Source organism: Megalobrama amblycephala, linkage group LG17 (assembly GCF_018812025.1).
Source record: "Megalobrama amblycephala isolate DHTTF-2021 linkage group LG17, ASM1881202v1, whole genome shotgun sequence".
NCBI classification, from domain to species: domain Eukaryota; kingdom Metazoa; phylum Chordata; class Actinopteri; order Cypriniformes; family Xenocyprididae; genus Megalobrama; species Megalobrama amblycephala.
In genome coordinates, this window is record NC_063060.1 from 12465924 (window position 1) to 12754281 (window position 288358).

At 37.3% G+C, this 288358-nt stretch overlaps 6 protein-coding genes and 2 long non-coding RNA genes across 16 annotated transcripts in view; 5 read left to right on the forward strand and 3 right to left on the reverse strand.

The window, feature by feature from the left end:
* Nucleotides 1-321: 321 nt before the first annotated feature.
* Nucleotides 322-16938, reverse strand: crema (cAMP responsive element modulator a). Of its 4 annotated transcripts, XM_048163398.1 has the most exons (8): nt 16784-16938; nt 15443-15542; nt 10166-10282; nt 9101-9177; nt 7276-7424; nt 6829-7017; nt 2729-2885; nt 322-2628 (listed from the first exon to the last, which is right to left on the reverse strand). In XM_048163398.1, the coding sequence occupies exons 2-8, from the start codon at nt 15530-15532 to the stop codon at nt 2484-2486; spliced, it is 924 nt and encodes a 307-aa protein (XP_048019355.1). In that variant the 5' UTR covers nt 15533-15542; nt 16784-16938; the 3' UTR covers nt 322-2483. The 4 variants fall into 4 exon arrangements, with proteins under 4 accessions (XP_048019355.1, XP_048019356.1, XP_048019358.1 ...); XM_048163399.1 differs by lacking the exons at nt 6829-7017; nt 7276-7424; nt 9101-9177; ... (1 more) ...; nt 15443-15542; nt 16784-16938 and adding an exon at nt 5165-5579; XM_048163401.1 differs by lacking the exons at nt 6829-7017; nt 7276-7424; nt 9101-9177; ... (1 more) ...; nt 15443-15542; nt 16784-16938 and adding an exon at nt 4145-4258.
* A 3160-nt stretch (nt 16939-20098) lies between these two features.
* Nucleotides 20099-143850, forward strand: pard3ab (par-3 family cell polarity regulator alpha, b). Of its 4 annotated transcripts, none has more exons than XM_048163365.1 (25): nt 20099-20489; nt 49075-49176; nt 64727-64910; nt 65028-65209; nt 69445-69588; nt 76006-76085; nt 78838-78921; nt 79432-79557; nt 81847-82241; nt 84474-84613; nt 84733-84861; nt 85458-85493; nt 88011-88199; nt 90069-90239; nt 91022-91172; nt 96876-97059; nt 97294-97436; nt 100109-100153; nt 102542-102796; nt 102925-103144; nt 106884-106991; nt 109028-109258; nt 136443-136560; nt 139383-139492; nt 142135-143850. In XM_048163365.1, the coding sequence occupies exons 1-25, from the start codon at nt 20370-20372 to the stop codon at nt 142559-142561; spliced, it is 4074 nt and encodes a 1357-aa protein (XP_048019322.1). In that variant the 5' UTR covers nt 20099-20369; the 3' UTR covers nt 142562-143850. The 4 variants fall into 4 exon arrangements, with proteins under 4 accessions (XP_048019322.1, XP_048019324.1, XP_048019323.1 ...); XM_048163366.1 differs by having other exon boundaries at nt 20101-20489; nt 102542-102772; nt 142135-143849; XM_048163367.1 differs by lacking the exon at nt 100109-100153.
* Nucleotides 143851-161238: 17388 nt separating this feature from the next.
* Nucleotides 161239-165512, forward strand: LOC125250689. The gene is made up of 3 exons (XR_007180839.1): nt 161239-161538; nt 165246-165295; nt 165388-165512. It is a non-coding gene; the product is annotated as an uncharacterized LOC125250689 (long non-coding RNA).
* A 31141-nt stretch (nt 165513-196653) lies between these two features.
* nrp1b (neuropilin 1b) lies at nt 196654-232380 on the forward strand. Its single transcript, XM_048163373.1, has 17 exons — nt 196654-197366; nt 198372-198549; nt 207765-207946; nt 208142-208369; nt 209200-209367; nt 214697-214860; nt 222274-222429; nt 223999-224143; nt 224490-224821; nt 225418-225562; nt 225706-225870; nt 226664-226708; nt 227895-228041; nt 228159-228487; nt 228565-228661; nt 229967-230011; nt 231220-232380. Exons 1-17 carry the CDS (start codon nt 197306-197308, stop codon nt 231486-231488), a joined length of 2856 nt encoding a protein of 951 aa, XP_048019330.1. The 5' UTR covers nt 196654-197305; the 3' UTR covers nt 231489-232380.
* On the reverse strand, nt 214704-236594 carry LOC125250688. Its single transcript, XR_007180838.1, has 4 exons — nt 236534-236594; nt 235851-236173; nt 224375-224704; nt 214704-214840 (listed from the first exon to the last, which is right to left on the reverse strand). It is a non-coding gene; the product is annotated as an uncharacterized LOC125250688 (long non-coding RNA).
* Nucleotides 236595-240509: 3915 nt separating this feature from the next.
* LOC125250684 lies at nt 240510-244962 on the reverse strand. Its single transcript, XM_048163397.1, has 2 exons — nt 244824-244962; nt 240510-243008 (listed from the first exon to the last, which is right to left on the reverse strand). Exon 2 carries the CDS (start codon nt 241952-241954, stop codon nt 241004-241006), a length of 951 nt encoding a protein of 316 aa, XP_048019354.1. The 5' UTR covers nt 241955-243008; nt 244824-244962; the 3' UTR covers nt 240510-241003.
* Nucleotides 244079-266111, forward strand: LOC125250676 (integrin beta-1-like). Of its 2 annotated transcripts, none has more exons than XM_048163387.1 (15): nt 244079-244252; nt 247974-248031; nt 249164-249249; nt 253192-253411; nt 253585-253755; nt 253875-254083; nt 258094-258246; nt 258326-258421; nt 258554-258643; nt 258855-258995; nt 262591-262793; nt 262886-263124; nt 265161-265383; nt 265475-265707; nt 265798-266111. In XM_048163387.1, the coding sequence occupies exons 2-15, from the start codon at nt 247974-247976 to the stop codon at nt 265818-265820; spliced, it is 2145 nt and encodes a 714-aa protein (XP_048019344.1). In that variant the 5' UTR covers nt 244079-244252; the 3' UTR covers nt 265821-266111. The 2 variants fall into 2 exon arrangements, with proteins under 2 accessions (XP_048019344.1, XP_048019343.1); XM_048163386.1 differs by lacking the exon at nt 244079-244252 and adding an exon at nt 245687-245706.
* A 5361-nt stretch (nt 266112-271472) lies between these two features.
* Nucleotides 271473-288358, forward strand: part of LOC125250673 (integrin beta-1-like) — a 26295-nt gene continuing 9409 nt past the window's right edge. The window contains exons 1-10 of one of the 2 annotated variants that reach the window (XM_048163383.1): nt 271473-271868; nt 281515-281572; nt 282852-282937; nt 285337-285556; nt 285724-285894; nt 285994-286232; nt 287254-287409; nt 287506-287601; nt 287715-287804; nt 288006-288146. In XM_048163383.1, coding sequence (XP_048019340.1) covers nt 281515-281572; nt 282852-282937; nt 285337-285556; nt 285724-285894; nt 285994-286232; nt 287254-287409; nt 287506-287601; nt 287715-287804; nt 288006-288146 — 1257 coding nt within the window. In that variant the 5' untranslated portion in view covers nt 271473-271868. The remainder of the gene's footprint in view (nt 271869-281514; nt 281573-282851; nt 282938-285336; nt 285557-285723; nt 285895-285993; nt 286233-287253; nt 287410-287505; nt 287602-287714; nt 287805-288005; nt 288147-288358) is intronic. The other variant, XM_048163384.1, reaches the window with a different exon arrangement.

A 288358-nucleotide genomic window follows, 5' to 3' on the forward strand; every position in this document is an offset into this window, starting at 1 on the left:
AGAAAAGCATTAAGGCTGGTTCAGAAAATGTGCAATAAAATTGTGAGACAAATTCTTGAAAGCCACACTCGCAGGATCTGTTCAAAAATACTTTTACATTCAAGTGTACTTGTGTGAGTGTTGTGCATGTTTAAACAAAAATGCACGAATGATTTTATTTTAGGATTTCAAAAATCCTAACTTATCTAAATGGGGACATTCCATTTTTGTTTTTATAGCTAGTTATAAATACTACACCCTAACAACAACAACAACAACAACAAAAAAACACACACACAATAGAGCTTCTCAAAATCCAGGTTTGACTATGTGAAAAGATCATACATTTACAAAAATATTTTATTAAAAATAGATGTCAGCGTTCTGTACAGTGTTAAAGAAAGGCAGGGCATACAATCTGTTATATTAACATCAATCTGAAGAGTCTAATTGAGAGGTGAACTGAAAACATAAGCCATTTAAATATTAAACCAAATATTCTGACCAGACTTCATAAAATAGTACAGCATCGAAACACAGAAACGTGATTGGCTGTAAGTGAAGATGAAGTCATGATGACTAGCAGTCTGAGAAACAGAAGATACACACACACACACACACACACACACTGGCATCCTAACAGCTGAAATATGAGGAAATCTGTTCAGAGTTAATGTCACCTGACTTCGAGAATCTGCACTCTTATTACTCATAAATGGCTCTTTACTTTCATACTTCACTTCTAATATTAGAATAAACATTGAAAGAGAAATTCATTACTGAGATTTAAAATATTATACAATATTACATCAAAAGCAATATTTGTGACGTCCACCTACAGGTAAGTAACATGTTCACAATTCATAGTTACACCATTTTCCTTACTTCACCATGCAAACTGTAATGTTCTTCACATTTTATGCACAGATAAACAGCATTAAAGCTGAAGTGTGTAATTTCTCAGCCTCTAGCATCACAAAACAGATTAGCAAAAATGAACACTTCACACAGGTAGCTCCGCCTTAAACTCACTCCATTGGTTGAGCCAATGTTGTGATGCTCAAACAAACAGAGCGATCAACCTACAAATGGCTAATTTATAGTTTGTCTGCATATTAAGATAGTAGAAAGTATTTTAACTAAAAATATTACACTTCATATTACAGCTCCAACATGAGGCAATTGACAGAGGTGTGCTTATACTTGTATTTTTCTTACTTGTACACTTTGAATAAAAGTGTGCTGAATGAATAAAAGCAAATCTGTGTGATATAATAGAAATAAAGGGAGTTAAGAGCAGTCTTAAAGGGATAGTTAACGCCAAAATGAAAATTCTGTCATCATTTACTCATCCTCATGTAATTCCAAACATTCTTCTGTGGAAAACAAAAAATATTTTGAAGAACTGGTTTTGTCTACACAACGAAAGACATGGGGGTTCAAAACATCACTGGACAACACTGACTTTCATTGTGTGGTCAAAAAACAAACAAACAAACATTTTAAAAAATATATCTTTTGTGTTCCACATAAGAAAGAAAAATAGTACACATAATATAATACAATTTTTGGGTGAACTATCCCTTTAAGAACATTATGTCACGTTTCTTGAAGTTATGGGTCAGTGTTACATTCAGCCATGAGCTCTTATGACAGCTAATAAACAAATTAAAACACTTCCATCAATCTAACACACATAATTTCACCTATATAAAAACTACTATGTGGAAACTGGTGTTTTATCTTGTATTAGATGTGTTTCACACTGCACACATAAACAGCACAAACTGAATCTGCAGATCTATACAGAAAATATAGTGATTTCTGGGGTACTACATTAAGTATTTTCTTTATTAACAACCATAAATTATAAAATAAATATTAAATTGTACAAAAGTGATTGAAATCTAATTTTCCTTGTGTAAAGGACCCAGTTTACATCCAAAATGGAAAGTGTCGCAATAAACTGCTTAAATCACCTGGATTCTGAATAGGAACTGTCACTGCAAATGTAACCTGCATCAAACAATGAATGCTTCAAATGGGTTTAGTGTATTTTCACCATATTTACTACTAAACCCTGTGCATTGGAAGAAACTAGCTTTGCGCCAAAACTGTTTAACATGCTGCTTATGTGTGCAGTGTGCAACCGGTTGATATGACTGCTTACGCCATCTACGTAATGAACTTTCTTTTTCTGATTTCGACTTCAAGTATAACGTGTATATTTTTCCACACATATCAATGAAGAGTTCCAGTTTTTTTTGAAACACAGAGAACAGCAATAATATACGGCCATTTTAAAGTGTGTGTGTGTGAGAGAGAGAGGATAAAATGCAGGTAGCAGTAGACCTCAGCATCCTCAAAGCAACGATAGCAACTTCTTATAAAAACATTTGGCCAAACAAAGGAACAAAAACGATCAAATCCAGGCGATGCGACAGGAGAAGAGAAGTGACGGGTAGTATGTGAATCACACAGTCCTTGCGCAGTGTTTGTGAGGGTTATTCTGGTTTGTGGCAGTAGATGTCTTTGAGAGCTTTGAGCTCCTCTATGAGAGTCTTGTTCTGGTTTTCCAACACAGCCACACGATTCTCCAAACATTTGACATATTCTTTCTTCTTTCTGCGACACTCGCGCGCCGCCTCCCTACAACACGCAAATAAAAGGTCAAACACGAACACGTGCATCAGTACAGGAGTTCAAGCACATGCACAAACAAATCACTGAGACTCAGGTGTGTGGGTACCTGTTCTTCATCAGGCGGACTTCCCTCTTGCGTGTGGCCTCCTCTGCGTTTGGCTGTGGGCTGTGCATCGCCCCCGGCGACGCTGCCATAACGACGCCTGGTGGTAGCCCGGACGACGGGGAGCGGATCTGATATGCTGGCATGTCTCCTGTGGCAGCTACATGCACAAATACACCAAAATGCTTTATTTAATTTGACAGATGAAAGGGTAATATTTTAAACTTTGGTTGTATACATTTACAGTAAAAGCAGTTGAAAGCATGAAATAGCAATGAACAATACATTTACATCATATTAATTATAGTTAATGTTCATTTCTACATAAATGTTAACTTTAATACATTAGAAACTAAAATGTAATTAAACTACAAAAAAAAATTGCTGTAAAATATTATTGTTCATAGTTAGTTTATGTTAGCATTTACAACTACATTGTAAAATGTTACCAATAATTGATGGTCAGTGATACAACATATACAGTTTTTATGGTTTAATCTGTGGCTGAAAACTCAAGAATGAAATATGTAGATCAGTGTTGGTATATATGCTTTATATGAGTTAAAACATAAAAATATTAAAAAATAAAGTTTTTATTTATTATTACTGATAATAACAAAATACTAATTTTATTTATTAATTGTATTATCATTACTATTATTTCCAAATGTATGGAAGTAAATTGTGAAAATATGATGTAATAATAATCATTACTTTTGTAATTCTGATTATGGTTTCATCTGGAAAGGTTTAAAACTCATAAAATGTAGATCAGAGGTGATGTACATGAGACCCCCCCCCCCCATAATTAATAATGCATAATTCCATATTAATTTATAAATTAAAATCTGTTTATTTCATAATTAAGTGTATACATCCATGTATGCATTTATTATTATTGACAATAATTATACTCAACAACAATTTATTATTATTTCTTGAGCTAAGACACCAAAACATACATTAAAAATTAGGTGTATAATTTATTATTTTTTCATAATTATTAAAAACAATAATAAGTATTATTAATATTAATTTCCAAACATATGGAAACAAACAGAGCCCATAAAGAATCTTATCTTGAGAAAATAGGATACACTAATAAGCATTATTTTTGCAATTCTGTTTGGTGCTAAACTTGTGAAGAAAGTTTTTGCCGCTTACTGAAAATTAGCATATGGCCGGCCAATAAAGAGGCACACAAAACTGGATCTAACCAATCAGCTGTGATTTCTAGTGTGACCAGGCTTAAAAGAGCAGGTCTAACTGGACTCATTAGTTTATGTAATAAATCCAAAACAATAACAGTGAGCAGTTATATAAAAACCTTCACATCACACAAAGAACATTAAAATTACCTGAAGTAACATTCAAAACCCAAATACAAGCACCACAAAAGGTCACCGGTGCAGTACAGACCGTTTAAATGCAGCTATCAGCATATTCCCAGCAGTAAACGTCCTTCAACAAAATGGATATGCTTTGACTTAACATACACGTATGTGTGTGCGCATTTGTTATCAGACAATGTGACAAAATGCTGATGTCACTGTGTGCGTCATTGCCCAAAACCCCCGCCCCATTCCCTCTCTCTCTCTCCGCCTCTCCCTCTCTCTCAGTCTCGGCTTCGGCTGGCTTCCAGGAAACAGACTGACGTCAAACAGAAAGCCCCTCCCACCCTCCCCCTTCATTCTCTTTGCTTTTGTCTGCCTCTCTCTCAATGATTCATGTGTGTGAATAGACAGGCAAATTTTGCAGCCTGATTTCGTAAAACAGAAGCATGTCAATGAGCGCGTTTACGACCGAGAAGAAAGTTTCAACCATATAAAAGAAGCGTGAAAACAAGTGTCATTCTTCCACTGTCTGAGGACTGACTTTCTCAGAGTGTTTACAAACTTTCACACATGATATAACTTCTTTTTGCTTTTTTATCAGAGTTATAGGGCACATTAATTGTAATATTCAATATATCAAATGTTATTATTAATCTATTATTATATTCACTGCATTAAATACTTTTGAGATTGTTGACATTTTCTGCAGTGACTAAAAAATGTAAACAGCATTTCATAATTATTATTGTTTAATTTTATAATTTATATTAATGATAATTACTATATTTATAATAATACTTATTATTATACATGCATTATTATTATTATATAAACTTATATTTATTGAGACTACATGGAAATATAGAAAAAATTATTTACTATACTACATAATTTAAAATTGACTAGTAAAAAGCAAAAAAGTGATTAAAAAGCAACTACAAATCAACTAAATTAAAAGTCAACTACCCATGTGCACTTAAAAAGCAAAACAATCTCTTTTTCATCTTTAGCTGCAACTATCTTATTTACCAAATGACAAAATACAGAACTTCATAAATGCATACAGCATATCACACTGACACACACACAGACACATCTCTCTCACCTGACTCGGTCTCTTCCCCGGTCACTGCCATCTCTATGCTGTAGTAATCCAGTTGTGATTGTCTTTTGAGCACTATCTTCTGTGTTTCCTTTTTATTTCCTCTTAAAGCTCTCTTCCTTCCAGCTGGTTCACTGAGTGAGTTCCTCTCTCATACACTCTTTCTGACTGCCTTAGTTTGAGTTGTGACACTTAATGTTTTGCCTTTAACTCTCCCTCCCTCTCTCTCTCTCTTTCCCTCTCCGTCCCTCTCTTTCTCAGTCAGATTACTATTAAGGGCATTGACATCACTATGACATCACGGCAGCCTCACAGGGAAATAACACACTGTCTCTGGAGAATGCCCTCCCCACACCCACACATATGTGTGTGTGTGTGAGAGAGAGAGAGATTGAGAGAAAGAAGACACTAGGTTTGTAATTAAACATCTATGCTTAAATTCATGGCCTGAGGAACATTAAAACTGATTTCTAACAAGTCTGTGCAACTGCATGGAATTTAAATATTTAAGTTCATGGTAGAAGAGAAGGGAAGAAGAGAAGAGAAGGAGGGATACGTTATTGAGTATGTATTTTTAGATCATGATGACGCAAAAGCATTACAGCACAAACAAAAGGATACTGTGCCCATTTCACCTCATAACACTACACAGGCATCTGAAATGGTCATCCACACACACACACATAAGTCGTCCTGTGTTTACATAGATAAATATCTATTTCAATAGGTCTGAAAATAATCTGAAACAATGTATCCATTCTTATGATCTATATTCTTCTCAGATCTGCAGTAGGTTAAATGTTCCAGCCCTTTCTCAATATTACAACTTTACTATGAGCAAAGCATAAAACATTTATTTTTAGTTACTTTTATTCAATCTAACGGACACAAAAAACATTAGACTAGTCACTTTAATGAAAAATAAAAATGTTAGATGAACTCTTAAACACTCTTCTCTCTCCATTCACTGCAAAAAATGTCTTTATCAGATTTTTTTTTGGTTTGCAGTAAAATTATTTAAACCCTTATAAGAAAAGCAATAAAACTTGTTTTATATATATATATATATATATATATATATATATACATATATAAAACCTCCTTACATTTTATATTTGTATATTGGATTTATACTTAAACAATAACTATTTGCAAATAGGGTAAGATAAACTTAAAATAAATTTAAATATTTTAAATATTCTCTGAAAAAAAAAATTTATATCTCAAGGATGTTTAGATATTTTACTGGAAATCAAGACCAAAATACTGTTTAAGAAAAAGATTTTTGCAATGTTCAACACAAATACTTCAAATTAAATATCCCAGCATATCAGGGAACTTGTATTATTTTTAACGTTATTTTGTCAGTCATTTCAAGAGAAATTTAACCATTTTTTTTCTCAGTTCCTGCACAACCTTTGATGCAACATGTGGAACTTCAGAACATAATACAACAAGTCTAACTAGTTTCCCACAATACAACATGTGTTCAGTGTCCTTGCATGATCAGGGCCTGCTATCAGCTAACACAGCTCATACAAACACTTTCTAACGTTTTGTAAAGGACATCCTCTTTCTGTCTGACTGACTTCAGAAACAAAAGAAGAGGAGTGATGTGGTTCAGATTAAAGCATTTAAGGTTTTTAATAAAAGTTCCAGTGTCTTACCCTGAACGAGCACCTGTCCTGCGGTTAGCAGTAGCTGTTGGCCAGGGTCTCCAGGCTGGGGGCCGTACTGCAGGATAGTGGCCCCAGGCTGGGGTGTGGCAGGGCTGGGAAGAGTCAGAGCCTGAACCCCTTGCAAGGCTTCTCCTCCAGGGCCGGCCAGCTGTATCGCTCCACCCTGAGTGATTGCAACTGCACAGACACAAAACAATAAGTCAGTTTATCTTCAATTTTCCAAACACTTGCAAGCTTTTCATACATTTGGGAAACATTTGCGCAATATCTAATGTGTTGCGGTTTCATAAGAACAATAAAACCCTTAATATTAAGGGTAATAACTTGAATTCACACGTCATGCAGCACGAGATAATAGTTTATTACGAGTAATAAACTATTATCTCGTGCTGCATGACGTGTGAATAATATTACGAGTAATAAACTCAGACGTACTGTATTGCCCTGAGCTGGTCTGGTAGATTGAAGATGGTGCCGTCACTGTAGCAACACTAGAGGCGGGCGGGGCTTCTTCCTCAACTTTCTCCTCTTCCTCGATCTTTGGCACAGCAGGTACATCTGATGACAACTCATTAAGAATTTTCCTGAAATTACATATTATGTAAATAAAAACATCTTCATCTGACAATGTAGATTTCAGTAACTGTCACGAAATGTCAATAAATTCAGACAAGAACTATCATTCATGTGTGCGGGTTTCTGGGTATTATTGGGTTTGGAGTATTTTGTTGTTGAATGCAGGGATGATATGAATGATGTCAGGTTATGAGATATCTGATTGGCTGCCAGTTTAATTTGAAGTATTTTTACTTAACTAACACTATTAAAAATAATTTTCTGTAAAGCTGAAAAAATCTATAGGATAAAATCTATTATAAATATCAGATGTAACACTTTAAAGTCCCCCTGAAGTCAATAATTTTATCCTGTAAAACTCATCTTTGATCACCAAAATGACATATTTAAACATTTTTTTCATGTGAAAAAAATGTCTTCATGCCTTAAAATAGCTTGAATGTAATCTACATCCTTGCCTCATTTAGTATATGTGGAAACATAAATATGCAAATTAGCCCAGCCTCCACTCACACTACCTCAAAGATCCACTCGGTCAACTTACTGAGGTAAACTCAGCACAATGGTATCGCTCGTTACAACATCGGACACACAACGGTAATTAATATGATTAGCATTTTGCTTGACTAAGTTATCAAACAGTTAATAATGCACTGCTAATGTTACGCACAAACCATGTTCCCGTTCGCCATCTAAGAGTCAGACAGCTGCCTTATAAAAATCAATATCCTTAGAAGTGCTTTGAACAACTTAGAACGTCAGTGGAGAAAGGCATATAGTTCTTCATAACATTGTAATATACATCATATACATAATTCACCCACTATATTGCTTAATGTACCCGAATGTTTTCTTCATATCAACAGAAAAATATACCGAGATGGCCTGTCTTCTTGAGACTCCCCTATTTTGCAGCATAGTTAATGATATGCTAAAACTTGCACGCACGTTAACGTGATTGGACACAAGGTAGTTTGTGACGTAAGAAACATTGTCGATTTCGAACCGTGTTTTTGAGAAAAATACTCAGCAATGGTGTTGACTTAACATGGTTTGTCTTAAAGCATATTAAAACACCACAGATATATAAACAGCATTGAAAAGTATAGACTTGCTACTGCTAATAGATACACAGACATGCTGCTGTGAACATGTAAGATATGCTGCTGCTGCTGCATGAATAGACATACATAAATCCCATAGAAGAACTAGGCAGGTGGAGCTGGGGGAGGTGGAAGGTTCCCAAAGAACTCTGATAGCAGCACCCTGCAGCACTAGCTTACAACAAACAATGAACCAGACTATTTTAATGTGAGTAAGCAATCTCATTGGCTGCAGGATCAGCAGAGGCCAATCAGCATGTGCCATTCGGTAATGATGTGATGGCTTGCAGATTGCTTGTAAAGGACCTGTCAGCCTGCGCCCTCTAGAGTTTCATGACTAAATTAGATATTAAATAATTTTAAGTTGAAGTACTAAAATGACTCAAACTGAAATAAAAATCAATTAAATAGTAATATTTTTTAAAACTACTATAAATTACAAAAACAAATAACAAAATTACTCAAATTAAAATGAAAACTGAAAATATAAAAATAAAAGCTAATTAAAAATATGAATAAATACTGTAATAGTTTATGAATAATGCTAAAATAACATTGTGTCACTGTTGAATTGATCTCACCTATAAGATGGGCGTCTGGACAGAATCTCCCTCCTCTTCTGAGAGTCTGATGGTGTTGTACCTGTATCAGCAGCTACCTAAAAACATTCGAACACACAAATGCACACGCCTTTAAGGGACCGTTCACCCAGAAATGAAAATTGTCATCATTTACCCTCACCCTTAAGAAACCTGTATGAATTTCTTTCTTCTGTTGAACACAAAAGAAGATAGTTTGAAGAATGTCATTAACCAAACAGTTGATGGTCCCCAATGACTTCCATGGTATTTTTTTCCATATACTATGGAAGTCAATGGGGATATTCTTCAAATTTTTTGTAAAATTTCATATAAGAAATTCTTACAGGTTTAGAACAACTTGAGGATGAGTAAAGGATGACAGAATTTTCATTTTATGAATGACAAATCAGCCTTTAAAAGATGGTAACATTTGTGGAGGGGAATTTTCAGTGAATAACTACTTATATTTCTGGATGTTCCCATACACAAATCTTTTGTATTTAGCTCACCAGTCAACACACATAGAATGTTTTTTGTTCATTTTTAGGCTTCATTGAATGAAAAAAGAGGATATTCTTTCAAAATAAAATATGTATTTTACATATGTTTTCCCTATAGCTAACAACTGTGCCAAGTGACCATGAGTGTCCTATCGTCTCCTGAGCAGATTTGCTTTGTCTGACGTGGGCTTTGTGTGTGTGTGACCAAGAAGATCAGATGCATTGACTCAACTCAAATCTCATTAGTGCTCAGTATAGTTACTTTCACTCTTCTTGTTACTATGTCAATCTGCTTCTGCTTCATCCCATTGATCCCAGGAAAGAGTAAATGTTCTCTGCGATTGGCTACAGCTCTAACTGTCTGCAATGTGATTGGTCAGTCTCTCCAGGTAAAGTTACAGGTAAATGAATAACAGGATTGTGTTTGAATGGCTCATAGATCATCACATGTTTTAGTTTCATAAGTGTGGACTGTATACAGTAGATGGTAGCATTTACTAAGACTTGTATTTACACCGTTCCCGTACACATGTATTACATACATAAAAAACCTGTATGTGTGTACCTGCACAGTTTGTATCTGAGGTGACTGTATGACAGAGGGCTGTGTTGTCTGAATGACTCCCTGCACATGTAGTGTCTGTCCATCAGGTAATGACACAACAGCTACACCCTCATTCACCTGAGGGAGACAAACAGAGAGGGTAAGACATGTCTGAGGCTATTTAACCCAGTGCTGTTAACCAAAACTAAAAATCTTTTTCAAAATGAACTGAAATTAAATACAATATATATTAGATGAAACACTTCAACGAAAACTAATTGAAATAATGCAAGCAACAAAGGGTCATTCTGTGTCAAATCAACCAAATTTTGGAAATGTGGCATATAATGCAAAGATGGCTAAAGTGGACAGATTTTACTAATATACCTACCAATCTCTGTGTAAAAATAAAATAATGATGCTGCCATCTTTCTAAAGTCATTTTTACCCCCCTGTAAATTGGCTCCAAATCTCAGGTGAAAATGGTAATTTTAATCTGCTACAAAATAGCGGATTACTCAGTAAATATACATCTGTGACATTTAATATTTTGGCTTTCATCACTATTTATGTTTGTCTTTCTACAGAAAAAATATTAACAAAATCAAAAATTTGAGCCAGGGACCTCTGGTTGAGTTGACACGGAATGACCCCAAACTGAAATATAATAAGTTTAAGTAGAAATACTAAAATTACTCAAATTTAAATAAACAAATAAATAAATAAAAGATGGCAAAAGCACATAAAATTACTAAAAGTCAAACTAAAATTAAAACTAAATATATAAATATAAAAGTTAATTCAAAATATTAATGGTTTAATAGTATATAAATAATGCTAAAAATAACACTTGTTTAACAACATCTTTTAATACAATAAAGTCACATTTTGCATTTTGTTCAGTGTCTTTTTTAACATTTAGTCTGTCTGACAACACATATCAAGTACCATGATATTACCATGTTTTTCAGACACTGTATCATAATAGTACCATGTTTTTTAAATGATAATACCCAAAGGTTGAATTGTAAAAAAAAAAAAAGTATGGGGGATGGTGTGGTCATCAGCTGGGGGCCACTGTACCTTAAACATTTTTATTTAATGGTTTAAATTGAAGAAAACAGGCATTATTTATTAAATTATTTATATCATTGTAGTACTGAAGTGACCACCAGATTCTCTCTCTCACGCAAACACACAATCCATCCCTTTATATACCTAAAATAGTGCCTTTGGGGGGCACTGAAATGTTTAATCATTATCAACATATATTTTTAATAAAAATAACTCTATAAATGATTTCCAAATAACACTTATTTTTGAGCCCCACACTTTTCAGTGATCCAGAGCTCTAATATTGGATAGTTTTGCCAAAAAGTTATTTCTAATTAAAATTCAACTCTTGAGTTCTTATATCGAACAATTAGTGGTAGTCTTTGTTAGCTGTGTCTTGAATGGATGGTTCATGAAGTCTTAAAGGTGCCATCGAACGTTTTTTTGACAAGATGTAATATAAGTCTAAGGTGTCCCATGAATGTGTCTGTGAACTTTTCAGCTCAAAATACCCCATAGTTTTTTTTTTTTATGAATTTTTTTAACCACCTATTTTGGGGCATTATTAGAAATGCGCCGATTCAGGCTGCGGCCCCTGTAATTGCTCGCGCTCTCCGCCCCATTTAACAGTACATTAGCAACATGCTAATGAAACATTTAGAAAGACAGTTTACAAATATCACTAAAAATATCATGTTATCATGGATCATGTCAGTTATTATTGCCCCATCTGCCATTTTTCACTATTGTTCTTGCTTGCTTACCTAGTCTGATGATTTAGCTGTGCACAGATCCAGACGTTAATACTGGCTGCCCTTGTGTAATGCCTCGATCATGGGCTGGCATATGCAAATATTGGGGTCATACATATTACAGTTTTTCTCAGTCGCTTTGGTGCATTTCTCACATCACTATTTACATTTGCACAACAGTTAGTTCAACCTCCACAACATTTAGTCATTTGTGCACATCATAGTAGCAGTTTCTCATTCCTTCGAACAAATTGCAAATGCTTTTGGACATGCATCAATTGCTTTCATACAACTCTCTGCTGTTTTATAACATTATCATTTGCTTATGTCATATCAGTCAAAATTAACTATACTTGTGAATGCTGAATAGTCATTCCATATAAAACTAATAGTCCTCATTTCATTGCTTGAGTCATTACATACAAAAATGTTGAACTAGTTGTCAAAATCTGTCAAGCAAATTTTACACATTTTTTTTTAATCTTTTTTTCCTGAAAATGTCTCCTAAATTGAACAGTTTCTCTCAAGTGAATCTCAACTTTCACTGATGAGAAGGGGAGTGTGAAGCATTAGTTGCAACCAGTGATAAGCCACTTCTCTACAATCACTGTCAGAGGTGAATCCCATAAACCTCCACTTTACAAGCATATACGAACCAAGCAGGACATAGTGTGTACCATTTCTACAATACTGTGACACAGAAATGGAAGGTCAGCCTCATGGAAGAGGGGTAAGGGTGCGGGGAAGAAGGGGAAGGGGACAAAACAGGGGAAGAGGAAGAAGAGGCCAATAGGCAGATCCCTGATGAAATCAGGGCTACAATTGTGGATCATGTTGTCAATCACGGCCTCACAATGGCTGAGGTTGGTCGAAGGGTGCAGACAAATGTTGGGAGAACCACTGTAAATTCAATTATTCAAACATTTCATTGGGAGAACAGGTGTGTATAAATGGACAGTAATTCAGCACTAAACAATCTGCACTGCACTACTGTCATCGTGTCATACATGAAGCTTGCAGTGGGACAAGAACTTGTCACTGTACATTTTACATTTAGACGTACAGCTTTACTGCATCACACATTTAGTGTATTGTAGTGTACAGTAGTGTTACAGTAAAGATTTGCCATATATACTGCAATATTGTTTACAGTTGTGCACAGCTCTACCCAAAGGAAGTTTATGTTTGTTGCAAATAAGGGTGTATTTTTTCTTTTGCACAATGCTGTGAACAAATTAGAATTGCAAAGAGCATATGCAGTAAAAATGTGAAACATACATATTCAGTGTCTTGTACTCAGTTACCTCACTAAATACAGTAATGTGTAACTTTACTGTATTTTTCAAATGGCTGTGCAAATAGTATATAGTGCTGTCTTGAGCATTTTCAGGTAGTGTCACCAAGATCTGACTTTTTTGCATTGGAAAACATTGACAGAGTAAACTTTCATAATGAAAACATGACAAAGCCATTTGACTATCTTGTTCATAAACAATGGTGTCAGGACTTTTCATCTTGAAGACACTGACACTTTCATTGACACGAATACTTGCTTTTGAGGAATGACCTATCCATTTTGAGCAAGTGACACGCTTTTGCAGGTTATCAACTAGGTTTTGCAGTTTGTACTAATTGTTTTGAGAACTGCATTAACTGTTGTGCAAATGTAAATAGTGATGTGAGAAATGCACCAAAGCGACTGAGAAAAACTGTAATAAGCCCGACTGTTACATAACAGTCTGTGTTATGTTGAGATTCGCCTGTTCTTCGGAGGTCTTTTAAACAAATGAGATTTATATAAGAAGGAGGAAACAATGGAGTTTGAGACTCACTGTATGTCATTTCCATGTACTGAACTCTTGTTATTCAACTATGTCAAGGTAAATTCAATTTTTAATTCTAGGGCACCTTTAAACAGTGGAGTATGAACAGAGCCCATAGTTTTTTATTAAATAAAATAAATAAACACACAAATACACACGCCTTTAAGGGACAGTTCACCCAGAAATGAAAATTGTCATCATTTACACTCACACTCAAGTTGTTCCAAACCTGTATGAATTTCATTATTCTGCTGAACACAAAAGAAGATATTCTGAAGAATGTCATTAACCAAACAGTTGATGGACCCCATTGACTTCCAAATCAAGGGGGATATTCTTCAAAATATTTTGTAAGAAAATTCATAAGAAATTCTTACAGGTTTGGAACAACTTGAGGGTGAGTAAATGATGACAGAATTTAAATTTTTGGGTGAACTATCCCTTTAATGCCAAGTGAGCCTTTAAAAGAATAATTTGAGGAGGAGAATTTTCAATATATTTCTAGATGTTCCTTACACAAATCTTTTGTATTTAGCATAGAATGTGTTTTGTTCATTTTAAGACTTCATTGAATGAAAAAGGGGGATATTCTATCAAAATCCATCTTAAGTGCTTGAAGAAATATGTATTTTACATATGTTTTCCCTACAGATAACAACTGTGCCAAGTGACCATGAGTGTCCTATCGTCTCCTGAGCAGATTTGCTTTGTCTGACGTGGGCTTTGTGTGTGTGTGTGACCAAGAAGCTCAGATGCATTGACTCAACTCAAATCTCATTAGTGCTCAATACAGTTACTTTCACTCTTCTTGTTACTATGTCAATCTGCTTCTCCTTCATCCCACTGATCCCAGGAAACAGTAAATGTTCCCTGCGATTGGCTACAGCTCTAACTGTCTGCAATGTGATTGGTCAGTCTCTCCAGGTAAAGTTATAGGTAAATGAATGACAGGAATGTGCTTGAATGGCTCATAGATCATCACATGTTTTGGTATCATAAGTGTGGACTGTATAGATGGTAGCATTTACTAAGACTTGTATTTACACCGTTTCCATACACATGTATTACATACGTAGTTTTTTATTAAATAAAAAAAATATACAAACGTACATGTAGCTAACATAGCCTATATGCATGTGTGCATTATCACCTCAGTGATGAAATTCACTGTCAATAATTCACCTTGACATTGATCCCTTGCAGCATCGATGCACTTTAGCTTTGTTCGTTATTCATTTTAATGTGTCAGGGGAATGTTCTTAAAACACTAATTAAGTAATATATCTTATGTTACTTTTTGTCATTTTTTTTCAACAAGGGGGATGCCATCCCCCCGCATCCCCCCTCAAATTAAGCCCTTGTAATGCCATGTTATTGTTCTTGGAGAACCACATAAATACCATAGTATATGAATATGATAGTCAAACCATCTTTTTTGCTAAGGTTAGAAATGTGTTACAGTGTCTGTTTATTTTTCAAAATGGTGGTAGTGGGTGAGGAGAGACCCCTGATATGATTGTAAAGCATTTTGGGTATACAACAGTACATAATAAAGTGCTATATAGATGATTCATTCATTCATTTTCCTTAGTTTATTCAAACATTAATGTATTTGCGTTCAGTTTGGCATGATCTTTATATACTAAATGAAACGGGCGTCATATCTGTACCTGTGTGAGTGAGTCAGAGTCTGACTGTATATCACTTGTTACTTTCTCAGTTGCACTGGCTTCCTGTTGCGCTATGGTTGCAGTTTCCATGGCGATCGGCCTAGCAACAAAGCAGAGAGGAAATGCACAGTCAGCGCTCTGTATAGTCATACGTCACAAGATTGAACAGCCTACTGCATTTGATGCAATAATCCATCATTTCTGCCAAAGGTTTGCCAATCTAGTGGTCCAAAATGTTATGCAATAAAACTATTCTGTATTCATGAGTGTTTGTGTTGAAATCTTCATGTATTTGAGATAAACTTCTTTTGCAAAGTGGGTTTTCTCTTAGATACAGTACCTGCATACTATTATCAGGGTGATACATATCTTTCCCTAATCTTGTGAGAAATGAAAAATGCATGAAAAAAAAATATATGGTAAAATGGGTTTGATTATGTCAGAGACTTTAAAATCAAAATAACTTGAAGGGAAAACAAATTAATTTCCATACAATACTGCAAGAGACAAATTGCTGCAGGTAAACATAAAAAAATCCTAAATAATGTTTTAAAATCTAATATTATAGTGGTTTATTATGGGGTGATTTAAATTGTACGTAACGTTACACAAAAACAGAGCGAGCTGTAACGGCCGCGTGCACTTCCTCATTTTTCTGCATGTTTTTTGACCAGAGCACAAACTTCTAAACTATTCTAGATAAGCAGACTCATACAATTTATGAGGAAAGATATTTTACTCGATAGCTTTAGTAGGCTGAGAATGTTGATTTAAGGCTGTACTATGTCAGTGCTCTCTTAACTTGTTTCTTCTGACTGACAAGAAACGCGCGCAAACTTTGAACAGCTCGTGCTTATGTAACAGCAAACGGTGGCACGAGGATATGACATATTGCAACATTCATGGACCCACAAATAAATACAAGACAGCAGTAAAGCAATTTGGAAAGATTTTAAGTTCTTTAGGCAAGCTGTCTACTGTACATATTTGAACATTCCTGAATCAAGCTGCGTCATTCTCCATAGCCTCAATTAATTTTTAATATCGCCAAGACGCCAACAGTGAATTTAACTTAATCTTTTAGCTTTGGTATAACATGCTTCCGCATGACTCTGATAAAGAGTTTGAAACATTCAGAATATGAAATCTCCGAGCTTTTCGTTATTCGCAGGTATATTTTTTTAGCGCTGGTTAAACTTGGAACCGCGTCCTGACAGCTTCGGCTTGTCCACATATTACATTTGAGAAACTAATTTAACTGCAGCTAGCTACATGTTCGTCTTGTTGCGCTCATCTCCAGATCCTCTCTGGCGGCAAATCGAAATGCCAGCAATAACTTACCAGAGTTTTACGTAGAGTCTCGTCACTCGTTACGGATGAAGAGGAAGCCCGACTCGATACACACGTAGAGCCCACGTCAGCTCTGATGATGCGCCTGGGAAATGTGGACTATGCAGCCGGAGGCCCCGACAACACACAAACACATGCGGGGCGGAGCCTAGGCGCTGAGAGGCCGCTGTCATTCACCAAATGCCATAAACAGTCCTATTTGCTAAAATTAATTTCCATAATGAAGTAATGCACTTGAGACTTAAATTTCATAATAAGGAAATTAATCGAATTTAATAATGAAAAGTGCTCCAGACTGATCATACTTAGCCTACTAAAAAGATCCAAAGAAACAACTTTATTTTCTAAAAATATATATAAACCAAACAAATATAAAATATATCATATTTCAGTTATTAAAAATAAGCTTAAATATATTTAAATAAAATATAAATAAAGAAGTTTGATGAAGTAGCGCCATCTTGCGATAGAAGAACGACATCATTTCCCAGTTCCTTCAGTTCTCACAGACAGAAAAGCAAAAGATAGACAGACAGATAGATAGAAAGATAGATAGATAGATAGATAGATAGACTGACAGATAGATAGACAGACTGACAGACAGACAGATAGATAGATAGATAGATAGAGAGACAGGCAGATAGATAGACATATAGACAGATAGATAGACAGACTGACAGATAGATAGATAGATAGACAGACAGACAGACAGACAGATAGATAGATAGATAGACATATAGACAGATGGATAGACAGACTGACAGATAGACAGACAGACAGATGGACAGACAGACAGATAGATAGATAGATAGATAGATAGATAGATAGATAGATAGACAGACAGAGAGATAGACTGATACATAGACAGATAGACAGACAGACAGACAGACAGACAGACAGACAGAGAGATAGACTGATACATAGACAGATAGACAGACAGATAGATAGATAGATAGACAGACAGACAGATAGATAGATAGATAGATAGATAGACAGATAGACAGACAGATAGACAGACAGAGATAGACAGACAGACAGACAGACAGACAGATAGATAGATAGATAGATAGATAGACATATAGACAGATAGATAGACAGACAGACAGACAGACAGACAGACAGACAGATAGACAGACAGACAGATAGACAGACAGACAGACAGACAGACAGATAGATTGATACATAGACACATAGACAGACAGACAGACAGATAGTAGATAGATAGATAGATAGATAGATAGACAACAGAGAGATAGATTGATACATACACAGATAGATAGATAGACAGACAGACAGACAGACAGATAGATAGATAGACAGACAGATAGATAGATTGATACATAGACAGACAGACAGATAGACAGACAGACAGATAGTAGATAGATAGATAGATAGATAGATAGTTAGACAACAGAGAGATAGACTGATACATACACAGATAGATAGATAGACAGACAGACAGACAGACAGATAGACAGACAGACAGACAGACAGACAGACAGACAGATAGATAGATAGATAGATTGATACATAGACAGACAGACAGACAGACAGATAGTAGATAGATAGATAGATAGATAGATAGACAGACAGACAGATAGATAGATAGATAGATAGACAACAGAGAGATAGATTGATACATACACAGATAGATAGATAGACAGATAGATAGACAGACAGACAGACAGACAGACAGATAGATAGATAGACAGACAGACAGACAGACAGACAGATAGATAGATAGATAGATAGATAGATAGATAGATAGATAGATAGATAGATAGATAGATAGATAGATAGATAGATAGATAGATAGATAGATAGATAGATAGATAGATAGATAGAAACCTTCACCTTAAAGTTCTGACAGAGTTTTAGCTGTTTGTTGTTGCAAGCGATTGGCACTTTGAGGTCACATTGTTGCATGTCGTGTGAAGAATTCACAAGTCAGTGTTGATTGCATTTGTTGGAAACTATTTGCCAAATTTGCTGGACTGGAAACCACACCGGTAACTGAAAAAACGGAGAACCACTGACTATGTCAGCGAAAAGCAGATGCTCATCCATAAATGATGAGTTACTGTAGACTCCACCACTGCGATTCAACAAAGACAAAACATCATGGCTCTAAACATGCAGACAGCAACGCATAGAACTGACTCTGTATGGCAGAGGGTCGGTAGAAAGTTCTCTATAGAGTTTTTCAGTAATGGATCTAGAGCATCTGGTCACGGTGCCTTACGCAGATCAAAGCATGTGTATGTAATCCTACAGCTGTTCCACTTAAGCTTCACTCAACTGGGTGTGTAGAACTAACCTTCACCAGGCCTTGGGTGGGTGTGTGTGTGCGGGTTCACTTCCCGCCTGCCCAGTGTTTCTATTTTAGTATAGCTTTGCCCTACAAGCAGAAAGTTAAATGTGACACACTAATACACAATTAATTGTCCATATGTCTGGAAGCTAATGTCCACATTATGACATATGGAAGACTAGGGGTGATATTTAAAAAATAAAATGAAGCAATAAGTTATATATATATATTTTTTTTTATAATTCAAACATAAAAATGGGAATAAATAAATAAATTCATCACTTTTTAAATGGAAAAATTTAATGGACATATTTTATTTTAGAGAGTAGGTTGCTCTTAAAATTGAGTAGAAATTTGATTGGTCGCCCCCACAAGTGAACTGTCCAATGGCACTCGACTGACAAATTAAGTGCATTTAAAATTATTTATTAATTTTAATGGTTTATTTAACTACATTTTAAAATATGAATTCAGTTTTAAACATATTTAGTATGTTTAAACCAAACAGTAAAATTGATCATTAAAATCGTAATAAATAAAAATATAAAAATAAATATTAAAAAAATAAAATAAATATATAAAAATTTAAATAAATAATCTTATTGTTATGTTTTAATTATTAAACTGATAACTTAGTCATTCATTTTATTTAATTTTTATTTTATTTCTCCATACTGACTCTGTAGTGTTTTTCATTGTTTTAGTTAATGTATTTTTTATTTTTTGTCATAAGTTGCAGTGAAATCTTAAATCCCTGTTAATAGTTGTATATACGCATCAATTTTAAGTTTGAATAAAGTCAATGTTGCAACTTAAGAGATTGAGATTGCAGTTTTGCATCTCATAAATGTGATGACCTCTGACCCTTAAAACTAACACAACCCTCACAAATTGATATTCACATGTTTCACTACATATGTGACTTATGAACTTTTCAAATAGTGCAAAAAAAAAGTAGCCTACAACCAAACACGTCGTGCCAGTGACATTTACCACCGCCAGAGGGCGCGAGAAGCCCGTTTTCGTTGTTCCCGAATCGACTGAACACGGCGCGGTTCCCGTACACAGATCCCAAACACTAAACAGGTGGTCATACACCGCCACACAGCGCCCGCCGCGATGAAACGGAACGGGTACCGACTGTAACTTACACAAAACCTCCAAGGTGCTGAACCAAAGATTATTAATGATCTGGACAACAGGGCACGGGAGCCTGTGATCCCGAGTTTCCCTTGGATTCGGGAAGGTCTAAGGAGAGTTGGAAGTATGAAAGTGACGGTGTGTTTTGGAAGAACTCGGGTCGTCGTTCCTTGCGGAGATGGCAACATTAAAGTGCACTGGCTCGTTCAGCAGGCCGCGATGCGGTACAGGAGAGCGATCGCTAAGGTGAGATGCTGTTTCATTGTTTCATCTGATTGTGCTTTGAAAACATAGTTGCGCCGGTGAGGGCTGCAAATATGGCGGTGTAGAGACGGAGTAAGTGAGCGGGGGAAGGGATTGGGACCGTCCGGACACTTTAACTCCATTAAACACAGGGGAAAGAACGGCTTTATTCACAAGTAAATAAAGCTTTGTGTGTTTTTACCCTCTTTTATTGTATTTGGCCGTCTTCTTTGTTCTTTATGTTTACAGCAGATTGCAAACCAGTGAGAAATGGGGCAAATATGAAGTAACATAAGAGAGAGCAAAGTTTACTCCACGTTTCAGACGTTTTTACCCTACTTTGGGACCAGTTAGAAATGACAGCATGTACTAGGGCGCAATATTATGTACACTGACTTTTTGTTTACATGGTGGGTTGCTGCAGCTGACGCATCCTTAAGCTATTTCTGATGAAAAAATCGTCTTGAACTTTTCTCATGTGTGTGTGAGTCCTGCGCTTTGTTTCAATGACTTGATGAGAGCTGCTGCTGCTAGGCTAACAGTGATAACTGATGTATTCTACACGTTTGGCACATCTAATCAGTGTTCTTCGAGTTACAACGCATTTACACTTCAAGAGAGCGACGCGACAAAACCGGAACGCTCTCGTTCAGGAATCATCAAAGCTGTCTGTTTAGCGCGAGACAGCTCACTGTCCGCGCGCGTATTGCTAGATGTTCAGCTTCTTTGATTTAATGGCGAGCGTTTTATTTTCGTCGCGTCAGTGTGTGTCTGTATGGGGCGCTAGAAGTACGCTCAATATATATCGCTAACTTAAAGTTGTTGTTTTTTTTTAACACAAAAAATGAACAGGACTCGAAAAATATCAAAACAAGACTCTAGACGTGTCAGACTAATAGAAAATGTTGTTTTATTCTATATATAGCGGGTCGACCCCTCATGGGCGCCGCCATGATTTTCTTGCAAACTCCGCCCCGCAGCCGATTCTAAAGATTTCATTGGTCTTTATTGATTTCAGCGTTGTTGATTGCCTACACAACACTGAAACAAAACGCCACGTTGTAATTACCGCAATTACATGATTTCAACTTGTAAAAAGCGTTCACGTCCTCGTAGAGCTCATAATTACAGCTTGTAAGATGGGAATTGACCCTTCGCAAAGAGCCGCCCCCCTTAGTTACTTGTGCTTTGTCCGAACAAGCCATGGCGCTGTCACACCACACAGAGTGAAAAATACATCGCGGAGCAAAGAGGACACTGACAACACGTCGACAGACAAAACAGAACAAGATATGATATTAAACAAAGCTTTCAAATTGTGTAATTTTTTAAGAAATTCGAACAATAAAAAACGTTTTGTGGCTCTTTAATGTGTCGTGGTAGATTGCTGTAGTGCCTCAGCTTAAGCGGCTCATGAACCGATCATCACTTCCTACTAGTTCATTTATAGCATCAAATGAACATGAAAAGAATGTTGTTTCAAACGTGGAAAGACGTCAGTACGCACCATTTTTCAAGTTCAAGTCCACCAAGTTTAATCTTCTAACTCCTGACTGCTTTGTCAGACAAAATGGCGGATTCGGCATTGTGATTGGTTAGATCGCTTGTCAATCAAACTCCCAGCGAAGGGTCAATTGTTTAAGAGCTCCTGGTTGTATCACGTGAGCTCTGTACACCTGACTGCTGCAGATTCATTTAGGCGTTGATAGTGGTGCCATAGAAATGCATAATTCCAAGTCTGAGGATGTGAACAGCTTTGAATAGAGCATCACGTGTTGTACTGAGACTACAGTAATTACGACATGTCGTGAGTGGCGTAAAATACTAAGGTCTACCCATACCCTTAGGAAGGTGTCCTGTGGTATCAAGATGTTAGCAGCAGATCCTTTAAGTCCTGTAGGTTGCAAGGTGGAGCCAGCGCACACTTACATGATGTAAAAGAAAACGGGACTCATTGAACCATGCAACATTCTTCCGCTTTAAGTTCCAGTTCTGACACTTGTGTGGCCATTGTATGCGTGGACAGGTGTCATCATTGGCACTCTGATTGGTCTGCGGCTACACAGCCCCACACACAACAGAGTACAATGCACTGTGTGTTGTGACACATTCCTCACATAAAATTTTGTGTGACTCATGCAACAGTAGACCTTCTATTGGCTTGAACCAGACGGGATAGCCTTCTTTGCCCTTGTGCATCGATGAGCCTTGGGCGCCCAACACCCTGTTACCGGTTTTGTTCCTCCTCGGACCACAGTAGGTAAATTCTCACCACTTCTGACTGGGAACAACACACAAGCCTTATCATTTCAGAGATACTCTGACCCAGTCACCTTGACATAACAATTTGGCCCTTGTCACTCAGATCTTTATTTCTCCTGCATCCAACATGTTGATTACGAGAACTGATTGTTTGCTTACCATCTAATCTACCCAGACCTTAATAAGTGGCCTTGTTAGGAGATAATCAATGATATTCGCTTCACCCGTGACTGATCATAATGTTTTGGCTCATCTTTGTAGATGTGTGTGCAGTATGAGATGTAGACGTTAAAAGCTTGGACTTGTGTTTCGACCACCATTTGCACCAACTGATCTCCCAGAATACCTCAAAGTCTGATTTGCGCCGGTGAGAAATCTGCATTCAGGATCAGAAGCACTTAGAGTAATAGCATTCAATATGCAGCTTTTACAGTTAAATGATCTGAGGCCAAGAGGTTTCAGCTCGATATACAAAGAACGAACAGGAGTGAGAGAGACAAAAGCATGTTTGTTAACATGAATAAATCATTTTCTCCTTTAGTAGCGTATATGAGCAGAATAGTTTACATGTGTTTTCAGTGCTAGCCACCTGTGAGTGTGTGTTGTGAAAGATTCAGTGGTAAATGAAAGTTATAGCCACTTTGTTTGCTCTTAAACAGAACATCTGCTGTTGTATATGGCTGTGATGACAGTTGTTACTTTGATGTTGTAGAGTTTTATCATGATGATATAGAGTTTAGTTGTGATGGGGCAGTTATTATAGTCGCATGAAATGCTATTGTTATGGCAAATCAGATTTTATGATGAAGTTAAGGATGGTCTAGTCTAAGAGGTTTGGACCCAACTGTCAATTGTCATGACCTGCAAAGTAACATTGTCATTGGTAAAAATGTCACCAAAGCTAAAGTTAACTATTGCTGACTATAGAAGAGGTTTTGTCAAAATAGCAAAAAATGTCTGAAAATCACAGAAGCATCAGTTAGAATTGTTCAAAAATGATAAATCACTGTATAATATATTTTTAATTTTAAGTTTAAATTACAGCTGTCATGATTACATTATAGCTGTACTATAGGCTATAATTCCAGCTATTATAGTTGAAATGGATAAAATTGCATTTTTTTTTTATCAATTTGGTAACACTTTACAATAAGGTCTAATTTGTTAATGTTCGTAAACTACATAAGTTAACATGAACTAACAACGAACAGCACTTCTACAACATTTATTAATCATATTTAATGTTTATCTCAGCATTTACTAATATATTTTTAAAGTCAAAAGTCGAGTCTGTAATCATTAATGCACTGTTAACTTAAGTAAACATTTAATTAACTTTAACAAATGCTAATAAATGCTGTAAAAATATATTGTTCATTGTTATTTAAAGGTGCCCTAGATTATGTTTTTAAAAGATGTAATATAAGTCTAAGGTGTCCCCTGAATGTGTCTGTGAAGTTTCAGCTTAAAATACCCCATAGATTTTTTTTAATTCATTTTTTTTAACTGCCTATTTTGGGGCATCATTGTAAACGTGCTGATTTATGCTGCGGCTCCTTTAAATCCCGTGCTCTCCGCCCACAGAGCTCGTGCTTGCCTTAAACAGTGCCTTAACAAAGTTTACACAGCTAATATAACCCTCAAAATGGATCTTTACAAAGTGTTCGTCATGCATGCGGCATGCATGCATCAGATTATGTGAGTGTTGTATACTGTTATATTGTTTACATTTGATTTTGAATGAATTTGAGGCTGTGATCCGTGGCTAACAGCTAATGGTACACTGTTGGAGAGATTTATAAAGAATGAAGTTGTGTTTATGCATTATACAGACTGCAAGTGTTTAAAAATGAAAATAGCGACGGCTCTTGTCTCCGTGAATACAGTAAGAAACGATGGTAACTTTAACCGATTTTAGAATATCATATTAATGTTGGATGGCTTGTGTTGATAAACGGCATGCAATTCATTTTAAAACGTATTGTATGATGGAGAAAAGTCTGTATTACTGTTACTAAAAATAAAGCTGCATCTGGTTATGCTATGTTAGCTTCTTCACAAAATAGTGTTTTTATCTGAGGCATGGTAAAGCATGGTACTCGCGAAAAATCAAGAAAATTAGATTTAAACAATAAGACTAAATGTGTTGAGCTATGAACAATTAGTTTTCTGTCTATAAACGTAACCAAACAGTTGTTCCCTTGTCTATTAAAACATGTAATATATTAAAGCATCTTTGGTGTTTCCATGGTTTCTACAATATAAAACCGGAAACCGAGGCAGACCGAGGGTTAATGCGGGTATTACGCAATTGACAGGCGACTCCTCGCACGTCCCGGAGCCTTGGTTAAAATTTCAATTTTCTCACGATTTACAAATAGTTGGAAACATTTGGGATATTGTAAGTACTCAAGTGAACAAAATATATAACACTGGCCTAGTGGTTTTTGGATATTTTACTGCAAAAATCGTACATATTGCACCTTTAAATAACTTTTTTAATAAGTTTAAAAAATAATTTAAAACATCTGGCACATAAAATATTTAGTTTGAATGGGGTCAGGTAAAATGTTGATGGGACAAGTGCAAGTAAAATACACTTTAAGTGTGGAGCGTTATGATATTTAACTGATATTATGCTGAATTGGAGTGATGTTATGAGGGAAAACTAAAGTCATTATAATGATCTTGCATGTTTAGGGTGTTGTTCAGAGCATTTAGCTGAAATTGTGATGGTGTGGAGTGTCGTTGAGACAATGTTGCCGTTTTGACGTTGCTTTATTACAAGGAAGTAGAGTACTGTTGTGATGTAGCTGATATGCTGATCTCCAGTTGTAGTTTATCACAGGAAATGGAGTCATGTGAATAATTAAATACGGCATCTGTCTGTGCTCTGAGAGAGAAAGACAGGCAGAAACAGAGATGGTGTTTCTGAATGTGTGATTTGCGGTGTCCTTCGTTCTGTTATATTGTCACTCATTCCATTTGCTTTCCCCAAATACCTCTGCTACTCTTTAACTACATGCAGCTCGCTTTTTTTCTCTCTGCTCACATTGCTCTTGTTCTCTTTCTAGGTTCTAGGCTTTCAGCTGCTCAGACTGAAGCTGCCCTTTAAACCAAACAGAGGTGTTCTGTGTGAGACTGTGGGGTTCGGTTTTAGGGCTGATATATGCTGTCTGGGATTATTATCCATTAGGGCACCAGCACACATTATTCCTGTCTCTATATAATCTCTGTAAGTTTTGAATTTTAAGGGTCATGAGTCTGTGTGTGCTGTATTGTATGGGCCCTGTAATCCCTGTTTGGATCACAGTGAACTAAATTATGACAACAGATTTACAACAGAAATATGGAAAGGCATCAAACTGAAAACAAGGACATCTAATGTAATCTTGCATATGAAATTGAGCTATCCCAGCTGATCACTCCTCTGGTCTGTTGCAGTGTGTTGGCAGGTTTTCAGACGCATGTGTTCATGTAGCAGCTGTGCCTATAGAACTGGATTCTGACTGTCTTTTTTGTTATATGGTGCCTGTTTTTTTTGTCATTTTGATGTTAGCAGCTTGATATCTTTTTGTTTACATGCTGTTTGAGAAATGCACACATAATAAGACAGAAGTTGATAAAACATTTTGCTGAATATGGGATTTCTATGCAGAGGGAAGTACTGCATATTTCCCTCATTCTGTGAGTCATGCATAAATTAGTTCAGGTCAACGTGGGAAAAAGTCTGAGTCAAAATCTGCTAAGGGGTAATAATGGAACAAGTTTTAAAAGTGTTGTAATTATTTATTTTTACTATTTACAATATGATCTGCATTTTCATGTGTTTAAAAAAAAGATTTTCGTTGTAAGAGACGGTAAAAAACAACTTCGTGCATCAAAACCAACTCCTTTCTGGGTAAAAAAAAAATTAACTTGATTTTCAAAATCAACAAATTTGCGATGGCTGAACGTAACATTTTTGACAAGCCAAACATGTCAGTCTTTGAGTAACATGTAATTTGAAGGATTAGTTCACTTCTGAATGAAAATTTCCTGATAATTTACTCACCCCCATGTCATCCAAGATGTTCATGTCTTTCTTTCTTCGGTTAAAAATAAATTAAGGTTTTTGAGGAAAAATTCCAGGATTCTTCTCCATATAGTGGACCTCAGTGGGATTCAATGGGTGGAAGGTCCAAATTGCCCAATCCCTGACGATCCCAGACGAGGAATAAGGGTCTTGTCTAGCAAAACGATCGGTCATTTAAAAAAAAAAAAAAGTACTGTGAAAAACTTCATCTAATTTTCTCCACCAACTTCAAAATCTTCCGATCTCGTTGTTTTACCTTTTTTGTGTAACCATTTGGCTTAATCTTTGCACGTTCACTTTGTAGACTTTATCCGCCTACTTCGGAGGTCGGCAACCCGCGGCTCTTTAGCGCCCCCCTAGTGGCTCCCTGGAGCTTTTTCAAAAATGTATGAAAATGGGGGGGATATATTTTTTGTTTTCATATGGTTTCTGTAGGAGGACAAACATGACACAAACATTCTTAACGTTTTCCAATGCTGTAAAAATGTGTATAATAAATATTAAATATCAACATTTCTGTCAACGAAGATTTGCGTCATAGCCTGCGACACACGTATGCATCGACGTCACTTTCCCGCCGAAAGCGCGCTCCCTCAGCTGCACTGAGTGGCAAAAGAACATGCTGTGTGACTAGATTTAATAGGGGAAACTGCGAAAACAGGAGTAAAACAAACGATTACACTAAAGGTTGGACTCGAAAGTGTTTCTTACAACTTGTCAAATAAACCTAATCCATGGATATTGACATGCAGCCTGGAGTCGTGTTTCCTGACATTTATATGTGCCTGATTTGACGCCGGGGAAATACATAAAGCAAATCTGCCTGTGAATATTTTATATAACTACAATATTAGGTAGGTTTAAATTCGAGTAATCACTTATATCAGTGTTATATATATCGTCATATTGTCCAGCCCTAAAACATATATAGTTTTATAGTATAGTTTTTGTCAGTGTTTATTTTAAAACACACATTTATGCAGAATATAAGATGGAAAATATTTAATTGATGATTTGTCAACATAATATATAACAATACAATATATATGGAATGATTTTACCTCAAAATCCAACAATTTGACACAAAATGATAACTGCAAATCCATGTTTCTCTGCCTGGAGTCCAGCTGTTTCTGTGAATTGCACCGATCCATTTGCTTCTTTTTTCTGTAGCTTTCAGCAGTTTTTAAATATATACCTCGGGAATACCTCATCATGTATTTGTAGCCTACTTAGTCATTTTGATAGCAGGCTAATATAGCTAATATACACTTACAGCCTGTGTTGCCTTCATGTAAGGCTTATATAAGGCTTTTAATTTTTTGCGGCTCCAGACAGATTTGTTTTTTGGTCCAATATGGCTCTTTGAACATTTTGGGTTGCCGACCCCTGGCCTACGTCATACATGTGGATTGCAGAGCTAGTGCAAGACAAACATTTGTGGTTAAAAAGTATATAATTTTTTATTTTTTTAGAAAATGATCGTTTTGCTAGATAAGACCCTTATTCCTTGCCTGTAGAGCCCTTTGAAGCTGCACTGAAACTGCAATTTGGACCTTCCACCCACTGAAATCCACTATATGGAGAAGAATCCTTGAATGTTTTCCTCAAAAACCTTCATTTCTTTTTGACTGAAGAAAGAAAGACATGAACATCCTGGATGGCATGGGGGAGTAAATTATCAGGAAATTTTCATTCAGAAGTGAACTAATCCTTTAAGTCACTAAATAAACTTACATTCCGTAAAATAAGTATAAGGAACTAGGCAAAAACCATTTTTAACGTCTCCAGCACATTATTCATAATTTGTAATTCAGTAAAAGAAAATATCTCCCTTTGCATTGAACTTTGAGCATCATAACTTTGCAGATGTTGTTTATGCTCAAACAGCAACATAAAAAGCAACATAAAAATAGTTAAACAAGCCACTGAATTGTTTCAAAAGTAGAAGCCTAAACAAATGAGGGATTGTTCGATATGGATCTAATAAAGAATTTTCAAAAATTGAAAGCTTTTTATGGTTAAATTACTGGGAGCTCTGATTTTGGTTGATTGTGATTTATTTATTACTCAATATCATATCATAATTTCTGTTGTGCAACAGTTTTAATTTATTTTAATTACATATTAAAAGATTGATTAAATTAAGGTTTTATGAATGCATTGATTAGACATGGTCTTTGATGGTTAAAATTTAATCAACTCATTAAAACATAATCCAGAAACCACATAATTTGAAAAAAATAAAATAAAGCAGAATTTGGAAAGATAATACTAATAGAAAAATTCAGTCCTTAGCATGTTCTTCTCTCATTTGAGAAAAGTGATATAAAAATCTTGATGAAGAAAGTTGCTGAAGCACTGCTGTATTCAACATGCTCATATAAAACTATGACATGAATTTGATGTGAAACAATCAATTTAGTGGTGTACAGTTTTAATAATGGCATACAATAAAAAAAAAAAAACACAGCATATATTTATAATTAGTGTAGCTTTAACAGGTAACCGAGGCCCAGGTGTCATTATCATTGGATTCTAGGTGATTCCCAGTCCTCCTGACAACTAGGCACTGTGCTTCATGTTTTGTCTTACAAGAAAAAAAATAAACTTGTAGCTGAAGTATAACCTATAATTGTAGATTATAATTGATAACATCTGTCAGTTTACATTCTGAATGTTGTGTTTTTGTAATGTTTTGTGGCATAGGAAAATCATGACCTTGAGTTTTGATTGGATTCCTCTTTTTTTTATGGGGGGTGGGATTAGATCCTCCTATTTCTACTGAATCCTAGATTTCTCCACAGGGAATGAAGCTGTTGGTTTACTAGACCGTATTTTGGAAAACACAGTGTTAGTAAGTTCCCTATGGAAACCCCTTAACCTCTTGCTGAACTTTCTTTGGAGAAACCCTCAGCTAACCCTTCAGAAAACTCCACTCAGGCTCATTGGGAAAATGTGCCTGTGGTGACATTTCTGCAAAATAATATTATGTTGCGCTAACAAGCATGTTCATTTTTACACAAAACAGATGAACATTGATCTGGCAGCATTTTATTAAGTTGGTTATTCTACATATTGCGGCAGTTTGGAAAGGAAATGTCCAGGAAATGCTTTTTTTGCATCTGAAAATAAGTATGCACACCTAACATAAACCTAACCAGTAATGTTAACAAAATTAAAACCTTTTAATTTTCTAAGCAACCATGTCCTTTAACTTCCTTCTACAAGTCTTTTGAGCTCTTTGATCGTGACTCATGTTCGTGACTCATGTTTCGTAAACGCAAGCGCAGTGCTGTATCAGGTGGGTTATCGAGCAAGTTTACTACATCAAAAAAGCCATAAATATAGAGCGTGGACTGTGTGAAAAGTCTTTTTTTTTATGTGATGGAAACTGCAATGAATTGTAGGAATTAGGGGTGGGATGATACGATCTCCCGATTCGATACGATCATGATACTTAGGTGCCGATTTGATATGTATTGCGATTTTTATAAGAATTACGATTCTACAAGTATTGCGATTAGATATTGCTATTGTATTACCTTTTTTTTTTTTTTTTATACAATAAACCATGGGAAACAATTGAATCATACACTTATACTGACTGTACATGATATATAAGATGAGTCATATTTCCAAAAACAATTCATCACATCTTTCTGAGTTTTATTTCAGAAGCATTATCCAGTTATTATCTTGAAGATTCAAGATTCAATGACACATTTTCATTTTCAAACAGATTTTCAGTCTATAGTCGCCACCTAGTGGCGAAACAATGTAACATAGTCATTGTTTGAAACATCATTAAATCTATTTTGATCGCTACCATACACATCAGTGTTTATATTTGAACTATAAACTTTTATCTAGGGCTGGGCGATATATCGCATGCGATTGTCACGCGCATTTCGTCAGTAAAGCCGGTTCCCTGATTACCGCTAAATCGCCATCACCTGCTTTCAAATGGAGCGGCATTTAATAGACAGAGCCATAGTTCACTGACAAGATACGCAATATCGCGTTCATTATCGAAGGCGAGGGCTATTTTGAAAGCCCTACTTTTATCCCAGTACTTATAATTTCAACTATTGTATCACAGAATTAATGAAACTATGAGGTTGAAAAGACTATCAAGCTGCCCCACACCTATAACAACTGCTCTCTCTGGTTCAGCAGCAGCGAGATTTGAATGTTGCGATATGATTTTGTCAAAGGTTTATTAGACAGATGAATAATTATTGTCATTTAAGAATAAGATCACGTGGGTTTTGAATTGAGATTAATCGTGCAGCTCTGCAGACTTATACTCTCTCTTTTTCTCTCAGCATTGATATCTGACGCAAAGTGTAAGTACGCGAGGGCTTTTCAGTGCATTAATTTTCATTAATTGAAGCTCGGGTAATCTCATCGCTTTCTTGCATATATTGAAAGGGATATTAGGTCTGCCTATAAAATTGGTTTGTGCAATAAATAAATGTACTACAGTAGCACGATTGCGATACAGGTTTGCATGTGTGAGACAGAGCCGCTTGTTTGTGTGAAGTGAGCATTTGTTGTGTGCTTGTTTGTTTGTGAGGTTAATCTAGGGCAGCACACTTAATTGAAATTAAACCGAAATTGCAGAATTTACTGAGATCAGAGCGGATCAATTGGTTTTCAGTAAATGCTGCTCCATCTCTGCAGGTGCTGTGAATTTAAGCCACTTAAAACATGCATTTGACAAGCAATGTGCGTCAAACATCTTTCCAAACTTGTAATGACAAGCATTTGCAAACCTGTAGTACAACAAAAGAGAACAATTAATGACATGTTTTTACTCAGCTCACTTCATATCATCAGTCGAGTGTTTGAAATAACTTTTGTGATCTGACGTGGCTTCATATCATAGAATGAGACGGAAATTATATTATTTTATAGTATTTTATACAGCATTGCATTATAAATATACTTTAGCATAGCATTGCATTATAAATATATCCAAGATGTCTAGAACACAGATAAACCATATATTGTCATAATCATATGTTTATTGTCTTCATGTTAAAATCAAAATGTCTCTATCTGTGTTTTATTCTGCTGCAGCGATCTTTGGATGTCTTTTTCCATATAAATGATTTCCTGGAACTTCATAAGTTTTATGACTTCTGAGTCTCACTTGTGGACTTTATGTGTGAGGAGGACGCCCTCCGGCTACGAGTATGAATGAAACATGCATGTGTACTCACTAATGCTTAAAAAAATAGGAAAAATATCGCTACGCAATATCGCGTTCATAATCGAAGGCGATTCATCTGCGATTATGAACGCGATATTGCGTAGCTTGTCCGCAAACTACGGCTCTGTATATTAAGTGCCGCTCCATTTGAAAGCAGGTGATGGACATTTACCGCTAATCACAGAACCGGCTTTACTGACGAGACACGCATGACAATCTCATGCGATTAATCGTGCAGCCCTAGTTTATCCTTTTGATCTTTAATATAACCTTTCATTGAAGAAAAAGAATTGAAAATGGGGGTCACATTATGAAATAAATGTTTATCTACAAAACACGTTGGCCACAATTATTGGCACCCTTTTATTCAATAAGTTTTGCAACCTCCTTTTGCCAAGAAAACAGCTCTCACTCTTCTTCTATAATGCCTGATGAGTTTGGAGAACACCTGACAAGAGATCAGAGACCATTCCTTCATGCAGAATCTCTCCAGATCCTTCAGATTCCCAGCTCCATGTTGGTGGTGCTTCTCTTCAGTTCACTCCACTCATTTTCTTTAGGGTTCAGGTCAGGGGACTGGGATGGTCATGGCAGAAGCTTCATTTTGGGCTCATTGACACATATTCGTGTTGGTTTTGATGTTTGTTTTGGGTCATTGTCCTAATGGAAGATCCAACCATGGCCCATTATTGGATTTCTAGCAGAAACGGTCAGGTTTTGATTTTTTATCTGTTGGTATTTGATAGAATCCATGATACCATATATCTGAACAAGATGTCCAGGACCTCCAGCAGAAAAATAGGCCCACAACATTAAAGATCCAGCAGTATATTTAACCGTGGGCATGGGGTACTTTTTATCCATGTGTGCACCAAACCCATCTGGTGGGTTTGCTGCCAAAAAGCTCTTTTTTTTAAGTTTCATCTGACCATAGAAGCTGGTCCCGTTTGAAGTTCCAGTCTTGACTGACAACTGAATATGCTGGAGATTGTTTCTGGATAAGAGCAGAGGATTTTTCTTGAAACCCTCCCGAACAACTTGTGGGGATGTAGGTGCTGTTTGATAAATTTTTTTTCTAGGCTTTCTGAGACTCAAGACTCAACTAATCTCTGCAATTCTCCAACTGTGATCCTTGGAGAGTCTTTGTCCACTCAAACCTTCCTCCTCACCATGCATTACTACGATTTAGACACATGTCCTCTTCCAGGCAGATTTGTAACATCTTTAGTTGATTGGAACTTCTCAATTATTGCCCTGATGGTGGAAATGGGGATTTTCTATGCTTTAGCTATTATTTTACAGCCACTTTCTATTTTTTGAAGCTCAACAATCTTTTGCTGCACATCAGAACTATATTGTTTGTTTTTTCTCATTGTGATGAATGTTTAAGGGAATTTGGCCTTTGTGTTTCCTCATGTTTATACTCCCGCGGAACAGGAAGTCTCGGCTGGACAATTTCATTGGTTTCAATGGAGCTACGATCAACTTAAGCTTACGATGCTTTTGGGAAACGCAGCCCTGGTGTACTAAAAAAATGTAAATATGAATGGGAATATACTTCAGAGATATTTTACTCATAAAATATTCTAGGAGTGCCAATAATTGTGGCCAAAGTGTTTTGGAGAAAAACATTTATTTCATAATCTGATGATAACCACTTTCAATTCTTTTCCTTCAATGAAATGTTAGATTTTTGCTAATTTTATGAATAAAGATCAAAAGGATAAACAATTCAGATTTATTTTTACAGTCATTTTTGATCATATTTACCAAGGGTGCCAATAATTCTGACCACCACTGTAATTATGTTGCTTAATATGGGGGATAATAAAAAATTAATTTGTGTTCCGAAGATGAACGAAGGTCTTACGGGTTTGGAACGACATGAGGGTGAGTAATTAATGACAGAAATTTCATTTTTGGGTGAATTAACCCTTCAGGAGAACACTCTTAAGTAGCTGTTAGACTATTAAAATTTACTTTGATTATTTCAGATCTAATGTGAAGAATTGGGTGCATTTATGGACAGTTGTGACATTTATGGATCATCTGTACTTGAGCGCATTCTTGATCACTGCAAGTCATGGCCAATTGTTACAATGTAAAATTGTGTTTCAAACCCTACAGAACACAACTGAAACAATAAATGCATAGTAATGCCTATAAGATAGCAGTGTGGACACAACTGTGGTGTAAAGTTCTCAGCACTGCTGTGGGTCACATTCATGGGCGAGTTCATTAGTTCAATGCTTCTTAAAGTGACAGTCACACATTATAGATGGGCAGAGCAGACCCACGTGATTAAATTGGTTAGTTGTCAAACATTCAGTAAGTGTCTGTTTAAGTATAAGTGTCTGTTTAAGTGTAAATGTCAGAACGACACTGCACCTTCTGTTTAGGACATACACATTTAACTTTGTATATGTTATTATTACAAGTTTCCATTTCCATTTATTTTCTTACAATAAGATAACTACTACACTAACAAAGTATCATGGTGTTATTTTATGTATCAGTGTGAACTAAAGCGAAAACACCTATTGGAATTTGCAGATATGAAACCTTATTTTGTCCATTTATGAAAATGTTTTACTTGTTTTGACTGGTTTTCCTATTGGTACATATTCAGAAATTTGTCCCCAAAAGGGTGGCAAAACCTGCCTGCCCATACAAGTAAACACAGAGTGTGTGTTTGTGCAAGTTGTTTATCTGGGTGCCAAGCTATTCTGAATAGCATGAGATCCACAGAGGAGTATTTCAGGCTGCATGAAGCTCATGAAGGACTTATTCCTCAGGAGACTGCTTTTAGCAGCACAGTTTTTGCATTTGTGTGAATCTCCTGCTGTGTTTGTGTGTGCGAGAGAGAGGGAGAGATGGAGGGATTGTGTCTTTATATGGTCGTGTCTGTAAGATCTTTGTCACGATATTTAAAACATCAGTGCTAATGTCACTGGAATAGTCAAAGACGGCAGTTTTCTGCTATAAGCAGCTGTGAGTGTGTGTATAAACATACAGGATTCAGTGTATATACAGGTGTTTCTTCAGCTTTGGGCACTTTTATGTCCCGGAGGGGTCTTTTTTTTTATTTTATTAAAACGAACAGATTTTAATGTTTTTCTTTTTGTTATATGAAGGTCACATTAAAACGTGAATGCTTTTAGTGTGTTAGTCGGCATTCACAATATATTGATACCATGTTAGTTGGTTTAATTGTGCATGCTCATTTTTCCTGCATGTTTTTACATTTATATGACCTTTTTTGCCATCCAATGCTTACTTGAAATTATTCTTTAAAAACACCAATAATTTAATAACACTGTTAAATGTAAATTTAGCAGATCTCAAAATGAATATCCATTTTTTCATACTGTACGTTATAATGTTGTGAATGTGATGCCTAAATTCACTTGTAGCATTTAAAACAATTGCTTTTAGTTTTTAGTGCTTATTTGTTATTTTTTATTTATGTGGACAAAATTATGTAACATTTTTATAAGTTTGCTGTCATCGGCCATAACATGAAAATAATTATCAGTTTGAGTATTAGCCAGTTTTAGTACATCCGATATGTCTCAAAAAAAAAAATCATCATAAAAATATTGCATTTTAAAACTTGATGATAATGATAAACTAAAATGATAAACTAAAAAAAGTGTAGTACACCGTAAACTATTTTAAATGTCATTATTTTTTTTTTTTATTTAAAAAAAAAAAAAAAATATATATATATATATATTTACACAAATTGCAAATGTCCTAATTTTGGTTGGTCAAGATTTTCAGTGAACAAGTTTGAGTTTTTATGCTTGAGTTTTCTTCACCTTGCACAAAATGTAACTATAATGCATAATTTGTGTAGGGGTACTTTTATGTCAGGGTATGTTAGGGTACTTTTCAGAGTCATTTTTGAAGCTTGACAGCCCCAGTCCTTATTTACTGTCATCAAGTGACAGATATATATATATATATATATATATATATATATATATATATATATATATATATATATATATATATATATATATATATATATATATATATATATATATATATATATATATATATATATATATAATTTTTTTTTTTTTAAATTACATTTTGTGTTCCACTGGGAAAAAGTCATAAATGTCAACCCTCTATTGGACACACTGAAGCTTGTCACCATTGACTAGTAATTTTTTTTATTTTACTTGACAGACTTTTTACATGGAATGCAAGAACAATGCAAATGAAAAAAAATCTACTTAAATATAATGTAATATATAAATTTCAAACACTATTTAAGTCAATTGAAACATAAAATAATGTAAGTCAAATAATCAAACTACAAGCAATAGCACAAATAAACACAATAGAAAAGTTGCCAATTAAATAGTGCTTTTCATGTTTTTGAGGTAGATCTGACAGTACTTAGATGTAGTACAAAAAAATGGATAAAGTAGGCCTAATCAAATGTAAAATAGCACTGCATAGTCTTTACTGTAAAAATATAGATTAATCCTTATTAAAGTTACAAAAGTTATTCAGTCGAGCACTGAGTGCATTGAGTCACTTGTTTGATTAAAGGGGTCATATAATGCCACTTTTACAAGATGTAAAATAAGTCTCTGGTGTCCTCAGAGTGTGTATGTGATGTGTCAGCTCAAAATACCCCACAGGTCATTTATTAAAGCATGTTAAATTTGTCACGTTTCTTTTAAAGGGTGAGCAAAAACGCTCAGTTTTTTTTGTGTCCCTTTAAATGCAAATGAGCTGCTGCTCCCAAGAAGAGGGTGGAGTTTCAAGAGCTCATGTTAGCAGCTCATATTACCTCATGCAGACTCACTAAAAATGTCAAACTGTTCAGCCTTTTATATTCAAACCGGAGTCGGACAATGGTGGAGAGACTCAAGAAGAAGTGACATGTAGAATGCAACAGGATGTTTCTTAATGGTTAGTTGATTAATTTATGTAGCTGGAGTTAACTATCTTAAAGTCATTGATTAGAATATTCTGTCAATCTATAAATCGCTCATGTGGGAACTTTTAGGGAAGATCCTACAGAGCCAGAGAATATATTCTGCATGAAGATATAACAAGTACAGTTTAATTACTTATAACTTATATTGTCATCTTGCTTTTATGACACGCTATTGCATTTGTGTTACTGTATTGTAGTAACATGGCCTCACCCCCCCTTTTGTTGCGTGTTCTTGGAGGCAGGGTTTATGTAAATTTTAGGGTTAGTGAAGAAGCTAGTTGTAGTCCTTACCAGCCATTTGTTGTAGTCCTTAAACAGAATTCTTTAAAAGAAAATATCTCCCTTTGCAGTGAACTTTGAGCATCATAACTTTGCAGATGTTGTTTATGCTCTAACAGCAACATTACACACTAAATAAAGTTTAAAAAAAGTGAAATCATAATCAACCACCCCTTTAACATTAAAAACAGACAGCAGCAGGAATATTAGGCTGCTGTCACTTTAAGACTAATGCACTGATCCAATATACACACCCTGACAAAAGTCTTGTCGCCTATCCAAGTTGTAGGAACAACAAATAATAACTTGACTTCTAGTTGATCATTTGGAATCAGAAGTGGCTTATATGAAAGGCAAAGGCCTCTAGAGTATGCTTATTTTACCTAAATAAAATCTTATCATGCCTTGATTTTTAATTATTTAATTAGGACAAAAAGGTCAGACTTTGCTTAGCCAAAAGTCTTGTCACTTAACAGAAATAATGTACAGTACAGAACATAAACTCATGGTGCAGTGGAAAAAGAATTAATGTTGTGTTTGACTCCCATGAGCATGGAGGACTGCATCCATACGTCTCGGCAATGACTCATATAACTTATTAATAAAGTCATCTGGAATGGCAAAGAAAGCATTCTTGCAGGACTCCCAGAGCTCATCAAGATTCTTTGGTTTCATCTTCAATGCCTCCTCCTTCATCTTACCCCAGACATGCTCAGTGTTCATGTCTGGTGACTGGGCTGGCCAATCCTGGAGCACCTTGACCTTCTTTGCTTTCAGGAACATTGATGTGGAGGCTGAAGTATGAGAAGGAGCACCATCCTGCTGAAGAATTTGCCCTCTCCTATGGTTTGGAATGTAATGGGCAGCAAGAATGTCTTGATACCTTAGGCTGTTGATGTTGCCATCCACTCTGCAGATCTCTCGCACGCCCCCATACTGAATGTAACCCCAAACCATGATTTTTCCTCCACCGACTTGACTGTTTTCTGTGTGAATCTTGGGTCCATGCGAGTTCCAATAGGTCTTCTGCAGTATTTGCGAAGATTGGGATGCAGTTCAATAGACGATTCATTGGAAAAATCAACCTTCTGCCACTTTTCCCCAGTCCATCCTTCCTGCAAGCTGTGGGCCTTGGCAAATGCAAGACGATTTTTTAGTTGTCTTCTGTTTAATGCTGGTTTCTGAGCACTAATTCGGCCATTGAGACCACTGCGTGACAGAATTCGACAAACTGTTCTTGTAGATACAGGGGTTTCTGGTGACCAGTGGTTATGTAGCTCTGCTGCAGTTGAAAAAGGGCTGGCCCTGGACTGTCGAACCAGCAAACAGTTGTCTTACGGGGTCTGCCTGACCTGGGCCTGTCATGAACTTCACCAGTTTCTTCAAATCTTTTTCTTATCCTCTCCACTTGACGTTTAGATACATTAAAGATGTCTGCCACCTCAGCAGGAGACTTGGTCTTCAGGCTCTTGATGATCAGGACTTTGGTCTGTGGTTGAATCTTTGGCATGCTGTCAGAGGTCAGGATGCATTTCAAATGAAGGTTGGGTATGCTGGGGTTCTTCTTCTATACACCTGGGAATGTGTTAATTACAGTATTTGTTACAGATGATGCTCTAATCTGTGATTGGTTGAATCCTTTAAAGATGTGACAAGACTTTTGTCTAAGCAAAGTCTGACCTTTCTGTCCTAATTAAATAATTAAAAATCAAGGCATGATAAGATTTTATTTAGGTAAAATAAGCATAATCTAGATTGCCTAGAAAAATCCAGCCTCACCACTGTACCAGCGGATGAGTCTGGTCGGCCATTGAATCAATTCGATTTCTAGGGCGGAGCAAATCCGAGCAAACAGGAAGCGCAGTAAACCAATCAGAGAAGGGCGGATATGACGTTAGCAAAGCGACAAGAGAGTCAACAGCGAAAAGTAAATAATTAATGTGTTTTTGGTCATTTAAAACTGAATTCACAGCTGAATAGAACAAACTCTCGGGTCTCCCGTGCGCAATCTTTGTTGATATTGAAGGGACTTTCGCCGCACTAGAGTGACGCTGTTTGCGTCGCTGAAATAAACGAATCTGATTGCACGGTACGGTTTGGAGTTGACTCGAATCGCGACGGAGGGCGGACTGACCAGACTGATATATCTTGTAGAAGATATATCAGTCTGGCCTTGCCAGGCAATAATCTAGAGGCCTTTACCTTTCATATAAGCCACTTCTGATTCCAAATGATCAACTAGAAGTCAAGTTATTATTTGTTGTTCCTACAACTTGGATAGGCGACAAGACTTTTGTCAGGGTGTGTATTGTTACACACGCATTTACTTTCTCAACTGTTTACGTTCAGACCTAACCGAGGATACTCTCAGAGACAATGGATACTTGTGTGCGAGAGAAAGCGACAGAGGGTGCCCTCAGCCAAGCATCGATGCGTAAAGCTCAGCAGGCAATGAAATTAAATCTGTGCTAAACGTATTCAGGCAACTGAAATTGTACTATTTACTAGCCATTGGCTAATAAAAGACTTTTTTTTTTTTTTTTTAGTTGCCTCTCATTAAATTTGGTGGCATATGTGACTGATTTACCCGCATTGTGTAGAGCAGGGATGGGCAACTCCGGTCCTGGAGGGCCAGTGTCCTGCAGAGTTTATCTCCATCCCTGATAAAAACTCACTTGCCTATAACTTTCTACTAATCCTAAAGACCTTGATTAGCTGGTTCAGGTGTGTTTGATTAGGGTTGGAGCTAAACTCTGCTGGGCAGTGGCCCTCCAGGACTGAAGTTGCCCATCCCTGGTGTAGAGGGTTGCGTGTTTTGATCAACCTGAAGATGAGTAAATAATGACGTATCATTAATAATGATTTATCGTTTTTGAGTGAGCTATCCCTTTAATATTGCGTTTATGCTGGACTGGTGTTTCTGTGCTGAACCTGTGACTGGTTTTACAAGGTTAACAGCCATTTTGGGAGTCTGTCCTTCAGCCTGCAGATCCAGCTGAAGACAGACGATTGTTCACTGACATTCTATTTTTAACTCTTAGACGAGGCATTAATGGATGTGACTTAATTGAGTCTAGCTGAAATGAGTTTGACTGTGCGTGTGTGCGTTCTGGGGAAGAGCAGCTCAGATGGAGAGTGAGTTTATAGGTTCAGTCAGTGTCATCTGTTCTAAAACGTTGGACAAAGAAAGACCGAATGAAAGAATAAAATGCAGAAATCTCAAAACATCAGACAGCATTGTGTGTGGGTTATGTAAGAGTGCAGCTGTGCTACAGGGATTTGCTATTCTGTGCTGGTGTACAGATATGCTTATGAAAGGGAGAGTGGGGCAAAGGTTTAGAGATTTTGGTGCGATTTTCAGGGTGTTTTAAGCCTTGGTGTGAAGTTGGAATTATTTTGCAGATTAATAAATTAATAACTGTTTAATAATTTGCTGAGAAAAAGCCCGCAAATTAAGATAATTATGAAACGTTTTATGTTATTATTGAACTAAACTCACAAACACAAGGTGTTTTGTTTGTTATAATGAAGATGGGAAATACTTTATTACAGATTTTTCCACTATAAAGAACCATTTATGTAATGGGAAGATTCCATGTATATTAAGGGTGCCCTAGATTCAAAAATTGAATTTACCTTGGCATAGTTAAATAACAAGAGTTCAGTACATGGAAAAGACATACAGTGAGTCTCAAACCCCATTGTTTCCTCCTTCTTATATAAATCTCATTTGTTTAAACGACCTCCGAAGAACAGGCGAATCTCAACATAACACCGACTGTTACGTAACAGTCGGGGTGTACGCCCCAATATTTGCATAATGCCAGCCCATGTTCCCAACATTATGAAAGGGATTACACAAGGGCATCCAGTTAACATCTGGAGCTGCACACAGCCGAATCATCAGACTAGGTAAGCAAGAACAACAGCGAAAAATGGCAGATGGAGCGATAATAACTGACATAATCCATGATAGCATGATATTTTTACTGATATTTGTAAATTGTCTTTCTAAATGTTTCGTTAGCATGTTTCTAATGTACTGTTAAATGAGGTTAAAGTTACCATCGTTTCTTACTGTATTCACGGAGACAAGAGCCGTCGCTATTTTCATTTTTTAAACACTTGCAGTCTGTATAATGCATAAACACAACTTCATTCTTTATAAATCTCTCCAACAGTGTAGCATTAGCCGTTAGCCACGGAGGACAGCCTCAAATTCACTCAGAATAAAACTTTAACATTCAAATAAATACTTTACTCACATAATTCGAAGCATGCATACAGCATGCATGACGAACATCTTGTAAAGATCCATGTGAGGTTATATTAGCTGTGTAAACTTTGTAAATGCGCTGTAATACAGTCGACAGCTCATGTGGCAGGGAGCACGCGATTTAAGGGGCGGCGCCGAGTGTAAATCAGTGCATTGTTAATGATGCCCCAAAATAGGCAGTTAAAAAAATTCATTAAAAAAAATCTATGGGGTATTTTGAGCTGAGACTTATATTACATCTTGTGAAAAAGCATTCTTGGGCACCTTTAAAGTTTTTTTCATCCAAAGATGCCAAAAAAGAATCTTTATTTTTAAGAGTGCAGGTTCAGGACATGATTAAAGGTGCCATCAAACGTTTTTTTAGAAGATGTAATATAAGTCTAAGGTGTCCCCTGAATGTGTCTGTGAAGTTGCAGCTCAAAATACCCCATAGATTTTTTTTAAATAAATTTTTTTAACTGCCTATTTTGGGGCATAATTAGAAATGTGCCGATTCAGGCTGCGGCCCCTTTAATTGCTCGCGCTCTCCGCCCACTCCCGAGCTCTCAACTCTATCATTGCATAAACAAAGTTCACACAGCTAATATAACCCTCAAAATGGATCTTTACAAAGTGTTCGTCATGCAGCATGTCTAATCGCGTAAGTATGGTATTTATTTGGATGTTTACATTTGATTCTGAATGAGTTTGATAGTATGCTCCGTGGCTAAAGCTAACATTACACACTGTTGGAGAGATTTATAAAGAATGAAGTTGTGTTTATGAATTATACAGACTGCAAGTGTTTAAAAATGAAAATAGCGATGGCTCTCTTGTCTCCGTGAATACAGTAAGAAACAATGGTAACTTTAACCACATTTAACAGACTGCCCTTGTGTAATGCCTTGAACATGAGCTGGCATATGCAAATGTTGGGGTCGTACACCCCGACTGTTACGTAACAGTCGGTGTTATGTTGAGATTCACCTGTTCTTCGGAGGTCTTTTAAACAAATGAGATTTACATAAGAAGGAGGAAACAATGGAGTTTGAGACTCACTGTATGTCATTTCCATGTACTGAACTCTTGTTATTCAACTATGCCGAGGTAAATTCAATTTTCAATTCGATGGCACTTTTAATTGCTTTTTGACAATATTCAGTGTGTAATCTTGATATTTATGCTTGACTATAATTTCAGCCTAATATCCATTGAGATAGACCGAAGTTGAAAGTATATAAGATGGGGAGAGATTTGGCCTGTCCTGGACCTTTAATGACCATTGGAGTGTACTTTTTTATTTATTTATTTTTTCTCAGGGAGTAGGCTAAATTGCATTGACTGCACACACAGCTGAGAGTTTCAGGCATTTTTTTTCTGTGATTATAATATGATTATAAGGGACTGTTTACATGACACTGGTTTCAACTCAAAAATGAAATCTTTTATGCGTTTTAACTTGAGCTGCACGATTAATCGTGAGAAGATTGTGATCTTGATTCAAACACCCACACAATCCCATTCCTAAATGACAACAATTCTCCTATGTCTATTAAGTCTTCGGCAGAATCAAACTGTAACATTCAAATCTGTGTTCGTGCTGCCGCTGAAACAGAGAGCAGTTGTCATGTATAGGTATGAAACGGCTTCACCAGCAGACTATTCAAACACAGCATATAGTTATTTCTGTGCTGCAAATATTATCATCACCGAAGTACTGGGATAAAAGTTTATAGTTCGGATAAAAACTGATGTGTGAGAGAACAAAATAGAGCACATCACCCTTTGAAAGTAACTTGGTGTTTCAAATAATGATTGTATCATATTTATGCCACCAGGTGGCAACAAAGTGACTGTTAAAAATGTATTTGTCATTGAATCATTCTCAAAAATGCTGATTCATCCAGTAATAAAATAAATGAAGTATTCATAAGTGAGTCATTGATTCATTCATTCAATCTCGAGTTTTTTTTATTTTTATTTATTTATTTATTTTTTATTCTGATTAAAGGTGCAATTTGTAAGAATTTTGCAGTAAAATAATCAAAAACCACTATACCAGTGTTATAAAATTGCTATTTTAACCAAGGCTCCGGGACGTGTAAGGAGTCGCCTGTCAGTTGTCACACCCGCGTTACCCTCGGTTTCTGGTTTTATTTTGTAGAAACAATGGAAACACCAAAGATGCTTTAATATTTACATGTTTAAATAGACAAGGGAACAACTGTTTTGATATATTTGTAGACAGAAAACAAATTTTTGTTATATAGCTCAACATGTTTAGTCTTATTGTTTAAATCAAATTTTCTTGATTTTTTTTTTTTTTTTTTTTTTTTTTTTGAGTACCATGCTTTACCATGCCTCAGAGGAAAAACACAATTTTGTCACGTAGCTAACATGGCATAATCAGATGCAGCTTTATTTTTAGTAACAGTAATACAGAATTTTCTCCATCATACAATACGATTTAAAATGAATTGCATGCCATTTATCAACACAAGACATCCAGCATTTAATATGATATTCTAAAATCGACCTATCTTACTGCAGTGTGTCTCAAACAAGTGTATCACAGCAGCCGCCGAGCGAACGCACAGAGTAACATTATAACATCATTTTCAACACACTCAGATGTATCTAATATGATAAACAGAGCTGCGTTACCTCATACTCATGACTGAAAAAGCAGAAGCAGCACCGACGACTGTGGCATAATAAAAGTTCCACTGCTCGCGGCGTGTTGCGCAATCGCTCCAGCGGCCTCGTTCAGCTCCCACAACACTTGGTCCTGCTCTGCTTCATACTACAGCAACATTAATAATCGCATCCATGAACATGATTTCTTGCCGAGTCCTATCCCGATTGTTTTGTTTACCGCCTGTGAGGTGAAGACCACATGTCCCAAGATTCCGCGCTCAAACTTTGCATCATGAACCTACGCCTTGTTTTGAATAGGCCTCTAGCGACCTCTAGCGGACAGAAAATATTACATATTGCATCTTTAATTAAACATTTTAAATAGACTGTAGCATTTTTTCAGAACTTCTAGTAAATTATTTAGTTTAGATGTCTGATCAGAATCGAAGGAGAATCGTAAACTCTGTTTAAAACAAAAAAAATAGTGATTCATTTACCTGACAACATTTTGGGAGTCTGAAAATGCAAACTTTTGAAAATCGGTTTCAAAGTGCAAGTGATGATTTCAGTCTAGTGTCTCTTTACAAAGTGATGTCGCCAACTACTGGCCTGGCATGCACAGTACAGTGTTTTTAGTCATTTTCGCAGATGGTTTCGACAACAATGTCCTCTGTATGCGAAACTTTTAAAAACCCAAAGGAGAAACTTTTCTGTTAGTAGATCATTGTCATCTAAACGTACCCTGTCTCTGGGCATTTGACCTTGAATCACTTGTTGAATCTAATCTATTCTCAAATTTCATCTTATCAAATCTTATCTTTTTAAGTCGAACATTTTCTTCTTGAATCAAATCGAATCAAATCTGCAAATAAAATGAATTTTGTTTATTGAATCTCTTTTCCAGTTGAATCTTATTGAATTCTCAAATGGAATGGCATGTCTTGTTGAATGGAATTGCATCTCAAACGTATTCATAACTCTTCTTAAACTGAATCAGTTTTTTCGAAAGGATTCAAATCTCCAATTTAAATGAATCTCCAGTCAAATTGAATTGCTTCTTGAATTGAATTTTATATTCTAATTGAACGTTATAGGATCAGTGAATCGAATTAAAGCTTTTACTCCTAATAGAGCAACAGGTAGTAGAGGATTACTGTTAGGGCTGTGCAATAAGGGAAAAAAAAATAATACTATGATTTTTTTTTTTTTTTTTTATCAATATTGCAATTTTTAATGCAATTATTAATTATATTTGCAGGCACCATATCTTTGCTTAAATGTTACTTGATGGCATTGGTTATTCCTTTATGCCTTTTTGAACTCTCTTCGTATGTTTTACAGTTTATTTTTTGTATTTTTTTACCTGGTTCCAAATGTGCCATTGTTTTTCAATATAAACGCACTATACTTCAGTGTTTAACTGTTACATTCGTGCTTCGTGTCTTCTGCAGCATCTCGAGCATGACACAGTACGCGGCGGTAAAATAAGTTACATTTTTAAAAACAATGCGTTCCATTTAAATGGGTCCTACTCCGTTTTGCTGCAACGGTAATTTGACAGATCTTGCAAATTACCTGGCTTTGTGATACATCATCTCTCCTGTATCCAAAATATTCCCAAACCACGGATGTTGATTTTTTTTGGCCAAGTCCTTATCCTGTCCTGAATTCACCTTCCCTGTTTTTGTGCTTTCTTCCATGTAACAGTAAACCCACTCTGTTCTGTTCTGTTCTTGCGCTAGATTTAGGCACGCTGAATTCAGAATACACACTGAGGGGGGCTGGCGGAAAAATCATGCTTTCTTCTCACATTGCGATTTTATTTCGATTTCGATAAATGACACAGCCCTAATTACTGTCTATTTCACTATATATATATATATTGTCTGTTTTCATAACACTGCAAAACAGACTGAACAACCAGCCTGTGAAATACATGGCAATTTTCATGTTTCAAAATGTGACAAACAACAGTAAGGACACATTCCTTACTGTTTTTTGTCACATTTTGAAATATTTTGTATGCCTGCATGCCTCTTTAGAGTAAACACTCATTAAGCCGAACATGAGTGTGTGTTAGTTTGCGCTGTGAAATGACTCTTATTTCCTGTATCCTGCAGAAAGAGAGCCAGTTTGTTGAAAAAAGAGGCTTTATAAAGACTCTTTCTCATGAAAACACTTTGCTCTCTGTTGGTGGAGACTGACGTTCCCTTGTTGAACTGCATGTTTGAGTTAACGGACATGCGCTTTCTCTGTAAAGAGATTTTTACGAAGCTTTATTAGCTTCATAAGTGAGGGATTACATTACCAAAGCATTAATAAACATCACACACACATACACCCACGCAAACACTGTAAGGATAGCGGTGTAAAGTAAGTTTGAATATCCGGTTGCTGTGTACATGTCTCTCCTCCTCGGATGCTCAATAAGACATGGACTCTCTAGTATCAGATACACTTGCTTGTCTTTAACAGCACAATCTTCTCAGCTTACACACACGGGTCTTTCTGAGAATGAACTTCTCACGTTACTGAACGCGTCCTTGTTTAGGACTGTTTGCTTCTGAGCTGAGAGGAAGAAAGGAATGAAGAGAAGGAGACAAAGGGTTTTTAGCCTGGTCTGGTCTGGTCTCTCTTGTGTGTGGAGAGAGACAGATTGTAATGTTTAGAGATGTGGAAACATCACTTCTCTCTGCAGAAGAGACTCAGGGAGGAAAAGGGCTGGGCTAAGCAGGTAGAGTCAGCGCTGATTGGTTCATAACCTTGCTACGTTGTGACATCATGGCTTTTGATTGGCTAGCAAAATTAATCGATTGTAAATGTGGATTGTTTTGACTTTGTGATGAAACTAAAGATTTTTAAATGCATTTATTAGAGATGCTTGTTGTTGTTTTTAAACTCCTAAACTTTGGCACATAACACCTGTACTGTTTGTGCTCCAGAGGTACGCTTTTTTCCTGAGCCTCTTAAAGGTTTAGTTCACTTTCAAATAAAATTTTCCTGATAATTTACTCACCCCCATGTCATCCAAGATGTTCATGTCTTTCTTTCGTCAGTCGAAAAGAAATTAAGGTTTTTGATGAAAACATTGCAGGATTATTCTCCTTATAGTGGACTTCAATGGACTCCAGACGGATGAAAGGGGCAGTTTCAAAGGGCTTTAAACGATACCAGACGAGGAATAAGGGTCTTATCGGTCATTTTTGAAAAAAATAGGACTGTATATGCTTTATAAACACATGATCGGCGTGCATGTGCTTCCGCTTTCCGTATTCTTCCAAAAGCGTACGCTGTATGTCCTACGCCTTCCCTATTCTTATGGAAAAAAACGGAACCAGCGCTACTTTTTTTTTTCTTTTTTTTCCCGAAAATGACCAATTGTTTCGCTCGATAAGACCCTTATTCCTCGTCTGGTATCGTTTAAAGCCCTTTGAAGCTGCACTGAAACTGTAATTTTGACCTTCAACCTTTTGGAGGCCATTGAAGTCCACTATAAGGACAATAATCCTGGAATGTTTTCATCAAAAACCTTAATTTCTATTTGACTGACAAAAGAAAGACATGAACATCTTGGATGACATGGGGGTGAGTAAATTATCAGGAATTTTTATCATTTTATTTAAAAGTGGACTAATCCTTTAAGATCCCCATAAATCAAATTTTGGAGTTTTGTGGCTTTTAGGTTTTCTCCATAAGCTTTGAGGTCAAGCAGATATGAATTGAAAGTTTCGTACTCTTCCAGGAAAATGAAGAAAAAAAAGGGGGAAAAAATCATCCAGCACTACACAGATTTTTGCCCAATAAATATTATAATTTTTAATTGTATTAATTTGTATATTTTTTTTATTTTAATTAAATTTGTTAAAACATTTATTATTATTATTATTATTATTATTATTATTATTGGGGATTATAATTGTATTAATAATAGTCTCTAATATGATGTTCTGGTCATTCCTACAGTTATATGCCTCATTTATAATATCAATAATATTCAAAATAGTAATAGTAATAATACTTATTATTATTTATATAAAATTATTTTAATTATTCAATGAATAAGTAATAATCACATTTTATATAAATAATACATATTTATAATTTTAGTATTTATATAACATATGATTATAATAATATCGCTTATACATTGAGTATTATTATTACCTTTTTTATTACAGGCCCCTGACTGGAACGTGCATTTCAGTTTTGATTGACAGATGTTGCTGTTCAATAGTTCAGATCATGTTCTCTGTGACTTTGAACTTCAGTTGTTCTCTGTCTGTCTCTATGCTCTGATTGTGTGTGGGTGTGTGTGTGGGTAGTGTTTGTGTGGGTGTCATGCAGAGTGGTAATGATGACCCGTGTGTGTGTGTGTGTGTGTGTGTGTGTTGTCCTGTCTGGGTGATGGTCTGGATTCAGGTGCATTATCCTGATTAGTTAAACCCTCATTATGTGTGTGTGTGTGTGCTCTTCCTCATTGATTAGAGTGTCCTGTGTGTGTGTTCATGTATATGTGTGTTTGTTTTCATGATTTAAGAGGACACAAATGTTTATAATTACATGGGTATGGTATTACACTGGTATTATGACGTAAACATGTTTTATGAGGACATTTCACGAGTCCTCATATTTAAAATAGCTTTAAAAACATACTAAAAAATGTTTTATTAAAATATAAAAATGCAGAATGTTTTCTGTGGTGGGTAGTGTAGGGGGATAGAATGTACAGTTTGTACAGTATAAAAATCATTACACCCATGGAATGTCAATGTCCTCACTTTGATAGCAAAACAAACCTGTGTGTGTGTTTAAGGTCCTGCTTAGGAATGAATACTTTCTCTTAAGTTCAAGTCAAACAAAAGTTGAACATGTTCGTTGTCTCTCTCTCTCTCTCTCTCTCAGGGTGAAGAGTACTGGGTTCAGGTGTACCGACTGGAACACGGCGATGGAGGAATTCTGGACCTGGATGATGTTCTGTGTGATGTGGCTGATGACAAAGACAGAGTGAGACATGCATTCTCTCATTCAAACACACACTCACACACTGCTCGCATTCTTTTCTAAAACAGGCAGCGCTCCTGTGTGTTTGTGTGTGTTGCTTTAGTAGTATGTATTTTAGTTACAGGTATCAGATGACTCTTGTCTTCCAATAACCGTGACCTAATTTGAGGACAGACTCGCAAACACATCCACACACTGCTCTAAACTCCAGTGATTTTTTCCATTTAGGCATAACCAGGCCTGTATGGAATCAAACCACAAATTTCCAATCTCCGTCAGTGAGAAAATTCTACACATTTCCCTGCTTTTGTGTTTGTTTAGTAAAAAACTTGAGTTAACTTCCTAATACTGATAGGAGTAAAGTAATCGGTTTCATTTAACATATTTTGCCGTATATAGACGGATTCCTTAGAATTCCACAGAATCCCGCAGATGAATTGATGCAAAAAAAAAAAGAAAAGGAAAATGTGCACGGATTCTATGTGGATTCATATTAGTTATTAGCCTGATATTAGATATATATCACATCACTGTTGATATTTGATATTTAATTTTGCTTGCTCATTTCCAATATTTTTACATTTAGATTACATTAAAGGTAGTCTTGAAAAATGTTAATAAGTTAATAACACTTATGTAATATTTAGCAAAAATCTAAATATATATATTTTTTAATATTGTACATTATAATGATATGATGCCTAAATTCACTTATATCATTTAAATAAATTAATTTTAGTTTTTAGTGTTTTATTTTTAGTTTATTTTGACAAAATAATGTAGAATATTAATTTAGGTTATTATTCAATTATTATTATTATTATTATTGGGAGATTATAACTCTATTAATAATAGTCTCTATGATGTTCTTGACGCTTCCTACAACTTATATGGCTCTCAATAATATTTAAAAAAAAAAAAACTATTAATAAAATTAATAATAAATAATATAGCAGTAATTATAATTATTTATAAAATATTATTTAAAGCATAAAACAATTGATTTTAGATTCAAATGTTTTATTTTAGTTTATTTTGACAAAATAATAAAAAATACTATAGAAGTATTTGAATCAGTTATTGGCTATAACATGAAAATAATTGGCTTATTATATCGAGCAGAACTTTAATATTAGTGCATCTCTAATTAGTAGTTCTGTATATTCAATGTCTTTAAAATGAACAGTTGTGAAAATTTAATTAGCGAAATGATTAATGATTAAAATGGCAAGGAGGGATTTTGGTTGCCGTCTTTGTGTTTAGGTGAATGTCTCTTCAGATCTCTCAGTCTAGACTGCGGTAACTCTGCCCCCCTCTGGCCAAACACAGGCAGTGCGGTGTCTTTTCCACATTTCAACATGTTGCTGACCCAGAACAGATGATATCGGCTTACCGAGACCACAGACACTTTGCTAGAATGTAGTTGTGTGTTTGATGTGGTGGGTGTGTCTGGGCGTGTGTGTGTTATTTTAGTTCTATGTGAAATAAAAGACACTTCACATCTGTGCCTGAATGAGCGTGTGAGATCATACCACCAGAGTTATGCTTACACATTTATAGCTGAGCGTTTAGTTTTACCATCACTTCTGTCAGCCAGTGTTTTCGTCACACATCCTTGTGTCTCACACAGATTGACTGAATGACTCAGACTGCACCTGCGGTCGCAGGAAACACTGTCCACAAACAGGAAGTGCTACAATACCACTTTAATGTGGCTTAGTGTGACTCATTCAACCTGCAGTCACACAGAAACTCACACGTTTGTAATGCTGTGTGTGTGGACTGGCTAATATTAATGGTACATAACCATTTTTTTTTAATGATCTATGATAAACCAACATATATTTTCAGGCTAAGTGCACAAACATAGGCGCTTATAATTTTGTATTCTGAATTTACTTTTTTTATTGTTTTATTTGTACATTAACTTTTGTTTTCTTTAGCTTTTGCGCTGTGACTACTAGTTTCAGTTGTTTTGTTTTCAGACTATTTATTCAATATTTTAGTTTTAGGATTTAGGAATACTTTAGTAAGTTAATGCTTTTACATTTATTTATAAGTTATCCCTTAAAGTGAAGTTGGTTTGTGGTCATTTTTATTTTATTTTTTATTTTTTTTATTTTTGAGTCATTTAAACCCCCTGGTGCTCTTTGCGTGTCAGTCAAAAATGACCGACATATATTTATTTTTTTATTTCCGTGAAATGAATGTACTATATTTTAGTTCGATAATGTTTTTTATTTAATATTTTGTATTTTTAGGGTATTTTATGGTACTAAATTATATTTATGCTGTAGTTAACTTCCGTTTATTCACTTTTTGAGCATGGACCTGAAAATGAAATTTCAAACTTAAACTGTCATAAATTTTGAATGCTTAATTTTGGTCTCTTTTTGAAGAGGACACTTGGCAAATTATTGCTGAAGTGAAAAATGTTTAAAAAGTTAACTTAAAAAAAGTTACAGAATTTACGTTTATGAAAAATGCACAAAAATACTATTTTCAATTTTTATATGAAATATATTTTCAAAAACACGTTTTACTGTAAAACTGCAAGGATTTCTACGGAGCCCCGCACATGACATGCAGGAAAAAAAGTAATTTGTGCGCACGATTTACTAATTAATTTCCTCGATTTACTAAATCGTGCACATGATTTATAAATTTACGAATGACTTCGTAAAGCGTGCACACGATTTAGCCTACTATTTTATTTTATTTTTTTTTTTCCTGCATGTCATGTCCGGGGCTCTGTAGAAATCAAAGCCATAAATCTAAACAAGTTGTGTTCCAAATTTGAGCTTGATATCTCAGAAAATGGGCTTTCAGTAAGATTTTGTTTGGACACAGTACCAAAAGTTTTCACTAGATGAAATTCATCTCCCATTTATTTCCAGTGTGGTCATTGTTTGACCGCGAAGAGCACAAATGTGACTTTTTTTCAGGACCATTAATCCTTTTCGGATCATGTCCATAATTTTTATGTTCACATAGCAAGTGCCAAAACCTTTTACCAAGTTTTGTACCATTCCGATCAAGTAAAAAATTATATATATATATATATAATATATAATATATATATATATATATATATATTTAAAAAAAAAAAAAAATGTACATTTTTACTTTTATTCAGCAAGGAGGCAAAAATTTATCAAAAGTGACAGTAGACATACAATGCTACAAAAATGTATATTTCAAATAAACATTCTATTCATGAAAATAAAAAAATCCATGAAAAAAATGCTAACAAAACACAAAAATATTAAGCAGCACAACATTTTTCAACATTGATGATTATCATAAATTATTAATAAATAATAAATCATAAATTATTAAAGAAATTATTAATAAATAATACATATATATTATAAAATATATTATAAATGGATAATCATAAATTATTAATAAATAATGTATGAATTATTAAAGAAATTATAAACTTAATAAATAATGCATTATTTTAAAATGTATTAAAATATAAAAATGAAATTGTAATATTTCACGATATTACTGTTTTTGATTTTTGATCATCAATTTATGCTTGGTGAGCATAAGACTTTGCTTTCAAAAGCATGCAAAACTTTTGAACATCATACCGACCCCAAACTTTTGAACAGTAGTTTTTTTTAATGTTTTTTTTTTTTAATATTAATATAGTAATTAATTTTACCACAGAAAACACACTCATTCCTTAGTTTTTTGCAATAATGTAATTCCTGTGGGCGAATATTTCTTTGTGATCTGTTTCTTTTTCTTTGTATGTACCATGTGAAATTTTAGTATTTGAAAAAAAGGAATATACGTTTATACATTTTATTTGACTAGATTGATAAGTGATTTTATCAAATTAGCCTCATATTGACATGATTTTTCAGTTTTGTGCCTATATTTTTCGAAATGTATTTTTTTTTATTCTGGTGTAATGCCTTGCCTCATATATTTCATTTGTAAGTGCATTACTGTAAACACATTTTGCTTTTTCAAACTGAATAACAATTTTATATTCAGTTTATATTCAAAAAGAAAAACTCTGACTTATGCAGTTCTGCTAGAGGACACTAGAGGGCGCCAAAGATTCAGCTGTGATTGCCTAGACGTGCATCACACCTCGCTCTCTCTCTCCCCCCATCCCTCTACTTTTTTCAATCAACATTGCTTGTCTTAAAACAATGAAACTGCTTTTGTTTGGCCCTGTGTCAGGTATTGAGCAACACAAAAGCTCTTTTATGTCGGTGTTACTCTGCCCCCGTCTGTGATAACGTCCTCTATCCTCTCCTGGACAGGAAGCGGTCGCCGGTTATAAACAGGACGTTAAAGCATCTAAACGTGCTGCTTCTGATCAGACGTGTACGTGTGAACTTCTTGTTTGTGTGGACGTTTTCCTCAATGCTTAAGGAAGTGTGTGAGTGGTGGCGTCTTAACAGGAAGTGTCTGTGAATTGGTGCTGCATTCACTTTTGACCACATGATCTGTGTATGTTAATGAAGAGTCTGACTGAGATTTACCCTTCCTCCAATGACCAGTGAATCGTTACACAGAGGTGTAATAATTTAAAGGGTTAGTTCACCCAAAAATGAAAATAATTCACTCATATGTCGTTCCAAACTTGTAAGACTTTTGTTCATCTTCGAAACACAAATGAAGATATTTGAATGAAATCTGAGTGATTTCTGTCCCTCAATTGACAGTCCACGCAACTACCACTTTGATGCTTCAAAACGGTCATAAAGAAATCATAAAACTAATCCATATGAATTGAGCAGTTCAGTCCAAATTTTCTGAAGAGACACGATTTGCTTGACGTGTGAAAATGAGGGTCGTTTTCATGTTGCGCAGCAAGTTTGACCTTTCATATTGATTAGTTTTGTGATCTCTCTATGAATTTTTAAAGCAACATTTTAAAGTGGTAGTTGCGTGGACTGTCAATGGAAGGATTTCATTAAAACATCTTAAATTGTGTTTTGAAGATGAATGAAAGTCTTACAGGTTTGAAACATGAGGCTGTGTAATTGATTACCTTTTTTTTTTTTTTTTTTCTTCTTCATTTTTGGGTGAACTAACACTTTAAGTTTAGTGAGCTGGTGTGGCCGTCTCAAACACAAACATGTTTCCGTTAGCAACAGGCCTCATGAGGGACTGAAGCAATGAGCCACAAGAGACTGTGTGTTTACAGGGACAGTGGGTTCACATGGGTTAAGGGATGTGACTGCACAATGCGCAAAAAAAAAAAAAAATTCTTAAGGACCCCATCACATAAAAAATGTGGCTTTTAGTCTATATTCACATTTGGGGCCATCTGTATGCCAACACTCTAAAATGCTGACAAAATGGCATGCATTCAGTAGATATACACTCATTTAAAATGTCTCTTCTGGGAAAATGGACAAAGAATATTAGTGCCTAATCTTGCACACTAGAGCGAAACAAGTTTTATCAAATAAAATGCTTTTTAGAATGAGAATATCCCCATTAAAATACCACTTTCCACTGACTAACATGTTGCAAATCATGGTTTGTGGGTTTTTTCTCAGTGATGCTAGCTAAAATATGTTAAGGCAGGAACACAGCAAGCTGACGCCAACGAACTAGTGGCGACGAAAGCAGACTGCGGGGTTGGCTCACGTCCGCAGCGTCTGGGTCCAAAGTTGGCCTGACACACCAAACCGACAGCTGACGGCCAAGTAGCACGTCTGTTCTGCGCCTGCGTAAGATGAAATGTCTTTCCGTACCAGCAGGTGGCAGTATGTTATCAGCCAATCAGAATGATCAGACGGCCCGACAGACTGACGAGCTCCGATGCCAATTCAATATGTCGTATCTGCCGAACAAAAGCTGACGAGGACCAACTTCAGGCGACAGTGCGAAACACACTGAAGGCAGGAACACACCAAGCCGACATCGACGAACTAGTGGCGACGAAAGCAGACTGCGGGGTTGGCTCACATCGGTTGCGTCTGGGTCCAAAGTTGGCCTGACACACCAAACCGACGCTCGACAGCCGATGGCCAAGTAGCATGTCCGTTCTATGCCTGCGTAAGATGAAATGCCTTTCCGTACCAGCAGGTGGCAGTATCTTATCAGCCAATCAGAATGATCAGATGGCCCGACGAGCTCCAACGTCAATTCAACATGTCAAATCTGCCGAACAAAAGCTGACGAGGACCAACTTCAGCCGACAGTGCGGAACACACTGAAGGCAGGAACACACCAAGCCGACGCCGACGAACTAGTGGTGACGAAAGCAGACTGCGGGGTTGGCTCACGTCCGCAGTGTCTGGGTCCAAAGTTGGCCTGACACACCAAACAAACAGCTGACGGCCAAGTAGCATGTCTGTTCTGCACCTTCGTAAGATGAAATGTCTTTCCGTACCAGCAGGTGGCAGTATCTTATCAGCCAATCAGAATGATCAGATGGCCCGACGAGCTCCAACGCCAATTCAATATGTCGTATCTGCTGAACTAAAGCCGACAAGGACCAACTTCAGGCGACAGTGCGGAACACACTGAAGGCAGGAACACACCAAGCCGACGCCGACGAACTAGTGGCGACGAAAGCAGACTGCGGGGTTGGCTCACGTCCGCAGCGTCTGGGTCCAAAGTTGCCCTGACACACCAAACCGATGCTCGACAGCCGACGGCCAAGTAGCATGTCCGTTCTGCACCTGCGTAAGATGAAATGCCTTTCCGTACCAAGAGGTGGCAGTAGCTGAATAGCCAATCAAAATGATCAGACGGCCTGACGGACCGATGAGTTCCGACGCCGATTCTACATGTGGAATCGGCCGAAAAAAGCAGACGAGGACCAACTTTAGCCAACAGTGTGGAACACATCGAGAAAACTTAGTCCGCCAACGAACAAAAACTGCCTGACGGCCGACCATCGTTTTGGTGTGTTCCTGCCTTTATGCTAATATACATACTGTATATACGTACTTGCACTCACACGTTTAATATAAAATATTTATTTAAGATAATTGTCATGTATGTATGTGTATATATATGAATATTCACCATAACCCATGTAAAATACATGGTGATAACAAAACAACAGATAAATGTTCAGTAAATAATTAACTTTATTGTTAATCATTAATGAACAGTTCTGGTAACACTTTGCAATATGTCTTGGTTTGTTAACAGTATTTAATGCATCAGGGATCATGAACTAACACTAACAGTTAACTAACTATTAAACTTTTACAGCATTTATTAAAGTAGACTAATGTTAGTTTATATGGGTAATGTTCAAAGTTAATCCATGTTTGTCCATAAAACATTGTTTAATTTATACAATGTAAATTTATACAATGTTAAAAATGTTTTAGTATATACAGATTATTATAAACCTACATTAATAAATGCTGTAAAAAATATTGTTTATTGCAAGATACCTAATGCATTACTACAGTAACCTGAATCTGAAGGGGCACGTGTGTGTGTGTGTGTGTGTGTGTGTGTGTGTGTGTGTGTGTGGTCCTAGTAAACCCTACATTTTGTGGACCAAATTTCCCCAAAACGATAGCTACGGAAGAGGATTAGGGCCAAGCAATAATAAAAAAATAAAACCATCTCGAGATTAAACTCGTTAAATTTCGAAAAAAAAGTTGAGATAAAATGTTGAGAATAAACTCGTTAAATTTCGAGAAAAAAGTCGAGATAAAATGTTGAGAATAAAGTCTGTAAATCAGGGGTTCTTAACCTTTTTGATGTCGGGGCCCAAATTTTAGAGTACAAAGTGGCCCAGGGCCCATTCAAATATTAGCACTGTATTGGTTTATTGATCTCACCCTTGATTTGATTTGTATTCAATAACTAAATGAAATCCACTTGCAGTTTAACAGTTTATTATCCATGTGTATGTAAACCTGCACATATAACAAGATGCCAAACACACAACAATTCATGGAACAAATCAATCTGCATCAAGAACAAATGTAAAGGCTCAAGTCAGGCATATTAACACAAAAATCAGTTAGATTTGACAAATTTTACTTACAAAAATAGAAAATGTATATAAATAAAAATAAATAAAATAAAAACAATAAAATGTTTTGCTTAAGTAAACAGATTCAAAATAATATTTTTAAAATTAAATAAAGTTGTAAATGAAAATTGAAATAAAGTGCAAATGAAAAAATATAGCTTTATAATCTGCAAAATAATTTGATAATTGTTTCAGCAATCTACATTTTTGCATGGCAGAACCTGAAGTTGCTCTTCATATCTGTTATAAATGAACAATAACAGTCACAACAGTCTAATTTGAACAAGCTACAACTCCCTATTTATGTTCCCCTCTTAATGAGACACTTGGGCCTGCTTCACAGACATTATCAGATCCAGCCTGGGTGGAATGGGGGAAAGGCTCACTCTCAGAGTAGCCTCCAGTGTTGCTTTGAGTCTGTTTCGGGCCTTGGTCTTAGTTGTGGCCACAATGGAGAATCCTGATTCACACAGGTATGTAGTTGTGAATGCGAGGAGTAGTTTCACAGCCCTCAGTGCTAGACATGGGTACTCTTTTGAGACAGCAATCCAGAAGGAGCCCAGATCCAGTTTGCCCCACTGCAACTTTAAAGTACTGTCATTGGCTACTTCCAGAAGCTGGGATTCCAGATGTGAGGGCAAAGCAACATCATTTTTAGTGGGATCCACAGAAAATGGGTCCGCAATCCACATGTGTCCCTCTCTGGGATCCTCAGGAAAGTAGTCATCAAATTTCACTGCCAGTTGTGAGAGGTGCTGTGAGACTAAGTCACTAATCTTCACCTGGGGGAGTTTTCCAAAATGTCAGACAAAAGGGGAAACATGTCCATCCTTTTTTCCTGAGCCCTCTTAATCCACAAAGCAAGTTTCCTTTTAAAAGCTTGAACTTTATCTGCAACAACAAATATGTTGCTATTTCTCCCTTGAAGTGAGATATTCAGCTGGTTCAGCAGTGAAAAAATGTCACAGAGGTAGGCAAGTTTAGCTGTGAACTGTGCATTGGCGTAATAATGTGCAAAAGGAGAATTTCTCTCAGTGAGAAAAGATAGGACCTCATTCCTCAGTTCAAATAAACGCTTGAGGACCAGTCCTCTTGAGAGCCATCTCACCTCACTGTGATAGAGCAGCTGGACATGATCTGCTTCCAAGCCTTCACAAAGTTTGGCAAAACATCTGGAGTTCACAGCATTATTTTAATGAAGTTTATGGTTTTCACACTTACATCCATCACCTCATGTAACTCTGGTGACATTTTTTTTGCCGCAAGGCTTTCACGGTGAAGAAAACAGTGGGTCCATTTAGCTTCTGGGGCACGATCAAGTATCTGCCTGACGACACCGTGATGCCTGCCTGTCATTGACGCTGCACCATCGCTGCACACCCCAACACAGTTCTGCCAGTCTAGGCCGTTCTCTTTGAAGTAGTTATCCATGCAGCGGAAACATTCCTGAGCCGTAGTCCGTGTCGGTAGCTCTCCACAAAACAGTATGTCTTCGTGCAAACTACTGTCCCAGCGATAGCGAACAAAAACCAGTAGCAGTGCATCATTTGTGACGTCGGTAGACTCGTCTAGTTGTAAAGAGAAAAATGGGCTGCTTTTTATTCTTTCTAGCAACTGATGCTGTATGTCTGTGGCCATGTCCGCGATACGGTGACTAACAGTGTCGTTTGAGAGTGGGATGGTTAGCAGCTTTTTTGCAGCAGCCTCTCCGATCATCTCACGGCACATATCTACAGCGGCAGGTAAAACCAACTCCTCCGCTATCGTGAATGCTTTTTTAGTCTGCGCCACTCGTCTGGCTACGAGGTAGCTGGCTTTCAAAGCGCATTTAGAATTTCCAGTCAGTGCCACAACAGACCTTTTCTGCATCTGAAGCCCATTTTCTTTTCTCTTGAAAAATTCTACCGACTTTCCCACAAGCGATGGATGTTTGGTTTCTAGATGCCGCTTTAGTTTTGAAGGCTTCAGTGCTTCGTTGGACAGCATTAGCCCACACTCCACACACTGGGCTCTCGGCTCTGCCTCGTCACCTCCATTCACAAATCCGTACTTAATGAAGTCAGGATTGTATTTGCGGCAAAATCTTGACTTTTGGGGCGGGTTGGCGCAACTTTTGTCTCCACTTTTCCGCTTTAAAAATTTCTCCATAACTTTTACTACAGGCTACGGTTGATTGAGTGTCTTCTGCTTATTAGCGCTTGTTTAACAACTAACTGAGGCATTACTGCCACTAGTGGTGGGATGGGGTATTGTAACTGTCTCATGGATAACAGTGGTCATTCTGGTGTCTTCAATTGATAATTTGTTTGGTCCCGCGGCCCTCACGGCCCACAGGTGAAAAACGTAAAGTTTTTTGCGGCCCTCCAGGTGGCCCTATGGTTAAGAATAGGTGCTGTAAATTATGAGAAAAATGTCGTTAAATTACGAGAACAAATTCATTAAATTACTAATTTGTTCTCATAATTTAACGACTTTTTTCTCGTAATTTAATGAGTTTATTCTCAACATTTTATCTTGACTTTTTTCTCGAAATTTAACGACATTTTTCTCATAATTTAACGAATTTGTTCTTGTAATTTAACGACTTTTTTCTCGTAATTGAATTACTTTATTCTCAACATTTTATCTCAACTTTTTTCTCGAAATTTAACGAGTTTTTTCTTGTAATTTAATGAGTTTATTCTCAACATTTTATTTAGACTTTTTTCTCGAAATTTAACGAGTTTTTTCTCGAAATTTAACAACTTTAATCTCAAGGTTTTTTTTTTATTTTTATTATTGCTTGGCCCTAATCCTCTTCTGTAGATAGCAGTAATAGTAATTTTTGACCTTTTTTTTTTTTTTTTTTTTTTTTTTTTTTTTTAAGTTTTCTGTGAGGATTGTGTTTAGGGATAGATTTAGGGTTAGGGGATAAAATATACAGTTTGTACAGTATAAAAATCATTATGGAAAGTTCCCATAAAACATGGAAACCTAACTTGGGTTTGCGTGCGTGTGTTTGTGTTTGTATTGGCTGTTTTAAAGTGGCTTTGAAAATTGTTCATCGGACCAGTTTTTACAGCCGTAAGTGTCCAGCTGAAGATGAACTGTGCTCTCCTCTCCTTTGGTCGGGTTCAGACTCATATGGTCAGTTATGTGTAAACTAAGCTATAGGGCAAAGAGTGAGATGGGTTCAACTGATTGTGAAGCTCAAAGATCACAACCTTTTAAAGAGAGGAAATGAACATCCACACAGGAAGTATACAAATGTTCTCCTGGGAACTTCCTGTCAGCACACTTGGCGCACACAAACCTCTGTTGACCTCCAGTGTGTGTGGAAGATGTTTGTAAGATGTGATTTGGGTCAGTGAGTTCTTGTTTTTAGAGCCATTGTGAAACACATGGAGGGATTTCTCAACACGGCTGTTGTTCATCCAGCTGTAATGCTACTGTTTGTGTGTGTGTGTGTGTGTGTGTGTATCAGTAATACATGAGGTGTCATGTTTGTTTAGGTAACCAGTAAAGAATTACTCAACCCTATGAAGAACAACACTGCAGTGTTATTTGTAATGTTAAAGTTCGTTGAGGTCTAGAATATCTGAAGCCGCAAGAAAAAACACACACACTACAGCTAAAGACATTCTTCACGTCTTCATATATCTTTCTCCTTCATCTACATTGTTTTCCATCTATCTTTTTCTTCTCTGCACTACCCTTTTGTTTCTATAGTGGGAAAAATATCATATACTCATAAGTGTATGTGTAGATCTGGCAAAACCTTTGGGGACATCCAGGGTGTCCTCATTTGTATTTAAATATAGTAAATTAATGTTTAATTTTTAAAATCCACGTTTCACGTAATATTTATTATTTGCTGTATATAAGTCTATGATATGTCCCCATTTATATATGTAAATATACGTGTGTGTGTGTGTGTGCGTAAGAGAGAAAGAGAAAGCTGCTTTAGTGTTTAAGCCTCAAACATGCTGAGAGCAGAACTGTCTCATGGGAGTGTGTGTCACAGGTAAATGGGTTTCTATGGGCCGTTTCAGTGTATGTGTGCGTGTGTGTGTGTGTGTGTCTTTAAACAATCACAGCTGAACCTCTGGCTACACTTAGAAGAACTGCTGTGAAACACTGGAAGCCTCACTGCTGGTCATATAAAGCTAACAATGCAAAGCTATAAATACTGGTATATGTATAATGTACACACACTCAGATAGTTGCGTATATGCCCGTTCTCATGAGTGCGTTTCCAGAAGAGTCATGTTTGAAATAATCCAGACCGTTCTTCTCAAAAAATGATATACTAAACAGACATTAACTCTCATTTTCTGACAGACATTAGCAATCATTTTAAAGAAATGCAGAAAGGTCACACACACACACACACACACACACACACACACACACACACACACACACACACACACACACACTTTAGTGCTTGATTTCCCACATCCAAGATTGGATTGCAAAACATACTCTCAAAAAGCCTCAAAGGGGGACCATCCCTGTGGATTCTGGGTAATGTGCCCTTCAGCAGCACTCCTGTGATTGGTCCAGACCTCCATCAGTCAGTCAAAGCCTCAAATGCACTGGGTGTGTCCAACCATTTCAACCCACCCACTGAACCAGTGCTGCAAGCATTATCATTCATGTTGACACACACACACACACACACACACACACACACACACACACACACACACACACACACACACACACACACACACACACATAATTGAGACCAGATGTTCACTTTGTAGCTGAGATGTTTCCTTCTGTCCCAAATACTCTAGTGTCTTGAGGGACACCGTGATGAGTGTCCTGCTCTAAATGAGGACACCACACACATGCTGAAGCTCTCTTCAGACTTCAAGCTACGTGACTCCTTGTGTTCAGGAATAATCAAGTTTTTATAAGCACTTCATTATCAGAAGCCGGTGACCATGATTTTTGGTGTATTTTATAATTGCTGGCACTGATATGATGCCATTGAGATTTCAGGTAAAGCCCACAGATGCATAATGTCCAGTTTCATTTCGAACTGCACATTATGCATCTTAGCTAAGGTGCTCATTGGTTCTTAATGACAACATCATAGGAACAGTCACATTGATAAACATCAAACATTTTTTTTTTTGTTGTTGTTGTTTTCAAAAGTCTAAGCTTACCAAGACTGCATTTATTTTAAATATTATTACAATTTGAAATAGCTGTTTTCTATTTTAATAGATTTTAAAATGTAATTTATTCCTGTGATGATAAAGCTGAATTTTCAGCAGCCGTTACTCCAGTCTTTAATGTCACATGATAATTTTTTTTTTAACATTCCAAGTTACTAACATAACTAACATTACAAATTAACATTAGTTGTAGGCGCCGATAGCCTCGTGGGCAGCGCGTCGACATATAGCGCTGTTGTGCTTAGGGCGACCCGAGTTTGAGTCCCGGCTCGCGGACCTTTCCCAATCCCGTGCACCTCTCTCTCTCCCACTTCGCTTCCTGTCTACATATACTGTCCTATCATAATAAAAGGCAAAAACGCCAGAAATAAATCTTTTATATATATATATATATATAAAGAACATTAGTTAATATATTATGATCAAACATGAATAAGATTAACAAATGATTAAAAGATTATTTAATCTTGATTTTTTTTTTCATTAGTTCATGATAACAGATGCTAACTAATGTTAACTAATGTTATTGTAAATTGTTACCAACATTTTTTTTGTTCAGTAAACTCTTTTCTTTACAAATAGAAACTTTGTAACAATCTAGAAATTATATAGCTATAACACACTTTTGTTGGAATATAATAGTATTTCACATGTCATTTTTGCATTTTAGCCAAACCTCATCCATGTTAACCAGCTAGACAACATTATTTTAGTGACAAATAAGCAGAATACACCACAGAAAACCAAATGGCAACATAACACCAGGCAACATAACACCGACTGTTACGTAACAGTCGGGATCATTAATATGTATGACCCCAATATTTGCATATGCCAGCCCATGTTCAAGGCATTACACAAGGGCAGCCAGTATTAACGTCTGGATCTGTGCACAGCTGAATCATCAGACTAGGTAAGCAAGCAAGAACAATAGTGAAAAATGGCAGATGGAGCGATAATAACTGACATGATCCATGATTACATGATATTTTTAGTGATATTTGTAAATTGTCTTTTTATAAATGTTTCGTTAGCATAAATGTTAAATGTGGTTAAAGTTACCATCGTTTATTACTGTTAAAAAAATTGTTAAAAGTTTAAAAAATTAATTTAAAAAAAATATATGGGGTATTTTGAGCTGAAACTTCAGACACATTCAGGGGACACCTTAGACTTATATTACATCTTGTAAAAACTGGTTCTAGGGCACTTTTAAACATTGCTAGCTGCTTTTCTATTACCCTTCAAATTGCACAAATTGAAAATGCGTCAATTTCGCAAAAAACTCCCATACAGTCAAACCAAAATTTATTCAGACACCTTGAACATTTCATTCATTAATACAGTTTTTTCACTATAGTTTAAAAAATTGGTATTAAAATATAACAAGATCTCAGAGTTCAACTGTGTCAGAAAAAAATTATCTTAATTATGTAAAATTAAGCAAAACATGGTCAAGTCAAAGTGTCTGAATAATTTTTGGTTCCAAATTTGATCAATTTTACTGGTAGTCCACTGTATGAAGAATTTTTGGGTATAATATGTCAGTTTACTTTATTTTGCTATCCTCGCTTACATAAATGAACTATAGTGTCCTGCACCCACTAGTAAAAATATATCAAAAATGTCTGAATAATTTTTGGTTTGACCGTATATCGCGACAAAGTTTTTACGCTCGCATGAGGTGGTTTTTCAGGCAATTCAATAAAAAGGAATATTTCTCAAGACTGCAATGGAAACAATTTTTTCACATTTACAGGTCACCTGGCACACGTAAAAGTCGATCTTTCTTTAAAGATGGCACGGTATGTTTGGACAAAAGACGAGACAAGGTTCTTTATTAAAGTGATAAAAGACAAAAGAAATACTGGATTCTAAACAAACAGGAAATGCCACAATTTATCAAGACCTTGAAGCAGAGGGAGGGAGAAACTCACAGAAACACCTCATACATGGCCGCTCCCAAGTATAATGGGCTTTCTTTGCCATTATTGCTTGAATAGCATGCCTACGTCTCCTTCGATTAAAAATAATGGCTAGTGCAGTGGCTGCGATTTACTTAAACCTACTAACATAATTTGCCATGATTTTTCAGAATGACTTCTCACAAGAAGAAAAAAAAATTACGTTTTAGTCGCATAACATCGGTTAATGGAAACGCAATAGTATTTTATCAACATTTAGAAAATATCACAAAAGTTTTGCGCAAATCTGTAATGGGAACCCGGCTAATGATATATGCTTTTCAGTAGTAATGCAGCACTGATCTAAAACAAGTGACTTGCCTAAAAATTTTTTCACACTGACATTAAGGCAGAGGACAATCCTTATTGTTGAGCCTTATTACTTTTCACGCTCTTAAATGTTTCTCTTTCTGTCTCTGTGATTCTCTTTGCAGTTGGTTGCGGTGTTTGACGAACAAGAGCCTCATGTCGGAGGTGACGGCACCAGTGCGAGTTCCACGGGCACACAGTCACCTGAGCTCTTCTCTGGAGAGCCGTCCACCTCCACCCCACTATCTGCCTTCCAGCCGTACCTGCCCCACAGTGAGATAGAGGTCACCACATCCACGCTTCGAACCAGTAAGAGACAGAAAAAGAATCTTATAATATAATCTAGGTCTTTGAAACTTTGATATGTTCCGCTGCTGTGGAAGTGTTGGCTTTTTATGTCACTCATTGATCTCTCCTTTCTCGCAGACATGCCTTTGCATGTTCGTCGCAGTAGCGACCCGGCATTGTTGAACCTGACAGCGATGTCTTTCTCTGAGCCGAACACGCAACCCGAAGAACCTTCCAGGAAAAACCCCACACGTTGGTCCACCACCGCTGGCTTCCTGAAACCACGTTTATCCACCGGCACCAACAGCCTGGAAAGGAAGGTATGAAGCAGCTGTGAAGCTCCAAACCTTTGTAGTGGAAGAACATGAATGAGTTAAAGGGATAGTTCACCCAAAAATGAAAATTTGATGTTTATCTGCTTACCCCCAGCGCATCCAAGATGTAGGTGACTTTGTTTCTTCAGTAGAACACAAATGATGATTTTTAACTCCAACCATTGCCGTCTGTCAGTCAAATAATGGGAGTGAATGGGAACTTGGATCAATAAGAGTTGATCCTGACAACGGCAGTGATGTCTGGCACTCATTGAAGCATATGCGCGAGACATCACTGCCATTGTCAGAGTGCGATCAGACCTCACTATGCGAGTGCTGAACGCAGTTGGACATAGTGGTGTATTAGAGGTAAAAAATGCTATAAATACTGTTCGGTTTCTCACACAAACCGATCGTTTCGTGTCTTAGGACATCAATGTGTCGTCACGAGCCACAGGGTTTAATTTGGATTTGTCTATGCAAGGTTTTTCGACTCTTATTGATCCAAGTTCCCATTCACTCCCATTATTTGACTGACAGACGGCAACGGTTGGAGTTAAAAATCATCATTTGTGTTCTACTGAAGAACAAAGTCACCTACATCTTGGATGCTCTGGGGGTAATTTTCATTTTTGGGTGAACTATCCCTTTAAGGCCTGTTCAAACCAAGAATGATTTTAAAGATGACTATATTAGAGTCCACACCAAAGCACAATCTTCCAGTATCAATATCAAAGCACAATATCTTCCATTTTATTGTAGTGTTGTCAAAAATATTGATATTTCGATATGTATCAATACTGAATTATCTGAAACTGTTCTAATTTTTCTTTTCTGCAATATCGATATGCCGATACCAGCTGCGCGTTCCTCGCTCTCTCTTCTTTCTGACAGCGAATTGACACGCACCCGCCTCCTCTCACTCACTCGTCTCTTTCGATCCATTTGAATAGTGTTGGTGTTAGTTAGGTCCTGAATTTCTGCACAGGGTCGTGGGTATTGCGCATAATTTTACTCATTCCTGCAGGTTTCGCGCTCACACCAAAACCGTGCGCACCACTAATCAATATAAGTGGCGCGCACATAAAGCCACCTCTCAAACAGCTCACGAGTACCAAATTGAGCTCTTTTTTGTGGCATATTATGCTTAAACAGTCAAATACACACAAAATGATTTCAAAATGCCCATCTTGGAGAGTATTCAGGTGAACACAGTCGAGCAACGTTAATAGTTGAGAAAGAAAACGCATGTTGTATAACAGTATTCTGGATCCGTGCATTAGCTCTTAAAGTGACAGAAGTCCAATAACCCTCTAAATCACTCACTGCTCTTGACTGAATATCTTTGATTGTAAGCATTAAGCTGTTTAATTTTTACAATGAAGACTATCCAGGTTTATTTTACATTTGATTACTTTATTAAATTTCTGTAGTATTTGTTACCTGAATACTACTATTAGACCCACTTGAAAAACTTAAAAGCCATGTTTGTTTAATTTGGCTCTTTGTTCTATTGTATTTATTTGTGCTATCATTTGTAATTTGTTAATTTGTTCTTATTTTATTACTGACAGTTTACTTTAGTTCAAAGTTTCAAAGCCTCCCTGTGCTTTGTGTATGCTATTGCAACAAAATTACTAAAATTATCAAAGAATTATGAGATAATCATAAAAATATCTATATGACAGTTTTCCCCGTGGTATCAAAAATAGTATCAGGTTTTTCAATTAGAAATTAGAAATTCCAGTATCGTGGAATTTCTAGTTTATTGTAAACACTAGTTTATTGTAAGCACACGCTACAGTAATGTCGTCTGCCGCTTTAAGGCAGGAACACACCAAGCCGATGGTTGGCCGTCGGGCAGTTTTTCTTTGTCGGCCGACTAAGTTTTCTCAGTGTGTTCCGCACCGTCGGCTGAAGTTGGTCCTCGTCGGCATTTTTTCAGCCGATTCGAAATGTTGAATCGGCGTTGGAGCTCGTCGGTCCGTCGCGCCATCTGATCATTCTGATTGGCTGTTCAGCTACTGCCGCCTACTGGTTCGGAAAGGAATTTCATCTTACGCAGGCGCAGAACTGACGTGCTACTTGGCCGTCGGCTGTCGAGCGTCGGTTTGGTGTGTCAGGGCAACTTTGGACACAGACGCTGCCGACGTGAGCCAACCCCGCAGTCTGCTTTCATCGCCACTAGTTCGTCGGTGTCGGCTTTGTGTGTTCTGGCCTTTAAATGCTTGAGCTCTTTGAAGCAGGATGGATTCTGATTGGCTGTCAATGTTTTTATCATTCATCAGCTGGAAAAAAAAAATCATTATGAAAGTGATTTCAAATGATCTCTGTGCATTATCTCTACATTTGTGGTGTAGACTCTGCTATTCTTTTTTGTCCTTGATGTGAACAGGTGATATTTCGTCAAAATATCTTCTAAATTCCATAAAAAAATGGAAATGAAGTTTGGTAAATGAAGGTATAATATTTTGGGTAAACTATCTCTTTATTGCCCATCACTGATGCTCATTAATGTTCACACAAATGTTATCGAGATATTTAGAGGTAGTAAGTGCTAATTGGCCAGATGAATTTGCTCTCGGAGCTGTTATGCGGTATTGCTGCTTTGGAGGCCATTGGGTTCCTGCTGGTGTCGTTTCTCAGATCATATCAGATAAATCTGTCATCTTTAGTGGCAGAGGTCACATCACCCTTTATGACACCTCTATGAATATTTACTGTCATTTCTGTAGGGTTCACAACCTTACGTCTCACAAACAGAAAGAGCTCTATAAAACAAGCCACGTGACTTCAGAGAATGTTGTGCTGCTGTTTGTGTTAAATTTATTGTGTGCGTGTGTGAGTTCATTTAATGCGCTTGCTGATGTGACCATCATTTCTCTGTCTTCTCTCCTTCTAGTAGAGTAATGCTTATGTCAATGCTAGTCATAAAACTCTCCAGACAATGAGTTATGGATTTCACTCGCTCACACGCTCTCCCTCTCATCTCAGTTATTCCTTTGCGGTGTTAGGCTTTGATTTACAGCCTTTTCTTCTTATCTGTCAGTGCAGTACAAAAAAAAATTTGGGCTTACATGGCGGTTTACTGGTTGATTCAATTGTAATCTGACCTTCTAAGTATATGTGCATTATTATTATTATTATTATTATTATTATTATTATTATTAGGGCTGGGTGATAAATATTGATTTTTTTTTTTTTTTTTTTTTTAATCGATTCTCATTTTTACAAACTGATATTGATTCTTAAATCCCAAGAATCGATTAGTCTATCCTGTTTTCAGTTGATGAATGAACGGAACATTGTAGCGCTCCTCCGGCCTCCCATCCAATAAATCTAAAAATAAGCTTTGTGCATTGTTACTTTTGATATGAAACACAGTCTCAGATTTCAAATTCTGTCCATTTTATTACAATATATATATATATATATATATTTTTTTTTTTACCTTTTTGGCTCTGTTTAATGTGGCGTGACAGATCACTGAACGCTGAAATAAATATGAATGAACATCTGAAGGTGTTAAAAGATAAGAGTACAACTTAACAAAATCCTTATCATGTCTCATGTAATCACTCACTCAGTGTTTTAACTGCTGAAAGACGTCAATAAAACAGCTTGCAATATGTCACGTAACACATTTACCTCAGGAAAATCATATTCAGTGACCATAAACTTGTTAGTCATAATCTGCTAGAGAGGAGCATTTTGCTAAATATATGCAACATATTCTTTATAATTGTAACATTCTCAATATTTAATGCATGAATAAATCTGTCAAGTTTTTATGACAGCCATCATTTAAATGTTTATATTTCAAAAAACCATTTGGAGTAGAAATATAATTATGTAATATTTGGTAATGTAGTACTAACTGACTCCCATGTATATACATATTATTGCCTTGTTGTTTATTTTTTATTTTTTTTCCTTGAGAAAATTTGCCATGTACTGTACGTGATATATATTGTTTATTTTTATTTTTTTCTTTGAGAAAATTTGCCATGTACTGTACGTGATATATATTCAGAACAATCAATATTGAATCAACCTTGTGAATCAAAAACAAATCTAATCGTGAAATTTGTCAGTACCCAGCCCTAATTATTATTATTATTATTACTATTACTTTACAGCAGTTTACTGAGTAGGGCATCAACAGGGAGCTATGAATATGAGATCATACTTGCTAATTAATTTTTCCATCTATCTTTCCCTCTCTGTCACTCTGTCTTCAGGGCCGAGGTGTCGACACATATCGTAGTCTTCCTCGTGATGCAGGGCAGTGGTCCAATCAGAAAGAGTTTCAGCGTGAAAAGGCCCGTTCCTCACTCAGTGCCAATCATCCCATGGTGGACTGCTGGCTGGAGCGACAAGAACAGGTTGGGACAGTAATGATCCACATTCCTATATATCATAAAATGATTTATTTTTTTATTTTGCTATTTAAGTAAGGCTGCAAGATTTGGGAAGAAAATCTAATTGTGATTTTCCTGATGATAAATATTCAAAATGATGATAATCATTTAAAATTATAATCAGATAAAATCAGATAAAATTTGATAATCATACTAAGTCATATCGCGATTTCGGTTTTATTTTGATTAATTGTGCAGCCTTAGTTTTAATGGTCATGTTGTTTCTACATTCTAGCCTACATTTTAAAACTTTGTTAAAGACACAAAGAGCATTAATTGAAACCAGGCTTTAAAAATTAACAAACTTTCCCAAATATTTGACTTCAGACCAAAGTCAAATGTCAGTGGTGCCTATTGGGCGATCAGGGTAGGGTTGCACCAGCAATTCGTGAGTTCTTTTTTTAAATTGGAACGTAAGTCCACACTAGAGGATTAGTAATAACTAGTTACTAACTAACTATTTATTCAGTTGCACCATTTGTTCATAAGGCAGAACATAGCTAGTAGGTCGCAAGCTCTCCGTAAAGTAGTGCATAGTCGCATAATGTTAACATTCAGAAACGGTATTTGAAACGATATAAAATGTAAGCGAGTGTTAATGTCAGCATTATCATACATGTCTAAACAATTGAAGTTTGTCAGGTAAAACAAGAAATATTTAGTTTATACATAAAGTTATGCTTCAACTAAGTTTAATGTTGCAACGCAAAAATATTTAGTAGTGAGCAAGATGTAACTTAGTTCCCATTAATGTCAAAACTAGGCTCTATTGTAACTTACGCACAGCTGGTGCAACAGGCCCCAGATACTTGTGTAGGCCAGCCATGGTTAGGTAATCAGTGGAAAGCATGATAGATCCAATTATTGCAAAACACCAGAGAAAATAACAGTAAAATGTGTGAAAGTTCAGCAGTTTCTTGCTGTGTGTGGTGTCTGCTGCTTTCCATATTCTTCAGAAAGTCCCAGTGTTGGGAAAGAACGGCTTAATCATGTCCAAATTTTTAAGTTTTTCTGCCACATTTCAGCATGGTTTGTTTCATGAATCTGTCACAATGCAATCCAGACTTTGTAAAGAGGCTCTTATTAAAGGATAAGGGGTTAAAAACTATATTGGACTTGACCGCAAAACCACAGTCCTTATCTTTGCAGATTAAAGTGCTGTTGTTCACTTCATATGGGAAGGGACTGTTTCTTAAAGGCAAAGCACACAGATTCTTGAGATGGGACAAAAAAAATGTTTTCATTGAGATGATCACTAGAATGTTCTTAACAAAAGTGCACATTACATTGCTTTTCTGTTTATCAAACTTCTGATCTGATGGCACTTATAACTCAAAATTTCATATACGCTATTGTTGAAAAGTTTGGGGTCAGTAATTATTATTATTTAAAAAATATATATATATTCTGCCCTATTTTATTCTATACAAAAGAATTGTGTTCTTTTGCTTTGATAATCTTTCTGTTTATCAAAGAATCCTGAAAAAAAATTTATTAAGGTTTCCACAAAAATATTAAGCAGCACAACTGTTTACAAATTTGTAATTTTCTTGAGCAGCATGTTAGAATGATTTCTAATAGAATGATCATTTGACAAATAACAGTTTATAATATATTGAAATAGAAAACTAATATATTTTAAGTTGTAATAATATTTCACATTACTGTTTTTACTGTATTTTTTTTATTAAATAAATGCTGCCTTGGTGAGCATAAGAGGCTCATTTAAAAACATTTTTAAAAAATGTACTGAGCCCCAAATTTTCATCAGTGGTGCAGATTAAAATGTATATTAAACTTATTACAAAAAAAAGCATGCTACTGTTTAAAAGAAACATTTTTGTGAATGAGGTCTGAATGATGCTGATAATTAGGGGTATAAAAAATGTGATATTTCTCGCCAAGGTGAAAAGCTGTCTCGTGATATCTGCATGGCTTAGTTGAGTTTGTGGCAAAACCTTTTTACAGTGCTTGCATTATATACTGTTTTGTCTTTTACTGCATATTATAATTCATACTCAGAAAGTAGAACTGAAGTACATTCATTACAAGATGATTAATGTAGGGCTGTCATAATTCCTCGATTAAATTTGAGTGCAGGAGAATACATCAATATATTTCTAAATATGCAAACTGTTGTTCATCGCGATTTTTAGTTTAAGTTTTAACCCTAGCTCTTAGTTTGCATGTTTTGTCCACACAAACCTGTTAAAGAAATTACAGTGGCTGTAGCATTTCTATCGTAAAGAAGTGGCCAAATATTAAAGATTAAGTGGACCTTTGAATTAAATGTTGTTTTGCCAAAATTAAGCAAAGATTTAATCATGCTGTAAAGTGTAACAACAATCACCAGGCTCCGTTGGCAACCTCTACATGCATTTGTTTTAATACATAATGTACATAAGTTGATTGTTTATAATATCATGTACATTATGTTATGTATTATAAGAGTGTTGATATTTTATTTAAACCAATTATTATTGCCTCGTTGTTAGGGCTGGGCGATATATCGCATGCGATTGTCACGCGCATTTTGTCAGTAACGCTGGTTCCCTGATTGCCACTAAATCGCCATCACCTGCTTTCAAATGGAGCGGCATTTAATAAACAGAGCCGTAGTTCACTCATAAGCTACGCAATATCGCGTTCATTATCGAAGGCGATTCATCTGCGATAATGAACGCGATATTGCGTAGCTTATCAGTGATCTACGGCTCTGTCTATTAAATGCCGCTCCATTTAAAAGCAGGTGATGGCGATTTAGCGGTAATCAGGGAACCGGCTTTACTGACGAAATGCGCGTGACAATTGCATGCGATATATCGCCCAGCCCTACTCGTTGTTATATATGTAAAGTCATTTTAAAGGCTATTCACTTATGTCTATATTTGCTTACTATTTTACTATCTAATTACTTAATCAAAAGAATCGACCAATTACTCGATTACCAAAAAAAATTTAGTGACAGCCTTAGATATATAGTGAAAATTTGTGTCTGTTTGTGTTATATTGTGTTTATTAGGCACAGAATATTGTGCAAGCACTGAAATCAATTGCATTGAGTATGTAGAGAGAGAAGAGATACAAGGCCTGTGTATCAGAGAGAAGATCCAGGAAGAGAGGGTTTGTGTGGAGGAGGGGTGTGTGTGTATGTGTGTGTGTGTGTCTGTAATTAATCATAAAGGTAAAACAGCGATTATAAATCACTCTCAGCTTTAGACTGCTAATGAGATAAGACTATATATAGATCTCTCTTTCTCTTATCTCTGAGTTTCTCTCCAGTAGGTGCTGCTGTAGGTCAGTTGTATCACAGCAATTTGATAGATATCTTCTGTTACTTCTCTCCTTTTTTCTTGTAATGCATAGCAACACCTCAGCAAATTGAAGTAAGGCTCACCAAAATAAGAGCTGGAGTAACGCTCAAACATAAACTAATAATTGACTGAATTAGGACAAGGACTTTATCCTGTGAATGTGTATTTGTCCCATCGGGGTTTGACGTTGAATGTATATATTAATGTGCGGCTTCAGCAAGGAAAAAGATGTGCAGTTAATAGAAACCGACTGTTTAGGCTTTGCTTTCTTATGAAATTAGTCATTTCGGTTGAAAAGAAATGCAGAAAAAATACTTGGTTACACAGTCACTGTGGAAAACAATCTCTGTTTGCAATTAGCTTTTGCCGAGGGAAAGGTTTGGATCAGATCCGAGCAGGACAATGACTTGGCACCCGTCTCTGATCATTTTAAGCATGTTGGATGTTGTCATAGGGCCAGCGGTGCCGGTCTGATACAGTTATGCTGTCAAACACACACTCTTTTGTCATATCAGACAGCTGTTATATAAGACGGTATGATTATGTCTGGCGTAGAGGGTGTATTGTGTATCACAGCTATTTTCTCCACTTCCTTCCATTGTGTTTTTTCACTGTATTACACTTTTGAAAACCCTCGGTCACGGAGGAAAAGAGTGATTGACCAACTGCCCTAGATAAACCACCAGGGTAATAGTGAAACAACATGGGGCTAACCAATCAGGGGTGCATTTCCCGTACAACGACATAACTTGTTGTTGGTTAATGATGTCACGCAGGTGGTGGAGTAATAACTTAATTAATCCATTTGAGATTGAATTAATGCCAGATTTTCTAATGACTAATTGGTAACACTTTACAATAAGGTTCATTAGTTAAACATTAGTTAATATATTAAAGGTGCCATCGAACGTTTTTTTTACAAGATGTAATCTAAGTCTAAGGTGTCCCCTGAATCTGTCTGTGAAGTTTCAGCTCAAAATACCCCATAGATTTTTTTTAATAAATTTTTTTAACTGCCTATTTTGGGGCATAATTAGAAATATGCCGATTCAGGCTGCGTCCCCTTTAATTGCTTGCCCTCTCCGCCCCCTCCCGAGCTCTCGACTCTATAATAAACAAAGTTCACACAGCTAATATAACCCTCAAAATGGATCTTTACAAAGTGTTCGTCATGCATGCTGCATGCATGCGTCGGATTATGTGAGTATTGTATTTATTTGGATGTTTACATTTGATTCTGAATGAATTTGAGGCTGTGATCCGTGGCTAACGGCTAATGCTACACTGTTGGAGAGATTTATAAAGAATGAAGTTGTGTTTATGAATTATACAGACTGCAAGTGGTTAATAATGAAAATAGCGACGGCTCTCTTGTCTCCGTGAATACAGTAAAAAACGATGGTAACTTTAACCACATTTAACAGTACATTAGCAACATGCTAACGAAACATTTAGAAAGACAGTTTACAAATATCACTAAAAATATCATGTTATCATGGATCATGTCAGTTATTATTGCTCCATTTGCCATTTTTCGCTATTGTCCTTGCTTGCTTACCTAGTCTGATGATTCAGCTGTGCACAGATCCAGACGTTAATACTGGCTGCCCTTGTCTAATTCTTGAACATGAGCTGGCATATGCAAATATTGGGGGCGTACATATTAATGATCCCAACTGTTACGTAAAAGTCGGTGTTATGTTGAGATTCGCCTGTTCTTCGGAGGTCTTTTAAACAAATGAGATTTATATAAGGAGGAGGAAACAACGGTGTTTGAGACTCACTGTATGTCATTTCCATGTACTGAACTCTTGTTATTTAACTATGCCAAGATAAATTCAATTTTTAATTCTAGGGCACCTTTAATTAACATGAACTAAACATGAGCAATACATTTGTTAATGTATTTACTAATCTTCGTTAACGTTAATGAAAATACAGCTGTTCATTGTTTGTTCATGTTAGTTCACTGCATTAACTAATGTTAACAAGATTTTAATAATGTATTATTTCTGTTCCTTTTTTAATTCCTTTTATTTTTGCTTTCATTTTTATTATTATTATTTTTTCCTTTTTGGTGTTTCATTTTTTTCTTCTGTTTCTTTTTCTTTATTTTTTTCCTTATTTTAATTTTCTTAATTTTCTTTAATTTTCTTAATTTTATTTCTCTTATTTTTTTTCTAGTTTTTTTCTTTTTTTTCAGTTCGTTCTTTCTTAACTTTTTGTTTTTTCTTTTTCTTATTTTTTCTTTTCATTTATTTTATCTTTTAACATTTATCTTGTTTTCTTTTCTTTTTCCTCATATTTTTTCAGTTTACTTTTCTTTTTCTTTTTCTTTTCCTTGTCCTTTTCTTTTTGTTTCTTTATTTTTTTCTTTCCTTTCTTTTTGTTCACTGCCACCGCTCCCTTGAGCTGAATAATTCATGTAACTGTCTCAGGCCCAGTGTTGTTTTTGTACCTAGAGTTACGTGTGTGTGTGTGTGTGTGTGTGTGTGTGTGTGTGTGTGTGTGTGTGTGTGTGTGTGTGTGTGTGTGTGTTGTTTTTCTTCTTTAATTACAGATTGTATGGCATTATTAGGTCCAAAGTGGTTAGATTATACGAAAACTACCTTGACATTGAAAGTGTGTATGCGAGAACATATAATTGGTGCCATGGCAGCAGAACATGGACCTGTTAGTTACTGAAACTTTAATGAGAGTGTATGTACGTGTGTGTGTGTGTGTGTGTGTGTGTGTGTGTGTCAATGGTAGTCTGGCACTACTCAGATAATCAAATGACACAGTAGTGAGCATGAGCTCTGTGTACCTCTCACCTGATCCATAGTGTATCAGGTGAAACATCTCATGTGTGAACAGAGGATGAATTCCTTCAAACTGTTTAGAAAAAGAAGAACTTCAGAGCTTCCAGCAGAAGTCTTCACCCAGGTCCTGTTATGCCATGTATACATTGTTCTTTTGTTATTCATTGATGTTATATGGTTTAATATCAAAATACATGTCAGATGTATTGCTGGATGGGTTTTTATTGCAATGCATTATGGGTTAAACGGTTTTGTTCTTGTTGCAGGATGAGGAGGAGAACGGCAGGATAGAGCCTGTGGGACGTGCAGATACATGTTTAGAACACATGGGCGTGAGATCGTTGGAGTAAGTATCACACACACACACGCGCTGACAGACAGAACAGTGATGTTATCTCTTATTTTATGTGAATCTCTCCTTCATGCTGTCAGTTTGATTTGCAGGTAATGAAACATTTCAGCGCTTGAGTTTTATAGTAAAAGATGACAGGTTTTTTTTTTCAAAACACTGAGATCAGATTGAAATGTTTTGTATTAATCTTTCATAAACTGTCATCTATACTTTCGGTCGAGTCTTTCACAGTTCTGTGTGACACTTTCTAGATATGATGACTTTGATGCCAAAATGAGTGAGTTTTGGTGTGAATCTTTAGACCCTTTCATGCATATAGTCTTTACTGGTAAATTACAGGTAAATTACCATTAAGAGATCATGTGTGAACGGGATCTTTTAAGAAAATACCGGTAAATCAGTTCTAGTGATTGAAAGTTGTAACATTAGCAGTAAATTACCGGTGTGATGTTGTGTCTGAGCAAAGAACACAGCAGCTTTTTAATCAGCATGATTAAAAAATCAGTAATCATACGATAGTCACTGCAATAACTATTATCTGTCTCGTGTTTTTAAGAGCTAAACCGCGTTCTGTGTGATCATCCCCTTACGCCTGTCACTCAGGAAAAAAAATTAATTAAAAAAAATTGACAGATAGTGATACTAAAGCACTTGTTATCCAGGCGGATGAAGAAAACGGTGCAGCATTTAAAGGTAATTTCCAATGATTGACATCAAAGAGTTACCAGTTTTTTTTTAATACTGATGTGTTAATGATATCTTACCGGTAAAAAGACGGAACACCATTGCTTTTGTGAACAGCACATTTGTGTGTTTACCGGAAAAGTCTTTCTGGTAATTTTACGGTAATTTAACGGTATTGCTGTGTGAAAGGGGCTTTTGATAAAAAATAATGACTAAAATGCTAGCTCACATTTTAGGACATTTTTTGTGACATTTATTGTCTATATAGATGCATAAACAACATTTACAGTGTCTATATAGATGCAAGAGTGCAATTTGTGTGACAGCTGAATCTCGGCGAATCAGAGCATTCGTTCTCTTTGCATGTTGTGACTCCACCCCATTTAACTTTGTTGAACTGTATACTTACAGTGGGTATGGAAAGTATTCAGACCCCCTTAAATTTTTCACTCTTTGTTTTATTGCAGCCATTTTCTAAAATCATTTAAGTTAATTTTTTCCTCATTAATGTACACACAGCACCCCATATTGGCAGAAAAACACAGAATTGTTGACATTTTTGCAGATTTATTAAAAAAGAAAAACTGAAATATCACGTGGTCCTAAGTATTCAGACCCTTTGCTGTGACACTCATATATTTAACTCAGGTGCTGTCCATTTCTTCTGATCATCCTTGAGATGGTTCTACACCTTCATTTGGGTCCAGCTGTGTTTGATTATACTGATTGGACTTGATTAGGAAAGCCACACACCTGTCTATATAAGACCTTACAGCTCACAGTGCATGTCAGAGCAAATGAGAATCATGAGGTCAAAGGAACGGCCTGAAGAGCTCAGAGACAGAATTGTGGCAAGACACAGATCTGGCCAAGGTTACAAAAAAAATTCTGCTGCACTTAAGGTTCCTAAGAGCACAGTGGCCTCCATAATCCTTAAATGGAAGATGTTTGGGATGACCAGAACCCTTCCTAGAGCTGGCCATCCGGCCAAACTGAGCTATCATTGGAGAAGAGCCTTGGTGAGAGAAGTAAAGAAGAACCCAAAGATCACTGTGGCTGAGCTCTAGAGATGCAGTTGAGAGATGGGAGAAAGTTGTAGAAAGTCAACCATCACTGCAGCCCTCCACCAGTCGGGGCTTTATGGCAGAGTGGCCCGACGGAAGCCTCTCCTCAGTGCAAGACACATGAAAGCCCGCCTGAAGGACTCCAAGATGGTGAGAAATAAGATTCTCTGGTCTGATAAGACCAGGATAGAACTTTTGGCCTTAGTTCTAAGCGGTATGTGTGGAGAAAACCAGGCACTGCTCATCACCTGTCCAATACAGTCCCAACGGTGAAGCATGGTGGTGGCAGCATCATGCTGTGGGGGTGTTTTTCAGCTGCAGGGACAGGACGACTGGTTGCAATCGAGGGAAAGATGAATGCGGTCAAGTACAGGGATATCCTGGATGAAAACCTTCTCCAGAGTGCTCAGGACCTCACACTGGGCCGAAGGTTTACCTTCCAACAAGACAATGACCCTAAGCACACAGCTAAAATAACGGAGGAGTGGCTTCACAACAACTCTGTGACTGTTCTTGAATGGCCCAGCCAGAGCCCTGACTTAAACCCAATTGAGCATCTCTGGAGAGACCTAAAAATGGCTGTCCACCAACGTTTACCATCCAACCTGACAGAACTGGAGAGGATCTGCAAGGAGGAATGGCAGAGGATCCCCAAATCCAGGTGTGAAAAACTTGTTGCATCTTTCCCAAAAAGACTCATGGCTGTATTAGATCAAAAGGGTGCTTCTACTAAATACTGAGCAAAGGGTCTGAATACTTAGGACCATGTGATATTTCAGTTTTTCTTTTTTAATAAATCTGCAAAAATGTCAACAATTCTGTGTTTTTCTGTCAAAATGGGGTGCTGTGTGTACATTAATGAGGGAAAAAAATGAACTTAAATGATTTTAGCAAATGGCTGCAATATAACAAAGAGTGAAACATTTAAGGGGGTCTGAATACTTATTTACTCTGTCTGAGTGTAACGGTTTATTTTCTTTTTTGCCTTGGTCCATCAGTGATATTGTGAAATTGGTGGAAGTGTCCAATGACGGAGGTCCGCTCGGCATCCACGTGGTGCCCTTCAGTGGACGAGACCGCAGGTAACAATCACCAAAGTCCAATGTTATATCAATACTAAAACAAAAGTAAATAAAATTATAGTCTTTTGCTTTAACCTTGTATGTGTTCTGAGTGATCAGTGTTTGAGTTGAGGTGACTAAATGTTTGTGTGACTCTAAAGAGTCATTGAATCCTCTGCAGAGAGTCCATAAGAATCTGTCCAGAAGAGAGGGAGTATCTAAACAGCATCTGCATGTGAGCGGTCACCGGGCAAAGTAATCTAGCTAAAAGCAGCTTTATATCTCTGTGAACTGCATCTATCTCCAGGCTGCGAGCTGCAGCAACAGAATGCGAAGTTATAAAGATGAAGAACGTTATTTATCTTGAGGAATGAGCTTTCATTCAGAAGTGCTTTATGATGCTGCATTAGTTTCAAGTTCTTTCAATTCGATATCAATCAAATTAATGTTTCATTTCAAATGGATTATGCTTATGACTAAATAAATAATAAATCTCAGGCATAGATCAAGTGTTGTGTGTGTGTGCTGCAGGACGTTGGGTCTGCTGGTGAAGCGATTGGAGCGTGGAGGAAAGGCTGACGTCCAAGGTTTGTTTCAGGAGAATGACTGCATCATTCGGATCAACAACGGAGACCTGCGGAATGTCCGCTTTGAGCAGTAAGACCTGACCTCTGACATGTGTACTGAGTGCTTGTTTGTCACTTTAACTCCTTACTCTTTCTCTTCAACTGCCATCATAATGCTTCTCTGTAGGCCTGTCGCGATTATTCATTAATCATCTGATTGTGGTCAGTCAAATCCACAGATGAATTTCTATTTACTACTCTATTCCTTCTCCTTTTTCTCCATCCTTCCACCCCTCTTTACATCTTTATTTGTTTATCCATCCATCCATCCATCCATGCATACATACATACATACATACATCTCTTTATTTGTTCATCAGTCCATCCGTCCATTGTCAGTCCATCCATCATCCATTCCTCTGTCAGTTCATTCATCTTTCCATTCATGTCTGTCCGTCCAGCCATCTATTCGTCCGTCCGTCCATTCATCCATCTCTTTATTTGTTCATCATCCATCCATCCATTCCTCCGTCCGTTCATTCATCCTTCCACTCATATATTTGTCCATCCATCCATCCATCCATCCATCCATCTATCTCTTTATTTGTTCATCCATCCATCATTCATCTGTCCATCCATCCATCTCTTTATTTGTTCATCCATCCGTCCATCCATCTGTCCATTCCTCCGTCCGTTCATTCATCTTTCCATTCATATATTTGTCCGTCATCCATCCTTCTCTTTATTTGTTCATCCATCCGTCCATCTGTCCATCCATCCATCCATTCGTTTTTCTGTCCGTCCGTCCGTCCATCCATCCATCCTTCCATCTATCCATCTCTTTATTTGTTCATCCATCCGTCCATCTGTCCATCCATCCATCCATTCGTCTTTCTGTCCGTCCGTCCGTCCATCCATCCATCCATCCATCCATCCATCCATCCATCATTCATCTGTACATATATCCATCAATCCATCCATCCATCTCTTTTTGTTCGCAATTTACATATACATTATATGACACAAATGGGAATAAATAAATATACAGCAAACTGAAACTTAAAAGGGAAATCAGTTCAAACATAATCAGTCCGTAGGACAAGTATAGCCTTAATATCGATTAAAAACAAAATAAATATACATATTAAAATTAATAAATAAAATATATAGCCGCAAACTGAAGCATAACAAAAATATGGACAATTAGGCTATACCTGACTTGGTCACTATTTTTTTTCCTCCGATCTCAGTCTTCGCATATTATCAGAAAGGAGCATGAGTTTGTCCATGTTGTCGGTAAGAAGTGAGCTCCGTGTCTTGCTCACAATGAAGCTGTAACAAGGGCCTTCGAGAAATGCACTCCGATGGCATGGATGTGGAAGCTGCAGTAAGCGCGGTACTAATTTAACTTCCACACTCTGCACGAACACTTGGATGTGCGTCTAATAATAGCAAACATTTATCTAGGTTAACGTTACAGCGAGTGGCCATGTAAGTGGCTAAAGTTAAGCTACTACTTAAACGTTTTAAATGATAGATCATGATTGAGGTTGCACTTCACCTTTTGTGGTCATTCTTTACTCTCTCGAAATATCCCCAAACTTTGAATTTCCTGCCTGACATATTACCGCATGAGACAGCCATGTTAACGATCTGTCACTGTGTGACTTCGCCAATTCCTGTGGAGTTTTTTCTGCGACTTTAGTTGACTAACATTTTGTCGACTATTAGGGGGTAGCCCTACATACATCTGTTAATCCATTCGTCTGTTCATCCATCCATCTATCTATCCATCCTCATCCGTTCATCCATCCATCTGCCCATCCTTTCATCCATCTATCTATCCATCCATCCTGATCTGTTCATCCATCCATCTGTTCATTCTTTCATCCATTTGTTCATCTGTCCATCTGTCCAACCATCCATACCATTTGTGTCTCCTTTTCTCTGATAGGGATAGTTCACCCAAAAATGAAAATTCTGTCATCATTTACTCACCCTCAAGTTGTTCCAAACCTGTATGAATTTTTTTCTTCTGCTGAACACAAAAGACATATGTCGGTAACCAAACCATTGATGGGCCCCATTGACTTCCATAGTACTTTTTCCCCCCCGTACTATAGAAGTCAGTGGCACCCATCAACGGTTTGTTTACCCATATTCTTCAAAATATCTTTTTTTGTGTTCAGCAGAAGAAAGAAATTCATACAGGTTTGTATACATAACAAGTATACTAACTTAACAAGTAACTATTTAACAAGAGTAAATGATGAAAGAATTTTCATTTTGGGAGAACTATCCCTAAGTGAGCCTCCTATATTTTCTGTTTTGCTGTGTGTCTTTTAATTTAATTGTTTTTTTGTTTTGTTTTTGTTCTCAGAGCTCAGAACATGTTTCGTCAGGCAATGCGTACTCCCATCATCCTGTTCCATGTGGTTCCATCCACCATGAGATCCCAGTATGAGCAGATATCCCATAATGAGAACAACCCCAGAGGGAACATTGACATTTCTGGACGTTTCAGCCCAGATTCCCTCACCAATGATCTGGTCGGCAATGCCGGACTGGATCACGCCGCTCACCGATTGGCACAGCACAGGCCACACGCACCCAATAACCATTTGGACACTAGTTCTCCACCCCATCATTCGGTTGGTTCATCAGGGAAACCTCCATCAGGTCATGCCTCCTCTCCCCAAAGAGGCTTAAGCCCCGCCCCTACATCCGGCTTCACTAAGAAGGTTGGGCGGAAACTCGGAATCCAGCTTAGAAAAGGTATCAGTAAAAATTTCTGTTGGCTCTCACCTTATAAACAAAACTAAAAATCAAATTTACCACATATATTAATATTTGCTGAAAAGATACTCAATATGAAGATGATTGAAACAAAAATGTAATTATTGTTAGAGACAAATCATTAAATAGGCATTAAACATTTTTATTTAACAATTTTAATATACTTAATTGTTAGTTTTTCCTAACTAGATTACCAAGTTATGTTTATTTGTTATTTTTATAAAAAAAAAATGTTGAATGTGCAATCTGGTGGTAATGTTTATGTCCTGTTTATGATTAAGGCTTTGCTAATGATTTCAGATTTCTATTCTTAAGCATATTTCCCATCCTGCAGAGTCTGTACTGATTCAACTGGGAGAATGTTGCTCTGTTCTCTGCCAACAGCTCCTTCCTGTTTGTGTGTGTGTGTGTCCCTGCTGTAAAGGTGTGGGATGTGAAATGATTGACAACAGTTGGCACAAGTCTTGGCACCTGTGTGTGGACAGGTGGCACAGCGGGCGCGGGGTGGCGGCGGGGTTACGGAACAGCGGTGCAGGGAGCGTTGCTAGGCAGCGCCGCGTGTCAGTGTGATGTGTTTCCATATGGCTGTCTGATTCTCTCAGTGTTTTATTGGACCCAAGTCATACACAACGGAAATCTCACAGTGTTCTTTTTGTAAAGTGTGACTGAACTCTACCTGTGGGGGCACTTTCTCTCTCTCATGCTCAGATGCTCTCAGCTCAGCCTTCTCACGTGGTCTCGCATTTCTGTACCTTGGAAGACTTAAGCCCAGTCTGTTGGGTCAATAGGTCATGATCTTGTGTTGCCATTCAGACCCCCTATAGTCCTGGTTGCTTTTATTCCAGCCTTGTAGTCTCCATCAACAGGCTATAGCCTGAAGTTTTCTCTAAGCCGCAAGCTTCTGACACAGAAAGCAGACTCAAAAATATGGTGGATGAATCTAGAGAGATAAATAAATGCATTTAAACTGCAGTCCTTTCACGTGTGCTTTTATGTTCAGTATGGAACTGACACTGTGAGAATTGTTGTTCTAGAACAGTACAGGTTAGAGTAATAGTGGCACCAACTAAAACACAAAACAAAACTAAAACAAAATTCAAAATTGGTAAAATTCAACAAATTGAACATGGAGTTTCAACCAGAATCTAAAACCGTATTGAGATATCTTTAATACTTTTTGAGTGACAGGCATGCAAACTTTGGAAAAACAATATTTATGGCACTCAGACAGGTATATATTCTATGCAACTGCGTTAATGGAAAAAAAAAAAAGATACATTTCTAGTTTAAACATTATTTGTTCTTCAGATATTCCTATTTAAAAAAAAAAAGTTTCAGCTATATGCAAAGTGACCCACATTTGGTTTTTGTCCACTGAAAATGTGTACAATTGACCAATTTACTCATTGGTCAGCATTAAGATCTCTATATAGGGCCTTTAAAATGAAGATACCAAAAGAAATGTTTGTTAAAAACCAAAATATAAAAGGATATTAAGATATCTTTAATATTTCTTGAGTTCCAGGCATGCAAACTTAGGGCAAAAAACTCAAGAAGGGCATTTTTTTCCTTTTTGAACTGTTACCGTTGACAGATAATGCAACAAAGATTGCTAAAGTAAACATATTTAACTAGCAGACCTACTAGTTTCTGTGTAAAAATAAAATAATGATGCTGCCATATTTCTAAAGTCATTTTTACCCCCTGTAATTTGGCTCCAAATCCCAGGTGAAATTTGTCATTTGGACCCCCTTCTACAAAACTTAGTAAATATGCATCCATGACATTTAATGTTAATGTTGTCTTTCTTCAGACAAAATATTTACAAAATCAAAAATTTGAGCTGGGGAAGTTTCTGAAATTTGATTTGACACTGTTGCTCTTTGTTTGATTGTCTTTTGTTTGACAATTGGGGCAGTTGTGGCCTAATGGTTCGAGAGTTGGATTTGTAACCCGAAGGTCGCAGGTTTGAGTCTCAGCAACGGCAGGGAATGTAGGTGGGTGAGTGAATGAACAGCGCTCTCTTCCACTCTCATTACCCACAACTGAGGTGCCCTTGAGCAAGGCACTGAACCCCCAACCGCAAAAAAAAAAGTCTGCTCCGGGTGTGCGTTCAATACGCACTGCTGTGTGTGTGCTGTGTATGGGACACCACATCATACTTGGCTGCACATGTCACGTCACTTTAACACTGTTCTCTCTGTCTGACAGGGCCTGAAGGTCTCGGGTTCAGCATCACGTCAAGAGACGTCCCTCTTGGAGGCTCCGCCCCTATTTACGTGAAGAACATTCTGCCAAGAGGTGCTGCCATACAGGACGGGCGACTGAAAGCAGGCGATAGATTGCTAGAGGTGAAAACAAAACATTTTTAATATTTTTTTTTATTAGTAAAATGAGTTTTATAAATTGATTATAGAATAAATGAAAATTTATTTGGTGAAACACAATCAAATGACTTTGGTTGGCACAGGTCAATGGGGTGGATCTTAATGGGCGTGGTCAGGAGGAGGTGGTTTCTCTGCTGAGGGCGACTCCCATGGGCGGGACTGTGAGTCTTCTGGTACTGAGACAAGAAGAGGCCTTTCTACCCAGAGAGATGGTGAGGATCCATCTGTGTGTGTGTTTGTGTGACAGTTATGAGATGTGTGAAATCCTCCTGCTAAAGTCTCCGTAAAACTGTCCATCACTATTGCACTGCATCTCTGACATTTAGCTGAGGCTCACCACACTTGGTTCACTAGTAGTGTGTTTGAGTCAGGGTTATTAAGGTTTTGCAGTTTCACATTTTCTTCTCACACCATTTCTATTTGCAATTTTCTTGCTTATTTTATTTCAGTTGATTTTCAACCACTATTTTCAGTTTAGTTTTAGATTTTTCCTTTTTAGTGTGTAGTTTCTGTTAAAATTTTCATTTCATTTTACTTGTTTAATTTGAAAGCATCTACATTGTTTCCCCTCTTAGTTTTAGAAGGGTCAATTCAGGTAAACTGGGTAACTTTTCAAATTAATATCAAAGGCAAAAAGCCAATTTAACTGAATTCACCCTCTATGATGTTACGCCCAGTTTGAGTGATTTTTTTTTTTTTTTTTTAAGATCCATTTTTGGTTGCAGTGCATGCTTGAATTTGTTTCTAAGCACTCATGAGTTTTCAGTTGCAGTATTACCATAGTCCTCTCCTTCCTCGCTCTCTTTAGAACACAGAACCAGCGATGCAGAACACAAGAGAATGGGTAAGAACTGCATACACATCTTCACACTCACACTTCTCTACATCTGTAGATGTAGGAACTGTAAACAGAGAGGTTCAGTGCAGTTGTTGTCATGTGTCTCTAATGCTCTTTAAAGGTGCCGAAGAACATGTTTTCAAAAGATGTAATATAAGTCTTAAGTGTCCCCTGAATGTGTCTGTGACGTTTCAGCTCAAAATAACCCATAGGGTTTTTTTTATTAATTTTTTTAACTGCCTATCATTATAAATGCGCCGCAAGTGTTTAAAAAATGAAAATAACGACAGTCTTGTCTCTGTGAATACAGTAAGAAACGATGGTAACTTTAACCACATTTTACAGTACATTAGCAACATGCTAACGAAACATTTAGAAAGACAATTTACAAATATCACTAAAAATATCATGATATCAGTGATCATATCAGTTATTATTGCTCCATCTGCCATTTTTCGCTATTGTCCTTGCTTGCTTACCTAGTCTGATGATTCAGCTGTGCACAGATCCAGACGTTAATACTGGCTGCCCTTGTGTAATGCCTTGAACATGGGCTGGCATATGCAAATATTGGGGGCGTACATATTAATGATGATATTAATGAACCGACTGTTACGTAACAGTCAGTGTTATGTTGAGATTCGCCTGTTCCTTGGAGGTCGTTTAAACAAATGAGATTTATATAAGAAGGAGGAAACAATGGAGTTTGAGACTCACTGTATGTCATTTCCACGTACTGAACTCTTGTTATTCAACTATGCCGAGGTAAATTCAATTTTTTAAATCTAGGGCACCTTTAACGCTCCCAATTCAGTTTGGCACTAACAGTTTCTTAAAGGGATAGTTCACCCAAAAATGAAAAATCATGTACTCACTTTCATGTTGTTCCAAAACTTATGAGTTTCTCCTGTCAATCACAAAAGAAGATGTTTTGAAATTTTTTGGCCATACAATGAAAGTCAATGAAGTCCAATGTTGTTTTGGTCCCCAGTTGCATGGGAAGAAACATCCTTCAGAATATCTTATTTTGTGTTCTGCAGATTTTCATTTTCAGTAATTTATGGGTGAACTTTCTCTTTAATCTTGAGCAACACTGTTACAGTAAATAGCAGGCACAAAAATGCAGGCTCAGTATAACTAGATATCTATGGGCACAATATGTGTCACATGAATAAACATACGTCATCGTTTTCAAATACCTCCGTTTTCAACAAAATGGCATTTTCAAATTTATCCACTTTGGAGAGCGTTTTCAAAAAGCTCAGTTTTCCTTGATAAGAACGCCATCGCAGTGTGGACGGAAGGCCAAAACGGAGAGAAAAATATGCTGTTTTAAACAAAAGCATATTAGTGTGGACATTCGTATCACATTTTGTCTGTATAGAGCCACTGCTGTTACACTTCAGAAACATTGTCAGTCTGAAAGCTCATCCTGCCTCTCTCTCCTTTTTGTTTGTTTTTCTCGTTCTGTCTCTCTCGCCGCTGTTTGTGCATTAACCTCTCAAGGCTGATAAGATCTGCTTTACAGTGGTGGTTCAGAGAGCAGGAGAGAACTAAATGAAAGCCATCCATTTCCTTCTGAACACAAGAGAGTATGTGTGTGTGTGTCAGAGGTTGTTACATTAAAGCGAAGGTGATTAAAGCTCAATAAAGATAGACTTTATAGAGCAGTCACTCAGTAGATGGATGTTAAAACCGTCACATCTCTTTCGCTCGCTCTCTCTCTCTCTCTCTCTCCCACACATACACTCACACACTGGCAGACGCTAACTTGAGGGAGTCACTGGAGAGGTCAGGAGAGCATCAGACGTAATGGGTTTATTATCTATGTGTCTGAATCAGAGAGCAGAGGTTTGGCAGGCATCATTTCTCATGAAGGCTTCCCTGCCGGCCTCATTTACATATGCTGAATTTCCTTCAAAAGCAGGTGAAAATGGCAGCTGTGCATGTCAGTGACAGTAATGGACAGGAGAGTGACTTGAATCAAAAACTGCTAGTGCAGAGATTCGTAGTGTTTATTAAAGTCTGTTGCACATTGCAAGACAGAAACTTGCCGTCCTGTCTTGTTTTAAATGGATAATTCATTCAAAATTACTATTCTGCCAATGCCTTTATTTACTCAACCTCATGTCGTTCGAAACTTATGAGACTTAATTTCTTCTGTGAAACACAAAAGGAATATTATACTGGTGACTCTTTTCGAATGAGGCTTCCTGATGATTTCTCCTTTTGTGTTCCATGGAGGAAAGAAATGGGTGAGAAAATGTCTTTAAATAGTCTCAGGACTGCCGATTTATAGCATGTGATCTGCCCCAGAGGTCACAAACCATGGTAATGTCTTTAAATAAAGATATTTATGTTTTTTCTAATGAACCCATCTCTCCAGGCTATCCTTGTTCCCCCGTTTTTGACCTAAGACCTTAATCATTGCTTTTAAATGGCTGTTTCTTCTTGATGACAATGTTTTCTTTCTTTCCGAACACATGTAATTACAGTTGTGTGTCTCTTTCTGTCTCTCTGTAGAAGGTAGAAGAGGAGGAGCTGGTCTTAACCCCAGACGGGACGCGTGAGTTCCTGACATTGGAAGTGCCTCTGAATGATTCTGGCTCGGCGGGTTTAGGAGTCAGTGTCAAGGGTAACAGATCAAAGGAGAGCCACGCTGACCTGGGCATCTTCGTCAAGTCTATTATCAATGGAGGAGCAGCATGCAAGGTTAGATGGATACGCAATATTTTTTAGCTGACTTTTTTCATGATTCTTGCATTATTTTTTGTTTTGGTTGGTTGTTGTTTTTTTATATATATAATATTTTAATATTTTATATATATAATGTATATTAGGGCTGTCAAACAATTAATCGTGATTAATCTCATACAAAATAAAAGTTTTATTTATTTATGTACAAAATAAAAATTAAATTAAATTAAAATTTATTTATGTACAAAATATTTTTATTTCTATATAACAAAATTATATAAAAATATAAATAAATACATATACTTGTGTTTCTCAAATATATACAAGAATGTGTTTGTTTGTATTTATATATACATAATAATTACACACAGTACTCACAAATATATTAGGCAAACTCAAACTTTTATTTTGTATGCGATTAATCGCAATTAATCATTTGACAGCCCTAGTGTGTGTGTGTATGTGTGTGTGTGTGTGTGTGTGTGTGTGTGTGTGTGTATATATATATATATGTGTGTGTATATATATATATGTGTATATATAGTACAGTCCAAAAGTTTGGAACCACTAAGATTTTTAATGTTTTTAAAAGAAGTTTCATCTGCTCACCAAGGCTACATTTATTGAATTAAAAATACAGTAAAAAACAGTAATATTGTGAAATATTATTACAATTTAAAATAACTGTGTACTATTTAAATATATTTGACAAAGTAATTTATTCCTGTGATGCAAAGCTGAATTTTCAGCATCGTTACTCCAGTCTTCAGTGTCACATGATCCTTCAGAAATCATTCTAATATGCTGATTTGCTGCTCAATAAACATTTGTGATTATTTTCAATGTTGAAAACAGTTGTGTACTTTTTTTTTTTTCAGGATTCCTTGATGAATAGAAAGTTCAAAAGAACAGCATTTATCTGAAATACAAAGCTTCTGTAGCATTATACACTACCGTTCAAAAGTTTGGGGTCAGTAAGAATTTTTATTTTTATTTTTTTGAAAAGAAATTAAAGAAATGAATACTTTTATTCAGCAAGGATGCATTAAATCAATCAAAAGTGGCAGTAAAGACATTTATAATGTTACAAAAGATTAGATTTCAGATAAACACTGTTCTTTTGAACTTTCTATTCATCAAATAATCCTGAAAAAAAATATTGTACACAAATATTTTGTACAATTGTACACATTAAATGTTTCTTGAGCAGCAGACCAGCATATTAGAATGATTTCTGAAGGATCATGTGACACTGAAGACTGGAGTAATGATGCTGAAAATTCAGCTTTCCCATCACAGGAATAAATTACTTTGTGAAATATATTCAAATAGAAAACAGTTATTTTAAATTGTAATAATATTTCACAATATTACTGTTTTTACTGTATTTTTAATTAAATAAATGTCGCCTTGGTGAGCAGACGAAACTTCTTTTAAAAACATTAAAAATCTTAGTGGTTCCAAACTTTTGGACTGTACTGTGTGTGTGTATAAATATAAATATAAATATAAATATAAATATAAATATATATATATATATATATATATATATATATATATATATATATATATATATATATATATGTATATGTATATGTATATGTGTGTGTGTGTGTGTATGTATATGTGTGTGTATGTATATGTGTGTGTGTGTGTGTGTATATATATATATATATATATATATATATATATATATGTGTGTGTGTGTGTGTGTGTGTGTGTGTGTGTATGTATATGTGTGTGTGTGTGTATATATATATATATATATATTATAAATTCTTGTTAGCGATCATTGTCTCATTTTTTTTATTAGTAGCACAGTCTATATTTTAAATGTCTTGAACGGTTTATGAGTGGTCTTCATAATGTCATTTTCTGGTATAGGATGGAAGGCTGCGAGTCAACGATCAGTTAATCGCAGTCAATGGGGAGTCGTTGTTAGGGAAGACAAACCAGGACGCCATGGAAACGCTGCGCAAGTCCATGTCAACAGAGGGCAACAAGCGAGGGATGATTCAGCTGATCGTGGCAAGAAGAATCAACAAACGCCTCGAGGTAAAGAGAGAAGAGACAAGCTGAGGAGATTCTGAAAGCTTTGATCATTGTTCATGTGAATGTTAATGTGTGAATAGTGCTTAATGTATTACTTATGTAAATGACATTCATTAGTGTTTTGGGTTGAAATAAAATGGATGTTTTAAAAACATGTTAATGAATATTTTCAACTTGACCTGGTTCAGAATATAAAACTCACTGCATCTCAGATCTCTCTCACTGTTGATCATATTTTGTCATGACACACATTTGAATTCCTCCAGTTTTGCCTTTAATTTAGAAACAGACAGAGTTTCAGAGCATCCGTACTTCAGCACGCACACACACACACATATTAAGGTCGGCCGCATGCTGTTTTCTTTCTTTTTCTCCAGAGAACGTCTGATCCGTTTAAAGCCCAGGTAATCAGGTCACTGCATTTCACAAGTTTGTCCACAAGGACCTTCTAAATGTATTTGCTGTAATTCTGAAGGGAAAACGATGATGGTCTCTTGCTTTTTTCAGCTTTTTTTTCACTGGGCTATTATAAATTGCTTGGCTTATGGTAATTGTCTTACCCAGAGCAAAATCATAAACGCACAAGAATTTCCCATCATGCCAAGTGTTCAGTGCTTGCGTCTGAAAAGGACAGGGGTCTTGAGTCCAGCGGAGCTGATTCTGACCGCTCTGTCACCACTACACAAACCATAGTAGCCAATTACATCTCTGAGAAGATAAATCTATAATATAGGTTGTGTGCTTTAATTGACTCATAATCCTCATGTTCTTCTGGATTCTGTCAGGGTGAGAGCCGATGCAGTCCCCGGGGATTAGAGCGAACCCTGAGCCCGTCTCCTGACGACCACGAGCGACGGATCTCACACTCGCTATATGGATTCGAGGGGCTTGATGACAACCTGAGGCCACAAGCCAACACAAATAACCGTAAAATGAGTGAGTTGCAACACACTTAAAAGTTAAAGTGTGTAATTTCTGTGCGAGCCTAAGTGGGTTTGTTGATCTTAGCTGGTCTCCCAGCCTGTCCAGCTGAAAAGTGCCCAGAATTTACATTTTTTTGTAAATGTTTATTTTTCAAAAGACTTGCTTATTTAGTAACTACTTACTATAAAAACTATCACTATAAAAACCTCATTGATATTGTGGCTTTTTATATGGTCAGACACTTGCATGTGTCATTATATGTGTAATTTGTGAAATTTATGTAAAGGGTGATAATTTATACTGTGGTGGTCAGAATTATTGGCACCCTTGGTAAATATGATCAAAGATGACTAAAAATAAATCTGCATTGTTTATCCTTTTGATCTTTAATTCATAAAATTAGCAAAAATCTAACCTTTCATTGAAGGAAAAGAGTTGAAAGTGGGGGGAAAATCACATTATGAAATAAATGTTACAGATCTGCCTGGAAGAGGACATGTGTCTAAATCGTCCTAATGCGTGGTGAGGAGGAGAGTTTGAGTGACCAAAGACTCTCCAAGGATCACAGTTGGAGAATTGCAGAGATTAGTTGAGTCATGAGTCTCAGAAACTGTAAAAAAAATATCAAACAGCACCTACATCCCCACAAGTTGTTCGTGAGGTTTTCAAGAAAAATCCTCTGCTCTTATCCAAAAACAATCTCCAGTATATTCAGTTGTCAGACAAGACTGGAATTTCAAACGGGACCGGCTTCTATGGTCGGATGAAACTAAAAAAGAGCTTTTTGGCAGCAAACCCACCAGATGGGTTTGGTGCACACATGGATAAAAAGTACCCCATGCCCACAGTTAAATATACTGCTGGATCTTTAATGTTGTGGGCCTATTTTTCTCTAGAAGTCCTGGACATCTTGTTCAGATATATGGTATCATGGATTCTACCAAATATCAACAGATATTTGATAAAAAAAATCAAAACTTGTCTGCTTCTGCTAGAAATCCAATAATGGGCCATGGTTGGATCTTGCATCAGGACAATGATCCAAAACAAACATCAAAACCAACACAAAAATGTATCACTGAGCACAAAATGAAGCTTCTGCCATGTTCTTCCCAGTCCCCTGACCTGAACCCTAAAGAAAATGAGTGGAGTGAACTGAAGAGAAGCACCAACATGGAGCTGGGAATCTGAAGGATCTGGAGAGATTCTGCATGAAGGAATGGTCTCTGATCTCTTGTCAGGTGTTCTCCAAACTCATCAGGCATTATAGGTGAAGACTCAGAGCTGTTATCTTGGCAAAAGGAGGTTGCAAAAACTATTGAATAAAAGGGTGCCAATAATTGTGGCCAATGTGTTTTGGATATAAACATTTATTTCATAATGTGACTTTCCCCCCACTTTCAATTCTTTTTCTTCAATGAAAGGTTAGGTTTGCTAATTTCATGAATAAAAGATCAAAAGGATAAACAATGCAGATTTATTTTTAGTCATCTTTGATCATATTTACCAAGGGTGCCAATAATTCTGACCACCACTGTATATATCTCTATCTATCTATCTGCAGATGCTTTTATCCAAAGTGACTTACAAATGATAAGAACAATAGAAGCAATCAAAATGATTTTGTGGCTCTTTGGGATGGCAACGCAAGGCGCTGTTCACTTGCAAAATGCAAGCTTCTGAAAGGCTCACTAGTCTGAAGTAGTGAGTTTAGTTACAGGGGTGCAGACTCAGAGCCAGTGGTTGTTCTGTAGGCAAACATCAGTGCCTTGAATTTGATGCGAGCTACAGTTGGCAACCAGTGCTGTTTAATGAAGAGAGGTGTGATGTGCGCTCTCTTCGGCTCATTAAAGACCACTCTTGCTGCAGCATTCTGGATCATTTGCAGAGGTTTGACAGTACATGCTGGAAGGCCTACCAACAGAGCATTACAATAGTCCAGTCTGGATAGAGCAAGAGCTTGGACAAGGAGTTGCGTACCATGCTCCGATGTGTACCATGCTTCGTAATGTTGTATAGGGCAAGGCTGTCCTGGATGGAGTTATGGTTGACGAACCTAGCTGAATGGAGAAGTTGTGATGAAGTGTTGGGTTGGATATTAGTCTAATTGTATTTCATTTCATTATAATTACACACATAAGCACTTGTATGGTCTTCAGATCAACTAAAACACATTGGGTTTGGGAATGCATTATTTATTTATTTCAGGAAAGTAATTATTTGCATTATTTTGCAAGTTAACCATCACCAGATGCTCTCTACGATAACATTTGAACGCAGCATCAGGTTTCAGAAGTAGAATTGGCATATCTGGCTGCAGTGTGTAAGAAACATGTGGTCTAACAGAAAACATATGAGTGTTACCCTGGACAAACAGATGCAGAGCTGTGGAGGTTCACTGAGAGCTCTCTGTGTGAGAGAGAGAGCGCCCAGCCGGAGCTGTTATCCCGCCTGTCAACAACTGAATCCACTCATGGGAAATGACAGTAGCGGGGTGCCACACACAGAAGTGCATATGCTTTTCCATTACTGAATATATATGCAGAGTCATGCTCATTCCATACCATCCATTTACACTCAAGCTGATAGGCTTTCACTTCCTCGCTCTCTTCGAGAGCTCCCGCAGAGAGATACAGACACTCCTCTCAGAATGTGACTGTCTATCAATTCAAAGACCTGTTTTCAAACACTCCCCTGAAGATGTGTGTCAGTAATTAGGTGATGTTGTAGTTTGTGTGCTGACTGAGTGTGCATCTGTACAGATGAGGTTATGTCTAAACAGACAGCAGATTAATGTCTTCTATTCAAATGTTAGGCTATTATTAGTTAGCTTATTATTAGTTATTTGTGGTGGAGGGATATAGGTGATTATAGTCGGGTTTCAAAAGTAAAAATCCCATTCGTTTTCTCAATAGGGAATTGATTTTAGTGATAACTTGTAACCCTTTAAAGACAGACCTACTGTGAGCTACTGGTTTGACATCGGTGGTAGATGCTTTTGTTGAAGACTTATTTTTTTAAATAATTGTTTAAAGGGTTAGTTCACCCAAAAATTAAAATTGTCATTTATTACTCACCCTCATGTAATTCTACACTCAGTGAGGCCTCTATTGCCAGTAGGGGTGTCCCCAGATACTAAATCCGTATTCGGAATGGCATGGGGCAAAAAAACGGTCTACGGAGCCCCAAAAGGGACATGGTTAGTCGTTTGCTAGCAGGAGCCTGTTACTTTGTGTATAACAGATTTCACTTACCATGTAAGGAGAGATGGTTGATAGGACAATGGTGAATGGTTTGCAGTTCCTGAGCGTCACTAATCTTGTGAAATGTGTAACAGTAACTTGTGATTGCGAATCTCGAAAGTTAAAGTAAAAGCGTGCGCGCATTCAAAAGCGATTTCGGTACTCCGCATATTAACAGCAGCTTCCTGATGCTGGCAAATTATTTACATTATAATTACCCAACTATATAATTGCGAGAGAAAGCATACATATAGAAAGAAATATATTTTTTCCACCCATCTCATGTGTATTCCCTTTAGGGGCATTTCCTTTCCGAATATGGTATTTGGCTTCGGTCACATCCCTAATTGCCAGCAATGTTAGTGAACCTATCAAGATCCAGAAAGGTACTAAAGACACATTTAAAACCGTTCATGTGACTACAGTGGTTCTACCCAAGTGACGAGAATACTTTTTGTGCGCCAAAAACAAAATAACTTTTCAACAATATCTAGTGACGGCTGATTTCAAAACACCGCTTCGGAGCTTTATGAATCTTTTGTTTAGAATGAGTGGTTCAGATCGCATAAATGAAGCCTCGTTTACTGATATCACATGACTTTGGCACTCCGAAACACTGATTCGAAACAAAAGATTCGTATGGCTTCAAAGCAGTGTTTTGAAATCACAATAGATATTGTTGAAAAGTCTTTTTTTTTTTTTTGGCACACAAAAGGTATTCTTGTCACTTTATAATATTAAGGTAGAACCACTGTAGTCACATTAACTGTTTTAAATGTGTCTTTAGTACCTTTCTGGATCTTGAGAGGTTCACTAACATTGCTGGCAATAGGGGGCTCACTGAGCTATCGGATTTTAGAGAATAATTCGAAAAATAATTTGTGTTCCAAAGATGAACGAAGGTCTTACGGGTGTGGAACGACATGAGGGTGAGTAATAAATGACATTATTTTCATTTTTGGGTGAACTAACCCTTTAACAGCACAATTCCAGGTGAAAAATTACTTTACCCATGATTCTGCTAAGAAATCTCCATCAATCAGAGAATCACAACCAACAAATTGCACCAAAAGAAATCTTTAATGCCCGCCCACTCCCATGAATCACTGCAAATGACGTAATGGAGTAAGTCTCACTACACTCTTAAACACCTTAAATATTTGTATATGCTGTAAATGCATTTGCAAAAAACTTGTGGCTTTTATATACAATACACAATCAACATCAACATCTAAATCTATAGTTTTATATTTCTGTCGTTTTTAATTCAAATGTCATTTGCAATGCTTCATGGGATTGTAGTTATTTCCCTAATTAATGTCTTTAACCTTTGATTTAAAGCAAAACAATATTTGAAAAAGTTTGAAATGTTATGGTTTGGTTAATGGCTTAAAACGCTTTAACAAAAACTTTTTAAAGTCCCTGTTGGAAAAATGAATGGGAGAAATATTTCTGGAACCAAGGCTGCTGAAAAAAAGTGGATGGGCACTGTTGCACTTTATAGGTGCATGTAAGTTATGTTGTAGAACAAAATGTCAAAGTATAGTCAAGTTATGTTCACCATAGGCTTTATTTTACACATAAATCGAAAAAAACTCATTATAAATCCCCATAGGAAAATCTCAAAGGAACCAGCGGCGAATTAGTCTTCTGGGTTCTAATATCATACCTCTATTGTGGTGCAAGTAGATTGGTAGAGCTGGGTGCTTGCAATGCCAAGGTCATGGTTTTGCTTCCCAGGAAAGGCACATACTGATGATGTGTTTGTATAGCTTGAATGCACAATAAGGTTTTTTTTTTTTTGTTAATTAGGTGCTGATAACGATATCTCGAGTACAGTGTTTGGTGGAAAAAGAAACTCAAGAACCATTATCAAGCTAAATGGCATGAAGAGAATAATTTGGTTCCAGTATTTCTTTAAAAAGGCACTTTGTTCCCAACCATTTTGTGATCGTTTACATCCCACGCGGTTTCACTTATTGAAGTATGTACTGAAAAAGCAAAGTGTTTCTCATGGGCTTTATTTTAGAATAGGGTGGGAAATTTCTGAACAGATTAAAAACACAAACAAGCTAACAGCACTATTTAAATCTAAAATGCATACTTTCTATCTATCTGTATTTAATCAAAAAAGGCTAAAAGTGTTTGCATAAATAAATATAGAAAAAGCAGCCATGCAAATTGCATTCAGCCAGCATGTGAATTGCATTACAAGTCTTACATGTGTAAATCTCACTACATGCAGGGTATGACAGAAATGATTCATTGTTGCTCTTGATCCTCTGTGACATTGACCTGCTTAGCTCAGAATGAGGTGATTTATTTTTGCATAAATTATAAATAAACTTTTTTTGTCATCTTTATTTTTACCATCATGAAACCCCCCACCATTAGCTGAATTACTTGATTACTTTATAATAATAACATAATTTGATTTGTCCCTACACCCCTTCCTGCTCTTATCTCGCTGTAGATCATTATCAGCTGTCGCCGACGGTAAACATGCCTCAGGATGACACGATCATAATTGAAGACGACAGGCCACGTGTTCTCCCCACCCAGTTGTCTGACCAATCGTCATCCAGTTCTCACGATGACATGGGTTTTGCCGTGGAGACGCCACCGCCGCCACCCTGGGAGCAAGAGCTTCCCGACAGGTAAATAAAAGTTTGACAGTTTAGTAAGTATTGCATTTTATTTATTGAAGTAGCTATTGTCTTTATTTCTATTTTGAGCATCAACTGTCCAACTCTACTGACGATCTTCCTGCAGTAATTGAGTCCATGGCCTTTCCTTTGTTTGTCAAAGGAGCCTTGGTTATTAGAGCAGGGCCAAGGGCTGGACACTGTGCTGTGATTTAATCTATCTCTCTTTCTCGCTTCCTCCCTCAGCTCTTCCACTGCTAATGATGAGGGGGTGTTTCAGAGGGAAGGCTTTGGCAGGCAAAGCATGTCTGAGAAACGCACCAAGCAGTATGGAGACGCAAGCCAACTCGACATCATCAAGACCCGCAAGTCTAAGAGCATGGACCTAGGTAGTCTAAAGATCAATCTTAAACACAGTGCTTGGTCCTAGATACTCTAAAGATCAACCTAAAACATAGTGCTTGGCCTTAAATACCCTACACATCAACTTGAAACACAGTGCTTGGTCTTAGCTACTCTAAAGATCAACCCGAAACACAGTACTTTGATTTAGATACTCTAAAGGCAGGAACACACCAAGCCGACGGTCGGCCGTCGGGCAGTTTTTCTTCGTTGTCCGACTAAGTTTTCTTAGTGTGTTCCGCACCGTCTGCCTAAGTTGGTCCTCGTCGGCTTTTTTTCGGCCAATTCGACATGTTGAATCGGCATCTAAGCTCGTCGGTCCGTCTGGCCATCTGATCATTCTGATTGGCTGTTCAGCTACTGCCATCTGCTGGTTCGGACAGGCATTTCTTCTTGCGCAGGCGTGCTACTTGGCCGTTGGCTGTTGGCTGTCAAGTGTCGGTTTGGTGTGTCAGGGCAACTTTGGACACAGACGCTGCCGACATGAGCCAACCCTGCAGTCTGCTTTCGTCACCACTAGTTTGTCGACATCGACTTGGTGTGTTCCTGCCTTATAGAGCAACGTGAAGCACAGTGCTAAAGATCAGTTTGAAACCGTGATTGGACCTGGATACTCTAAAGGTCAGTCCTAATGTGTGGACCTAAATACTCATAGAGATCAATCTCAAACACAGTGCTTGGACCTGGATACTCTACAGATTAGTCCCAAACATAGTTTTTGCCCCTAAAAACTCCAAAGGGCGATCTCAAAAACATAAATATTGTAAAGAGTAGCACCAAATGCAGTGATTGGACCTAGATATTTTACAAATTATTCACAAACAATGTTCTAAGACCTAAAAACTCCAAAGGTCAATCTCAAAAACATTAATTGGACCTAAATACTTTTAGGGTGTGTTCACACTTGTCATGCTTGGTTCGCTTAAAACAAACCCTGGTGTGATTGCTCTGTTAGTGCGGTTCATTTGAACGTGTGAACGCTGCCATCCGAACCCTGGTGTGCACCAAATAAGCGGACTGAGGCCGATGAAAAGATGGGTCTCGGCCAGCTTCCAAACGAACTCTGGTGTGGTTAGAATGATATATGAATGCAACATAGACCAAAGACATGTAAACGAACCAAAAAGAGGAAGATTTTTGAGGACAAAAAAGGACAGAATCCTCACGCTTATTGTTTTTTCTCGTCATAGTTGCGAGTTTGCCCATCACAGGCATCAGATGCTTGTCTCCACGCAGCAGATCGTTTGTGTATGTGACGGATCCGCCGCTGTCTTGATTCCTTTACACATTTTATAAGCTCTTCACAAGTTCCCAGCTGGGCAAAATACCATCATATGCACGCCACGTACACACAAGAAGCACATTTACCTCAGCACACAGCATTGTTTTGGATGTTCGGTAAGTTCCATCTCAAAGTAGGCAATACGTCATAAAATCCGACCCATCAGGTTGTGAACGTATCCCTATGCCTTTAGGTTCGATGATAAAATTGCCAATCTGAACGCTACTCGAACCAGGACTAAATGTTTTTTTTGTTTGGTTTTTTTGGTCCAGACTAAACGAACTGAACTACAAGTGTGAACGCACCCTTAAGATCAGTGATTGGACTTAAATACTCTAAACATCAACTAAAAGCACATTACTTAGACCTATATTCTCTAAGGGTCTTTCCCAAATACAGTGGTTGAACCTAAATACTCTAAAGGTCAATCTCAAACACAGTGATTGGACCTAGATACTCTAAAGGTCAGTCCCAAACACTGTGCTTGGACCTAGATACTCTAAAGGTCAGTTCCAGTAGATAAAATCCCTCCCCGAAATCCAATCCATTTGCTCAAGTTACTTTCCTCTCTTTATAAGAGCACTTCTCAGAATGCCTCTCATTCTGAGCATCACCATTCACCACTCCACCGTCACTAAGTCTGCATTGGTCTCCCTTGTGCATGTGCTTTCTAATCTTAACACTTGTTTCCACTCATCCAATTCTGCTGGATGTTCCTCACTTACCGCTTTACCACTGAAATGGAGCTGGTGCCAGGGCTCAGACAAGGGTTCTGCAGTTCTTCTGAGAAACCGTTCAGGGTTTCCACTGACGCTAGAGTCGAACTGCAAGGTTTTTGTTTTATTTGGAGTTTTACACTTAATATTGTTTGTATTTCATATGGACCTTCACCATTTCTTTGCATATATTTTGTTTTTTTTTACAGTTTTTTTTATTTGACTTTAAAATTTAGATTTCGCAGACCACTGGTAAATTACTAATTTTTCTAGGTATAGTTAACAAAAGCTATCTAGCTTGAGTTTTTGTTTTAAAAGATTTGTTACAATGATATTAGTATACTTTTCGGTCCATAATGTTAGTGATTCGTGAATTTGACAAGTATGAATCACATTTTTCCCACCAAAAACCAACTTTTCTTTGGTGGAAACATGTGGGATGAGGTCAGTTTGGGCACCGGCACTGTCTCAGTGGAAAAGGGATCATTCTGAATCAGCAGAATCACTATGGAAACAAACTCTTTTGTTAATGAGCACTGACTGATTGTTTATGTCATCTGATTTGTTGATGGTGATACTTGCCTGGTTGCTTGCTGCATGTTGAATGGTCAAATTAACCATCCTGTGAATGTATGTGTATGTATGTGTACCCCTCACACAGTGGCTGATGAGATTAACCTCACACAATGCACAGAGAACCACCCAGGTAAGCATGACCACTCCTGCACTTACCTACACACTCACTTCTTTTCCACACTACAGGATTAATACATCCCTGCCTGTTTTTCTTCAGTGTTGAGATTTATTTTTCTGTACGGTTTCATCATTGATTACTTTACTAGGCCCGCACAGAGTTCAAAGACACACAACATTGTCAAAATTCCAGTTTCATCGAGTATTACACGAGTTAAAAAGTGAAAAGCAAACGTAAAGAGGTAACAGCCTAATAAACCTGCTGATGTCTGTGTCATTAAAGGTCCCGTTTTTCGTGTTTTTTTGAAGCTTTGATTGTGTTTATAGTGTGCAATATAACAGGTGTTCATGTTTCGCGTGTAAAAAAACACAGTATTTTTCACATAATTTACTTATCTGTATACCGCTGTTTCCACTGTCATAAAAACGGGCTGATGACTTCCTTGTTCTATGAAGTCCCTCCTTCAGAAATACGTAACGAGTTCTGACTGTGCCAGCGGTTCTTGTGTTGTGATTCAACAGCAGTTTAGCGCATCTTGCCCGGAAAGGTCACGCCTCTTACCATAACGTGGAGATGCACGCGCTCAGTGTTATTGTAAACATGTCTTTAATTTTACCCTATCAATTTGAGCCGGAATCAGACCCGGTGATTGGACTGCGGGATGAAAATAACAGCGTTTCGATGACATGGCGACAAACACACTCTACAAACGCAACTCTTGTGTATTCCTGTGGGCGGAGGTTAGTCAAAAAACTGTTTTAGTGACGTCATTAAAGAAGGAAGTAGAGGGATGTAGTCCAAACTGGCCGTTCGATGTAGGCGACTTCTGTTAAATAAAATATCTCGCTTGGCATTGAACTTTGAGCTTTAAAATTTTACAGATTTTATTTATACTCTAACAACAACATTACACTAACTAAAGTTTGAAACATGGGATCATGAAGAATGGGACCTTTAATGTTAATCAAAGAACAAAAGAAAAAATCACTCACTGCTCTTGACTGAATAAAATTTGTAATTTTAATAAGGATTAATCTATATTCAGTTTATAATTTATGCAGTGAAGACTGTGCAGTATTTGATTATTCAATTTCTGTGTATTTACCTGTTAGACCTACCTGAAAACTATTTTATATATATATATATATATATATATATATATATATATATATATATATATATATAATATAATATATTAGCAGGGCAGGTAAAAATTTGAACTAGCCTGACTGGACCAGAAGGAAAAAAACACCTTGAGATCTGATATATTAAAGGCACAGCTAACATGACATTTATTATAATGGGTTCATATAAAGATTATTTTAAGTTCACTTAATTTAAAAGTTATGTTTTTTAAAGCCTATTAAATGTTAAAATCGACAGCTTTCAATTATACTCTAATGTTGAATGGCTATAATTAATACATAGAATTGAGAAAAATATATATTTAACTTAGACATCAGTATCAGTTCTGGTATCGGTGATACTGGCCTTTATTCATAGTTCTTAGTAAAAAGATGCCATTAAACAAATATGTAAAATATACTGTCTTCAAGTTATTTTGGAAATTCAATGTGAAAATATTACAATCTAAAAATATATAAAAATCTTGTTAGTTGTGTTGTGTTCTGTTTTCTGTGTTCACCCAAAAATGAAAATTAACCCTTGATTTACTCACCCTCAAGCCATCCTAGGTGTATATGACTATCTTCTTTCAGATGAAATACAATCGGAGATCCTTATCCTTAGTATCCTATTCTAATTTGCTGCTCAAGAAACATTTCTTATGTTGAATACAGTTGTGCTACTTAATATTTTTGTGGAAAAATCTAGAAATCGTATTATTATAAATGTCATTATACATTATAAATGTCTTTACCATCACTTTTGATCAATTTAATGCATCCTCGCTGAATAAAAAGTAAATTTTACATATAAACATTTATTTGTTCTTTACATATATTATCGTGTTATTGTATTTTATTTGCCATTTGCCATGGACAACAACAGTTTTTAGTGGTGTAAAGCATTTTGTTCTGAAAATTGATTTTTATCATAATATTGCATTATTACAAACACGCAGCTGTATTATATTTAAAATAGCAGGGAAGCTCTGACACGCTTCAGTAAGGCAGTGCTGCGTGATGAAGATACATTTATGCAATCTTTCCTGTACTCCAGTTACATTCATTTATCTTCATCACTTAATACAGAAACGCACCTTCACTCGCTCCCATGGCTGACTACATAGAATAGAAGCACACACACACACACACACACAAACACACTCACACTCCCTAGCTGCTTTTATCAGGGTTGTGGTTGAGATTTGTGGCAGACAGACTGCATGCTTAACTGCTTGATTGTACTTTGTGGTTTAATTAACAAACTCTTCTTCAGGCTCTTCCTCACATGACGTTGGCCCGTCTCTTGGCCTAAAGAAGTCCAGCTCTCTGGAAAGTTTACAGACTGCTGTCGCAGAGGTAACACTCAATGGCGACATGCCTTTTCACCGGCCACGGCCGCGCATCATACGGGGGCGGGGCTGCAACGAGAGCTTCAGAGCTGCAATTGACAAATCGTACGACAAGCCAGCCGCCAATGGAGATGAAGAGGAGTGCATGGACACATGTACGGCTGCTCCTGATTGGTTTAGTCAGTAAACGCACTAAAATTCAGCAAATGTAGTGATAACGGCTGCTAATTTGATTAATTAGTGTTAAAAAATGTTTTTGATTATGACTGATAATAATAGCATCCCCCCTCCCTTTTTCTTCCTGTAGTGGATGAGGACACAGAAGGAAGCTCTCGTTCAGGGCGGGATTCGGTTTCCACGGTAGCTGATCTCACTCCGCTTCCCGTCACCGAGCAACAGTTGATCAATGGCAACCAGCCTCAAAACGACAAGAAGAAAGAAAAAGGGGGGAAGGACAAAAAGAAGCCAGAGAAAGAGAAGGGTAAAACAAAGAAAGGAATGCTCAAGGGCCTCGGAGAGATGTTCAGGTAATTAAAAGCAGATCTGAACAGTGTTTTGTGTCAGATAAAAGAGACTAAGAATAATGATGATAAGAGCGTAGATGAGCCCAGAGCACTTTTTCTTCATGTCCTTAATTACCTCAAAACCCAACAATAGAACAAAAAGACTAGTGAGATGCCCACCAACGCAACCATGTTCCTGACTCAAAGACTGTGCTAACGATAGGCAGAAAACAAAATTAATGAAAGATGTGAGTGAAGAAAATGAGTGTTTGCACATATATATCTTGCCAACACATTGTTAGGTGGATAGTTGCAGGACCATTGCTATGTTGTTGGCAAGGGTCTTCTGGGTAGCTTCAGGAGTGTTGCTAGGTGGTTGCTAGGGTCTTCAAAATAGCTCAGTTTCTTTACATTCTTTAATGTCCTGGTTTCTAGATATGAGCTGTAGTTGCCTTAGCAAGCCTCACCTATGCTACTTCTTAAAGGATTAGTTCACTTCAGAATTAAAATTTCCTGATAACTTACTCACTCCCATGTCACCCAAAGTCAAAAATAAATTATGGTATTTGAGGAAAACATTCCAGGATTTTTCTCCATATAGTGGACTTCAAAGGCTACCAACAGGTTGAAGGTCCAAATTGCAGTTTCAGTGCAGCTTCAAAGGGCTATAGGAATAAGGGTCTTATCTAATGAAACGATTGGTAATTTACAAAAAACAAAAATAAATAAAAAAAAAAAACATTATATACCTTTTAACCACAAATGCTCATCTTGCACTAGCTCTGCGATGCGCCACACATTACGTAATCACGTTGGAAAGGTCATGTGTGACGTAGACGGAAGTATTTGGACCTTAGGTCTTATTGGTAGACGTTGAAGTCCACTATATGGAGAAAAATCCTGGAATGTTTTCCTCCAAAACCTTAATTTCTTTTCGACTGAATAAAGAAAGACATAGAGAAAATGAGGTGTGTTCAGGCACACTGTTGGTGCGTTGCTATTTTGAGGCAACCGAAGTAGACTGCGCCACTGACCAACTGAAACCTGGTCTAATGTCAATGGCGTTATTAATATGCGCCTGTAGGCAGGTGCACAATGCGTGTACACTCTGCTTATTACACACACAGGTAAGCACAGCAGTACACAAACATGCCAAATATTAAAAATAAAAGTATTACAATGTAAAAGATTATTATTGTGTGTAGGGCTGCAACGATTAATCGCGATTAATCGTTTGCAAAATAAAAGTCTTAGTTTACGTAATATATATGTGTGTGTTCTGTGTATAATAATTATGTATATATAAATACACACACATACAGGTATAAAGTTTAGAAATATATGCATGTATTATAAATATATATATATATTTATATACATTTTATATTACATATAAACATAAATATTTTATATATTAATATAACATTTTTCTTAAATGTATACATGAATGTGTGTCTATTTATATATACATAATTATTATACACAGAACACACACATATATATTACATAAACACAGACTTTTATTTTGCAAACGATTAATCGTGATTAATCGTTGCAGCCCTAATTGTGTGCATAAAGATAAAAATGCTTTGGTGGAATCCGGCTTGTCCCGTAGATGGTCTGCTTGCGCGCTTTAACCTCGTGCACGAGCAGATCCGTTTCCTCGCTAGAGAAGCACTCGTTTTTTTCTGCTTGCTAATTCCGCCATGTAAATAGCGAATCCGCCATGGCTCAAGCGCAGCTGGCTTTTAAAGGGAATGGGAAATGAGAATCTGATTGGTTTGTTGCACGTTACACCCAAAACACACCCATTACTCATTAAGAGAATAGGGATAACCCTTTTAGACCATGTGCCGGGCGTGCCAACCATTTTTCCTATCGTTAAACTAGCAAAAGTGGATTCGGACACGCCCTAAGTGCACCTGCGCTGTGCGCTTTAGACCATGTGCTTAGATTGTTAAAATAGGGCCCATAAACATCTTGGATGACATGGGGGTGAGTAAATTATCAGGAAATGCTTTAAAATAAGACTTTGTTTTAGTCAAAACATCAGATGTCTGTTTCTGTTTCATAAAAATCAAGAGAATTTTAATTTTACTGAAAACTGTTGATGGAAAATATATAATGGAAAAAATGCACAATTTCATACATTTGTGTATTTTTGGTGCTTACATCATCATGTGGTTGCTAGGAATTTTTAATGATTTTGAAAGAAGTTCAAAATTATGCTCAAGGCCACATTTACAGTATGTGGTAACATTATAACCTGGTAAAAATGGTAACATTGTGAAATATTATTTCAGTTTAAACAAGCTTTTTATTTGAATATATTTTAAAATAAAACAGTGTTCACTGAGTGTGTCTTAAATTGAAGGGCGATCGCTCTTTTCATCGTCTCTGCTCCAAGATTATGGAACAACCTGTCCTTTGTGTTTAGACTTTTCCAACTTTAAATACCTTTAAGTACCGTTTAAAGTCATACCTGTTCTCTCTTGCATTTTAATACATTATTTTTAATGGGTGTTTTGTTGGTTGGTGTTCTGATGTCTTTACTGTATTTATTCTTTCTTGTTTATATTAATTGTAATGTACAGCACTTTGGAGTTACTGTGTAGCCTGAAAGGTGCTTTATAAATAAATAAATACCAAAATACTAAATGCTAATTTATTACTGTGATGTCAAAGCAGAATTTTCAGCATCATTACTTCAGTCTTCAATGTCACATGATCCTTCAGAAATCATTATAATATGCTGATTTGGTGTATTTGGTATGTATTATCACTTTAATGCATCTTTGCTAAATAAAACAATACATTCTTTAAAAAAAAAAAAAGACTTACTGACCCCAAACTTTTGAACAGTAGTGTATATAGATAGTAGACAGCAATGCATCTTCCTGTACTATTATTTAAAAAAAAAAAAAAAAAAAAATGGGGTTAAAATATAAAGATTAATATTGATGGGCTGTGAGTTTGTGTGCTCTGTGGAGTGACAGTATGTTCCTCTAGGCAGAAAAGACAGTCACATCCAAGACAGAGGAAAAGTTTGAGTTTCCATGAAGTTTAGTAGAGAGATACGAGAAGACTAGAGGGGAGAGAAAGCAAGAACGCAGCTCATTTGAAGGTTTTTGAATCTGTCAGCAATAGATAAATCATTTTTGAAAACGTCGAATATTTCAGACTGCTTCTGGGGCAGTGGAGTGTTTTAATGGCTGTCATCTGCCTCACTGAGCCAAAGCTACCTGCTACATATTAATGAGCGCTCTACATATTAATGAGTTCTGCTGAATATCAGAACTCATACCATACAATCATATTGAAACTTCTTTCTGAGGTGTTCTCGCACACCTCAGTCCTCTCGCGCGCACATGTCAGCGGAATATTAATGAATCTATATGCTTGATAAAGCAAAGATTTGCAGAAAAGAGTAGGCATTTTTGCTTTCTCTGCTTTGCAGAGGTGCAAAACAGTGATTAGTTTGTTAAATGAATTAGAATAGATGGATTAAGAGCTTTAATGTCGGTTTAATTTGAGCAGAAAGGTTTAAGAGCTTTTTTCAGAAGAATCATGTCCATTAAAATTGAAGGGGCACGTGATTACTCAGTATTTTGAGCCAATTAGCATTTCAATGCAGCTTCCAAAAAATTTATTTATATTTTTTTTATAATTAAGATGCACAATTATTGTTAAAACAGTTAATTGAGAAGAATGCTAAATTGTTGTAACATACCATCAACCTGTAATGTGTTTGTGTGTGTTCAAGGTTTGGTAAGTACCGTAAGGACGAGCGTTTGGATGGTGCAAAGTGGAAGCCAGAGGAAACTCATGCATCGGACGAGGAGATGCGCAGAATGAAACAAGAACAAGAGAGGTACACACACACACACACACACACACACACACACACACACACACACACACACACACACACACACACACACACACACACACACACACACACACACACACACACACACACACACACAGTCAGAGCTAATCTCCCCCATCATCAGCCTTTAATCAGAGGCATTTCCTGACACTTTACCTGCCAGCCATACCCACTTCCTCAAACTCTTTTCCTTCATGATTGTTTGAGTCCTGTTGTTTGTCTTGTCATTGTGTTTTGTTAAAGCACTATGATGCTTTCATATTTTTTATATGTTTGTATAATATGTTTTAGTCATTTTAAGTTCATCAAGTGCATGTTTGCCTGCAGGTGTGTGTGTGTTCATGTTGTTTTATTAATAATGCCACGTGAACCCCCTCCCGTTTTCCCTTCTGTCCTGTGAGACCCTGCTGAGATATCACCACTCTTTCATTCTCTTTCTTAATCTCTCTCGTACGCTCATTTATCATCTTGCTTTTGATGGAGGTTATAAAGGTGTTTGAGTATGTTTTTAGGTCCCCTGTGAATAAACTAGCCCTCATATTTTTTTCAAATCTGACTGGCTGACTTCTTGTGGAACACAGAAGAGGAATGTCCATACAATGAAAGTCAATGGGGTCCAAAACAACATTGGACCCCACTGATCTCCATTGTATGGAGAAAAAAACCCATATTTTTCAAAATATCTTATTTTGTGTTTATATGCATAGTGTGTTGTCAGCTCAATATACACAAAAAAAAATGTACATAAAAGAGAATTAATGGCACTTTTCCACTGCACGGTATGACTCGACTCAGCTCGGTACAGCACGGCTCGACTCTCTTTACTTCTGTTTAGTACAGCTTCAAAATGGGTGGGATTATAGACTGGTCGTATAGTTGCACCGCCGTGGATTTTGGTCGGCTACCAATGAGTCTGCACCTCGTCTACTGACCACAGTACAGCCATTTATTTTTTCAAGTTGCGTTGTTTAAAGCAAAAAAAAAAAAAAAAAGTTGCACAAACAAATGCTACAGTGGTGGCTGTTTAAATCTAGTGGGTTTGGTGTCTCGTGTTTCAAATCCAATGAGGAGCGTGCGATTTAAAGGGGCCGCAGCCTGAATCGTGCATAGTTAATGATGCCCCAAAACAGGCAGTTAAAAAAATTAATTAAAAAAAATCTATGGGGTATTTTGAGCTGAAACTTCACACGCACATTCAGGGGACACCTTAGACTTATATTACATCTTGTAAAAACTGGTTCTAGGGCACCTTTAATATTAACATTAACTTTATAAATACCGTATTGTTCCGAATATAAGACAGCCCTATTATAAGATGACCCTCCTTTTTCAAGAGGTACCTTTCGGAAATAAGGTTTTTGGAAACCAAATCTTGTATTTTATAAAGAAAATGCTTTTATTTGAAAATAATTTTCATATTGCATATTTTTCATATTTAAATTTTTTGTATTCAAATTATGGTAAATAACAATCAAATTTAAAAATAAACACTTTTTGGTATAAATTATATAACATTTAGGCTATCCATTTCATAATGAAAACCATGTAGCCTATCAATTTCATTAACAGTAGAAGTGAAATCTGGGTACTGTCTTACGTTTTAAAATCACGTACGACTGTCTTTTTGCGCTTGTGATCTTCTAACATTACACTCTGACACCATATTTCTTGGCATACTCTTTTTGCACATATTTGGCACCACCTATTGTTGCAGGTGTATTATTGACGTAAAAGTCTGAATATACCCTGAATATAAGACGAACCCGTTTTTTGGATGTATTTCTAAAAAAAAAAAAAAAAGACATTGTCTTATATTCGAAACAATACGGTAATGTTATAACAAGTGCCAAGTATAGAGCTAGGTTAATACCAAACTGAGCTTTATTTTGAAATCACGTTTTTCATATCAGAAAAGGACATTTTCTCATTTTTAGTTTTTTGTTCATACTGATCTGTTTGTTTTACTGTTATTTTTAATGTGTATTTTGTTATTCCTTTCTCAATGTGTTTTCATGTAGGATCCAGGCTAAAACGCGAGAGATTCGTCAGCGTCAGGCCAGAGAACGAGACTATGCTGAGATCGAGGACTTTAGCCGGTCCACCCTGACCTCGCTTCCTCCCGAGGAGCCCCCATACGCTGGCATCGGCTCGTTGGAACACGGCGGGTACCATCGGATCCACACGCCTCCCGACTCACCGTACACGCATAAACAGAACGGCCGCAACGGACACCCCTCCACACCAGACAGGTATTTACTGTAATGAAAGTCATTTCCTAATATCATAGTCCTTCCACTTCCTGAGTTATTCATGAATTAACCTGTGATTTTTGAAGTCAAAATGCTGTTATAAACACTCTATCTGAGGCGTATCTCCTTAAGTTGTATAAAGTGTTGAAAGTATTCTCGGGGGCTTTCATAAAACCTAGTTTGTGAGAATGTTTTGTTTGGGTTTTGTGAGGGTTGTATGTTTTCTTGAGACTAAAACAAACACAAGCAGAGAGAGACAGGAAGGACACTTCCTGTAAGAACCCTCAGGGAACAGGAAGTGGGTGTCATTCCACAGAGATGCAGAGAATGGGACTGTGGGAATTATCCTCGCAAATCTGCACGGGGAAGTGGATCTTAAAGGGGGCACAATGTGTGGGTGGGTGTGCTTTTACAGACTTTAGAGGGAAACATTGTGTAGGAGTGTGTGTATGTGTGTACAAACAGCATAGCATACATAGTGATCTTATAGCTTCCTGTTTTCTGCGTTTCAGCCAATCAGCTTTATCTGAAGTTGTCATTTTAGTTAAAACCAAATAGTTGTTGATGTGGAAAAGCCTTTTCCGAAGCCTGATGTGATGTTTTAGGATATTTAAACTGATTGAAGCTGTTATGTTATATGATGGCATGATGATGACATTGACATCAACAGGAAGTAATTTTTTGTGTCGTTAAAGTGACAGTAAAAAAAACATTATCCGCCTAATACTTTTACTTATAAGGAACAGTCCTCTAACCCTGTAACCAATTATAACAATTTTACAGTTATTTTTAACATTAATGATTAATCTTTTATTTAATCGTTTTAATCAGCCTAATTGATCCAGAGAGAATGTCCTCATGGTTAAGTGTGGCAGTTTAGATAAAGTTGTACAGAGCATAATGTTTCTTGTTTCTCATTCAGCTTTAATTTTATTTTACTTTATTTTATTTTATTTAATCAGCATTATGCACACAACTTTTAGCATTTTTAGATTTTAATTAAAACATTTTGATGTATTTATAAAACTTTTATTTTTACTAGTGAGGACTCCTTTTAAGTTGTTATTTTCCTCACATTTTCAGGCTTTAAACTAAAGTGCACACATTTCACAGAAGAGACTTTGGCTAGTTTCAGACCAAGTCCTTTTTCTTGAGTCAACTTCTTGTAAACTATTGAAATGCACAGTTGGGTCCAAAACATGAGCAGTCAAGAGGCATCAGTTAGTCTCTTAATTCTCAGAACAATGACAGAGATCACTTGTGAAAGAGGTTACAGTGGAAATCCAACAATAATAGAGTCGTTTTTACAATGTCACTGCTTTAGCTTGACACACACGTACACACACTCATACATACGGTGTATCTGACCTAGAAATCAGAGCTCTGCAGCATTCTGGCTGTCAGCTGCAGTATGGTTTAAGTCCCTCAGTGCAGAACGTTTACGTAAATGAGAAATATATCTGTTCAGTCAGCAGAACTACTTTTTGGAGCCTGATAAAGGGCTTATACACACACAAACGCACACAAACCAACCCAGTTCAAGTCCAGTTGAGGTGTAATGATGCATTAAGATGCCAGGTGAGGAGTCTTAGGAGATGTTTGTGGATACTGAAAGATTCTATCTCTCTATATGTTCTCTCTGTTTGTGTGTGTGTATATGTGTGTATATATGTGTATATATATATATATATATATATATATATATATATATATATATATATATATATATATATATATATATATATATATATATATATATATATATATATATATATTAGTATCTCACAGAAGTGAGTACACCCCTCACATTTTTGTAAATATTTTATTATATCTTTTCATGTGACAACACTAAAACACTAAAGAAATGACACTTTACTACAATGTAAAGTAGTGAGTGTACAGCTTGTATAACAGTGTAAATTTGCTGTCCCCTCAAAATAACCACTGCCCCCAAAAGTGAGTACACCCCTAAGTGAAAATGTCCAAATTGGGCCCAATTAGCCATTTTCTCTCCCTGGTGTCATGTGACTTGGTCTCAGGTGTGAATGGGGAGCAGGTGTGTTAAATTTGGTGTTATCGTTCTCACTCTCTCATACTGGCCACTGGAAGTTCAACATGGCACCTCATGGCAAAGAACTCTCTGAGGATCTGAAAAAAAGAATTGTTGCTCTACATAAAGATGGCGTAGGCTATAAGAAGATTGCCAAGACCCTGAAATTGAGCTGCAGCATGGTGGCCAAGACCATACAGTGGTTTAACAGGACAGGTTCCACTCAGAACAGGCCTCGCCATGGTTGACCAAAGAAGTTCAGTGCATGTGCTCAGCGTCATATCCAGAGGTTGTGTTTGGGAAATAGACGTATGAGTGCTGCCAGCATTGCTGCGGAGGTTGAAGGGGTGGGGGGTCAGTCTGTCAGTGCTCAGACCATACGCCGCACACTGAATCAAATTTGTCTGCATGGCTGTCATCCCAGAAGGAAGCCTCTTCTAAAGATATGCACAAGAAAGCCCGCAAACAGTTTGCTGAAGACAAGCAGACTAAAGACATGGATTACTGGAACCATGTCCTGTGGTCTGATGAGACCAAGATAAACTTATTTGGTTCAGATGGTGTCAAGCATGTGTGGCGGCAACCAGGTGAGGAGTACAAAGACAAGTGTGTCTTGCCTACAGTCAAGCATGGTGGTGGGAGTGTCATGGTCTGGGGCTGCATGAGTGCTGCCGGCACTGGGGAGCTACAGTTCATTGAGGGAACCATGAATGAGCAGAGCATGATCCCCTCCCTTCGGAGACTGGGCCGCAGGGCAGTATTCCAACATGATAATGATCCCAAACACACCTCCAAGATGACCACTGCCTTGCTAAAGAAGTCGAGGGTACCTAAACCCTATTGAGCATCTGTGGGGCATCCTCAAATGGAAGGTGGAGGAGCGCAAGGTCTCTAACATCCACCAGCTCCGTGATGTCGTCATGGAGGAGTGGAAGAGGACTCCAGTGGCAACCTGTAAAGCTCTGGTGAACTCCATGCCCAAGAGGGTTAAGGCAGTTCTGGAAAATAATGGTGGCCACACAAAATATTGACACTTTGGGCCCAATTTGGACATTTTCACTTAGGGTGTACTCACTTTTGTGGCCAGCCGTTTAGGCATTAATGGCTGTGTGTTGAGTTAGTTGAGTTGAGTCATTTCTTCAGTGTTGTCACATGAAAAGATATAATAAAATTATTACAAAAATGTGAGGGGTGTACTCACTTCTGTGAGATACTGTGTGTGTGTGTGTGTGTGTGTGTGTGTGTGTGTGTGTGTGTGTGTGTGTGTGTGTATGTGTATATATATATATATATATATATATATATAATGACAGAGAGAGAGAGAGAGAGTGTGTTGAGATCAGAGTGGTGGCTGATGTCTGAGGGTGTGAGTTCAATTAAAAATACCTCTCTCTGGGGTCGCTGTCCACCCACCAGGCTACATGCGGCTTTGTTAGAACGTGTGTTTGTGATCTTCGAGTCCGTTTAATCTCTGTTATTGTTATCCGTTGGTATGTTTTGTTTTTTGTTTTTTTTCTTGAATCACTCTGAGGATTTTATTGTTAATGGAAGGATAATATAAAATATAAAAGATGAATGTCTCTGTGTGTGTGTGTGTGTGTGTGTGTGTGTGTGTGTGTGTGTGTGTGTGTAAGACGGGCCGTTTAAATGAATTAAACTCAATCTCTTATTCATTTCCACTCCTGACCCCTCCTCTCTGAGCTGGGATTTGATTCTCTCAGGTTTTATTAAATTGACTTCTTAGATTTGAGTCAGAGAGCGACAACGTATACACACACACACACACACACACACACACACACACACCATTTATGTGTGTGTGTGTATGTGTGTGTTTTCTTTCTTTCTGTCATTATGAGCAAGGATATCTGAGCCCTTCCTGTTCACATCTGAGCTGATGACCACGGGGCTGCTGTCCGTGTCTCTGGTCTCCCAGCGCAGTGATGGAGCCCCTGTGTAATCAACATTCTTCTCTCTTATCCTCTCTCCTCTGAACTTTAGTGTGTGTGTGCGTGCGTGTGTGTGTGTGTGTACTCTTGCTGAGTTGACTATGAGCCCTGTAGGGAATTTTAAAGAATGAACGTTGCAGAGGCCAATTAAAGCAGCCAAACGCGCACAGAGGGTAAACATCTGACTAATCCCACAGCATTCACGCTGAGAACTCACACATACACATACACACACAAGTTTAAGCTCATTATCAGCATTCCCTGGCACGCTGCGTGGAAAAAAAAGCTGGGATTAAGAAAAACCAAAGCATCAGAAACAAACTCGCAGCTTATAGACGGATAAAGAGAGTGTGACACCACTGCTAATTAAAAGAAATAAATGAGTAAAGAGGAGAGCAATGAGTGGTAGCGAAATTCAGATGTGCCGCTGTAAAGAGAGGCCACCTCTGTGGGTTAGGAAATAGATTGATTTCGGTTACAAACGACATATTCTACACTTTTATAGCATTTCATCTCTCAAGTTGAGTGAAAATGTTTTTGTTTTGTTTAACCTGATTGTTGTCTACTGTACCCTCTGACCTTCAAGTTTGAATAAGTTGTTTGTGTTGCTGTACTTTCAAGACTTTTGATATGCTTTTGCTTGACTTCTGATTGACTGTCGGTGTAGTTCACAGGATTTTAAAGGGATAGTTCAGCCAAAACTGAAAGCTCTTTAAAAATGATATATTTTGATATTTAGATATTTTTGATATAAAGATATTTTGAAGAACGTTGAGAACCAAACAACACAAAAAAAAAAAAAAAAAAAAAAAAACATATTCTCAAAATATCTTCTTTTATGTTTCACAGAAGAAAGGCAGACATGCAGGTTAAGAACAACATTCGAGTAAATAACAACAGAATATTCAGTTTTGTCTGAACTATCCCTTTAAATAGAATGGGCTGAATGACTTGTTGAATATTAATAGATCTTGGTATGTAAAATTAGGTGTTAATATGCTCATATTTATGACTGCAGTATCGTAACGACTTAATCGTTTTTGCAGCTTAGGCCTGTTTCACACCCCACAGGTAAGGAGTGTATAACCAACCGGACTCTATACATAAAATACAGATACTTTTTTTGAGTATATCCTTTAATAACATCCATAAAATAGGAAATTTGTATGGAAAAAAATTGTAAAAACTTGATGACAATTGTCATTAATCATAATTTGGATATGGAGGAGGATCCTCCTCATATCTAAATCATGACTACTTTACACAGACCCCAAACTGTAACTATAACCTGCATAAATCAATGCAAATTATGTTTATAAGTGTGTAGTACATTCTAGAGAATTGTGAGAAGTCTCTTTGTTTGTAATCTTTTATTTAAAAGCATTTTGTAAATGAAGCCTTAGGTTCTGAATTACTGTATTGAAAGTGTTTGTTTGTCTGTATAGTAAAAGATAAACTAGCTACATGGGTTTATCATGTTTATGTGTTTTCTGAAGGAAAAATAGGCTGATACTCTACTGTGAAACAGGCCTAAGTTTGAATATTTGCTATGGAAAAGGAACTTTGTGTTGTGAACATTATAGCACATAAAAATCTTAGGTCAAAAGAGCAAAAAAAAAATCAGTTTTTTTAATGCTATATATGTCCTTTAAGTTTATATTGGAAGTTATTTTATCTGTGAGCTGATATTCCAGACCCTGCAGCTCTTCCACATGTGGTTTGTTTTGGAAAGATCCGCTGAGGGGGTCAGTGTGTTTGTAGTAGCTGGTGGTCTGTGGTTTCAGCCACTGAGAGTTTGTGTCTAATTGTGGTTTAATGTTTATAAATGAACAGCAGTGGGGTGACGTTTATTAAGCCCAACAGCGCTGGTGGTTGAACCATCTCTCATTTGGGCCAACTTAGATTCTCTAATGATGAATGGATCAGAAGACATTCAACACAATATAGAGCTACATTACCCTTTTCATGTTGATTTATCTCTAAGACAATTACTGAGATGAGTTTTCTCAGAAATTCTCTCTCCGTCGCTTTCTTTCTTGCTCTGGCTAGCCAGCGAATGCTCATTTAAAGGAATTGTTCAGCCAAAAATGAATATTCCGTCGTCATTTATTCACCCTCCAAACACGTATCGCAGGCTTTCTTCTGTGGAACACAAAAGAAAGAATCATCTTTCATGCAGAACTCTGTCTCTGAGCTTGTGTGTCTGTTATTAATGAAAATATTGTGGAGATTAACATTGACAATTGACACAAACAGAAGGAATCTTTCTCTTTCACTTAGTGAGCTCAAACAGACCTTCCATAATGGAACTAAATCCAGAATTTGCAATGTTATCTAATGGATTTAATCTGTCACAACTTGTGATTATTAATTAAGGAGCCACACATGCAGACGACAATCTCAAGTACTATGATAAACAGACATTAGCAGATAATAACCATCTGTTAAAAGCTGAATGTTCCACTGAGACATCAGTTTGTGTGTTTTGTGTAATGTGGCATATGGTTTAAGATCTTCTCTGTTTTGTATGCCCAAACTTGTAATCACTGGAGACGTGACATCGAATAGAGGTCGAAAGTTCAGAACTGAGTCAGGGTGACCCAAAAAACGTTACTGAGATCCCAGACCTCCTCGATCACCACTATGCCCTTAATTGCTTCTGGGACTGTCTCTGTAGCTTTTATTAGAAAGTAATTGCTATATGACTTCTATAGCCCTGTTTACACCTGGTAGCAACATGATATTTTTGGCTTGCCAATTATTATCTCTAAATATTGAGAAATACAATTTTAATCTAAAAAAAAAGTTAATAAAGATGATGTTAATACCAGGTGCTAAGAAAGATGCTTTGCAGTGTGACTAGAATAAGATTGGGTTTGTTGACATTTGTCTCTTTATTTGAAAGTAGAAAACGATTGTTTGGGAGAAAGATAGGATAGGATCATTATGTATGTATGTGTGTGTGTGTGTGTGTGTGTGTGTGTGTGTGTGTGTGTGTGTGTGTGTGTGTGTGTGTGTGTGTGTGTGTAAACACACGTGTGTCTGAGAGAATTGAAGAGTTCCGCTGAAATGAGTGGATGCCCTCTCTCTGACCCCTCAACAAGATGACCTACTTTACTGACAGAACATTGTTCTTCTGTCGGGAACGTGTTTCTCCTCCTCTCCCTGTCTTTTTTTTTACTCCTTATTTCTTTCAGGATATAGCTCCACTGCAAGTAGGCTACTTTCTCAGTGTATTTAGCAACCTACAATTAAGAACCAAATTTGTGTTTAGTGTATTCTCCTCCTCCTTGTTCTAGGGTGTTTTCTGTTGTGAAAACGAGTAGAGATGCACAGATCAGCTCCAACATCTACCTGAATCCACTGTTAAAAATAATTCATCCACCTTCCACCCACTTGAACCTATGATTTTTTTTTTCTGATTTGGATATCCGCACCCGATCGTCACATTACAATTGCTCAAATTCAGTGTTTAGCATGATGATATGGTGACATATTGCTTTTAAATGAGCATTTGTTTAAAGTAAAAGTTCTTCTTTGGCAGAATTACATTTCCTTAAAGAGTTTTCCCACCAAAAATGAAAATTCTGTCATTAAGTACTCACCCTCATGTCATTCCAAACCCATAAGGCCTTTGTTCATCTTCGGAACACAAATTAAGATATTTATAGTGAAATCCGAGAGTTTTCTGACCCCATTCCCCCCCATTCTCCCCATTCTCCCCATTTCCACTATTAGGGCAATAATTAAGAAGTTCCAATTAACTAAAGATGTTACAAATCTGCCTGGAAGAGGACATGTCTAAATCGTCCTAATGCACGGTGAGGAGGAGAGTTTGAGTGGCCAAAGACTTGCAGTTGGAGAATTGCAGAGATTAGTTGAGTCTTGAGTCTCAGAAAGCGATACAAAAAAAAAAAATATCTAACAGCACCTACATCCCCACAAGTTGTTCAAGAGGTTTTCAAGAAAATTCCTCTGCTCTCATCCAGAAACAATCTCCAGTATATTAAGTTGTCAGACATGATTGGAACTTCAAATGGGACCGGCTTCTATGGTCAGATGAAACTAAAAAAAAAAGAGCTTTTTGGCAGCAAACCCACCAGATGGGTTTGGTGCACACATGGATAAAAAAGTATCCCATGTCCACGGTTAAATATACTGCTGGATCTTTAATGTTGTGGGCCTATTTTTCTGCTGGAAGTCCTGGACATCTTGTTCAGATACATGGTATCATGGATTCTACCAAATATCAACAGGTCAAAACCTGACCGCTTCTGCTAGAAATCCTATAATGAGCCATGGTTGGATCTTCCATCAGGACAATGATCCAAAACAAACATCAAAACCAACACAAAAATGTGTCACCGAGCACAAAATGAAGCTTCTGCCATGGTCTTCCCAGTTCCCTGACCTGAATCCTAAAGAAAATGAGTGAAGTAAACTGAAGAGAAGAAGCACCAACATGGAGCTGGGAATCTGAAGGTTCTGGAGAGATTCTGCATGAAGGAATGGTCTCTGATCTCTTGTCAGGTGTTCTCCAAACTCATCGGGCATTATAGAAGATGAATCAGAACTGTTTTCTTGGCAAAAGGAGGTTGCAAAAACTATTGAATAAAAGGGTGCCAATAATTGTGGCCAACGTGTTTTAGAGAAAAACATTTATTTCATAATGTGACTTTCCCCCCACTTTCAATTCTTTTTCTTCAATGAAAGGTTAGATTTTTACTCATTTTATGAATTAAAGATCAAAAGGATAAACAATGCAGATTTATTTTTACAGTCATCTTTGATCATATTTACCAAGGGTGCCAATAATTCTGAGCACCACTGTGCATGTATAAATTTAAGAAATATATGCATGTATAAATAAATATATATATTTAAATATTTTATGATATATAAATATAAATATTTTATATATAAATATAACATTTTTCTTAAATATACATATGTGTGTGTATTTATATATACATAATTATTATACACAGAACACACACATTTATTACGTAAACAGACTTTTATTTTGCAAACGATTAATCGCGATTAATCGTTGTGCAGCCCTACTCTGGGGTCATCAGAGACTTATTTTACATCTTGTTTTAATTAACAGTAACAACACTGCATCTAAAGTAACATCCTAACGGAAATGGCACTTCATAAGTTAGCGATTTGTCAAGTTTTTGTTAAACCACATTTGGCTGCCGACAGTTTTACTGGTTTGAGGCGCTTCATATTTCAGAGAGAAGAAGTGACTCCAGTGTGACATTAAAACTGTCCCCCCGTGCGCACGGCTACATGTTCAGATTTAATTGGTTCTGTTGTCGACGCTCATGCTCAGTCATGCTGCGAGCTCTGCCTGTGCGTGTGCGTTTATAAGACATTAGCTTAGAAATATTATCTCACTGTCTGTGTTGTTAATGGCTGCTGTAGAATGTGTCACTCAGATGAATGAGTCATTATGAGTTCATGCTCAGTCATGCTGCGAGCTCTGCCTGTGCGTGTGCGTTTATAAGACATTAGCTTAGAAATATTATCTCACTGTCTGTGTTGTTAATGGCTGCTGTAGAATGTGTCACTCAGATGAATGAGTCATTATGAGTTCATATTCAAACGTCGTAACTCATAATCATGACTTGGATATAAATATGAGCTGATTTTATCAGGCGCACTTTGTGGGAGTTTCCTCAGCCTGTGTATGATGGTTAACAGTGTTTTCTGTAGGTCTGTTCGTGTCACATAATCTGAGTGACATGTAGAGAGGTACAGTGAAGTGTGTGAGGTGTCGCTAACAGACTCACTGCTTGAGTTACAGGAAGTACAGAGAGCCAATTAGAGCATTCATGCCAACAGATCTTTCACACACACACACACACACACACACACACACACACACACACACACACACACACACACACACACACACACACACACACACACCTACTCTATCTCTCCTGTGAAGACATTAGGCCTGTTCCAAACCCTAGTGAGCTGCCTACTCAGCCATTATGCTGCTTTTAAGATAAATTATTTTGGCTAAAATTGCAGGCAGCATTGCATATATACTTCAAAGAGAAAGAAATCCTAGAATGCTCAGTGAAATCATTCAGTTCTGAAAAATTTGAATGAAATAGTTAATCTAATTGACAATCAACTATTTCAGACAATATCTCTGTGTGCTATGTAGATTTGTTTTCTTATTTTGCAGAGTATATCATTCATAATTGAACTGAGAGTGCTTTTGTAAAATTTTTTAGTCCAGTTCCTGACTTTGAATGTGAAATACTTTAGCAAACATGAACTACACTAGTACATTTGAATTCAAGGATGAATTGAAAATCAAGGGAAGTAATGTAATCCCGTTAAAGGGTTAGTTTACCCTAAAATTAAAATTAAGTCCTAAATTACTCACCCTGGTGTTGTTCTAATGCCCTATAGAGACAGAGCGACACGCATCGTAATCTGAAAACCACGCCCACTGGGGGGGAAACAATCCAACCCTCTCCGTTGACTGTGTATTGCGTGAAGCTGCCTCCTTGTCATTTCTGACTTTTAACAAAAAACAGAACAATGTTTAAAAGCTGCTTTGTGATAGGGTGTACAGCAAACAAGCTAAAAAAAAAACAGAACTAAGTTTTTATAAGCTGTTGACCAAAAAAACAAAACAAAAGTGGATGCAGGCAATTGAGACAGAGCACAACGTGTCATATTACTCTGAGAACTACGCCCACTGGTGGGAAACGTAATCAGCGACAGGAAATATATAAAACTGACATTTGGATATTTGACTTAAAGGGTTAGTTCACCCAAAAATGAAAATTCTGTCATTTATTACTCACCTTCATGCCGTTCCACACCCGTAATACCTTTGATAATCTTCGGAGCGCAAATTAAGATATTTTTATTGAAATCCGATGACTCGGTGAGGCCTCCATAGCCAGCAATGACATTTCCTGTCTCAAGATCCATAAAGGTACTAAAAACATATTTAAATCGGTTCATGTGAGTACAGTGGTTGAATATTAATATTATAAAACGACGAGAATATTTTTGGTGCGCCAAAAAAACAAAATAATAGGACTTATTTAGTGATGGCCGATTTCAAAACAATACTTTGTGCAGCTTCAGAGCACAATGAATCAGTGTGTCGAATCATGATTCAGATCGTGTGTCAAACGGCTGAAATCACGCGACTTTGGCGCTCTGAACAGCTGATTCGACACGCTGATTCATTTGTCCTCCGAAGCTTCCTGAAGCAGTGTTTTGAAATCGGCCATTACTATATAAGTCGTTATTTTGCTTTTTTTTTTTGGCGCACCAAAAATTTTCTCGCCGCTTTATAATATTAATATTGAACCACTGTACTCACATGAACTGATTTAAATATGTTTTTAGTACCTTTATGGACCTTGAGAGAGGAAATGTCATTGCTCCCTATGCAGACCTCACTGAGCCATCGGATTTCAACAAATATCTTAATTTGCGTTCCAAAGATTAACGAAGGTTTTACGGGTGTGGAACGGCATGAGGGTGAGTAATTAATGACAGAATTTTGATTTTTGGGTGAACAAACCCTTTAACAGTGACAAAATGTTTACTGCACACGTAAGCATATTGAGTGTCAGGATCCCACAATTTACCCATTCTTCCTGCTTCTTCATGCTTCACATCTTATTGCCTATATCCACTTTTGTCTCCTTAAAGGCTGGCTTTTACGGTTCGATAGCTTATAAAAACTTAGTTCTGGGTTCTTTAGCTTGTTTGCTGTACACCCTGTCACACAGCAGCTTTTAGGCATTGTTCTGTCTTTTGTTAGAAGCAAGAAATGACAAGGAGGCAGCTTCACACAATACAAAGTCAGTGGAGAGAGTTGGATTGTTTTCCCCCCTGGTGTAGGCGTGGCCTAAATGCACTCTCTCTCTATGCCCTTATTTCTATTTCGGAACAAAAAAGATGTTTTTTTTTAAATATCCTGCTTGCTCTCATCCATATTAATGGCAGTGAATAACGACCAGCATCAAGCTTTTAAAAAAAAATTACACAAAACTATCACAGAATGGTCCGATGCTCCACGTGTCATATATTCCAAGTGTTCTGGGTTATACAATAGGTTTTGTAAAAAAAAAAAAAAAAGAAAGAAAAAAAAAAGAAAGTGAAATTTAATGTTTTTTTTTTTTTTTTTACAAAAATCCTGTCCTTGGCCATTGGTCTTCTCTACATGGTTACACGTTTGTGAGACTCTTTTAGCGCTGCAGTTCACTCCAACTCGCCCAGAAAAAGTAAATCAATTGTGAGGAATCAAGACTCCATGTAATCAAATAATCCATGTACTTTCTTCTCTGAGGTGAATATATCCATTGTGTTCATTGTAGCAAGAAGTTATCGCATTCATTTGTAAACTGTCATTCTGACTGTCATCCGACAACTGGAATTCTGGTCTAGAGATATTAAACTCAGTGAAGAAAATACAGATACTTTCTAGACTTTGCATTTCATGTCATTTTTTTTTATTAATCTTGATTTCTCACAGCTTGTGTTCTCTTTCTGGGTGAATCGGAGTGAACTGTGGAGCTGATAGAGTCTCACGAATGTGCAGAACTTCTCCCAACATTTAGTCTGCTTAAATCCACCCCTGCAAGATTAGAACAAATCTATAACACTCGAATATGCCACAACTTCCATTTCATTGTGACTTTAACACGCTAAATCTGAACTCTATTGAAGTCAGCCAGTGCTAGTTGAGTCTCCTTCTGCCTTGGAAGACGATTGGAACATAGAGGTTTGGAACAAAGTTGTCTTTTTCACTTAATACTTTCTTATTTGTCATTGTCCCTTTATTTGTCTCACTTTCTTCTGTGTTGAGACTTGTTAAATTGGCCTTATGTTAAATTTTACATGACTGTCAGGCATAAAAATGTTTCTGAATGTAAAACCTCTCCAGTGTCGAGACACTGATCGGCAAAGCAGATCTAATGATCAGAATGGGGAATCACTCTGGTCCAATCGATCTGACACACACACACACATCTCACACATGATTCTGTTAGCAGAAGTAATGAGAAATCAATAAGTACTGACTCCCTTAAATGCACAGGATTAATACTATTAGGAGTCAGTATGCTTCATACACACACACTCACATACACAAACACACACTTCTTGCTCATAAACCACCAGTCCATTAGCCTTATCTTTTGGTCACATTAATAAAAGCTCTTTACCCGCAATGCACGGTGCCGTAACCCTGGCAACCACACCACACAAATCTGTCCACCTATGCGTGACGGTAACCAATGGAAACCAAACACCCTTCGCTCACATTGACTTCTGTAACCATGACAACCACATGTAAACCACTGTATGATCCCCATTTATACCAGGATATTTACATGATACATGATGTTGATTGTTGACATGATATTACAAAGTGCTTAAAGGAATTTTTTAGTCCTTTATATTCCTTCAAGGACTATGATATTTCTTTGAGGCACTTTGAAATATCATGTAAATCATGCAAATATCATGTATCATATAACTTTTATTGTAGAAACCAATAATATTATCATGGTACAATGTCCATGAGTAGGATTTTCTGTAGGTAAAAAATTCTTTGTGTTTTAGGGTGACCATACTGTGCATATTATTATATGCAGAAATTAGCATTAATGTCTGTTTATAGATTTAGAAAATGAGTTTTGTTCTTTGTTCATGATACCTAATGCATTAACTAATGTTAACAAGCCTTATTGTAAAGTATTTAATTTATTTCATAAAACAACTCCTTTGGCTAATGTGATCGCGACTTCTGAATGAAAGCACTCAAATTTTTGTGTAATAGTTCCGTGAGTTTATTTTCGTTTTACCACAAATTCTGGGAATCGAAACCACACAGCTCATGCTCCCACTGTGAACGCTGTAATCTTTTAATGCAAGTGTGTGTGATATGTGAATCCTGTGTTGCACTTGCTGAAGGTAATGAATGAAAAGCAGTTTGACCAATAGCGTGCAGGCATTGTATATAATTGACCAATTGTGGGGGTGCAAGAAGGCAGGATCAATTATGCATAGAATGTATGAGGACTGTAGAGAGCATGGCAATAGGAAGACAAAGCAATGTAGAAGTTCCGGCCTGGATGCTTTTTTTACGGTTGAAAAAGAGGATGTATTGTCACTCTAATTTGTATGTTCAAGTGTTTGCTTGTCCATTGTGCATTGTATATGTGATAGTTCCATGGTCCAGTGGTTTCCTGATGACTTTACTCCAGTCAGTGTGAGAGTAGTTCAGCTAGTGTTTTTTTTTTTTTTTTTGCTCTCTCTGTCTCACCAATACAATTCAGGAAGAAGCGATGATGGACATATTTGTGGAAATGTCACCTCTCTTGTTCCTATTGTCCCCCAGAGGACATTATAAGTATTTATACTACTGTGAAAGTCACTCACGCTGAAGGGAATTTTCATTTATAATCATTGAATTCTTTCAAATGTAATTACATTTTCTAGTCAGTTTTTTTTAGATGCAGTCTACCCCCTTTCAGTTTGTAGTGCTTCTTGCATCATTATTATTGCTCATAATATTACATTTTAAGGCATTCTTGACGTTTATGCTACAAACACGAATGACACATCAAATTGTGCAGCTTGTGGAGCAGATGCGCTAACCAAATGGCGTATTTTAATACATATCATGGAGCTAAATAATTAACATTTTCATATACTATGTTGTTTATTTGATGTTACAAAGTATTACAGTCATGGTAGTGTCTAAGAAACTGTGGATGGAAATGCCTTTGTACATTTTTGTAAGTTTATGAAGGTCTTTGTGTGAGTCTGTGGGTTTGTAAAAAAAAAAAAAAAAAAAAAAATTGTTGTGGTGGTTGTACTGCTATTTAATGTTTCTTTGATTGTTTCCAAAAGTCTTAAGTCTGTATTTTCACATATTTGCTGTCTGTGGTCAGTGTTGCCGAGTGTTTTTTTTTCCTGCAGAATTGGGCTACTTTTACACTGTTGCCGCGGGGTTTTTAAATTTTTATTTATTTATTTACTTTTTTTTTTTTCGGTCCACAGGATGAAGAGACATCACCTCTATCCCACCCCCCTTTGATTTTTACCCCTCAGAATGTGATTTTTACCGATCCAGAGCCTGCTTTTTTAATTTATTCATTAATGTTCCCTTTTCACATTTCTGAGTTTCTCAGAAGTGGAAGTCATTATAGTTGGGTAAAATTCTCAGTGACAGCAAATATAATTTTTATATTCCTATTTGCTCCAATAGAAAAAGAAAAAAAAATCAACGGAAAGGCATTTCCACGACTTTCCAAAAGAAGAAAAAACGTATAGAGAAATGTCCAATTTGCAGCAGCGTTAATTTGTTTTTTGTAATTTACTGCCAATGTAATATAACAGAGTATAGTATATACATCATTAATGTATATACAATTTTTAAAAAATGAGAATATAAAAAACTTTTTGCGACATTTATAACTGTAAATATATCATCACAGTCTATAAAAAGGGTCCTTTGGACTTAAAGTGAGTGAAAAATGCATGTGTTTCCGCAATAAACAGATCAGAAACACATATGTACACAGTCTCCTATCTTCAAAGGTGAAGTCTGACTGCCACTTTGCTACGGAGTATCTCATGGGAGCTGAACCTCACTGACTCTGACAGTGCTGAAATCAATCATATCTGTTTATCCACACACACAGGTCTCTGTGACTCTGTGTGTGCGCGTCCAAAGGCCTCTTGAGCCGTTTACTAGACAGATCCCACACAAGCCTAAACAGCACCTCTGGACCTCGACCATCTGTGTGTGTGTGTGTGTGTGTGTGTGTACGTGCGCGTGCGTGCGTGCGTGCGTGCGTGCGTGCGTGCGTGCGTGCGTGTGTGTGTGTGTGTGTGAGAGAGAGAGAGAGAGTGTTTATGTGAAGGTCATTCTTTGATGTGACTGAAACTCAAGGCTCAATGGACCACTAGAGTCATTCCTCACACACTGCCTGAAGAGTTTATGCTCCCGTATGTTTCAAATTAGTAGCACATTTGACATAAACACAACACCATAATTTAAACAGATACTCACTATAACCTTCAAACCCCTTTAAAGACATTTTCCTACTGTGTCAATGGACGTCAGTCCATTTTGAGTGGAGTAACTCGACTCCCTGAAAGTCAAATGCAGAGTTAAACGCTTTATTAAAAAGAATTGGTGTGATTCAGTCTGTACAATTAAAGCCTTGACAGCTCTAACATTACCAAGAGTTAATGACTTAACAATGGTTAATTGAAGCTGTCAGAACTGAAATACAACTTCATGTGCCTGCATGTTTAAACATAGGGGAAGGAAAGGAAAAAAAAAATTAACTCTGATATTAAATCTGAGATGTGTATTTAAATATTTTTCAAAGAAGTCTCTTATGCTCACCATGGCTGTATTTATTTAATTAAAGGTGCCCTAGAATCAAAAATTGAATTTACCTTGGCATAGTTGAATAACAAGAGTTCAGTACATGGAAAAGACATACATTGAGTTTCAAACTCCATTGCTTCCTCCTTATGTAAATCTCATTTGTTTAAAAGACCTCCGAAGAACAGGTGAATCTCAACATAACACCGACTGTTACGTAACAGTCGGGATCATTAACATGTACGCCCCCAATATTTGCATATGCCAGCTCATGTTCAAGGCATCAGACAAGGGCAGCCAGTATTAACGTCTGGATCTGTGCACAGCTGAATCATCAGACTAGGTAAGCAAGCAAGAACAATAGCGAAAAATGGCAGATGGAGCAATAATAACTGACATTATCCATGATTACATGATATTTTTAGTGATATTTGTGAATTGTCTTTCTAAATGTTTCATTAGCATGTTGTTAATGTACTGTTAAATGTGGGTAAAGTTTGCATCGTTTCTTACTGTATTCACGGAGACAAGAGAGCCGTCGCTATTTTCATTTTTAAACACTTGCAGTCTGTATAATTCATAAACACAACTTCATTCTTTATAAATCTCTCCAACAGTGTAGCATTAGCCGTTAGCCATGGAGCACTAACAAACTCATTCAGAATCAAATGTAAACATCCAAATAAATACTATACTCACATGATCCGACACATGCATGCAAGTATGCATGACGAACATATTGGGCCAGGGAGCGCGCGATTTAAAGGGGCCGCGCGCTGAATCGGTGCATAGTTAATGATGCCCCAAAATAGGCAGTTAAAAAAATTAATAAAAAAAAATCTATGGGGTATTTTGAGCTGAAACTTCACAGACACATTCAGTGGACACCTTAGACTTATATTACATCTTGTAAAAACTGGTTCTAGGGCACCTTTAAAAATACAGTAAAACATTAATATTATTTCAATTTATATTAACTGTATATTTTTAATATATTTTATTGATCTTCTTAAGCATGAGTATCTATTGCGTGCGTGCGTGTGTAAGCTGGTATACATTATTTGCCAGCCTTAGTGCCTGTATCCTCCTCCTACTTCTTTCTTTTTTCTTTTTTTTTTGTCACCTCTCTCAGTAGAACTGTTAGCTGGCAGGACTTAATGCCTGTTCTCAATTTCCAGTGAGCACAAATACACACATACACAGCCTTCACTGAGATTTGTGTCTGTTTGTGTTTAAGTGCGTATCAGTGGCTATATTCCCGTACAGTAACGTCTGCACATATTGTTTCACTCAGATTGAGAGAAATTGAACAGAGACCCGTCAGACCTTTCAGTCAGCTGTGACTTGCAGAAAAGCTAGAGTTTGGAGGTGGGCTTTATTATGATTACAGTCCTATATTTTTGTATGAGAATAAAAAAAAAAATGTATATCATGGTAATGGTTTGTGTGTATCACAGTGTAGTTACTTGTTGTATTTTAATAATTTGTACTGAATTGTTTATATTTGTTTATATTGGAATAAATTTGTAGTATGATTATGTTTCACATATAGAGTCTTTTGTTGCCTGAATCAACATCTTCAAGTGACTCTGATTACTGGCCAGTTGGAAAATGACCAATTTGAACATTAGTATGTAAATAGAGATTTATATATATATATATATATATATATATATATATATATATATATATATATATATATATATATATATATATATATATATATATATATATATATATATATATATATTATGGCCAATAACTTATAACCAGATATAGAAAGAAAAATACTGTTTCAAAAACAAGTCTTGATATTGGCTTCTAATCTATCAGCTTAATCAGACTGGTGCCAAACATTAAAAAACGGTTATTACTCAATACCGATATGGATATAGATATATTGTCTGTTCATAGTGAATGTTTTGTTTTAGTTTTTATGCTTTCATGTTTATATTTTCAACAAGGCGTTGAGTTCACAGCAGCATTTTCAACACTCTTTCCATTTGTGCACTTATAGCAAGCACCGAACTGCCAAAAATAATGTGGTCTATCCATTTCAACAGGAAAGCATGGTTACCACGGCGATAGTGATTCTTATATGCTCTAATGGCGACTGGAGGTCTTTTAAAGTACATTAAAACCGATGTTATCACAATTCCTCACATCACATGCACACTACTCTCAAAACAAATTATGACCCGTGAGGAGACCATATGTCTCCAAATCTCCTTTCACATGCCAGAAGCTGTTTACATATTGATATTAGATGCTGCACTATATGCTCGGCTGGAACATTCATTCCTTTTATGAAGAGAGAAAGGTTTTATCTGCTCATATCTATCTTTTTGTGTATCATTGGTTTTAAAAGCTTTGCTGCATGACTGTATGCAGAGGCTTTGCATCCTCTAGATGTGCTATTTTAGTAATGACTCCTGCAGATCATAACAGTCATTATAATCAGACTTCTCCCTCTCTGCATATCACTCTATCCAGAAGGCGAATGCTAGATGAGGCTGTGAAAGGATGAATGCTTCATGAGGCTGTGAGAGGGTATTTGGAAATGAGACTGTGAGAGAGTGAATGCTAAATGATGCTCTGAGAAGAATTAGGTGAGGCTGTGAGAGGGTGAAAGTCAGGTGAGGCTGAATACTAGATTAGGCTGTGAGGGGAAGAATTGTAAATCAGGGTGTGAGAGGATGAATACTGGATGAGGCTGTGAGAGAGTGAATGCTAGATGAGGCTGTGAGGGTGAATGCAAAAGGCTATGTGGATGAGTGTTAGGTGAGGCTGTGAGAGAGTGAAAGTAGATGAGGCTGTGAGAGGAAGAATTGTAAATCAGAGTGAAAAGATGAGAAGATAGATGAGGCTGTGAGAGTGAATGCTGTGAGGATGAATGTTAGGTGAGGCTGTGAGAGATTGAATACTAGATGAGGCTGTGAAAGGGTGAATGGTAGAGGCTATGAGGATGAATGAGAGGCTGAATACTAGATGAGGCTGTGAGAAGGTGAATGTCAGATGAGGCTATGAGAGGATGAATGTCAGAGAGGCTGAATACTAGATGAGGCTGTGGGGGAGTGAATGTAGATGAGGCTGTGACAGGATGAATGCTAGATGAGGTTGTGAGAAGGTGAATATTGAATGAGGCTGTCAGAGTGAATGCTAAATGAGGCTGTGAGAGGGTGAATTCTAGAGGCTATGAAAGTATGGATGTCAGATAAGGCTGAGAGGATGAATACTGAATGAGGCTGTGGGGGAGTGAATGTATATGAGGCTGTGAGTGGATGAATGCTAGATGAGATTGTGAGAGAGTGAATGCTAGATGAGACTGTGAGAGGATGAATGTCAGATGAGGCTGTGAGAGGCTGAATACTAGATGAAGCTGTGGGGGAGTGAATGCTAGATGAGGCTGTGAGAGGGTGAATGGTAGCGGCTATGAGAGTATGGAAAGAATTTCAGATAAGGCTGAAAGGATGAATATTGAATGAGGCTGTGGGGGAGTGAATATAGATGAGGCTGTGAGAGGATAAATGCTAGATGAAGTTGTGAGAGGGTAAATATTTAATGAGGCTGTCAGAGTGAATGCTAGATGAGGCTGTGAAAGGGTGAATGGTTGAGGCTATGATGATTAATGAGAGGCTGAATACTAGATGAGGCTCTGAGAAGGTGAATGTTAGATGAATCTGTGGGGGAGTGAATGTAGATGAGGCTGTGAGAGGATGAATGCTAGATGAGGTTGTGAGAGAGTGAATATTGAATGAGGCTGTCAGAGTGAATGCTAGATGAGGCTGTGAGAGGGTGAATGCTAGAGGCTATGAGAGTATGGATACCAGATAAGGCTGAGAGGATGAATACTGAATGAGGCTGTGGGGGAGTGAATGTATATGAGGCTGTGAGTGGATGAATGCTAGATGAGATTGTGAGAGAGTGAATGCTAGATGAGACTGTGAGAGGATGAATGTCAGATGAGGCTGTGAGAGGCTGAATACTAGATGAAGCTGTGGGGGAGTGAATGCTAGATGAGGCTGTGAAAGGGTGAATGGTAGCGGCTATGAGAGTATGGAAAGAATTTCAGATAAGGCTGAGAGGATGAATATTGAATGAGGCTGTGGGGGAGTGAATATAGATGAGGCTGTGAGAGGATAAATGCTAGATGAAGTTGTGAGAGGGTAAATATTTAATGAGGCTGTCAGAGTGAATGCTAGATGAGGCTGTGAAAGGGTGAATGGTTGAGGCTATGATGATTAATGAGAGGCTGAATACTAGATGAGGCTCTGAGAAGGTGAATGTTAGATGAATCTGTGGGGGAGTGAATGTAGATGAGGCTGTGAGAGGATGAATGCTAGATGAGGTTGTGAGAGAGTGAATATTGAATGAGGCTGTCAGAGTGAATGCTAGATGAGGCTGTGAGAGGGTGAATGCTAGAGGCTATGAGAGTATGGATACCAGATAAGGCTGAGAGGATGAATACTGAATGAGGTTGTGAGAGGATGAATGCTAGATGAGATTGTGAGAGGATGAATGCTAGATGAGATTGTGAGAGGATGAATACTGGATGAGGCTGTGAGAGGCTGAATACTAAATGAGGCTGTGGGGGAGTGAATGTAGATGAGGCTGTGAGAGGGTGAATATTGAATGAGGCTGTCAGAGTGAATGCTAGATGAGGCTGTGAGAGGGTTAATGCTAGAGGCTATGAGAGTATGTATGTCAGAAGGCTGAGAGAGGATGAATACTGGATGAGGCTGTGGGGGAGTGAATGTAGATGAGGCTGTGAGAGGATGAATGCTAGATGAGGTTGTGAGAGGGTGAATATTGAATGAGGCTGTCAGAGTGAACACTAGATGAGGCTGTGAGAGGTTGAATGCTAGAGGCAATGAGGATGAATGCCGGGTGAGGCTATGAGAGACTGAATACTAGATGAGGCTGTGAGAGGATGAACATTGGATGCGACTGTGAGAGGATGAATGTTGTTATAGTTACAGATGGTGTTATAGTGGGTTGGACCCTTAATCATATCAATGATGAATTTACAGTGAAGTGCACATTTGATTGGCGCACTTTCTTGACCACAAAACGGCAGCCATTATAGAGAGCTGAGGAAAAATAATGGGGTAAATTAACTTCAAGTGCCCACTTAAACGGTTTGTGTTTTTCATACACGTGTGTTTACCTGTGAAAAGTCCTTTTAAACAGATCTGGTTTCATCCATTCTCACCCCCAACTCCCTTTTCTGTTCATTTAAAGTAATAAAAGAGACAAGATATTACTATGCTGTCATTTTTATCCATGGTTGGTGTGTATTGATTATTTTGACCTGATTCTGGTGCTTTGAGCTCACAGCTGTTGGATAAAAATGCCAGGAGGAAGTGGAGCAGTGTGACAGTGATGATTATGATCTTTTACAGTGATACTCCATCCAAAAATGAAAATTCTGTCATCATTTACTCACATCCGTATCATTCCAAACTTCATGTGGAACACACACAAAAAAACAACAAAAAAAAGATATTTTGAGGAATTGTTGTTTGGTTTCCAGTGTCCTTCTAAATTATATTCTTTTGTGTTATACAGAAGAAAGTAAGTCACGCAGGTGTGGAATGATATGGTGCATTTTTATAATACTTTATGAATATTTTTTTTACCCTTATGGCTGGACCCAAAGTCATTTTTCTGTGTTATTTTGAATGTGTTTTTAATCAATTTGAAGCATTATCAGGCATACACACAACTAATACACTGCATTCATTCATAACACAATAGTTCCACTGTAAAAGCAGTTTGCCCTCGAGTTTTGGGGGGAAAAGTGGTTCAAAAATAGATCACATTTATTTTGTTAATGTTTCTGCCTAATGTCTCACACACAAGCAAAGAAATTAGCTATTTGGGCACAAGCAAGGACATGAAGAATGTTACATCTTCATAAATGTATTGGATTTTCTGGCTTTGTGTCATTCTGTTATAATTCTTTTATGGTGATCAATCATATTTAAATGAGTACTATTATTATTGAGTGTTATGCTTTTAGGTTTTTTTCACATAAACCTTTATACTTAAACATAACTGCTAAAATCTCCTGTGTGTGTCAGCATCATGTGTAGAATGAATGCGTTTTATCCAGTGAGTCAGGCTGATCTGAGAGTTATGCCACTGTTTTAAATGGCTCCAGCTGTTGGCAGTGAAAGAAGTAATCCTATGATGGGGTCAGAGGGACATCCTGTCTGGCTCAACTGTATCTATATGTGTACATACCCTGTTTAAAAAAAAAAAAAAAAAAAGAGAGAGAGAGAGAGAAATATGTCAGGACAGAACAAATGTGTTTAAGTCAATGCAGCTGACAATGGAAATGTAATTTCACACAGGTACCGTTACTGCCGTGTCAGCACATACACATACACTCACACTGGCTTTCTTTGTTCATTTGGGCATTGTAATGCATTTAGATGTTGCAAGGTTATTCTTTTAGCCTTTCCGGAAACATTACAGCAGTTCTTCATTGATTCATTCTCTTATTGGATTAAATGGCTCCATGGTGTTGATGTATTTGTGTGTTTTTGATGAGTTTGTATTGATTGGTATATGTTTTAGATCAGGTCTAAGTGTTCCAATGCCAGGAGAAAGAGTTTGGTGGTGGTTTTAAAATGAATGTTTGACCTATTTGTATTTTTGTGTATGTGTCAGTGGCGCCACTCAGCCGCTGCTGAATCTGCACTGACATGCCAAATGTGAGAAATTATATTTCTGTTGTGAGTTTGCAGTCTGAAATGTGACAAGATAGAAAGACCGGGGTGCTGCGAAATAATGCTAACCGTTGCTGGGCTCAAAAACAACCATATATCGTGACTAGTGTAGTCTGACTCATGAACAAATGACTCTTACGAGCCAGTTCTTTTAAGAAATTGCACAAAAAGACTTGCTCGTTACAGTTGGTTTGAGTCAGTCTAATGAATTCTTCACAGAAACTAATTGAATCCCTCAGAGTGAACATTGAATTAACAACTTGCACGGAACCGCATGTCTTTTATCTTTAGATGAATGTTCCTTATGTGCGTGTATATGTATGTGGGTCAATGATGTGACGGCTCATTTTTTTGTTCAAAGGCTTTAATAATAATAAAAAACAAAGATATGACATCCAAAGGATGTAAGGTAGTACAACTAGATCTCTTTTATCGAATCCAAAAGGTTTTAATTATATTTTGCTACATATAAAGGTATTTTAAAGATTTTGAAGTTGTCAAAAGGTCATTCGGTTTAACCGTCCAAAGGCCAATACAGACACTTCATTTTTGAATAAAATATCTTAAAATGTAATAAATGTATATATTTTTTATTCTGTCATGATATCATATATCAACAGTGCGAAATGGTATTAAAATTATGTGTAGAAGTCGTTGCTTTGTTATAAGAAAGAATGTCCGGAAAAAATGAATTTCATTGATGTTATTTAGAGTAACCAATATAAAGGGAGCATTTTGGATCAAGTCATGCAGTCAATATCATGTGACAGGATGTGACATCATTCAGACGCCTGCAAAGGACCACATGGTCGTGAAGCAAAGTAACTAACTCTCTTTTAACTGTTTGAAAAATTCATGTTTTCACTTGCTCATACGCATGTCCCGAAACATCAGATCGTTCGGTACAACCGCTATAAAACATGGAAAATGTTGTAATGTTTTAAACTTGTGCTAAATATAAAATGTTTGATTGTCCTTTTGCTAGCTAGCAAGCAAGCTAATTAGCTAGTTAGCTAGATATCAACCTGTTAGCATTTTTTGAAAATCTCGTCATTCGGTAAAACTGAAATTTTGGTTAAACCGAATGACTTTTTTGGTGACAAATTTGGTTAATTGATTATAAAAACCACATAATCTCATTTTAATACTTAATAAAACTTAAAAAATTAATTATATCTCCATTGTTTGTTTTTTTTCATGCTTTTAAAAACGTTATTCGTCAATGACCCATATACATACAAACATATATATATATATATATATATATATATATATATATATATATATATATATGTATGTGTGTGTGTGTGTGTATAATTATATATATATATATATATATATATATATATATATATATATATATATATATATGAGCAATATCACACTCGTAGCCGTGCGATATGGCTGTATATCAGCACGCCGTGATTCGTCCGTAGGCACGAGGCCGCAGGCAATCACAGCGTGCTGATATACAGCCATATCGCACGGCTACGAGTGTGATATTGCGTTTATACAACAGTTCGACGGCACGAGTGTGTAAATAAATAAGAACAACAACGGAGTGTCTTTAAAACCCTCTTCACGGATTCAAATCTCAATTTGACAGTTGGACCAAGCCTCCGTTACTAATTCTAAAACGTCACTTCAGAACTAGTAACGAAGGAACGTTTCAAAACTCAAGTTGTCAGTTGAACCAAGCCTCCGTTACTAACTCTAAAACGTCACTTTAGAACTAGTAACGAAGGAACGTTGAGTCGCTTCATTGAAACACATTGAATTTTGTACAGTAATAGAGAGAGCGAGAGAGAGAGTAGGCTATTACCTGTGTCTGGTATATTGCATTACATTCATTCCTCAAGTCGATGTCCATAATATTATATCCTTTATACAAGTCCGTTTGAATGTCCGCTGAGGAAAGCGATCTTTGTATTTGTCCTTTTCCGTAACATCCATTACACCACAGCGCTAAAACAACTTCCTTTTGCAAAAGTTCCTTTCAATTTAAAAGTCTCTTGTGCTTCACTGACTCATTCTCCTGTAAAGTGTTGCCGCCATCTAATGGCGTATTAATGTAACGTTCACTCAATCCATATTACTTAATGGACATATTTATATAAAATCATATTTATTAACAATAATATTTAGAACAACAAATAAGCACAACTGTACAGTTCAGTCAAACATAAAGCACTAGTAAAAAATTAGGTCACCATTTACGCTTGTATGTGGGTTTTACAAATATTTAACGAATGAAAAGGATTTTAAAGAGCTTGTGACAAAACCTCCTAACTCCATTGGATCCTCAAACTGTCAATCAAACCTCATTAATCTGCCTCACCTCCTGAATAAAGTGCGCACGCAGTTTGGACATCTCCTCTGTGCAATGCAAAGGTAAATAAAGATCTGATGTTTGAAAAAAAAAATTGTAAAGCGTTTTCTTTACTCAAAAAAAACCATATGTTTATAAAGTTTAATGTTTTACATATTACGTAGCGGAGAAGAGTCTGATATGTCCCGTCTAGTTGTAGCCAATGTGCTATATAAGGATGTAACGTAACGTTTATTATCATCAAATTTAATATAGCACAATTCGACTTGCTCTGGAACAAATAATAGATTAATAAGACCAAAGATTGCCCGTTCTATGTACTCAAATTGAATTATGTCTCATGTTTAACCACTATAAGATCCAGCGGCAAATCCCCGAGGCACTGGCCGAGATGAAGCTGTTCTCGGCGGTTACAGAAGCACTGAACGGCCGCTGACCCACTCGAGCTCGCATCTCCGAAAACGTCAAAACAAATTGTAAAATAGGCGCTGTTATTAAATATGAGTCACATATTTCAGGTCTAAACAACTACATTCTCGCCTAAAAAACTATTAAAACTACAGTTCGTGGTACAAGAAGTAGTATTTGTAAAAATTACGGTTGATTTGATCGGCCGCCATGACGGTCACTTCAAGCGGAGTGATACAAACGGTGAAAAGGCAGTAGGAGTGCTGTTATCACTGAAATATCGCATGGCTATCAGCCAATCAGATTCGAGAACCAGACAGAACTGTTGTATAAATATATATAATGTGTGTGTGTGTGTGTATATATATATATATATATATATATATATATGAAGACTTCAGATGCGAAAGCCTCTAAGTCCCGTCTTCTTCTATAATGAGCATTTTTATCAAGCTCATATGTTTAGGTTCAGTAATTTCACTTTAATGGCAATTAATAGGTCCTTTTCATTGTCATGTCAGTGAAATAACTGAACATAAACATACAAGCTTGATAAAAATGCTAATTTTATAAGAAAATTTCAGACCGCACTTAGAGGCTTTTGCATCTGAAGTCTTAATAAATATAAATAAATGTATATATAAAATGATTTATTTATACACACACATATGTATGTATATGTGTGTGTGTATATATATATATATATATATATATATATATATATATATATATATATATATATATATATATATATACACACACATAAAATGAATGTATATATGTATACGCTATAGACAAGCATATTTGCTAGTCTGCGTTCTTAAATTATCTTCAGTCATTTCCTATGACAGAGTTTATATTGCATCTGTGTGTTTTAAACTGGACATCTGCTCATGTGTAAAAATCCCCAGTTGCTATCTTCTATATCGTAAACACACTCAACATGTGATCATGGAATTTTAATAAGAGGAAATCTGTCTGGTTCCTTCTCACAAGCACACATATGCGCGTCTGAACTATAAGTATATTGACCGTGTCTGGTGAATTCTTCTGCGGATTTTCCTGATCTGATCTTGTGGACCATAGAAGCCTAGAGAGACCATGTCTGTTGCCCATTTAGGTATCTGGACCATCTGTGCACCGTGTGTGACACCTTGACCTTTGTTCTCATGAAGGTAGTGGAGCGTAACTAGGTGACCTTTTAGACAGGGTTGCACTTCCAACACCTGTCATACCAATGAGTATAGGATCAAACGGATTATGATGTAATGTTCTAATGTCTCATCTTGTGACCTCTTCCTCCTGTTCAAACAGGCTGACGCCGAGCAACCACGACCGAATTCAGCGCTTACGCCAGGAGTTCCAGCAGGTCAGGCTAGAAGAGGTGGAGCCAGATGATCACCACCGCTCCTACAGCTTGGAGCAGCCCTGGGTGAGTGTGTGAGCTGTGTATGTGCACCCATGAACACTGGACATACTCCCATGGCCTCTGGGAACTCCCAGGAAGGACAAGACAGTCTGAGGACTGGGGCGATTACGTGCATGACCTTCAGGCCTGGGATAATGCTAACTGCTAACCTGAGACCACTGCATGCAGGAGCATGTCATTTTTGACACTGACATTATCTGCTAACAATGCTAACATCACCATGTGTTCATCCATCTGGACTGTTCACCCATCCACTCATCTGTTCAACCATATCACCGCAACCATGACTTCGGCAGATCATGAATTAAGGCAAGAACTGTGATTGGCTGAGTGTGTGTGTGTGTGTGTGTGACATGAAAGAGTGTATGTGTGTCTGAGTATAAAAAATCAACGTTTTAGACTGAAATTGTTTAGTATTTAAGCTATTGAATTAAAATCCAGATCATTAGAATCTGGATCGAGTGTGAACTCAAAATGTTGATCTGGATTCAGATAAATTTAAACCTCTTATGCCTATAAAATTATGTACAAGGTCCTATTAAAGGGATTGTTCACCTCAAAAATGAAAATTGTGTCATCATTCACTCATGTCGTTACAAACCTGTATGACTGATTTTCTTTTGTGAACGCAAAATTGTTCATACAAAATGAAGGTCAGTTGTTATGGACCACATTGACTTTCATTTGTATGGGCAAAACAGTTCTAAAATGTCTTCCACAGAAGAAATAGACATCACATGTTTTAAACAACATGAGTAAACGATGACAGAATTTTCTTTTTTGCGTGAACTGTCTCTTTAAGTCAGGAATGAGTTGCACTTGAAGATCATCTTCTTTAAAAAGGGGTCTTGTCCATTTCAGATACTCTTCTGTGTGGGATGTTTTTAACATTATTCATTTGTAATCATCTTTCCAGGGAGAGAGTTTCAATTAACTGTTACATACGGTATTATGTGTATTTTCCTTAATGTAAATTTCTCTTTTTAAATTTTTCATCATCTTAACTTTTTCAAACACCTTTAATGTATGGAATTATTTTTGTTGTCTCGCTTTGTAATGGTAGTGATCATGTAGCTGTATTAAATAACGTCTTAAATGTCTTTTCCCTTCCCCTTTTTCATCCCCAAATTTTTCCCAGTTTTCAAACGTCCAAAATCCCCATGATAAATCTAAGCCCTTTTTTACTATGCCTAAAAATTTTTTGTAAAACAAAAGGCAACAGAATAAAGTTGGGTGGTTTTCTTTAATGAGTCCATTTTGTTTCTTTAGCCAAATTCAGCTATGTTTCAGACATGTTTTTCTCTCCAAGAGATGACAGGTGAGAACAAACGGAAAAATCTCCACTTTTTCCTGACCACTAACCATTTTTCACGAGTGTTTGTGTGTCAACGTTAACATCATTGGCTGTTATAAATCATATACCGTTACTGCATTCGTATCAGACCTTTAATGCCGTAATCTGTTTAGCAAACAAATTGTACGTTCCTGTGACACTGATGTTGTTTTAGGCAGTGAAGTGTGCTTGCGTGTTAATGAACTGGGCTAAATGACCCGGCTCCACACATCCTTCATCCTTCAACACCTCTGTCTCCACGGCAACACGGCTGGCAAGCTGTGTCAATCAATCCCAGCATGCTGTTCTCCTTCATTAGAGTTAATGGAATTCTCCGTGTGGATCGGCTCTTGATTGAGCATGCCTGGGACGGCATTCGTCTGTTTGACTGAGCGTGACGAGAGCAGGGAACTCAATGTAAATGTTGCCATAAAAGAAATGGATTCTTATGGGTCATGAGCAATTTACCGCAGTTACACTGTTCTGAGTGCGGAACAAAGCCGTCAGTGTGTGTGTGTGAGAGAGAGGTGGTGTTAAATGAGTCTTTTATTGTTTATAATTACACCCTTATGTTCTGTGCCGACCAAGTGTGAATGTGTGTGTGTGATTTCTTAATGAATTACATTACAGAAGTGCTTCATTATTTTATCACTACAAATCCCCCTCACCATAAAATGAACTAATATTCACTCAATGTTCATCTAACATCCAGCTAACATTTATCTAACGTTCATCTAACATCTGCTATACGTCCTCATTCCAGCCTCATTGTTGTGTGCGTAATGTATGTAGGCGAGTGCCTATAGCTCAACCAGTAGAGCGTGTCGCTCGCAACGCCAAGGTCATGGGTTTGATTGCCAAGGATCACATAAACCGATAAATAAAAAGCACTGTAAGTCACTGGATCTTAGAGGGATAAAACTAGCACCACAGGAGATTAAAAATGTATGACGGTTTATAATTATCTAATATTTCAAGTAGAATTTTATTGTAGAAGTATATATTTTTATAAATGCAAAACCAGTAAAATCAGATATTTACTTTTGTAGTTTGCTTTTGAAAATTAATGTCAAGCAGAATATAGAGATAAATAGATCTGGAATAATTATAAATCTTTTTAATGATGTGGTCATTTGAATAATGGATAATAATTTTATAATAATTATTGTAATGTAGCTGTAATTTTGTTATGAAGAGCAATAACCAATTCCATGAATATTTTATGTGTTATAATCTACTCTAATGGTTTCATTAACCGCAGTAATGTGCTAAAGGTCATAGGACTGGTAATAATGTTGCATTCAAACACTCATTTCTGCACTAATGTCACAGACCTCTACACAAAATAACATCAATGAAACCTGGTAAGTGCTTAGCTTAAGTGTCTGTATGTTCATAATGTTCCTTCCATAACTCCATAAAGTTTTTTTCTGCTAAACTTTTACCTGTTTGTGTTAAATTGACATGGTAAAAACTCTTGTTTCTGTTACAGTCGCAGGCTTCATCTGGCCGTCATTCGGTGTCTGTGGAGGTGCAGTTACAGAGGCAGGAAGCCAGAGATGCTTTCACACATGCTCAGAGACAGTACAGCTCTCTGCCACGGTACGTGTTTGTTGTTTGGAATGTATTGAAAGGGTGCTTGTTGTTATTTATTGGGTGACGCACTTGAACAACCTCATAAAATCAAAATGAAAGTGACATGTGAAGGCCAAGTATGGTAACCCATACTCGGAATTTGTCCTCTGCATTTAATCATTCCAAGTTAGTGCACATATATTAGTAGTAAACAGTGAACACACATACTCTGCAAACTGTTGACACACACACCCAGAGCAGCGATTTTACTGTAGCACCCGGGGAGCGATTGGGGGTTAGGTGCCTTGCTCAAGGGCACCTCAGTCATTTCGTGCAGGTATTGAGAATCAAGCCGGCACCCTTCGGGTTACCAGTCTGTCTCTCTAACCATTAGGCCATGACTGCAAAAGCTTTGTAGTTTGTAGTCCATGTCTGTTAGCTGTAAGATTGTATGATTTTTAAAGAAATTAAAGCGTTAGTTCACCCAAAAATTCAAATTTTGACATTAATTTCTCACCATCATGTTCCATCGCCGTAAGACTTTTGTTCATCTTCGGAACACAAATTAAGATATTTTTGATGAAATCCAAGAGCTTTTTGACTCCCCTATAGACAGCAATGTCATAACCACTTTCTAGGCTCAGAAAGGTAGTAAAGACGTCGTTAAAATAGTCCATGTGACTACAGTGGTTCAGTATTGTTGTGAAGCAACGAGAATACTTTTTGTGCGCAAAAAACTAACAAAAATGACTTAATTCAACAATTTCTTCTCTTCCGTGTCAGTGTCTTCTCTCACGTGAATAGCGAAGAGAAGAAATTGTTGAATGAATGAATTATTTGTTTTTGCACACAAAAAGTATTCTTCATAACATTAAGGTTGAACCACGATAGTCACATGGACTATTTTAACGATGTCTTTACTACCTTTCTGGGCCTTGAAAGTGGTAATAACGTTGCAGTCTATGGGGTGGTCAGAAAACTCTCAGATTTCATTTTTTAAATATCTTAATTTGTGTTCTGAAGATGAACGAAGGTCTTACGGGTTTGGAACGACATGAGGGTGAGTAAAAAAAGACAGAATTTAAATTTTTTGGGTGAATTAACCCTTTAATAATTGTATTCTGTAAGGATGTATTAAATTGATCAAAAGTGACAGTGAAGGCATTTATAATGTTACAAAATATTTGTTTCAAATAAATGCTGTTCTTTTCATGAAATAATCCTAAAAAAATGAATCATGATTTCCACAAAAAAAATGTAAGCAGCACAGAAATGTTTTTTGAGCACCAAATCAGCATATTAGAATGATTTCTGAAGGATCATGTGACACTGAAGACTGGAGTAATGATGCTGAAAATGCAGCTTTGCAATCACAGGAATAAATGATATTTTAAAATATATTAATATAGAAAATAGTGTTAAATTGTAATGATATTTCACAATATTAATGTTTTTATGGTATTTTTGACCAAATAAATGCCACCTAGGTGAGCATAAAATACTTTTTTCAAAAACATTGTCTTTTGAATGGTAGTGTATATGCTAGTGTACATCAATAAAATCACAAAATTCAGTTTTAGCAACTTTATATTATTTCTCTTTAAAGGGTTAGTTCACCCAAAAATGAAAATTGTCATTAATGACTCACCCTCATGTCGTTCCAAACCCGTAAGACCTCCGTTCATCTTCGAACACAAATTAAGATATTTTAGATTTAGTCTGAGAGCTTTCTGTCCCTCCATTGAAAATGTATGTACGGTAGACTGTCCATGTCCAGAAAGGTAATAAAAACATCATCAAAGTAGTCCATGTGACATCAGTGGGTCAGTTAGAATTTGTTGAAGCATCGAAAACACATTTTGGTCCAAAAATAACAAAAACTACGACTTTATTCAGCATTGTCTTCTCTTCCGGAATCCTTTCCATTGAATTGATTCCATTGAATCCTTTTATCTGTCAGCGTTGGTAATGCACTTTTGCGTCGTCGTTTTTGGCGATTAGGACATCCGCGACATACACGCTTATGCACCATTTTAAAAAATATAGCAATACCAGAATACAAACAACGTAGAATAGCTTGAATACAGCGTGCGTCTGCCTCAGACTGTAATCGAAGCTCTGGCACACCAGATAACACGTCAGCAGCGTCTTACATCAGCAGCGTCACTGCAGAGTCGTGAACCACACTCCGGAGCAGAAGGGGGCGGTAATGCACCAATAAGCTGGATGCCAAACGCCGTAAAACAGGAAAGAAGAAGCGGAGTCGTGAACGTACAAACATTTTCAATGGAGGGACAGAAAGCTCTCAGACTAAATCTAAAATATCTTAAACTGTGTTCCGAAGATGAACGGAGGTCTTACGGGTTTGGAAGGACATGAGGGTGAGTCATTAATGACATAATTTTCATTTTTGGGTGAACTAACCCTTTAAGCAAAATAGGCAAAAATATTGAATAAATTAAAAAAATGTATAAAAAAAAAAAAAATTTTGAAAAAATCATCCAATAAATTCCTCCTCCTCATGATTATTATGAAGAAATTATTTAAAAAAAATATTAGTTCTTTGATATGTCCCACCCTGCTTCATGTTTCAATATGAACAAACAATTAATGTCTTTAAGAACATATACACAAAGCTTCTCACCTTTCTCATTTCTCCCCGTGTGTAGCCACCCTCGTAAGACGCCCACCCCAGCGACAGAGAGCGAGTGGGAGAGGGCGTGTCCAGCCGGAGACAGTTTCCAGGCAGCTAAGGACAGCGGGCGTTACTCCAGCTACCAGGGACCTCGTTCAGTCCCGCGCACCGTTCCCCGTCACGGCTGCAGGAATGGCCTCTCTGTTCCCCCAGGAGCCGGCGGTTCTTCGGTGGGTGGAGGCTACAATGCACGTGTCCTTCTGGAGGCCCAGGAGCTCCTGCGACAGGAGCAGAGACGCAGGGAACAGGAAATGAAAGGAAGAGCCCCATCAATGCGGCTGGACTACGAATCGCAGGATTCTAAAGGGCCCCACAGACAGGACATCCCACCGTCTCCTGCCCAGGTTGTCCGACTCAGCCGTATACACACACCTGAGAAAACGCGCCCGTTTTTATCATGAGAAAATAAGGAAGACCCTTTCTCCTGTTTTCAAAGAGGCAATCACAAACAAAGGCTCACTTACAAACAATTATTTGTGTGCCACTTGTACACAGACTCCCCGAGTGCCTTTTCTTTATGAGGTCACAGTGGTCCTGCCCGGTCCGACATCGGTTCATGGGTGCGTCTAGAGGCAGAAGTCTCTTGGTTCGCTGTGAAGACCTTCATGCTCTGACAATCAGCCTGTTCCTCTGTAGAACCATGTAGAACTCGCAGTTTGCACAGGTTTGATGAAGTTTTGTGAAGTAGAGCTTTTTTAAGATTTATCCGATTCATTCTTACACATCAGGTAAAAGTTGTCCGTTAAACTTGTATTTGATGTAGTCAGGGGAGTCGCTAGTTTTGGGGGAAAAAAGGGACTGAGTACAGGGGGCCCAGAAATCCTAGCGACACCACCGGACGTAGTCACGTGTTTGAAGAACTCGACAAATCTAGGTACAAAATACAGTGAGTCTCCTGGGAATCCAGTGAAAAGAGAAAATCCCAAAAACTCAATGGAAAAGAAGAGAGAAAGGAAATGGGGTCACAGATAGCAGGTCATTAATTGATGCTCCTCATTAAATTTTCAGAGCTCTTTCACACACAGACACAGAACCCACGACCCACTGCTGCCTGCCAGGTGTGTGTGTGTGTGAGTTCCTGTCTCCCAGATGACCCACACTGAATTTTTCATCACACACACCAGCTGCCCCTGTATTGACAGGCCACAGCACTGTGTGAAAGTTCAGACAAAAAGATTGTCTTCCCTCCTCCCTGAAACATGTATAAATGCACACACACAGAGGCTGTGTTTTAAATGGCATACTAGCATACTACCATTTCTGTAGTATGTATAATATGCACTGTATGTATGTATGTTTGTATGTGTGCTGGGTTGCCAAGGCCCCTTGTGTGTGTGCGCACGTCTGTGTGTGTGTATGAAAAACCTAGCAATGTGATTATACACATGGAATGAAATAAAAATGTATAGCTTGTGTACACACTTGGGGTGTAACAATATATTGTCACAATATATCGCAATACAAAAATGCAACAATATGCATTGTGTATAGTTCACCCAAACTGAAAATTACTGTGTGAGAAAAATTCAAGTTTTAATGTCAGTACTACATTGAAGTACTATATATGTAACCCTGGAACACAAAACCAGTCATAAGTCACACAGGTATATTTGTAGCAATAGCCAACAATACATTGTATGGGTCAAAATTATCATTAGGCCAAAAATCAAGATATTAAAGGATTAGTCCACTTTTAAATAAAATTTTCCTGATAATTTACTCACCCCCATGTCATAATTTCTTTTCGACTGACGAAAGAAAGACATGAACATCTTGGATGACATGGGGGAGAGTAAATTATCAGGAAAATTTTATTTGAAAGTGAACTAATCCTTTAAGTAAAATCATGTTCCGTGAAGATATTTTGTAAATTTCCTACCATAAATATATCAAAAATGTATTTTTGTGAGCGGATATGCATTGCTAAGGACTTCATTTGGACAACTTTAAAGGCGATTTTCTCAATATTTTGATTTTTTTTTTTTTTTTTTGCACCCTCAGATTCCAGATTTTAAAATAATTGTATCTCAGCCAAATATTGTCCTGTTCTTACATCAATGGAAAGTTATTTATTCAGCTTTCAGATGATGTATAAATCTCAATTTCAAAAAATTGACCCTTATGATTTGTGGTCCAGGGTCACATATAATGTTGAATATAATGTATAATAATGCAATGGGGGAAATATTTGTGGGTCCTCCTGGTAATGCCAAATGTCTTATGCACTCAGTGACAGAGTGCAAGCATATTCGTCTAAAATAATTCTGTATTTTCAGCTTCAGAATCATGAATTTTCATATCTTATTTTTATTCTGATGTCACCATTGTCCTGTGCATTGGGTTACCAGCACCAAGTCCAAGCCTATTCATTTCCACCCCCAATGTAATACCAAATTTAGTATTTTAATCAACGGTGCATTTTTTGTTAACCTTTTACCGTATGTCTTGGAGTATCACAATAATATTGTATCGTGATATCGAATCATGGCATGAGTGTATCGTTACACCCCTAGTACATACACATACAAACACACACACACACATATTTTTTTAAAAAAAAGTCTCTCTTTCTCACCAAGGCTGCATTTATTTGATCTAAAATTCAACAAAAACAGTAATATTGTGAAATATCTTTACAATTTAAAATATCTATTTTACTATTCTATTTTAAAATATAATTTATTCCTGTGATTGCAAAGCTGAAGCAGAACCATTACTTCAGTGTCACATGATCCTTCAGAAATCGTTCTAATATGATGATTTGCTGCTCAAGAAACAATATTATTATCAATGTTGAAAAAATAGTTGTGTAAAATTTTCTTTCAGGATTCTTTGATGAATAGAAAGTTCAAAAGATCAGTGTTTATCTAAAATAGAAAGCTTTTGTAACATTATAAATGTCTTTACTGTCACTTTTGATCCATTGAAAAAAAAAAAAAGCCTTGAACGGTAGCATTTACAGTAATGTTACAAAAGCTTTCTATTTCAGATAAATGCTGTTCTTTTGAACTTTATTCATATATATATATATATATATATATATATATATATATATATATATATATATATATATATATATATATATATATATGAATAATGTATAATATCTGTGCACATATAGCCTATATTGAAGCTATAAATATTTTTTCATTTATTGTGTACAAGTACATATGGCCCCCAGTGGAAAAAATAATATATACACATAATATATACATATAATATGTATATATATATGTGTGTGTATATATATATATATATATATATATATATATATATATATATATATATAATTTGTTCAGACTATCAAATTGGGACTTGGATTTAAAATAACTCTGCATAATATGCAGTACACTAGTATTCCATTTCAAAAACAGCCACACACTCCTCTGGAGCACATTTTAGATAGATTGATTGACTTTATTGATCATTTAAGTAAAAAGTCATTAACTACTCTTACAGCCCGTGCCACAAGCATCACTTAAGCCCCGCCTCTTTGCATATCAGCTCCGCCCCCAACAGCTGCCGAGATGGTGAATCTGCATGAGAGTGATGTGTTTGGAGTTCTCAGACTAGAACTTTGAGTCTCTGATAGTTCTGGGCTTTGAATCAAGAGCTCCCGTTGAGCTGAGACACTCTGAGACTGGAGTGTAAGAGGCTAGGTCAGCGCTCTGTGTGTGTGCGTGTGTGTACTTGCGCGGGGGCAGTGCCATATGAGCCAGCCGATGCTCGTTTGACACATAACAGTGGGACACATGGTGCGCAACACACACTACTGCCCAGGCACAGATGGTTGGGTGCGTTTGGTGTGTGTGTGTGAAAGGATATCAAGATGATAACATGAAAAGAGCCTCAGTACGACACGACTAAACAATCAAGACAATTAAATATTTTTTTTTATTGTCGTCTTTGTTCCTCCGTATCCAGTATGGAAATTTGTTCCTGATCTTGCCCTGCTCATCCTGTTTTGTACATTCACCCCTTTTTTAACCTTTTCAAATGAACAAAACCTCTTTTGCACCTTTTTAAATGTCAGATTGTAACAATTTTAATGAAGAAGCGCTAAATTCGTGGCGCCTTTGACACAGGTTCTTTTATTTATGTGTGTATCCTAGGCTAGCAACCATCTTCATATGGTGTTCTAAAGGTCAGAGGTCATGAGCGGGCAGAGATATGGAGTTTCCAATGGACTCGTGTCTGATTTTCTGTATTTTTTGTGTTAGTTTGTTTACAGGACTCTGTACAGGGTTTTTTGGTTTTTGTTTCTGCCTGTGTCTGATATCTTGTGTTGTTTATACGCTGTTCAGAAATTGGTGATGTTTAGAAACACAGCAGCTGTTTGGACTGTACAAAACTCTTGTAAAATAAAGGAAGGGGATGCTCTTCTGTTTGCTCACTCTGTGTTACGTGTGTGTGTGTGTGTGTGTGTGTGTGTGTGTGTGTGTGTGTGTGTGTGTGTGTGTGTGTGTGTGTGTGTGTGTGTGTGTGTGTGTGTGTGTGTGGGAGAGTTCTACGTCATCCATTAATCATCCGCTTTTTTTTCCCCAAAAAAAGTTGTTTTCGTGTGTCCTGGAGTTATTTTGATGCCAGCTGTCCTGATCATGAAATGTTGCTGATCTTGTTTGCACCTTCTGCCTTTTTTTTTTTTTTTTTTTCTAGAATTTTCATTTGCTTTGCATAATTAGTCATTCTGTCATTGATGAAGGAGAAAAGGTCATCGGGGTCAGAGGTCAGTCAAAATAGAAAGTCTGTCAAGCTTTCACTCAGTTTACCTCCTGATATGCCACACATACTCCTCCTTACTTCTAAAAATCATTACATTAAAACAAGAAATGAGAAATCTGTTCTTATTCAGAAGAAATACTGCAGCAAAATTATTCTCATCACATTTGGATGCATTAATGACTTTTGATGAAGATGAAACAACATATTAGAATAGTCTGATGGTGTTTTCTGTGCTAAACTTATGTTTTAAGACATTTCTCAACAGCAAGAAAATACAAAGATTTATATAGTCAAAAGTTTGGGGTCGGTAAGATTTTTCAGTTGTTTTTAAAGAAGCCTCTTATGGTCAACAAGGCTGCATTTATTTGATCAAAAATACAGTAAATTGGTATATAAAAAAAGTTAAATATATCATTACAATTTAAAATAACTGCTTTCTCTTAATACATTTTTTCTATTGCTGTGATGGCAAAGCTGAATTTTCAGTATCATTACTCCATAATCACATGATCCTTCAGAAATTATTCTAATATGTTGATTTGAAGCTCAAGAAACATTTATTATTATTATCAATGTTGAAAACAGTTGCGCTGCTTAGGGTTAATTCACCCAAAAAAAAAAAATAATGTCATTTATTATTCACCCTCGTGTCGTTCTACAGCCGTAAGACCTTTGTTCGCCTTCAGAACACAAATTAAGATATTGTTGATGAAATCCGATGGCTCAGTGAGGCCTCTATAGAGAGCAAAGCCATTCAAACTCTCAAGGTCCATAAAGGTACTAAAACATATTTGAAACAGTTCATCTGAGTTCAGTGGTTCTATCTCAATATCATAAAGCGACAAGAATAAAGACTTTTCAACCATATCTATCTGGGCCGATTTCAAAACACTGCTTCGGAGCTTTATGAATTGTATCAGTGAATCGGAGCACCAAAGTCACGTGATCAGCAGTTTAGGCATTTAAGATCCAAATCATTGATTTAAAGCAAAAGATTCATAAAGTTTAGAAGCTTCATGAAGCAGTGTTTTGAAATCGGCCCATATAGATATTGTTGAAAAGACGTTATTTTGGGGGGTTTTTTGGTGCACGAAAAGTATTCTTGTCGCTTTATAATATTAAGATAGAACCACTGAACTCACATGAACTGATTTAAATATGTTTTTGTACCTTTATGAACCTTGAGTTTGAATGGCTTTGCTCTCACTGAGCCATAGGACTTCATCAAAAATATCATAACTTGTGTTCCGAAGATGAACAAAGGTCGTATGGGTGTAGAACGACATGAGGGTGAGTAATAAATGACGTTATTTTAATTTTTGGGTGAACTACTAACCCTTTAATATTTTGTGGAAACCATGGCTGAGTCCGAATATGCCTACTTCCACTAGTAGGCGAAAAACAGTATGCGAGCAGAGTAGTATGTCTGAATTCATAGTATTCATAAAACGGCAAAGGTGAAAAGTACCCAGATGACCTACTACTTCAGGCGAGATTCTGAAGTACACATTCAATGGGCGCTTTACTATCCCATGAGGCCACGGGAGAGGATTAGTGAATGGCAGTGAAGTGTCATAGGTCACATGACAATATGGTGGATGTAGTACGTCCGAATTTCATTGATACTACCCACATTAATACTATATAGAACATACTTTTTTTAATGGTTGCAAAGTAAGTTTCAAAAACCAAATGTAGTACCTACTATACAGTATGCGATTTTGGACACAGCGCAGGATTCTTTGATAAACCAAAAGTTAAAAGACTTAGTTAAGTGTTTATTTGAAAGTTAAGTGTTTATTTGAAAACACTTTTGTAATATTAGAAATGTACTTACTGTTACTTCTGATCAATTTAAAGAGTTAGTTCACCCAAAAATGAAAATTCTGTCATTTATTACTCACCCTCATGTCATTCCACACCCGCAAGACCTTTGTTCATCTTCAGAACACAAAATAAAATATTTTAGTTGAAATCCGATGGCTCAGTGAGGCCTTCATAGGGAACAATGACACTTCCTCTCTCAAGATCCATAAAGGTACTAAAAACATATTTAAATCGGTTCGTGAGTACAGTGGTTCAATATTAATATTATAAAGCGACAAGAATATTTTTGGTGCGCCAAAAAAAAAAAAAATAACGACTTATTTAGTGATGGCCGATTTCAAAACACTGCTTCATGAAGCATCGGAGCATAATGAATCAGCATGTCGAATCAGCTATTCGGAGCTCCAAAGTCACGTGATTTCAGCAGTTTGACACGTGATCCGAATCATAATTCAATATGCTGATTCATAACGCTCCGAATCTTCCTGAAGCAGTGTTTTGAAATCGTCCATCACTAAATAAGTCATTATTTTGTTTTTTTGGCGCACCAAAAATACTCCCGTCACTTTATAATATTAATATTGAACCACTGAACTAACCTTTTAACACTTCCAGATGACCAGAAAGCTACTAAAGACATATTTAAAACAGTTCATGTGACTACAGTGGTTAAACCTTAATGTTATGAAGCGACAAGAATACAACGCGCTTTCTGCGCCAAAAATTTCAATGGTTCACCACTGGGGGGCGTGACTTTGGCAGTTTGATATGTGCTCCGAACCACTGATTTTGTTTTTTGGCGCACAAAAGTTCATGTGACTACAGTGGTTCAACCTTAATGTTATGAAGTGACGAGAATACTTTTTGTGCACCCCCTAGTGGTGAACCATTGAAATTTCGAAACACTTATGATGTAACGAAGCCTCCTTTACTGAAATCACGTGACTTTGGCAGTTTAATACACGATCCAAACAACTGATTCAAAACAAAAGATTCATAAAGCTTCATGATGCAGTGTTTTGAAATCGCCCATCACTAGATATAGTCGTTATTTTGTTTTGTATTTTGGCGCACAAAAAGTATTCTTGTCGCTTCATAACATTAAGGTTGAACCACTGTAGTCACATGGACTGTTTTACATATGTCTTTAGTAGCTTTCTGGGCATTGAAAGTGGAAATTGTCTTGCTGGCAATGGAGCGACCAGTTTAGCCTGAATCGCTGATTAGCGGAATTGGAATCATTAAATTCCATACAATTCCTATTGCTACTGAAACGACAAAAATATGTAAGCTAATATTTCATATTACACCAGGATAAGAATGAAAAGAAAAAGATAGAGAGAAAGAAAGAAGAAAAGAGGCAGAGAGCGTTGGACTGGAGCAGATGGAGCAGCCCTTTCTCCAGATGTTTGAAGGTGCCACTCTCACCTGGAACCTAGCAACAGATGTGCTAATTACACACACCGACACACACACACTTTCTTTTTTTTCCTCACATTCATTTTTCTTCTTCTTGTGCTTTCTCTCTCACACATAAACAACTAGATTAAAAAACTGAATATTTCTCACTGGCACCCAAAAGCAATATCCAAACGTTCTTGACTTTAATTTTTTTCCTTTTTTTTTTTTTTTAAGTATTTATGAGAGGGGCAGAGAGGTTGTCTGTTTCGGCATAGTAGATGTTTTTGCTTGCGTTTGAGGTTTATAACTCGTAAATGAAAAAGGGCTTATTCTGACCGTGGGGCAAAGCACACACACACACACACACACACACACACACACACACACACACACACACACACACACACACACACACACACACACTGCAGGAGAGTCTGACAGGCTCATCTCTGAGACAAAGTGGTGTGCAGGGGAGCAAATACCGTTTGGAGTGCAAATTCAGAAGAAGCAAAGCCAACTGTACCTGAACGGGTTCACGTTTAGCAGAGACTCGTTTCTGCTTCACTGGATCAGTGGCTTGATGAACTGGATAGTTCAGATAGAACAGAAACATTTTGAGATCTTTAATGAACAATTAATGCAGATAAAGACTGCCCGCAGCCTGTTAATATCTAGAAAATAGAACAGTATTGCGTTTTATAGTACAGAATTAAGTTCTAGCACTAAACAATAATAATTAAACAATCAATAATTAACCAATTTGATCCTAAGCAGCCTTAGTATTATTTATATATTGTATATGCTATTTTATATTTTCACTTTTACTTTTAGAATTTTTGTCCTTTTTATTAGTTTTTTAGTGTCTATATAGCTTATTTTATTTTTATTTTAGTTTTAGTAATTTTAGTACTATGACTTATTTCATTTAGTTGCCAAGGCAACATGTATAAGTGTAACATTCGTTTAATTTTTTTTTTTTTTTTTTTTTTTTTTTTTTCAGCTTACTTCAATTACTGGAAGCTATTTTTAGTTAACAATACAACAATGATCTCAAGTTATTACCCGCAAAGTGAGCATGTGTATATTACTCCTTGGATAGACCAATGAAATGAACCTCCATGCCTTTTCTGAAAAGTTTTTAAGATGTTAGTGAAAGTATATGTGGTGTATTTTTGGTCACAGTTGTAACCGGTGGGAAATAACAAAGAGAAAGAATCAAAATTTGCTCAGTTGCTCAATAAGACCCAAAAGAAAATTGCAAACAATAAAGTAACATGATTTTAATATTTTTTACCAGCAGCAGACATTTTTTGGAGGTAAAAAAAAACCCCATAAACCAGTAATAAATGCCTTTTTTTTACTCTGTATTTTTATAATGGAATTAATCAGTTACATATTTTTAAAAAATAGCTTAGTTTTTCCACTGGTCACATGCTTTTTTGTGTTTGTGTTTTGATATACATCATTTTCCAGAGCGGCAAACTGGAATTAAAGGGATAGTTCACCCAAAAATGAAAATTCTATCATTTACTCACTCTCAATTTGTTCCAAACCTGTATGAATTTCTTTCTTCTTTTGAACACAGAAGAAGATATTTTGAGGAATATGGGTAACCAAACAGCTGATAGGCCCCACTGACTTCCATAGTATGGGGAAAAAATACAATAGAAGTCAATGGGGCCCATCAACTGTTTGGTTACCAAAATTCTTCACAGGGCCTGTTTACACCTGGTCACTTCATGCATTTTCTCTGAACGGATAGTTATCCGATCATAAAAAGACCAAGTGTAAATGCCCTCTGAAAGGCATTCGAGACGGATTTAAATCCGATCACTCAAACCACTGGTGGTCTGGGATGCATTCCAGTCAAAACTGAACCAGTCTAAATGCATCTGGATGTTGAAACCACAATTTTACTCCTCCCAAAAATGCAAAAAAATGTGTGTTATAGGCTAAATAACATGTTATTGCCAGATATGACAGCACTACTGCATCACATATCGCTGCAGATGAGCAGCTAAGTATCTCTTCAGCAAGCCGATGTGAATACTGCCGCAAATAAAACAAAAAGTCGCTGACGCTCAAAACACAATCATCTTCATTAAACGTAATGAGACTAAATGATCTTAGCAGTGCTGTTGCTGCACTCTCTCCTATTGCAGTCTTTAATGTTGAAATTAGCTGATGATCAATAAAATGCAGCTAATTGCTTTCAGTGATGTGAACACTATTAAATCTGCATATAGCGCGGGAATTGAAGATCGGATTTATTTCCGTTTTGCTGAGACACATTTATGTGGCCAAGTGTAAATGGAATCATTTTGATAAATCAGATAGCTATTTGATCTGTAAATTCGCAGGTGTAAACAGGCCCAAAATGTCTTCTTTTGAAATTCATACAGGTTTGGAACAACTTGAGAGTGAGTAAATGATGACATTTCATGTTTGGGTGAACTATCCCTTTAACAAGCTGTGATCATGTGACTATTTACATGATAAAATCCACAAGGTCAGACTTTTATTTATAGTTGGTATAGTCCTTTTAGACCCTTCAAATTTTTAACTCCAAGGGAGGCGTTTTTTGCTGTTAAAAGCATGAGACTAGCGCCACGTTTTTAGACGTGAGCGCAATGGTTAAAGATGTCCGTCTAACACGTGTTTACATTGGAAAAACAATGGAAAAGCAGCACAGAATGGAAAACACATTCTGTTTGCACTGCCCCTAACTGTTCATTTATTTATAACTTGAGTTTGAAACTAGAAAAAGATTAATTCAGTATTCAGCTACTGTCATTTTCTCCGGAGATCTCACACAGAAAAAGGAGATACTGTGGGGTGTGTGATCTGTCATGTGAGGGTCAAAAAGGATAAAGGAGCTAAGAATTGTATAGTTTAGAGGACAATGCAGTGAAAGATAGAGAGTGACGGAAAGAAAAAGTGACCTACATTCTCAAAATCACCATTCATTACCGTTTATTCCCAATTTCTTCCCAGTGTTTTTCCGTACTACAGATTTAATGAAGATGCATCTTGTTTTCAGCTCCTGATTGGACACATTGCAGCTTCATTCATCCTGTCAGAGCAGCGCGGTCTTTCTGTTTATCTCTGCCCTTCATTTATCACGCCATCCAGTCAGTGAATGAATAGTCCTGCTATTGTGGGCCGCAGAGAGAGATTTCAGAGGTTAATGAGCACGTCCACAACGAGTCAGAGACAATCAGCCCACCACGGCACGCCTCGCTCTCTCGCTCCACGCTAAAATAGTCTCTCTGTCAGCGTGGTATTGTCTAAGACTCTCAGTGGCCATTCACTCCACTTGAAGAGATTGACTCTCACAGCTGTAACGCAGCCAATAGCTTCAGTCCTCAGCAGCGGTTGTCAATGAAAAGTGCTCTTATTAGATTTCCAATTTCAGCTTTGCTCAGAAAACCATTTATGAGATGGGGGAAGGGGGCGGACACATGGAAGTGCATATAAAAAGAACAAATCTCTGATTTCCAGCTTCGTAATACATCATTTTATTACACTGCTCAATGGAGCACTTGATTCTGATTGGACTATTGTAGCTTTCAGATATTTTTATATAATGATTTGCTAGAGTCATGTCTTTCAGATCACTCGGTGGTCTTCCTTCTGACATAAATAATTTCAAGTCAAATCAATATTTCATATCATTTTATTTATTTGATTAGTAGCCCTTATTTGATTATGCAGAATAATGTGCAGTTGGCAGAAAATAAATGCTTTTTTATAAAAATAAACAATCAGCACCTGAAAAAATGTTTTAAGTGTGTAATTTTAATGGTTTTCTGCCAAGAACATTCAAGGATTAGTTCACTTTCAAATGAAAATTACCTCAAGCTTTACTCACCCTCAAGCCATCCTAGGTATATATGACTTTCTTCTTTCTGATGAACACAATCGGATATATATTAATAAATATCCTGGTGCATCCGAGCTATATAAAGGCACTAAGCAGGATCAACGAGTATGAGCTGAAGAAAGTGTCTCCATCCACATCCATCCATCATAAACATACTCCACACAGCTCCAGGGGGTTAATAAACGTCTTCAGAAAAGAAGCGATGCATTTGTGTCGGGTGGAAGCTAGATATTTTACTTCATAACTTGTTAAATATGGATATTTTTTTACACAAATGCATCGATTCACTTCAGAAGGCCCTTATTAACCACCAGAGCTGTGTGGAGTACACATTCATGGAGGCTGGATGTGGGTGGAAGTAGTTTCTTCAGCTTCATACTCGTTGGTATCGCTCACTGCCAATGTAAAGCTCGGATGCGTCAGGATATTTGTTAATATATCTACGATTGTTTTTAAAAGTGTAAAAAAAAAAAAAACATAATGGAGAGATAATTAATTTTAAAGTTTTATTAAGTGTTAACAATGAGATAATGTGTTTTTTATAATCAATTAACACTGCTTTTGTCATTTTTTTACAAGATTTTGTCTTTTGTCATTTTTTACAAAATTTATTAACAAAAAAGTCATTCGGTTTAACCAAAATTTCGGTTTTACCGAATGACACTTTTGGTTATACCGAATGACGATATTTTAAACAATGCTAACAGGCTGATATCTAGCTAGCTAGCTACCTAGCAAAAGGTCAATAAAACATTTTATATTTAGTACAAGTTTTTAAAATATTACAACATTTTCCATGTTTTAGCAGTTGACCGAATGACCTGATGTTTCGGGACATGCGTATGAGCAAGTTAAAACATGAATTTTTCCAAATAGTTTAAAGAGAGTTAGTTACTTTGCTTCACGACCATCTGGTCCTTTGCAGGTGTCTGAATGATGTCACATCCTGTCACATGATATTGACCGCATGACTTGATCCAAAATGATCCCTTTATATTGGTTACTCCGAATAACATCAATGAAATTCATTTTTCCGGACATTATTTATCATAACAAAGCAACGACTTCTATGCATAATTTTAATACCATTTTGCACTATGTTGTTATATGATGTTTTAAAGGTCCCGTTCTTCGTGATCCCATGTTTCAAACTTTAGTTAGTGTGTAATGTTGTTGTTAGAGTATAAATAAAATCTGTAAAATTTTAAAGCTCAAAGTTCAATGCCAAGCAAGATATTTTATTTAACAGAAGTCGCCTACATCGAACGGCCAGTTTGGACTACATCCCTCTACTTCCTTCTTTAATGACGTCACTAAAACAGTTTTTTGACTAACCTCCGCCCACAGGAATACACAAGAGTTGCGTTTGTAGAGTGTGTTTGTCGCCATGTCGTCGAAACGCTGTTATTTTCATCCCGCAGTCCAATCACCGGGTCTGATTCCGGCTCAAATTGATAGGGTAAAATTAAAGACATGTTTACAATAACACTGAGCGCGTGCATCTCCACGTTATGGTAAGAGGTGTGACTTTTCCGGGCACGGTGCGCTCAGAGCTGTCGAATCACAACACAGGAACCGCTGGCACAATCAGAACTCGTTACGTATTTCTGAAGGAGGGACTTCATAGAACAAGGAAGTCATCAGCCCGTTTTTATGACAGTGGAAACAGCGGTATACAGATAAGTAAATTATGTGAAAAATACTGTGTTTTTTTACACGCAAAACATGAACACATGTTATATTGCACACTATAAACACAATCAAAGCTTCAAAAAACCACGAAAAACTGGACCTTTAAAATCATGCCAAAATAAAAAATATATACATTTATTACATTTTAAGATATTTTAATCACAAATGATATGGCTGTATTGGTCTTTAGACGGTTAAACCGAATGAATTTTTGACACTTCAAAATCTTTAAAATACCTTTATATATAGCAAAATATAATTTAAACCTTTTGGATTCGATAAAAGATATCTAGTTTACCTACTTCGGATGACATATCTTTGTTTTTTATTATATTAAAGTTTTTGGACAAAAAAAAAATAAAAATTGACCCATACACCAAGGATGGCTTGAGGGTGAGTAAAGCTTGGGGTAATTTTCAGTTGAAAGTGAACTAATTAAGTGGCGACCCCACAGAGTAACAAAATGTTATTGTACAAAGGTAAACAAAACAAATAAGCCTTAAAATCAAACCAATAAACACATTTATTATAATATTACTAATGTTTTAAAATAATATTTAAGATTTTTAGAAATAGTATTTAATTAAGTTTGTATTTCCTTGTGTAGTTTTTCATGGGTTTCAGGGGATGTCATGCAACCTGTTCATATTGATGCCTGCATAATTTAGAAATCTGTTATTTTGTGTCAAAAAAGTGAGTTTGATTGGACTTGCGGTCTTTGACGTGGGCAACAAAAGATGGTACGCCTTTTCTCCTCTTTTAAAAGTTGATAAGCCTATTTATTTAACTCATCAATCACATGGTTAGTTACATACTATTTATTATTTGAATTTAGCATTATGTTTTTCAGAAAAGACGTACAACCAATTTTTGAGCCACCATCTCTTTCACTGGCAGGAATTTGTCCTCATTTCTGATGTCTTCAGGCAAGAGTTATAGTCATATGATGTAGGAAGCGCTTTAGGATCATGACACAGTTTCTGTTGGGTTAAAGTGCCGTTTTCCTCTGATCAGGGATCAGTTTTGCTGTACAAAACTGGTGATGGAAAGTGAGTCCAGGATCAGAACAGAGAGAATATTCCACCCCGGGGTAAATGTATGATCAGTAAATGGTGATGGATTTTTTCTTTTGCTATGCTAAAAGCACACTGATAATAGGTCTGTTTGTGCTGAGCGCAGACTGCTATGCTTTACACAGACGACCCGTCACTGCTCACGCATGGAGAACTGTGTCACCAGTTACACATGACAGCTTTGTGTGTCACTCACAGTCTGGAGGAGAAACCTGCCAGCTGGCCAAATCGTGACACAGATTTTCTTCATACTCTGACAAAACACAAACTTTGGGTCTTTTGTTATGTGTGTTCACAGAAATCTTCTTCACTGTTTCAGTCAGTGAAAGTTTTGAATATTTGTCTAAATCTGTCTCTTACAAGGTAACCTGCAATTATAACTGTACGCAGGTGGGAAGCTGACGTGTCCTGCGGTGTGACATGCTTTGTTCCATTCAAAACTATTTTTAACAGCATTTTCTAAAGCTTTTAGAATTATTATGCATGCAGCTTTTAGGGCTGTATTAATTGAAAGACTATTTTTTTTCACACAGCAGGACCATTTAAATGAACTAGTGAAGGTTAAAAGGTGTTAAAAAATGATGAAAAATCCCCCACCATATTCCATTATAAACTCAAATTAAACAAATTAGTTCGATCAAATGAACTTTTATGAGTATTTAGAACTTTCTTTTTCTTTTGAGTTCACAAAACTGACTAATTTTAAGTAATCTGAATTGTTTCACTGTTTTGAGTTCTATGAACTTGTTTCTTTTAATTTAATCAAACTTAAAGGTGCAATATGTAAGAATTTTGCAGTAAAATATCCAAAAACCACTAGGCCAGTGTTAAATAGTTTGTTCACTTGAGTACTTACAATATCCCAAATGTTTCCAACTATTTGTAAATCGTGAGAAAATTGCAATCTTAACCAAGGCTCTGGGACGTGTGAGGAGTTACCTGTCAATTGCGTCATACCCATGTTACCCTTGGTTTCCGGTTTTATTTTGTAGAAACCATGGAAACACCAAAAACGCTTTAATATTTTACGTTTTAATAGACAAGGGAACAAGCAGCGCCGGCGACTGTGGCATAATAAAAGTTCCGTTGCTCGCGGCGTGTGTTGCGCAATCACTCCAGCGGCCTCGTTCAGCTCCCACAACACTCAGTCCTGTTCTGCTTCATACTACCATAATGGTGACAAGTGAATCATGAGCTTGGTTTGAGAACAGGTATATTTAGCATTAGCATTGGCTGAATTAGCTAGTTATGTAAGCAATAAGGTACTCAAGACTGTGCTGTTTCGTGAATAAGTAACGGCTGAAGGGCGTTGTTAGGCACGACTCTTACTAAAAGCCCTCCTTCCGCCAGAAAAAAACATTATTACGCCATTATATGGTGTCAAAGACTGTCTTTATGAGTGTGTCAGTCAGTAGCGAAGACTTTTACATTGAAAAGACTGAATTGTTGTCAACACGGAAAAAGATGCAACTGACAAATGCTTTGACTAGCGCTGTCAGTCATGGGAAAACCGCTTAACTGTTAAAAGGACAAGATAATACATTTAAACAGATTTTTTATTATGAACATTGGATTGACCTGAAGGAAAATGCTTCATCTGAATGTAGGTAATAAACTCGCTCACTCAACCTCTTTCTCACAATACTCTTCTACATGGTACAGTACGCTTCAATGAACAATATCACTTGAGAACAAACAGTTTATGTTGCCAAGAGTGGTTGCTAAGGGTGTTGTGTATAGTGATACACAGAACTGTTGGGTGAAGCGGTCATAGCCGTGTTTTATCGTGAATAAAACACAGCTATTGACCAATCAGAATCAAGCACAGGAACTAACAATTTTATAAAGCTAGTTAAATTGCCACTACTAAAAATATTTAAATTGAGATTACATGATAATTTTGTCAGCTCCAATAACCTTGTGGACAGTGCGCCAACATATAGCGTTGTTGCGCTTCAGGTGACATGAGTTCGAGTCTTGGCTTGCGGACCTTTTCAGATCTCATCCCCTTCTTTCTCCCACTTCTCTTGCTTACTATCATAATAATAATAACTGATTTTGCCAACGTATTCGGGTTTACAGTGTACCATCCAAAAGGGGATCAGTAAGATTTTTATTATTATTATATTAATACTTTTATTTAGCAAGTATTTATAATGTTTCTTGAACACCAAATCATCATATTAGAACGATTTCTGAAGGATCATGTGACACTGAAAACTGGAGTAATGATGCTGAAAATTCAGTTTTGCCAACACATGAATAAATTACATTTTGAAATATATTAACATATTTTTTTTGATCAAATGAATGTAGATTTGATGAGCATAAGAGACTTCTTTCAAAAACATAAAAAATATATATAACCAACCCCAAATTTCATTTATATGAATTCTATATTATTCATATAAACCTTAACTTTTTTAAACTTAAAAAAAAAATTTTTTAACCTTAACTTTTTTACATTAAGCAAGATGTTATGTTTATATGAATAGTTAAACCTAAAATCTTGATTAAAACATTGAATCAATAAAACATTTAGGAACATATTACATGTCAAGTGTTGCGATAACATGACAACCTTTGTAAATCAGAATTTTTGTCCTAGCCAAACACAACCACAAAGAGTGATATTTCTGTAGCATTGCGCTCCACATAAACATTCAGTAGTAGTTTCACATTCAGTGTGGGCAGCCAGATTCCTTGTTGCTGGAAACTCAGAACACAATATTATGCATCAACCATCCAGGCACATTCAAAGAACTAAAATAATCTGAACATCTGCCTCAGAAAAATGGGAATCCCTGAGCTTAAGTGACCATCCTGCCTACATACGGACACATCAGTCAGAAATCATCTGGCACTTTCCCACTGTGAAGTTAACACCTGTTAAAGCACCTGTTACAATCTCCGGAGATAAATCATATGCTTAAACCTTTCTTTCTCTTTCCTTCTCACATTTTCTGTTGTCTTAGAACAGGTTCTGCTTTAGACAGACTTTGTCAACCCTATGTGTTTTTGTGGTATGTGCTCATATATGTGCGGCTGTCATAAGGAGATTCTCTAAAGTGATGTATTACCTCTTTAAACTCTGAAATATGTTGGAGGCCTCACTGTTCTTTGCATATGGATCAAAAGGTCAGCCCTTGTGCTTTAACTCAAAGGTCACATTCAAGTATGTCAGTCTTAACTGGAATTACATCATGTTAGCAATGGGACTGCTGCTCTCTGCCTGAGAGGGGAAATGAAAGCGGCTTTGATCGTGACCTCGGGCAGAGACACAAGACAAAAGCCATAACTCACACACTCACACACTACCGGCTGCTGTCACACCGTTCTGTTTAGAAAATCTTTCTCTTTTTAGTAAATCAGTGTTTCCTTATTTAAAGAGCACATGCAGTGCATTCAACAGACAGGTTTTTATACCAGGACAGTCTGATTGTACCTGTCTGGGTTATGTACGACGTTCAGCATGATGGGCCCATCCCTAATCTCACACTTGTCTTGTAATTTCCGCTCAAGCACAGCCAAGAAGTCCATGGCATTGTAGGGTGTCCCATTTATCATTTTAAGATTAACATGGGTATTTACAAGCACTACTTTACAGCCACAATGTGCCGTTTAACCTGTACTGGTGTGGACTTCATAGCAGCCCTTACAAAAAAGAAGTTTATATAAGTGTGCTATTAGTATACTTCTTTTCAACTAAAAATAAGAATCTATACTTCCAACCTACTTTTTATGTACTTCTCAGAGATATACAGTAGCTACCTATTAAAAGTTTGGAAACATTACAGTTTTTATGTTTTTGAAAGAAGTCTCACCAAGGCTGCATTTATTTATTCAAAAATATGGTAAATCAGTAATCTTGCGAAATATTATTACAAATTAAAATAACTGTTTTCTATTTGAATATATTTTTAAAATGCTGTTTATCCCTGTGATTGCAAAGATGAATTTTCAGCATCATTACTCTTCAGTGTCACATGATCCTTCAGAAATCATTCTAATATGCTGATTTGCTGCTTTTCTTATTTATTTATTTATTTATTTATTTATTTTTAGATATTTGTGCTAGGTAAACAAGAAAAAAAAAGACTCATTAAGAATGTTTTGCGGTATAATTTCTCTGGTTGTAGGTTGTCTTTATATGGATAAATGTGGTGCAGATGTTGGCTACCAGAACCTGGGTGTACCATTCAAACATTAAATCTGCACTATATTGTTCAAAACTTTGGGGTCATTCAATTAAAAAATAACAATAATAATACTTTTATTCATTTTTTAAAATTAAATTTAAAGATAGGCTAGCCTAAACTAACTTTTTTTGGTTCAAAATGAATAGCCTACAATTTAAATAATGAGAAAATACATCAACGTTCTTCTTCCTAAACGTGTTTTTGTCTTACTGATTCACTATGTTAAGTCTATTATAATATAAGTGTTTATACCTGACGGGATGGTTTTCGCGGGAATCGCGTATAACGTCACTCACTCCTGCATGTCTCGTCAGATCCATTTACAGAAAAGTTGTTCCGGATACTTTGATGCATGTATGGTGTCTGAGTGGCATAGCATAGGTAAGTTGGTTGTCACAGCCAGCGAGAAACGGCATTAACGCGAAATCTCTAACATTTGGGGAAATACCCGCCATTTAAAAAAAAACGCCTAACCGAGGAGAGTCTGCTGACAACATCGACTTGGCTTTTCAGATATGGAAAGAAATGAAAGATTTTAAATGTTGTAAAAGCGACGCGAAAATTGTGTATTTGTTACTCAGGTGAGTAGGTTATTTATTGAACAGAAAAACTGTCATTTGTTTCTCTTTAAAAGAGTTCATTGTAAAACCTAAAAAGGTTTAGATTTTGTAAAGCATTATCTATCTATTGTGAAGGGTGATATTCATCTGCACAGTCACGCGTGCCGAAGCACAACCAAAACAAAGTTCTTCAATGTCAGTCCTGTGTATCTGTTTTTTTATTCAGCTCCAGCGATAGATGGATGCCTTTGTCTATGTACGGGATTTTTCTGGAATGTCATAAGTTATTAGCACACTTCTAGTTACTTCCGAGTATGAATGAAACAAGTGTTAAACTCCTGTTGAAAAAAACAGAATATGCTGGTTAAAGGGATAGTTCACCCAAAAATGAAAATTTGATGTTTATCTGCTTGCCCCCAGGGCATCCAAGATGTAGGTGACTTTGTTTCTTCAGTAGAACACAAATGATGATTTTTTTAACTCCAACCGTTGCCGTCTGTCAGTCATATAATGCATGTCAGTGGGAACTTTGTCTATAAGAGTAAAAAAAAACATGCATAGACAAATCCAAATTAAACCCTGCGGCTCTTGACGACACATTGATGTCCTAAGGCACGAAACGATCGGTTTGTGCGAGAAACCAAACAGTATTTTTATCCTTTTTTTTACCTCTAAAACACCACTATGTCCAACTGCCCTGCACATCCGGTTGGTAAGGTCTGATCACGCTCTGACAACGGCAGTGATGTCTCGCGCTCATTGAAGCAAAGCGCGAGAGATCACTTCTGTCATCAGAATGCGTTTTCTGACCTCATCAACCGGATGTGTGTTTTAGAGGTAAAAAATGATATAAAGACTGTTCGGTTTCTCGCACAAACCGATCGTTTCATGTCTTTGGACATCAATGTGTTGTCACGAGCCGTAGGGTTTCATTTGGATTTGTCTGTGCATGTTTTTTTACTCTTATAGACAAAGTTCCCACTGACATGCATTATATGACTGACAGACGGCAACGGTTTGAGTTAAAAAATCATCATTTGTGTTCTACTGAAGAAACAAAGTCACCTACATCTTGGATGCCCTAGGGGTAAGCAGATAAACATCAAATTTTCATTTTTGGGTGAACTATCCCTTTAAAGTAGGCTTTTAAGCTGGTTTATGCTGGTCAAGTGCTGGTCCTATGCTGGTCCTAAGCTGGTCCAGGACCAGCATAAACCAGCTCAAACCAGCATACCAGCTTCAAAACTTACCTTACCCCAGCATATGCTGTTTTTTTTTTCAACAGTTCACATCGACTCATTTTGAATAAAAATAAAACGTCAGGCCATGCATAAACTATCTAGTCCCTTTGAATTTAAATCTGTATTCTCATTGGCCCATGAAAACCTCTAACACACTTTACCAAAAAAAATGTGCAGGGGGTGAATTTAAGTTTTATTAAGAACGTCCTCTGCATATTCTACGTTTCTTGAGCAGCAAATCAGCATTAGAATGATTTCTGAAGGATCATGTGACACTGAAGACTGGAGTAATGATGCTGAAAATTCAGCTTTGACATCACAGGAATAAATTACATTTTAAAATATATTGATATAGAAACCCGTTATTTTAAATTTCAATAATTCACAGTATTGCAGTTAAATAAATAATAAATGCAGCCTTGGTGAGCATAAGAGACTTCTTTCAAAAACATTTAAAAAAAATTTTCTGACCCCAAACTTTTGAACAGTGTTGCTATACTGGAACTGGAACTGGAACTGAAAAGAAAAGAGACCAAAGGGTTGCCCACATTAACCATTGGACTTCACAGTTTCCTCTCATGTTGGAATAAGCAGGACACAAGAGACAGAGGTCCAAGGGCCAAGACTGACAGGTTATCGCCTCTCAATCAACTTCAGAGAACATCAAATATTCTCACAAATAGCAGATTTTGCCCTAGAGAGGCACTTGAGTTTTAAAAACGCATGGAAATGTGCCACTGCATGAAGAATGGAGCAGATTTAATCTAGTATATCTCGAGGGCTGTTTCTTATTTCCGTCTATCAAATATTCAGGACTTGATTTGACACATTTGGTAGTACAACACTAGAATGCTTAAAACTAAAATGTGTCTTTAAGCTTGCAGGGAAACAAGTCTGTTTGGCTGCAAGGTGATAAAGCATTTTAAATTACATCTTTGTGAATAATTCTATTATTATCTATGTTGTTAGAGTCCTGCCTTAGGGAAAAAGGCTTTTAGACTGAGCTTCTCTTGTGGCACACAGACACAAACATATTGTCACACGTTGAATGCTAATATTCAAACTAACTTTGACACACTGTCTTACTGGATGTCCACATCTCTCTATCACACACACTCAAAGGATGCGTATTTCTTTGACCACTACACAGACTAGTTATGAAGCCTGTCAGCTTGATTAGCATCCATGCTAGCATCAGCGCTAACACAAGAAGTCAGCAGAAGGCCACTAACCCCTGAATACTCAGTCATGAATAGCGATGTGAAATCATTTTGTGATGTCTGTTTTGGGGCTTACCATCCTCTATACAAGGTTTTGATTTGTCTATCGTTAGACTTCTTTTTCATTTAGGGATAAATCTTTGCATGAATGATTTGACTCAAAAGAATGATTCTTTCACAAATAGGTAGACTACTTCTTTCATAAACACAACAAGAAGAACTAGGGTATAATGATGTCAAAATTTTGCTTTAAAACTAACTTAAATTTCAATCTGTTCCTCACACAAAACTGTCAAATGCATTTTTACGATATGCCATTCATTTGAAGTGCATGGAAAATAAGAGCATGAAAAAGAGTCTTTAAAGTTTGTTTTTGTATTTTCTGGAAGAAAGAAAGCCATATGATTTGCAAAGACATGAGGGTGAGTAAACAAAAGTTCAGACATTTTGGGGTAGAATATTTCTTTAAATAATGGAATAAGGAAGTGTTTTGTCATGGAAATTTGTCATTGAGGGAGACATGTTTTCTTGCTCTGCTGTTTAACAGTCAAGGTTCAACTTACCTTTTTGCCAATGGCACAGGTGTTGAGAGAGAATTAACTGTCGATATTTATTACCAGCCACAAAAATGTATTTTGTTATTTTTATTAGGAAATATATTTTTGTTCTTCTGACAATGCAATTATTTTATGTTTTTTTCTTTGTGTATGTGATGTGTCATCACTCTGATTTTGTTTCTAATATAGCTGTTTTATTTACTTAATTTGAGAAATATTCAATCATGCGTATGTGCCAGCAAAAAAACCCCAAAAAACATCTTAGATAAATTTAGGCAGCTTAGATAGACTTCTGATAGTAAAACTTTGAGGTTAAAGCTGTAAGAATATACACAACTCGCAGGTGTTTTCTGTATTATATAGTTTATTTTTCATTTGAATTGCTCGTATTACTTACATCATCAAGGGTCTGACTATCATTCTTACAGTTCAACATAATGTTGCTTTTTCTAATAAAGTACTGGCCAACTGGCTTATTATTTACTCACCAAAGCCAATTTTTGCTCACAGTTGGCACTTGTTGAGAAGTAATTTTGGACTGTGTTTTGGCCCTTTACATTGGATCGGACAGATCATTGTTGAGGTGAAAAACAAAACAGCTGATTTGGTTTTAACTTAGTGGTTAGGTTACAGGTTAATAGGGCTAATAGTGATTAGAAGTGATTCAAGGAGTGATTAATGGACATTAACCTATTACCATTGCTCCCTAGATCAAGAAACTCCAGGGGAAACATCCCTTGTTGAGGATCGTGCACTTTGGGTGAGTGACAAAATGTATGAAATGAGCATATGTTGTGGTTTGGATGCTGGTTTGCTGTTTAATAGGCTTAACCAGCAAAATACTTTGATCAGACAGGGTTACCTGAAAGACCATGCTAACCTAAGCTTTACCAGCCAAGTTTTGCTAATTTACCAGCACCAAACCAGTATAGGCCAGCCTGGACCAGCATGGAAAGTCCCTTTTCACCAGGTTAGTAACTAGCAGCTGTAGCTGTTCTCATATGAACCGGCTGCTGCAATGATCTGTCTTTAAGAGCTATTCTTTGGTGGTTTGGCCATGATCAAGTGTATATCACGTGATCCAGTGATTTAAATGCCTGTCTATTGTCTGTAAACTTGTGACCCACAGAAAAGAGGTAAAAAGTTAATGTTAATGCTAAAGGACATGCCAGGATATTGCAACACCCAGTCCTGGCTTTCTTTCCCTCATCCTCATCATTATTTAAACACTCAACTGAGAGACTCTCAACCATGTTTATCGCTGCCTAGAGCCGATGAACTGTCTGAAAAGCGGTGTGTGTGTGCGTAGTGCTGTTTGTCAGCTGTTCGATGATGCTCTCCACATGCTGTAAACATTTTACTTCCCACCACTGCGAGCTCAGAGGTCATTGTATGATAGAAAGAGTACGAGAGAGTTCGTAGTTCTACAAACATGCCACCATCTCACAAGTGGATAATTTAACAGCTGAACCTTGTTCAGCACTAAAGGAGAGCTCTTATGTTTTCTGTTTGGAAATGACAGGAGCATGGACATGTTTGGAGGTTTATAGATTATTATGGGAGTCAGAGGTCTATTTGTTTTAAAAGCATTGTGTTTATGGGTTAGCGGCATTTTTTGATTTGTAGCCATTTTCAGTTTTTTGAGTTTGAAGCTCATAAATATTTACAGGGATAATTTTAACTGCAGCTTTTTGTGGTTTTTGTCTAAATCCCTCTTTGAGTGAATTAGGTGTTTCATAAACACACAAAATATCTCTCTTCCAAAATATTGTGAGCTTCCTGCTGCCTATTAAAGTCTGCATGAACTGGAAGTTGCAACCAGCTTCAGTGTTGTGACGTATTTCCATATGAAACTGAATATTTAATGAGGGGTTTTATTTTAGCATACCTCCTCTCCACAATTAATCTTATTTCTAATCGCGATTACGATTACGGATGCCACGATTTTGTAATCGTTCAAAGGCGCGATTACATAAAAAAATATCCACTTACATTATCCTAAGTGCTTAAGAGGTGTATTTAGAGCATGTTGCATTGTGAGAAGCGAATCACGACTACTACCAGTGATGTAAGCAGGTAATGCTGATTGGTCGAACGAAAGCGAAACACCAGCACCCGCAATTTTTAAAAAGCCGTGTACACACCCTATATATTTACTCCACAAACTAACTCTACAAACATAGAAAACAGTGATATATTGACCTCTCAACCTTATGCTAAGAAGAAAATCCAGTGCGAAATCCAGAGCTAATACTTTTTCATACACTGTCTACTTTCTTTGCATAACAGTTCTATCTAATAACGTATTAGACAGGACTGTTAAACAGATCATAAAATACTGAAGACAGAGAATGCAAGCACTGTGTGCTCAGGCTCTGGCTGAGCTGTTCTCAGTGCGGTCAAAATAAAAGTAACAACAACAAGCATGGCTTACATCACTTCAGAGTTCCTACTGGCGGTGCGAATGCAACCAGGAAAATGGCCCTGGGGAACATTAGTTCTCGGGGAACCTAGTTCCTGGAACAACATGGTGTGAAAGCCCCTATTATTATTTCAAGCATATGTTTACTTTTTTTTTTATTTAAAGAAGAAACCAAACCAATGTATATATTTGGCATTTGAGGCTTAATGTTATAGAAAAGCATAACAAAAATTCAGGAAAAGTGTTTTCAGCTTGTTTTTTATTTTTACAAAAAAAATATGGCATGCAGTTGCTTCAAACAATGGTACAAAGCTATTCAGAACATCATTCAATGTAATCAACGTAATCGTAATTAATAATTGCAATTACAATTTTAAGGGAACAATCGACAATTAGGATTTTTGTCATAATCGTGCAGCCCTATATTCTACCCAAGCCATCAAACTGACATCATCAGAGAGGGAATGCCATTCCAGAGCAAAAGATTAAAGATTACCATGACAAACAATTTTTTTATTTTTTTTATTAACTTGCATGGGTTAATTGTTCACGATTAGTAATGTGCACCAGTGTAAAGTCCCTTTCAAGGAAAGTCTGTTCACTCTGAGGCCATATTTGCAACGCCTCCGGGCAGCCAAGACCAAGTCCTATCTATTTGAATGGGGGAATCCTGAAATCTCAAAAACTAAAAAAATATTTCAAATCAGCAACAAAATCTGACTTGAACTGTCCCATAAATGTTGTTTCTTATGCTCAAATAGCAGAAAATTTTTCAGGCTAGACGAGCCAATGTGCATGTGCAGTCCTAAGCACGAATCTTCTAACGACAGCTGCAGTGATGCAATGACTTTATCATCAGCGATTGGCTCTTTTATTTAGAAGGCGGGACATATTGCACAATGCAGTTTCTGCCATTCATAACTAACAGGAGTGAACCGTCATTCTATATCTATAGTCTTTGAGTTTAACAAAGTAAATAGTGTCAATTTTGATTTCATTATGACATTAAGGTAACATCCTACACATTGGGAAACCTCCCCAGCCAACATTACATGGTGGGGCCAGTGTATATGCACGATGTGTTTGACCGTGGCTTCCATGTAGCCCAAGAAGCCCATGGGAAAACCCATGCAGGGCCCATGTAGGGCCCATATCGTGCGTACACTGGGCCCACTATACAATGTTAGCTGGGTCATAAGTAACCAATTTGAAAAAGCTATGCATAGGTAGTTTACATACCGATAAGCTAATGGAGCCATATACACACACAAACATTGAATAAAATGTATTTTTAATTACACTGAAGTATTTTTCAGTATTGATATCTATTTACAGTCAGTGCACAATATGTGTGCACCAATCAGAAAAAATTTAAGAATGTCCTGAATTTGGACTGAGGTTGGAAACAGGATGCGGAATTCACTGGATTGAAAGTAAGGAAGTAGAATTAAATTAAATTGAAATCTAAAGAAATTCATATAACAAATTTTTATCTACAAAGGAAAAATGCTTGTTAAGATGTACTTTAAACTTGGCATGAAATAAAAATTCACCTAAATCCTTGTTATTGATATTGGTATTACTGTGAATGATTCATCTTTGCATTCATGTTTAAAAAAAAATGACCTTGCAATTTTATTTTAATCAAAATATCATAACCCAACATTTCACTTGGATGTGCATCACAATGCGGAAGATCTGTTTCATCACGACTGTAATTGCTGAAAATGCTTTTAAGATTATTTCTGTAAAAGCTAAAATAATCATTTTTTTATTTTTTAAGCTCCATTTTTTTCATAGACCCCTTTTGCTCATTTGGACTGTCAACACACACATCCACTTTAATTATTCACCTTCAGTCATTTCATTCTGACTTTTCCGAGTGACCAAGCTCCAGTCTGGCAGAGGATGTTTCTATGGCAACTGGCAGAAAACACGTCGATTCTGGCTGAAATGACATTTGCTTTGCAATAACGATCTAAGCGAAGGATTTTCACTTTTGTTGTCGTTTAAAATTAGCTGCTTATGTAGAGGCAGTGCAGGCTGGATTAATTGCAGTGACTCACACCATGTTAATGATAAACACAGACTGCACAAATCCCCAGGTTCAGCGCGATGCACATTATCTCTGACCTCCAACACTGGAATCAGATGGGAAATTAAAGTAGTACTGAAGCAGACTGACACATCAAGTGCTTTAGTAAACCATCTGTTGCATTGTTTCAGATAAATAATAGCTTGTGTCTTTTGCCACATCACAATGTGCAGAAAACAAAAGAATATTAGATAAAGACACAGACAGACACACGCTTCCTTGTGTTTCTTTAGCTTTAGGCTGTATTTAAATGCAGTCAGAACTCAATGCAGGAAGTCAAAGCAATACCATACCACCCAGTGAGTCCGTCAATCAGCACGTCTTTCTCTTTCTGCCTCTCTCTGTCTCCTTCTCCCTCCCTTCTTGCGTCCTTCTTTCTTTTCAATGTCATATCCTCAGAGAATTTTCTGTGTGTCTGGAATAGAAATATGAATCCGTCTTAAAGTTTCCTTTTCACCTTCGTAGTCACCCTTTTTACATGCAGTCAGTAATTAATGTCAGAATATGTAAAATATACACTAAAATAATCATTATATGAAGGGCGGGCACAAACCAAAGGCATGTGTTCTTCTGATTTCATTTAAAAACAGCAATATGCAATTTCTTCATTTGTCTTGTCACTTATTTCCCATCTAGCTATTTGAGGACACGCCTGAATAGTACAACCACATTTCTGACTAGGATCGATTCAGCGCGGCACAGCCTATTTTGCGCGTGACTGTATGTACATACAGAAACATTAGTGTGAGTGATTATTGTGCCTGGTACCATGAAAAATGACAGACTAGATCTCCACATAAATGCGGTTATATGGCTGTGACAGAGGATAAATGATCCTCGGGCGGAAGAAAACGATGCTTAATATAGACAGACAAGACGCATGAGCCAAAAACAAACCTTTCACATACTCGCACATCTCAATGTTTTCTGGAGATCAGCTCTGAGAGATACAGTAAGGTCCAAAAGTCTGAAAATATGAGAGTTTTTATTTAAACCTCGAAATAAACAGAACATTCTAAAATTCGGAACAATTTAAAAGCATAGAACAGATATGAAATTAAATAGTGGATTGATTGATTGATTTATGTATGTATTTATTTATTTATTTATTTGAATCAACTTATCCCTTAAAATATGTCTTTTCGCACCTAAAAAAATAAAAATCATTTGCTCATCATCATGTCATTCCAAACCTGTTTTTCTTTCTTCTGTGGAACAGCAACATATTTTGTCCATACAATGGAAGTCAATGGGATCCAATGTTGTTTGAAACAATATCTTCATTTATGTTCTGCAGAAGATCACAAGTCATACAGTCATACAGAATGACATGGTGTGGGTGAGTAAATGGTTTTCATTTTTAGTTCATTTTTAGGTAAACTATCCTTTAAGTTTTAAATCATCCTGAATAACATGAATTATAAGGTCCAATTTCATGTGTGAGCTCAAGTGCTGGTGTTATGAATGGAAAAGGGAGGTGTACCTAATAATAAAATATTCTGAAATTCATGTTTATTTTTTTTTATTTACTTAGCACAATATAATTTGTATTAAAGGATTAGTTCACTTTCAAATTAAATTTTCCTGATAATTTACTCACCCCCATGTCATCCAAGATGTCCATGTCCTTCTTTCTTCAGTCGAAAAGAAATTAAGGTTTTTGATGAAAACATTCCAGGATTTTTCTCCATATAGTGGACTTCAATGGCCTCCAAATGGTTGAAGGTCAAAATTACAGTTTCAGTGCAGCTTATAAACGTTCTACATGATCCCAGAAGAGAAATAAGGGTCTTATCTAGAGAAACCATCACTAATTTTCTAAAAAAATTATTTAAGTTTTAACCATAAAAGCTCCTCTTGAACTAGCTCTCTTCTTCTCTATTAGAATTTCGGCAATGTAGACACTGCTAATTGTATTACTGCCCTCCACAGGTCAAAGTTTGAACTAATTGTTATATACTTGCACTAGAATATTGTATATGACAATTTAGTTCAAACTTTGACCTGTGGAGGGCAGTAATACACTTAGCAGCGTCTACACTGCTGGAATTCAAATAGAGAAGAAGAAGAGAGCTAGTTCAAGATGAGCATTTATGGTTAAAATGTGTAAAATTTTAAATATTTTTTTAGAAAATGAGTGATGGTTTCTCTAGATAAGACCATTATTTCTCGTCTTGGATCACTGTAAACTGTAATTTTGACCTTCAACCGTTTGGGCTCCATTGAAGTCCACTATATGGAGAAAAATCCTGGAATGTTTTCATCAAAAACCTTAATTTCTTTTCGACTGAAAAGAGAAAGACATGAACATCTTGGATGACATGGGGGTGAGTAAATTACCAGGAAATGTTCATTTGAAAGTGAACTAATCCTTTAAATTAAAAAGAGTGCAAAATAGCATTGTTTTTTTACTAGTGTACTTAGATTTTTGACCCCTTTGTATTTGATACACTCAACCTATCAGCCCACAGTTGAATGAAATAAGTGTTTCTATTCAGTCCTCTGATTTGCCGAAAATGTCTGTAACGCATCTATGTGACATGCTTTAACTAGGGTAATGGTGGTGAACGGTCGGCACGGCTCATTAAGAGGCCTTCACGTCCACTTAAAGACGATACCAGCAGGGCTAGGATGTCATGTGAAAGAGAGGAAGAGCGTTTACCTCTCTCTCTCTCTCTCTCTAAAGTCCTTCTAACGTCCTTTCCCTGTTCCTTCATTTGTCTTATGGATTTTTCATGCTCAGGCTGAAGGGGAAGCCCTCCACAGCGGGACCACTGCTGTTCATGAGAGTTTTACCTTCGACCTCCAGCTATATTTATCCCATTGTGCTGAACTAATTGCTGGTCTGACATCACCTCTTCAAGACGGACAGCTGATGAACAAAGCATCTGTGGATTATTTTTAGTTTGTACTTAAGACGGAGCTTCAGGGACACACATATAGAGAGAGAGAGACAGGAAGTGCTCTTGCAGCTGGATACAATGTTATCTCAGTACCAGGACAGGAAATGGGGTCCAATCACTTCCTGTGAACTATAGGAGCTTTGTTAAGACACTGGTTTGGGTCAGATCGGCTGTTTTCTCACCTCAAGGAGGTTGTCACAAGGGTTTTGAATCAAATGCAGTTGTTTTGCTTTTTAAGTAGTGATTATCTATGCCTTTTTTATTTACTTTTTTTTCACATATTTCACAAAAGTGTTATACTATTTTTTTTAAGTTTAAGTTTTTATTTATATATTTTTTTCAATTTAGATAGTTTTTACTCTATAATTGTTAGTTTAGTTTTAGTTTTTTCTATTTTTCTAATTTCATATAGTTTTTAGATTAGTTTCAGTATTTTAGGGCTGTCAAGCGCATTGACTAATATCATTTTCAAATTTTTACCTAATATTTTATTCTCAATTTGCATTTTCAATTTACTTAGACTTAAATGGGTGGTTGATTATGATTTCACTTTCTTAACTTTAGTTAGTGTGTAACATAAACAACATCTGCAAAGTTACAATGCTCAAAGTTCACTGCAAAGGGAGATATTTTCTTTTAAAGATTTTGCTGTTTAAGGACTACAACAAATGGCTGGTAGGGACTACAACAAGCTTCTTCCCAGGTTAGTGATGTCACTGACCCTAAAATTTACATAAACCCTGCCCCTGAGAATACGCAACAAAGGGGGTGAGGCCATGTTGGGAAGAGAAGAGGAAGAGTTGTTGTTACCATGTTGTCATTTTACGCCGGACTGCTTCACAAACAAGGGTCAATTCAATGCTGGATTTGCACAAAAGATAAACATGACGGCACATGCTAGTTGATGAGTTGAATCAACTCCACAGCAACTATATAAATGTATCCACTAGCCATTCAGAAATGTCCAGTTGCATTCTAAAAGTAACCTATTCCTGAGTCTCTCCATCAGTGTCCGACTCCGGTTTGAACAATGTAAGGCTGAACACCGTTACTGACAATTGTCATTTTGGCTGCGTGAGATTCTCCAGCTTTGTTGTTGTTGAGCAACCAAAGCACAAGCTGTTAAAGCTCCGCCCTCTTTTGTAAAGCAGGCAGGGAGCAGCAGCTCATTTGCATTTAAAGGGACACACAAAAAAACAGCGTGTTGATAAATTTGACAAGCTATAATAAATGATCTGTGGGGTATTTTGAGCTGAAAATTCACATGGGGACACCAGAGAGGTAAAAGGGGCATTATAGGTCCCCTTTAACTCTATAATTGTAACTTTTAGTTTGTTTGCTTTTTTTTTAAATTTATTTTAGGGCTGCCAAAGTTAGTGTATAACTAATACAATTTTCATGTTTAATGAAGTCAAGTAATGGTTTTATGTCTTATCAATTTCTGGTCATTTTATTTTATTTCAGTTTGTTCAGAAACCACAAAAAAATGTCTTTACTCTATTCCTCAACCATGTTAGTTTTTAGTTTTTATTTCAGTTAACAAAATGTTTTCACTTCGTTTCAACATGGTGAAAACTAGCCCCTGTCTCCTCTATAACCTTCCCACAACATAACTACAACATCATGGCATCTTCCACCCTTCCAATAAATCAAAAACTCTGTAAATCACCATCAGGCCACTCACTAATTATGTTTTGAGCTAAATTACTGATTCCAGAGCTGTCTTATCTGGTATAATGTCTGAGTGTGAGAGGAGCCAATCCTGGGTCAGTCTTATGTTTTCGCTGTTGGAGAATGATCTCGTTGCTCTGGTTCTTGGGTTGATTGTGTGTTCAGTGTTATTTAACAGACAGAATTAGCACAGAGTGTGAGAACTCCTCGAGTCGAGGCTCGGAACAGTCCAATATAGAACTCGCCACCTACATACTCGCCACACACACACATAACGCGAAACAGCCCAACAGCTTCCAGTCCCTGCAGGGTGTCTGGATGTGGTAAATGAAATTATTCCCCCTCGTACAGAGAGAAATCTTTCTTTCTCTCTCTTCCCTTTTCCTGACATTTCTTCTGCCTCCAAACTGAACTGAATTAAAAGCTCATTTGGCAGCTATTGTGTCTCTTTGTCATAGAATGCTTGAGGCTAAATGGAGAAGAAGCAGCTGGTCTTAGTTACCTGAGAGAAACATCAGCTCTGTACGTCATCCAGTCGTCGTGCTGAAATTAATGATGGGACGAATGAGCAATTTCACATATTGCTGTCTTTCTCTCTTGCTGTCTTGTTGTCTTTCTGTCTTTCTCTCTCATTTGTCTGTGGTTGGTGCTTTCCACAGATGGAGCCCAAATAGTGTTTGAAACCCCTGGAGTATTTTTGTTTTATTAAAAGTTAATAGTCCATGTCTGTTAGCTTTGAGGTCTACATGCTGGCGTACTCTTACTGTAACAGTTGACAAAACAAACTTTTAGCAGTCTTTCACTTCCTGCAAAATAAACCAAAAATATTGGCAAATATTAGCCATATCTTGAATTCAGAGGTATCTACCACCTGCCACTGACTAGCATTAGCAAGCAGTTATGTGTTTCATCAAAACATTTCATGTGGTCTTTAAGAAATTAAAGGGATAGTTGTTTGTGCAAGAAACCGAACAGTATTTATATAATTTTTTAACTCTAATACACCACTATGTCCAACCGCGTTCAGCGTTCGCTTAGTGATGTCTGATCGCGCTCTGACAGCAGCAGTGATGTCTCGCGCATATACTTCAATGAGAGCGAGACATCACTGCTGTTGTCAGAGTGCGATCAGACCTTACTAACGAGTGCTGAACGCGGTTGGACATAGTGGTGTATTGGAGTTAAAAAAATGATATAAATACTGTTCGGTTTCTCGCACAAACCGATTGTTTCGTGTCTTAGGACATCAATGTGCCGTCACGATCCACAGGGTTTAATTTGGACTTGTCTATGCAAGTTTTATTTACTCTTATAGTAGAAGTTCCCATCCACTAGCATTATTTGACTGACAGACGGCAACGGTTGGAGTTAAAAATTATCATTTGTGTTCTACTGAAGAAACAAAGTCACCTACATCTTGGATGCCCTGGGGGTAAACAGATAAACATCAAATTTTCATTTTTGGGTGAACTATCCCTTTAAATCTTTTTTTTTTTCTCAGATAAAGTGAAAGGAAACTCTGAACCTTGAGAAAATGCTCTTTGTCCTCCTCTGAAGGTAAAACTAAATATTATAACAGGGTTGCATAATTAGCATGTCTCTCAGTACAGGCTAGCTACTTTGACAACACATGTTGGTTTGTAATTAACGATAGATGTATATTTCTATTAAGTTAAAACATTTGTTTGGTTATTTTTACAGTAACTTTGGTAACAAGAATGAATGGTTGAATGGTTGAATGTGAATGCAGTCAATGCAAAAATTGAATGAGAAATGCAATGTAGACAGCTTCATTAATTATAATGGGGTCTTTGTTGCATCACATCACTTCCTCTTATTGTTGACGTGGTCGAGGTGGTAAGCAAATTTGTACCGGTGAGATCATTCTGTGTTTATCACTGAAAACAAAGTGACCATCATCTTTTTTAAGCTATAAAACATACTGATATCTCAATTAGCTTATTAGCCTAAACACACAAACAGTTGTTAAGAGCTTCCCCTGCCACAACAACAGAAGTATAGGCCGAATAACAGACTTAAGAACGCACAGATTCTCTCGCTCTCTAGTGTGTGTCTGTTTTTAATGATGGCTTCAGTCTCTTTTGTAATTAGATTAAAAACAACACGTTATCTTAATGAGACGACAGAATTAAGAAGCTTAATAATATCAGACTTTGGGGCCCTGCTCCGCTGATTATATCGTTAATTAAACTGCGTTTTAACGAGCTGAATGGATTAACAATTAATGCTATAACCAGATTTCACTGCATGACTGGAAACAAAATAATATTATACATTAATGGAAGTGTTACATTATGTGAATACTAATGATTCTGCGGCTCCAAAGTTCATCAGGTTTTCTTCTTTGCAAAAAGCTACTGTGGTAGTACCATGGTATCAGATTTACTTAGTACAAAAGTGTATTATAAAAGTATGACGGTACTGGCATGGATTTTTGAACATGTTCCAACAATGTTACCCTGTTTTGTTTTTTTAAATACATGTACTATCCCAGCTACAACAGGGAATGTTCTCAGAACATTCTGGCAAGGTTCTCTCAAAAAAATATTTTTCCAGTAATGTTAACATAATGTTTGTGTAAAGTTTTTTGGTCTTTAAAGGGGCTACAAATGTAAAACTGAAACCCTTGTTATTAGTAAATAGTAGGCTAAATTTATTAAATTGCTCCCTCGAGTTATAAATCATGTGCATGATTTACTAATTGTGCAAAATAGTAAGTTGTGCGTACGATTTAGTAAAGTGAGGGAACGAATTAGTAAATCGTGCACATGATTTACTTTTTTTCCCTGCATGTCATGTTCGGGGCTCCATACATGGAGAAGTTCTTTTTTATTGTTTGCTTAGAAGTAAAAAGAAGTATAAAGATATATTTAATGAACATACCGACGCTGTCCACACTGCTGAGAGAGGCGTTTATGAATATGTAAATATGTGCTATGTGTGTTCCTCTCAATAACAAAATAAACACATTTGATTGTAGCGATGTGGATATGTCTGCACAAGCTCTGTGTTTCACCAGCATCATGTTGACAGATAAGGTAATTAAAATTACACTGTTATGATAGTTTGATTATAAAGTATATTTGAGACTATAACTATCTGGCTATGTGAGACTATAATTTTAATTAATCCATTTTCTTTGCATGGCACATAGAATGCAAGAGAGGCTCTTGGGAGCGTGTGTAAATGTCACATCCTTTTGATTTTCCCTGCAAAAATGTCCTGAGTCCTTCATATAAATATCAGACTGCAGGCTTTCATAGACAACTGGGAAGGTCTCATTTTTAAAAAAATGTCATTACAAGATGTTCACACATTGGCAATATATAAGTGATTAATACATGAAAATTCTTATATTCTCTTAAAGGTGCCCAAGATGTAGTATAAGTCTAAGGTGTCCCCTGAATGTGTCTGTGAAGTTTCAGCTCAAAATACCCCATAGATTTTTTTAAATTAATTTTTTTAACTGCCTATTTTGGTGCTGCTTCCCCTTCAAATCCTCACGCTCCCTGCCCCCGAGCTCTTGACTCTGTTATACATTGCATAAACAAAGTTCACACAGCTAATATAACCCTCAAAATGGATCTTTACAAAATGTTTGTCATGCATGCATCAGATTATGTAAGTATAGTATTTATTTGGATGTTTACATTTGATCCTGAATGAGTTTGAGGCTGTGTTCAGTGGCTAACGGGGCTAAAGCTAACATTACACACTGTTGGAGAGATTTATAAAGAATGACGTTGTGTTTATGAATTATACAGACCGCAAGTGTTTAAAAATGAAAATAGCGACCGCTCTTGTCTCCATGAATACAGTAATAAACAATGGTAACTTTAACCACATTTAACAGTACATTAGCAACATGCTAACGAAACATTTAGAAAGACAATTTACAAATATCACTAAAATATCATGTTATCATGGATCATGTCAGTTATTATTGCTCCGTCTGCCATTTTTTGCTATTGTTCTTGCTTGCTTACCTAGTCTGATGATTCAGCTGTGCACAGATCCAGACGTTAATACTGGCTTGTCTAAAGGTGCGTTCACGCGGCCTCGTAATTCCTGTAGTTACGAGATTCTAGCTTGTAAAATGCATTCACGTCCTCGTAGAGATCGTAATTACAGCTTGTAAGCTGGGAGTTTTCTGAAAGCTCCCACATGTACCACGTGGCCGCTGTACCACCTGACCGCTGTAGATTAATTTAGGCGTTGATAGTGATGCCATGGAAACGCTTAATTCCCAGTCAAAGGACGTGAACAGCTCCGAATATAACGTCACGTGTTGCCATTTCAAGACACCGGTAAATACGAGGTGACGTGAAGGCAGCTTAATGCCTTGAACATGAGCTGGCATATGCAAACATTGGGGGCGTACATATTAATGATCCCGACTGTTGCGTAACAGTCGCTGTTATGTTGAGATTCGCCTGTTCTTCGGAGGTCTTTTAAACAAATGAGATTTACATAAGAAGGAGGAAACAATGGTGTTTGAGACTCACTGTATGTCATTTCCATGTACTGAACTCTTGTTATTCAACTATGCCAAGGTAAATTCAATTTTCAATTCTATGGCACCTTTTAATAATGTTTTTTTTTTTCTGAAATGTTTTAGATGTTCGTCTAACATTTTTAAATGTTAGGCCTACTTGTTTCACTGTCACAGTCTGTTTAGTTTCTGTTTGTATGGACTTTCAGTTTGTTTTCATTTGTCACATGTTCCTTTGTTCAGTTTCCCGCCACTCGTCTGTCTCCTTGGTTACCGTCATTATTAGTTCATTTGTATCAGCTGTGTTCCACTCATTATCCTCATCTGTGTTTGCCTTATAAGTTGATCCCTCACATTCACCTTCCATGTAATGTCTCAATGTCACTGTCTTATCATTCAATTTATCATTCAAACCAGTATTTTGGGTTTATTATCTTCATCTGTGTCTGCCTTCCTGCAACCACTGTGACATTCACAATGTTTAGAGAACACATAAAAGTAACAATGTTTGCATTATGATAAAATGGAAAGTTTTCTTAATGCTTGAATAACCAAGAAAAATGTTTTTAAAACATTTTTTAAAAATTGATGTTTTGAATGTCAAGAGAACATTCAGAAATAACTTGATGGGAATGTTAGCAAAATATTTCCAGAATACATTTTTGTTAGCTGGGATGGTATTACCATGGTTTTTTGGACATGTGCCATAGAATACAAACTTTCATACTTCCATACACTGGAATGCCATACTTTACTTTTTGTACCATGGTATATTTCTTTTTGTAAGTCTGCTTTGTATAGTGCACTACATAACCGTAGTGCATATAAAAAAAATATTGTGTAATCATAATATTGTGTTATTGCATTGTATAGTTGTGTTTGTTTTGCAGAGTTTCATGTGTGGTGAGGAGCTTAGAGGGAAAACAGAAGCACAAAGTCAGCATTTATCATTTTTATGACAACATACTAACACTATTTTCCCACACTCTTACTTGAATATGTGCAGAGACAACATACTATACCAGAGTCTTTCTCTCTCTCTCAAACACACACACATTTTTAAGGGTAGTACCCAAGGGAGGTTGTTACCTGCGCTGCACATCCATCTCTTGGACAATTAGCATAAAACACGGCACACACACATATAATATCACTCTCTCCCTCACTCTAATGCACACAGTTTTGACCTCTGTACATTAATAAGCAAGTATGTATGTGTGAAACTTTATACCTGATATTCACAGTAATTACTAAAGTAAGCTGCAAAGATCACAGCCAGCTGGCAAAGATATCAATGCTTTTCTTTTATCACTTTCTTTCTCTATTTCTTGTTTCTTTTGTATTAAAGAATGCTTAGATTTCAGTTCCGTTTTGTTATTTACTTCAGTTTGAAATTAAATGTTTAGTTTCAATAGTTAGATTATATTCTGTGCAGATTGATATTCTTTTTCCTTTCACTTAGAACATCAAACAAGACAGATATTTTTTTATAATAACTGAGTTTCTGGATTTTGCACAATGAAAGGCAAGCTGCATGCTAACTGCTCATTCAACATACACTCTACACCTTTAATGTGATGCACACACATACTTCACACTCTTTGTGTGCTAATCTCACTGCATTGATTTTGGGAGATGTTGTTTGTTGTTTTGTTCTTTTATTTATGTTTAACATTACATATGCTTTGTATGAAACGTATATGTGCCAGCCGGAAAAGAGGTAGGTTTTTACAGTAAGTCTTGGTTCTACCCAATGTTCTTATTTTTTCTTTGCCATTGACTTTGTTTTGCATACTGAAGAGATTGTAAGGCACTATTCTTTGTAAAGCTGTGAAAAGCACTATACAAAAATGTGCTGTTTGTGTACATTGCATTATCTTTTTTTGTTGTTATTGTTATTGGATACCCCTCCTGCAAAACATTTGTAGAGTACTGTATAGACTACCAGTAAAAAGGAAACATTTGTTAGCGTATATAACTGAATGTTTAGAACTTGTGTGGTATAGGCTATATTGAACTGTCGGTGCAGCATACAACTAAAGAACCACTAAAGTGCGACATAACTAAAGATTTGCTGCTGTGCTAAATAACTATAAAGATCTTCTAGTGCACTACAAAATATATAAACTTATCTCTTTCGAGAGCACTTAACCTCATCTTTTTAAAAAAAACTTATTCTTTCACTTCCTTTAATCCCTTCCTATTCTAGTTTATGCTACTATAAGCAATGTCTGTATTGTGAGCACTTCTTGTGTCTGTTTGCCTCTTCACAATGAATCACTTGTTGTATTCCTCACTTGTAAGTTGCTTTGGATAAAAGCATCTACAAAATGAATAAATGTAAATGTAAATGTAAATGTAAAGATCTGCTAGATCGCTATACTATAGCCTAAATAACTGCTAGTCCACTACATAACTTAAGAACCGCTAGATCACTATTCTATAAAGAACTGCTATTGCACTAGATAACTAGGAGTTTAGTATTATTTTTGTGTAACTCAACATTTTTGAGTAAACCCTTATACTTAAATGATTATTTTTAAATTTACTGAGCGACATAAAGTGACGTCATCCACGTCATGTCGTTGCCGACATTACCGACGTAACCAACGTTATCAGAAGAATCCATTCAACATTAAACTGAGTTGCAGCAGATTTCAAGTTCCTGGCATGCTTTGCGTCACACTGTGTAAGGAGAATAAATGTTGAAATTGAGTGTTATTTTGTGTGTTTTTGCACAAGATTAAAACGGGGGAAGGTCGAGAATAGGCTGTGAAACTTCAAGGCTATATATATACTGCATGTCAATTAACAGTTCATGCAAGTAAATAGTGATAGTCTCTTTGATGGTTACATTAGCACATGCTGTTAACATGTAGTGCTGTTGCTAACTAACACTTAAAGATTAGGTGCTATCGGTAACGCTTTATTTTACAGTGTGGTAGTTACACATTACTACATGTGTATCACTGTAGTGCTCTGGGTTGCATTTCCCAAAAGCATTGTAAGCCTATGTTGATTGTAAAACCATTGCCACCAATGGACTTATGATCAATTTAGGCTTTACAATGTTTTTGGTTAAGGCAATTTAGGATGAGTCTAGTATCACATCTAGATTTCTAACACAAAACATCACAAAAGTTATGTAAATCACAAAATTAAACAAGAAGAATTAATTGTAAAAATCAATGTATATGAAAACAATTTATTTATTTATTGCTTTTTATTTATTTTATTTTAAATGAACACAATTGATTCTAGTTAATTTAACATGGTTGATTCTATTGGAATTTACTTGTCTCAATCATGTGGAACCACTGTCCATGATTGAATTGAGTAAGTTGGACAAAACTATTTTACATAGATTCTTCCTTAGTCAGTTGTTTTGTTCAAGCTGTGCCCAACCATAGTAAATAAGTTGAATCAACCTTAATAAATTAAGTTGACCCAACGTAAGTACATTAAATTGGAATAACAGAATTGCATAATGCTGAAATAAAGCAACTTAATCATGTGGAAATCCTTTCTATGATTTTTTTTATGTTCGTTCAAAGAGTTTTTTTTTGAGTGTATCTAATATTTCTATTAAATTGTAATTAGCAAGTTTGTGTAGTACAAATACATTTCTTAAGTTCTACTAAAATAATCTTTGAGTTGTTTACTTAAAGGTTTTACAACCACTGCATTAAAATAATTGAAAAATGAGAAACATTATGTATGGTAAACAATAGTTTTACGTACAGTGGACTTAAACATAAAAAAAAAATCAGCTTAATTGTTATTTATAATTATTTTTTACTTAAATTTTTTGAGGTAATCAGAAATTAGTATTCTGAACTTATCAGGTTTTACAGTGTACATAAAAACCCCCCAGAGATCACTATAAAGAGCTGCTTGTGCACAACATAACTGTAAAGAACTGCTAGTGTGCTAGCCTACATAACCACTAGATCGCTATAAAGAGCTGCTAGTGTACTACATAACTGTAAAGAACTGCTAGTGCGCTGCTACATAACAACAATGAAGTATAAAGTTATGCTGCTAAAGAACTGCTTCAAAGATCTACATGCTATTTGAGTCAGACTCATATTAGCAACTTAAAGGATTTAATGAAAAGTGAGTGTGTAAGTCCACTCTATAGTTTAATTACCATAACAGTCAAGTGTTAAGTAAAATAATTAAAGACAAAAAGTACAATAAATGCTGAATTATTACCGGATCTTTGAGGATTTAATGAACACCATGAATACATTTAGATGAATTAATAATGATTAGAAGTCTGTTAGTGTAAAGGTTTATTTTTAGAGCGGTTGCTGTGCGGGTTTGAGGTACGCGGTTCTGTAGCGGGTGGGGGTGGGCTGGAGTTTTGGAGGGGGGGGGGGGTATGTCAGGACATTGCATCAAGGCAGTGTCCTCTGAGAGAAGACAGTATTCCCACAGGTTCCTCCCTCTTTCTCTCTGTCTGTGTTTCTCTCTTTTTGCCTCTCTCCAGAGAACATGACCATGCTAATGAGCCTTTTGTTCGCTGAAGCCATGACATGCTGAGAGAAGCTCTCGCGCTCATTCACTCTCACGCTGATATTCTCATACATACGCAATGCATGTTGACTTGGACTTTGCTCAGTGTTTATTAGGTCAGTGTGAATTGTCCCAGTATACCATAATAAATTAAGAAATCACTGTCTAATCATGGCAACAATGGAAAAGGAAATGAAATCATCAAGATTATCAGAGAATCATATTACCTTTCATTTAGTATGATTCCACAATTCATTGAGACGGTAAATTGCTCGTTTTAACCCTCTGATGTAGGCTTCATTTGGACATTGGAGACTAACAAAGGTTGTGGGTGTAGCTAATCAATTCTTCAAGGATGTTAATAACATTAATATTGATGAGATACATGATTAGTGGAACTGTTGACTCCCCTGTTCAAATCTAAGGCTGTAACCATGTGACGAATTCAAACAGTTCCAGAGATGTGTGAAGTGTCTACAAATCATAGTTGGCCCTTAGAAAGTCCTCCATTAGCATGCAAGCACAACCCTATGAGTTTCTTCAGATGTGATGCAATACCCAGCATATCCAGGACTGTTTTTGCTAACAGAGTTGTGCAATATATTGTCATCATGTTTGTGAGTCATTGTTTGATAAGGACAGATGAAGATGTGGAGATTTGGGATCCTGGGAGAGAAGAACTCTTTGACAGCCTCTCCAGTGAGGGGTTTAGCAACAGTTACAGTATTTTTAAATTACTAACAAGCATCAGTTGCACTTTTGATTTGATTTGACCAGACCTTTAATTCAAAGAACTAATCTTTGGTGCATAACTAGTCCCACACGGTTTGTGCTACGGATATGAATGACACCTCAAATTATGTGACTTGTTAAGGTGAGGTGGGCTAGTACTTTTCTAAGTAATTGGACAATTTTTGCCTGATGCAATGGGTGTTTATTTACATTAAAAGCAGGGCACATGTAATTTATAGGGTGGGCTATTTTGACTTGGACCAGTAGGCAACCACATAGTTATGCCCTAACAATCGCTCAGAACACCTTAGCAACCATATAGCAAAGCCCCAGTAACCACCCATAACACTTTAGCATTGTGATGGTTAATATATGGCAAAACACTCCACAAATGCTATTATTCATTCATTCACTCACTCACTCACTCACTCACTCACATTCAATTTATTCATTCATTCAATTTATTCATTCAGTTCCCTCACTCATTCATTCAATTCACTTGCTCAAATTCATTCATTCACTCGCTCACTCACTCACATTCAATTCATTCATTCGCTCACCTACTCACTCGCATTCAATTCATCTACTCACTCACTCATTCATTCAATTTATTCATTCATTCGCTCGCTCATTCATTCATTCAATTTATTCATTCAGTTCACTCACTCATTCATTTATTCAATTGACTTACTCAAATTCATTCATTCACTCGCTCACTCACTCACATTCAATTAATTCGCTCACTCACTCATTCAGTCATTCATTAAATTCACTCCCTCACTCATTCATTTATTCAATTTACTTGCTCAAATTCATGAATTCACTCCCTCACTCACATTCAATTCATTCATTCGCTCACCTACTCACTCGCATTCAATTCATCTGCTCACTCACTTATTCATTCAATTTATTCATTCAGTTCACTCATTCATTCATTTATTCAATTGACTTACTCAAATTCATTCATTCACTCGCTCACTCACATTCAATTAATTCGCTCACTCACTCATTCAATCATTCATTAAATTCACTCCCTCACTCATTCATTTATTCAATTCACTTGCTCAAATTCATTCATTCACTCGCTCACTCACTCACATTCAATTCATTCATTCGCTCGCCTACTCACATTCAATTCATCTACTCACTCATTCATTCATTCAATTTATTCATTCATTCACTCGCTCGCTCACTCATTCATTCATTCATTCAATTTATTCGTTCAGCTCACTCACTCATTCATTTATTCAATTGACTTGCTCAAATTCATTCATTCACTCGCTCACTCACTCACATTCAATTCGCTCACTCACTCATTCAGTCATTCATTAAATTCACTCCCTCATTCATTCATTTATTCAATTCACTTGCTCAAATTCATTCATTCACTCACTCACTTTCAATTCATTAATTCACTTGCTCACTCATTCATTCATTCAATTTATTCATTCATTCGCTCGCTCGCTCACTCATTCATTTATTCAATTCACCGACTCAGATTCGTTCATTCACTCACTCACATTCAAATTCACTCGCTCACTCATTCATTTATTTATTCAATTCATTCATTTATTCATTCAATTCACTTGCTCACTCATACATTTATTCAGTTCACTTGCTCATTCATTCACTCGCTCGCTCACATTCAAATTAATTTGCTCGCTCACTCATTTATTCATTCAATTCTCTCGTTCACTTATTCATTCATTCAATTCACTCACTCATTCATTTATTCGTTCATTCAATTCACTCACTCATATATTCATTCAATTCACTCACTCACTCACTCTCTCACTCATTCAATTACTTGCCTGTTCACTCATTCATTTATTCATTCATTCAATTCACTCACTAACTTACTCACTCACTCACTCACTCATTCAATTACTCGCCCACTCAGTCACTCACTCAACTCACTCACTCACTCATTTATTCATTTATTCATTCTATTACTCATTCATTCATTCACTTCACTCATTCATTTTAAAATATGATGCATTAAAAACATGCTAAATATATGTTTTAAACTGCAGCGTAAGGAAATCTATTTTTCAAATATTGAAATAAATTGTAAATATATTTTGTTTAAATCTTAATAGTTAAGAGTGTATTAAATGTGGTTTATGGGGAAGAAAATTGTATTATTTTTTTAATATAGTTTGGAAAAAAAAAAAAAAAAATATATATATATATATATATATATTATCCAAACTATATTATCCAAACTAACTAGTTGCTTATTAGATTGCATATTGGCTGTTTATATATATATATATATATATATATATATATATATATATATATATATATATATATATATATATATATATATTAATTGTCAAAAATGGGGAAATAAAAGTAGATGAATCTTATTGAAAATATATCTATGTAGATGTTATTTGTTTTTATTGATATTTTTGTATATATATTTTTTTGTATATTTTGACTTTTTCAGAAAGTTTAAAACTAATTTGTGATTTAGTATTTTATCTATAAATTTAAGAAAAAAAGAGAACAACCCTGAGTAAAGAATCACTCACTCTATCAGTATCTGCATCTATATCTACAGCAGCAGATGTTTGGAGAGCAGAGGCTGTTTTCTCAGGGCACAGAGTGGAACCCTGAGGTTTCCGTGGTTACGTTGGCTTTTGTTTGAATTGGCTTCTAAGAAAGATAGGATGGATGAATGGATGGATGTGTTTGGTTGTTTACCGAGACTTTGTTTGTGGAAGTTGATGAATGCAAAGACAACATGTGATAAGATGGTAAAAATGTGTAAATGTTAGCTTTAGCGCCATAGGCATGCGTAGATGTCACCTGTGTATGTGTTTGTTCAGAAACAAATCCTTCAGCTAAAAACCCTTGATGTATTAAAGCCTTTAATGAAAGTCTTCTCAAGCATTCTCCCATGTATGCAGTGAACAAAAAATCCCAGCATGCTCTGCTTATTTCATGCTGTTCCAGCATTGTTTGCGTGTGTGTATGTGAGTGTAAAACAGAAAGAAGAAAGAAAGGGAATGTGTATGTGTATGTGTAAATGCGCTCATGGTTCTTTTTCAGAATATTTGAGGACATTAGCATACGTATCTGCATAGACATATAGAAATGCATTGACATCTGTCACATAGATCATAGAAGACTACATAGATCCCTGTGCATTTCTCTTTGCTTTATTGAATGAACTAATTTTTAATTTTCTTTCTTTTTTCTGAGGAAGATCATTTATAAGCATCCAGATATATATCCAGATTTCCAGATCATTCACATCAGTTGGGTGACACGTGTTCTAGATGTGACATTTATATGACATTTGAGGAGATTTCTGTGTGGAATGAGGTGATATTACTGCAGTAAAGAGGAGATAAAGCTGGTGACAGAGCTGTGGGAGATGGTCACTCCACATGATTCATATCCTCTAAGAAATACTGATGATATTCTCTCATGACATTTTATATTTCTGAAAAAGAAACTAGGCTTTTTTTCTTAAGTAAAACTGGATCAAACAAATGACCAGGTTGCTGAAGGATATGATTGATCTTTTAAAAATGAACGTTTGATTTTGATGTTATATATATACCAATTTGGGGTTTGAATGGCTCATCAACCTATTATTTCCTTCTAACTTTAAGGTTTGTTAATGGTGCTCAAACACATCCTGTGTATGTGTATTTGATACATCAGGCTTTTTTGGCCATTGATATTGTGAGAATATGGAAATCACACTTAAGGAGGGAAAAAACAAATTTTTATTCAAAGGCCCAAACTGAGCAAAAATATGCCATTTGGTGCAATTGCTGATATTTATATCACCCGAAAAGTGAGATGAAATTCTGGTAGCTTGTAAATCAATTAGATATTTATAACAGTATAACAGACAACAAAATGCATATAAATACCAGTTGTCATATATCTTTTCATAATATGTTTTAGTAAGATAGTAATATTCTTTAAATTGGTTTTATGATCCAGGCTCTATTGGTTTAATAGGCTATAGTGAAGGGATGTATACATACATACATACATGCATACATATATATATATATATATATATATATATATATATATATATATATATATATATATATATATATTTATACTTTTAGGGGACAATGTTTTTTAAGGGACAAACATTTCATCGATTGAGACAGTCCCTAAAATGGCCGACTCCATGATCAGTGCTGAACTATGCAGCTGATTGAGATGCACCCTCAGTCAAACTCTCAGGCTGATAGAAGACTATTTTGGGTACCAGACAAGACTTGCTCTTGACAGGTTTTAAAACGGGATGTCTTCTGGCAGGATTCGGCGTCCAGGGTCGGATCTGACATTGAGACTTGATTCGATCTAGCACTTAATAAAAATCATAAAAAAATTCACAGCAGAAAGACACGTGTACCACGACCTGAAGGTGGACGCTTTTACAATAATACTAAAAGGCCTTTTACTTGCTAAAAAAAAGTATGGGAAAAAAGTATGGTCCTCACTTTAGGTTAAGGTAGCACTTTAATATGGGGAACAATTCTCACTTTTAACTAGTTGCTTATTAGATTGCATATTGGCTGTTTATTAGTACTTAAAGCACATATTGTATTAATGTTTTATTCTGCATGACCATATTCTACATCCCTAAATCCTACAACATACCTAAACTTAAACGGTACAACAACTACATACTAACTATTAATAAGCCATAAATTAAGAGTTTATTGAGGCAAAATTCATAGTTAATAGTGAACATGTGTTCCCCATACCAAAGTGTTACCAGTTTAGGGTCCAAATCTCACTATTAACTATGACTTTGGCCTCAATAAACCCATAATTACTGCTTATTAACCCTTAAACAGGCAAGATTAGAAAATGATCAGCAAAAAATCATTCCATGTCACTTTTTATATCATCCGGACAAAGGAATTTTTGAAATATTTGATGTCATTTGGATTTTACGCATCTCAGGGGATGTATACTTTTCAAAATGTGGTAAATAACAGCATGAGCAGCATATAACTTAATTTTCTTTTTCAACATCTTAAGATAATGTTCACAATTAATATTAGCAGTTGTTTTGCACTTTTTTGCTTAAAAAAAGAAAGATTAATATGTATTCAAATCATGTGACCAGCATACTCAAGACAGACCAGACTATGATAGACGATAAAAGGATTTGATGAAAAAATCGGTTGCACTTTATTTTACAGTACGTGCACTTACATGTACTTACAGTTTACTTACCTAAGAAAGTACTGGGTAATATAAGGTAAGTACATGGGTTAAGGTTAGGTTTAGGGGTAGGTTCAGGGTTAGTACCTAGTTATTACCCAGTTATTACAATTACTATCATAAGTACATAGTAAGTACATGGGGAATAGGACTGTAAAATAAAGTGCTTCCAAAAACTCGTTCTTATGCCCCAAACAAGACACCAAAGAGAATGTGTCTCGTTGTACACGTTGCCTGTTTAGTAAGGAAGTTGTAAAGTTTAGGTATTGGGTAGGATTAATGGATGTAGAATATGGTCATGCAGAATAAGGCACTAATATGTGCTTTATAAGTACTAATAAACAACCAGTAGTAAAATGCATGCTAATAAGCAACCAGTTAAGAGTGAGAATTGGACCCTAAACTAAAGTGTTACCATAGTATGAACTATCTATCAGAGTTCAGAAGACGTGTAGAAGATTGTGTACAAGTTTTTTAGCAACGTTTTGATCATATTGGTAATTTTAAGACCAAAATTCGAAATTCATCAGATATGATACAGTAGGCTTTATAGCTTTAAAGCTTCTCAATCAGGAATGAAAGGGATCCAGACTAAGGAGATTTTACAATAAGTTACTTTTATGATCCCAGAGCAGTTTGAGCCACAGAAACAAGCTAGATTCGGCATCTGGAATATCTGTTTTTTAAAAGCACAAAGAGTGACTCACATAAAAGCTGGAAGCAACAGAAGGCAGTGGATGAATGTGAGTGTGAGGGAGAGGGGTAGAACAGGGGGTGACAGTAATTGACTCTCACCTGTTGGTGCAGGGTCATAATTACAAACTTCAGTTGTCACCATGGAAACAAGCCGTGTTCCTATGGTGACATGGGATGGTTTTCAGGGGCACAATATGATCCCATGTGTGTATGTGTTTGTGAGGCATTTCTGTTGCTCTGACCGATCAGTTGAGTTTCAATAAAGCATATCATACCCACACTAAGCTCTTGCAGTTTTCACCCAATCCCTTCACAGCTGCCCAAAAGCTCTGGTTCAGTCCACGTCCAGACAGAACGACAGGAATCCTGATGGTGGAGACACAAAATATCACATTTCTAAATAGAAAATGACTGTTTCTCTTCAGGGACCGGTAAAGTATCTTTCCGTCTCAGCCATATATCAAAAGTGTCTGTGTGCATGTATTTGATTGACTGGGTGTGTATGACTATGTGTGTTCGCTGCGTGATATATGATGTAATTTCAGAAATTTCTCCACATGCACAACGGCCTGAAGCAACAGAGCGGCAACATGTCCAACCCCCTCCTTCCTAGTCTCCCTCTTTCTGCATGAAAGAATGATAAATAGCTTCATGAAACCAGTGTGTAACACTCACTCATACACACATAGGGCTGTGTGGAAGGTCAAACTGTATGTAAATTATCTGGTTTTGGATTTTGGTCCCAGCAGATGTCGGCTCTGCTCTGTGATTCTGAGCGATAGCCAATCAGCTCTGTCCGCTGAGCAGACTTCCTGTGGCTGTGGAGGGCTTTCTTGTTTAATGACAGACTAGGAAAGAATAACAGGACTGCCTCTAAGCATGTATGAGCGATTGGGGAGGGGATGTAAAATGGAAAAGGAATGAGAAAGCAGGATAGGGTGTGAGGTATGAAAAAAAGCCAGAAAGTATATGAATTCCTGATTCTGTTCTCAATAGTGTGCAGGTTATGCGAATGAATTTCCCTGAGCTTTTGTTACTTTAAGGAGCTATTTCTACCTGACCTGACCTTTACGTTCATCGGTGTAACTATGTTTTTTTTTTTGTCAGCCAAACCCCTTTGACTCTAAATGCTGTATTTACTTGAAGTATCCCCTGAGATTTTAAAGGGGTCCTTGATTTATGATTTCCTTAATTTATGATTCAGCTTCAGTTAGTGTGTAATGTTGCTGTTTGAGCATAAAGAACATCTGCAAATTTACGATGCTCAAAGTTCAATGCAAAGGGAGATATTTTCTTTTAGAGAAATCGCTTTTTAAGGACTACAGCGAGTGTCTTTCTGTGTTGGTGACATCACAAACCCCAAAATTTACATAAACCCTGCCCCCGGGAACATGCAACAAAGGGGGTGAGGCCATGTTGGGCTGCTTTAGAGAGGAGGAAGAGTTGTTCTAGTAGAGTGTTGTTACCATACCGTCATTTTATGCCAGACTGCTTCACAAATGAGGGTCAAATTAATGCTGGATTTGCACACAGTTGAATCAACTCCACAGCAACTACATACATTTATCCACTAACCATTCAGAAATGTCCAGTTGCATTATAAAAGTTGTAACTTCTTCCTGATTCTCTCCATCAGTGTCCGACTCCGGTTTGAACAATGTAAGGCTGTTACTGTAAACCCCGTAAATGTAAACACCGTTACTGACAATCATCATTTTGACAGCGTGAGATTCTCCAGCTTTGTTGTTGTTGAGCAACCGAAGCGTGAGCTGTTAAAGCTCCGCCTTCTTTTGGAAAGCGGGCCGGGAGCAGCAGTTCATTTGCATTAAAAAAGACACACACAAAAACAGCGTTTTTTTGCTCAAACTCAAATAGGGGCAAATTTGACAAGCTATAGTAAATGATCTGTGGGTTATTTTGAGCTGAAACTTCATAGACACATTCTGGGGACACCAGAGATTATATTACATCTTGTGAAAAGGGCATTATAGGTCCCCTTTAAATTATTTTAGTACATTTTGTATTTAACAATATTTTTGCATGTTCACTTATCTCTGATGTCGGAACTTTCAGGTAAAGTAATAAAATATTTCATCTTTTTTGTGTTTTATTAACATTTTTGAATACATTTCAATCAACTTCAGTTTGGAAATCCCTGGTTTAACTCAATATTTTTCAGGTTGATTTAATGTTATTAAATAATACTGAATGGTATAATCAGATGTCACCACATGAGGTTATGTGACAAAACATTTCTACAGTGCATGCTGGACCATATTTCAGCCCAAAATCAAAAGAAGGAAATAGCGGGAACAAAGAAAATAAAACCTATTTTTGGTACCATTCATTTTTTTTGCATTTGAACTATTTTCATTACTTTTATGCATAAATACATATATATTGTTTAAGTATTTGTATGGTGTTTATATACCATAATATTTCTAGTATTGTCTTTAAACTAACTATAAAAATTATTTTGTATAACAGAAAATGAGAATCACCATTGCGAATAATGAGAATTCATTGTCATAAAATGTCAATAAATAAATAAATAGGCTTCTTTCATTATGCAAAATATGATTTCTTTTCTTCTTCTTCTTCTTTTATTGTGAGGTGAATTGTGACCTGGACGTGTTTTCATCAGATTCAGCCGTGCATGAAAAAACTATCAGGATATTAAACTGTGCTTTTGTTTTTTCAGCTATACGTGACTTTAAAATATCAGGTTTGGCAGGAGCTCATATCTGGGCAGACTAACTCTAAATCACTCTGTCTCTCTCCCTCTTTCATTCTGTCTTCCTCACTCAGGGTAGCAGACATCTCCGTGTACAGGGGCCTGAGGCACTGTTGAGTGTGGCATCATAAAGCAGGCTGGAGAAGAGAGAGACAGAGAGAGAGACAGAGAGCGAGTGTTTGTGAGCAGATTAACACACTGCGTGTTTGGGGATTTCAGCTGCTCTGCCTAACACACACACTCAGTGTCTGATTGAAAAGCCCATCCGAAGCATAAGGACAGAGTCAGAGTGCACTGTAAGCTGCAGATTCATGTTTTTAGCCTTATTCTAAATCTTTACAGCTGCTGGAACTTGTCCTGGAAAAATGTAACAATATTTGTGTGTTTGTGTGTGTGTGTGTGTGTGTGTGTGTGTGTGTGTGTGTGTGTTTGATGACTCTTTATCTTCTTGACAAAAACATGTCTGAATCAATGAGCAGTTATACTGTTATCTGACCAGCTCCATGTTATCAGTAGACATTCATCACCACGACACATGCACAGCATGCATGGGAATGTGTACATGTAAAATGGAAGCACGTGTGCTTGAATTCTTGCTGTTTTTCCTTACATACGCTCTTAAAAATAAAGTTGTTTTTTTTTTATTTGGCATCTGTGGTTCCATGAGGAACCTTTATTATCCAAGGAACCTTTCTATAGCACAAAAGATTCTTTCACTGAAAGATTTTGTGGAAAACTGGCATGGTTCTTCTGCGGCATTGCTGCGAAAATCCCTTTTACAACCTTTATTTTTAAGAGTGTATGTGTGCATTCAAAACTCACACAAACATTTAAATTCTGATAAATTGCCATGTCATCCAAGTTTATGTCTTTCTTTCTTCAGTCCAAAAGAAATTAAGGTTTTCGCAGAAAACATTCCTGGATTTTTCTCCACATAGTGGACTTCAATAGGGTCCAACGGGTTGAAGGTCCAAATTGCAGTTTCAATGCAGCTTCAAAGCGCTCTACATGATGCCATATGAGGAATAAGGGTCTTATCTAGTGAAACGATGTCATTTAAAAAAAAAATACAAATTTATAAACTTTTTAACCACAAATGCTCATCTTGCACTGCTCAGCGATCCGCCACGCAATACGTAATCACGTTAGAAAGGTCACGCATGACGTAGGCGGAAGAGTGAAAAACACGATCTCATTTTCTCTTCCAACTTCAAAATCGTCCGATCTCGTTGTTTTACCTTTTTTTAAAGGGCGTTTGACTTAGTCTTTGCACGTTCACTTTGTAAAGACTGGATCTATAGCCTGGTTTCTCCCAAGGTTTTTTTCTCCATTTTAACACCTATTTGCCACTTGTTTGCCAACTGATGTCACCTGATGAAGTTTGGGTTCCTTGCCGCTGTCGCCTTTGGCTTGCTTAGTTGGGGACACTTGACATTTGACTTGACATTTGATATTCAACATATTCTTGACATTTATTCAACAGTGCTTCTGATCTGCCTGCACTGACACTATTCTTTAAGAGCTGCTGTGCAGCCAAAATTTATGTACCAGTTATCACTGTAAAGCTGCTTTGACACAATCTGCATTGTAAAAAGCGCTATATAAATAAAGGTGACTTGACTTGACTTGACTGGATCTATACTTTCACCTATGTCACACGTGACATTTCTAACATGATTATGTCATGTGTGGCCATCTCAGAACTAGTGCAAGACAAGCATTTGTCTCATACAGTACAGTCCAAAAGTTTGGAACCACTAAGATTTTTAATGTTTTTAAAAGAAGTTTCGTCTGCTCACCAAGGCTATATTTATTTAATTAAAAATACAGTAAAAAACAGTAATATTGTGAAATATTATTACAATTTAAAATAACTGTTTTCTATTTGAATATATTTCACAAAGTAATTTATTCCTGTGATGCAAAGCTGAATTTTCAGCATCATTACTCCAGTCTTCAGTGTCACATGATCCTTCAGAAATCATTCTAATATGCTGATCTGCTGCTCAAGAAACATTTAATGTGTACAATTGTACAAAATATTTGTGTACAATATTTTTTTTCAGGATTATTTGATTAATAGAAAGTTCAAAAGAACAGTGTTTATCTGAAATCTAATCTTTTGTAACATTATAAATGTCTTTACTGCCACTTTTGATTGATTTAATGCATCCTTGCTGAATAAAAGTATTCATTTCTTTCATTTCTTTTCAAAAAAATAAAAATAAAAATTCTTACTGACCCCAAACTTTTGAACAGTAGTGTATAATGCTACAGAAGCTTTGTATTTCAGATAAATGCTGTTCTTTTGAACTTTCTATTCATCAAGAAATCCTGAAAAAAAAGTACACAACTGTTTTCAACATTGAAAATAATCATAAATGTTTATTGAGCAGCAGATCAGCATATTAGAATGATTTCTGAAGGATCATGTGACACTGAAGACTGGAGTAGCGATGCTGAAAATTCAGCTTTGCATCACAGGAATAAATTACTTTGTCAAATATATTTAAATAGTACACAGTTATTTTAAATTGTAATAATATTTCACAATATTACTGTTTTTTACTGTATTTTTAATTAAATAAATGTAGCCTTGGTGAGCAGACGAAACTTCTTTTAAAAACATTAAAAATCTTAGTGGTTCCAAACTTTTGGACTGTACTGTATATATATATATATATATATATATATATATATATATATATATATATATATATATATACATATTGAAATGACAGATCTTTTCGCTAGATAAGACCCTTATTCCTCATCTGGGATCATGTAGAGCTCTTTAAAGATGCACTGAAACTGCAATTTGGACCTTCCACCTGTTGGACCCCACTGAAGTCCATTATGGAGAAAAATCCTGGAATGTATTCCTCAAAAACCTTAATTTCTTTTCGACTGAAGAAAGAAAGACATGAACATCTTGAATGACATGGGGGTAAGTAAATTATCAGGAAATTTTAATTCAGAGGTGGACAAACAAACAAAGAAACAAACAAAAACAGACGTTTTTAAAAAATATCATCTTTTGTGTTCAAATAGAAGAAAGAGATTCATACAGGTTTTGAATGACATGAGGGAGAGTAAATGATCAGAGAATTTTTTCATATATAAATCATTCAGAAACCATGACACCATTTTTGCACCTTGACTTCAGAGGCATGTCTTTTATTAACTGCTCAGTTATCTTAAGAGAATTATTTGATTAATTATCGCCTAGGGCTTATAACAATCAGTGTCAGCCACTGGATAATGAGCAAAAAAAAAAAAATCCGTCATCATTTTCTTACCCCCATGTTATTAAAAACCCATATGACTTTCCTTTGAGGAACACAAAAGCAGATGTTTGGCAAAACTTCACAACTGATGATTATGCGAGTTGCATGGTGATCTGTTAATCACACAATCTATCATATGATGTTAGATGACTTGGAATATGACACACAAGCCATATGGACCACCTTTTTGAAAAGAACAGCATGAACATTCTTCTATAAATCTCCTTTTGTGTTGCAAATCAAGAAAGTCAAATAGCTTTGGAAAGGCATACAATTTTTTCTTCACAAAGACTTAATGAATGATGCCGGATTAGAGCTGAGATGAGGGTCAGTGCAGCTCTCTGAAATGTTTATTAGTATCCATACCTCTGTGAGCAGACTGCACTGAAAAAATGTTTGCCCCACTCCCTCCTTCTCTCTCTCTCTCTCTCTCTCTCTCCCAGTGGATGATCAGATTGCAGCGCTGGCTGCTCTGGTGCGCTCTGAGCTTGAAAGTGACTACGTGCTACACATTTTTATGTCACTGTGTCACCAGCCAGAGAAACAGATTCCTGGAGTTGGCGCGCTCATAATCCTTATTGCGATGTGCAAAGACACATTAATGCGTAATGAGTTCCTCGCATAAGTCTTACAAAAGACAACATTACATATCTATATTACATACATGTTTAGCATTTAATAGCCTATATAAAATGGAAGTTTTAATAGCCTAATGGAAGTGTTAGCAATCTCAATATTGTTTTTATAGGGGAGGCAATTACATGTTTTTCTGTCTGAGCCGAGGTTCGTTTAACGGAACAATGTCTTGTTTTGTTTTGATAATATATTTAATATATCTTAAATATATTTTAAACAAAAAAAGTTTTTTTTTGTGGTTGCAATTTATTTTAAGGTGACGTAGCTACATTGTACTTACTCAAATAAGTACTGAGTAGGCTAATATTAATTAACTACATGTACTTAGCCTACTATAAACTTGCGGATAGTGTTTGGTTTAGGGTTAGTTAGCGTACTTGTAATTATACATATTTTACTGTTTATTACTATAGTAAGTACATGTAGTAACTACGTTTTTTTTTCCTCAGAAGTATTTCGCGATTTGGCGATGTACTTATCCAATAAGAGAAAGCGCTCGAGCAGCGTACTGTTGCTATGGTTACCTCCTCAGGCGAAAACCATGTTCGCGAGCGTCTATTTAGCGCACTCTGACTAACTTGTTATCTTACTTATTTGAAAACTGAAACGCGTTGTTAAATAGTATACATATATAGAAAATGCATATACAAAAAGAATACAAACATTTGAGTGGGGTTTTAGGGGGTCCAAGCGTTAATTTTGTGTATCAAAACCCCTCATAATTCGCATGCATTGAGGGACATCTTTTTTCAGCACTGCGCTCCCACGCAGATGAGCGCAAAGTCTCTTTGGTTTGGCCCACAGTCTTCTTGTCTGGTTGGCAGAGAGACAGTGCGTCTCTGCCTGGAAGGGGTTAGAGGGTTTGCTCGTTTCCAGTCCTGCCCATTCTCTCTCAAGGAGGAGGGACGGGAGCAACCAGTGCTGCGAGTGTTTTGACACCCACAGTCTTCAGATCGGATGCTGACACCTTCACACCAGTGAGAACCTGCTAAATTTACCCACCAGTGCCCGTCTACGCGCGACAGAGAGGACGGAAATCAGTCATTTAAGGGAGTGACCCGACCGCGCGCCCGCAGAAGCGCCCACAGCCCGTTGCCAACGAGCCGAAGACGCGCTGTCAAACCCCTCTAGACTTTGGATTATGAAATTCAAGCAGCTACAGCACTGACTGTGCGAGAATCTCCCGCGTTTCAGTGCTGTGACTTTCTTCACGTTACAGAAGAGGACACAGCGGTTCCCTGAGTCTGAGTGACAGGATCTTTCTCCAGCTTCCAAACTACCGCGTGGATTCAGAAATAATTATTACACGAAATTCTGAGGATATAACTGAACAGATTTCTTTGAGGATGTACTGGCTTTTGCTCTGTGTGACTCTAACGGGATTGTCCGTGGCTCGCGCTGTAACGGGTGAGTTGGATATTGTGGTGTGTTGTGTCAGGAGAGCTCTGTTATGTTTATTACCGTCGTTTGTTATTGATGCTCACCTGTAGGGCTACTGTTTCAGAAGGTAAACAAGTAGAAACCGTATTTGATGAAGGGAGAAATGATTCATTACGCACTAGCCTACATAATTTATTGCTGTAAATAAGTTCAAACCAGCGTGTTTCTGCACTGTAAAAAGTGAAAATGTTCAGTTTGTTATTAGCTATAAATTGTTATCTGTCCCTTAAAATTCCATTGGTTTAAACTAATGCACAGGTTTATTTAGTGATATTAATAATATTATTTTTATGAACCAGTTAATTTAGATATTTCCTAAGCATTTCTTGTTTATTCGTTGTTTTTGTATTTGCTTAATTTTAGGCTACTTAAATTGACTTAATTTGTGTATTTTTTTATTTTTATTTTTCAGTTATTTGTATCTGTTTATTATTTAGGCTATTTAGTTGGTAATATGTGTAAAACAAGTAGATTAGTCAATTCACGGCAGCGCTTGGATTGACTAATGCTCCGTGTCTATATAGATAGATATAGATATGTGTGTGTGTGTGTGTGTGTGTGTGTGTCTGTTTGTGTTGTAGCCTATACGCGTGTTCGCGCGCGCTAGAGAGAGTTGGGTGTGTGTTATCAGACTCAAACACCCAGACACAGTGGCATATCTGCCCACCACGTCTGCACACCCATATACAGTGACCCTTTAGTCCACTGCCTGTTGTGTTCAGCTCAGATACATTGATCGATTCCCGGCGGATAATCGATCTTCTGATCTGTTCGATCATCTGTCGAACAGCGTGTAAGATCAGAGCGCGCTGCGTGACATTATGGGTGTCAAGTTACCTTTGTGTAGTTTGTCACGAGTTATCTGTAGGCTTCTATGAGATGCATGTAATGTACAGTACTATGACTGATTTTTAGAAATGACACCCTGAGTTTAAGATGCTAAAATGATAAATGTGCAACTCTGGTTTTTAGAAAGACCCTGTGGTGGGAAAATCACAATCTCCAAGGCTGGGTATGTAACCTCTCCTGAATACCCGACTGGATACCCGGTGAACCAGCAATGCACCTGGCTGATCCAAGCGCCTGATCCACAGCAGAAGATCCTCATCAACTTCAATCCGCATTTTGACCTGGAAAGTCGGGAATGCAAGTAAGTCTAACCAACCTGTCTTGCTGGAAAACGGGGCGTCATAATTGATAGATATCATCAGATTGTTTGTCTGTTTGTGAGCTATTTTCTTGGCATCTTCTGCTGACTTGAATTGGGAAAGACTGGATTAGGCAATTCATTTATTTAAGACCATTGTTTTCCAGCATTGCCATTTCTCCTGTTCATTTTCTACAAGTGGTCTTCTCATACGCTCTCTGTCATCTACCTGGTTTCAAAGCAGATCGGTTTGGCGCTCAGATCTTGAGGTGTGCCACCTGTTGGTTGAAAATGAAATATTTCAGATATATGAAGCTAAATTTAAGAGGTGAACTAGATCTGTTTAAGAACAAACGTCCCGGGTTGTGATAATGGATCTGCATTTATCACTCGGAGGGATGTTTTTCCTGAGGAAAAAAGGGGGATGGTTTTCCCAAGAGGAAATCTCTCAGAATGAGAAGAATGTGAAGAGTCAAAACAGAAAAACGTGAAAGGCACACATGATCTGAGAACGCTCTGTTTATGGTTTCAGTTTCATCAGTTTGATGAGGTTTCCAGCATCACATGAGTAATTAAGCTGATTGTTTTCTTAACGAGGAGGCTGACAGACAATGACATTAAATGATAGTGAGGTTGGAGGCAGAGCTTGTTATTGCCTTGTGGCGCATTTCAGTGGTTTAGTTAACAGCATCAGCACTTAAACACTCACAAGGCTTTGTGTGGACTAAATCTCATAAATGAGATGAATTTGATGACTCTCTCTGTCATTTTAAACAGCTCGTAAATGGGGTGTAAATCAGCAGCTGTCAGTCACACAGACTTGGCTTTACTATTGGGTTGGATTTCAGTGCCAGGGGACCAATGAAAAGACCCTTATGCTGAATGTCCTGCTGTTGGGACCCTGAGGGAGCATGAAAGGGCAACAGACAGACCATGACCATCCCTTTCTATCCATGTTCTCTTTCAGTTCATCTTCTTTAGTTTGTGTGTGTGTGTGTGTGTGTGTGTGTGTGAGGAAGAGAATGGCATGCTACCATATACTGTTTTTGAAGTGGGCGGTATGTATACATATATGCAAACTGAATGCAGATCCTATTGCTATATATTCTAATTTTTGTGTGAATAGAATATCAGATTATCCTACTACTTTTTTCAAAATGTACAGTATACACATACAACTGTATCCCACAACACAACGCACTCAAATTCTTCTATATCCAGTGAGACAAATGAACCAGAATGTATATCTATTATAGTTTTCACATGATGTCACACTTATAGGAACACCCACCTGGACAGCAAAACATGGCTTTCCTCCATTGCCCCCCAGTCATTTTTACCAGGTTTGTACAAAGTACTAATGAAGAAAGACAGTCATATTTAAAGACCAAATTCAATATACTCCTTATTGATAATACATACTATGTACAGGCAAGCAGATGAGCTCAGAATATAAAAGCAACATACAGTTTCTCATTAAGCGTTTTTCCATATAAAACCATTATAAACACTCTAAAAGATGCTGGGTTAAAAACAACCCAATTTGGGGTATATATGGACAAACCCAGCGATTGGGTTGTTTTGACTCAGCGGTTGGGTTAAACATTTGCCCAATCTGCTGAGTTGTTTTATTTAACTCAACTATTGATTAAAAATTACTTTATGGCTGGGTTAAAATAAACCAATCTCACGATCAATTTGTACGTATTTTACGAGGTGGCTAATTCGTATGAATTCGTACGATTTGTCAAACCCCAGTGACGGGTAGGTTTAGGGGCGGGGTTTGGTGTAGGTCATTAGTATGAATTCATACAAATTTGTCAGCTCGTAAAATACGTATGATTTAGCAAAAAACACATGAATTCCTCTTAGTGAGGTCGTATGAATTCGTACGATTTAGCCACCTCGTATAATACATACAAACTGCCGTGATATCGGGTTGAATAAAGCCAAAACAGGTTAGAATTTAAAAATCAGACACATAATTACTAGAGAAGGCAACAGTAATTATCAAAGGGTAAACATTTATTAATAAGCAATTTAATAAATGTTTATTATTTAATTATTATTTATTAAAATTAATAAATGTTCATTTTCAACCTATTTGGGGTTCATTTTAGGCGAGCAATATAGTAATTTTTAAACAATAGTTGAGTTCAATAAAAACTACCCAGCAGGTTGGGTCAAACATTTAACCCAACTTATGGGTCAAAACAACCCAATCACTGGGTTTGTCCATATTTAACCCAACTTGAATTATTTTTAACCCAGCATTTTGTTCATATTCTGGGCTCATCTCACCTGTATATAGTATTGATAATCAATAAGAGGTATACTTAATTTGGTCTTTTAATATCTCTTTTTTAGTACATTAAGGCACTTTAACTGTGTTTCATGTTAAGCGTTTTAGATTGTCTCGCTGTTTTTCGTGATTGAAACACTGCAGCAGGTGCTGGATATGGATCAAGGGTGCCCTAAACTTACATTTTATTCACATATTTTTGTTTTTATTCTTTTTAGATGGAAAATTGACAGGCCTTTAATGCAGTTCTATGAATGTTTTGCCCGCCCGGTCTCCGTGCCAGTCATGTGACTGAAAATGTTTCATTATGCATTCATCACGTATTGTTTGATCAGACTGCAAAAGTTTAAAGGATTTTTTTTGTGTTGCACAGATATGGAATGATATGAGGGTGAGTAAATTAAATTTTGGGGTGAACTGTCTCTTTAAGTATGTAAGCACTATGCTACTATTCCATTCTAAGTATACATTTTTGGTTAAAAACCATCTCTCATTTAGGAAATGTTTAAAAAAAAAAAATCAAAACTCAACACAACAATCAAAACTACTGTATCTAAAGAGTCTTCTATGATGAATCAGGCTGAATCATCGCTCGTAACATAAACTCTGCCCTCCTGAGGTCATCAAATTTGGTATTGGGTTTAAGCAACTAATTGTGTAGCATGTTAGAAATAAACCACATTTTCAATCACACTCGATGTGTTTGTTTTGGATTATAAATGTGTAAGATTCCAACTACAGATGTTTATCAAGCTTGTAAAAGAGATCTTTGAAAGCTTCCATGCTTCACAAGAAAAACAAAAACCTGCCAGGAAGAGAGACATAGATATAGACATAGATCTCAGCAATTTGGACAGATGGATAATTAATCAAGACTGTTCAAAACAACCATGCTCACCCTGAGCATTGCCATTACTTTATTTTCTCCAGAAAGTTCCAGAACTTTCCTGTCCGTTCAGAAACATTCAGTGGGCTTAAATGTTCTGTCTCAAAATACTAAAGCCAGATGCCAACATTAAGAGTGTGACTGTCAATGCGTGCTGTGGAATGTCTGGTGTTTTTTGGACAGACTACCATGAGTCTCAGAACAGGGAGGTTAATCAGAACTTCACTTTAACTTGGACCAGATGCTGCTGTGTTGTTTTTGGACAGGCTTGAGTTTTTTAGCTGTGGCAAAACTGCAGAGTTTATGGTGAACATTATTAAATGAACCCTGCGGAAAAGCCCGAGAGACCACAGCGAAACACGGTATTCATTCCTTCCTGAGCTGCACTGCAGAGAACAAACGCACCGGACAATCTAACAGCTTTTTATTTCAACATATTATATAACAGAGCAGAGCCGGTAACACATGCACCCTATGAGAAGGTCTGAGATGCCGCATTAACAGTTTCTGACTGGTAAAAGCCATTCCTGTCTTCATTGAGCATCAAATTACAAGCTGTAACTCAGACTTGATGATTGTGATGACAAAAATGCTAGTGGCTTCAGCTGTTAAATGTAGTTAGATAGCACTACATATTCATATTCATGTTTGATATGCCTTTTTATTATAGCTATTGTTACCTGGTGCACTTTCTTTATTCCTACAATGATGAATTAAAATAGTACTTAATTATTTTGCTGTCATCAACAACAAAGCTGCGCGTGGATCAATTTTGGCGTTATGAGCGTTGCCATGGAAACAAATTATGTCTGAGCCCGAGGATGTGAACAGCTCTGAGTAGATTCTCCAAGTTGTCATCTTGTAATTATGGTAATTCCCACATGGGATGAATGCAGCATTAATCTACAGGACGTTTCTTTTAAAATCTCATTGATAAAGCTCCATAGGTTCTCTCTGGAAATATAAACTGTACAATTAATTGAGAAGGACCAAACAGACAGGAGCACATCCATGCTTTTATTGCTGTTATATTTAGATTTTTTGGTGATATGAATGTTTATTTAGCTCAGCTGTGTGTGATTTGTTTACAGTAGTAGTATACTCGTTTTATCTAGAGGATGTCTTAGAGGGTCAGTGTGTTTCTAGTGCATTCTTGTCTTATCTGAGGGGTCGTTGGAGATGGGGATCCTACAAATGCCTCTGGCCCTAGACACTAATGTAATTAGTGTGAAATCAGTCACATATGTTCTTGTGGCACAACACGCACATATACACATACAAACACACAATCTATGTCCTTCATATACCTCGTAGAGACAGAAATGCAGTTTTACATTTCAGTTTTGCTTGTTGTTTTATGATGTGTGTTCCAGGAGAGAAAACACAAGTAGCTTCCTGCAGCATTCATGAGGATTGATTTCTCTTAGTCCCTCTACACACACACTTACGGAGTAGAAATAATGTTTATCATTAATGGCTTTGTTGTGTGGGAATGCTTTAATATATAATTCTGCACATATTAATCATTAATGACACACTGTTTCTCTCTCCTCCTTCTTAACAGCACACACACACTCATTATTGCTAAGGCAATCATCACTATTACTATTACTCATAAGTAGTGTTAGAGATTTAAAGGTGCCCTAGAATCAAAAAATGAATTTACCTTGGCATAGTTGAATAACAAGAGTTCAGTACATGGAAATGGCATACAGTGAGTCTCAAACACCATTGTTTCCTCCTTCTTGTGTAAATCTCATTTGTTTAAAAGACCTCCGAAGAACAGGCGAATCTCAACATAACACCGACTGTTACATAACAGTCGGGATCATTAATATGTACGCCCCCAATATTTGCATATGCCAGCCCATGTTCAAGGCATTACACAAGGGCAGCCAGTATTAATGTCTGGATCTGTGCACAGCTGAATCATCAGACTAGGTAAGCAAGCAAGAACAATAGCGAAAAATGGCAGATGGAGCGATAATAACTGACATGATCCATGATATCATGATATTTTTAGTGATATTTGTGAATTGTTTTTCTAAATGTTTCGTTAGCATGTTGGTAATGTACTGTTAAATGTGGTTAAAGTTACCATCGTTTCTTACTGTATTCACGGAGACAAGAGAGCTGTCGCTATTTTCATTTTTAAACACTTGCAGTCTGTATAATTCATAAACACAACTTCATTCTTTATAAATCTCTCCAACAGTGTGTAATGTTAGCTTTAGCCACGGAGCACAGCCTCAAACTCATTCAGAATCAAATGTAAACATCCAAATAAATACTATACTCACATGATCCGAAACATGCATGCAGGATGCATGACGAACATCTTGTAAAAATCCATTTGAGGGTTATATTAGCTGTGTGAACTTTGTAAATGCACTGTATTATAGTCGAGAGCTCGGGGGCAGGGAGCGCGCGATTTAAAGGGGCCGGAGCCTGAATCGGTGCATAGTTAATGATGCCCCAAAATAGGCAGTTAAAAAATTAATTAAAAAAAAACTATGTGGTATTTTGAGCTGAAACTTCACAGACACATTCAGGGGACACCTTAGAACATTCAGGGGACACCTTAGACTTATATTACATCTTGTAAAAACTGGTTCTAGGGCACCTTTAAACAGTCTACTAACACTTAAGTATTAAACTTTGGCATGTAACTTGTATTTTACTTTTTGTGCAATGAATGATACCATCCTGGCAATGTGCTAAAAACACTCCTAGCAGTCGCATATAAGCAATGTGTTAAAAACTACTCAGAATACCCTAATAGGCACATAGCAGCCACCTTCAACACCCTAGCAGCATTCACCATTCTATTGTCATGATTTTAAAGGGTTAGTTCACCCAAAAATGAAATTTCTGTCATTAATTACTCACCCTCATGTCGTTCCACACCCGTAAGACATTCGTTCATCTTCAGAACACAAATTAAGATATTTTTGATGTAATTATATGATTCGTCCATAGACAGCAATATAATCAACACTTTCAAGGTCCTGAAAGGTACTAAAGACATCGTTAAATCCGTTGACGTGACTACAGTGGTTCAACCTTAATTTTATGAAGCGACGAGAATACTTTTTGAATGTGAACAAAATAATGACTTTATTCAAAAATCTCTTCTCCTCCCTGTCATTATCGTTACGCAGGTGACGCAGTAAGTACAGTGCAGGCTTCCATGTTTAAGTCCAAATGCCGGCTTAGTATTGGCCAAAGCTGATCATGTGAGCAGCACGACGCATACATGTGATGCTGACACAGGAGCCACCCAATAATGAGTCGGTGTTCGGATGTAGAACCTGGAAGCGCTGGACGTAAGCAATGTATGAGAATGACACAGAAGAGAAGATATTGTTGAATAAAGTCATTATTTTTGGTTTGTTTTTATGCACAAAAAGTATTCTCGTTGCTTCATAAAATTAAGGTTGAACCACTGTAGTCACATCAACAGTTTTAAGGATGTCTTTAGTACCTTTCTAGACCTTGAAAGTGTTGATTATATTGCTGTCTATGGATGAGTCAGATACTGGATTTCATCAAAAATATCTTAATTTGCATTTGCATCCCTTTAATGATTTAATGTTATGACCCATTGTTTTGAGTTATGTTTTATTCCTTATTATTTTCCACCTCTATCTTTCAGGGTTTTACTTTTATAACCAGACACTCACACTTTATCCTTTTCCTTTCTCTCCATTCACATACATTCTCATTTATGTAAGGACTGAATCAGCTGCAAACCTCCAAAACCAAACCATTGTTCCTGACAGTTTCATTGTTGGTTTATTTCACTCTTTTAATAAGTCACTATATCAGCAGCTTTCACATCCTCCTCCTGTGTGTCTTGCTCAATAGCAGGATATTTTTCAATCCAAAACCACAGACATTGTGTTTCTGAGGTTCTGTCTTTGTAGAAAGTGGGTGGATCTGCAGAAATCACTCTCTCTTTCTCTCTCTTATCAGATAAAACACCTTGCAGCATGAAACTCTCCGTCAATTTATCAAAATCATGCATACACTTACTGACTCCTGTTTTAACGCAATAAATAATCTAAAAATTCTGTATTAAATTGATTAAATTTAGTGCTATCAAATCGATTAATTGCGATTTATCGCACACCCTTAATCGCGATTAATCACACACTTATCGTGAAATTAAGCATACACCATTTATCTTGTTTAACATGTCCATTTTGCCATCATTGCATATATCCAGCAAAGTAAACCATCAGATTGAAGTGTGATTTTCACAAAACATAGATTTTTCCAGCTTTTTTCAAGGTAAATTTGTAAAAATGTCTTTTCAAAATAGGACACCAAATATTTTTTATATAATAAATAATGTTAATTAAAGCGTGTTCAAAATTTACAAAAATTATATAATTGGAATGTACAACATTAATCCATTTTCCAAACCGTAAATATAAAATATAAATTTCTTTAAGAAGCTGGAACACCTTTGTCTGCCAGGGTTCCTGTTATAAAGTTTATGATTCATTAAATTACCCAGATCATCAGTCTGACTTGAGTCCAGGGATGGGAGCGATCTATCTGAATGGCAGGAAGCACGCTTCGGCTCCCTCAGAGGGTCGAGTCGTGGTGAGAGGTCAGAGATCATACTGACCGTCAGTGTCTTGGGTTACAGGAGAGCGAGAGAGCACGAATGTACTCAGAGGGGGTGCTGTGTGTAAAACCAGTGTCAGGTCAGCAGGAAATGCCTCATGTTTCGGGTGGTTTTGTTGGAGCTGATGCTGTAGGAGTCATCGAAATGAATCTAAATGAGTCATGCAAAAGTTACCCTAGGATGAAACCAGGGGGAAGAATTCTCAGAGTTTCCAGTTACACTGTCTATAAGCATATATATAAATTAATAAAAGGCATTTCAAAGTTACTCATAATACATTATAATATGTATTCCTTGTCACATCAAGAATATAAAGCAGTATAAAATTAAATTATACAAATATGACATTTAGTGAGTTTAAATGCATTATAGCCTTTAAATGCATAAACAAATAATTGTGTATTATAATGTAATTTTATATTTATGTATATTATGTTGGGGATCAACAGTTTAGGACCCTTGAAACCAGATATGTTGAATAAAGACCCAGAGTCAAAGTTTAAAAAATTAATAAATTGAAGAAAATTTTACTGATCTTTACTTTACAATCTTTACTAGTTTGCAGTTTCATCAGCAGAAGCCAGCTTTAAGTCTCACAAGGAGTTTGTAGGACGCTCCGCGTACATTCACATTTCCATAACAATTATACTCTAACAGAGTCAACTAACTACGTCATTACTTCAGGTTGGATGATTCTGATTGGCTAAGGAAAATAGACAAGATTAGAAATTTTCCACATGTGGACAAATAGTAAGAAGCATATCTCCCTTCGTCACAGTGCTGACGAGGGGACCCTGGATTTTGGTACTGGATGTCCTTTTGGGGTCATGACATGACGTCTGCTGGTCTTAAGCAGAGTGCCAGTTGTCCAGTAACAAAGGACCTGCACAGAACACTTAGCGCACATACACAGATACACATGATTCACTGCTTCTTCAAGGTTGAAGTTGATATGAGATCTGCTCTGAGCAGGAAACTTTCCCCAAAACATACTGATAACATGTTCTTTTCTCTTAGTGAGAGGTACAGAGGAAAATAGATGCTTTAACATACATTGAAGAAGCCATTAAAAGTATTTAACAGAAAGATATATGTTGATTAATTACTTAAAAGATATATATTGAAGCAGCAGTGGATTCCAGAATCCATCCCTTCAATTATAACAGTGTATTACAGTTATTGACAAAAACATGAAACTGATTACAAGGTTTATTATAAGGCATTACAAATGTATCAAAGCATTAAGAATATCCACATACTGTTTATCATATCATATATCATATCATATTGTCCATAACTAACCAGACACAGAACAGTTTTTACATTAACTCACTTGTAAAAGTATTACAGAACAGTATTTTCAATAATGTGTGTTTGTGTGTGTGTGTGTGCAGGTATGATTTTGTACAGGTGTTTGATGGTGCGGATGAAAACGCTCCCTCTCCTGGGAGATTCTGCGGCAAAATCGCCCCATCTCCGATTATCTCCAGTGGAAACTCTTTACTCATCAAATTCACCTCCGACTATGAAAGCACAGGAGCCGGATTCAGCATCCGCTATGAGATACACCGCACAGGTACCAAAACACACACACAAACACAGTCAAAGATCTTGTAACGCACATGCACACACACTAAGACAAAGAGGGTCTTTTAATCAAAATATTGATTCTCTTGTAATGTTTTAAAGCGTTACACGCAAATGACTATATTCTCTGATATATACTGTTCAGTTCTTGTGGTGGTTCAATGATACTTTGCATTTTGTGCAGGTACTGAATGTTCCAGAAACTTCACTGAACCGCACGGAGTGTTCCAAACCCCTGGATTCCCTGATAATTATCCAAACAACCTGGAGTGCACCTTCATCATCTTTGCACCCAAGATGGCAGAGATCGTTTTGGACTTCCAGAGCTTTGATATGGAATCGGACCCATCTGCACCGACAGGGGCTCTCTGCAGATTTGACTATCTGGAGATCTGGGATGGATATCCTACAGGTAAAGATGAAAATAAAAGGAACTTAAGGGTAAAAACAGTGCTGACTGTTATACTTCATGCTGAGAGCAGCAGGAAGTTTATAAAGTTTTAAGGGCCCAATATACTTACTGCAAAGTTCTTTTCGTTCTTCGCTTAGGGGTAAAAACAAACTCGAAATATCTTCGTAGCCATATACTGTTAGTTAAAATCCCAATGCCATGCACACTTCTGAGAGTGAAGTTTAGATGAATATGTACTGCACTTTCCTCTCAATAACAAAATAAGACAATAAAGATGACATTAATGAGAAAACAGCAGTTAAGAAAGCATTTGATCACAGCGATGTGGATATGTTTGCACAAGCTCTGCAATCAGCGCTCCAGTCAAGTCACGTCATGGCATACATTTACTTGTATACATCTGACCTCGACAAACGGAAGAAATTAACTGGACGAGATTTCCACGTCAAAGAAAGCAGAGCCTCAGAGCAATCCCCACAGACCAATCATAGTTTGAAGGTGTTCACCGCTTTGGCAAGCTCTTATGAACTCCAAACAAACTTTAAAATAAATAACTTTAAAACTTGTTCAAAATAAAGTCACAAATAAAGTTTGTTCTTCAGTTTTGCTTGAAGCACAATGGGGCCTTTGGAGCCGGAGGAAAGGCTTTTTAGAAAACATCCACAGAGAACAGAACAGAACAGCCAAAGACACACACATAAACATACACACACACAATCATTATAGCTCTTATGGTTATTAAAATTGTACTGCATGATGAAAGGCAGAGTTTTTGATTGAGTTGTGAATTGAATTGCTTAAGTCTCCATCTCTCTCTTTCTCTCTCTCAGTGGGGCCTCATATTGGTCGATACTGTGGTTCCAGACCGCCAAGTCGTGTGATCTCGTACACCGGCATTCTCTCTCTCACCATCCACACAGACAACGCCATCACCAAGGAGGGTTTTTCAGCAAATTACAGCATCCGAACCAGCTCAGACCAATCTCACCAACACCAAGGTTAGTGTAGATAGACCTTCAGTCTCATTTAAAAGTGATCATTTTGCACATTTTATAAATAATATTTTATTATATTTGTCGAGATCACTTGGACTACTTTTTCCCACTTCTCTCTGATTAAACACTGCTTTTGATACTGTGCTCATAAGGCTTCTCTATATAAGTGACTCTTTGCCAGTGCCATAACAAAGCGTTGTGAATGCATTGTGAATTTGCTGTCGGGTCCAGTATTACATAGAAGATATATAAAATATGGGTGGATGTTAATGTCTCGATGACTGTGCCACAACAACCATTAAAGTGTGGTCACATTTACCAGTGAGAGCAAAATCCTGGCATTTCAAAATGAATCCACTGGGAATGTCACGTGAGGGCGAAATATTTAGGGAGAAGTGGATTTGCGGCATTGACCGACAGAAAGCTGCTTGGTTTCAAAGTGACTTCTTTGTGGGTTCTGGTTTGAGTCACTGAGGAAAGCCTGTTTCATATAGTAAGCACATGTTGTCTTTAGTAAGAATAATTTGCATTGCTTTGTGGGAAAAATAAGACGCTGAACAACTTTAAATAAAATGGCCAACAGCAGGCGCTCATCACAGTTTGCCTTCGCTCAAAACATTTCTATATTAGAGAAATACAAACACGCTCAATCGAATTTGATTAACAAATTTAGTGATTACAATGCAAATAATTTAAAAAAACCACAAGAACCACAATAACAGAGAACGTTTATTGTCAATTTGTTGTCACATGACTTGTCAAAGATGTGCAGAAACATTTTAAAAACATGTTGGAAGCGAAAAATCCAGCAACCAGAGAAGGACCAACTCATAAATTAAAAAGGACCATGTGAATTATCATTAAAATATACGCTGACGAATCTCCGGAGTTAACGACAGGAAGTTACCCGCAGCAACGGAAGATGCATTGCCTTACACAGCCATCACCTCAGCTCTGCTTGGACAGTCTTGTGAGTAGTAATGATTTTGCTTGTGTTTCTGTTCTGTTGTTATGTTTTTGCTTGCTGAGAAAGTTATTTATATCTTTTTTCCTCCTTTTTAAATACTATTCTGCTGCTTTGTATTGAGTAGCTGTGTATAGTTCCATGTCTTATCTTTTAGTGGATAGCTTGGTAAGATTCTCCTCTCTCTCGTTAACAATAGTCACTCAAGATGAAGATGTGCCAATGACAACCCAGAAACAAACAGCACAAAGTAAAGGTAAAACTCATGCTTACACACTTACAACTACGAGTCAAAACTCACCAAGTTAGTTAACTAGTATATAGTGGCAATTGAGAATTTTTTGCAACAAACTGTTCCTATTCCTCTATAATACAGACACATTGCATCACACAACGGTGTGAGTCTCATCCTTTAGCGAATTTTCCAAGCATCCTCTCATTATTAAGCATATGCTTGCTACAGTATGTACTCTTATATTCAAAAAAAATTATTTAAATTATACAACATATACAATTTATCAACAATTTATTAAAAGTTTAACAAAAACAACATTTTAGGGCCATATGAAATCCATTTAGGTTTTTCTCTTTTTTTCCAATGTATTGCTTGAATTCAGTTGTAATAATCATGAGCCATGTCTAATCAATTCATTAAACTTTAACAACTTTTTTTTAATGTTTGCAATAACAGGGCCCTATAAAATGTTATTCCTTAAAAAATAAAGTTTTAGTTTTATTATTATTACTGTGGGAAGTATATTCTACTGTACAACAGTATTATATTTCTGTTATAATTTTTTCAAGTTAAACCAAACTTTTATTTTGATGGGTTGTCATGAAGATACTCGAGTTCCTGTGTGCATATGATATGACAATAGTTTTATCAAATGATGAAGAGCTGGTGAAGAGCAGAACAGGTCCTGAGATTAAATTGTGTTCATGTCCTTATATGGTGAGACGGCAGATGCTAAAAACACCACGAGCATCTGGCATGCTTAAGTATGTGTATAGCCGAAACTCATTCGTACAGAGATGCGTAGAACATGCATAATTCATATTTAAATAGCAGCCTTTTTGAGCTTTAATATTCACAGACGGTAGTGCATGTCGCAATTGCAAGTGTACAGTCCATATTTTTTTATATATTCATCCAAAATTTGTCAAATTCTGTGACATTCTGTGTTATACTGTAAATTCCATTTTTATGGCTGTATTCTGTGATTCCGGCCATGTTTTCTGCATTGTGGAAATCATAGGGCCCTAAATTTATTTCTTGGACTATGGGGCACGGACCCAACTTTGAGAACCCCTTTTTAGTGGATAGCTTGGTAAGATTCTCGTCTATGGCCATTAATAAGCAAGAACAGCACAAAGTGAAGGTAAAACTCATCCTTACAAAACTACGAGTATATAATATTATAACTCACCAAATTAGTTAACTAGCATATAGTGGCAACTGAGAATTTTTACAACAAACAAAGTGTTCCTAGTTTGTCTCCGTTGTCCCTAACATTACTAACATTTAACTTCTTTTTTTTTTTCTTCTTCTTCTTTTTTAATCAAGACGATTCGAGCAACATCCAGGTGACGGCTGTAATAAGTGGCCCGGACACTGAGACACAGAAATACCCTCCAAGCAAGATTACCATGAGGCATATACTGGAAAAACAGTATGAAGTATTGACACTGGAAAAAGCAAAACTACAATTAGAAATACAAAACTGGAATTAGAGAAAACGAAGCTGAAGTTGGAGCCAAAGAACATTGGACATGAACTTTAGATCTCATTGACCATGACCAAGAATTAATTAAAGGTGCCCTAGATTCAAAAATTGAATTTACCTCGGCATAGTTAAATAACAAGAGTTCAGTACATGGAAAAGACATATAGTGAGTCTCAAACTCCATTGTTTCCTCCTTCTTATATAAATCTCATTTGTTTAAAAGACCTCCGAAGAACAGGCGAATCTCAACATAACACCGACTGTTACGTAAAAGTCGGGGTGTACGCCCCCAATATTTGCATATGCCAGCCCATGTTCCCAACATTATGAAAGGGATTACACGTCTGGATGTGCACAGCTGAATTATCAGACTAGGTAAGCAAGCAAGGACAATAGCAAAAAAATGGCAGATGGAGCAATAATAACTGACATGATCCATGATAACATGATATTTTTAGTGATATTTGTAAATTGTCTTTCTAAATGTTTCGCTAGCATGTTGCTAATGTACTGTTAAATGTGGTTAAAGTTACCATCGTTTCTTACTGTATTCATGGAGACAAGAGCCGTTGCTATTTTCATTTTTAAACACTTGCAGTCTGTATAATGCATAAACACAACTTCATTCTTTATAAATCTCTCCAACAGTGTAGCATTAGCCGTTAGCCACGGAGCACAGCCTCAAACTCATTCAGAATCAATGTAAACATCAAAATAAACACTGTACTTACGCGATTAGACATGCTGCATGACGAACACTTTGTAAAGATCCATTTTGAGGGTTATATTAGCTGTTTGAACTTTTTTTATGTTGTTTAAGGCAAGCGCGAGCTCTTGGGGCGTGGAGCACCAGATTTAAAGGGCCACACACCCTGAATCGGCTCATTTCTAATTATGCCCCAAAATAGGCAGTTAAAAAAATGAATAAAAAAAATCTATGGGGTATTTTGAGCTGAAACTTCAGACACATTCAGGGGACACCTTAGACTTATATTACATCTTTTTAAAAAAAGTTATAGGGCACCTTGCAATGTTTACTATCTAAATTCATTTACTTAAATATATAGTTTATATTTGAAGAATTATATACTAGATTTTCACTTTTTACTAATCTACTTCATCACATTTTCTTAAATAATGTTTTGATGAATAAATCATAATTTGCATCAAGAATGTTTCAATATAGTCATTATTTCAGTTTTCTCAGTCAATCAATAAATGTTTTCTGCAATCATTTGCTAAATATAACGCCCAGTGGGGCTGCATTTCCCAAAAGGTGGCAATGGTTTTTACAATCTACAGTCTACTTTTGGGAAACACAGCCCAGATTTGTCTTCATCTTTAAGGCCCGTTCACATCAAGAATGATAACTATATTAGCCTCCACACCAGCAGACAATATCATTCTGTTTATTATAATCACGCACTGCAGTAATGTCATCTGCCTCTTTAAATGCTCAAGCTCTTTAAAGCAGGATGGATTCTGATTGGCTGTCAATGTTTCATTCATCAGCTGGAAAAATGATTCCAACAGTATAGTTTCTCTGTGCAGAGAAAACATCTCTTCTCTGATGATAATGTGTTTACTGGCGTGAGGGCAGGGCAACCTGTCAAAATGAAGGCCCGTCCTACATTTTTTCTTGTTCGAGAAGCTGATTCACTCGAATATATGTCACAATAGGGAAGAAAAAATCTCAACTTCCATATCATGCCAATTATAAAAGGAAAATGAAATTTAAACTGATTTCATTTCAAATTAAAATAATTGTGGGAAATGTAGCTGGAAGTTAATTTGCATTTATTACCTTGACATATTGTGTAAAAGCGCATGCCCAGATTATGTTGCAGAAACTAACTGGCTTCAAAAATGGTGTGAGAAACCAGGGTTTTTTTTTAGAACCAGAGTCTCTCTTAGAACTCTTTTATTTCAAATAACATGAAATTGATAGAATTAAGTAACACATTTTATACATGCAATTTTTTATTTAAATCAGTGTTTATATGGTTTCATATTTGTCTGCAGTCAATGTAAAGATGAGAATGAAATGAGAACTGCTGATATTTCTCTCGCTCTCAGAGTCAGCTCACTCAATCTGGAGCTTTTATTAAACCCATCTATCATGTTTTCAGAGAGTCACACACTAACTGAGACTGTTAGCAATAATGTGGCAATAATGTGCTTGATGGCACTGAAGAAACACCCATGATCCTTTGAGACCTGAACCCAGCTAATATTCACTTCACAATGTGTGTATGTGTGTGCTTTCAGTTCAGTGTAATAAAGTGCAAAGAGGTTGTCCGTTTATAATTCATCATCATCTCACGGCCACACAGGGCAGGAGGGTCACATGGGTCACTACATCTGAGGCCAAACATGAAAGGCTAATATTAACTTCCTGTGGTTCCTCTTTCTTTTTTTTCTCTCTCTCACACACAAAGACATAGACAGATATTTACTAAACCTAAACCTGCAGTGTCATATTTTGGGGGAGAAAAAAAAAAAATCATGATTTACAATTTTGTCAGATAGTGAGAACCACTTCAAATGTACTCAATTTAATGATAGTGCCATGCATGCTGTTTATTACTGCAAAAACATGACACTGCTGCTCACAATACATCTGTATGTATGTGTGTGTGTGTAGGTGAGTGCATGTCTCCTTTAGGGATGGAAAGCGGTGAAATCACAGAAGACATGATAACTGCGTCATCACAGTATAATCCCAGCTGGTCTCCACTGCGCTCCAGACTGCATTACCCCGACAACGGCTGGACGCCATCAGAGGATTCTGCTCGGGAGTGGATACAGGTACAAACACACACACATTCTATAAATTTATAGAGAAATACTGTTTCATACTGTTACACATGGAAAGCCACACATGTACACTCGGATGTGGACATAGACAAAATATTTCAAAATAATTGAAATGTTATATAAGAGGGTGAAAACAGTGCTTGCCGGTCTTAAGTGTGTACTTGTGTTTGACCTTAAAGAGTTTACTTTGGATCAAGGGGAGAGTGCACCTCCCAAAAAAACATGCTGTTTATTTTTGGCTTTGTACACAGTAGACAGCCTTATGAAATGGAGAGAGGGAGAGATTGAATAGAGACATGTCGCAGGCCAGACTCGAACCTCCATCTCTAATTCCAAATACAAACTGGATATTAAATCAAAGTCAACACTCAGTATTAATGAAAATTAATATGTTAAAAAGTTTGGGGTTGGTACAGTTTTGTAATGTTTTTGAAATAAGTCTTTTATGCTCAACCAGGCTGAATTTATTTGATTAAAAATACAAAAAAATACAGTAATATTGTGAAATATTATTACAAAGTTAAATAACTGTTTTCTATGTGAATATATTTTAAAATGTAATTTATTCCTGTGATGCAAAGCTGAATTTTCAGCATCATTACTCCAGTGTTCAGTGTCACATGATCCTTCAGAAATCATTCTATTATGCTGATTTGGTGCTCAAGAAGCATTTCTTCTTATTATCAATGTTGAAAACAGCTGTGCTGCTTAATATTTCTGGACACGTGATACATTTTATTCAGGATTTTTTTTGATGAATAGAAAGTTTATAAGAACAGCATTTATTTGAAATAGAAATATTTGATATCATTATAAATGTCTTTAGTTTCTCATTACTGTGACTTTTGATCAATCTAATGTGCCCTTGCTGAATAAAAGTAGCAATTTCTTAAAAAAAAAATCTTATTTAACCCAGACTTTTGAACGGTAGCGTATTAATATCAATATAATATTAATATTGATTTAATATCCTTTATCTTTCTTTGATTTAATATCCAATCTGTAGACATTTATGTAATAGATCTAAGATCTGCATTACCACTTAAGCTGGACACACTCATACACACACAAAGGGTAAGGCTTTTCCTGCCTCTTTGTTTCTGCAATGAATTTGATTGACACTGCTTCATTCTCACAGCAGTACACTCAGGAAGGGTTTCCTCTCTGAAAGAGGACATTTATGGAGTGCTTGCACTGACAGTAGGCCAACGTTTCTGATGTTACCAGGAAAACAGAATCACATCTGGATAACACATTTCATTCTGACACAGACAGACAAAGAGAGAAAGAGCCCATTTCTGAACAAGAGGTTCAAGCACAGATTTCTTTTTAGCAGCCAGTGCACTAGTATTTAAAGCGCATTGCTTTGCTTTTGAACATGAGTGTAAGATTTTGACCTTTAAGTATTTGGAGTTATATGTGTGATATTTACGGCTATAATTACATTTATATAATAATTTAAGATATTTACGGCACAATATGTAAGATTTTTGGATTAAAATATCTAAAAAAAACACTAGAACAATGTTACATTTTTGTTGACTTGTGTACTTACATTATCCCAGATGTTTCCAAGAATGTTTAAATCCAGAGAAATAAGCAATTTTAACCAGGACACGGACTATGTCTGTGCGTCGCTTAGCAATGACATCATACCTGAGATACCCTCGATTTCCGGTTTAAATTTGTAGAAACCATGGAAACATCAAAGACGCTTTAATATATTATGTTTTATTAGACAGAGGAACAACTGTTTGGATACATTTATAGACAGAAAACGAATCATGTTATATAGCTCAACACGTTCAGTCTTATTGTTTGAATCTCGTTCTCTTGATTTACCGCGATTACCATGCTTTACTATGACTAATATCAATCTAGCTTACTGCAGTGTGCAACAAGGGTCTCATAGCAGCCGCTGAGCGAATGCTCAGAGTAACGTTATAACATAATAACACATGCAAATATATCTAATATGTTAAAACAGCGCTGCATTACCCCACATATGATTAACCGGAAGAAGTGGAAGCGGCGACTGCGGCATAATAAAAGTCCCTCTGCTCTCGAGCCATGTGTCGTGCTCGTCTCTCATTAGCAATCGCTTCAGTGGCCTCGTTCAGCTCCCCATAGCACTCGGCCCTGCTCTGCTTCATACTACAATAATGTTAATGGTTGTTAATAATCTCATCCATGAACATGATTTCTGCCCGCATCCCATCGGATTCTTTAGCGGCGAAAAATTACATATTGTGCCTTTAAGTGTCCATAAGTGAAATTTTATTACAATTTAAAATACCTGTTTTCTATTTTAATATATATTTTAAAAGTAATTTATTTGTGTGATTGCAAAGCTGAATTTTCAGCATCATCACTCCAGTCTTCAGTGTCACATGATCCTTCAGAAATCATTCTAATATGCTGATTTGCTGCTCCAGAAACATTTTTTTATTATTTTTAATGTTGAAAACAGATGCTGCTTAATATTTTTCTGGAAACCCTGATACGTTTTTTCAGGATTCTTTGATGAATTGAAAGTTCAAAAGAACAGCATTTATTTGAAATAGAAAGTTTTTATAACATTATAATATTTCTTTTTGGTGACTTTTGAGTAATTTTATCTAAATATTAATTTTCCTTAACAAAATCTTACTGACCCCAAACTTTTGAACAAAGTTACGTAGTGTATACAAAAAAATGTAGCGCACATAATGAAAACATTTTTGTTCTTTTCGGAGCTTACAGCCATTGGTGCCTTCATTTTAAAGTGCCCCTGTGACAACAAGCTTGGACCCCCTTGTGGCCCCCCTAAATGTGGATTGTGAAATAATCGAAATTATGAAAGACCGGTGTATCGATAAGCTCTGACGTTAACGGTTCTGCTATCGGTACTGGAGAAATTATGAAGAAAATACACGTTCATTTATTATTGCATAGACATTATCTTGCAAATTCTATCTCGCCAGAGTCGCCAGCTGAGTCTGTATGCAATAATATTAGGACATTTGTCTATGATGCATTTTTGCTTTCGCAATCCAGAAGAGAGATCGCGCTCACGCAGAGGAGCTACAGCGCGTGCAGCCGCTCACATGAAAGCCCTGTTTAAGGGTGACGATGGAGGAGTTGTACATGTTGTAAGCAAACACGTCTGCTTACACTTTAGGCCTGTGATATTAAGCTAATTTTATTTTTTATTTTGGCTTCCAAGGATCAGACAGAAGATATCTGAGGTAAAACTATTAAAAACTAGTTTCGTCTAGCACACCTTCATTCACAGCTGTGCGCGTTCGTTCCTCCTAAACTCAAACTTAACGTCATAATCGGTGATTGTTGTAAAATACAGTCTTTACTGTTGCTAAATTGCAGTAAACGTTTGATAATTATTATCAACGGTTTAAAACGTTGAAAGCACAATAATCCGCACAAGAGACGCTGTTCCTCAGGCTGAATTGTGTGCGCGCGCTCCAAAACGGATCGCAAATCGACAAACAAATTACATGTTGGGCTTCCGGGGCACGTCCAAGCGATCAAATACACACAAAAATGTGTTAAAATGACTGGATTGGTGCGTGTTTAACTACTTAAACGCAGTTTATATCGTAAGTGTACATGAACAGCTGGGAGAAAATCCGATGTGTGTTAATATCTATTGTCTTAAAGTGACAGCAGTCACCTTCTGACGATTGTGCCATCATTGTTAATCAAACAACAAAATGCAATGAGAAAATCACTTACAGCTCTTCATCTGAATATAGTTAGCTTTAATAGGCATTAATCTATTAATTTATAGTGTGAAAACCATGCAGTGTTATTTTACATTTGGTTACTTTACTTCGATTTATTTATAGGCTAGGCCTATATTAATTACCTGAACACATGAACAAATGAAAGCACTTTATTTCATTTGTATCTTTGTTTTGTTGTATTTGTCAGTTTGTTTTACTTTGTTTCTTTGTTCATGTTCTTACTGTATCTTAAATAAAAGACCAAAAATGCCAAACACTATATAATATAAATGGTGAGTTGGTGAGTAGACAATGGGCAGAATTTTTATGTTTGGGTAAACTATACTGTTAACCTTACCACTCAGCTGGGAGTCATAAGAATGGTGAATTGCTGTTGGAGTCATTACCCAAGCACAACGGTTGAGTGAATTGAGCTAAAACTGCCATGGCAAATGGGGTGTTTGCATGTCTGGCAAGCAACGTCAAAGCTTTTTTCAGAGATGGCTGCTCCATTTTCACTTAGATGGCCTCTTTCTTTCTTCTCACAAACCATCTGTCTTCCCTGTCCAACGTCTTCATATTCTTGCCTTTGAACAAGTGATCCTTGTCCTGGGGCACATTTGAATCAAACTATGTCTTGTCTTTTGGTCTCAGCCTGGAAACTATCCCAAGAAAGCAAAGCGACATGAGGGTCAGTTGAGTGCCGGCTTCCTTTTTCCTTATTCCTCTTCCCTTTCCTGTTTAAATTCTTTACTTCTGTCTCACACACATGCACCCATCAATATCCTGTTTTCTACAAAAAGTGTCCATGTTTGTCGTAGATCCTGGCATTTGAGGGGCTCTGCTTCTGTCCTTCCATTGTTCCCTCGTTAAAGGTTGTTAACACTTGTTACAGCTTGTTAGCGGTGGCTGGCTCCAGTTGGCAGCTCGAATGCTTCTGATACGGCACAATATTGAAAAGCAATTAGCCTCATAATACCTTCCTGTTCAGAGAGAGAGAGAACGAGAGAGAGAGAGAGAGAGAGAAAGGGATGGCAGCATCTGCTCACTGAGACTTGGGTAGAAATCAGTGGGAGAGAGATGTGAACTTTTGTGCCAGGAATGCTTCTATTGAGCCAAACTCTCTCAATAGGCTATTTATGCACACTTCTGTTGCGTCAGTTGAGTTTAATTTATCTCAAGAGTCACGCACACACTTGAGAGACAGACAGTAACTGACATGCTAGATTTAATACAGGAATTGCTCCACAACAACATGATTTGTCATCCTGGCCCAGAGCATGTGTCGACATTTCTGGACCTGTGACCACGTTTTAGTGTTATGTGAATAATTATTACTGTAAGGTTATTGAAAAGGACAATAAACACTTAGAACAGACTTCTTGTAATTGTTGAGGAGGGAAAGAAATGGAGATTCTCAGAACCTGAAACACAATATAAGGCCGTGATAGATGCTTCTAAAATTATGAGTGTGTGCTTGGTTTCATTGGACAGTTATTGTTCTTTTAAGTGTTTCAGATTATGACAGAGGACTGTGTTTGAGTGCCAATATGGAAGTAAGTGGCAAACGTTATGTTTTACACACTAGATATGAGATTAGAAAGTTCAGTTTGGTCATTTTGTGGCACATAATCTGATGATCTAAGCTTTTTGTATGACAAGATATATACACTGATCAGGCATAACATTATGACGACTGACATGAGAAGTGAATAACACTGATTATCTCTTCATCACAGCACCTGTTAGTGGGTGGGATATATTAAGCAGCAAGTGAACATTTTGTCCTCAATGTTGATGTGTTAGAAGGAGGAAAAATGGGCAAGTGTAAGGATTTGAGCGAGTTTGACAAGGGCCAAATTGTGATGGCTAGATGACTGGGTCAGAGCATCTCCAAAACTGCAGCTCTTGTGGGGTGTTTGCGGTCTGCAGTGGTCAGTATCTATCAAAAGTGGTCCAAGGAAGGAATAGTGGTGAACCGGCGGCAGGGTCATGGGCGGCCAAGGCTGATTGATTGAAGGCTGGCCCGTGTGGTCCGATCCAGCAGATGAGCTACTGCTAAAATTGCTCAAGAAGTTAATGCTGGTTCTGATAGAAAAGTGTCAGAATACACAGTGCATCGCAGTTTGTTGCGTATGGGGCTGCATAGCCGCAGACCGGTCAGGGTGCCCATGCTGTCCACCGCCGAAAGCACCAACAGTGGGCATGTGAGCATCAGAACTGGACCACAGAGCAATGGAAGAAGGTGGCCTGGTCTGATGAATCACGTTTTTTTTACATCACGTGGATGGCCGGGTGCGTCGCTTACCTGGGGAACACACGGCACCAGGATGCACTATGGGAAGAATAGGAGTCCATGCCTCGACGGGTCAGGGCTGTTTTGGCAGCAAAAGGGGGACCAACACAATATTAGGAAGGTGGTCATAATGTTATGCCTGATTGGTGCATATATAATAGCTAAAATAAAAAATATCAAATAAATTAAAAAGAGAATGGTTTAATTTGAACAAGCGGCTGCCAAGTCTTGTCAAACTGTCTAAATTTGATAATTGTGTCTAATATGTTCAAGGTGTAGTTGAAGTCATAGTTTTAGTGGGAACCTCATATTTCTTCCAGCAGTTTTTTGGCTGCAATTAAACCATTTTCACAAAGCTTGTACTGTACTTTATTTACTGTGTGAATGTGAGTGTACTGGTTATATTTCAGTGTGTATTCAGGCTTCAGGCCATGCCCACTACATTATGAGGACATGCCAATGTCCTTGTAGTTCAAAATGAAAAAAACAAACTGAATGATTTTGTATTAAAAATGTAAAAATGCATAATGTTTTCTGTGATGGGTAGGTTTATGGTTAGGGGTTAGAAAATGTCATTAGCTCAGTATAATCGAACAATCATGCCATAATTACCGTAATAATGAGATTTAAACTTAAAAAATGGTCACATCCTCATAGACCTTGTAATTACAACTACAACTAAGCTGGAAATTTTCAGAGAACTCCTGTTTGTATCACGTAACTGCTGTACCACCTGACCGCTGCAGATTAATTTTAGACGTTGATAGAAATGCATAGCTCAGAGTAGAATGTCACGTGTTGTCATCTCGAATTTACAGTAATTATGACATGGCTTGAACACAGCATAAAAACCATTACGCATATGGAATGTCCTCATAGTGATAGGAGTACCTACGTGTGTGTGTGTGTGTGTGTGTGTGTGTACGTGCGTACGTGCAATCTGACTCAACATGATGTTCCTGGATCAAAATGTGTTTGTTGATACTAGAACAAAATTCCCATCACTTTTTCATAGCTTTAACCCTAAACATACCCTCCAAAAGCAGAGGGAATCACAGCTTTAAGCCTAAAATCCTGATTGTTTGGGATTTTCAGAACATTGTTCAATGAGCAACAAGGACGTTGATCCAGGAACATGTCCTACATTGGTAAACCATGTTAAGCCTTTCTGTCCAGACACTGCATTGCACTGCTGCTATGCAGTGAACATCATAGATCATACTAATGGTCTTGTGAATCAGTACAGTATGTCTGACTGTGATTAACTAGCAGTTACATGACAACTGCTCCAATACAGAGTCCAAAACAACACATTCCCACACATATATCAACACTCACCAGAGAGTAACAAGCTCTTTTCTTATAATCTCTTTCTGTCTCTTGCAGGTGGACTTGGGTTTCCTGCGGTACGTGACGGCCATAGGAACACAAGGTGCCATATCAAAGGAAACAAAAAAATCATACTACGTCAAAACATACAAGATCAGTGTGAGCTCAAACGGAGAGGACTGGATAACCCTAAAAGACAAAACCAAACAGATTGTGAGTATTTATTTATTTATTGTGCTTTGTTTTTGTTTGTTTGTTTTTTTAAAGAAATGTATAATTTTAATTCGGTAGGTTGATGCATTGATCAAAAATGAAGGCATTTATAATGTTACAGTAGATTTCTATGCCAAATAAATGTAAATTCAAATAAATGTTACGGTTTCTACAAAAATATTACGCAACATTGATAATAATAAGATATGTTTTTGAGCACCAAATTAGCATATTAAAATGATTTTTGAAGGATCATGTGACACTGAAGACTGGAGTGATGATGCTAAAAATGCAGCTTTGTCATCACAGGAATAAATTATATTTTATAATATATTGAAACAGATATTTTAAGTTGTAATAATATTTCACAACATTGCTGTTTTTACTGTATTTTTTATTAAAAAAAACCTGCAGCCTTAAGGCCTGTACACACCGGGATGAATATCGCACTCGTTTATCGCCTGCATTTTTCGAGATGTTTTTTGTGTTCATACCCAAGCGATTTTCACTGCCGATGCGCATAGTGAATGTGCAAATTCACTCCCTGACAGTATGTGGCGCTTGTGCTTAACGGTAGTGCAAATAAACATTTATGATATTAATAAAGTTAAAGATAAAAATGCAGATATAAAATGCAGATATATATATATATGACATGAGAGATGGTAGTCAGAAACGGTAATGCAAATAAGTCACAATGAAAGTATATATAGTGCAAGTGAACGGTAGTGCAAATAAACATATTTATGAAATAGACATTCTCAACTATATTTTTTGAATGTAAAAGAAAAAAAACAAACAGTAAAAATACAGAAATAATACACATCTATTGGTGTGGCCAAGAAGTGGCAGAGCACCCATAGCTCCCTAGTTCACTAGTCAGGGCACTGATCAGGGAGTCGGCCACATTCATTTACACGGTATACTGATGCACGATTTAGGAAGCTAGGGAGCTGATTGAGACGCAGGGATAGTTTGTAGGCGTTTTCCTCATCTACTTACTTCGACGTCTTGGCATCAATGTGTGCTCGGCAAGACCGTTTTGTGCTTGAGTGCCACCAAGTCGTGTTTTACTGTAACTTCAGCAGCTCCAGGCACGTGAACAAAAGCGCCACTCTCATTGGTCGGCCAGTTTTTAATGCGGCGCGTCAAACCAAAAAAACGAACACGAAGCGTTTTTTAAAAAATGACGCTTTTACGAGGTCACGTAGTCACGTTAGTCACGAGGCGTTAAACGTCGGCGATATTCACGTGCGATATTCGTCCCGGTGTGTACAGGCCTTTAGTGAGCAGAAGATATTTTTTATATAGTTTTTAATATATTTTTTATTTACCTGCGTTTTATTTGATTTGGTTAAATATTGTCATATTTTGTATTTTGTTTTATTGTTTTTATTTTATATGTATTATCGCTTTTATTACTATTACTTTTACATTTTTCTATCTTTGTTATGTTGATTGATGGTTTGGCAATATTGTGTGTAAAACGGTTTGAAATTGAACATTGGTTAAGAAAAGCATAGGAAAAAGAGAAGAAAGTGATACATGTGTCATCTCTCTTTTTCACAGGTGTTCAATGGAAATCAAAATCCCACAGATGAGGTACGCGCCAGGCTGCCCAAGCCCACTCTCACCCGTTACCTGCGGATACGACCTCTGACCTGGGAACAGGGCATCTGCATGCGTTTCGAAGTGTACGGCTGTAAAATATCAGGTATCCTGTCTCACACACACACACACTCATAGTAGAGATTTTTTTTGTTGTGAGTTTCAGCCATAACGTCACTATGAAATCCCAGCAGTGGTTTACAGCACTGAGTCACGTATAATTCCCCCAAATTCGCTCACTCCATATGTGATCATTAGAGAATGACTCCCCTCCTTGTTCACTGACATCAAAAGGTGCCACCTGCATGTGTGTGTGTTTATTTTAATAAATCCTCACCATTTCTGACTGGTAGAGTCAGACAAGAAGTAGCCTGTATGTCTGTTTCCTGTGGTTCAGAATATTGTTGCTTCTTTCATGAAGGTAGCTCACATTCTCTCTCTCCTTCTCTCAGACGCTCCATGCTCCAGTATGTTAGGGATGGTTTCGGGTCAGATTTCGGATTCTCAGATCTCAGTATGGCCGTCGGCAGAGAGGGGCTGGCTCCCTGAACAGGCCCGGCTGCTGACCGGCCGAACGGGCTGGGTGGTCGCTCACCCGCAGGGTCTCGTGAAGAACCAATCGCTGGAGATAGATCTGGGGGCCCAGCGGATCGTAACAGGTCTCATTCTGCAGGGAGGGAAATACAGAGACGTGAATATTTTCATCAAACGCTTCAGAGTTACATACAGCACGAATGGAACGGACTGGAGTCACATACTGGAAGAGAACAGCAACAAAGTGAAGGTATTGCATGTGTAAAGGCCTTTTCACACCAAGAATGATAACTATAAAGATAAGCATATTGGCATCCACACTTACAGACTATAATGTTCGGTTTATTATAAGCGCACACTGCAGCTGTCATCTGCCACTTAACTCTTTATAATCTCGCCGTAAAATCTCGTCAATGGCGGTGAAGCATTTTCTCATAAAAGACGAGATAACTTGTCAATGGCCGGAAAAGAGTTAAAATGCTCCAGCTCTTAAAGCCGCATTGATTCTGATTGGCTGTCAATGTTTTTATCAGTCATGGTTCTGAAAGTGATGACAATAATACAATAATGACACAAAGCAATGATATCGTTGTAAAGTATTTAAAGCGTCAGGCAATATTTCTGCAGCGCGTGCTTATCGCTAACATCAGATGTGGAAACATCAGATATAGTTTATCATTTAGCTATCTTTTTAGTTACCGTTCTTGGTGTGACTAGACCTTTCTCATCCTTGGTGTGAACGGCCCTTTAGAGCAAGAAAAAATGTAATTTTTCTTTTTCTTTCATTCATTTAACCGGACAGACACAAAACTATAAACTAAAAAATAAATTTTTTCACCCATCCAGGTGTTTATGGGAAATCTGAACCATGACACACCAGAAGTACGTACTTTTGATCCAGTGCTGATGCGTTTTCTGCGCATCTACCCTGAGCGTGGCTCTCTTGACGGCATAGGGTTAAGGCTGGAGGTTTTAGGGTGTGACCCGCAAGGTGAGTGACAGCCAAACTAACCAGTCCTCAGGAGCAATCCAGTCCTCAGGCTCTCTAATCCATATTAGAAATGATTTTCAAATGGTGTAGAATTTGTAAACGCTTCATTTACCTCAAATTAATTGCTTGTCTAAACTTTTCAGAGCCCACAACACCTCTTCCCCTCACCACCACCATGGAAACTACAGTAGCCACAGTCACTAGCGCTCCAGGGAATATTCCAACAACCACCATTATTCCGACTGTGGAGGGTTGTGATGAATACGGCAACTGCCATAGCGAATCAGTGACAGACTACGACACAACAGGTTAGATACACATACTTTTCACTCATGTTTTTATATCATTAACATCTATCATTTTTATATCTAGCTAATTATGTTGGCTAAACCATAACACTACCCATGAGTCCTGTGAGAAACCTATTTTTAGATTTTAATTAAGACATTATTTACTCTCCTTATAATGCTGTTTTCATAATAGGGACTGTTAATAGGTCCCAATAATGTTGGTAATGTCAGGTTTTACTATCACTGTGGGACATTTAGTTCCCCACACAGACAGCAAAACCTCACATACACAAACATCCACACAGAGACAGACTATGACCCAAAAGGTTACAAACACAAACACCCACACTGTGAAACACACCAACAAAGAGCCAGCAGATTACATACGCTTAGCAAAAGAGTAACATGCCATGAACCTTAGGTTACACAAAAACAAACACAAGGATACACAAATACACGTTTAACATTTAAAACACACAGCGGAACAAAGACAGTGGATCTCATTCACTAATAACTGCATTGTATTTATACGCACAGGAGAACTTACACACATGATTTCTCTTAACCTCGTTCTAATGTTAATGAATTTGGAGTATTCTAAATAAGTGACTTCTTGCTTGAAGTTAGTCATTTGCATAAAACACCCCCAAACCATCTCCATAAGGGCTTTCCGCACAACCGAGACCCAGTGATTCAACAGTAAACAAATACATAAACTCACAGATCATACAAATGGAATTAAACAAGTCTCTAGTTCCTTAACTCTTTAGCTTTGACTTTGACAGCACCTTCTGTCATTTGTTTTCCACAGAAACTGCAGTAGCGGAGCCATTTTTGGACATGGAAGCAGTACCTGGTGAGAAACTACACGTCATTTGAACTGTTATAATGTTTATTTTAGTTATCTTACTAGCATAGCACACAGATTAGCCCAATTAGCCCGATAGCTTAGCTTTAACACTACACGTTTGCACTTACCCTACATGTATTGACAATTATTATTATTATTATTATCAAGTAAAAGAAATTACATTATGTCCAATTAGTTTTATTATGCACTATAGAGTCAGCAATTATATACACATTTTAATGTAATTTGTATATACTTTGTAGCCTATAACTATTAACTGATGGTTGTTGGAGGCCTGATTTCAAGGGAGGACCTGATTTTTCAGCATATTGTAATAATTTGGGGGGGTTTTCCATGCTGAGCACAGAACAAAATCTCTACTGCCCTCAAGTGTTGTGCTGCATAATTACATGAAATAATCTGCAGCTGTTGAATTTCTGAATTTTGTGAATTATGTATACTGAGTTTCAAAAACACTGATGGCAGATAATTCTTACTGTAACCTTCAGGACGACTAAATTATGACACTTTAAATGCATTCATGTAAATAGCGTGAATGCATGCATGGTTTCTATAAACTAGATCATGAGGGTCATTTTGTCTGATTTTAAGCATAAACATATAGCAATAGATTTTGTTTTATTTATTTATTCTTTTAAAAAATTGCTATATATATATATATATATATATATATATATATATATATATATATATATATATATATATATATATATATATATATATATAGCAATTTTTTAAAATATTTTGCTTAATTGTTAAGGTAGCTAACATGCATGTGATGGGAACATTTCCTAAAAACTACCTTTCTATATAAGATCATGAGATTTACTGCAGTCAGAGTCACGGGAGAATGTGATATCTAGATGCAGTGCTGTGCTGTTGCCCACTGGTTTTTGGTGATTTAGCAGATTTTACAATAGGAAGTAGAGGAACTAATGACACTTCACTCCGCTCTGGGGTTTAAGCCCATATAACCTTTTGAATACCTGCCCAAAAGCAAAAAGTCAAAGCTTTGCTAATAAGCTACTGCCAGCCCATAAAGCATAGAGTGTGTTTAGTACCATACTGCTTTGACTAAATTACCAAAACAGTTTAAAGTGGGTTGAGTGGAAAGCAAAATCAGTACAGAGGACTATAAGATTGATTCAGTGTTGTTTGTGCTTTTGTTTAGAATACATCTGGTTTGCCTGTGACTTTGGCTGGGCTGATAACCCCTCCTACTGCGGGTGGAGTCAAGACAGTGGTGAAGGAGCCGAATGGCATATAAACAACAACAGCAAATACGCTGATCACAAACTGCCTAATCTGGACCACACAGGTGAGAGATGGCTTGAATTTAGATTAATAAATTCCTAATTGCAAAAGATTATTTTGTTGCGATTGCAGGAAAAGAGACTGATTGAACAAACAGATGCACTCCTCTTCTCTGTTTCAGGGATGCCTAACAACTTCATTTACGCAGCTTCTAACAGAAATGCACGGACTGAAATCGAAGCAAAGGCCGAAATGGAAACAGATGAAGAGCTGGCGAGAAAAGGACGGGTGGCGAGGCTAGCCAGTTTGCCGGTCACCGCCCCAGATTCAGACCTGTGCATGTCTTTCTGGTACCACTTCACTGAGAAACACACAGGAACTCTGAACATCAAACAGAAGATCGAGGTGGAGGAGAGCGAGGAGAATCTGATCCGCTCTGTGAGCGGCCAGTTGAAAAGCAGATGGAGGGAAGGAAGAGTTGTGATTCCCAGTGCCGACACACCTTTTCAGGTACTGATGCCCACTTTATGAGTCGAACATCATAATTATAACATAATACTAACTCTCTTTCTATGTTTGCATGGTAGGTGATCATCGAGGCCCAAGTGGATCCTACAGAATCTGGTTTCATCTCACTGGATGATATAAAGATACTGAATGAAGTGAATCCTGAAGAGTGCAAGGGTATGTTAAGCCATGCCCCTTCTGTTTAAGTCCCTCCCCTTTCTGTTTGGCCACTCACTTTTTAGTGACCTTAAAGGATTAGTTCACTTTCAAATTAAAATTTCCTGATAATTTACTCACCCCCATGTCATCCAAGATGTTCATGTCTTTGCAGCTTCAAAGCGTTCTACACGATCCCAGACGAGGAATAAGAGTCTTATCTAGAGAAACCATCGCTCATTTTCCAAAAAAAAAATTAAAATTATATACATTTTAACCATAAATGCTCATCTTGAACTAGCTCTCTTCTTCTTCTTCTCTATTAGAATCTCTATTCAAAGTTTTAACTAATTGTTATATACTTGCACTAGCATATTGTATATGACAATTTAGTTCAAACTTTGACCTGTGGAGGGCAGTAATACACTTAGCAGTGTCTACACTGCCGGAATTCTAATAGAGAAGAAGAAGACGAGAGCTAGGTCAAGATGAGCATTTATGGTTAAAATGTATAAAACTTAAAAAAAAATTTAGAAAATGAGTGATGGTTTCTCTAGAAAAGACCCTTATTTCTCTTCTGGGATCACGTAGAATGCTTTGAAGCTGCACTGAAACTGTAATTTTGACCTTCAACCGTTTGGAGGCCATTGAAGTCCACTATATGGAGAAAAATCCTGAAATGTTTTCATCAAAAACCTTCATTTCTTTTTGACTGAAGAAAGAAAGACATGAACATCTTGGATGACATGGGGGTGAGTAAATTATCAGGAAATTTTAATTTGAAAGTGAACTAATCCTTTTAAGGTATAGTCCATCCAAAAATTAAAAATTCTGTCATCGTTTACTCATCTTCATGGTGTACTAAACCTGTATGCATATCTTTCTTCTGCGGAACACAAAAGAAGATATTTTAAAGAATGTTGGTAACCAAACTATTTTAGTTTCCACTGACTTCAGTTGCATTCAATGGGAACCAAAGCTGTTTGTCTACCAACATTCTTCAGAATATATTCTTTTATTTTCCACAGAGGAAAGAATGTCATACAGGTTTGTAATGGCATGTCGGAGAGTAAAACATGGCAAATCTTCATTTTTTCATTCTTTATGTCCATATGTATTAATTTTCTTCATAGGCATTTTACAAGAAATTCTAATTAAGCATTCTTACCCTTGAACCAAACCAATCAGCTCCAAGATGAATCGCAACTTTTTAACATTTATATGCTGAAAATATCTAAAGATTCTGAATGAGACTTTTTACTTTCAGATTAATCGTTAAAATCTATACAAAGTTCATCTTCTTGATTGAGTGCGTTTGTGTTTCAGACCCAGAGAATACAGAAGATGATGAAGATGAAGTTGATGAGATCGGTAAGACCCACATTTTATTAGAAAAGCATTGAAATAAAACCCAATTTCATTAATTATTTTTATGCTCTACACTGCATAAATAAATAAATAAATAAATAGATAAATAAATAGATAGATAGATAGATAGATAGATAGATAGATAGATTGATTGATTTGTCTTAATTTTGATTAAAAATATGTTGAGTTACAAGCAAACTTGTTGAAGATATTAAGCCAATAGCAAATAGTTTTGTTTTAAGCATAAACATCCCTAAAATTTGTTTTACTGATACATATTTAAACCTTAATTGCTAATGGCATAAGAAAAACAATAATTCAAGATTCTCTAAAAAAAAGTTTTTTTTAAATATTTTGCTTCTCAATTACATGATCTTGTTTCAAGGTTGTTTAGATATTTTTGCTGAAAACAAGACAAAAATACTCATAAATCAAGGGGTTATTTATTTATTTATTTTGCAAGTTTTGAAATTGTCCTTGGCATTCTGCAATCAAATATTTTGGTATAATGACCTCTAAACTCTAAACTGTGCAAAAGTTTTTTTTTTTGTTTGTTTTGTTTTTCCAGCTTTGTTGTTTTAGTAATGTTTTAATGACCATCAATATTTATTTTTCAATTTCTTTATTACGATACAAACAGAAACTACAGAAAATAAAGGAAATAGTGTAAAAACAATTCTGAACAAAATTGTTTCTTAAAGCAAAAATCAGTATTTAGTGTGACCTCCTGGACTTCTTCCATTTTCTCAAAAAAGAAACTCTTGTGAAACTTCTCATCAGATTTTGAAAGTTTTCTTGGCCTTCTAGTCCTTTTCCGTTCCCTTTAGGTTTAAGAGAGCCAGGTTATTGCTCAAGTGTAAGGGGAGGTCAATAAATAATTTAGCCTTTAGCCTATAAAAGCTGTTTTTTCTGCTTTGTTCAGTTTTTTAATACTGCATACAACTTTACTGTATTTTCTGTTTATATTCTAATAAAGAGACAATTATATAATTATAATTATATAAGGTCCTTATATCATGTTTAAATAACATCTAATGGTGACCTAACACTTTTGGACAGTACTGTATATAATTCCAGTCCTACCATTATTTTGCCATAATGACCAGCTGACTGTAAATAATCTTTTTTTTAATATAATAGAGCTTGTTTATCTATGCAGGTTTGACCCTCACAATCTCTCTGCTTCTGTCTGTCTGTCTCTCTCTCTTTAGTGAACTGTGAGGGGTCTGACAACACCCTGTGGAGTTTTGGACGCGGCTCTATGCTGAAGAGTTTAGACCCCATCTTGATCACCATCATCGTGATGAGCGCCGTGGGAGTCCTGCTGGGCGCCGTGTGCGGGGTGCTGTTCTACTGCGCCTGCGCTCACACTACAAACAGGAACCTCTCTGCTCTGGAGAACTACAACTTTGAGCTGGTGGATGGAGTCAAACTAAAGAAAGAAAAACTAAGTGCACAGAAATCTTACACAGAGGCATGAGGAATGTTGGACGAACACAGGAAACATTTGCCGGACAATGTTGGAGGAACTTTTTTAGAACGTTGTTGCGACGTTTCTCAAGGTCGAGACTGAGCGTTATTCTCAGGACGTGCAGGACGAGGGACTGGCCTCTGGCGCCTTGTATAGATTGTACAGCCAGACGATGATTGTCTACTTATTTGTACATTTGTTGCTGGTGATGAGACCAAGACAAAACTATGTATCCTCTCACACAGTTGGATATTTTTTTCTACAAACCCCTTTTTTTTAGAGCTGTATACAACTGGGTTTTCAGTGTTTATTGTGCTTGTTTATGTTTGGAGACGTGTTTGTTCAGTTGGTAACTCACACTTCATTCCAATGGTGCCTTTAAATGTGTTTTTGTTGCCTTTTCACACATGGATTCCTGCCCTTACACAGACAGTCACACAAACTGTTCACAGACACAGGCCAATACAGGTCAGAGGTCAAGGTTTAAATACTAGTGCTGCAGTGACGACGTGTTTTCATAAGCCAAAACTCTGAGACAAGTTTCATCGTCCTGAAGTCAATCGCTGCACCCGAAATTGAATACTTTCCTACTATATAGTATGCGAAAAACAGTACGCCAACAGAGTAGTATGTGCAAATTCATAGTATTTGAAAAACAGTAGGCGAAAAGTACCCAGATGAGATTCTGAAGCGTGCTTTCGATGGACACTTTACTATCCCATGAGGCCACAGGAGGGGATTTATGAATGGAAGTGAAGCGACGCAACCGACGCTAGTAGGTCACATGATAAAGACAACATGGCAGATGTACACTGCCCTCCAAAAGTTTGGAAACGCCCTAGAAAAGTGGGGTTTTGGACAATATTGGCATGAATCCTTTTTAATTTGTGATCATTTTGCACTGATAAGGGACAACACAAACTACGAAAACATATTTTTATTACATAAACAGCTTATACATAGAAAAAAACTTACATTTTCGATTAATCAAAATATCCACCATTAGCAGCTATCTGACCTAAACTGGGTTCTATTTGGTTCATTGTATTCTAAACTTAATTGGCAATCAATTGTTGAAGCTATTAAGGTGTGCTGACCCAAAAATCTTTTACAAACCTGGGCCAAGTTTAAACCAGTAACCAGGCATCACAGCTGGCAAAGGGGCATGTCTGACTTTGATATGTATATATTGCCATTATTATGTAATCAAAATGAAAATTATTATTGCTGGTCTTCAGTGATAATGTCAAGTTACTGCAATGTATTTGCATCACAAAAAAGTGATAAAGATTTATGCTGATATCGTCCAAAACCACACTTTGCCAGGGGTGTTTTCAAACTTTTGGAGGGCAATGTACTACGTCCAAATTTCATTCATACTACATTTTCATACTATACAGAACATGCTTTTTTAAACGGTCGTAAAGTAAGTTCAAATTCAAATGCATACACGAATACATGATTTTGGATGCAGCTAATGTTTTTTTTTTTTAATGTTTTTTAGGTTAAATGCTTCAAATAAGGTCTGTGGTTATCACGTTTTATTCTATGACATAAAATACATCAGTCTTGAAAAAAGTGGTTGCTAAAAAATTGGCTAAATAGGACTACAGTGGTTGTCGGGGACATAAAACTTCATCGTACCGAACAGGAAAACTTCCCTACTAATAGTTTACATAGTCTCTGTGTGTTTATAATCATGCTCTTGCAAACTATTCGAACTTAAACTTTCAGGGGAAATGTTTTTTTAAAAAAAGTCTGAAAGAGTAGTGATGGGGACATTCGTTTATGCTTAGCTTTTTACTTTTGTATTTAGGCTTCAAAATTCATAAAATTTGTGTTCATTTGTGAACAATATGATGAAAAAAACGTGCAAGAATCATAAACTTTTGTTGGTCACAGAGCTTATTTTCTATAATAGTGCAAAAGCCAATGGAAAACCCTGTTGAGTTTTTGACGAGGGAACTAGGGTGATGCTAACTTCCAGGTTGGCCTAAAAATACATCATCACTGCAGCAATCTCAACACGACGTACACATGATGTCTATCTCAATGTTAAGTAGCTAGAAAGAGATTTTATCACTTTATTTGGTCCATCCTCACTCTATATATTGTAAAACAACAGGCCTGATGACATTTCTTGGGTCGGAATAGTAATATGGAAATTTTTTATTTCTTTCAGCTGCACATATATATGTCTGTAAACTTGTGTTGGCATGGTATCAAGTGACATCATATTTCAGAATGACATCACAATGTCTGTGGACCATCTGTGAAAATAGAGTCTCCTAGACTGGACCCCTCCTGATCAGGAGACGCTCACTCTGGGAACGTCTGGGAATGGAAGCGGAGACAAAGCAAATGAAGCATCTAAGAGCGCTAATGTAGAAGCATCTCCCTAAGGAAATTAATTACATTTGAAGGATGCGACAGGCACAAACTGATCCGTGCTCTCAAGCATTGGCAGGACAAGAAAGATGAGATGACTCAAGTGCTGACAAAGGCATCTTGGTCTTTTTCACACACAGTGCAGAAATGTGCTTCGTTTTCAGCAGCTTGAAGGAGGTGCCAGAAACTTTTCTCCCACTCAAATGAACCAACGTATGTCATTTTGCACTGAGAATTATATTTAATGAAAGATTTAGATAGAAATAAAAGTGTTAACTACTTTAAATTGTAAGAGAGATCCAACTGTCAGTGTAACAGCTCACTTTTTTAATGCTATTTAAAATGAATATTTTTCTTAATTGTAATAGTTGTTTTTGTGTCCTGAGGAACTGAAGTGACACTCAACTGGCTTTTCGTCACAGACTATCACGAAAAAAAAAAAAACTCAATTTCACTTGAAGTTTAGATGTTATGAAGTCCAATCTGTCTGGTGGCTCTTTGTATTAACAGTTCTGTGATCAACAGAAAAAGAAGAAAAAAAAAAAAAGACTGTCCCATCTGCATCAACTAATTCAATTTTCAGATTTATTCAGATTTATGGATTTCTCAATGACAACAACATTCCAAAGAGCGAAGTTAATAAAGTTTTTATAAAGATTTTGTTTGAAATAACTGTCTTCATATTGGGAAACTATATGAATTCATGCATAAACAGTTTTTTGATGGCATCTTTATTTGTTTTCTAAGCAAATAGTTCAAAAATCGTGGCTACATAGAAGCAACACTAAAATTATATACAAGATTTTAAACGGGCACAATGTCGTCAATACTGGGTAAATTATTGCAATAAGAACCTGCTGTTCATTGAGAAAATCTCTTCTAAATCTTTCACAGCATATCTGTTTTAATGTAACTCTTAAGTATGCCAGTGTGTTTTAATTGTGTTCACATTATAAGAACTATTGAATAATTAATTAATGCTGGAATTGTAGTTTGGAGAGCTGAATACAAAATACACATTTGCTTGTTTCTGCTCATCTGCCATTAGATGGCGCTGCTCTATAAGTTCAACTGGGCTGTTGTTCTTTATTGTTGACACTAGAGGGCCATATAATCTCCATTTCCGAAACTGAACGCCCCTCCCAGATGCAAGTTAAGTCTACAAGTTTAAGTTTTATCAGTAGCCCCTCACTGCAGAACACATGAGATCCACGGGGCGGAGACGGGTAGGAAATGGGTAATGTAAAGTGGGAGGAGTTGGATCCAGATCCAGGGGGTGGAGATGGGTAGGTTTAGGGATGTGTCTAATGTTCTAGATCCAACCCCGCCCCCTTGATCTCGTGTTCTGCAGTGAGGACCATGTTTGCATGTTAGTTCACTACTGAGAATATGTGACCGCTGTGACACTTCCTCAGAGATGCTGCCACAGATAACCCCCACAAATCATCACCGGACCTGTGATGAGGTTACTTATTTAGCCTAGAGACTTCTCTATTTCTATTTAAAAATGATATTTAAAATGAATATAATAATAATAATACTCAGAAAACAGTACCCACACATGCAGCACAATTCCTCAAACTGTTACTGGTATAATATTATCATGTGTGATGAATTATAAGGTCTTTCTGAATGTATAGGCCTAAGTGCTTAAATAGGTAGTAATCAGCTGAGATCAGCTACATTGAGTGAGCACTGGGATATGATCTCATTCCAGTTAACCTTCATCTTTGTCCTTCTGTAAACACTGACTCATATGGTTGACATATTTCTTTCTGCAAACAGTCAAACCCTTTGTAGGCCTACACCAGTGGTGTAGCCTTAGTCTACGTGATACGCATGTAGCCTATATGCTGTAAAAGCGTGAGGATACGTAACCACAATCACAATAAGCTTTGTGGTGTGTTGCTTTTGACATGAAACAAAGTCTCATATTTTAAATTCTGCCCATTTTACTTTGAAAAAAAAAACAAAAAAACATACCGTTTTGGTGCTCTTTAATGTGGCGTGACAAATTGCTGCAGTTCAAGAGAAGCGGCAGCGTGAACTGATCCTCTCCTCCGCTTTAATACCAGTTACAGCGCGAAATAAACATGAATGAACATCTCCACCATCATGTCTATCCATAGAATGACTGTCATCTCTCCTTTCCTGTCCTCTCCTCTCCCAACCCTTCTTATTATTTCCCTCTCTTTCCCCCTCTCCCTCTTTCTCAGGAATGTCCTAAATGTGAACTGCTGCTCAACATCAAGCCAGATGAAGTCCAGTCATTCCACAGCTATTTTTAGAGTAAATCTGCAACCTCCCTGTGAAACATGAAACACACACACACACACACACACACACACACACACACACACACATCATTTTACGCCATATCTGTTTACATAAAGGAGTCCCAGCTAGTAGGCTATGTTGTATGTGGAGGATGCTGCAGGTAGTGGATCATTTATAGCCTTTTCTCACAGCAGCTGCAATATTAAACTTATCATTTTGATGGCGGATTGTATGTTATGACAAATTAACATTAAAGATTAGACTGTAGAGAAATTTGAATCTACAGGTAAGGCTAATAGTCACTAAATACACAGTCATGCAATGCTGATGTTGTTAACATTAAAGGGATAGTTCACCCAAAAATGAAAATTTGATGTTTATCTGCTTACCCCCAGTGCATCCAAGATGTAGGTGACATTTTTTCTTCAGTCGATCACAAATTATGATTTTTAACTGCAACCGCTGCCCTCTGTCATTCAAATAATGGCGGTTGATGGGAACTTCATCTATAAGAGTGAATAAACCTTGCTTAGACAAATCCAAATGAAACCTTGCGGCTCGTGACGACACATTAATGTCCTAAGACACGAAACGATCGGTTTGTGAGAGAAACCGAAAAGTATTTATATCATTTTTTACCTCTAATACACCACTATGTCCAACTCCGTTCATGACTCCTTTAGTGATGTCTGATCGCGCTCTGACAGCGGCAGTGATGTCTGACACTCATTGAAGTATATGCGCGAGACATCACTGCCGTTGACAGAGCGCGATCAGACATCACTAAAGGAGTCATGAATGGAGTTGGACATAGTGGTGTATTAGAGGTAAAAAATGATATAAATACTTTTCGGTTTCTCTCACAAACCGATCGTTTCAGTGTCCCGTGAATGTGTCTGTGAAGTTTCAGCTCAAAATACCCCATAGATTTTTTTAAATTAATTTTTTTAACTGCCTATTTTGGGGCATCATTAACTATGCACCGATTCAGGCTGCGGCCCCTTTAAATCACACGCTCCCTGCCCCCTCTGAGCTGTCAGCTATAATACAGTGCATTTACAAAGTTCACACAGCTAATGTAACCCTCAAATGGATCTTCACAAGATGTTCGTCATGGATGCTGCACGCATACATCGATTCCTGTGAGTATAGTATTTATTTGGATGTTTACAATTGATTCTGAATGAGTTTGATAGTAGCTAGGCTGCAGCTAACGAGCTAAAGCTAACATTACACACTGTTGGAGAGATTTATAAAGAATGAAGATGTGTTTATGAATTATACAGACTGCAAGTGTTTAAAAATGAAAATAGCGACGGCTCTCTTGTCTCCGTGAATACAGTAATAAACGATGGTAACTTTAACCACATTTAACAGTACATTAGCAACATGCTAACGAAACATTTAGAAAGACAATTTACAAATATCACTAAAAATATCATGTAATCATGGATCATGTCAGTTATTATTGCTCCATCTGCCATTTTTCACTGTTGTCCTTGCTTGCTAACCTAGTCTGATGATTCAGCTGTGCACATCCAGATGTCCTGTCCTTGTCTAATGCTTTGAACATGGGCTGGCATATGCAAATATTGGGGGCATACACCCCGACTGTTACGTAACAGTCGGTGTTATGTTGAGATTCGCCTGTTCTTCGGAGGTCTTTTAAACAAATGAGATTTATATAAGAAGGAGGAAACAATGGAGTTTGAGACTCACTGTATGTCATTTCCATGTACTGAACTCTTGTTATTTAACTATACCGAGGAAAATTCAATTTTTAATTCTAGGGCACCTTTAACAATTTGAGAACAAAGTATAACAATAATAATAATTTGCTCAGTGTGATGTGATATGAGCTAAGCGATCGTTAGATTGAATCACCATTGGCAGTGCAATTTATTGTAATGTTTATTTTTTCAGTTTGTCAGAACAAAAGTGGCAGATTTGTTACTTATTGTCACAGATCCCTTGTCTTCCTGTACTCCATTTCCCATGATCCTCCTGTTCTCCACACCTGCACTCACTTCCCTCGTCTTCTCCCCATCATCACCGATCATCTTCACCTGGATCTCCTCATCAGCACTCCCTTTATATATGGACTCACTCCCTTCACTCCTTGTCTGTTCTTAAATGTTATACTATGTGTTTGGATTTTGTCTCTCTACGTTGTGTCAATAAATACCAGTTTGCTGTGGACGTTCGTGAACGCCTCGTCTTTAACAACACCAGACCGTAACAGAAGAACAGACCAAAACTGCTGGACAACCACAATTGCAAGATGGGATTATTTCTTCATCCTGTGGCTTCGTCTCCCCCACAGCCTCTCATGCCTACATCAGTGGCAGAACGGCTCGTCAGTCTCTTCCAGGTTGGACGTTCACTGGAGAGGTATGTGGAGGAGTTCGTAGAGCTCGCTTGTTTGACTAACTGGTCTGACGCTCATTTGATCGCCCTGTTTCTGGACGGGCTGGATGAGGACACAGTCCGCTTTGAAGAACCTGACGATTGTTTTTCCTTAAATGAAACTATCAATTTAATTTTGTATTTAAACGGATCAAATTTCATGGTAGAAGAGGTTCAGGATATGTGTTTACCTCGTCCAGTCCCTCCAGAAACACGGGTGGCCTGGCCAGTTAGTCAGCCTCCGTCTTCCTCCGCATACCCCTCCAGTGAATTGTCTCCCTGTGTTACGCTGGACCCACACTCCTCCGCTGGGTCCAGAAGGTGGAGGAGGAGGAGGAAAAAAGCTGCACCAGCCTGTCACGAGCCTGCTGCTCCAGCCCTCTCCGAGCACGCTCCAGCCTCACACGAGCCACCCAGTGAGACAGCTTGGCTAATAGACTTTTGGGCCGAGCCAGTATCTCCCGTCCCTGCAGAATCTGCAGCCCCAGCCTGCCAAGAGCCCACTCCAGCCCACAAACCAACTCCTTTCCTTAGACTCCTTAAGGCCCTCCTAAACCTCCCAAAGTATTTTTTTGGGGGGGGGGCCAAGTACCCGTGGGTGGGGTACATGTGGGCGTCACACATGTGGGTGGGGCTCAAGGACCACCATGGCCGCCCACGGCACCTGACCCTCCATGGCAGCCCACGGCCCCTGACCCGCCGTGGCCTGCCAAGGTCCCTGACCCGCCATGGCAGCCCGCTGCACCTGACCCGCCGTGGCCTGCCAAGGTCCCTGACCCGCCGTGGCAGCCCACGTCTCCTGACCCGCCGTGGCCTGCCAAGGTCCCTGACCCGCCATGGCAGCCCAAGCCCGTAACACTTATTTGTTCAGATGACATTTTCCGGTGAAAATTATTATTTTGGTCATACTTCCAAGACTACAATCTGTGATTCTGAAGAACAGTATTTACCTGTGCAGTGACTGAAAGCCACACATTCTCCTCAAAACATTAGATTAATCCGCGCTGAGGAGCCGTGCCGATGCACAACCCAAATAAAGATGATAATTCTGCAAATAACTGCAATTGCAGGTTTCAAATAGAGATGATGACAAAAAGGCAAAACTTATGGACTGCAGCTTTAAATTCATTACTTAAGGTATACTGATTTAAAAATTTACTGATTTCTTTATAAACAATTGCGTGTGAAAAAAACCTATGAAAATTGTTCCCGCGCCCCTGGCCAAATTAGAAGAGATCAACAAGCATTATTTTAGCAGTTAACAAACTAACGTTATCGATCAAATAGGTGCCAAGTAAATTGGATCTGGAAAACGGGATGTCCTCATTAAACTACAAATTCATTTAAATACTTTTCATCTGACTGCAAGTCGAAGTTTCCAAGGCGAAAAGTGAGAGGAGGAGGACAGTGAGGCGTGAGATATTTTCACTTCAGCTAGCGTTACAAACAGCCTAATATTTGTAATTCAAATAATGTAAATTATATTGTTCAATGAATATGAAAGCCTATTTTCAGAGATTTTTTTCTGATTTAGATGTTCAAGATCTGGTTCAGCTTTGACCAGTTGGGGACATTTTTTTGGTCCCCATAAGGAAAACAGCTTATCATGCTAAATTATATTTTTTGAAAATGTAAAAATGCACAAAGTTATGTTTAGGTTTATGTTTAGGGATAAGGTTAGGGTTAGGGGATAAAATATATACTTTGTACGAAAATCATTGTCTATAGAAAGTGCCCACAAAACATTATAAACTCAACGTGTGTGTGTGTGTGTGCGCGCATTTTTGTGACATATCAGGACACAAATTTGTATAATGACATGGGTATGGCATAGTTATCACAAGGAGAGGGTGACTTATGAGGACATTACCCCATGTCCCCATTTTTGAAAAGGCTTATAAATCATACAGAATTAGTTTTTTTGAGAAAGTAAAATTTGCAGTTTTCTGTGATGGGTAGGTTTAGGTGTAGGTTTGGTATAGGAATGTCTATGGAATGTCCCCACAATTCACAAAAACAAACCTGTGTGTGTGTGAGTGAGTGCGTGTGCAGGTTAGGCTATAATTGTGAGGGCCGAATGTCCTCACTTATAGTGAAATATTATGACAACTGACTAATGAGAACATTCTACTGCTCCTCACTTGTTAAGAAGGCTTATAACGTCTAGGTTATAAAACCTGACGAAAGTGGACGGCGACAGCCGACCACCGCACAAATCTCTGCAACGGATACTTCACTGGACCAGCTCCGAGAAGAGGCCATGCCTCTCGTGTAGTGTGCTCTAATCCCGATAGGACATTGTAGTCCCAAGGATGAATAAGCGAGTGCTATCGTGTCAACTATCCATCTGGATAGCCTTGGCTTCGTGACCGGGAGCCCTTTGCTGCGGCCTCCGAAGCATACAAAGAGCTGCTCAGACTGTCTGAATGAGGCGGAACGGTCAATGTAGGTTCTTAGGTCTCTGACAGCTCCTGATCATCCTGAGAAGGAGGAAGTGCGGAGAGAGTAACTACCTGAGCTCTGATCGGAGTGGAGAGAACCTTAGGAACATAACCATGTCTTGGTTTCAGGATGACTTTGGAGTCGTTGGGCCCGAACTCAAGACAAGAGGGGCTCACAGAGAGAGCCTGTAAGTCTCCCACTCGTTTGACTGATGCTAATGCTAATAGCAGAGCAGTCTTGAGCGATAAAGGATGGATGTCAGTGGATTGAAGTGGTTCAAACGGAGGGCCTTTAAGGCCTCTTAGAACCGTGGACAGGTCCCAGGTAGGGACAGTGAAGGGTAGAGGTGGGTTCAGCCTCCTAGACCCCTTCAAAAAATAAACAACAAGGTTGTTTTTGCCCACTGACTGTCCGGCTATAGGATCGTGAGAGGCTGCTATGGCTGCGACATAGACCTTAAGAGTGGAGGGTGTGTGACCCTTATCCAATAACTCCTGAAGGAAGGACAATATCAGAGATATGTCACATGTAGAAGGGTCTTCACCGCGGGCTGTGCACCAGGCAGAGAAGACTGACCATTTAAGGGCATAGAGGCATCTCGTAGATGGGGCTCTAGCTTGAGAAATGGTGTTTTGGACATTCTCAGGGAGGTCTACAAGGCTTCCATTGAGAGGCCATAAATGCAGAACCCAGTTCAGGCCGGGGGTGCCAGGTTGTTCCGTTTGCCTGAGAGAGGAGATCCCCAACCCGACTTGGAAGCATCTGTGAAGGCGACTTTTCTTCTGCACACTATCCCCACCACCACACCCTGCTTGTACCAGCAGGGGTCCTTCCAGGGGGCCAGGGCTGCAATGCAGGCCTGGTTTACCTTGGCGCAAAGACGTCAGAGACGCTAGGCATGGGATGGAACTCGGGGTTTCAGCCAGAACTGTAAGAGACCCCCAATTATCTATTTTTTTCATTAGCTGTTGATGAAAGCACAGATAATATGGATTCAGCACTGCTATCCATTTTTATAAGAGGCGTGAAGCTGGACTTATCTGTCACTGAAGAGCTCTTGGATGTAGCATGCATGGGACGACAACGGGAAGGGACATTTTTGATGCGGTGGAGAAGTAAGTAAAAATAAATTACCGTGGGAAAAGTTGGCGGGGCTAACTACCGATGGTGCACCTGCAATGTGTGGAGAATAAACAGGCTTGGTTTTACTAATGAAGGACAAAATGCAAAAAAAGTAACTGCCACACACCTCTGATAACTTATCATTGCATTATCCATCAAGAAGCTCTGTGTGGAAAGTTTCTGGAGCTGAATGATATAATGACCACGGTGACGAAAACAGTGAACTTCATTCGGGCGCGTGGCCTGAATCACTGCGAGTTCCAGGTGTTTTTGCAGGAGATGGACTCGAAGCATGGAGACGTGCAGTACCGTACAGAAGTAAGGTGGCTGAGCTGAAGTGCAGTCCTCAAACGATTTTTTGAGCTTAGGAAAGAAATTGGTCTTTTCATGCAAAGTAAAGGAAAACCCTTGCCTGAACTGTCAGATCCAAACTGGCTGTGTGATTTTGCTGTGAGACATCTTGCCCAACAAACAAGTCATCACGCAGATGTCCTACATGATCATAGCTTTCCAGTGTAAACTTCCCTTTTGGAAGTCCCAAATGAAACAGTCCAATCTTACCCACTTTCCTGTTTGTCAGAGCACCTCAGCCTCAGTTGCCAGTCCTTTGGCTACCAAAGTAAGCCGGTTAATTAATGAGTTTGATCGGCGCTTCTCTGACTTAAAAACACAGCTATCATTCTTTGCCATCTTTGCCAATCCTTTGACCGCCGATGTCAACAGTGCACCCCTCACCTTCAGATGGAGTTAATAGAGCTTCAAAGCAACAGTGGACTGAGAGCAAAGTTTAAGGATGCTGCAATCGAGGACTTTTACCGTCTTCTGCCACCTGATTTGATGCCACAGCTCCGACTTCATGCTGCTCGAGTTCCATCAATGTTTGTGAGCACATATCTGTGTGAACAGATGTTTTCAATTATGAATCTAAACAAGACCAAGCACAGATCACGCATCACCGATGAGAACCTCCATGCTGTATTACGGATTGCTACAGCACAACACCTAAGACCAGACAGACATTGGCAATCTGACCATGCTAAAATGGTGTCAGACATCTGGCCAGAAAACCAATATGTAAGTATTAAAAATAAATAAATGAATTAATACATTTAAAAATGTATTTCAACCAAGAATAAGAACAGTTTAGTATGTATACATCTATGTATAATTTGATGGTTGTGCTTACATTTTGTTATGTGTATTTTCAGAGCATGAGAATGGTGTGTGATATGGTATCTCAGGATAAAGAGAGATTTACTTGGTGTGTTCAAGGACAAGCAGCATCACCTCATCAACCCAAAACTCAACCAATATAGTTGTGAACTAAGACAACCCGTATTGTTGTTATTTTGAGTTAATACAGTACATACTACTCTGAACAGTTTACAGCTGTATGTTCATGCAGCCAAATGTTTACTGTAATTAAACCATTTCTCATTTGTTGAATGTATGCTCTCTGCAAGGCTATGTTCAGCCTTTTGTTTTTGTAAATGCCATCTGTCACACGTTCTTAGCAGCTCACAATTATTAGTTGTTCCATAGTTCTGCCACTCTCAAATGTGACAAAAAAAGTTTTTAACAAACAAAGTTAATGTAATGACTTGTGTTTGATGAGATTTGTCTTTGTCATTTACTCTGATTGATGGAATAATGTGGGTTTCTTAACTTGATCAATTAAAAGGATTTGTGGTCAAATAATATGTTTACATTTATGCAAATGTGTATACAATATTTTTAACTTAAATAAGTAATAAATTAAATAAAGACAGTTATTTAACAATATGTTAAAGATTAGTAACATTTATACAGTCTTGCAGTTACAACCGGCCCTTTGATGGCAGCCACAATGCTGAAGTGGCCCTCAGTGAAAATGAGTTTGACTCTCTGGACTCTGGACTCTCTCCCTACATTTAGCCATTTATTTGCCTCAGTATCCACAAGTATTTGTTTGTTGTATAGGCAAAGGAATTGTGTGTTTTAGTATTTTGCAACCAGCTATTGATTCAAAGTGGCCCACTGAAACAAAGGCTCCACGGACGAGAAACTGGACTGTTGGACCAAACGCTGTCAGAGGTTTATTTCCCTAACTAACGTGGTTTTTAAAGAGTGTGAACAATTGCCGGGGAACACGTGTTAAGGTAAGGATCATCAAAATATCACTTTTTAAAGAACTTTGATTCTTGGAGAAATGTTAATTTTGTATTCCAAAAAAAACAGAAGAGGAGTAGCCATGTGTTCCCTTAGGTTTTCATGATAGCCGTTGATTTGTGACTAAGATAATGTCCTATGACATTAATAACACACAGTCATACCTCACATTTGAATTTTAAAGCTGCCGTGTTTTTTTAATGCAAAATGCTAAAAAAAAATGACTGTATGAAACTGATTTTAATGACTGACAACTATTGTAGTCCTTTTATAGCAGTTTGCTTGCAACTATTAAATTTCTTAGCAACTTTACACTTTTTGGATTGTCATGACTGACTGAACAGCTCTATTGGCACAACAAAAATTTTACTTTTCTATTGCCAGAGAAGTGCAAATTGCAAAATAAGGTCAAACAATAATGCAAACAATGGAAAAACATGATCAAATAAACAAATGTACAATAAATTTGACTAATTTATCAAAAAAGAATAATACATTATTATTTATAATATTAAATTATTAAGTGAATATGCCATCATGGGACCAAGACAAATCACTCACTGTCCTTCATGGTGATGAATGAACGCCACCAGTGTTCTGAAAGAGGCACTGTTTACTTATCTTCAAGTGTTCACAGGTCTGATGTTTTTGTGTAGATAGAGTAGCGGTTGAGTCTACTGCAGTTCACTCACCCATCCAGTCTCTACAGCAGACATTCTTCGGCTTTAAACAAAGAAATATGAGTGTGTTGTCACATATCTTCTGCTTCAAAACAGCTGGAGTTTTGCCTCTGCTGTGTGTGTATTTCTCAAGCTGGATTGATCTGTGACTGAAGTGTTTTTAGGACACTAAGTAACGCTATTGTTTGTTTGTACTTGCTGCCATGCCTAATAAGGCCAAATCAGCACTTTTTGACACTGGTGTCTGTACACGTGATAGATTGAGGCAAAAGGACCTAATATTGGTTTTGTCAAAAATGCTCCATATTTAAAGTGCTCCTATTATGCCTTTTTAAATGTTCCTAATATTGTTTTGGGAGTCTCCTACGACAGGTTTACATGCATGCAAGGTCAAAAAACACTTTTATTTTCTCAGAATATACATTTAATTTCACCTCAGTTCTCAATGATTGGTAAACGATTCGTTTGAAGCAGTTCAAAGAATCAGTCTCTCTAAACCCCTCCTTTCCATGAGCTTACACTGCTCTGATTGGTCACATGGCCCAATCCTTTGTTATTGGTTTACTGCCCACACCATGCACCCATTGCCATAACTGAATGACAGCTATCAATTCGCAAGACATTGTATACAATGTATGGACAGAAAAGATAGAATCAATTTGACCATATCAATTCGAGCCCGAGTCCAATGATGAATAGTCTGAAGTAGTCGATGAACCAAAAACTGATTCACAATAACGACGGGAGTACGACTTTTCTCTATGGTAAGTGTTCTCAATGGTAGTTTGTGTTATTTATAAGACGTGATAGCTGTTATACTTTATGTAGGTGCATAAAGTATCTGTACCTGTGGGAACTGTATCAGAATGCCATGCGAAGCTGAAAACCTCTAAAGATAAACATTTAGGCCAGATGTGTCCACATACTTTTTCGTCATAACTATTAACAAACTATTAAAAAATGGCTATATCATTGTTTGACATTACAATGGGTGTTTACTGTTTACAGAGAGAATACTTAAGCTAGTTAGCGCGGACTAGCATCTTAAAGGGATAGTTCACCCAAAAATGAAAATTTGATGTTTAACGTTATCTGCTTACCCTCAGCGCATCCAAGATGTAGGTGACTATGTTTCTTCAGTAGAACACAAATGATAATTTTTAACTCCAACCGTCTGTCTGTCAGCCGAATAATGCATGTGAATGGGAACTCTATCAATAAGAGTCAAATTAGACAAATCAGATAGTGAGGTCTGATCGCGCTCTGACAACAGCAGTGATGTCTCGCGCTCATTGAAGTATATGCGCGAGACATCATTGCCGTTGTCAGAGCGCGATCAGACCTCACTAAGCGAATGCTGAACGCAGTTGGACATAGTGGTGTTTTAGAGGTAAAAAATGATATAAATACTGTTCGGTTTCTCGCACAAACCGATCGTTTCATGTCTTAGGACATCAATGTGTCGTCATGAGCCGCAGGGTTTCATTTGGATTTTTCTAAGCAAGTTTTTTCGACTCTTATTGATAGAATTCCCATTCACATGCATTATTCGAGGTTGGAGTTAAAAATCATCATTTGTGTTCTACTGAAGAAACAAAATCACCTACATCTTGGATGCGCTGGGTAAGCAGATAAACATCACATTTTCATTTTTGGGTGAACTATCCCTTTAACATCCTTTTACAATACAGATATAGCTCCACTCTACTGTAATAATAAAAACGCAGAGAAAAAAAGTTTGTTGTTTGTTTTGCATGTTATAAACTCCCACATTAGTCGAGCACAAACGTGAATAGCTGATAATGCATTACACTTTGTAAACGAAAGTCGTGCTCCATCCTTGATCATTACTCCAAGTAATACAGACAAGCTGCATTAATCGACACATTTTTAGACAATATTGGACCCACATCTGAATGGCAGAACTACAGAAATATGAGTTAGCCTGTTAGCAGGAGACATACAGACTAGGGTGTACATTACACAACATAACATACAAAATGACGAATTTTGAACGATTGCTAGAAAATATAAACATCAATTATTAATCATACTTAGAGGTTGAGATTCAAAGGAGCAAGCTGGTCCAAATAAACTGGACATTGATCCATATTTTACGACCAAGCATTTTGTGAATCCTGCCTTAAATTCCTGAGGTTCGAGAAGCAGTCGTCAGTAAAATGACGGGAACACACGAAAAAAATTGTACTGCTGTGGTATTGTTGAAAAATGAATTTTCCCTGGCATCTGTGCGCACAATAAGTGGGCGGACAATATGCTAATGTATCGTTGTGATGTCACAAAGAAACAGCTTGGGATTCGTTTTACAAACGACTCGTTTAATTGACTCAGAGTCGACTCTTAATTTTGAGAGACAATAATTTTATAAATGGTGCACTTTCAGATTTAAAACTTTGCAGGATGTTTTCATTCACTTAGAGCTATGTTACACACTATATGAAAGGTAATTTTCAAAAATCCATAATAGGGGCACTTTCATTAAATAGTTAATAAAGAACCGCACCATTATTACCTCACTGGTGAGAAATGTCATGTAGCTCTTAAGTTGCTAAACTATTTTACTGATTAATGTGTGTGTCCATACTATGTGTGTGCATCTGAGTGAGTGAGTGAGAGAGAGAAAGTGGGAGAAAGAGAGTATGACATTTCAGGATATAATAAATCGTATTTTGTAGCAAAACCCATGAAAATAATTTGCCGTTTTTATCCTATTGTTTACTATATTTATTTGCTTGGTCAGTGTCTTTGTGGGTTTTGTTTCTTTTGCAGTTTTGTTATGTGGTCAAGACCTGCCTAGAACTACTTTAGCTGTGCATTTCCCTGAAAATAATTGGACACCTTAGACAACCAATCAGATTCAAGCATTCAACAGCCCCCTTGTATTATATATATATATATATATATATATATATATATATATATATATATATATAGTGTTTTCAAAGTAATACAATGCAAATCAATATGTTTTCCTGGGTGATTTTGACTCTTGTTCTTGTGCTGTTTTCAGATGGACGTGAGGTTGCTCTTGATTTCAGTTCTGCTTGGACTCAGCAGGGCACAAATAGGTAAGAACTTTAAGGGTTAGTTCACCCAAAAATGAAATTTCTGTCATTAAGTACCCGTAAGACCTTTGTTCATCTTCGGGACACAAATTAAGAATTTTTTTATGAAATCCTAGGGTATCTGAACCACACATAGGCAGCAACATCATTGCACCTTTCGTGGTTCAGAAAGCTAATGATAATACCAAATCTCACTTTTTTTATTTCGTTAAAAAGTATATTTTAAATAAGCTGTCTTCCTTACAAAAATTTCTAATTTCACATGTAAGTAAAAAACAATCAGCTTGAGGGAAGCTCCAACACACACCCGACCAGAACCTGATAAAATCCTTACAATATTGTCCAGATCATCTGTTAGACATTTGCAATGATTTTCAGTAAAGGAATATCTCAAATAAGGCACTGTGGAATTCAAGAAAAGAACCAAAAGAATACTGTACAAATATATTGTGTAACACATTTCGTATGTACGGGAAGAAGGAGGCGGGAACCGGCGAACATTTAACAAACTTTAATATATAAATAAACCAAAAACCAAACGAAAGTAATGCCAGCAGACCCTCTGCTGGACACACAAACATAATAAAACATAACGTAAAGTCCAGGCCTGGTCCTCTCTCATCCTTCACTGTCATCGCTCCTCCTTTTATGCTTCCGGAGCTCCTCCGTGAGAGTCCCAAGGCCAGTGCGCCTCCCAGGTGGAGCTCATTAACTCTCGCGCCACCGGCCTCGCGCCGTTCTCTCATGGCTCTCGCCCGCCCTGGTCGCCACATATTGTATTGTATTGTATTGTATCATTAATTCAGAAGGCGGGATATATCATATTTATCTAGTGATCTGCTAAAGTTCTTCATAGTTTATTCTGGGAGAACTGGCCTCATGGTTTGCATTAAGTCTTTAGAGAAGGCAGTAAGGATGCCATCATTAATACAGTTCACATGACCTCCCCACAGCATATGGCCACTCCAGAACATCTCAGTGTCTAGAATGACAGTCTCTTGAGAGAGAATCATATGGTATTGTATGTTTGCCCACAGTGTTAGTTATTAAATGCTCTTTGCTTTGGATTCCCTGTGTTAGTGTTGGGATGGAATTGAGAATGATGATGATGGATGTTTGTGCTCTGTGCGTGCAGATGTTAACGAATGCACCAAGGCCTCGGCCCAGTCCTGTGGCGAATGCATTCAGGCCGGAGAAAAGTGTGGCTGGTGTACAGACGAGGTGAGTTCAAACAAAACCATTACAGAAGGAAATGGCTGCTTTTGCAGTGATGTGCATTTAGGGAAAAATGTTATGGGGGAAACCATTTCCTGTGGTCAGATTATTTGTTTATCTAAATCTGTATAGTACATCCTGTGATTCTGCAAACAATTCTGTGCTGAAAACCTAAACTTGTGTTTGGGAGAGCGAAGTATCCAAAGGATCTAGTGTTCTGAAAAGTCTCGAGTGACATCATCTCCTGTCCCACATTTATTCGCCTGTGGTTGATTATTACCCAGAGTTTCTTGAGTCATTTCAGTGGATCTTGAGTACATATTACCCCTTAGTGTTCATGAGTGATTGCCAAAAGTATTGGGATGCCTGCCTTTACATGCACATGAACTTTAATGAAATCCAATTCAGGTGTAAACAGGGCCTTACAATATTCATTTCACATCACCTCTTTTCTCACAATGTCTGAAACTGTTCAATAAAGGATCTGATCTCTCTAACCCCTCCTTTCTGAGAGCGTTCTCTGCTCTGATTGGTCAGATGGCCCAGTCTAGAAACGAAACATCCGAATTTCAGCTCCGGAGGCTTCCTTTGCACTTAATACATTGTGATACAAAAAGTAATGATGGTGTCAGTTTTACCTTAACAATCTGAGCACGAGTCCTTATCCTTTGGAAATGCATGCAAAGTGGATTTGCTTTCGCAGCACAGAAAACAGTGTCTATGACATGTTGACAGCACAAACCAAACCCTTCTAGGCCTCAGCTACAACTACAGTGTTTGAGGGCGGGTCAAAGTAGTTGTTTGTGGGCAGCCAATGAAGACCATAGGCAGGCATTATGCAAATGTATTATAAACCTGCATAGGTTTGAGCAGGAAGTGTCACGGGTGCACAAGGACAAGATGTAAAAGATCCAAGTGCAGCATAAGTATTTATTGGGGAGTCCAGAAACGTAAATCCAAGGCAGGCAAGAGGTCAAAATCCAGGTAATCAGTCCACAAAACAACAAGCCAGAGATATAAAACAGTGCACGTAACAAATACAACAAACCACCACTGAGGACAGAAACAACTGAGATTAAATAGACAGACACTAATGATGAAACACAAAACAGCTGAGTGCAATGAGTGTAATAATGAGTCCAGGGGTGAATATGGGAATTGTAGTCCAAGGGGTGAAAACAAGAGTCCAAGATGGAGTGCCCTCTAGTGGCTGATGGGCACTCTCACAGGTGATCGTGACATTACCCCCCCTCAAAGGAGCGGCTACCAGACGCTCCACCAGAAAACAAACAAAAACACAAAAAACTCAGGAGGGAGGTGGACAGGAGGAGGATCAGGGGGAGGGATGGTGGGCCAGATCCAGGGTGCCCAACTGATAGCCAGGGCGGTGCTGGAGGAACTGACCAGGCTGGTTCCAGTGGTTCTGGAGTCCTGGCTGATTGCCAGGGTGGCGCTGGAGGAACTGACCAAGCTGGTTCCAGCGGGTCTGGAATCCTGGCTGATTGCCAGGGTGGTGCCGGAGGAACTGACCAGGCTGGTTCCAACGGTTCAGACGGCCTGGGCAGTGGCGGCAGGGCAGAAAGCCTGGGCGGCGGCGGCGGCAGGGCAGAAGGCTTGGATGATGGCGGCAGGACAGAAGATCTGGGCGGTGGCGACAGGGCTGGCCAAGGGTGCTTCGTGGCCGTATCAGGGAGAACGAGCAGCTCGGTGACGGCCTCCGTGGCCGTATCAGGGAGAGCGGACAGCTCGGTGACGGCCTCCGTGGCCGTATCAGGGAGAGCGGAGGACTCAGGGACGGCAGCGGGCTCAGACTGGAACTGCTCTGGGACGGCAACGTGTTCGGACTGGATCTGCTCAGGGACGGCAACGTGCTCAGGCTGGGGCTGCTCTGGGACGGCAGCGTGCTCAGGCTGGGGCTGCTCTGGGACGGCAGCGTGCTCAGGCTGGGGCTGCTCTGGGACGGCAGCGTGCTCAGGCTGGGGCTGCTCTGGGACGGCAGCGTGCTCCGGCTGCTCCGGCGACGCCGGCAGGGCAAGGCGCTTCGTTGGCGCCGGCAGGGCAAGGCGCTTCGTTGGCGCCGGCAGGGCAAGGCGCTTCGTTGGCGCCGGCAGGGCAAGGCGCTTCGGTGGCGCCGGCAGGGCAAGGCGCTTCGGTGGCGCCGGCAGGGCAAGGCGCTTCGTTGGCGCCGGCAGGGCAAGGCGCTTCGTTGGCGCCGGCAGGGCAAGGCGCTTCGTTGGCGCCGGCAGGGCAAGGCGCTTGGAGAACCCACAGACAACCTCTAGAGTGGTCTCCAGGCCTTGTCGGACGGAGGAAGCCCTCTTCCTCCTTCTCCTCCGCTTATGAGGGTGAGGCGGTGGCTCACCCAACAAGGATTCACTGGCTGGAGCGGACTCACTGGCTGGAGCGGGCTCTGTAGCGGACTCACTGGCTGGAGCGGGCTCTGTAGCGGACTCACTGGCTGGAGCGGGCTCTGTAGCGGACTCACTGGCTGGAGCGGGCTCTGTAGCGGACTCACTGGCTGGAGCGGGCTCTGTAGCGGACTCACTGGCTGGAGCGGGCTCTGTAGCGGACTCACTGGCTGGAGCGGGCTCTGTAGCGGACTCACTGGCTGGAGCGGGCTCTGTAGCGGACTCACTGGCTGGAGCGGGCTCTGTAGCGGACTCACTGGCTGGAGCGGGCTCTGTAGCGGACTCACTGGCTGGAGCGGACTCACTGGCTGGAGCGGGCTCACTGGCTGGAGCGGGCTCACTGGCTGGAGCGGGCTCACTGGCTGGAGCGGGCTCACTGGCTGGAGCGGGCTCACTGGCTGGAGCTGACTCCAGGCCTTGAAGGATGGAAGAAGCCTTCTTCCTTCTCCTCCTCCTCCTCCCTTTACCGGAGTGAAGCTGAGGCTCAGTGCCCACCTCCTCTGAAGACTCTGGAGTGGACTCACAGGCGGGAACGGACTCACTGACTGGTAGATTAGGTGAGGTTCTCCTACCCCGATCCTCGAGGTAGAAAACGAAACCCCAAAAATCCAGGGTCCGGAGCCCCTCCAACTCCCACTGAGACAGAGGGTTGTCGAGGCATCCATTAAAAATCCCTTTTAACGCCTCATCATTATACCGCAGTCCTCTTGAAAATGTCCAGAAAAATTGGGCAAAACACCCTACCTCACTCCCCTCCTGTCGCAGCGCCAATACTGCCCGAACCAGAGCCATCCGCTCTCCAATGGAGGCTGGGGAACTAATCCGAATACTCATGCTGCTGGATCCTTTGTGTGGTGGTTTGTTCTGTCACGGGTGCACAAGGACAAGATGTAAAAGATCCAAGTGCAGCATAAGTATTTATTGGGGAGTCCAGAAACGTAAATCCAAGGCAGGCAAGAGGTCAAAATCCAGGTAATCAGTCCACAAAACAACAAGCCAGAGATATAAAACAGTGCACGTAACAAATACAACAAACCACCACTGAGGACAGAAACAACTGAGATTAAATAGACAGACACTAATGATGAAACACAAAACAGCTGAGTGCAATGAGTGTAATAATGAGTCCAGGGGTGAATATGGGAATTGTAGTCCAAGGGGTGAAAACAAGAGTCCAAGATGGAGTGCCCTCTAGTGGCTGATGGGCACTCTCACAGGTGATCGTGACAGGAAGTGAGTCTGGAATTACTGATGACTCGTTTCAGGCAGTTCAGAATCTTTTTTTCTTTTGGGAGACTTCATTTATCTTACACTTTGATCATTGAAATTTTGCAGACCGTTTGCTATTACACACTACATGAAAGGCAATTTCCAAGAAGATATAATAGGGACACTTGAACACATTACCATGCATGGATATACTCAAAATCTCTTTATATTTTAAGTACTACTGGTGCTGGAGCCACCTGTTACTATTTTTGTTCGATTGTTCATAATCTCTCTCTTCTCTTTCCTTTTATTCCCTCACCTCTTTCTGCAGAACTTTCTGAAACAGGGTAAGCAGAAATCCACACGCTGTGATGAGCTTGATGCTCTGATTAAGAAGGGCTGTTCTAACGCCAGCATAGAAAATCCTCGGGGAAGAGTTAGAGTTAACAAGAACCAACCTGTAACAAAGCGCACAAAGGATGGTGTAAAACTGAAACCAGACCAGATCACCCAGATTCAGCCACAGAAACTCACACTTGACCTCCGATCAGGTACTGGTTACTCCCACCTCAACTCCTGGAACACTAAAATGATTAAACGATTTAGGTCATCACCTAATAAAGTTGGATGTCAAGTGAAGTGATGGCCTCCTTCTAGAAATGATCAGTTCACTTCCTTGAAAAGCTTCAGTCTAATCCCATGATCTTCTGTCATTCCAACTCAGGCGAAGCTCAGACGTTTCATCTGAAATTCAAGAGAGCTGAGGATTATCCCATAGATCTCTACTACCTAATGGATCTCAGCTACTCTATGAAAGATGATTTAGAGAATGTCAAAAACCTGGGAACCCACCTGATGAAAAAAATGCAAACAATCACATCTGACTTCAGGATTGGTAAGGAGCCTTAGAGAATCCATACTGGTTTTGTCTTTAATTGTATTATTGAAGTGCAGTGTTATTTATGCTGCTAATTTCATAACACTTTCCCTTTTAATGTTTGTAAATGCTTCTAGGTTTCGGCTCCTTTGTAGGGAAAACTGTCATGCCATACCCCTGTACATCAGACCAGAACTGCACCAGCCCATTCAGCTATAAAAATGTGCTGAGTCTGACTGAGGATGGATCTCAGTTCAATAACCTTGTTAGCAGGCAGCAGATCTCAGGAAACCTGGACCCACCAGAGGGAGGTTTCGATGCCATCATGCAAGTGGCTGTCTGCGCGGTTTGTCATTTTTTATTTTATTAACAAAATATAGTTGGGGCTCCTTTTGCCTGAATTACTGCAGCAATGCGGCGTGGCATGGAGTCGATCAGTCTGTGGCACTGCTCAGGTGCTCTATGAGAGCCCAGGTTGCTCTGATAGTGGCCTTCAGCTCTTCTGCATTGTTGGGTCTAGCATATCGCATCTTCCTCTTCACAATACCCCATAGATTTTCTATGGGGTTAAGGTCAGGTGAGTTTGCTGTCCAATTAAGAACAGGGATACTATGGTCCTTAAACCAGGTACTGGTAGCTTTGGCACTGTGTGCAGGTGCCAAGTCCTGTTGGAAAATGAAATCTGCATCTCCATAAAGTTGGTCAGCAGCAGGAAGCATGAAGTGCTCTAGAACTTCCTGGTATATGGCTGTGTTGACCTTGGACCTCAGAAAACACAGTGGACCAACACCAGCAGATGACATGGCACCTCAAACCATCACTGACTGTGGAAACTTTACACTGGACCTCAAGCAACGTGGATTGTGTGCCTCTCCTCTCTTCCTCCAGACTCTGGGACCCTGATTTACAAATTAAATGCAAAATGTACTTTCATCAGAGAACATAACTTTGGACCACTCAGCAGGTGTCCAGTCCTTTTTGTCTTTAGACGCTTCAGACGCTGTCTGTTGTTCAAGAGTGGCTTGACACAAGGAATGCGACAGCTGAAACCCATGTCTTGCATACATCTGTGCGTAGTGGTTCTTGAAGCACTGACTCCAGCTGAAGTCCACTCTTTGTGAATCTCCCCCACATTTTTGAATGGGTTTTGTTTTACAGTCCTCTCCAGGGTGTGGTTATCCCTATTGCTTGTACACTTTTTTCTACCACATCTTTTCCTTCCCTTCACCTCTCTATTAATGTGCTTGGACACAGAGCTCTGTGAACAGCCAGCCTCTTTTACAATGACCTTTTGTGTCTTGCCCTCCTTGTGCAAGGTGTCAATGGTCGTCTTTTGGACAACTGTCAAGTCAGCAGTCTTCCCCATGATTGTGTAGCTTACAGTACTAGACTGAGAGACCATTTAAAGGCCTTTGCAGGTGTTTTGAGTTAATTAGCTGATTAGAGTGTTGCACCAGGTGTCTTCAATATTGAACCTTTTCACAATATTCTAATTTCTGAGAAACTGAATTTGGGATTTTCCTTAGTTGTCAGTTATAATCATCAAAATTAAAAGAAATAAACATTTGAAATATATCAGTCTGTGTGTAATGAATGAATATAATATACAAGTTTCACTTTTTGAATGGAATTAGTGAAATAAATCAACTTTTTGATGTTATTCTAATTAAATGACCAGCACCTGCATATATACAGTATCTCACAAAAGTGAGTACACCCCTCACATTTCAGCAACCATTTTAGTATATCTTCTCAAGGGACAATACTATAGAAATTAAACTTGGATATATTTTAGAGTAGTCAATGTGCTGCTTGTATAGCAGTACAGATTTACTGTCCTCTGAAAATAACTTAACATACAGCCAATATTGTCAAAATAGCTGGCAACAAAAGTGAGTACACCCAAAGTGATAACAGTTGTATGTCATTTAACCATGCAAAGCCACATGTCCTATTCATCATGTTAATGTGTGGATCTTGTATTAGAGCAGTTAAAATTTTGTGCTTTGAGTACAATTCTCACATACTGATCACTGGATGTTCAACATGGCACCTCATGGCAAAGAACTCTTTGAGGATTTAAGAATTAGAATTGTTGCTCTCCACAAAGATGGCCTAGGCTAAAAGAAGATCGGTAACACCATGAAACAGCACAGTGGCCAGGGTCATAGAGAGAGGTTTTCCAAGACGGGTTCCACTCGGAACAGGCCAAAGAAGTTGAGACCTTGTTCTGTGCGTCAGGTGCAGAAGCTGGCTTCAAAGAACACATGCATGAGTGCTGCCAGCATTGCTTTAGAGGTTGCAGAAGTGGAAGGTCAGCTTGTCAGTGCTCAGACCATACGGCGCACACTGCAACAAGTCGGTTTGCATGGCCGTCGTCCCAGAAGGAAGCCTCTTCTGAAGCTGGCTCACAAGAAAGCCCGCAAACAGTTTGCTGAAGACAACCTGTTCAAGAGCCAATGTCCTGTGGTCTGATGAGACTAAAATAAATTTGTTTGGCTCAGATGGTGTCCAGCATGTGTGGCGACGCCCTGTTGAGGAGTACCAAGAAAACTGTATCTTGCCTACAGTCAAGCATGGTGGTGGTAGCATCATGATCTGGGGCTGCATGATTGCTGCTGGTACTGGGGAGCACTGCTTCATTGAGGGAAACATGGATTCCAACATATACTGTGAGATTCTGGAGCAGAACATGATGCCATCCCTTCAGAAACTGGGCCGAATGGCATGATAATGATCCCAAACACACCGCCAAGATGACAACTGCTTTGCTGAGGAAGCTGAAGGTGAAGGTGATGGAGTGACCAAGTATGTCTCCAAACCTGAACCCTATTGAGCACCTGTGGGGCATCCTCAGGTGGAAGGTGGAGGAGTGCCATGTGTCTAACATCCAGCAGCTTCATGATGTCATTATGGAGGAGTGGAAGAGGATCTGAAAATTAATAAAAAATTAAACTGCCACTTTTTTGACAAAAAGCAAACATAGCACACCACCTAAAACACAACATACCTACTATGAAGATTAGTGGCAGCAGCATTATGTTGTTGTGGTGTTTTCCTTCAGCGGGGACTGGCCGATTGGTCAGGATTGAAGGAAAAATGGATGCTGCCAAGTACATTCAAATTCTTGAGGAAAACCTACGTCCCTCTGCTAGACAGCTAAAAATGGGCAGGTCATTCACCTTCCAATACAAAAATTATCCTAAAACTTACCGCCAAAAGAACAACACAATAACTTAAGGATAGGAAGGTGAATGTTCTGCAAGTCGGAGCCGTGACTTAAATCCAATAGAAAATCTGTGGATGGACTTGAAGAGAGCAGTCTATTGCTGGTCACCACAGAATTTGACTGAACTTGAGCAATTCTGCAAGGAAGAATGGGCAAATGTTCACCAATCTAGGTGTGCAAAGCTAGTACAGACATATCCAAAAGATTAATGGCTGTAATTAAAGTAAAAGGTGGCTCTACGAAGTATTAAACAAGGGGTCTGATGACTTTTCCAACCCTGTTATTCTTCAGTTCTATTTTTCAGTTTTTTATTAATTTTAAGAATAGTTGCTTTTTCTTTCATTACTTTGATGTTGTAAGGCAAAATGTTTGAATAAACCTGGAAAAGTTTTTGGAATGGGTATTGATTTCAGGCTGTACATCAAATAAAATAACTATTTCAAAGGGGTATGATGATTTTATATAGGCACTTTGCATATATATTTTTTTCCCCCAGGATTATTTGATGAATAGAATGTTGATATAGTATAATAATAAGTATAATAGTACAGAAACTGCATTTATTTGGAATAGAAATCTTTTGTAACATTAAAAATGTCTTTAATGTAATTTTTGGTCATAATAATGCATCCTTGCTGAATAAAAGTATTACTTTGTTTTACATGCCCACCCCAAAGTGTATCACAGTTTCCACAAAAATATTAAGCAGCAAAAACATTTTTCAAGATTGATAATAATAAGAAATATTTCTTGAGCACCTGATTAGCATGTTAGAATGATTTCTAAAGGATCATGTGACACTGAAGACTGGAGTAATGATGCTGAAAATACAGCTGTGCATCACAGGAATTAATTACATTTTAAAATATATTCAAATAGAAAACTGTTGTTTTAAATTTTAATATTTCACACTATTATGGTATTCACATTTTTGTTCCCCCTTTCAAATAAATGTAGCAATTGCAATGAAATTTTTTAATGTTTTATTTGTATTTATTGTTTTATTGTATTGTAACCAAGTGTCCACTGTCTACTAGATAGATGTGTCTATATCACCAAATAAAGTGAAGTAGCCTCTACTGACTTTTTGGCACTAAAGTTTATGCTTCCTCTTTATTGTGTATCAGAATCAGATCGGCTGGAGGAATGTTACCCGTCTGCTTGTGTTTTCCACGGGCGCTGGATTCCACTTTGCTGGAGACGGAAAACTAGGCGACATCGTGCTTCCTAATGATGGGAAATGCCATCTGCAGGATAACATGTACACCAGGAGCCATTATGTAAGTGTGTGTCCACTACCGTTCTGTATTATCCTCAATATATGTGAAGATGTCTCATATTTTAATCTGTCCCTTTTAGGACTATCCATCCATTGCACATCTTGTTCAAAAATTAAGCGAAAACAACATTCAGACCATTTTTGCAGTAACTGAAAAGTTCCAGCCTGTTTACCAGGTAAAAAAAGCCTTTTGTGTCAATGTCAATAAGTCTGATCCTGTAACACTCATGGAAATAAAATACTGCATAGACAAAAATACCCCAACAAAAAACAAAAAACAGAATAAACTGTTTTTGTTTAATTTACAGGAGCTGAAAAACCTCATTCCAAAGTCAGCTGTGGGCACACTATCCTCCGACTCCAACAACGTGATAGACCTCATTATTGATGCATATAATGTGAGTAGATCACAGGAACTGAGGCTAAAATTCAATTTAGTGAATTCTTTTTAGCTAATTAACTTTTTTTGTGCCAAATTTCTGAAACAATAAATATATGGGAAAAAATTACAAAGCATGTTGACTTTAATAAACATTGCTTGAAAGTCTATTCAGCATGTGTAAAAATTGTATTATAATAAAATTATATTATATTATATGTCTTTCTCAGTCTCTGTCCTCTGAGGTCATTCTGGAGAACAGCAAGCTGCCTGAAGGTGTGTCCATCTCCTATGTATCCCACTGCAAGAATGGAGTGAGTGAAAAAGGAGAAAATGGGAGAAAGTGCTCCAACATCTCCATTGGGGATGAGGTGAGAATTATTTCCTTCAGTTGAAAACTTTATGTAGTTGTTTTGTTTAATCGAGCATTTAATCGAGCATTCAGCTTTGTTTAATCAAGCATTCAGTGCTTTCCATTGGGTACAATTTCCTAAATGGATACTATCACTGTTACCAGTTACTGGTGCTAAGTCAGACAATCTTTAAGGGCAGTTTACACTAACAATGATTAAAAAAAGAAAGAAAAAAACTGTGGCTATAACCGCAGCTAACGTTCTGTTTATTATAAGTGTGCGCTGCAGTTATGCCTTCTGCTGCTTAAAATGCTTGAGCTCTTTAAAGCGGTCCTATTATGCTGTTTTACTATTTCAACTTTTTTTAGTGTCATGCTGCTGTTTGAACATGAAAAAGGTCTGCAAAGTTTCAAAACACAGAGTTTACTACAAAGGGAGTTATTCCCTATATCAGTTAGCACTTTTTCTGAACTCCCTGAAATGCCCCAGTTGTAGTCTTGAGTTTTCTTCCAGGAATGTAGCCTACACTTTACAATATACTTTGGCAGTTTGATACACGCTCCGATCCACTGATTCGAAACAAAAGATTTGTAAAGCTTCGAAGCTTCATGAACCAGTGTTTCAAAATCACCCATCTCTAGAAATTGTTGAATAAAGTTGTTATTTTGTTGTTGTTGTTGTTGTTTTTTTTGGCGCACAAAAAGTATTTTTGTCGCTTCATAACATTAAGGTTGAACCACTGTAGTCACATGAACTGTTTTAAATACGTGACCCGCTCTGGCGAAATGAGTCGGAAGTCGCAACGTTCTATTTTAAAATACGGGCCGATAATGTGGAAAAACAATGAAAAAATAGATTTTTTTAAGCTAATTTCAAAGAACAGACTTTCAAAAATAATCTCCCAAAGTTTCGTAGTCCAGATAATTGAGTAAAGGTATTTAAATGGCTATTAAATTTGACATGGTTTTACTAAATTCGCAGGAAATGAACTTCTCAACTCCTCTCGTCGGCGCTCCCATTTGCGTGTCTCTCTTTAAAAGCCAATAAAAATTTAATCCATATAGGTAGCACAAAAATTCTTTTTGCATACAAAACCAGAGACTTTAAACTTTCATATAAAGCCTCCAACATGCTTCTGTTGCGTTGTTTTCACCCTCTAATGAGTCTGAGTAATATGCGTTTACAACAAAAATAGCACAGCCGCTAACTGAATACAAGTATGTATTTTTCACGTGCTCATAACTTCATCAAAAATGCACAGATCATAAATGCACAGATCCAAAATGGCACATCAATATTTAAAGCAGATTCCCAAGAGTAAAATGAATCCAAAATCAATATAATATATTGCGTTGATCACAAGATATTACTCACGGAATGATTTAACATACTTGGCTAAAAACATGTCTCTCATCTCTCCGGGATGCAGAGACTTAAACTTTAAAATGTTTTCTATCAAATGATACCTACCTTTTGACTCTCCTTGCTACAGTTTTGGAGTTATGAGTCTTTACTTTTGTGTGTGTCGCTCAGAAAAACAAAAACCTCTAAAAAAGCCTTCAGGTCTTAAAGGGTTAATTCAAATAAATACTTTAAAATAATTTGAGCTTCAGCCTGGTTTTAATAGCATTTATATATAAAAAATGTCTTTGGTCAAATTAAGCTGTAAAATAAACAGTTTATCCCTTTAAATGCAATGGATTTTGAAAGATATCAACAAAAAACGGGCAAAAAAGTTTAAAAGCGGTCTCAGGTTTTCAATTGGAAAAAGAGGGCAGACGACCATTCAGGGTATGACTTTGACTAGGATATCATTTTAAAGCTTATTGTCTCATCTTTCCATTGATACCAAAATCTCAATTTTGAAATTTGGGTCACTGTGACTCATTTTGCTGGATCAGGTCACATATATCTTTAGTACCTTTCTGGGCATTTGAAAGTGTAAAGTAACTTGCTGTCAGTGGAGGCCTTACTGAGCCATCGGATTTTATCAAAAATATCTTAGGTCTTACGTTTGTGAAATGACATAAGGCTGAGTAATTAATGACATAATTTTCATTTTTGGGTGAACTAACCCTTTAAGTAATTCCCACCCAAGGCACATGCAAAAAAAAAAAAAAAAGGGTCGAGGCCTGGTTGAGTTTTTAATAGTGTAATTAAACTTGCGGTTATGGTAAGAGGCATGACATTTCCGAAACATGCTCTAAGCGGTTGACCAATCACAACACACTTGCCCAGCTGACCAATCAGAACATATTGCTCTTTTCGGAAGGAGGGGCTTCATAAAGAGAAATTAAACAAAGCATTACTGACAGACTGGAAGAGAGGTGCAAAAAATAAATAAAGATAATGTTTATTTTGAACATTCACGCATGAAAACCTATTCTAGTAGACCCCAAAAACAAAATCAAGACTGCAAAAGGGTACTGTGGGTATGGAAAGTATTCAGACCCCCTTAAATTTTTCACTCTTTGTTAAATTGTAGGTGGTTCCTTTGACCTCATGATTCTCATTTGCTCTGACATGCACTGTGAGCTGTAAGGTCTTATATAGACAAGTGTGTGGCTTTCCTAATCAAGTCCAATCAGTATAATCAAACACAGCTGGACTCAAATGAAGGTGTAGAACCATCTCAAGGATGATCAGAAGAAATGGACAGCACCTGAGTTAAATATATGAGTGTCACAGCAAAGGGTCTGAATACTTAGGACCATGTGTATAATATATATATATATATTTTTTTTCCTTTTAATTAAAAGACTGCCAGGGTTATTGTGGAGGGGGAGGGAGGTTTGTATTGAAGTGTATGTTATGTTTGTTTGTTAAATGTGCTGTAAAATTCAATAAAAATATGTAGGCTATAAAATAAAAATTAAAAAAAAACTGCAAAAGGGCATAATATGGCCTCTTTAAAGTCTGGTAGATTCTGATTGGCTGTCAATGTTCATTCATCAGCAGAAAAAATTGTTCTGAAAGTGATTCCAACTATATTGTTTCTCTGTGTCGTTATCATTATAGTTGTGGTGTGGACTGCCGTATTTTTATAGAATGAGAATGATTACTAAAAAGTTATAGTTTTTGTTTTAGTTATGGTGTGAACAGGTATTTAGAGAACATTTTTATCTGCTCTTTATCTTAAAGGAATTAAATTGTGCAGCAACATGATTTAAAGGGTTAGTTCACCCAAAAATGAAAATTCTGTCATTTATTACTTACCCTCATGCCGTTCCACACCTGTAAGACCTTCGTTCATCTTCAGAACACAAATTAAGATATTTTAGTTGAAATCCGATGACTCCGTGAGGCCTTCATAGGGAGCAATGACATTTCCTCTCAAGATCCATTATGGTACTAAAAACATATTTAAATCAGTTCATGTGAGTACAGTGGTTCAATATTAATATTATAAAGTGACGAGAATATTTTTCAAGTGCCAAAAAAAACTAAATAACGACTTATTTAGTGATGGCAGATTTCAAAACAATGCTTCAGGAAGCATCGGAGCACAGATGAATCAGTGTGTTGGGTGAACTAACCCTTTAATAACTGCTAATAAAAATAAAGCATTAATGTGTATTTTGCTCACTGGTGGTTCTTTATCCTTTTGTCATAGGTGACGTTTGAGGTAGCGATCACGGCTAAGGGTTGTCCATCTAATGGCAAGTCAGAGACCATAAAGATCAAACCTCTGGGCTTCACTGAGGAGGTGGAGATCGTCCTCAACTTCATCTGCGAATGTGAGTGTCACAAAGACGGTATCCCAAACAGCCCAGCGTGTCACTTCGGCAACGGTACCCTGGAGTGTGGAGCATGCAGGTGAGTTATATACTGACACTGATGGTTTCATCCATACAATCCACACCCTCAACTAGCAGCCCTGATATTGATCTACCTCTGCTTATATTCAGGTGCAATGAGGGACGTATCGGCAGGACTTGTGAATGTAGCAAAGACGAGGTGAGTACAGAAGATCTAGACGCAAACTGCCGCATGGATATTGGCACAGACATCTGCAGCAACAATGGAGACTGTGTTTGTGGAACTTGTGAGTGCAAAAAAAGAGACAACCCAGAGGAGAGATACAGTGGAAAGTTCTGCGAGTGCGACAACTTCAACTGCGACCGCTCCAACAACCAGCTCTGTGGAGGTACGACTACATCTGTCCAGGGATACACACACACACACACACACACACAAAATAAAAACAACAGCTTGTTGTTTGTTTACTAAAACTCAAACCATAAAAACTTTTTAGTTACTTGAAATACAATATTAACATTAACTGAAATAAAGTAGGCTAACATACACTGTGTGCAGAATTATTAGGCAACTTTTTTTCTGATCATATTTTTTTTCCCAAGCACATTTTACCAATTCCAATCCACATCAATCTTAATAACTACTATTAATATTGTTTTTAATCATTTATAAGTGATATGTAATTGTTCATGAAGGCTGGAAATGAAAAATGCCTTATATTCAGGTGTGTAGAATTATTAGGCAGGTTTTCTTTTACAGGCAAAATGAGCCAAAAAAGACATTTAACTCAGACTGAAAAGTCAAATTTTTTTAAATACTCATGAGAAGGACGCAATACTAATGCAATACTAGAAATTGCAAAGTTAAAGCATGATCAAGGGACAGCAAAATGCTCACTGGGTCAGCAGGGTCATACAAAAACGGGTGGAAAAGAAAAGACACATGTTAACTGCAAAAGAATTAAGAATTAAGGTGAAGAATTAAGTGTGAAACCATCAGGAACCCTTTAGTCTACAAGAGAATGTGCTGCTGGTCCTTCAAGAGTCACTCTCAATATGTCTGTCTATAAAGCGTAATAAAAAAAAAAAAATAATAAAAACAGTATTCATGTATTTTACAACACTTGAGCTTGTGATTCTTATTAAGCCATTCTTATTTAGGTCTTATTCGATTCTTTAGCTAACCTAAGTCTCTGAGATCCTGATACCTTGCACTTCTGAAAAATGGTGGCACTGGAGACTAAAGGGTTCCTGATAGTTTCACACTTAATTCTTCACCTTAATTCTTAATTCTTTTGCAGTGTCTTTTCTTTTCCACCTGTTGACCCAATGAGCATTTTGCTGTCCATTGGTCGTGCTTTAACTTTGCAATTTCTAGTATTGCATTAGTATTGCATCTTTCTCGTGAGTATTTAATAATTTTTGACTTTTCAGTCTGAGTTAAATCTCTTTTTGGCTCATTTTGCCTGTAAAAGAAAACCTGCCTAATAATTATGCACACCTGAATATAAGGCATTTTTCATTTCCAGCCTTCATGAACAATTATATATCACTTCTAAATGATTAAATACAAAATGAATAGTAATTATTAAGATTAATGTGGTTTAGAATTGGTAAAATGTGCTTGAAAAAAATATGATCAGAAAATTAACTTGCCTAATAATTCTGCACACAGTATATGTAGAGTAACAGTAAATTATTAAAGTCGGCATGAAATCAAAATTGACCCTATTTACTTTGTTAGTGCATATTACTAGTCTTGTGGTGAACAATTAATCCGTGCAAGTTAATACACAGAAAAAAATTGTTTGTCGCGGTAATCTTTAATCAAAATCTGAAAAGTTACTTCCGGTCTGGAATGGCGTTCCTTCTCTGATAATGTCAGTTTGACGGCTTGGGTTGAAAACGCTTAAACCACTCCCCTCCAACCGTATGTCTGCTATGAACGAGAGATGGAGAGGAGGGCACGTCCTGATTTCGCTGAGTTAGATGCGTTCCTGGGTCAACATATTTTGTTGATCCTGGAACAACATTCCAGGATCAACAAAATATTGATTTAGGGGTATTCCTACCCCTAAACTTAACCCTACCCATAAGTTATCCCAAAAATCAGAGGGAAATGATAGATGAATAACACTGATGTAGAAGCACCAATTCATGATTTTAAGCCCTCAAATCTGATTGGTTGATTTGAATGTTGTTCCAGGATCAACAAAAATGTTGACCTAGGAACATGTTGAACTCAGCAAAATCAGGTTATTCGGAGAGGAGGAGTGCTAAAGTAAAACCCTGCCCTCTATTCAATATTCCGTTTCAATTGGTATTACGTCACAACTCTGGAGAAAAGTCGTTTGCAATGTCCGGTTCACGCAGACTTTAAACAGATGAGAAGTTACAAACTAAAAGTGTTTCTCCATCTTTTCAGGTCACGGTCGTTGTGAATGCCGAAAGTGTATCTGTGACCCTAACTACACCGGCAGTGCGTGCGACTGCTCTTTGGACACCTCCACCTGTCTGGCCAGAAACAAACAGATCTGTAACGGTCAGGGCACCTGCGAGTGCGGCGTGTGTAAATGTTCCAACCCAAAGTTTCAGGGTCCGACCTGTGAAATCTGCCCAACCTGCCCTGGAGTTTGTACTGAGCACAAGTGAGTTATTAACAGAACACTTGCTTGAACAACTGGCTTGTTATGCTCATCTAGCAGCACTAAATATATTCGCTTGTGTTTTTCCTCACAGGGATTGCGTCCAATGCCGAGCATTTGGTATTGGTGACAAGAAAGACACATGTGAGAAAGAGTGCGGTGGCTTAAATCTTAAAATAGTGAAGAAGAAGGAGGATCTTCCTAAGCCCAATGACCAGCCCTACATCAGTCACTGCAAAGAACGGGATGCTAACGACTGTTGGTTCTTCTTCACCTACGCTACCAAGGAAGACAGCACCATTGAGGTCCAGGTGGCGGAGGATCTTGGTAAGTGCGGGATGAAATAAGTACCAGTAGATCTTGATTAAAAAATGTATTTATCTTGTGTCCCATAATGCTTTGTGCCTGTGTTCACAGAGTGTCCCTCTGGCCCTGCTTAAACCACTCCCCTCCAACCAGTCTGCTATGAGCGAGAGATGGAGAGGAGCGCTAAAGTAAAACCCTGCCCTTCAGTATTCCAAGATTTAGATAGTAATAAAACTGTTAATTACTTTAAATTGTCCCATCTGCATCAACTAATTCAATTTTCAGATTTATTCAGATTTATGGATTTCTCAATTACAACCGTCCAAAGAGCAAAGTTAATAAAGTTTTTATAAAGATTTTGTTTGAAATAACTGTCTTCATACTGGGAAAATATGAATTCATGAATAAACAGTTTTTTGATGGCATCTTTATTTGTTTTCTAAGCAAATAGTTCAAAAATCGTGGCTACAAAGAAGCAACACTAAAATTATATACAAGATTTTAAACGGGCACAATGTCGTCAATACTGGGTAAATTATTGCAATAAGAACCTGCTGTTCATTGAGAATATCTCTTCTAAATCTCTCACAGCATATGTTTTAATGTAACTCTTAAGTGTGCCAGTGTGATTTAATTGTGTTCACACTATAAGAACTATTGAATACTTAATTAATGCTGGAATTGTAGTTTGGAGAGCTGAATACAAAATACACAAAATACACATTTGCTTGTTTCTGCTCATCTGCCATTAGATGGCGCTGCTCTATAAGGTCAACTGGGCTGTTGTTCTTTATCGTTGACACTAGAGTGCCATATAATCTCCATTTCCGAAACTGAACGCCCCTCCCTGATCCAAGTTAAATGTACAAGTTTTATGATGTGGAACTAATAAATTAATTCATATTCTTAATTAGAATTTATTTAAAATCCTTCTAGTCGGTTGTTTAAATCACTAATAGCCAGGGAAGCTAGGCAGAACAGTACGAACACGTATTGTTTTGAACGTTCGTTGTGTTGTCGTCACGGTTACCTAAACTTGAGGCAACGCGGTGTGGTTTCACATCCAAACCGCTGCTTCAACACTTCTGCCTATGAAGCACTGAGTTGATATCACTGTGTGCGTTAGTTCGCTACTGAGAATATATGACCGCTGTGCCACTTCCTCAGAGATGCTGCCACAGATAACCCCCACAAACAGCTCCATCAGCGGACCTGTGATGAGGTAATATATTTAGCCTAGAGAATTCTCTATATATTTAAAATGTATTTAAAATGTATCAAAATGTATTTATATTTAAAATTTAATAATAAACTCACAAAACTCAGAAAATAGTACCCACACATGCAGCACAATTCCTCATACTGTTACTGGCATATTATTATCATGTGTGATGAATTATAAGGTCTTTCTGAATGTATAGGCCTATGTGCTTAAATAGGTAGTAATCAGCTGTGATCAGCTACATTGAGTGAGCACTGGGATATGATCTCATTCCAGTTAACCTTCATCATTGTCCTTCTGTAAACACTGACTCATATGGTTGACATATTTCTTTCCACAAACAGTCAAACCCTTAGTAGGCCTACACCATCATGTCTATCCATAGAATGACTGTCTCCTCTCCTCTCCTCTCCTCTCCTCTCCTCTCCTAACATTATTTTTCCCTCTCTTTCCCCCTCTCCCTCTTTCTCAGGAATGTCCTAAATGTGAACTGCTGCTCAACATCAAGCCAGATGAAGTCCAGTCATTCCACAGCTATTTTTAGAGTAAATCTGCAACCTCCCTGTGAAAGATGAAACACACACACACTAAAATCTTTTGTTATGCAAAGCTGGTGAAGAGCAGGGGCATTTCTAGAGTTTGATCACTACTGGGGCACAGGCCCCTCAAGAATTTCCAAAAGTACTTCTAAATTTAGGGGGGTGGAAATTTATAAGTAGGCTACTTTTGGAAAATTTATATTTTTTTTTTTCACGAAAACATTTACATTTTAATTTACAGTAAAGGACTTTGCTTAAATCGCCTGTAAACATTTTTTAGGTATCAAAAGTGGATATGCTTTGGCTGACAATTAAAATGACCTTGGAACTGTTTTACCATGGTAATTTCAAACAATTACCAACAACATTAACTTCCATCAGTGCAAGTTTACATTTTATTTGATAGTTGACCATACCAAATTTCTATCTAAACTAATTTAAATAAACAAAAAGGAATAATAAAAAAATAAGCTAAATAATAATAATTTAAAAAAAAAAAAAAAAACACTTTTTCCTATACCTTACAGAGGAAATCCACCGGTTGGTGGCGACAATTCACGTCTTATTGAGTCATTAAATCATTGATTCACATTCATGTTGCTCGAAATTTTTGTTCATTTTGATGCCATTTTCGCCACAGGCCCCTGTCAATTCCAGACCCTGGTGTGCGTCAATCAAGATCCAAGATGAATGAAATAATAGACTCGCCTATCCTGTTTCGAGAAAGAAAACATTGTACAATTAAAACAATTTAATAAGAACAAAGGTTTGTAGCACAATTATAATTTAAAGTTAAATTCATTACTTAAGGTATACTGATTTAAAAATTAAAAAAAATGTGTGTGAAAATAGTTCCCGCGCCCCTGGCCAAATTAGAAGAGATCAACAAGCATTCTTTTTAGCAGTTAAAAAGCTAACGTTATCGATCAAATCTGTGCCAAGTAAATTGGATCTGGAAAAAGGGATGTTCTCATTAAACTACAAATTAAATTAAATCCTTTTCATCTGACTGCAAGTCGAAGATTCTTAGGCGAAAAGTGAAAGGAGGAGGAGCACAGCGAGGGGGCGAGGCATGAGATGGTGCGCAGGCAGGATTTTCAAGATTTCAAAGCAAGATTTTAGGGTCTGGCTCACAGTCTCCGCTCTAATTCATCCCAAAGGTGTTCTATCGGGTTGAGGTCAGGACTCTGTGCACGCTAGTCAAGTTCCTCCACACCAAACTCGCTCATCCATGTCTTTATGGACCTTGCTTTGTGCACTGGTGCGCAGTCATGTTGGAACAGGAAGGGGCCATCACCAAACTGTTCCCACAAAGTTGGGAGCATGAAATTGTCTAAAATGTCTTGGTATGCTGAAGCATTAAGAGTTCCTTTCACTGGAACTAAGGGGCCAAGCCCAACCCCTGAAAAACAACCCCACACCATAATCCCCCCTCCACCAAACTTTACACTTGGCTCAATGCAGTCAGGCAAGTACCGTTCTCCTGGCAACCACCAAACTCAGACTCGTCCATTGGATTGCCAGACAGAGAAGTGTGATTCATCACTCCAGAGAACACATCTCCACTGCTCTAGAGTCCAGAGGCGGCGTGCTTTACACCACTGCATCCGACGCTTTGCATTGCATTTGGTGATGTAAGGCTTGGATGCAGCTGCTCAGCCGTGGAAACCCATTTCATGAAGCTCTCTACGCACTGTTCTTGAGCTAATCTGAAGGGCACACAAAGTTTGAGCTCCTGAGAGCGACCCATTCTTTCACAAATGTTTGTAGAAGCAGTCTGCATGCCTAGGTGCTTGATTTGATACGCCTGTGGCCATGAAAGTGATTGGAACACCTGAATTCAGTGATTTTGGAGGGGTGTCCCAGTATTTTTGGCAATATAGTTTATACTGTATGATTTTTTTAAAAAAGCATCTGGTTTAGATGTTCAAGATGTGGTTTGGCTTTGACCTGGTGGGGACCATTTTTGGTCCCAATAAGGAAAACAGTTTATAAATCATGCTAAATTATATTTTTTGAAAATGTAAAAATGCACAAAGTCATGTCTAACTTTATGTTTAGGGGTAAGGTTAGGGTTAGGGGATAAAATATATACTTTACAGTATAAAAATCATTATGTCTATGGAAAGTGCACATAGAACATGGAAACTCAAGTGTGTGTGTGTGGCCTACTTGTTTTGACTATACTTATATTGTGAAATACTTACACAACCCACTAGTCAGGACATTGACTAGTCCTCACTAGTTTAAAAAGCTTATAAATCAACCAAAAGATGTTTTTATTTCAATCTAATGTTTTGCAAAAATATTTCGGATGGGTAGGTTTAGGAGTAGTGGTTGGGTTAGGTGATATAAAATATCATTGACCTGATATAAAATCAATGGAAGTCTATGCAATGTCCCCACTAAGATTGCAAAACAAACCTCTCTCTCCCTCTCTCTCTCTCTCTCTGTGTGTGTGTGTGTGTGTGTGTGTGTGTGTGTGTGTGTGTGTGTGTGTGTGTGTGTGTGTGTGTGTGTGTGTGTGTGTGTGTGTGTGTGTGTGTGTGTGTTTATAAGTTTGCCTATTGGGAGGGCCAAATGTCTTCACTTATGATGAAATATTACGATAACTGACTAATGAGAACATTCTGGTCCTCACTAGTTAAAAAGACTTATGAATTGTGTTATTTATTATGTTTTATTTAAATCTAGTGTTTTGCACATGTTTCACATGTTTCTGTGATGGGTAGGATGAAGGGTAGGGGCTGGGTTAGGCAATAGAAAATATCATTAACCTGATATAACATCAATGGAAGTCTAAGCAATGTCCTCACTAATATATAGTGAAACAAATAAGTGTGTGTGTGTGTGTGTGTGTGTGTGTGTGTGTGTGTGTGTGTGTGTGTGTGTGTGTGTTCAGGTATTTTCAAATCATATTTGAAATTCAGTTCCACATACAAGAAAAGAGCAGAGATGTAGGTTAAAGCCTACAGGAAATGCTTTACGGTTCACATTTTCACACCTTCAGGTGTGGTTTGCATGCAAAGGCAGACTTTTCCCACAGCAGTCGCCCTAATCATGACAGTTTCAGGGTTTTTTTAAGTTCCATAAACTTATATGATTAAGTAGTTCTTAATCACTGTATTGTTAGTAGGCTATAAGGTGAGTAATGACGTCTAGTCATTTATGAATGCCAAGCAGTATTTGGGACACACCGGAAACTGTCCAGACTCTCGCTCTGACTGATCCTGGACCAGCAGTAAAACCGAACTGAACTGGATTTCTACATAAAAGTAAACAAAGGAGCTCTCTGTCTGTGAAACCTTCAGCCTATAGTTGGCTCTATCTACAATCAAGACATTTTATATACGACCATAATCAGATCTGAGAAAAACTAAACCTGACTAATGTTTTGTATTATGAGGCAAAGAACTTCTTGTTTCCTTTTACAGTAACACATATTTCATTTTATATGAGTTTAATGTATCGTTTAGGTACAGTTGGAGTCTCTTGTCGGATTCCAACAGTATTAAATGCGAGGTCATAGAGGTGTTTAGCATCGCATCCTGTTAAAAAACAACAACAACAACAAAACGTCTTTTTGATGCCTGAGGTGGGGAAAAAAATGAGCCCGTGACCCCGTGTTAACCGGGTTATGATTCATGGGGTTTCATTCGTGTTTTCTGTGAAATTATAGGCTTTGCACGGCTTCCAAAACAGACGAAAACTATTGCAGTCATTATTGTTTGCTGCATCATTTGTGGGGAACATTATTCTTATTCTAATAAGATAAAACAACGCATATATAAACTCGCTGCTTACTATAGATAGCCTATGCACAGCTTTCTAAAATGGAAAAAAAATATAGATATGTTTGTTGTCATTTGTGTGGAAACCGTTTATAAATGCTCTATCTAGATTTGTTTCGATTAACTCGGAGCTGCAGAAAGTATCTGAATATTTGTGTGTGTGAAATGATTCAAAAGACTCGAATCACTGAGATGAATCAATTGAATCAGAATCTTCTCCACAGTTTGCTCGCAGTGTGGATGGGGTGGAGAGGTAGCATTATTTCCTGTGGGCGGAGGAAGGGAGAGGCTACCACTGCAAACCCAACCCATCTTACGGTCCACCACCGCACCGACCACACATTACCCCCATCCGGACCGAGGGCACGCCGAGACGTGGAAGGGCGAGCTGGACTCTCTGCCCACATTTAGCCATTTATTTGCCTCAATATCCTTGGTTTGTTTGTTGTAGGCAAAGGAATTGCGTGTTTTGGTACTTTGCAACCAGCTGTTGATTCAAAGTGGCCCACTGAAACAAAGGTTCCACGGACGAGAAACTGGAGTGTTGGACCAAACGCTGTCGGAGGTTTATTTCCCTAACAAATGTGGTTTTGAAAGAATCTGAACAATCGCCGGGGAACACGTGTTAAGGTAAGGATCATTAAAATATCACTTTTTAAAGAACTTTAGTTAGGAGTCGGGACAATTTGTCGAATGGGGCATTTCTAACTGCCTTTAGGCAAGCCAGATTGTGAGCTTTAGGGTTTGATCTGGAAAATGATCTTTGGTTACGAACTTTGGGTGGGGATCATGTCCCATCCATTTCACTTCAAAGGACAGACATGGATCTGCCCCAGACGTGTTTCACAGATCATATGCAAAAAGTGTCCCTTCAGGCTGTCTTTTTCAGACGTCTGTTATCTTGGATCTATTTGTTGCGTCTTATGTGTCCTCAACATCTGTTGTCAGTCGTCTACAAGCCTGAGAGAATCCCGGCGGGTCCGAGGGGGGCTGTGGGGGTTAACTGCCCCATGAACAATGCTTTATTTGGTAGTTGCTTGTGTTAAAATGCCTCCCTGGAAGTCGAAATGATGCAGCCGTGAGTCATGATCCTGTTTAGAGGACATGCTGAACACATTAGACCACCTATGATCTGGCGGATGCGACCACACCAAAGAATAATTATGTTTCATAGCGCATCAGCTGGGAGAAGTTTGGCATTCTTACAGCACAAAATATGACTGCGGTTATGTGATGAAAAGCTCCATAGTCGTCCATTGTGATGTTTTAGGAGAAACTGAATCATGACAATATAGACAGATCTGTGGAATGCTATCTGGCAAATTTTACAAGGAAAGATCCCGCAACGAATCTGCATTAACTCTCACGTTCTACATATTCAGGTCACGTGATCGTATGGAAGAATGTTGTTGTATTTTTTGACGGATGTCTTAAAGGTGCACTCACGGTATTATTATTTTTTTTCTGACTAAAAGGTTTTCATATAAAATAAAGTTATTTTAAGATATATTTTAAAATGAAGTACACTTACATTGAGTCAAGATTCCAGTAATAAAAGCTGCTTTATTGTAGGCTACTGAGCGGGTCGCCGCAGTGGGGCAACATCACGTGACTAATTGAATTATTTTGCTCTTTAATTAATCGTGGCTAACTGGAAAGAGCACAGGCCTGCATGGCCTTGGTAACTGAAAAATGTTTCATGATACTGTATTAAGTTTAAGGCAACTATGTTGGCTTGCGTTTGCATGATTCTGTGTTAGCCTACAATTAAGAGTAATCTGTTATAAAGAGTAATGTCATGTACGCTACATGTAGGCAACTGCGAAAGTTCTGCCGGGTTTTGAATTGTCATAGTACTATAAAGTGTTTTTGGCTCTTACAAATCCTGATAGAACCAATACCCTTATAGGTTCTATCAGGAAAAATGGTAGTCTCTGCCAAAACGCTATTGTTACTACAGCTGTTGTTGCTACAATAAAAACAAAAAAGTGACAAAATCCAAAGCTTAGTACACTGTTTGAAGGGTGGTCTGTGTTTATTATGGGATAGTAGTTAACTATCGAAGCTATGGTTGCGATATCAGTTATTTGTAATTCGAAAAGGCTAAAATAAAAAACTAAAATTCGAATGAATGTAAAATGTTCTCGAAATAAACAATTTCCACAGGTAGAAATTGCAAGTTGTGAGTACCAATTATATACAAAGAATTTTAAACATACTTATCTAGTCTTTCCAAATAACTAGAAAAGTCACAGAAATTCATTGCTCAAATGTGAGGGAAGACTGCATTGCAAATTTTTGTAAGGACATATTTAGTCTTGTTTTCTGTTGTCTTGTAGGAACATATATTAATTTCTCTTTGAACAGAAAATGGCTCCTCCTGTGTGTTTGTGCATGTGTGTGCATGTTTGTGTTTATGCAGTGCTCTGTTATTAACAGCAAAGTCTTTCACTGTGACAGATAAGAAAGGGGTTGGATTTGAACATATAAGGGAAACGGAAACAAGAGTCTGTGTTTAAATCATACAAATTTAATGACTCTGTGACGCAGACCGAAAAGTATTCAATAAAATGTCATTCATTCATGTGGACTGACAAAAATGATGTTGAAAATGACATTTCACATTTAAAAGAAAAAACAACAACAAAAAAAACCTTTTAATTATTTATTTAGCAGATCCACCAAGTGCTTGCTGAATGTTAAAGTCTGCAGGAAATGAAAATAAATAAGTTTTCTGAATGCATTTTTTTTTCCTGACCTGTTTTTTGATAACCTGTTATTACACTCAGATGTATGTCATATTATGCAAAAAATTATGCTGTTTCCGTTTCATTGCAACTTTAAATGTAGGTGTTTAGGGTTAGCCATTATGTTGGGCTTCTGTATAAGCAGGGTGGCATGTAACCTGCTATTGTGGATGGGGCAGTCAAAGGTCAGTGTAGGTCATAAAGTTGAGTGTAGAGAGCGAGTCACATTGTTTGATTCTAATATGTATTCTATGCTCCAGATTGTTGCTTTGACTCACTTCCTGTCGCCCCCAATTGCTATGACACATTAACAGTTAGATAAAATGGGGGCAGGGCAGCCAGACATTGAAAACAAATTGGTCATTATAATCTGAAGGGCCCAAAGCTAGACTTTTTAGAAGTGCTAAGAGACCAAAAGAGATGATGGATCTGCTGTAATAGTCATCGCTTACTGTGAGGAAAAGGAAGTTAGATTAAAATTTGGTTTAAAGCTAAAGTCTGATTTTTCTTCAGCACTGAACAGAATTGTAAATAGTTGAAGCTTGTCAAGATAGAATTTTGGCTGGCTAAAAAGTTTGAAGCAGTCTAAAAAGCTTGTCTGAAGGTATGGATGGATAAATGGTATATCGAACAGTTAGGCTTTAGAACAAAATTGTTTCTCAAACACTCCCCCGTCTGCCATTGTTCAGAAAGAAAAGGTCCCACCCCAAACTCACACCATTGGTTGATCTAGAAGCTGATATGACTGACTGGCTCTTCAAATGTTTTGATAATGTTTTCGCTTAATGGTTAATCAACACATACATGCATTTTATGATATTTTAACTTTTGAAAATTGATATTGTACCTTTAATGTATAAGGAAGGTCTTCACTGCAGTGTGAGTTTGCGTCACTTTTGTGGAGGTGGAGATTCCCCAGTCTGTGTCTGCTGGTCACCGTCTGTGGTAAATAATCGGCCATCACTCAGCAATGTGCGGGATGGTGGGGGGTTGGCAGGGTGAGGCAGTTTAATTAAGGAAGTGGCCACCCTGCTGTGGAGGGGTTTATGGCCACTCTGTGTGCATGTTTGTCTTGACAGTTACTTAAATCAGCAGGTAATGGATAACCGAGAACAGCAACTTAAAGGGATAGTTCACCCAAAAATGAAAATTACCCCATGATTTACCCAGCCTCAAGCCATCCAAGGTGTATATTACTATCTTCTTTCAGACGAACACAATCAGAGTTATATTAAAGGGATTGTTCACCCAAAAATGAAAATTGTCATCATTTACTCACCCTCAAGTATTTCCAAACCTGAATGAATTTCTTTGTTCTGCTGAACACAAAGGAAGATATTTGGAAGAATGACAGTAACCAAACAGATTTCACCCCCCATTTACTGCCATAGTAGGAAAAATAAATACTATGGTAATCTTTTTAGTAAATCAAAAACACTGCGACCAGTGTAGTCTGATTTAATGAATAGTTCAAAAGACGATTTACTGCATTGAATCAGTCAGACAAATGAGTTACTTTGTTTTAAAATGGACCAGGCATGTGACGGTATCAGATTTTCATGTTGCGATAATTGCTGAATCTTTTATCACGGTATACAGTATTATCACGATATTGAAATAATTTGATAAAAAGGTGTTGTCATACTATAAAAGGTTTAATAACTTTCATTTTAGCTCCATTAAATAGTTACAACTTTTGATTTTAATAATGTTATTAAATGTTGAAATTAACATTAACTAAGATTAATAAATGCTTTAGAAGTATTTTTCATTGTCAGTTTATGAATGAATTAACTAATGTTAACTAATGAAGCATTATTGTAAAGTGTGAATGAACAGAATCATAACAAATGCAAAACCTAGGGCATGTTGTAGTTCAGATTAAAATGATAAAAATATTTAAATTTGAAAATAAATAGCATTGCCTTTAAGTATTTGGTGCTGTGATGAACATCATTGCGAATACAAAAATCTGAATGGCTGTTTGAAGCTAAAAGGTAGTGCAGCTGCTTTGTTTATGGGTGTTACTGGGGTAACCGCTGCATTTCTGCTGTTCCATCAGCGCCATCTCATGAATATGCATTTTCATTCAGTGCATCTTCTTCACTCATTCCACCATGCACTGCTCATGCGTGTTGGGCTTGTTTACATCAGTGTGCGGTTTTGTGCATTTTAAAAGGTTAATGGGTAAAGTATTCTTAAAATGCATTCTAAAAAATCTGAATAATTCATAATAAATAATTATTGACGGTAGTTTAAAGTGCCCACAATAACAATTTTGTGCATGTGATATATCGTATTACCGTATACCGGCACATGTCTAATATGGACCAAAAATAAAAAGTTTTTTTAGTCAGTTCATATTTCTCTCTTCCCACAACTTTTGTTTGTGCCTCACTTTGAAAGACAGTTTATACGCCCTTGTAATTTTATCTTATCAACAGAATATTGCCAAGAGAATGTGTTGCTTGAAGCAGAACTGTGATCTGATTGGTGTGTTTGATGTGGGCGGAGCTTTGGAACATTAAGAACATTAAGACTCTCTCTCTCTCATACACTCTCTCTCTCTCTCTCTCTCACTCACTCACTCACTCACACACACACACACACACACACACACACACACACACACACACACACACACACACACACACACACACACACACACACACACCCAGACCTCAGGGCTGCATTTTCAAGGCCTTGACTCACAACACAGCCTTAGGGTAGGCAGACAAGGCTGAATTGAGAAGCTCTCTGTCTCTCCCACACACATACTCTCTCTGGAGATAGTGTTACACAGAACCACTGAGAATGAAACGGCAGGCTAAAGAGCCAGCTGTCTTGCAGCTTAATCTGCCTCTGTGTCAGTGAGACATAAATGTGAATGTATCAAATACATGACCAATGAGGTCACTTTGAGTATTTTGTGCGTTGAGGAGTTTATTTTTGAAGATTAGTCTACTATGATGTCACTAGGTTTGAGATAAAAGAGAAGCTCATAGATTTTTTTTGCAGAATATTACTATTATTACTATGAAGAAATCTTTCAAAGACAGTCTTTCATTTAGTTCATTGACAGGTGTGTTTGTGGACTTGATTGAAAGCTGATTGGTTGCTGTAAACCTACACTACAATTAAACAATTTGGTCTCAGGATTTTTTTGAAGGAAATTAAAACTATTCACCACATTAAATGTGTCAAATTCATCAAAAGTGACATTACAGATGCGTTTATAATGTAATAAGATTTAAATATTACATATTGAACTTTCTATTTATCAAAGAATATTGCAAATAAAATGTCACAGTTTCCACAAAAATAGTAAGCAGCACAACTGTTTTCAAAATTGATGATAATAAGAAATCAGCATATTAGAATGTTTTCTGAAAGATCATGTGACTCTGAAGATTGGAGTAATGGTTGCTGAAAATTTAGCTTTGAAACCTGATTTGTGGTTAATGTGTGGATGGTGTAAAGATGTCTCTTTTCGCAGTCAGTGAATCACTTTGAAGCTATTACTGTATGATTCTGTAGAAGGAATAACCCGGAAAACATGCTCTGACACACCAGAGATCTGTTCAGAAAGGAACTTCCCATGTCTGAGTCAGCAGACTAAACTGATGTTTCGCTCATTGTGTCCTTGAACACATAAAATGATATTCAGTTGTATTTTCTGATCTGAAACGGCATTTACAGTTACATTGTGTGTTGTACTAGGATGCATTGGGCCTGTATTTGGGCCTGTACTTTTTCTTTCTCTTATTATTCCAGTTTCGATGTCAATATAGTGTGCTGTGGAAAAATGTTGGGTTTTGTAGTCCAAAAAAGCCCAGAAGAGGAGTAGTGTTTTTTTTGTTTTTGTTTTTTTGCCACGTGTTCCTTTAGGTTTTCATGATAGCCGTTTATTTGTGACTAAAATAATGTTCCATGACATTAATAACACACAGTCATACGTCACATTTGAATTTTAAAGCTGCCATGTTTTTTGATGCAAGCTGCTAATAAAGGACTGTATGAAACTGATTTTAATGACTGACAACTGTTGTAGTCCTTTTATAGCAGTTTGCTTGCAACTTAGGTTTTGAAACTTACTTAGCAACTATACACTTTTTGGTTTGTTATGACTGACTGAACAGCTCTATTGGCAGAACAAAAATTTTACATTTCTATTGCCAGAGAAGTGCAAAATAAGGTCAAACAATAATGCAAATAATGGAAAATATGATCAAATAAACAAATTCGACTAATTTATCAAAAAGGAATAATACATTATTTTTGATATTGTTAAATTATTAAAGGGGTAAATATAGAAATATTAGAGTAAATATGCCATCATGAGACTAAGACAAATCACTCACTGTCCTTCATGGTGTCTCTTACTCTCACAAACACACACACATATCTTGGATTCTGTGGTCTAAATGAACGTCATCAGTGTTCTGAAAGAGGCACTGTTTGCTTATCTTCAAGTGTTCACAGGTCTGGTGTGTGTGTGTGTGTGTGTGTGTTTGTGTAGATAGAGTTGCGGTTGAGTCTACTGCATTTCATTACATTCTTCTGCTTTAAAACAAAAAAATATGAGTGTGTTGTCACATATCTTCTGCTTCAAAACAGCTGGAGTTTTGCTTCTGCTGTGTGTGTATTTCTCAAGCTGGATTGTGAAAAGTATCTCATCTGTGATTGAAGTGTTTTTTAGGATGCTAAGTAACGCTATTGTTTGTTTGTAGTTGCTGCCATGCCTAATAAGGCCAAATCAGCACTTTTTGGCACTGGTGTCTGTACACTTGATAGATTGAAGCAAAAGGACCTCCTCCTCTTTGTTTCATCAGCGAGGTGTTTTATGGGAAGAGCAGATCCATCGTCTTACCAAATATGGGAGTCTCTCTCTCTTTCCCTGGATGTCTGTGTGTACTTGTCTGGCTTCCTTATGTGTGTGTATTGTTGCTAACTGTGGCAACAATAACTAGATTTTTACTTGCTTTGTAATGTTTGACTTCTCAATATGTTATTGTAAACAGTTAACCTAAGAGTGTTGCGGTGAGATTGTGCCTGTAAAACAGTCACTTTGGATAAGAAAGTGTTTGCTAAATAAAGAGGAATAATCTGTTTCTGCAGTTCTGTGCAAACTGTGTTTGAATTCTTTACTGAGATCATGCATTCATGCTAGGAGAAACAGGAAATGACCTTGTAACACTCTGCGTTCACTTTGAGAAGTCATGTAAATGCATACATAGGCACACCCTTTCCTCTAAGTGTTAATGTTTACACTATTTATATATATATATATTATATGTGTATATATATATATATATTATATGTGTATATTATATGTGTATATATATATATATATATATATATATATATATATATATATATATATATATATATATATATATATATATATATATATATATATATATATATATATATATATATATATATAATATATATTGGGTTTGGGGGTTGGGGTTTGGAAAGTGTGTGTTTTTTTTTTTTAAATTTGTTAACCACAGTGAAGCTATATACTATTTTTGGCAGCTGTTACAGAAACATTTTTACAAAAAATCTTCCTATTTTAACCTTGAGATTTGAAGTATTAGATAGCTTAGATATTTTGCAACTTTGCACTATCTACAATGACACTAATAATTCTTAATTTGTGATAGAAATACAAAATCAAAATTATTAATAGAATAACGAGACACAAACCTTTACATTCAGTCGCGTTTGGTACCATTTATTTTTGATCGCAGTGCATACACATACAAACTTTTAGTCCAAAAGTGTGCACATTTGTAGAAATACACGTTTACCTCATATTTCATTAGATAGAATATAAGCTGGTCCGTACGCATGGTTTCATAATCACCGAGGTCAGAAAAAGTAGTTTGTTAGGGGGGTATGGGGGCATGCTCCCCTGAGAAAATTTAGATTTCCCTGGTGTACATATGTGCATTTTTAAGATGTTTTAAGGCCAACAAATTGGATAACAATAGCTTTAAAACCAGGTCAACAAATACATGCATGCACAGTTTTGAGGCAGCTTTAATCGCATGTTTGGTAATTTCATGACTTAAAGGTGCTCTAAGTGATGTCATGCGTTTTTAGGCCAAAACATTTTTTTTTCACATACAGCAAACATCTCCTCACTGTCCGCTAGCTGCCTGTCCCCTGAACACACTGTAAAAAAAAGTGGTCTCTGTAGTCGCCACAAGCTCCAAAAATGGCAACAAAAACTACCTGGTGCAGCCTGGACCACGAAACATAATAAACATGCTCCAGCCAATAACCGACAAGAATGATTTTAAATGCGCGTTCATGACTGTTTCAGGAAGCACGGAGGGGAGGGGAGGAGGAGGAGGGAGGGTCTAGCTAGCCTCTGTTTTGTTTGACAACACTTCGAACGTCAACAGAACAATGACGGTCATTGTTTGTAGTTTGTTTTGCGCTTCATTTAAGCTATAATAATTATGCAGTGCGCGCCGGCGCATTTGCGCACGCAATTCTTGAGTGCACGCCATGAGCACAGTATAACGGCTGATTGGACAATTGTGTTAATTTTTCTGAGTTTTACCGACATAGCCTGAAAACATCTCCTCTGACTGCAGTTCACTGTTGTTCAACTGAAACTCCCTCGTCGTCACCTTTAGACACCTTTTCCGCGCTCATTTGACTTGCGAGGCGAAGTCGTAATGCGTGTCTGAAAAGTGTTCCGTTTGATGTGGTCGTATTAAAGACAGTTCTATATAAACGCAGCGTTTTACTTGATGTAAAAAAAAAAAAAAAAAAACATGTGTGTGTGTATATATATATATATATATATATATATATATATATATATATATATATATATATATATACATATACATATACATATACATATACATATATATATATATATATATATATATATATATATATATATATATATATATATATATATATATATAATATATATTTGGTATTTTATATGCTCTGGTGGTGGTTTGTGGAGTAGCATCACCCGGGGGGGATAAAAATAATTAAGCAGAGGCAGCACTCTTGGCAACGTAAACTGTATGTTCTCAATTGATATTGTTCATTGAAGCTTACTGTACTATGTAGAAGAGTATTGTGAGAAAGAGGTTGAGTGAGCTATTTTATTACCTACATTCAGATGAAGCATTTTCCTTCAGGTCAGTCCTATGTTCATAATAAAAAATCTGTTTAAATGTGCGATGTATTATCTTGTCCTTTTAACAGTTAAGGGGTTTTCCCGTGACTGACAGCGCTAGTCAAAACATTTGTCAGTTGCGTCTTGTTCCGATCAGTCTTTTCAATGTAAAAGTCTTCGCTACTGACTGACACACTCAAAGTCTTTGCCGCCATCTAATCGCGTAATAATGTAACTTCTGTTGCTGTTCACGGGGAGGGAAACATTTTTTCCGGTGGAAGGAAGGCTCTTATTGAAAGTTTACTTCATGAAAGTTGCATTGATACATATTTTTCCTGGGTGATTTTGACTATTGTTCTTGTGCTGTTTTCAGATGGATGTGAGGCTGCTCTTGATTTCAGTTCTGCTTGGACTCAGCAGGGCACAAATAGGTAAGAATTTAAGATTTCAAATGCATCAGATATACAGTAGGGTTCAGAGGTCTGAGGCTGCTAATGAAAATGATTCTGTTGTGCAATTTGTCTAATTTATTTATTACGTTTATTATATATATCAAAGGTTTTGTTATTATTTATTAGTTATTTAACTTGAGTCATGGAACTTTCTGTAGTGGATGTAATTTTTTTTCTAGATCAGTTTTACAGTATAGATAATCTGATAATTGTTCCTTTTTTAAGTGATCTCTGTAAAATGATTTTTAAAATGAAACTAATAGTCTGTCAGAAAGCTGGAAGTGGGAATTTTGCAGGTTTGTGTGGGTTTCAGTGTGGTTTTTGATGTCGCCTTCACCTCATGAAAAAAAGTTGAACATGATCACCCTTTTTTTTTTTTTTTTTTTTTTTTTTTAACAATGTTTCAAAAATGTTGCAAGACATGTTCCAAAAATCTGTGAATTTATTCTTTTTGTTTTTGCAACAATAAGAAAAAAATCCCTGCAAAATCCTGGAGGGCCTGTTGTTTTAAGTTTCATTGTAATCATAGTAATATCAAATCTCTATTTCGCATAAATTTTGTCATTTGTGTTGTTTACGTTAAAAGTATTTTTTTAAATGAGCTGTTTTCCTTGCAAAAAAATCCTAATTTCAGGTGTAAGTAAAAAAACAATCACATTTTCAGTGTGGTCTCAGACTTTTCAACCTCTCTGTATCAGTATGAGTTTGTGTGTAGAAGCAGCTTGACGTTTTGAGTGATTTTTAGAAGCTCAACTCTGAGAACACGCACCCAACCAGAGCCTGATAAAATCTTTGCAATACTGTCCAGATCATCTGTTAGACATTTGCAATGATTTTCATTCCAGGAATATCTCAAATAAGGCACTGTGGAATCCAAGAAAAGAACCAAAAGAAAACTCTACAGCATTAATTCAGAATGATAGGAAGGCGGGATATATCATATTTATCTAGTGATCTGCTACAGTTCTTCATGGTTTATTCTGGGAGAACTGGCCTCATGGTTTGCATTAAGTCTTTCGAGAAGGCAGTAAGGATGCCATCATTAATACAGTTCACATGACCTCCCCACAGCATATGGCCACTCCAGAACATCTCTGTGTCTATTTTAGAATGACAGTCTCATGAGAGAGAATCATATGGTATCGTATGTTTGCCCACAGTGTTAGTTATTAAATGCTCTTTGCTTTGGATTCCCTGTGTTAGTGGTGGGAGGGAATTGAGAATGATGATGATGGATGTTTGTGCTCTGTGTGTGCAGATGTTAACGAATGCACCAAGGCCTCGGCCCAGTCCTGTGGCGAATGCATTCAGGCCGGAGAAAAGTGTGGCTGGTGTACAGACGAGGTGAGTTCAGACAAAACCATTACAGAAGGAAATGGCTGCTTTTGCAGTGATGTGCATTTAGGGAAAAATGTTATGGGGGAAACTATTTCCTGTGGTCAGATTATTTGTTTATCCAAGTCTGTAGAGGACATCCTGTGATTCTGCAAACAATTCTGTGCTGAAAACCTAAATTTGTTTTTTGGAGAGCAAAGTATCCAAAGGATCCAGTGTTCTGAAATGTCTCGAGTGACATCATCTTCTGTCCCACCTTTTATCGGCCTGTAGTTGATTATTACCCAGAGTTTCTTGAGTCATTTCAGTGGATCTTGAGCACATATTACCCCTTAGTGTTCATGAGTCAGTGTCCTGTGTGATCATGTCTATTCCTGCCATGTGGAGCAGATTATGGCAGGACAGGAAATGCCAATCATCTCAGACTACATTAGAAACTGGAAGTGTACTATGACTAAACTAGTCATAGGGTAGGGTGGGGGGCTTAAGTTTTGTAAGGAATGTGCCCCCTCTTAATTGTTTCAACACACACTGCACATCCTCATCCTGACTAGCCCAACGCGGCAACATTGGCTCAACCAATGGCATGAGTTTGGGGCATGAGAGTTCCATTTGGTGGCATTTGTGGTTCACAGTTCACCTTAATATAGCCATAGCATGTTTTAATCACGAAGAAAAAGATGTTCTAGTTTAACGTATTTAAAAAAAAAATTAATTTATTTATGCTTGTTATAATTTACACAATGCAAATCAGATAGTCAAGATAGTCTGTTTACAATCCCATGAAATGTGCCCTTGCAATTGTAATTGAATTCTGCATCTGATTTATGGGGAAAAGTATAATAGAAGTATTTCATATATATTTTTAAGATGTCACTGTTGTAATTATAAAGTTATTTTAATTACATTAATTATATTTACTTTTTTATTATCTTAATTTATATTTAATTTTTACAAGTAAATTTGTAAACAATGATAATTTAGAGACTGGACATCTTGGAAGAACTTCAATTGAATATAATGATATTTAAAATGCTCCTATTAAGCTATTTTAAAGGCTCCTAATTTTGTATTGGAGGTCTCCTACAACAGGTTTACATGCATCCAAGGTCAAAAACACAAATTTTCTTAGGCCCTGTTTACATCTGCTATTAAGATGCGTTTTGGTCGATTGGATGCATTCCTGTTTTAATTTATCTCTTTTGCTAATTTCTTTTAGGGGAGGGTCTATCTGTAGGTAAATGTATGGGCTTTTTCAGATCATTCAATCTAATGGACAAAATAAGCTCACGCAGTTTACATATAAACGTGAAATGAGGCGACAGACAAACATACGGAGAGAAGCATCTTTTGTTTCTGCTCTGAGAGCTGAAAGAACACTGTGAGTGAGTGTTAGAAATCAGGAATAGTTAGAGAACATTGTGCTTGGTACATTTTTCGTCTTTAAACCAAACCTAGGTCTTCAGCCGACAAAGCTTAAATCCCATCTGGCTAGCACGCTTCCCATAATGTTTATGCGTTAGGTCAGTAGGTGGGGAGTAGGTGGTGGTCTTTTGTAGCTGTTCGAGTGCAATTGACCACATGAGTGTCTACACTACAAAAGCAATCTGGACTAATGTGTTTTCAACCATCTCTGGTAGCTCAAAAAGTTTAGACCCCATTTACACCTGTATTTAGCATTGTCCACTTCCGATTGTCCAAAATGCATCTTAATACCAGGTGTAAACAGGGCCTCATAATACTCATTTCACATCACCTCTTCAAAGTATCCGGTCTCTCTAAACCCCTTCTTTCTGTGAGCCTACTCTGCTCTGATTGGTCTGATGGCCCAATCTGTTGTGATTGGTTTACCAGTTACAGCACGTGTCGGAAACAAAACGTCCATTGCCATATCTGAATTTCAGCTTTGCACTTGATAAATTGTGATACTAACAGTAATGTCGGTTTTACCGTAACAATCTGAGCACGAGTCCTTATCCTTTGCAAGTGCATGCAAAGTGGATTTGCTTTCGCAGCACAGAAAACAGTGTCTATGACATGTCGACAGCACAAACCAAACCCTTCTAGGCCTCAGCTACAATTACAGTGTTTGAGGGCGGGTCAAAGTAGTTGTTCGCGGGCAGCCAATGAAGACCATAGACTGGCATTATGCAAATTTGTTACAAACATGCGTGGGTTTGAGCAGGAAAAATTACTGACGACACTACATGAAAGGCAATTTCCAAGATATAATAGGGACACTTGAACACATTACCAAGCATGGATATACAAGTCCACTCAAAATCGCTTTATCTTTTTGTAGGGTTAAGTACTACTGGTGCTGGAGCCACCTGGTACTATTTTTGTTCGATTGATCATAATCTCTCTTTTTCTTCTCTTTCCTTTTATTCCCTCACCTCTTTCTGCAGAACTTTCTGAAACAGGGTGAGCAGAAATCCACACGCTGTGACGAGCTTGATGCTCTGATTAAGAAGGGCTGTTCTAACGCCAGCATAGAAAATCCTCGGGGAAGAGTTAGAGTCAACAAGAACCAACCTGTAACAAATCGCACAAAGGATGGAGTAAAACTGAAACCAGACCAGATCACCCAGATTCAGCCACAGAAACTCACCCTAGACCTCCGATCAGGTACTGGTTACTCCCACCTCAACTCCTGGAACACTAAAATGATTAAACGATTTAGGTCATCACCTAATAAATGTCAAGTGAAGTGATGGCCTCCTTCTAGAAATGATCAGTTCACTCCCCTGAAAAGCTTCAGTCTAATCCCATGATCTTCTGTCATTCCAACTCAGGCGAAGCTCAGATGTTTCCTCTGAAATTCAAGAGAGCTGAGGATTATCCCATAGATCTCTACTACCTGATGGATCTCAGCTACTCTATGAAAGATGATTTAGAGAATGTCAAAAACCTGGGAACCCACCTGATGAAAAAAATGCAAACAATCACATCTGACTTCAGGATTGGTAAGGAGCCTTAGAGGATCCATGTATTATTGAAGTGCAATGTTATTTATGCTGCCAATTTCATAACACTTTCCCTTTAATGTTTGTTAATGCTTCTAGGTTTCGGCTCCTTTGTGGAGAAAACTGTCATGCCATACATCAGCACGACACCAGCCAAGCTGCTGAACCCCTGTACATCAGACCAGAACTGCACCAGCCCGTTCAGCTATAAAAATGTGCTGAGTCTGACTGAGGATGGATCTCAGTTCAATAACCTTGTCAGCAGGCAGCAGATCTCAGGAAACCTGGACTCACCAGAGGGAGGTTTCGATGCCATCATGCAAGTGGCTGTCTGCGCGGTTTGTCATTTTTTTTATTTTATTAACTTAAAATATATCTACAGTGCCTATAGAAAATCATCAAACCCCTTTAAAAATAGTTACTTTATATGTTGTACAGCCTGAAATCAAAACCCATTCCAAAAAAAACCTTTTCCAAATTTCCACCCAAAACACACCATACCTACTGTATGGACTGGGCAATTGGTCAGGATTGAAGGGAAAAGATGGGCAGGTCGTTCACCTTCCAATACATACCGCCAAAAGAACAATGCAATGACTTAAGGATAGGAAGGTGAATGTTCTTGAGTGGCCAAGTTGGAGCCCTGACTTAAATCCAATAGAAAATCTGTGGATGGACTTGAAGAGAGCAGTCTATTGCTGGTCACCACAGAATTTGACTGAACTTGAGCAATTCTGCAAGGAAGAATGGGCAAATATTCACCAATCCAGGTGTGCAAAGCTAGTACAGACATATCCAAAAAGATTAATGGCTGTAATTAAAGCAAAAGGTGGCTCTACGAAGTATTAAACAAGGGGACTGATGACTTTACAACCTTGTTATTCTTCACTTCTGTTTTTCAGTTTATAAATTTTTAGAATGGTTGTTTCCATAAAAATATTAAGCAGCAAAAACTGTTTTCAACATTGATAATAAGAAATGTTTCTTGAGCACCAACTCTAAATTAGAATGATTTCTGAAGAATCATGTGACACTGAAGACTGGAGTAATGATGCTGAAAATACAGCTTTGCATCACAGGAATTAATTACATTTTAAAATATGTTCAAATAGAAAATATTTCACAGTATTATGTTTTTCAGGTTTTTTCCCACCAAATAAATGCAGCAATTGCAATGCGATATTTATTTATTTATTTATTTTTATTTTTTTAAAATAAATGTTTAATTTTTTTATTTATTGTATTGTACTGTAACCAAGTGTCTACTGGATAGGTGTTTCTATATCACCAAATAAAGTGAAGTAGCCTCTACTGACTTTTTGGGACGAAAGTTTATGCTTCCTCTTTATTGTGTATCAGAATCAGATCGGCTGGAGGAATGTTACCCGTCTGCTTGTGTTTTCAACGGATGCTGGATTCCACTTCGCTGGAGACGGAAAATTAGGTGGCATCGTGCTTCCTAATGACGGGAAATGCCATCTGCAGGATAACATGTACACCATGAGCCATTACTATGTAAGTGTGTGTTACCCCATGATCCACTACCATTGTGTATTATCTTCACTGAATATATGTGAAGATGTCTCATATTTTTAATCTGTCCCTTTTTAGGACTATCCATCCATTGCGCATCTTGTTCAAAAACTAAGCGAAAACAACATTCAGACCATTTTTGCAGTAACTAAAGAGTTCCAGCCCGTTTACCAGGTAAAAAAAAAAAGCCTTTTGTGTCTGTCAATAGGCAAGATCCTGTAACACTCATGGAAATAAAATACTGCATAGAAAAAAACTGGATAAACAGTTTTTTGTTTCATTTACAGGAGCTGAAAAACCTCATTCCAAAGTCAGCTGTGGGCACACTATCCTCCGACTCCAACAACGTGATAGACCTCATTATTGATGCATATAATGTGAGTAGATCACAGGAACTGAGGCTAAAATTCAATTTAGTCCATTCTTTTTAGCTAATTTAGCTTTTTGTTTGTTTTTTGCCAAATTCCTGAAACAATAAATATTTGAAGAAAAAAATGACAAAGGATGTTGACTTGAAAAAACATTAATTTAAAGTCTATCCTGCATGTTTTAAAAATTATATTGCATGTCTTTCTCAGTCTCTTTCCTCTGAGGTCATTCTGGAGAACAGCAGGCTGCCCGAAGGTGTGTCCATCTCCTATGTGTCCCACTGCAAGAATGGAGTGAGTGAAAAAGGAGAAAATGGGAGAAAGTGCTCCAACATCTCCATTGGGGATGAGGTGAGAATTATTTCCTTGCATCTTTGTTTAATCAAGCGTTCAGTACTTTCCATTGGGTACAATTTCCTAAATGCCAGAATTAGTAAAAATAACTACTTTTCATCTGCAGTCCCTAGGCAGGTAACATAAGACTAACATAAAGACAGCCAACAATCATACAACATTCATTCACTATAAATGAAAAGATACACATACTAGTGACATAATTGACA

Bases quoted from the DNA above. Each gene is read 5' to 3' on its own strand.
- nrp1b (XM_048163373.1), top strand. From the start codon at position 197,306: ATGTACTGGCTTTTGCTCTGTGTGACTCTAACGGGATTGTCCGTGGCT. The intron at 225,563-225,705 runs GTGAGTGACAGC...TAAACTTTTCAG, and splicing joins TTTAGGGTGTGACCCGCAAG to AGCCCACAACACCTCTTCCC. The intron at 225,871-226,663 runs GTTAGATACACA...TGTTTTCCACAG, and splicing joins GACAGACTACGACACAACAG to AAACTGCAGTAGCGGAGCCA.
- LOC125250684 (XM_048163397.1), bottom strand. From the start codon at position 241,954: ATGAAAAAAATAGATAATTGGGGGTCTCTTACAGTTCTGGCTGAAACC.
- crema (XM_048163398.1), bottom strand. From the start codon at position 15,532: ATGGAAACTGCAACCATAGCGCAACAGGAAGCCAGTGCAACTGAGAAA. The intron at 10,283-15,442 runs GTACAGATATGA...TGTCTCCCTCAG, and splicing joins ACTCTGACTCACTCACACAG to GTGAATGAGGGTGTAGCTGT. The intron at 2,629-2,728 runs GTACCCACACAC...TGCGTGTTGTAG, and splicing joins GTCCGCCTGATGAAGAACAG to GGAGGCGGCGCGCGAGTGTC.
- pard3ab (XM_048163365.1), top strand. From the start codon at position 20,370: ATGAAAGTGACGGTGTGTTTTGGAAGAACTCGGGTCGTCGTTCCTTGC. The intron at 49,177-64,726 runs GTGAGACATGCA...TTCTCTTTGCAG, and splicing joins TGGCTGATGACAAAGACAGA to TTGGTTGCGGTGTTTGACGA. The intron at 103,145-106,883 runs GTAATTAAAAGC...TGTGTGTTCAAG, and splicing joins GGCCTCGGAGAGATGTTCAG to GTTTGGTAAGTACCGTAAGG.
- LOC125250676 (XM_048163386.1), top strand. The intron at 249,250-253,191 runs GTGAGTTCAAAC...CTCTTTCTGCAG, and splicing joins GTGGCTGGTGTACAGACGAG to AACTTTCTGAAACAGGGTAA. The intron at 263,125-265,160 runs GTACGACTACAT...CCATCTTTTCAG, and splicing joins CAACAACCAGCTCTGTGGAG to GTCACGGTCGTTGTGAATGC.